Source organism: Callionymus lyra, chromosome 6 (genome assembly GCF_982586985.1).
Source record: "Callionymus lyra chromosome 6, fCalLyr1.hap1.1, whole genome shotgun sequence".
In the NCBI taxonomy this organism is placed as follows: domain Eukaryota; kingdom Metazoa; phylum Chordata; class Actinopteri; order Syngnathiformes; family Callionymidae; genus Callionymus; species Callionymus lyra.
The window spans coordinates 6,030,606-6,318,963 of record NC_141823.1 but is presented as its reverse complement, the minus strand read 5'-3'; the positions used below and the strand labels follow the sequence as shown (position 1 = coordinate 6,318,963).

At 38.2% G+C, this 288,358-nt stretch overlaps 1 protein-coding gene across 2 annotated transcripts; it reads left to right on the top strand.

Annotated features, from left to right (window-relative positions):
• Positions 1–49,851: 49,851 nt before the first annotated feature.
• On the top strand, positions 49,852–246,559 carry unc13c (unc-13 homolog C (C. elegans)). Of its 2 annotated transcripts, none has more exons than XM_087793270.1 (33): positions 49,852–49,939; positions 62,546–66,881; positions 93,730–93,752; positions 95,585–95,631; positions 99,410–99,488; positions 107,092–107,145; positions 123,249–123,468; positions 125,666–125,893; positions 132,721–132,862; positions 135,295–135,464; positions 138,349–138,464; positions 139,805–139,968; positions 144,747–144,903; positions 145,184–145,252; positions 153,379–153,468; positions 157,558–157,686; positions 166,614–166,747; positions 171,524–171,609; positions 196,216–196,342; positions 199,106–199,202; positions 201,149–201,292; positions 202,641–202,718; positions 206,600–206,677; positions 209,770–209,796; positions 217,057–217,145; positions 218,333–218,470; positions 221,608–221,731; positions 222,693–222,752; positions 227,031–227,111; positions 230,790–230,937; positions 241,206–241,298; positions 243,339–243,498; positions 244,976–246,559. In XM_087793270.1, the coding sequence occupies exons 2-33, from the start codon at positions 62,741–62,743 to the stop codon at positions 245,259–245,261; spliced, it is 7,779 nt and encodes a 2,592-aa protein (XP_087649396.1). In that variant the 5' UTR covers positions 49,852–49,939; positions 62,546–62,740; the 3' UTR covers positions 245,262–246,559. The 2 variants fall into 2 exon arrangements, with proteins under 2 accessions (XP_087649396.1, XP_087649395.1); XM_087793269.1 differs by having other exon boundaries at positions 107,074–107,145.
• Positions 246,560–288,358: the final 41,799 nt, after the last annotated feature.

Genomic DNA, 288,358 nt, shown 5'->3' with positions numbered 1-288,358 from the left:
CCGGTGAAGGCGGCGCTTTCAAAGCGACGATTGTCACGTCTATTCATGGCTTCTATCTCACATCCACGAGAGAAGAAGATGCGGCAGCGAGTCTTTACTTAGAGAAGTTTAAGAAGCCCTTGACATAACTTTGTGAATCATTTCCTTTTTGAAATGTCAAAAAACCTTTTTGAAACCAGGTGAGTCTTTACTGTTTTATTATTAGGTCACAGTTCATGAACACATATTGAGCACAAATAATTGTTTGCAAGCTTCTCCTTTAAGAGCATCTATTCATTTTGTCCTCATAATAAAGCTATTTTATACTTTATTAAACGCAGATCTAACATTTTCCCTTCCAGAATCTTCACACAATGCTGCACAAATATTTGAAAAGTATAGACGAACAAAATGTATAATTACAAGAATGTCTGGAACAGGAAGTATGAGTCTGATTATCTTTAATTATCTCTGTGTTTGTTCTCCCTCACCAAGCACTCCCATCAAATTCATTTTTGTTCAACATCAGTTTTACTTTTAATACTTTAATTACTTTTGAAGGGCAACTAATGTGAAAACACAACTCTCCTGACTCACATGTATTAAATGTTGAAGTCTTCCTCTCCAAGATGCAGTAAGTTCCTCATCATGACCATGTTTTTTTAAATGTATTACTTTATAAAGTTGCTCTGAAATCTGGGCGAACGAAAGGTTACGGGAGTCCATTATGACGTAATAACGGCTTCACACCTCCTCCAGCCCGCTGTAATCACCCCTTGCTTTGTTTATACAATGAGAACCTTTGAGGTGGAGCGTTCCTGGATTGATGATGCGTGGTGACAAACCTTGATTATTGACCAATCACAGCAGAGTGGGTGTGGTTATGGTCAACAAGAAGATTTCATCTACAGAAAAAACACGGTGTTTACTGTGGGCGGGGCTTAATATAATTTTCTAATGTCAATATTTCATCACATCACTAGTGGATCATACCATAGTAGAAGTTATCTCCACTACAGTAGGTGGTTTCCGCACAAGCATGCATTCATACAGAGACACAAAGAGTCAAGAAACCTTCAAGGATGGAAAAAGGGTGATGAAAAGAAAGGCAAAGAGATTAAGACAAATGACAGGCAAGGAAATATAAAAGAGCATATAAAGCGCTTCGCTCTTCTGCGACAACAGTGAGATACCAGGAGAGACCGAACAATTGTAGGCGTCACTTAAATGTTCTACACATCACTGACGCTGAAAAGATGCTTGAGTGAGCGAACTAGTGCCAACGATCTTTGCAAAAGTTACGTCAGTAAACCAGCGTCTCTGCTTTGTTGCACCAAAGACCAGGCTCAGGTCCAGCTTAACATCAAGAAGGAGTTGAGAGTTGCAGCATCACCTCGCTCTGAGTAAGTGTGCAGTGAAAAACGTGCTCATTCTAGCCATTAATACTGAGTGTGTTGATGAGGCTTCATGAAGCAGCTGATGCTGTATCACGATACAGTTTAAAAGACCACTAGATGTCACCCTCAGTGAAAATGATGCCAGGTTTCATTGAATTAGTAGATCAGAGTCAAAGATTATAAAGCAGAGAGTGACATCTAGTGGTCTTTTAAAATGAAGACACTGTATCATGGAACATGCAGTATCATGAAGCCTCATCAACACATCAATAGTACTGACCTCCTCATATATATTTGAGTTTTCTATACAGTATATTGTACTTCTGAGTTACTGATCAATTAAAAAAAAAAATTATAATCCAGAATAAACTTTTTGTTAGTATTATTTTAGACAAATCGATGCACTTGAAATATTATCTTTTACAAAAAGACTTATACAACTTTAATTAAGTTATGTTAAATTGTTCTAACTGTTGTTTTATTTAGAGTTAATAAGTATACACTGTGATGCAGGGGTGTACTTATAGGACAACTGCATGTATTTATAGCCGCTGGGGAAAGTGAGATGAAGATGTTTAAGATGTTTTGGTCAGATGAGAGAAATAAACATACAAATAACTGCTTAATTAACCTAATAAATAAAACATGTACATCCATAAAAGAGGGACACAATTAAAGAAGTGCATTTATCTTGTGAACTTTACGTCTATTAAGACTGGATTGAGTTTGGCCGAGGATGACGGAATATTCAAATGGTTCCTCCGTGTTACTCCTTTATGTATCTCATCATTAAATATTCATTTCCCCAGACGACCATGATCGTATGAAAGAATCCTCGGTGTAGAAACATCTGAACTCCAAATAGGAACTACAACAGTCCACTTCAACATGGATTTAGTCTCATAAGATCCTCTGTCAGAGCTTCAAGCATTCTCGTCTGGTTATCTCGGCGATGAATCGCGTCGGCAGCCGAAACTCTATCTTTGTCTTGTGGTCACAAATAATGGTATCTTGGGGGGGGGGGGGTCGAGCGTGCACAGAGAGTGCACGGGCAACCAGAAACCGGAGTAAGCATCCTTGGACTATTCATTCTCCTTTTCCGATTGGAAACTCCTTCCTGAAACGGAGACGCGCTGCACTCGGGCCTTCAGGGATTTGGACGAAGTGTTTAGGAGGATGTTGGGAGTGTGGGGGGGGGGGGGGGGGTTAGGGGAGATGTTGTGAAGCAGTCGGGGAAGTGCGCCTGAAGAGAAACATCCTTTTAACAAATTGTCTGTTACTGTGGAACAAATAAAAATAAAACGTATTCATATGTGTATCAACAGAAAATAAGTAACATCATCATGAAACACAAACTCACACCTTGTTCTTTGGGACTAAATTCTAGCATTAATAGCAACATATAAAAGAGTTCAAGCTGAACTACACCTCGATTACTATTTTTTAACAGGAAATAAAGAATGAATTAAAAATATAATCTTTGGTGAAAACTAACCTTTCTGTATTTTCTAGTGATGGTCTGATGAAGCTTCATGAAACAGTGTCATTATTTTCAGTCCACTAGATGGCGTCTCTGCACTATTTTACCTTGTTTTGAACAACTGTTCTAATGAGACATCATTTTTAAACTGATGGCGCCACCTACTGACCTCTGAATGACACTGTTTCATGAAGCTTCATCAGACCATCAATACTATTTAACCATTGCACTTTGTTCCTTTTTATTTAGACCATGTTATCTTTTTGCACTTTTTTTTTTCTTGTCACTTCTTGCTTTTATGGAACTTCTGTACCTTCTATCGTCTGCTGTGAACTGGAAACCTAATTTCCCGAAGGAGATCTACTTAATAAAGTATATCTAATCTTATTGAAGTGAATCTAAAACAATGTTAAAACAGATTAAAACCTATACTTACTGCTTGCCACAGCAAACCAGCAGCTCAATGTTAAAGTATAGTTTCAAAATTTCACTCATTTTCTACTCACACTCATGTCGACTAAGGGTGGGGAGTTCTTTTTGGAGTTAAAGACAAAAATGTTTGTTCATTTTAATGTAGCTGCTGGTGCTCTGTTGTCTCCGCCCATTTGAAAAATACAAAATACTTTTTGTTTTCCTGCTTTGTAGTATATTAGCCTTTTAGCTACCACACAACAAGATTAACATATACATTTGTTGAATTTTATTCTGAATATTTTCTCATGTTATGGCTTCAATACAAGATGGACTTGTATGGAGGTGTTTGGATGTTTTAAAATAGACGAAGAAAAGTACGAAAAATCTTTGTTATCTGAAACGATGTCAGACATGATACGCTTGGAATGTTTGTTCTCGTATATTTCCGTACATCAAGTTCACCGATTTCTCTTTGTTTTTTCCTCTGAAAAAGAATCTGTTTTTCCGTCCCACATCTGCTCCTGCAGCCGCCGTGCCGCTTCCTTTTCTTATCAAAGCCCGGCGCAGATGCCGATGACAGGGAGTTGGACGAGCAGAGAAGTGGGCGAGTGTCAGGGCCGATTACGCCCCACCGGCCTCATGCCTTCCGCGCCCACACACCGGGAGGTCGTGACATAACGCACAGAGTCACGACGCCTCAGGAGCATCAGCGCCGGCGTCGTCAACACTCTTATGATCACGATCTCACCACCTTGTGTTTGTCCTCACCCTCTGAAGGGGACACGATAACCCGGGTCAAACTGAGGGACATCAAGTCGAGTGATACCAACACATGTTCGCCTGGATTCAACTTGCATTATTTCCGCTTATCCACCCTTCACTTATTTAAAATAACACAGTGTATTTTTTTAGCCGTTTCTCTTCCATAAATGACTGAAAATCCGTTTGGTCTAAAGGATGAAAGCTCAGTAATAGCAGAGTTTTTCTTCGAGAAGATGGAATATGATTGTCGACAGTGTGAGAAGCATTTTCTCAATTTTAGCAAAAAGTGTAAAAAGGCTGTTTTTTTTACACGGTTCCAGTAAATGGTAAAAAACTACTTCTTTACCATGGTCAAGGATCAAATCTTAAGGAAAGGTCGATAGTGGGACAATTAAATTATTAGTTGAGTTAATCACCTGAAACTTTTGTCTTTCTTGGTTCTGTTTTTTTGTAATAATCAAAGAATGACTGAATACTAATGGATATTGTTAGCTTGATTTCATGATGAGAACTTGGTGGTGTTATAGTGACAGAATACAGCTGGTAAGGTAGGTATGTGGGCGGGTTGGTTTGGTAGGTAGGTAGGCAGGGAGACAGGCAGGTAGGCAGGTAGATAAATAGTTAGGTTTAGTGTTTGGGTCAGTAGGACCAACACTCCTGCCTGGTTTGACCATTCATGGAAGAACTGTCGGGTTATGCTCAAAACCACTTGGACAGACATGACTAAATGATTGTGAATTGCCATTATAAATATAAATATAAAGTTAAAAATAGTGCAATATAGTATTAACAGAATAAATAAATAACGTTTTAAATATTGCATATAATAACTAATGTAAGTAAGTAAGTTAATAAAAAGTGCCATATGCTATAAATAGAATAAATACATGATATATTTAATATTGCACAGCTCAAGTTATATTTCATTCAACAGTCTGATGGTCAGAGGAAAGAAGTTTTTTCTAAATACCTTCTGCCAGACGCCAGGAGAGAGAACAGTCCATGAATAGGTGGTTGGGGTCAGACAGAATTCCGTGGGCTGGGATGGGGGGGAGTGATGTCCCGATGATCTTCTGACCAGTGCAGGAACAACTATTTTCTTTGCATCTAATTTGTATTAATATTCAAATCTCTTTTTTGATTCCTAATTGTTTTAAGGCATGTGAAAATATTTTTTTCATTGCCATTTAAAACAAAAATAATAATCTAAAAGGTAACTCTCGATAATAGTACACAAAAAACACCCTCAATGTGATGTTGAAATTATGTTTTTCTGTTATAATCATTGTGAAGCTACAACTTTTTCAGAGAAAGACTGAAAAGACGTTGCTATGATACCATCTATTCTAAAGTTGGAATCAAAGTTAAACAGACAAAAGATGTTAAAACTGTTTTTATGTCCATAATTTTCAGGACAGGTCGTGGTTCCAGGGTTTGACGTCCAACTCCGGTTTGTATTTACGGGATATTTTCACGGATATTTTGGTGTTGAATCTATTCCTCGTGTTCTATTTAGATCCGGACGCATCAGTAACGCCTCACTGTCCTCACCCTGTGACTTGTTAGTGTTTTGCCCGCTCGACTGTTACAGAATCCGAGCTAAAATAATGTCATCACTTGTGTTTTCTCATTGTCCTCAAGGCTTGTTCTTATTCCTCCCTCATTGCTCCATCAAAAGTGTAATAAAATGGTCCCCAGACGATTTCTTTTTGTCTCCCGACTGGAATTTTTATTTTTGCATATTACCACGTACCCCAATAGCTTTGCATCCAAACTGTCGTGTTTAGTTTCTCCGCATCTGTTCCGCCCACGAGGCCCCGATCAAATAACCATTCAAACAATAAAACCCGCATGTCTTCAAACTGCACCATCAGCAACAACGGTGTTTTGCGACGTAATTGAAGCCGCTCTCCTCGGCCTATGTTTATATACTGCCTGACACTCGGGATTAGAACATGCGCGAGGTGTGACTCTGCTGCTTATACGGCATCAGCAAGAGGCGAGTGCATGAATGCAGAGAGGAAGCCAACACTTCTGAGCAAATATGCTGTTTATGTTGAGACACTAGATCCTTTGCTGGTATAATAGACACACCCATCCATATATTGAGCATTCAACATCTTCTTTATATTCTCTCTAAAGAATCTCTTGTGACTCAGACTGCTTTGAGTTTCTTGCTAACGGACAAATAGACAAACACCGACAAACACTAGTGATGGTCTCATGAAGCTTCATGAAACAGTGTCATGTTGTGCAGAGGTCGGTAGTTGGCGCCATTAGTTAAAAAACGAGTTGATGTTTCATCAAAACAGTTGTTCAAAACAAAGGAAAATAGTGCAGGGACGCCATCTAGTGGACTCTGAAGATAATGACACTGTTTCATGAAGTCTCATCAGACCATTACTAACAAACACATTCTTGGCAGAGGTATTTATTGAGTATTATTCTTTGAACTGTTCAGATTTATGCAATTTTTTTATAACAACGGCAGCAAAAGTTAGTCTTGAATCAGATAATAAAGTGTCCTTTGTTAGAAAGGACCTTCAAGTGAGCTGGGTCTTCTAGTTAGTGGTCCCCAATCCCCATGGTACCTGTAAGCCGGGCCGCAGACAGATAATAACAACTTGTATTACCGGTTATGACGTCAAAAGATGTGTGATTGTTTGGACTAAAAGATGGTATTTTCTCCTAAATTGAGCGTGTGGCTCTTGACAAGATGAACGACCTTCACCACTGTATATGTGTAAGCCAGGGATGTGTGTATGTATGTTTATTTGTGTAAGCAAGGGAGGTCATTGACCTTGACGCGGAGAGACAACACAAGGGATACGACAAACATATTTGATTTCGGGCCTTTGGGTCAACTTGACCCAGAGATAATACAACGGTTACGTCAAGTTTATTAAAAATCAACCTGTAAACTAGTGAAAATGAGTGAAACACAAACTCTGTACAATTGTTTTTAACTCAAGGTCGGTCCGTGAATATAATGCCGACATAATACCAGACCGTGGAGCAAAAAACGTTTGGGGACCTCTTTTTTTTTTTGTTCAATAGCTGTTTTTTCTCCGCTTAAATGGCTACTTTGTGATCGACTCCCCTTTTCCACGCAATAAACATTTTTTCTGGTTCTGACAAGCCTCTGCCACCATAACCTAAACAAGCTCATGTCATAGCATGAAGCTACAGAAAAGTAAATACTTTTTCTGAAGCATTTATTTTGGAAGAACATTTCTTGGCCCTTTTTTTTTGTAGGTTGATTTTTTGTGAATAAGCTGAGCTGCTGTTGGCTCTGATGCTGTTGTTAAACCCAGTCGTTATGTTGGGTCGCAGCGCAGGAGGAATCAGGATCATTCAGATTCACATCTGCACAATGAAGAATCGATGGATAACCATCATTTTTCTCCATGAAAAACCCCAGATGGACACCAATGTCTTCACACATGTGAGATTTTATGAATGACTCTGAGTCAGTGAACCAGTTCAAAGATCACAAACACGAACGATGAAAAAAAAAACAAAAAAAAAACCATGTGGCATTTGGTCCTGAGACAGTGTCTCGTTAAAGCTGAAGTAAATACATTAGTATCGATTGCTCTTTGAAGGAGTCACAGCCACTTTAACGGTTCCTGTGATTGTTTAATTCCAGTCTGTCCCTCTCAGCAGCGAACGCTCTTTACTCTGACCTCTAATAAGTGATGTCATCAAGCGTCGCGGCTCTCGGCCATTGGAAGGCGCTTCCCCTGGGAGAGCCCTCTTCCATCATCATCCGACGCTCGCGGAGGAAGCGGGAATGTCCTCTCCGTAGGCCCTGGCCATTCGGTTTCATGTGCCTTTTCATCAGCCTTGCCCATGAGCAGAGAAGCTTTTTTTCTCTCCATCTCTGGTGGAATTCGTCATCGCGCTCATCGTCTCTAGCGCCGTTACGTAAGAGTCATCTTTGCTATCTTGTGACAACCTCTGTCTGGTGCGGTTTTTGTCGCCTGAATCTCTTCTCTTTTAATGTAGGTCACGTGAAATATGACCAGTGTTTTCAATTACAGTTCATTCACATAGAGATTTCAGTATTTTATTATTATTGTGTGAATGCTGGTAAGCACAATAAAGAGAAACAGGATCTCAATACTGTGAATGCTGGTAAGCAACAGTCTGGAAGGATTTCTCTCCTCTGGTCCTGAACCATGTTCAGGAACCATCAGTAGATTCTGATCCACAGACCTCAGAGAAGATGGAAACATTGAATTGTTTGGACTAAAAATGTAAAGACATATTCAAGCTTGTTGTTAGCAGACACTGATAGGCAACATCCTAGCATCTGAGAGATTAATAACCTCTACTAAAAACCAGCGTAAAATACAGACTTAGTTAAGTTCTTTCAGAATAATTCCTCTTGTCGAGGCTTCAATTCAAGACGTTACATGGAGGTATTTGGATGTTTTCAAGTGTATTTTTGGATGAAGACGAAGACAACTGAGCTCCAGTCGCTACATAAACATAAACATTTTGATCTATGAGAAGAACAGATTAATCCCAACCCTTAGTCGACATGAGGGTGAGTAGAAAAAGAGTGAACTTTGAACAATCACTTTAATGTAATGTCAACACTGTACTCACAGGATTGATTATTGTAATGAGTCACCATTTGATTTTGTTTGTGTGCAGGACGTGAGCTTCTTCGTCTTCGTCTGTATCAGAGTTTTTAAAAGAGTCAGCGGTCGCACAAGCTGATGTTTCTCCGATGACGTGTCCAGAGAAACCTCGCTCACAGTTTGAGCGTCCTCGCAGGAAGACGCATCGCTGTGTCGCTGATTGCCAAAACTTGTCCGCAGCTGATCTGGCGGCACAAAAAAAAAAACAACAAACGTGACCTCGCTGAGAGGTTGCGAGTCCATTTATGCGATGTATCGTCTCTCGACGTGACATCTGACCGCTTCCAAACCCGGAGGGGACGAACAAACAGATCGGGCGGCGGCGTCGAGCGCTAAACATCGCATCAACTCATGACGGGCGATGTTTACTCATGTGGAAAAGATGAGCAAAACAAACAAACAAACGGGAAAGAAAAACGTTAGCGTAACTGTGTCAAGAATCACGATGTTGTGACATCTATTATGAATCACGGGGAGAAGAGGAGCATAAAGACTCTTATGGTTTCAGTCACGGCTGGTTTGACAGCTGATGAAGTCAGCGGAACTCTCGCCGCGACTCATGACAATACACACTCGCAGACGTTCATCTTCAATGTCGATAAAACATTGTTTCTGTTCTGCAGCTTTTCACTAGATCACACATCAGGAAACCATCCTGGGATTCTCAGGGTCAATGTTTATGACGTTGTATCTTCAAAACTGCAACATGACACTTTTCCACCGGCTCTTCTTAGCCCTACTGGACTCTTTCTAATCTTATAATCAAGGTGACATGAAAACAAATGTGTTAAAGGTATCCCTTGTGTTGCCTCTGGGTCAAAGTGACACGAAAACAAATGTGTCCGTGGTATCCCTTGTCTTGTCACTGGGTCCAGGGGAACTAACTCCCTGGCTTCCATAAATACATATACAGTGGTGGAGGTCGCTCTTGACCCAGAAACAACACGAGGGATACCACAAACACATTTGTTTTCGGGCACCAGGTCACCTTGACCCAGACAGTTAACTTTATAGCAGCAAGAAGGCAATTTGAAGGATTGTATTGAGTTTTTGTTCTGCAGCTTTTCACTAGATCACACATCAGGAAACCATCCTGGGATTCTCAGGGTCAATGTTTATGACGTTGTATCTTCAAAACTGCAACATGACACTTTTCCACCGGCTCTTCTTAGCCCTACTTGATTCTGCACGGTTTGAGTTGAATTTCCACCAGCACCATACTTTGAAGAAGGTTCTAATCTTATAATCAAGGTGACATGAAAACAAATGTGTTAAAGGTATCCCTTGTGTTGCCTCTGGGTCAAAGTGACACGAAAACAAATGTGTCCGTGGTATCCTTTGTCTTGTCACTGGGTCCAGGTGAACTAACTCCCTGGCTTCCATAAATACATATACAGTGGTGGAGGTCGCTCTTGACCCAGAGACAACACGAGGGATACCACAAACACATTTGTTTTCGGGCACCAGGTCACCTTGACCCAGACGGTTAACTTTATAGCAGCAAGAAGGCAATTTGAAGGATTGTATTGAGTTTTTGTTCTGCAGCTTTTCACTAGGTCACACATCAGGAAACCATCTTGGGATTCTCAGGGTCAATGTTTATGACGTTGTATCTTCAAAACTGCAACATGACACTTTTCCACCGGCTCTTCTTAGCCCTACTGGATTCTGCACGGTTTGAGTTGAGTTTCCACCAGCACCGTACTTTGAAGAAGGTTCTAATCTTATAACTGTTGGTTTCAAGCGAGGCGGGTCGCACTGTGGTGGTGATGTTGACCGACTGCCGGCCACGGATTGGTCAGAAAGTCACGTCACTGAAGAAACAAAGTAAGAAGGAATAGGGTATATCAACCCACGAAAACTTATTCTGTGGTCGGTGGAAGGTCCAGACTTTTTGGTGTCTGTTAGGTATCAGTGAAATCGCAACAGAACAGAGTTGTATTGAGCCCAGTCAAGTCAAGTAGGGAAGGAACTGTGTAGTGGAAACACTGTGTAACTACAATAGAAATAGTACTTGTCCCCTTTCTGTCTCTTTGTCCTGGGTAGCTGGGATAGCTGTCGCCCCCATGACTCTGTAATGATCAGATGTTGCTGAAATGAATGAGCAAACAGCCTAAACCTTGTGTTATCTCTGGGTCAAGGTGACCCTGAAACAAATGTGTTTGAGGTATACCTTGTGTTGCCTCTGGGTCAAGGTGACCCGAAAACAAATATGTCCGAGGTATCCCTTTCGCTGTCTCTGTGTCAAGGTGACCCAAAACCAAATGTCTTCGAGGTATCCCTTGTGTTGCCTTTGGGTCAAGGTGACCCGAAAACAAATGTGATCGAGGTATCCCTTGTGTTGCCTCTGGGTCAAAGTGACACGAAAACAAATGTGTCCGTGGTATCCCTTGTCTTGTCACTGGGTCCAGGTGAACTAACTCCCTGGCTTCCATAAATACATATACAGTGGTGGAGGTCGCTCTTGACCCAGAGACAACACGAGGGATACCACAAACACATTTGTTTTCGGGCACCAGGTCACCTTGACCCAGACAGTTAAGGATAAACCAAACATAGGTTGAATGTGATAGATGTTGGTAGCCAGTGGATCAGACGAGTGGAAGAAGACGAAGCAGATCATTTACTTCAATTTAATGTGAAGGGGAGGCAGTTTAATCCGTCTGTATGTCAGATAACAAGACCCTCAATGTTTCCTTCCTTGGAGTGATCAAATAAACTCAACAAAAGTACTTTTCACGATCCTTCAACTGCACCCAGTGAAGTAAAGGTCGTGGTCCTCAATAGTATTTGACCCATAAACCTGGCCCTGGAAGAATAATGACTGCTCTTAAAAAACAGCAACTCAAGAAAACAAAATAAAGCTTGCTACACACAAAGACACCATGTCCGTTTAATCACCGAAAACAGGATCAATGGTACAATTCCGAGAGATGGTTTATGCAGCAAAGAAAAACTCATTATTTGATGGCTGTAGGAGCCTGGCATTGATTGACAGCCGTAACAACCTTATCGACGTATTCGTCGATGTTAACGTTGCAGGTCAGTCGCTCTCACTCGATGACTCTTACTGTACTTGGAGGCAGCGACCATCTGTATTTATTCATCAACTGGTCCTGAGGACGTAAACCAGTGTTTGATTGATGCCACTGGAAAACTACCACTGCCTGAAACTAACCAGGGGATCAACTGGAGTAATCTGGATTAACGCTGAATCGGCATGTGTCACTGAGAACCTGGTGGGATTTGTGAAGTTATACTTCGATTGGTTACTGCTAAAAAAAATCTCAGAAATCTGTTTTCGTGGAGCTTTTTAAGGCATGAATTCATCACGTTTAGTGTCAATAAAGGTGAACATTTACTAATGGAGTTAAATATAAACAATAATCCATCAACTCATCCATCCATCCATCTACCCATTTACCCTTTCATCCATCCATCCATCCATCCATCCATCAATAATTCCATCCATCCATCCGCTCGACCATCTACCCGCCCATCAATCTATCCACTCATCCATCCACACATCAATCCACCTTTCTATCCATTATTCCATCCATCCATCTATCAACCCATCCATCCATTATTCCATTCATCTTACATTCCACCTAGCCATCATTCCATCCATTCCTCCATCTATCATTCCATCCCTCATTCCACCTATCGTTTCATTCATTCATCCATGAATCTATCCATCTATGACTGCACCCATCATTCACTCATCCATTCATCCTCCTCTTCATCAATCCATGTATCCATCCACCAATAATTCCATCCATCAATCCATGTGTCCATCCATCCATTTAACCATCTATCCACTTATCCATCCATACATCAATCCATCTTTCTCTCCATCATTCTATTTGCTCCATCCCTCTATCATCCCATCTATCCATTGAGCCATCATTCCATCCAACCATTAATCTACTTTCCTATCCATCCAGCCATCATTCCATTCAGACATGATTCCATCAATCTATCCATCCATTTGTCATCTATCCATCCATTCACCCATTATTCCATTAATCTTAAATTACATCAATCAATCCATCTAACCACCCATTATTCCATCCATCCATCCATCCATCCATCCATCCATCCATCCATCCATCCATCCATCCATCCATCCATCCATCCATCCATCCATCCATCCATCCATCCATCCATCCATCCATCCATCCACCATCCATCCACCATCCATCCATCCATCCATCCATCCATCCATCCATCCATCCATCCATCCATCCATCCATCCATCCATCCATCCATCCATCCATCCATCATCCATCCATCCATCATCCATCCATCCATCCATCCATCCATCCATCCATCCATCCATCCATCCATCCATCCATCCATCCATCCATCCATCCATCCATCCATCCATCCATCCGTCCATTATTACATACATCCATCCTTTATCCCATTCCATCTTTGGATCCATCCAACCATCCAATACCACATTATTCATCCATCTTTCATTCCATCCATCCATCAATCCACCTCTCTATCCACCCCTTCATCATTTCATCCATGCAACCATCTATTTTTCAATCAGTCATTCCATCCAACCATTAATCTACTTTCCTATCCATCCAGCCATCATTCCATTCAGACATTATTCCATCAATCTATCCATCCATTTATCATCTATCCATCATTCACTCATTATTCCATTAATCTTAAATTACATCAATCCATCCATCTAACCACCCATCCACCCATCCATCCATCCATCCATCCATCCATCCATCCATCCATCCATCCATCCATCCATCCATCCATCCATCCATCCATCCATCCATCCATCCATCCATCCATCCATCCATCCATCCATCCATCCATCCATCCTTTATCCCATTCCATCTTTGGATCCATCCAACCATCCAATACCACATTATTCATCCATCTTTCATTCCATCCATCCATCAATCCACCTCTCTATCCACCCCTTCATCATTTCATCCATGCATCCATCTATTTTTCAATCAGTCATTCCATCCAACCATTAATCTACTTTCCTATCCATCCAGCCATCATTCCATTCAGACATTATTCCATCAATCTATCCATCCATTTATCATCTATCCATCCATTCACTCATTATTCCATTAATCTTAAATTACATCAATCCATCCATCTAACCACCCATCCATCCATCCATCCATCCATCCATCCATCCATCCATCCATCCATCCATCCATCCATCCATCCATCCATCCATCCATCCATCCATCCATCCATCCATCCATCCATCCATCCATCCGTCCATTATTACATACATCCATCCTTTATCCCATTCCATCTTTGGATCCATCCAACCACCCAATACCACATTATTCCATACATCTTTCATTCCATCCACCCATCAATCCACCTCTCTATCCACCCCTACATCATTTCATCCATGCATCCATCTATTTTTCAATCAGTCATTCCATCAATCCATCCATCCATCCATCCATTAAATTAAAGGAGTAATTGTTTTAAAAGGCACAAACTCTACTATCGGGTGATACAGAAAAATCAGACAAAAGGAAGGAAGATATTTAAGAGATCATCCTCCTAATGAGACACGTGGTGAAACTGGTGTGTTGTGAAGCAGCACTAAAACAGCTTCACAGTCACCATGAGGACAATAGACCACGATCGTGTCACCATCAAGATAAGCAAGAGACCAACAAGCAGAAATAAAGCAACATGAGAAGATCTTAAGATGATGAGAATTTAACGCGCTGGAGACAATGTACGAACAAAAATCACGATTCTCATCCAGGCAGAAACAAAACAAAGGGAGTCAAATCAAATAATACCACATGACAAACATGTCAATCAAACCCATGAACAAATATGCTCCATCTTACATAGTATAATGATTGTATTCCTTGAACACAAACACACACACACAAGCACACACAAACACACACAACATGTTTGTTAATTTTTTCTGCATTTAATTAATTCCACATTGATTTAATTTAAATAATTAGCTGGAATATATACAGTTGTCCACCAGAAACAGGTAAAAAAAGAATAAATAATATTAAATAAAAGTAAACAGGAAGTATCCATGCATCGTGATGTAACGCAGTTTCAATAACTGTGTTCCTTGTGCACACACACACACGCACACACATCTCTGTAAATATTTAACAATTTAATTCATTTATTATTCTAGTTGATTTAAATGGAACTCACTTGCCCACCCGGAACAGTTTCCGAGCAGAAGAAAGGAAGTGCTTATACAAAATAAAGGTAAACAGGAAGTGAACATGGCTTATAAGTTGTGTTTATTATGAATATCAAAGGTTCAAGAAAACTTAAAAGCAGAAAAGAGAGAGATAATTTAAAAAAAAAAGGTGTCTCCCACTCACTTCCCTTTCACATCGATGGGATCTTTTCCAGCCACTTCCCAGGCTTGATTGATTGTTTCCCATCCTAAAGAGCTGAGTCTCCACATGTGATTGAAAGTAAGCCGAGGGTTCCACGACTGATTATATTTATCGATTTCATTTAAGGCGCCGGAGACAATGTGCTCGGAACGTTCGTCCAGTCGAACTCTCGGAGCCGCCATTCGGCGAGTAGCCGTCGTCATAAGTCAGCGAGTTTAATTCGAGGCGACGCATGTTTGCATGATGCATGTTGGCCATTGTGATGATTGGAGTGGTGTAAATCGATGAGGCTGCATGTGCGCCGCGTGAAAGTCTATTGATCAACACTTAGTTGAGTGTAGCTTTGTGACGGATGGTCGCGTTGAGATGCATTCTTCGTTTGTCAGTTCCAAAAATAAGCACAAAAAAAACCCCATTGAAGTCCAAAAGGTGAACTCATCAAATATTAAAACTTTCTTTTTTTCAATAAGGTTGCATCAGTTCTTAACATCTTCTGTTGCAGAGCAAACCGTGGAAATGTATTTTCTTCTCGCTTCACAACATCTGACAGAAAGATTGAATTCATTTTTTAAACATATATTATACATTTTTAATAACTTAATTGTGTGAACGCTGAAGGCATTCCAGTACATTCATCTACTCACACATAGAAACTTCATTCAACTTTAAAAAGATGTTGGTCTACTTATTACTACTAATTCCACTACTAATCCTACTACTGATTTTGCCAATTATATTTATACTACTACTTCTACTACTACTTCTACTAGGTACTACTACTTATACTACTTATTCTACTTTTACTCCCACTACTACTTCTACTACTACTTCTTTTACTTCTACTACTTATTCTACTTCTATTTCTTCTTCTACTCCCACTACTACTTCTTCAACTTCTTCTACCATTACTACTACTACTTATTCTATTTCTACTACTAATTATTCTACTACTTCTTTTAATTCTACTACTCCCACTACTACTTCTACTAGTACTTCTACGTATACTACTAATTCTTCTTTGTTCTTCTCCTCAACATTTGTAACTTTATTTCATCGTTTTCACGTAAGTCTGTCCTTTTATGCCACCATTTCAACTGATTCCACACATTTTTACGAATACTAATTCAATACATTTAGCAGATTCAGCATATTCAGCATTTACACTCCATTTTCCTCTGAAAATGCACATTTTCTAGATCAAATTAAGGACCACAATTACCGCAGGCAGACCATTCATAATCCACGATTTAGCTCATCTCTCTTCCACAAACTTCCATTTTCTTTGGACGTATTCGTCCATTTTCCAATCCATTGTGGTCCGCCGCCGCTATTCCAGGTAATCATGGAACAATATGAATATAAACATGACGGACAGTTTATGCGGGGAAAACTGATAATGTTCTCTGAAATAATGACCCATTATTCACATCCTCTCAAGATAGGGCGAGAGATCTCCTTGATCTCGAGGCTTCACTTGATCTCCGAGTAAACGACTTTCAACTTTCTAGTTTGTTCTTTCCATTTTGGCAACAACACACCAGGGCTCACGACAACAAGGCATGTAATTAGTAAGTGTTAACGGGGGGGAGGTTACGTGTTCACTGAACAACATAATGGCTTTTTTAACTTCTCTTTTAAAAGCGGGTCCAGGCAGGCGGACGCCAGCGGAAAAAAAACCCTGACTTCTCTTGGTTTTTACATCATAGACTGGTTTTTAATCACAGTGATGGGTCAGCAGATCAGCTGACTGTGTGTGTTTTTGTGAGTCCGGAGAAACACCATCTGTTCCTGTCTCACCTCCAAAACCACCCCCCACGCTGGCAGCCGTTCTACTCCACGGCCAGACACACTCCGGAAAACACACTTTAGCTGAGTCCAGCACGGTATCGTTTGTTTCAGAGATAATTTAAGAAGAGGATAAGTCAAGTTAGGTCCATCACTGATACATTGTCAAGGTAACAAGAGAGGAATTGACTATTTAAAATATCTTCCACGAGAAAAATCCGATCCTCCCTGGCTACAGAAATATGGATTTGAATCAATTGATTGTTTTTGTTTGTGTTTTTCCAACTGACATCTTCTTCTTCTTTTCTATTCGGCTGCTCCCTTCAGGGGTCGCCACAGCGAATCAACCTCCTCCATCTAACCCTGTTCTCTGTATCCCCCTCTCTCGTAACCAACCAACTTCATGTCCTCTTTCACTACATCCATAAACCTTCTCTTTGGTCCTCCTCTAAACCTCCTGCCTATCAGTTCCAACCCCGGCAACCTTCTACAAATATACTCACTATCCCTCCATGCATTTTTAATGCAAGAATTTTGTTATTGTGTGTTTTTAATGCTGTAAGCTCTTTCATACCCACAATAAATATTGACTTGTTTTAAACTATGATCCGGTGACAGGAATACAGTAGTTGTTGACTTCTGTGATCTAGAAATGCAAGTCAACTTGCTGGAGGCAGGTCTAAATACAGTACAATGTTAAAACAACAAATCAACGAGTTTGAAATTGAATCGTTTTATCTAATGTGTAAGTATTAGATTTGCTGGGTCTTCATATCCAGCAGAGAATCAATGAACTCTGTGAGTTTTGTTCTTATTCTTGATGATACAATGACATTGAATACAACAATGATACAGATTATGCTCTTATTGGTTAATACACAGTGACTCGCAGTATGTATTTGTATAGTATACAATTTCCCAACTTTATTCCTCAACTTAATTTGATACCACAGATGACCCCCATTGTAGGTTTGTTTTAGTTTGTAGCCTGAATCTCTGCCTAACAAGAAGTTAATCTTTTTTTTTTCTGTACCGTTCCAGTGTCTGTTCCAGATACAATAAATTTAGCGAACATTTTATTGTTGCTCAAATAAATCAGAATTTAAACCCCAAAACTGTAATATTTTAAATGGTGTTTCTGGCTCCCACTTGCGTTGGAACACTAGAATTACAACGTCCCATATTCTCTTGTTTCATTAGATAAAAGGCTATTAAGGGATCAGTTCTACCTTCAAGTCGTCTCCCTGTACTACAGCTATTTGGCAACACTGTCTCTGACACACTGCCTCAGAGCAGTTTTTATTGTCACATGGCACTTACAGACTCTCTGGTGAGTCTCCTTGGCATGGTTAGTTTGTTAAAGCATTGTAAAATTAAGAGACTAAACACTGCAGAAAATACAACCAATGAAAAATTGTTAAAGGCAAACTTTTTAGAATAGCTTTTTAATGCTGGGTATTGAATGGTATTGCTTTATGTTACAGTATTTTCAACATTACCAACATTTTCACTATTGTACTTATACAAACCCTTTGAAATCTCAACATCTTATTGAGGGTCGAGTCTCTGTGTCTCCTACCGTTGGGACATGCCCTGAACACCCCACTAACCAACCCTTTAGGAGGTCAAAGACACCTCAACTGAGTGCCAGCTCTAGCCCAGGTCTCTCCCTGACGACTGTTCCTCTCATTTTATTATAGAGGGAGCCCATGAAAAAACTTGGTCCATTTTACCCTTGATCTTGTTCATTCTCTACTCAACAGTCTTGACCATGGGTGACGATTAGGTTGTAGATCAACCTGGTTACAGAAAGTATTGCCTTTTGGCTTATCTCTCTTTTCACCAGCACGGATAGGTGCACTGTCTGCGTAAATACTGATGCTGTCACAATCCACCCTGTCAATCATACAATCTTCTCTCACCCCAAGATACTTGAACCCCCCACCACCAGGGGCAGGATCTCATCCCCAAACTGAAGACGTCTTCCTACCTTATTCCGACATGTTGATTTAAAAGGACCATAAACATTGCATTTTATCATGATTTCTGACAGCAGAGGGCACAAGAGTAAAGCTACAGATCACTAGATATTCTTAGAAAAAAATGGTGACTTTACTGGATAGGTTCTTGTGCAACTTTGCATCTTAATCTTGCATATTTTTAAGCGTTTTCTTCTTGTTATATTGGCCAATTACAAAGGAAGCTAGCATGTTGTATTCGCACGTCAGCGTATTTGCGTCAGTAATTATTAAACAAAACCTCAGGCGAGGAGTTGTTTCGGTACACACCGCAAGAAAGTGCTGTATTGACACAGAAACTCAGTGGAAAGATTAATAACTCAGGTTCGCACTGTAGAACTCTGTGATAATTGCTCTCGGGGGGAACTCAACTTTCCCCGTGTGCGAGGACGAGGACGGGCTATGAATGCGGCGGGAGCGAGTAAATCAAAGCCGAGTCACATTCATCACCAAGGCCGAAATGTAATTAGCCTGTTGTAGCCACAGTGAAGATATTCTCGGATGACGGACGAACACATGGACATTTACAGCTCCACGAGAGCCCAGAACCATTGAGATGGATGTTTTATTTCCTCAAGGTACTGCTTGAGCAGTGACAGTACGTGCTGCGTGTTTTATTGTCGGGAAATTGGTCGTCATTACTGGAGCTAATATGTCGGCAGAACCGGAATTATTCCTGTGGAACATGACACATGAATAAATAACTGACACTTAGGGTTATTTTATTATTAAAGTCACAACAGTTCTTCCACTTTTCTTAAGTCAAGACTATATGTTCGACTCCCAATTTCCACCAGTGACATGTAACCCAAACATTCTAAACAATATAAAAATGTAAATATTATATGTATTTATTTATCATCGTTTATTCAAGAGAGACCATTTTCATACACAAAACAAATACACACAGAAGACAACACAGACCATAACAATAGAATGGAATTGTGCAGGAGTATTAAGTGCATGTGCATGTGTAGACCCCCCCAGACTGCCTCATCAGCCTTCCTATAAATAATTTAAATTCCCTGAAAGGAACAAAAATGGACAGCTTTAGTCTCTGCTGAAGCGTGTTCCATGTTGCAGGCGCAGCGTAGAAAAAACAGCCTTCTTGCCAAGTTCAGTACGGACTGAGGGGATGGCAAAGGAGATGAAGTCCAGGGACCGCAGGCTGCGATCGGACTGTTTCCTTGTTAAATATGAGGACAGGTAGGAGGGGAACATTCCGAGGATGGATTTGTTGATATAAAAAGATACCAATGGTGGTTCTGCGCATGGAAAGAGAAGGCCAGTTTGTGAGCGAGTACAATATACAGTGATGTGTGAGGGGTTTACAACCAGAATTATGAACCTCGGAGCCCCAGGATACGAGGCATCCAGCAGTTTCAGGGAGTGAGCCGAGGCATTCATGTACACAGCATCGCCGTAGTCCAGGAGTGGCAAGAAAGTGGCCGCGACAATATGTTTTCTGGTTTTAAAAGAGAAAGCTTCAATTTCTGAAGAAAAACCTCAGCTTTGACTTCAGTTTCTTCAGTAGCTGATCGACATGACATTTAAAAGAAAGGCCAACATCCACTGTGAAGCCAAGATATTTAAAAGTAGCCACAGATTCAAGGGGATTTCCCTGAGCAGAGGTAATGCAGGGTAGAGAGACAGACACGTATACGTAGAAGATGTATGTATAAATATGAAAGAATATTCTTTGAAGTCTAATAGATGATCGATGATAGATGATCTAATCTAATATGTATCGCTGATCTGAGGCTCACTGCTGTTCACTGCAGTGAATAACTTAATGCTTCTATTTGTGCAACAGCCAGAACACGAATGCATAAATTCAGGCCAGTGCAGCACAAGTGTGGGAGGAAGCAGCGCAGGGTAACAAAATAAGTAGCCATCTGCCTTCCAAATGAAACATAAGGAAGTTCTGATTCTGATCACATTCTCACTGTAAAAGTGAAAAGGTCATGTTTCTTTCAATTGTTCTTTGAGGTTAAATAGATTCAAGCCTTTGAATCCAATCCAATCCCAGGAGAAGGAGACAATTCCGGTTGGGATTATGAGAGCCTTCCTCCACCTGAGAATCTGAAGATCTTCCCTAACATCATGCACTCCTGAACTACATGACTGTCCATCATGGATGATGACAGTCATCCTCTGAACACTGTCCTCAGTGAACAGAGAAGCAGATGCAGCACGAATGCTCCTCCCACGATGCAACACTAATAGACTCAGGGACTCATTCATTCCTTGTGTTATTAGAGTGTACAATTTGGGGGAAGGTGTTAAAAGATGATTCTATTCTATGTTAATCTTTGTATCCTTTTCTTTTTGTTATTCTTCTTTGATCTATTTCATCCAGCCATCTATAAAACTATCTTGGACCTTCTACCTTGAGAAAAACAAGCATTTAATTTAAGGTCCTTCACTCTGATGGAAAAATGTTGACTTGACATTTACTGAACCCCATATAACATTATTATAATTGTATCAATTCTAGTATTGTTTGTCTGCCTTATGTGTGAGGAAGGAGTAGAGACGTCTCTGAGGGGGAAACGCCACCTCTGACCTTGAAGTTATAAATTATCCAAGTTTGTTGGATCGTATCGAACCTTGGGAGTAAAATAATTTACAGCTTGTGCAAGCTGGAATGGGGCATAAAATAGAAACCTGTCATTGTTTCAGACACAGAACTGGAAACTCTGCTGGTCCTTTCCCATTGTATTTACAATTACAATTAAAATGTGTCTTTGAACTAAGATCTGGTTTCTCATCATTTAATCAAGCTTTATGTCAGTTTTTTAATCTGATAACTCACTCAGGAGTGTCTTCCGGCTGCAACTGAGTCCTCCGCCTTCTTTAACTGTCACACTTGTAAAAGTTGAAAGCTTTAACTCAAAGTCTATTGCAACAACATATTTTAGCCAATTCTCTGCTATCATTCTGATATGCTTGCCTGCAAACCTACCTACATCCCTACCATTACAGCACCGTTAAGCTACTGATCCATCTGCCTTCTCTCTGTCTTGATAAATAAATAGATAACTTTATTGATCCCTTGGGAAAATCCCTTTGGGAAATTAGGGCCATATCATCCCAATTACCCTTGTAATTGTATTGTAATCTCTCCAAACAACCACCATCCCATCTTGCCTGCCTCTAAACACACTTACCTCTAAGTCAAACATGTCTTGTGCACCTTCCTATTTTCCCGAATTGAACCATCCTTTAGTTAGACTTGTATCCCCCTTGCATTCCTTTCAAACTACGTCTCTCCCCTCACCTTAAATCAACCCAGACTTGATTTTCTTTTAGGATTCTCACCCCAGACACTGGTAGCGTCATGACATATCAAGACCTCTCAGGAGACAAAGATTTTTGTTATCACTTGTTGAAGAATCGCAAGCAAGATCTATCAAGATCAAGATAGAGTTTGTTGTTTAAATTCCCAGAGAGAAGGTTCAATCACAAGTCTGACACGGGTGGTACAGGTTTTTCAAGTGCCACGACATACGCTAGTAAACCTCTCTTACATCCATATTGTTATGTGACAAATGAAGGAAAAGTAAGTAAGTAAGTAAGTAATATTTATAGAGTGCTTTTCTAGACCAGGGTCACGAAGCGCTTAAACAATCAAAACAATACTCAATAACATATATACTTAAAAGATCAAGATAACACCGAGACAAACACAGGAGTCTCAGAAAATCAAGGAAAAGCCTGGAAGGATTTCTCTCCTTTGTTCCTGAAGCGTGTTCAGGAACCATCAGTGGATTCAGATCCACAGACCTCAGAGCCCGAGCTGGAGTGTAAGTCTGGATGATGAAAAGTCTCATCTAAGAGAGGATGGCTTAGTGAATGTAGCCTGGTGTGAAATTATAATAATGTTTTAGAATGGTTATTGAAGTCTGCCAAAAGTTTTATAATTTGGAAATTGACTGGATACTCTTTTTACTTTTATAACATGTTTCCTGCCCAAACAATCTTGTCAACAGTAGTTCCACAAGATTATGTAGAAAGAATAAGATCCTTTTTCAGCCCATATCGCTCTAAACTTCCGACCACCTTCACTTTCTCTGCACTTTGATGTTTAACTGAAGTTGCTTCTTGTCTCTCTAGTCATGAGGCACATACAGTATGTCGTTCTCATCAGAGAATCGTCTCCACAGATGTTGTTAGCAGCTCATTCATCTAAACAGTAGTAATTGAAATCCAGATCCACCAACACAACTTCATGTCAACCCTTTCTTCTTCCTCCCCGATGATCGTGTTGCGACACGAGCTTCTCAGCGGTAATACTGACTGATGCCACGTTACGAGACGTCAGGGGGGGGCCCTGCACATTTGTGGCGCTTTTATCTCCCAGCATGCTTTGTGGCATTGTTATCTGGCTCCAGCAGCCTGCTGTGGGACTCAAACCGTAAACAGGAAACGTGATGCTGACACAGCTAGGCCGCAAACGCCTGCCGTCGAGAGTCTCTGCGACGCTCAGAGCTGATTTTAATGACAATCACGCCGGCGTTTGGTGTCGAGGGACCCGGCGTCATCCCCACCTGAGCGAGCGTGTGTGTGAAAGAACAGGAATATCAATGGTTTTGGTTTGAAACTCATGGTTTCATAGCTTCATGATTGTAGGTTTAACTTCAATACGTCATTTAAATTTAAGCAGTGGTTCTGTTGTGTTTCTGAGCAACTTAATTTGGTAATTGCGATCATTCTTTTTTTTTCTAACGCTGCTTTATAAATTGATTTTGATGTTGCGTAGGTCGATTATATAGCGTGTCTGTGGTTGTCATGGCACCAGTGTGGCAGCGTTGCCAGCTTTTTAAACACAACAATACGTGAGCAGCTTGACAACCACACGACATGCAACAAGTCAACAGAGATGTGTCTGTAATCTGCATCTCAAAATGTATTAATAGAAATGAATATATTTGACCAAAATAGACGTATTTTCTAAATACCTTCTTGCCTTTTATCTGTAAAAACTATTACTATTGGAGGTGGATGCCTCTGAGCCTGTACTTGGTGCTCTCTTTTCTTAATGGGATTCAACCTTGTACCTTATTTTCTAAAATAAACTACGACATAGAGAAAAACAGGCAGGAGATGGGAGGATCTGATACCACGGATTGGAACCAGCAAGCTTTTGTTGCAGGGGCCCTGATTGAATTTGAATTTGAATGTAATGATAATTTTGCATTTTTTCTCTTATTTTATGGTTTAATTTATTACAATTTTATGAATTATTTCTATTTTATGTAAATCTTCTGTCACAATATTATTCTTTTTTTTATTCAGTTTATTTTAAATGTAAACAAAAATATTGTGAAATGTAAAAATGCTATAGTTTTTCGACTCACTATTGAAGTATTTACCTTTTTGTTAAACTTTAGTTCATACCAGATCCTTTCTGAGTAATATTGTCTGAACCTAGTATGAAAATATAAAAAAAACACTTTTTTCTTCTAAAACGCTTACAAGAAACGTTAAACAAACAGAACGGTTGCATTGTTTTACCTTAAAATTAACATAAATGTAAACAAATTACAGAACCATCGAACATGCTCAATAGAAATCATCATAAACTCCACTCGTGTTCGTAACAACAACCTCTCCTGACTGACGCCTCATCATCTCTCAGCTTGACTGCGAACAGGAGCCGTAATTGTGTTGCCGTGGATAATAAGGCTTTGAAATATTTCCCGTAAGAAAAGGTTCCGACGGATGTCTGGAGTGTGACATGTTTTCTTTTTTTTGCTTTCTTATCCCCTTTTCCAAGGACGAGCTTTCAGCCCATTACAGTATTGAGTCTGGAGGCAAACCTCCTGGTTTCCTTCGGCTGTCAACAGCCAGCAGATAATTAGCTTAGCGACTCCACACAGAGCCACTCCAGTTTAGCGAAGACAAATGTATCCGCGCGTCTGAATTCTGCTCCGTCAAATGGTGGACAAAAGAATCCCAGAGAATGTTGTGATGAAAATTACACAGTACTTTCAAGATAACTGCTCAAATTAAATGTTCACATTATAAGAGCCAAATATGTGGTTGTAGGAAAACTACGAAGATACTTTCAAGGCCTTCTGCGAAAACCCGCAGTTCAAAGAGTGACCACTTGAGGCTGGTTGCAGAGAGTCATGCACACAACACCAAGGAGATTAAAAAAAACTCAGTTTTATACTCTTGTGTCACTTTGAACACACACTGAAATAGGGTAAAATATCTTGTGTGGTTAACGTGACATTAACGTTGCGTGTCGTGACAATAAACCATTGTTAGCCGCGGTAACATCAAATTAATGGACTTGGTTTCGACGCCCAATCACAATACAGCCCATCAGAACTCAACTTTCCAAGATGGCCACTACAGGGGATTGGCTTCAAGACTGTAGTTCAGTTTAACAGACATGTGACTTCACGGACAGTATGTCCATCATTTTATAAAGTCCATGATTAAATAGGACTAAAACTTTTTTTTAAAGACAAAAACAAAAAATGTAATGCCAAAGATGCTTTTAAGAAATTATCTCTGTTTACGATTGTGTCAAATCTTGTGAAATAATTCTATTCAAATATATGAAATTGAGTTTTTCTATTTCGGAAATATTAAATTTGTCATCGGTACACGGTTCCATTCTATCAGAATGAACATTGAGTCGCAGATATAGAAATTTCAGTGTAATAAATTGACACTATGGAACCAAGAAAGTGATTTACAAGTTTGCAAATTTATAAGAAATATGAGTTAAATATTTCAATTATTGTAGCAAAGCAAGTGCCAAAATAAAAATTCCCCTTGTAGAAATTGAGGTTTCGATAAAGGTCCAGGTACTTTTCAAGTTAGAGAAGTTGCTCCAAAATGGCATCAACAATTCTGAACGCTTATTCTTAGTTATACTAAAACTACACTGGATACGTCACGGTGCCACAAGCCGTGCAACCCAGAATGCACTTTTAGAACAGAACACTGTGTGACCAACATGAACTCATCAAAATAACCATCGCATTGTTTTGCTATCTGACATGAGAACCAACCGAGGAGCTGTGAAGGTTCTCATCCAGGTCATGGTTCTCCAAGTGGTTCAAAGGCAAGTCGACCGGAAGGTGTAGAGTTCCTGGAAGACGTCTCAGCTCTCATCCCGGAAGCTTCTTCAGTTACAAATTATCCAGGGTTAGGAGACAGTGTTTTACGACTGCTGCCGGCCACTAGAGCGGTGTGTATACAGGGCGGCCATCTTGGTACATTGTCACTCCCTCCTAAAGTGCATTACGTCTTTAGAGGAATGATATGTTTAAACTATCACTAATCGCTCATTTGTCAAGATATTTTCACAGGGTTTGTTTTCTAGATAGACAGGTCTTTATTGCTTTAAGTTCCATTGTATTTGAGTATCTTCTTCTTATTACAGAAGATCTTATTTGTCAACAACTTTGTGTTGGATTGTTTTTTAGAACATTAATTTCAAACGGCCCTGGGACAGACTGGCGTCCTGTCCAGGGTGTCCCCTGCCTCTCGCTCTATGATTCTGGGATAGGCTCCAGTCTCCCCGCGACCCCGACCCCGGAATAAAGCGGTTGTCAATGAATGAATGAATGATATTTTCAAACGGAAGCTTCTATGGCCAGGAACTATCCAAGGTCTAGCCATAGTTACTAAATTATCAGATGGAATCTTTCTATTATTATTATTATTATTATTATTATTATTATCCAAGCACCCTGTATCATAGCTACATGTATGACGATTTGAACAGACCAAACATTTGGAAAACTGGTCCAAAATTCAGCGAATAATTGTATATTAAGATTGAGAAGTACCTCCTTCCCTGTAGTTGTTTCTGCGCTGCTGCCTCTGATGACACTGTACCAAGATGGCGGGGCTTTATACACATCCGTCTACAGTCGATGTGGCGTCTATGTATACATGTCGATGCTCCAGACCAGTGGGCCGGACAAAAGTTTCCCAAACGTTGGTAATTGGCTGCAAATTCTCTTCTCGTATTTCTTCCCTCTTGGACAGGTTGATCATTGAACAAACTACTGTCCATCATGGACGATGACAGTCATCCTCTCAACACTGTCATCAGTGAGCAGAGAAGCAGAATGAGTGCATGCTATTAAATTGTACAATTCTGAGTTCGGGGGCAGGAGTGGAGTAAAAGTAAAAGTATCAGGATGTTCTGTTCTATGTTAGTCTTTGTATCCTTTGTCTTTGTTGTTTTTCTTTGATCTATGTTCTTTATCTTTAGACTTAGATTGTATAATCTTGTTCTTTCCCTTTATGTTCTTGTTCTTATATGATTTATTTTTTATTTTTTATAAAATTGCTGTATGTATTGCTATTGGAAAAAAACAATTTCCCGAAAGAGACCTCCTGAGGGATCAATAAAGTTTTACCTTACCTTGCCTTACCTTACCTTACCTCATACTTGGATTTTGAATCTTGGACTTCGCATCTTGCCTGAGTATGAAAGTTGTTTTTTGAGACTGTTTTTGACCTTTGTCTTCAGAACTCCTTTCCTGGTTTTTACTTCTTCTGTTTATTCCCTTTTAATGGTTTGACAATTTGGTTTTGGACCTTTCTTTTGAGAATTTTGACTCTGGTATTTATGTTTTGAGATTTGGACTCTTTGTGTTATTAAATTGTACTCTTGTTTTACCTGCTCTGCTTGAGACTCGCACTTGGGTTCCATTACATATACAGTGCCTTGCGAAAGTATTCGGCCCCCTTGAACCTTTGAACATTTCGCCACATTTCAGGCTTCAAACATAAAGATATAAAAATTTAATTTTTTGTCATGAATCAACAACAAGTGGGACACAATCGTGAAGTGGAACGAAATTTATTAGATAATTTAAACTTTTTTAACAAATAAAAAACTAAAAAGTGGGGCGTGCAATATTATTCGGCCCCTTTACTTTCAGTGCAGCAAACTCACTCTAGAAGTTCAGTGAGGATCTTTGAATGATCCAATGTTGTCCTAAATGACTGATGATGATAAATAGAATGCACCTGTGTGTAATCAAGTCTCCGTATAAATGCACCTGCTCTTTGATAGTCTCAGGGTTCTGTTTAAAGCGCAGAGAGAACCATGAAGACAAAGGAACACACCAGGCAGGTCCGAGATACTGTTGTGGAGAACTTTAAAGCCGGATTTGGATACAAAAAGATTTCCCAAGCTTTAAACATCTCAAGGAGCACTGTGCAAGCAATTCTATTGAAATGGAAGGAGTATCAGACCACTGCAAATCTACCAAGACCCGGCCGTCCCTCCAAACTTTCATCTCAAACAAGGAGAAGACTGATCAGAGATGCAGCCAAGAGGCCCATGATCACTCTGGATGAACTGCAGATAACTACAGCTGAGGTGGGAGAGTCTGTCCATAGGACAACAATCAGTCGTGCACTGCACAAATCTGGCCTTTATGGAAGAGTGGCAAGAAGAAAGCCATTTCTCAAAGATATCCATAAAAAGTCTCGTTTAAAGTTTGCCACAAGCCACCTGGGAGACGCACCAAACATGTGGAAGAAGGTGCTCTGGTCAGATGAAACCAAAATAGAACTTTTTGGCCACAATGCAAAACGATATGTTTGGCGTAAAAGCAACACAGCTCATCACCCTGAACACACCATCCCCACTGTCAAACATGGTGGTGGCAGCATCATGGTTTGGACCTGCTTTTCTTCAGCAGGGACAGGGAAGATGGCTAAAATTGATGGGAAGATGGATGGAGCCAAATACAGGACCATTCTGGAAGAAAAGCTGTTGGAGTCTGCAAAAGACCTGAGACTAGTACGGAGATTTATCTTCCAACAGGACAATGATCCAAAACATAAAGCCAAATCTACAATGGAATGGTTCACAAATGGACGTATCCAGGTGTTAGAATGGCCAAGTCAAAGTCCAGACCTGAATCCAATCGAGAATCTGTGGAAAGAGCTGAAGACTGCTGTTCACAAACGCTCTCCATACAACCTCACTGAGCTCGAGCTGTTTTGCAAGGAAGAATGGGCAAGAATTCCAGTCTCTCGATGTGCAAAACTGATAGAGACATACTCCAAGCGACTTGCAGCTGTAATTGCAGCAAAAGGTGGCGCTACAAAGTATTAGCGCAAGGGGGCCGAATAATATTGCACGCCCCACTTTTCAGTTTTTTATTTGTTAAAAAAGTTTAAATTATCCAATAAATTTCGTTCCACTTCACGAGCGTGTCCCACTTGTTGTTGATTCATGACAAAAAATTAAAATTTTATATCTTTATGTTTGAAGCCTGAAATGTGGCGAAATGTTGAAAGGTTCAAGGGGGCCGAATACTTTCGCAAGGCACTGTAGATGGTGACAGACAGAATATATCCTGATAAGGTTCAGGAGCGGAGAACGACAGGGAGGGGTTTGAATCAATGCAGGGGCTGAAACTCATCAGGGTGATGGGCCTGGTGAGGGTCGTTAACACCTGCAGAGTGTTCTTGACCCTTGACCCTTGGAAGAAACTTCTCGGACGAGTGGTGTAACGTCCTCCCTGAGCTCTACATGGTTCAGTTGACCTGCCTTTGAATCATTCGGTCAACTGAGGAGCTGTTTGGCTGCTAATTGTAAAAACCTACCTAGGTAAATCCCTTTATACTTTTATTTTTTTATCAATACATGACTGTTGTAATAAATTCTTTGGTCCGGGTACTTCCTACGTGATGGCAAACATCTCGTAAAGATCTGATCGAAACCTCAACTAAACGATTGGTGGACACTTTGTAAAACACGTAAATCATTGATATTAACAAAAATACGATATTTGTCAATGGAATATTTTTCCAAGCATCCGTTCGTCTGTCACTTCCTGGTTCGTCGACACGTGACTTTCACCTCAACGGAATGTGTTTTGGCTACAGTTGATGACGACACAAATTTTCTGAAATAATGCACTTGTAAAGGAACAATTCATTATAGACATTCAAGTGACTAACGGGGATTACAAATTATAAAAGAAAAGCTGTTAAAGTGTACATATTACTCATATTTTAAATAAGTGGCATGGGACACGGTTCAGCCAATAAGTGGTGTCTTCCCACGTAGCCCTGACATATTGTGTTGGGGTGTAAGTCACATGTATCTTTTCGTTGACATAAATGTTTTGTGTCGGTACAAAGAGTCCAATCATTCAGTTGAAGTTTCTTTCATTAATAAAAAGCTTAGGAAGTGAACAAAATATTAGTTTAAATGCATCTGAACTTAATGTTGAACATTTAGAATTAAAGTGATAGTTCACCCAAAATCCTAATTTCACTCATTTTCTACTCACCCTCATGTCGACTAAGGGTTGGGATTTTTTCAGAGTAATCTGTTCTTTTAAGAGCTATAGACAAAAATATGTGTTCATTTTAACGTAGCGAATGTGTCGTAGCTCAGGATCGAAAGTTCCAAATGCGAGAATAAAAATAGTCTTTTTCAGAGTTCGAGTTCTTTGAATAGTCTGGTAAACAAACTTCTTCAAACAATGGAGCGGAAAACTCCGGAAACAAGGAAGCGTCCAAAACGGGGAGAACAAAAAAGCGAGGGGGAGCAGAGGAGGAGTTCAACCAGCAGGCGATCTAAAATACAAAACCAAAATCAGGATCAAAAGGGCAATAACAAAAAGCACTGGCAACGCCAAGAGTGTCCAAGAGAGTTTTAGAGATAAGGAAATCACTAAGACCGAACGGGAGCCAACTTCACCGAACGCTCAACTAACGATGTGTTCATGGACCGTCGGAATCTTCAGCATCGCCCTTGATTGCACGATCGCCTGCAGCTGGTAATTCCTCCTCTGCACACAAAGCAAAAAGAAAAGATCTCGGGAAACAACAAAACACAACTAAGACAGAATGGAGCTGAGGTTCACCTTCATCCAAAAATACATTAAAAATCTCCAAATACCTCCAACTAGAGGGACGTTACAGACGAGTCTGGAGGTATTCGGATGTTTTTAAGTGTCTTTTTGGACGAAGACAACTGAGCTCCAGTCGCTACATTAATATTGTAATACAAGCTCACAAAAATACTTGCCAGTTTTTTACTCTGAGGCTCTATTGGTTAATACAGCTATGTCTGTTATTTACTTTCTTATTGTTGTTTTTTAAGGGAATTGAAAACAAACTCAATGTCCAAAAACAACCAGAGGTTCTGCAACTGGTTTCTTGTTAGTCGTCGCCTCATTTCATCTCTTCATAAAAGTCATGTTTCTTTTTTCCCCCCTTGAATTGAAACCTCTAAAAAAAGGTTATTCCCTGAAGAGATGTCCTCGCAGACCTTGATAGTACTCTTGGATACTAACTTCAGTCGGAGGAAAGTGGTCCCCGGAGCGCTATATCTACTGAGTTATTGCCAAAGCTCGGCGGTCTTCATGCAAATCATGGAGGATGCAGTTAGCTAGCCGGTGCACCGAGGTAGTCAATGAGTCCATCGTACAAAGCGGATGAATATTCAGTGAAAACAACGAATACAAAAGTGTTTGTTTGCATCACACAAATCTATACGTTACACATTTTCTGATTAATCTCAAACTGCTCCTTTGACTTAATTTCTTCCTTCTATTGACGTGTAATGTAAATAAATGTTGAATGTGAATTCACTTCCTGGAGGTGTTTGAGATGTGGTGATGGCCTGCTGCTTCAAAATGAAAACCATTTGAGGAGTTTCATTTACCAGCTCACCACCTCTCGTCAGAGTGTTTTCCATAAACATCAAGACGGAGGAGACCCATCAAGTCTACTGGCAAGACTTCCATCCTCCCTTTCTTAACGACAAATATAAACCTGTGATGGGATTTTTAGCCCCACTGACCCAGCCACGGATATGAAGGTGAAAATGGGATGAGATTACACTCCCACCTGGCCTAGATTATTCCATTTATGCTTTTTCCCGAGCCCCTGAAAACAGCATTTTCGTGTCTCATTGTGGTCACCCTGTTATCCTGGATTACCACATGTGGAGTTCAATCCATATACACACATTCAGACAATAATAGACGGTTCAGAAATGTCCACATTATTTCCGATGAGATTTCAGAGAAGAATGAAATCATGGAAAGCCATTGCATAAGCATGATTCTGGATTATATCATAGATTTAGGTCAGAGACAACAGAGTGTTCAGAATAATAGGTCAAGTGTTGATTTTTTTTTTTTTAGCATTTTTTGCAGATGTTCATTTTCCTTTTCTGTCTTTTGACTCGATATTCCATATTGTAGAGGTGTTTCAGATTACCATCTGGATCCAGGAATCTTTTGAAGGTTTTGTCAATAGGGCCACGATGTGCTGTTCAGGAAAAATTAAATAAAACATGAACGTGTCCATGTAGTTTTGTGGCCAAAATGTTGTTCATCCCTAACAGTTTTATGGTTGACAAAGACTAATGCTAAAGGTTCCTTTAAATTTAATTAATTATTTTCAAAAACATTATGAATGTAATAGAATTGCTTGCAAGTAGAACATCTTGTTTTCAACTAATATTTTGGTGACAGTTAAGTATTTACTTAACTTTCATTCATTTCAATTAGCACCGTAAATCATTAAGGAATTTACTTCTTTTTATGGCGGGCACGTTAAATTTAAGAACAAAAATATTATATATTTATTTATTTACCTATGTTTGGTAATACATGTAACTGATTCAGAGTTTTCTGTATCAATTGAAAAAAATAAATGTATATACAGTATATATTTATCTTCAAACTTCAGAGCAATACGTGTTATTTGGTTTGTTGGATCATGCTACTAATAACAACTAATTTAGTTTTTTTGCTTATTTTATTCAACATTTTTGTCGTCAATTTTTTAGCAAACAAATGAAGATCACAAACACACAAAACCGCTGCTGTTAAAGATTAAAGCTACAAAGTAACTATGTGATTAATTGCAGAAGTACAATTGATTGATAATAAGTTAAAACCAAACACACTCTGTATCAGTCAGGTTAGAAAACTGACTTACAATGTCTAGTCCGAGAACAGAAATCAGAATCGGTTTAAACAATCTTACTTGTACAAGGAGAGAGAAATACAGAACCTCCCTTAAGAATGTCCGATTTCACTCTGAAGCAATAACTTTTTTATGTCACATCTTTAAAGCCCATAATATGTAATTGATGTAAAACAAGAAAAAAATTCACAATCCAAAAAAACAGACTGGAATGAATTAAAGCTGGTCTTAAATGAAGTATACACAAGTTAGTGGATTATTATCTGAATGAACCTGGTATGTGTCATTTGGAAAAATACCCCAAGAAATTCAGTCATCTATCAAAAGCTCTTCCAACAGATATTTAAGATCACAATATCATACTTTCTAAACATTCGGAGAAAGGACAGTACCAAATAGAGTATCTGTGGTCACTGAACCGAGTGCGTCATCAGAGAGCCATATGTGTTTTTGTGAGCTTCTTCCTGCTGCTCCACGAAGTTGTTCACTCAGATTAAGAGTACTTCCTGTCCGGACAGGAAGTCAAGAACCCTACACTGACGCAAGATCGTATCCTTGAGCGATGGATGGTGAAAGTGAAAGTAAAGACAAGGACGCCGACGACTGGTAAACTCTATAGGTCACCGACATTTGAAGCACAGATTTTAACGTCCAATATTCAGCATCTTCCTGGTTGTTTTGCTGAGGTTTGCAAAAGTTTCACACATTAAAGGCTTGATTAATCCTTATGACCTTAAAGAAGACGGAGTGTAATTTACTGACTTCAGAGTCGGCCCCCGTGGTGTGAAAGGTGTCGAGCAGAAGAAGCGTTTCATCTGCATTGCAGCAGTTTGGCGATCTGAGATGAGGACGTGAGAGTGCCAGGGATTTAAAGACCTGGTGATTGATCCAGGACTGTCTTTCTCTCTCTCTCCGGCTGAGGATCAACACTCTGTTTCAAAACAGGCTCTTGAATTCTGCATTGTAGTCAGATACCAGGAAAGTTGGGCGAAATCCCATCAGGAGTTTGTGACTCCTGTGCTGACCCAGCCGGGATTTATTCCACCCTATCCTTGAATCCTGCGTCGCATGAAAGTTTCATCCATCATTTTTCTGGCAGATGATCAACTGGACAATAAATAAACTTCCCTGTGGATTTCTCTGTCCGTTCTGACCTGTGATCCCTCCTCAAGAAAGAGTGTAAAGAAACACAAGCATGGGCTGCGATTATATCTGTAACAACACGCCCATCTAACCTCCAGAGGGATCAATAATTTGTTTTTATCTAGGTTAGGTTAGATTAGGTAGAACTTTATTGATCCCTCAGGAGGTCTCCTTCGGGGAATTATTTTTTTCCAATTAGACACAGCAATACAGCAATTATTCATAAAAAATAAATAAAAAATAAGAACAAGAACAAAAAGAAAGAACAAGATGATAAAATTTAAGTCTAAAGATAACGATAAAGAACATAGATCAAAGAAAAATAACAAAGAAAAAGGATAGAAAGATTAACATAGAACAGAACATCATGATACTTTCACTCCACTACTGCCCCCGAACTCAGAATTGTACAATTTAATAGCCCATCCATCCATCCATCCATCCATCCATCCATCCATCCATCCATCAATCCATCAATCCATCAATCAATCAATCAATCAATCAATCAATCAATCAATCAATCAATCAATCAATCAATCAATCAATCAATCAATCAATCATCCATCCATCCATCCATCCATCCATCCATCCATCCATCCATCCATCCATCCATCCATCCATCCATCCATCCATCCATCCATCCATCCATCCATCCATCCATCCATCCATCCATCCATCCATCCATCCATCCATCCATCCATCCATCCATCCATCTAGTTGTTAGTTGTTATTGATTACATTTATAAGTGTCTGCCATCGAGTCGTCCCGTCAGGAGTCAAGAATCAACTTGGAAAGAACTTGGCTTGTGTACTCAAGAAAACCAGGCCATACCATATGACAAGAAGTCCAGTTTAACCAAGAACGTGGACAATATTTCAATTAACATGTTGTGCCCAAGATTTATTAAACTAGAGAGACAATTTAATGTCAACATCACCCAAACTCGGCCCATCGAAGGACCTGTACTTGACACTTGGGGCGTCGCTAGTCAAACTGAACCAATCAGGACCGAGGTAACAAAACACTATACTGGTAAGCAAATCTGTGGTAGGGCCTTTGAACGGTAAGTGGTGATTTGTAGCTTGTATAAAATTGAATTTTTCCTCACCTAACATTCTCCTGTAACATTAGCTAAGGGTGGTTTTTACTGTAGGCCCAGATTCTGTCGTAGGCTTTTGGATTCCAGTTGTTATTTCCCAGATACTGTAGCTTTTGTTTTTTTTTAACCCCTGACTTACCTTCTAGTTCAACGGCAAATGTGAAGGAGTACCTTTTGGTTAAATTTATATTTTTTTTATTACGGCACCTTAAAGCCGCTCTGGGTTGTTTGTATACCTTAATATTTTTGTACTAAAATATGTTCATAAAACTTGTGATGAAACCTAAAACTAGTTGACTCACTGTAAGAGTTCTTGGGGGGAGGGGGGGGGGGTTGTTTTTTAAAAATGTCATTATTAATCTTTAAACAAAAATCCACATGGCCTATGAAATAACACCCCAAAAAAAGAAACACAAAAATTGATATAATAATAAAAATAAACAAAATCAATATAAATTTCCAGCATACAAGAAATACAAATTAAAAGATGCGTCATATTGCAGTCAAACAATCCATGAATGACAAGTCAAAGAATACCTACACAAAGTAGGATAATCATTGTGACTCACTGTCCTTTTCGATTGCATCCACAGACGGTCCCTGGAGCTTGAAAAAAAAAATTAGATACAAGATACAATTCTGCCATTTTTTAAAACAGTGGGGAAACGATATGACTCACGTTTACTCTTTACAACATAAAAAAGCAGACACTTCAAAGGCTGGCTCTGAACGGCGCAAAAGCAAAGACTCTGAAAAATACTCACATAGTATGACCTTGACAAAAGGAGAAACTCTTAAAACCAAAATGTTTAAAGTTGACATTAAGACCAGATGCCGGAGTGTTTCCTCACATCATTTGGAAAATGCACAAAAGAAAGTTTTTGAGATAAAAAGTTCCCTATTCTAGTTTTACTTGCGTGATCGCCTCACAACAAGGAGGTTGCCGGTTCGCTTCCAGGTCGAGAGGGAGCCAACCTCTGACACCTTTCTGTGTGTAGTTTGTGTGGGTTTACTCCGGGCACTCCGGTTTCCTCCCACAGTCCAAAAACATACAGAGGTTGATTGAGAACTTGGGGAAATTGTCTGTAGGTATGAGTGTGTGTGTGAATGGTTGTGTCACTTTGTGTACCCTGTGAAACACTGGCCTCCTATTCAGGGTGTCCCCTGCCTCTCGCCTGAAGAAGCTGGGATAGACTCCCGCCCCTGCTCGACCACTACAAGGGATTAAGCAGCATTGAAAATGGATGAACACTAACCAGCTACTTTCTTTTGTTTTTACGTTTCAAGAGCCAAGGTCTCAAGCAGTAATCCAACCTAACAGATCTAAGATCAAATTAAGAAAACTCATATATATCCATTTATTTCTACTGTTAAGTCCTTTAACTGCATCACAGGGGCTGAAGTCGACCCCAGCTAGTAGGGTGATTGGCAAGGGACACCCTGGACAGTTCTGCCAGCCTGTAGCAATAACTTTTTTATGACTTTAAAAATGTACGGGTTGTTTCTTCCATTTTTAAGATGACTTTGGACAAACTTGTTAGTGGTCCACTGATGGATGAACCACACATTTCCCTTGTTGTTCTCAGTATTATCTTGATCTTTAAAGTATGTACTTTTTTGAGTATTGTTTTGATTGTTTAAGCGCTTTGTGACCCTGGTCTCGAAAAGCGCTCTATAAATAAATATTACTTACTTACTTATTTACTTACTTACTTATTATTATTAAAATTCATGTTTAATGACGAGATAAGGGTTGGTTACTTATACCTTCGTATGTATCGCTACTAAATATACCTTTCGCGAATGATACAGCTGCAATATTCATTAAGTAAGTATGTAAAACCTACTTCTACTGACAATATAGCCACTTGCAACTCCTCAGAAAACCCACTCCACGGTGCAGAAGGAAGAATAAATCGAGGACAGATGTCTGACATCTGGCCATCATACTTCCTTCTTCTACGTCCCCGTCTTCTACCACTATATACACTAAACTAACCTATATGTGTAGAGTCGTCTGCAATAGCCCATGGCCAACTGCACATGCTCCACTGGAGGAATCTTTTACCGATAAAGGGCAGCGAAAAAAAGGCCATCTGCTTGTCTCATTAGTGCAAAATCTTATTCCAGCAGAGGATAAAGGTCCGTCTCAGGAGACATCCGATGATATTTCTAATTCTTTTGGGGTTAGAGTGTTTGCCGCAACTCGTCTCTGCTGACCTTCAGTGGCATGAAATGTTGTACCGGCAAAAGTCAGAGGTGCTCTGAAGGCGAGGCAGCGCATCACAAATGCACGAAATTGATTTTTTTTTTGTTGCTGTAAATAAATGAAGAGAATGTTAAAAATATTAAACTGCCTCTTTAAATTGACTTTTCAAAGGACACAGTGACGGGTTGGAATCTAAACTTTCTGTATATTTTTACAGCTAGAGTCTGTTTACATAAATATACACCCATTTTTCAAAAGTTACTGAACTTTAAGTGTACGTTTGTGCATAAATAGCGAGAGATCTTCAGAGCAGCAGCAGTGTCAAGCTACAGAGGCTGCTCTGAAATGTCAGCAGAATATGCCAGTTATCGAAATGATCTTTGAATAAGATGGCACTTAAATGTTGTGGGTTTTTACTGCCATTTCCGAAAATAAATGCTGTGAATATTTGAATGTTAATTATAAGGAAAATCAAAGTCTTGAGTACTGTCTTACTTAGAAAATCGATTCATCCTACACACAAAGTTCTAAACTGAACACACCATTTTGTAAAATTAAAATAAAATAAGGGATCTTAAAACAGTCCCTATACCTTCTTGTCACATATTCTCACTCATTGATGGTAGTATCTGTTTTCTGATTTCCTCGTATGCATTTCACTTTTTCATTAAAGTACTCACCACGTCCTGCTTTGGTAAATTGGGAAAGTAAACGATCCGGTTAATCTGTTTTTATGTTTTTATGGCAACTAAATTCCGACAAAAATACACCGTAGAACATGTTCTGGGTGATCTGCGATCCATTTGCGCATATGCGTTGCTTTCAAAAACACAACTTCATTATATAGCATCGATTTTATGAAAGATAAAAGAAAAATAATTAATCGTGTCCATACTATCTACTGATTCAAATCAAGATAACTATGAAGATGTTCAAGGGAAAGTATTTTGTTGTCCAGTATGTCCGTTTAAGTTTAGATGAAAACATGACGTGAGCTCCACAGTTGTTTGTGTCGATGATCATCGTAAAAAAAAAGTTTGTCCCTTAAAACGGTGTTTTATTCTGGAAGCTCCCAGTTGATCACAGGCTAAACGATTGTGTCATGTTTCAACTGATCGTACACTCGTAGTAAAGTACACGGACTCCATTATTTCTTTTCCTATTTATCTTTCAGGAGGTCGATGGTCGAAGGTCTACAACTATCACCAGTGAGTCCAGCTTCTTTCTCTTCGGCCTCATCTGTCGACTCCACCGCTGACTGCCCTGTCACACTTCTCAGAATCATCTAACTTAGATCCAATAACCGCAAACAAAAACAGTCAAATTACAGCCATGAACACAACATGGAACATTTTCTTCAGATTAGTGGGACGGCCACATGCTCTGCTAATTGGTCTAGCTGTCAATCAAGCGATTGATATTATCCATCAAAAATAATTGATCCTTTTTCTTGGACTACAAAAGTTCCTGAAGAGCACAACTGTGTAATTGTAATGTCTGTTATTGGACGTTGATGCTTGCAGAGTAAACCGAAGACAAGTTAAAACCTCCGAGACTGAATAATGTGAGGTGCAGGACTCACCTTGTCCAATGTCGGCTATAATTAGGTACGGCACCTCATAAAAAAGACCCAGTTCAGGAGAAGTGGTACAAGATGAATAATGATTACACAAGAGAGCTACAAATATGAGTTATTTAGAGAAACAAGGGTGAGTTAACAAGAGGTTTCTTCATAACAAAGGTGTAAATGTTGTATTGAATGAATATATATATATATATGAAGTGTATTTTATATTAATCTACTAATAGGATATAATAGTGAAGTTAGATTCTATCATTGTAAAATTGTATACTGAATGAAGTGTTTGTTTTGCTGCAAGCACTGTTTTATATTTTGTTGTTAGTCACTACTTGTGTTAGTTCACGGTGCTCAGGATGAAATATGCATTTCAGCTTTTCTTTGTTGTATTGGTGCCAAGGGCTGCTACAAGGTTTGTTTTTTATTTTGCTGGTTCACTTCCTCTCCTTGTCCTTGTGCTTTGTGTAGTGTTTTTGACCGAGGTGAGCGAAGACACAGCGGCTCAGGCTGGTGTTGAAAACAAATTTGTCATCCTTGAAGAACCTTTTGACTTCAGACTTGGTGGTTTACTCTGATATAGTCTCTGGTAATTATCTGACACTTCTGTGGCTGTTGTCACTTCGATTCAAACGTTTTTTTAATTTGCAATATACATGTGTTACATTTCAAAACCTGTTTTCCACAATAACTGTTTTCACATTTGTTTGTTTTGGTTACGTTTCCGTTTTTAACCATCTTGAGTTCTTAGACTTCACGGTACACAGCATCATAAACTACCAAAAATGCATCTTGAATAACGTGGTAATCCAACTCTCCTGAATCCCTCACTTGTTTTTAATGTTGAAGTCTTTCTCTCCAAGACAATGTGTAGAATTTATTTAAATCCGGGCGAATGAGAGGTTACAAGAGCAGGGTCCATTGGGATTGATGACACGCGGTGACAAACCTCCATGCGTGCCCAATCACATCAGAGTGGGTGTGGTTATGGTCAACAAGATTCTATCTATCTATTTAAGACACACTTAAATCGACATATGAGTTGACCTTTGCGTCTGTATTTTCTTAAATGCAAGTAAAACATTGTGAATGTGTAATTATGCACACGTTGCTGCAGTGATTGGGGAAGATGAAGGAATGAAAGGTACATTTTGTTAATGGATGTGAAAACAAGGTAGTTGTGAAAAATACAGCTATTACAAGTTTTACTTTTAGTTGTACTTTGGTGCTGCATTGTGCTTTATTTCTGTTCAATGAAGTTAATCGTTACGTCTCGGCTTCTTCTTCCGTAATATTTGTTATATTTAATTTGTTTTTTGAGTGATACATTTTTCTGAATATCATACTTGAGATCCTACTGAAAACATTAATGATAATACATTTCCTCCTCCTGTAGCCTTCATTTATGTCAAAATGCTCCATTAACTATGGGATCAGGAAAGATTCACAGACGGAAAGTAAAATGCAATAAATCAAAATTGATGCAAAATCAATTTAGAAAGAAAATATCCCTGATTTATTGCCATGTTGGCCCTTCAGTCCGGTGTAGGAGCTTCATTTGAATAATACCTCGAAGTTCAGCTCAATTCCATTCAAAGGTAAACATGATTCATGTGAAAACAAAAATAGAAACACAATAATTCTTAATAAATGATGACAGAAATGATGGCCATGAGTGTGTTTGTAGAGAACGTCATTTTGGACGTTATCATTGAGCTGAGACAAAAAAGTAGAGGCATGGAAAAATACAATAAAACACACATGTAATCCACAACTAAGTCATAGGAACAAGATGAAGAACAAAGTGAGTTAATCGTATAATAAAAACATGGTAAGTTGGCTTGTTGTGATGGAAATGTTAGGGAGAAACTATGTGGCCATTGGTGATTTACTTATTTATGGGCGTAAAAAGAAGTAAAAAAAACAATATTGGAACTTAAAAAAATGTTTTCATTGCCAATATAGGATATAAAAATATAAAGCTCCAACTTAGACATATTTTTAAATGCAAATTTTAGCACTTTTCTGTGTGTCATATTTTTATTACTCAGTAGGTGGCACCCTCAGTTAAATATAAAAACTAATTTATATTAATATAGCCTTAACTAGGACGCTTCACCAGCTCGATATTCTCGTCTATTCAACATTTTTGAAAAGAGTAAATCATTTTTCAAACATACACCGTGGTCAACGTCTCGAGGGTCACCGTGGGTAAAAAAAAGCTCGACAGGTTCGCCGATGCAAATGCCCGGGATTTTAAAGTGCTTTTGTTAAACTGCCAATTTGTTCAGTTTAATTTCTTGTGAAGGGACGGAACGGTCAGCTACGTCTGATTCACTAACACTCACTCCTGGGTCATGGTCCACAGCTGCCCATTTCTCTAAGAGCGAGGAGCAATCAGTCTGCTGCCTCTTATCGGAGCTGAAACGTCCCTAGAAGTGCACTCACACACACACACACACACACACACACACACACCCCCACACATACACACACACACACACACACACACCCACACACACACACACTCACACACACACTCCAATAGACGGCTTTACTTTAATTGCTGCAATTGATTCATTCTTTATATGCTCTCGGGTGCCCTATAAAGTGGCACAACTTAATTGTTTTTATATTTTAAAGTCACTAAAAACCATATGAATTTAGATACACTTTGGAAAAGACTGGTTGTTTGTTATCTTTTACTAGGGTCGGTATTGACTATTTCTCTTAATAATTGTTATCTTGACCTTTAAAGTATATACTTTATTGAATATTGTTTTGATTGTTTAAGCACTTTGTGACCCTGGTCTGGAAAAGCGCTCTATAAATAAAAAATACTTACTTACTTACTTAATATAATTAATTTGTTTAACCTTTTTAAATGGGCCCTCGTCCATGTGTTGAACAGGGGGACTCGACACAACGAGGATGAAGTTAAGAACCTGTTAACAAAAAGCCCAGAAAATAACAGCAAAAGAAACCAGAACTATTGTAGTAACTAAAATAACGTAGCGGTCAACACAAGTATACACTAGCAGAGAAAACAGGGATGAAATTTAAAGTGCCCAGGAGATCAAAATCCAACTTAAAGGAATGTGAAAAAGCTATAAAGCAGGTACAAGAACAACTGAACCACGGACTCGAACCAGAGACCCAACGTAAGAGCCGCAGTGGCGCCGATTGCAGATTGGTTTTACCGCCGGGTATCGTTAACCTGTCAAGGGAGAAAGGATGACAAAATAAAAGCAAAAACACAAACTGATATCATGACAGTTAAATGGATGCTGGAAGTTTTGATGATTAAAAAACGAGGCAAACGTTTATCCACTTTGGATAAAGTGTGGCTCTTTCAACATTTGGCTCGGAGCTCAGTAACGACGTCCAATTCCTCACAGGGTGTTTGCTGCTCATGTCCACTTTGAATCCCATGTGTATAACGGCATCTTTCAACTTTTCACAAAAAGAAAAGCAAACAACATATTTTTATTTGATTTATTTTCTATTCACGTTGTGATTTTTAAAACTTTTAACTTTTAATTTTGTTGATCTCGTTCATCTTTCTTTCACTTTTTCCGTGGAGTCTTTATGGGCGACACCGAGCGAGACACTGTTGGACATATTAATAGACCAGTGGTCCCCAACCTTTTCCAACTCAGGGGCCTACATTTTAAGTCCCATCTCCGACCCAATGAATATCAATTTGACCCTTTTAACTTCAGACAGGAGTGAGACATTAATCTTACTTTATTTTTTTCTAATTTGGCAAGGAACCGCCCTAAATGGGCTTTTCTTTGGGTTCATTTCATAACTTTATGTTCATATCTTTGTACAATTCCTGAGGGTTAACAGTAGTGAGGTTTCATAAAGCAGCTGATGAGGCTTCATGATACAGTTTCTTCATTTAAAAAAAAAAAAGCCACTAGATCACACTTAAAACTGATGCAAGGTTTCGCTGAGTTAGTATATGAGAGCCAAAGATAAAAGTACAATGTAGTACTCTTGAAAACACTGTATCATGAAACCTCATCAACTGTTTCATGAAGCCTCATGAATCCACCACTCAAAGATCATTTTTTTTATAGTTTTGATTATATAGTTGGTCAAAATAAGAAAATAGGGATGTGTACAATTAAACAAAAATATCCCAAATACACAGTAAAACCATACGGAGATGTACACAATTTTTACCCTTGTGTTATCTCTGAGTCAAGGTGACCCGAAAAGCCTGAAAACAAATTTGTTCGTGCTATCCCTTGTGTTGTCTATGTGTCAAGGTGAACCACCTCCTCCACTGCATATGTACTGTATTTATGTCTTTCAACCTGCCCTTGAGACAAAACAAGGGATACCACAAACACATTTGTTTTTCGGGGCCCCGGGTCACCTCGACCCTGAGATAACACAAGGGTTAAACAGCAAAATATGAATCAAATTTGGATCAATGATGTGCATTAAAAAAAAAAGATGGATGACCTCCCCAGTCTTCTTTACATTTGACTTTTTTCTCTTGGAAAAATAACTTTTCAATGATTATCTTTTAATAATTTTTTCACTTTTGGAGCTAAAAAGTTTTTTTTTGCATTTTGTAATACAAATAATTATTGTAATCTTGAAACTAAGATGATTCGTGGAGAGGTGAGGCAGTGTTTTGAGAACAAGAAGTTGATGAATGAGGGTCTGGGTTGAGGTGAATGATGACAACAAGAGATGAGGATCACCTCGGGACCATCATTAAGGCTCAGGTGGAGAAGGATGACCTTCTGATGGGTTATTCCAGAACAAGAAGACACATGTCTGGATGCGAGGAGGTCAACGATCCATTGTAGGACGTGACAATATCATAATCCGCTGACGCCCTCATAGAAAAGCATTATTCGATCAGATATCTGATGGTCACGCTGGCGGAGGTGAAGAAAATAAAGTGGTATTGGATTTTGAAAAAAAGGGTAATTTGGAGGCACAAAAGAGCACCAGACTCGAAAAGACCACAAAAGTCAGTCTGAGACGAGGATAGAGGTACAGGTGGGAAGATCGTTAAAGTATTCATGAGGAAATAAATGTTATTACATTTAAAAGAAATGGCCTTTTGTTCTGATATTTAAAAAATAAAAAAAAGAGTTTCAATTATTAGCTCGACGTCTATAATCTGCTCATTTACTCGCAAAAATGACCCTAATTTATCCCAGAGTGACTTTGTCTCAAAACCATTATGACTCAGATTTCGACAATTCACAAAACCCGTCCTTCGCTATCATCGTCTCGACACGAGTGCCTGGAGGTAATTTTGGGGACTGCGTAGGTCAGCCTGTCTGGAAAACAGCTGAGGTCCCCAGCGTGCAGTAGCTTTCATCGCCAGCAGGGGGTGAGAACGCATTTCCACAGAACACACTTGAAGTGCCTCTGAATTCCGACGTCTCCTTTTTAGCCTGTGTGTGACAGAGGCGGGCCTGTTACGCAGCCAGAAGTCGGACCATTAAAAGACCAATGACACACGGCTGGGAGAAAAAAGCGAGGCTGACAGTGGGTGGGTCACAGCAGGGAGAGAGGGGGAGATGGTCGACTGCATGTTCAATCATCCCTGATGCTGGGAACGTCGTGGCTTCGACTTCTGCATGTGATACGCTGACAAACCTGATGATTTATCACTAGACTTGACATTTTTCTATACCATTTTTTTTGGGGTTGTTGTCTATTTTGCAGTGTTTTTTTGAGAGTAGTGATGTGTCGATGAGGCTTCATGAAGCAGCTGATGCTGTATCACGATACAGTTTGAAAGACCACTAGATGTCAACCTCAGTGAAAATGATGTTTCATTGAATTAGCAGATCAGAGTCAAAGATTATAAAGCAGAGAGTGACGTCTATTGGTCATTTAAAATGAAGACACTGTATCATTAAACAACCGACTCAGTATCATGAAGCTTCATCAACACATCACTGTGTGTATGGCCTTCAATACAAACTTTATTAATCAGACATAAAAATGTAAAAATTAAAAACTAATGAAAAGAAAACACAGAGGGAAGCAGCTAATGCTGATTCCTAAACACTGAACATGTTTTTTTTCATTCTGTTTGTCTGTGAAAAACTTCTTTATTTTTGTGTTTTGAACTGGTGAAATATATCGACGCTTCATATTTTTGAATTTCTGATTGAGATAACTAGTATGATCTCAGTGATCCCCGCAGTTAGTTCTTACGTTGTCAAATTTGGCCCTTTAGGACAATAGTTTGGACACCCATGGCGTAGAATATAGGGAGTTTGGTAAACCTAGACTTTGAGCTAAGACCCAGCTTGATTGAACTCATTGATAGTAAGGGTTTCATGGTGCTCAGGCTTGTACCTCCTATAGTACTATTAATCGATGTAGGACCAGTGCTAAGACGGACACAACTATCATGGCAGCCATCTAAGACCAGGATGGGGTGACAGCTTATGGACAGTTTCTAAACATGAGAAGTCGACTTTCAAGTTCTTTAACAACGACTTGTTTGTCCTCAGAGCGTTAAACGAATAGTGAAGGCTTTGATGGTGGTTTTCCACCACTAAGTTCCAGCCCATCTTGACTCTGCCACCCCCTTCAGGTGAGAACTGGTTTCATAACATAGTAGCAGGAAACTTGATAGACCTCGTCCACGGACCACAGAAAAGCGTTTTAGACGGACATACACTACTTTTCTCACAGTGGTTTTATTTTTAAAACAGGATTTATCTAGTTTTTTTCAATGATGTCACCAATCATTGCTAGTAGTTGCTCAACACATTTTTTTAGTTCCAGTATGGCTTACTTAGAACCAAGTCGAGGCAGGTACTCAAAACAGTATCTGTGTCCATGTATAGCAAACACACCTGGTGGTGATGTGTTGATGAGACTTCATGAAGCAGCTGATGCTGTATCACGATACATTTTAAAGACCACTAGATGTCACCCTCAGTAAAATTGATGTTTCATTGAATTAGTAGATCAGAGTCAAAGATTATAAAGCAGAGAGTGACATCTAGTGGCCTTTTAAAATGAAGACACTGTATCATTAAACAACCGAAGCTGTATCATGAAGCCTAGTATATTATAATCCAGTTGAGTAGAGTAGGGTCTTAAAGAGTCACTAGAGGTCAAAGAGGGTAAGACATAAACTACTTTTAAACAATCCTCGTTGAAAAGGAGTTAAAAACATGTTATGTTAATATAAACTGATCCAAAGACTCTTGAGAAATGAAGGGACAGTCATTATTCTACAACACTTTTAACAAAAAAGAAGGTAAAATAGAAGAATGTGAGTCATGATACCACTTGAGGCTCAGAAAATGGATTTTCTTCATACCATTGAATTACACAAAACTACACAATTAATAAAGGCATATTTGGTCTTTTTAGCTTCATGATAAGTTTGTGCTTTTCTGCTCATTAAGTGACATAATAATAATTCGATAACGCTGCATAACACGAAGCTGAAGATGAGTTGGTCAAAGTAACGTATAATAAATATATCATAACGTCTGTTATTCACCTGCCTCATGTGTCTAATGAGCTGCTGGTGTAAAAATAGCCCATAAATTGAACCGATGAATGAAAAAATCCTATACCTGCCTTATTTATGTTTAATTGCTATTTCAAATTGCTAGCATAGCAATTACCGTTTTCCATTAATATAACGTCCTGGTTACACACTTTGAAAGTGCGTGAAGGTAATTGTTTCTCCAGCTCTGACTTTGAAACATTGTTTTATTCAACTCAGGGCCCGAATGAAGGCAACACCGTGTGTCCCCGGTGTGTGTAAGAGTGTGTGTGCGTGTGTGGTTTTTTAATTGCATAGTTTTTTTGTTCTTTTTTTTAATGTGCGTCGTGGCTCTGAAATGCATCAGTGTGCATTTGTATGTAGGTTTCTGTGTAACAATTTTTAACACCTATATTTGATTTTTTTTCTGGTTATATAAAGTGATTTATGAGGGAGAGAACGGGCCGCATTAAAATCAGCCAAAAGACCTTTGGTCTTATATAAAAGTAAAGACAAAAAATGATCCTTGCAAATCACAATGAGCGAGAGAGAGGAAGGGAGAATTTATTTTTAACAGGCAGAAACCTCGAGCAGAACTAGAATGTAATTCCTCCGTCCATTTGTAACAGGAAGAAGTATAATTTTACAGTCTGACTCCTTCAAGAAACATCTGTGTTTGATGATCTACTGACTCCTTCAAGAAACATCTGTGTTTGATGATCTACTGACTCCTTCAAGAAACATCTCTGTGTTTGATGGTCTACTGACTCCTTCAAGAAACATCTGTGTTTGATGATCTACTGACTCCTTCAAGAAACATCTCTGTGTTTGATGATCTACTGACTCCTTTAAGAAACATCTCTGTGTTTGATGATCTACTGACTCCTTCAAGAAACATCTGTGTTTGATGATCTACTGACTCCTTCAAGAAACATCTGTGTTTGATGATCTACTGACTCCTTCAAGAAACATCTGTGTTTGATGATCTACTGACTCCTTCAAGAAACATCTGTGTTTGATGATCTACTGCCTCCTTCAAGAAACATCTGTGTTTGATGATCTACTGACTCCTTCAAAAAACATCTGTGTTTGATGATCTACTGACTCCTTCAAGAAACATCTGTGTTTGATGATCTACTGACTCCTTCAAGAAACATCTCTGTGTTTGATGATCTACTGACTCCTTCAAGAAACATCTGTGTTTGATGATCTACTGACTCCTTCAAGAAACATCTGTGTTTGATGATCTACTGACTCCTTCAAGAAACATCTGTGTTTGATGATCTACTGACTCCTTCAAGAAACATCTGTGTTTGATGATCTACTGACTCCTTCAAGAAACATCTGTGTTTGATGATCTACTGACTCCTTCAAGAAACATCTGTGTTTGATGATCTACTGACTCCTTCAAGAAACATCTGTGTTTGATGATCTACTGACTCCTTCAAGAAACATCTGTGTTTGATGATCTACTGACTCCTTCAAGAAACATCTGTGTTTGATGATCTACTGACTCCTTCAAGAAACATCTGTGTTTGATGATCTACTGCCTCCTTCAAGAAACATCTGTGTTTGATGATCTACTGACTCCTTCAAAAAACATCTGTGTTTGATGATCTACTGACTCCTTCAAGAAACATCTGTGTTTGATGATCTACTGACTCCTTCAAGAAACATCTCTGTGTTTGATGATCTACTGACTCCTTCAAGAAACATCTGTGTTTGATGATCTACTGACTCCTTCAAGAAACATCTGTGTTTGATGATCTACTGACTCCTTCAAGAAACATCTGTGTTTGATGATCTACTGACTCCTTCAAGAAACATCTGTGTTTGATGATCTACTGACTCCTTCAAGAAACATCTGTGTTTGATGATCTACTGACTCCTTCAAGAAACATCTGTGTTTGATGATCTACTGACTCCTTCAAGAAACATCTGTGTTTGATGATCTACTGACTCCTTCAAGAAACATCTGTGTTTGATGATCTACTGACTCCTTTTTGACATTTTTATCTCCGTTTGTCTTATGCGTCTTGATCTTTTAAAGTATATATTTTTGTTGTGAATGTTTGTGACCCTGGTCTAGAAAAGCGCTCTACAAATATTACTTACTTACTTTGACAACAATTGAGTTAAAGTTGAAGGATTAATAAGTGAAGCTTCAGAGCGACAACTCTGAATTGAAAAAGTACTAAATATGTTTAGAAATCAGTATTTTGTGTCCGAGCTCTATTGTCAATGAAGACAGACTCACAGGAGAAAAGGTTTTTTGAGGCAACTTTCTTTTACACACATCCTCTCATCTCGTCTCGTTTGGTTTGGGTCGCGGGGGCAGCAGCTTCAGCAAAGATACCCAGTCTTTCCTCGCCACAGCTACGCCCTCTAGCTCTTCCAGGGGGTTCAGTACAAACATATTATTATTATTATTATTATTATTATTATTTTTTTTTTTTTTAAATGGTATTGTTTCAAATGTAACGTTTGGATGATGAAACCAATAAAAAATAATATTTGTAATGCTGATTATATTAATGACGTTGATCAACTTTTAATCATAATGTCTTTAAAACATTCACATGTCACTCAGAATGCTTCAGAAAATAGTTATAAGTTTATTACAAACATGTGTTTATACGGCTTAAAGAGCTCTTCAAATGAACCGGTGTCGTGGAAATGAGTCGCATGTAAGTAAGTAAGTAAGTATTTTATATTTATATAGCGATTTTCCAGACCAGGGTCACAAAGCGCTTAAACAATCAAAACAATACTCAATAAAATATATACTTTAAAGGTCAAGATAATACTGAGAACTGGAGTTCCAGAAAATTAGGGAAAAGCACAAATAAAAATGTCTTGAGATGTTTCTTGAAGGAGTCATTAAATCATCAAACACAGAGGGAGAGGAAGATCGTTCCAAAGTGTATAAACCTATAGGTCTGAGGATCATCTGAGCATCTTTTTAGGGATGAACACAATAATAAACTGGATTAAAAAAAAAAAAAAAAATCTTCGATGAAGCCTCAGCCAATTACACGAGGGTGTGTTTAGAAATGATGACGTCTTGTATGTGGCCAAGACGGCGGTGTGTGTGTGTGTGAGGGAGTGTGTGTGTGTTCTTCTCGGGTTGAGGAGGAGAAGGAAGGAGGAGGAGGAGGAGGAGAGAGTGAGTGAGAGAGTTTTTGCACACGGGGAGCACAGACAGAGAAGAAAGTGAGGAGCGTCAGTGTGTGCAGCAGCAGCAGCAGCAGCAGCAGCAGCAGCAGCAGCACCAGCGGCAGCATCCTCCTCCTCCTGCTGCCTCCTCAGCATCAGCACCACAAAACTCTCGGACTAGACGCGTGAAGGTTAGACCAGAGGCGAGGGATGACGGGAGAGAGGTGTGCGCGGACGCGGGGGCTTGTGGGACGACGCTGTGAGCCGCGGTGTTAGCAGGCATCTGCGCACCAAGTCCTCTCCCCTCCCTCCGTCCCCTCCCCAGCATCCTCTCTGTGCGCGCCGACCACTCGCCAGGACTCCATCCTCTCTCGCTCTCTCTCTGCTCTCCGGGATTTGTTTCTTTTTTCTGGGACCACGTTACGACACAGGTATGTTCGACTGTCGTTCCATTTCAATGAGTGTCGTGGGGGAAATCTTTACCCTTTTCCTTGTCTTGTTGCTTCCCCCTAAAAAACCCCGCTCTCCCGCCGTGGCCCTGTCTGTGGATGAATGAAACACACACTCGTGTTTTACTTATTTATTTATTTATCATCGCGTCTCTCTCTCTCTCCATCCCATCTTTTTTCCTCCACATAAGATTTTTTTTATTTTGATTTATGGCGTGAGACTGGTTTGGCTGCTTTCCCAGGAGCTGCAGGCAGAATCCATCCACTATGACGGGAAAATACAGGTTAATAATGAATAATAAATAAATTAAATAAAAAAAAGATGGGTGAGGTGAGGGCAACATGATCTGCACACACCCTCGCATCCCCCTCTTCCATCCTTATGTTTCTCTCTGTGGAAGAAGCAGTCATGCATGATGCACACACACACACACACATACACACATGCGTGTGTGTGTGTGTGTGTGATGCACTGGCATGCACACACGTGCTCTAATCCAGCCCCTTTAATCCACACTCATGTGTTGTAGAGACATGACGTAACACACCGAGAGCATCTTTTTTTTTTTTTTTCTATCTGTTTCCACGTCCAAAGTAAGAGGATTGTAGTAGGAATAGAATTGTTCCAGCATGAAGAGTGTAGTTCTGGAGGCAGTACTACTGAAGATTACCACTACTGACTTGCAGAGGGAGTGGCTGACACACCGCATGCTCTGTCAAATACTATCTGATGGATCAATAGAGGATATGAAAGATGGTTTGATCCGGATTCTGATGGGGGGGGGGGGGGGGGTTTGTGGGTGTGGCTGCCCCCGTTTATCACAAATAAATAAATAATTTAGTGATGGCTTCTCTAGACGAGTTGTTTGGACTCCAAGATGACTTTTCTCAACAATAACGTGAAACAATTGTCGATCTGACCTCATTTTTTTTTTGCAATGTTGGAATCTGTGGCCGTGAAGCAACAGCCATCAGTTTGTGTCTCACTTGAATCATTTCACTTTTCATTCCCTACGACCCATTGAGTGATAATCTCACTTTGTTACAGAAGAATCACGAGTACTTGATTAATCTTTAGTTGCAGTTACTACGCTCACAGCAGTTGGTAAAGCAAATTGTCTAGAAATGGAAAAATATTACCAAAATATAAATAAATAAACAAATATATTCTTTAAACTTACACAGTCATTTGAGGTGGTATAATGTATGAACTATGTGCAAATATTGCACCTGTGTATACATTCAATACTTATACTTATACATTTAAATATAAATATTTATATCGTGGTGAGATTGCACACAGGTTATTATTGCACAAATGAATTAATGCACCAATTTAATGTTAAATATAAAGAGTCCAGAGTGTCAAATATATAAACAGTCCAGAGTGTCAAATAAATTAAGACTCCATTGTGATAAATATATAGAGTCCAGAGTGTCGAATATATATAGAGTCCAGAGTGTTAAATATATAAAGAGTCCAGAGTGTCAGATATATAAACAGTCCAGAGTTTCAAATATATAAAGAGTCCATTGTGATAAATATATAGAGTCCAGAGTGTCGAATATATATAGAGTCCAGAGTGTTACATATATAAAGAGTCCAGAGTGTCAGATATATAAACAGTCTAGAGTGTCAAATATATAAAGAGTCCATTGTGATAAATATATAAAGAGTCCAGAGTGTCGAATATATATAGAGTCCAGAGTGTTAAATATATAAAGAGTCCAGAGTGTCAGATATATAAACAGTCCAGAGTGTCAAATATATAAAGAGTCCATTGTGATAAATATATAAAGAGTCCAGAGTGTCGAATATATATAGAGTCCAGAGTGTCAAATATATAAAGAGTCCATTGTGATAAATATATAAAGAGTCTAGAGTGTCAAATATATAAAGAGTCCATTGTGATAAATATATAAAGAGTCCAAAGTGTCAAATATATAAAGAGTACAGAGTGATAAATATAGAAAGATTACAGAATTTCAGATATATAGAGTCCAGACTGTTAATATTTAAAGAGTCCAGAATGTAAAAAATATAAAGAGTCCAGAGTGTTAAATATCAAAACGGTCCAGAGTGTCATTTTATTTTTACATTCAGTGGATGAAAATACACCACCTTTATTTTTGTACTTTTCTTCACTTTCGTTTGTCTATAGCAAGCTAGCAGTTTTATGCTAACAAATCATTGTCAATGACGAAGTAGTCGAGCCTCTAAGAATCAAACTTTCGTTGGTCATTTACTATTTTAATACTTTTTTTTTATTCTGTAGATCAGGTTTTAAAGTTTAACTCAACACTTCTGGACACATCAATACATCCGTTTAATTGAATAAGTTGAGTTGTGAAGTCTGAGTTCATCGGTCAAAACACGTCTGAACGTTGGCCTCAGCAGAGACAGCAACTAATTCATTAATTGTTAATCAACGCTCATTGACCAGCGCGGCTCTGTTAGTGTGATTTGTCGCGAACCGGCCGCAGAGTTTCTACACTTGACGGCGATTCATCAGGACTCGGACGCCCGGGATTGGAACCGGCGTCCATTCCTCATCGCTCGTGGAACTCAAATCAATACAGTCGAACCGGTCGCTGCTGCAACTGAATGGAAATGAAGTCATGTGACATTTGAATTGACAGATGCAGGGACACAGTTTTAAATTTCTAATACTTTTGAGTACAACAGGGTATATTTCAGAGGTACTATTTGTAGCAACAATTTAGCAATCAGGGGCCAAGATAAATATTGATTATTGAGGCTTAATTTATCTTAATTATATCTTAGTTTTTTCTCCTTCCTGTCATATTTCTTCAACATCATTCTTAGTGTTATTGTTAAAATCCATTATCTATGTGTCTAATTGTATCTTAAACAGTGGAATCTTTATTGATCGTTTAATTTATATTCCTTTATTCTTCTGATATTGAGGAAACATTATTCGTCTCAACAGTACATACACATATTAGAAAAATAGAGTACACACTGCGTAATAATAAGAAATGATAATTATAGAAATTATAATAATAAGATAACACAAAATAAATAATAATAACACGTTAGTTGGGCCCACTGTGGCACAGTAAGACGGTTGCAGGTTCGCTTCCAGGTTGTGAGGGGGTTTGTATGTTCTCCCCGGTTTACTCCGGGCACTCCGGTTTCCTCCCACAGTCCAAAAACATATGGAGGTTGATTCAATTCAATTCAATTTTATTTAAAGTGTCTTATCATAACAAAAGTTATCTCAAGACACTATACAGTTGAAATAAGACTATAGTTGATTAAGGAAAAATAGATCCCAGCAATTCAACAAAGAGCAAGAAACAAAACCAGTGAGCTGTACAGTGAGCAATGGCGAGGAAAAACTTCCTTTAGAAGGCAGAAACCTCGAGCGGAACCAGACTCATTGTTGACGGCCTGCCGCTTTGACCGGCTGGGAGGAAGGATGGGGGGATAGACAGATGGATAAGGAGAGGGGTGAGGGAATTTATAGTGAGAAAAAAAAAAGAGGAGAGTGTAGGAGAGTCCATGGAGGTGCTGGAGAGAACTCGGGATCTGATGACGTGGTGAAGATCCTGGATCAGCAGCAGCTCTCTGAGCTGCCAAGTTGATTGAGAACTTGGTGAAGTTGTCCATAGGTATGAGTGTGTATGTGAAAGGTTGTCTCTCTTTGTGTGTCCTGCGAAAGACTGGCTTCCTGTCCAGGGTGTCCCCTGCCTCTTGCCCATTTAAAACCAGGATAGACTCCCCACGACCCCCATAAGAGATTAAGCAGCATAGAGAATAAATGAATGAAAACATTAATAATAATTGAATGAATATTTGTGAATATATGAACAACTATAAACATTTACAACAAGAAAATAACACTAGAATTTAGTGATGTGTTGATGAAGCTTCATGAAGCAGTGTCATGTTGTATAGAGGTCAGTAGGTGGCGCCATCAGTTTAAAATGATGTTTCATTAGAACAGTTGCTCAAAACAAAGGAAAATAGTGCAGAGACGCCATCTGGTGGACTCTGAAGATAATGACACTGTTTCATGAAGCTTCGTCAGACCATCAGTACTAGATTTTTTTAGCACGCACACCGCAGAAGTACAGAAAATCTGGCAAAATAAAAATATGTTTTAGTATTAAAACACCTGGCCATCCCTCCCTATAGGTCACCATGTCTATAGGAACATTTAACTACCTTCATTTTGAGGGATGCATCAGGCTCTGGAGATTAAGGAAAGGTGTGTTTTTTTGGCTCCAGATACTTTTGCTCAAAATGTCACGGGTTGATGACAAGTGATTAATCTTCACCCAGCTCATTCAGTTAAGTAAGGTATTGATCAAAAACAGACAATTTATGGCCAGCTCTAGCCAAAAACTGAAAATTTACAAAAACATAATCCCACATTCAATGAACATCAGGAAAATAAATACACTTCTTTTGTTCAATTTAACTTGTTAATGAAGCAAGTGTTGACTTTTGAAATGAGATATTTGAACACCGCGGCGGCTGAGTGTGAGTTGTCTGTTGAGCTAATACACTCCTTGAGTCGTGGAAGTTGATTGATTGTGACAAGAGCTCCTTGTTGAAGGTTTACGTCTCAGTGTGTTCTACTAAACATAAACAAATTCTACTATAGGAGCAGCAGTGGCTCATTATTAAAGGTACTTTGAGCTTGAGTTGTTTTGTGGCACCAACTTGCTTCTGAAGTACAAAAATGTCTTTTGTGCCAATTTCCTTTGCTCAAGCATGAACAGAACTTGCTAATGTGTTTTTTTTTTTTCAACTTTAAGAGACGTTGATTTTTGGCCATTTTTTCAACTTTTCCTCATGAAACCAAAGCCGAATTTTCCCGTTTTTTTTTTTAATGATTTCACACATTTGTTTTGTTGAAAATGATTTGTATTCATATGGTTTTTTTTCGCACTAAAAATACAATTTTCTATAAGCAAACAGCATAAAGTCGAAAGTGCCGAACATTTTTACTGAATATTTATACTATGTTTAACGTCTTTTTCCTTTTTATTAGAATTGAAATGATGATGAAAAACTTTTGAAAAGGGATCATTGAGAAATCAAAAGTTTTCAATCAATACCCAGCCCTTGTGTGACCCCTTTAAACTAGTGATGTGCTAATGAAGCTTCATGAAACAGTGTCATTATCTTCAGAGTCCACTAGATGGTGTCTCTGCACTATTTTCTTTACTTTGTTTTGAACAACTGTTCTAATGAGAAAAATATAATTTTTTAACTGATGGCGCCACCTACTGACCCCTGAACAACATGACACTGTTTCATGAAGCTTCATCATCTCATCACTAGTTTAAACTTTAACATCTTACCTGGTAGAGACGAACTTGGTTTCATGTTCTCTCTGCCTCAGTATCTTATTTTAGCACTTTTTTGTCTTAACACTTTGAGTCTAAATAAGGTAGACTCATAATCGTCTCCATGTGTGAAGCTGCGAGGTTGTCCTTATTTTCCTAAAATAACTGCTCTAAGAGAGAAGTAAAACTATACACTTATAATGCTAAGTGTTTCAATCATATTCTTTATGATCTCTATGGCCTGAAAATGATCTTCAACTTCATTTAACAGACATATCTTATCACTGCTTAATGAACTTTCCCTCATCGCTCCTGTGCAGATGTTTAACTCTCACACGGAGAACCCCAGTAGAAATGGTTGTTATTGTGGGATTAATTAATACACCTCCACAAACAAATGAATTGAGAAAATTCAATTTCATGCTCTGGCAGCGACGTTTGTGAGACACGATGCATAAAATGTTTTTATTTTTTATTTTAAATCACATTTAAATTTCTCTGTACAGTCGACGCAACTGTCTTTCCTGTCATGGGTCGCAAGGGTCCATCCCAGCTACATAGGGTGACAGGTGGGAGAACTGTGTGCACAGGACATAGAAAGGAAGACAATCTCACTCCCACATATGGAGAATAAATTTCTGGGCTCATGTTTGTAAATTATTTTTGATTGTGCTGTGAATGTTTTACAATAGTTTTGTACTAAATAATTTTATTGTGTATTTTTTAATTTTGTAAAAAGGCCCAACCAGGGACAGGAGTTGAAAATGAGCACAAGCTATGAATTATTTATGCATCGCATCAACTGCAAACTTGTATTGTAACTATGTTGCATGCATCGTACCTGACAAATAAATTAATAAGTAAATAAATGGAGGGAAGTAGGGGTGTTATAAAATATTGAAATAACAATATATAAGGATTTATTTTATTCCCAATACTGTATAGATATTTAAAAAAACACCCGGGTGCTGGTGAAGCAGCCGCTGCTAACAACAGAGCTAACAACAGAGCTAACAATAGAGCTAACAACAGTGCTAACAACAGAGCTAACAATAGAGCTAACAACAGTGCTAACAACAGAGCTAACAATAGAGCTAACAACAGTGCTAACAACAGAGCTAACAACAGAGCTAACAATAGAGCTAACAACAGTGCTAACAACAGAGCTAACAATAGAGCTAACAACAGTGCTAACAACAGAGCTAACAACAGTGCTAACAACAGAGCTAACAACAGAGCTAACAATAGAGCTAACAACAGTGCTAACAACAGAGCTAACAACAGTGCTAACAACAGTGCTAACAACAGAGCTAACAATAGAGCTAACAACAGTGCTAACAACAGAGCTAACAACAGTGCTAACAACAGAGCTAACAACAGTGATAACAACAGAGCTAACAACAGAGCTAACAATAGAGCTAACGGCAGCATCTTTGCTGCAGTGTTGCTGAGTGAGGATGTTTGGAGGAGAAATCCATTAGACAGGATTCAACAGCACTAACTTTATCAAGTATCTGGAGAAGCATCACGACACAGAATATCAGCAGATCGAAGGAACAAGAAAGACGAAACAAAACGAAGCCGTTAACTTTGCTGTTCTGTAGAGACGAGAGAAACTTGCAGTCTACAATCGACAACAACGTTCTTTTTAGTGTTGACTTTATCATTAGAATCTGACTCAATCCAACAAATGGAGAGTTTGTGTTTAATACTGGTTGAATAAAGACTGACAGCGCTGAGTTCCGTGAGTGACGTCAGCGGCTGACGGTTAAATTTAAACTTCAGGACGATCAATGATGACACAAAAATACATTTAACAAGTTAAGTTTAGTCACAACAACGTTAAACACTTCACTAACTAACTTTTAAATCGTGTTGATCACACACTAAAAAAAAAAGAAATAAAAAAACTTTGAATTACATTGAATTAAAATGTAATTTTAAAGGTTAAATTTACATTTAACCTCAGCTTTTAAAGCTTATCTTTGGACTCATTTTGGCTTTAAAACGAGTTAAAAGTTAGAAAATTAAACACTGACATATACTGTGTATTGCATGTTGCTCCAGGTTGTAAATGCACTTTATTGTTAATACAAGTTTACATTTTTTGTTAATATTTTAAGGAACATTTTCCAACAAACACTTTCTCGTTTGATTAGAGAAAGTATTTGCTCATTTATTTGTTGTGAAAATAGTGTTGTTTTTGAAAAAAAAAACAATATATGGTTGTTCCTACCGTATACACACACACAATATATCGTATCTTCACACATGTATCATGATACGTATCCTATCAACACATTCTTGACAATACACAAGAGGAAACCACAGTAAGTGCTCTTTAAAATCTTAAATGGCGACGATGACCTGCTAAAAAGTTCAATTAGATTTTGAAGAAGATATTATCTTATGAAGACGCCAGTGTTTCAGTTGAGATAAGGAGATAATTAAAATTAAAGATAATCCCAATTAGACTGATATTCATTATGAAAGACAATTTTTTGTAAATAAAAAAAAACGTTTTTTTTGGACCTGGGACCTTGACTGTTAAAAGATCTCTCCCCCCCATGATTGAGTTTGATACCCCTGGACTAAGTGAAAGGTTGTGAAGTGAAAACCGTCCATTGATTTATCGACGTCCTCAGTCCTGGACATTAGTGTCACTGCAGTCGATCCACTGTCGTCGGGTTAGAAGCAGGTGGACAGGTCGCCGTGGCCGAGCGGACGAAGAAAGATTAACCCTGACCACGTCTACCAACTCCTTGTTTTATAGGCAAACTCTCGATTCATCCGTAGTTATGTAGAAGATCACTCAAGTTACTCAAGAGTGTTAGGACAAACACATGCAACAACTCTGAGGCGAGATGACGACTAAAACTACAGTAGTATAACACTCTAATAAATCTAATATAATGATCGTATAATCCAGTCGGCGGACGAAGCTCGGGTAGATTGCGAGACAATAAAACAACAACATCAGGCTGAGGTGTCCAGTGAAAGTTTTCCATCAATCTTTTTTATTTGCTGTTGGACATTCTGGCATCGTAAAGGAATCCACCGAAGCTCTGTGTCGACATTAGAATGAAGCGATCAAATCACACGCAGTAGTGATGGTTGATGAAGCTTCATGAAACAGTGTCATGTTGGTCAGAGGTCAGTAGGTGGCGCCATCAGTTTACAAATGATGTTTCATTAGAACAGTTGTTGAAAACAAAGGAAAATAGTGCAGAGACGCCATCTAGTGGACTCTGAAAATAATGACACTGTTTCATGAAGCTTCATCAACTCATCACTACCATCTAGTGGACTCTGAAGATAATGATACTGTTTCATGAAGCTTCATCAACTCATCACTACCATCTAGTGGACTCTGAAGATAATGACACTGTTTCATGAAGCTTCACCAACTCATCACTACCATCTAGTGGACTTTGAAGATAATGACACTGTTTCATGAAGCTTCATCAACACATCACTAACCTGCAGTATTAATCAAGATGAAGGTCAAACGTGTCATTTACACACAGATGAGTCAAATAGACACAAAGTACTCACAGGAAAAAAGAAAGTTAATATTGTTTTAGTACTTTTTCTACCAAACCTTTAATTTTGATTTAAGTTGGACTGATGGTGATCCAGATGGACTGAAAGCAAAATTGTTTGAGGCAACACAAGGGATACCTCTGCACGATTGTTTTCAGGCCTTCAGGTCACCTTGACCCTGAAGTAGCCCAAGGATTAAATAGTATTTACACGTCACATCTTCTCCGGGTCATTAAGCTTTTAAAGTCTTCCCTATTACTTTTCTCACCTTTGTTGTCGTCTTAATGTAATATTACAATGTGTGTGTATTATAGAGAAGTACATCTGAGGTTTCCTGAGTATATTTTATGGATTAAATGACAGATGGCGGCAGAATCTGGGGTCACTTAGACCCGGCGTTGACCCCAAGAGGAGGTCCTTGTCGCTGAATTCACTTCTGTTCAAGCACAAGTTTGGACCGGATCTATAAACAACGGCTCGAAGATTGTGCTGCCAGTAATGACAAAACAAATCAAACCAATGTTTCCCTTTCCAATGAGCTGCACGATGACACCACTACGAGCCGGAGTACTTTTGTTTCTTTATTAACAAGACACACAGACAAGCAGGAACAACATTAAAAAATACTGCTGAGTAAGAACTTTGGAAGAGACTTTAGTTGAGCGTCAGAATCGTCATACCTCCGAGTGAATTCAGTGTTGAAGCAGTCGTTTCAATTTAAGCTTGTAACCTGGCAACACTGTACATTACACCATCTTTATAGAACTTCTCCTCTGACTCGGATTCCATGATTTTCCCTCATTCACGGCAGGTTGAAGCTCGAACATTCCTGAGGGAAATATTTAGTTCGATAATTAGTCCAACAGCTTCATCATCAAGTGTCTAATAGTGTTTATTAAGTGATGATGATACACTTTGTTTCTGTTGATAAATAATCCCTCTCTGAGGAACCCCCTCAAAAAACAAACAAAGGAAACTAGTTTTATTTTTTCATCTATTCCTTTTTTGAGTTCGAGTCAATTTGGTGCTTAAATGCATTGATTGATGATTCATTTTAAGTACTTAATTAATATATATATTTGGCTTTTTCTCCAGGTAATCTTGTGTTGTAGTATTTCTGAATGACATTTTCAAGTAAAATGTTGATTTAAATGTGTGTTCAATAGATGTGTGACTCTATTGTATGATCAGTGTGTGTTTGTACAAAACTCTCTTACCATTTAAATATTGACATTAGAAAATGATCTTAAGCCCCGCCCACTGAAAACACTTTGTTTTTCTGGAGATTAAATCTTCTTGACCATAACAACACCCACTCTGCTGCTATTGATCAAACATGGACGTTTGTCCCTCCGAGGGACTCGTTGTACAAACAAAGCAGGGCGTGATTACAGCTGGGTGAAGAAGGAGTGAAGCCATTATCACTGGCTCTGCTCTCGTAACCTCTCGTTCGCCCAGATTTCAGAGCAATAATAAGTTTAAAACATGCATCATGATGAGAGACTTACTGTGTCTTGGAGAGGAAGATCCAACATTTGAAACTTGAGAGTGAGTCAGGAAAGTTGGGGTTTGATATTAGTTGCCTTTTAGGCTTTGGTAAATTTCTATTTCAAGGTTTTTTCTTGAAGATAAAAAATGAATAACGAATAATAATAATAATAACACATGACAAATCACTCGGATGTTCACTGCCTTTTTCACTTATCAGTAGTAAAACAAATCTTCTAATCATCAGCCACGATTGTTTTTAGAATCCACTTATAATATGTAGTGTGCAGGACACCGTGCCTTTAGAATAGAGAGTGGCTGAACTGAAAGTGTAAGTAAAAAAACTCCAGCAGCATTTTTCGACTGTATGAAATATTTATGCTGCGAGGCCTGGAGGGAAGTTCTGGAGGTAATAAGTAGCCTCTGGGGAGAGATGCCAATGCGAGTGACTGCTTCTCCGAGCCACTCTACTTTTACCTTCCTGCATTCATCTCACGCTCCTCGATAAATGATCATGTCCACGCGTTCATGTCCGGTGTCCATCTGCATGTCCATCTACATATCTCAATGGTTGCAACCAAAAAAAAAAAGACGCGGCGTCATTTCACACCTCATTTCAAGTGAGCTCGTCTTTGTGGTCATGAGACTGTAGACACATAATGCTCTAAAGCCCAGAACTAATGTGGAGCAGCTGTCAAATCCTCTGGACAGCAAACATCACTCCTGCGACTCGGCTAGTTTATGTAGCGAACATACACCCCTCACACACGCTGCAGGCTGTTCACACTGAACTATGGTTGAGTAGTCCTCGTGCTCTGACCAACCTTTTTTTGTTGCTAGGAAGTTCAAGAAAAACAGATTCATATTATATTATAATTATAAGTGAGCAACGATCTGTTGTGCACATGTTTGCATTTTTATGTCATACAATAACTTTATGTTGTATCTGTATCTAGTCGGTTTGTGTGCAATGAATTGCAGTAGTTTCAGGATGCCTTGCCAATAGAACCAGGATCAGATGATTCTGGGTTTGGATCTGAATTTAGGAACATTTAAAGCGCAGTCACTAAACCAGTTATCATCTGTCTTTCGAAATGATTTTAGCCTTTCTACTTCAAACAACTTTGGATTACAGCCATTTGACCATCATTGTTAATCGATAGGTTAGAGTTTACTGGTTCAATTCCAGGTCAACAAATTCCACTGAGCATACAAAGTCAATAAAACTGATTTTATGTTTTAAAAATGTATTCTGATTGACCAATTAAATGACAAATATTCTTTTTTTCCCCCTTTATTTAATGCTTTTTATATTCATACTCAATGATAGAGAGTCAGAACTTTTAGGTAACACTTCTTCAAATCTTAAATCTCAACTGATTTCAAGGACCAGGTAGACTGAAGGAAACACGACGTTTGTTAACATTCTTTGCACTACTTGTCACACATGAATGATACATTCAATGTCTTTGGGATCCTATGGTGCGTTCTCAAGTGATACTAATTTTATGAAGGCAAAACACTATAACTAAACAGTAACCACTTTAATGAACACATTAACACAAAGAAAACCCATTTCTATTAATTGCAATTTTCTGATTTTCGTAAAAAAAAGATCTTTATTTGAAAGATTTTAGTGAATTTAATATTGTGTGTTTGAATAGTTGTCTAACTGTATAACTACTTTAACTTTTTAAGTTATTTATTTTATTTTACACTTTGATTTTTGTGTTGTTTGTTTATGATTTTCCACTAACGGTTATTGTGTTTTGATACAGTGTTGTTACAATTTAGTTGTTGTTATACAAAAAGTTTGTGTGATCAATCAAAACTGTAACTTTTGCTAGGATGGGAAAAAAACTGTGGCAATGATGTGTTGATGAAGCTTCATGATACTGCATCCATTGTTTAATGATACAGTGTCTTCATTTTAAAAGACCACTAGATGTCACTCTCTGCTTTATAACCTTTGACTCTGATCTACTAATTCAATAAAACCTCTAGTGGTCTTACAAACTGTATCGTGATACAGCATCAGCTGCTTCATGAACACATCACTAGGTAGCAGCCTTTTTCAGACTTCGGTTTAGGCCACAAAATGAAGATGAAAACACATCAGTGATAAGTTGATGGATGTAAAGTTGATTGTCTCGTCCATTGGTCATGAATTGAATGCTATTGTGATATTCCCATGCAAGTGCAGATCACTGAGCCTTCTTTTTTTGTCTTTTTCAGAGTGATTCTCTTTTCGCTGGACAGCGGCTTTTGGATTACAAGTGTTGGAAGCTCTTCGTGGAGTGCAGTTTTAGTCATTAAAAACTGGGCTCACCCTCACAGTCGGCGATTAACGCTCCGAGCTTCAAACAGCTGCCTTTACAGCAAACCTCTTCTTCAGTAGATGACAATAATCAGTCGACAGATTTGCCATCCATGGTTTCTGCCCTAATCACAACCATATCATCTTACATTGTGAAGATTTGCAAAGGAATGTTTACAAAGAAATTGGCAAACCCAATCAAGAAGAAAGACAGACGTGAAAACAAAGACCCCAAGTCAACCGCTGATTTGCAGGCGCCAAATCTTGCTCTCTCCAGCACTCTGAAGACGACGGTGAAAAAGATTTCCAAATGCTCTTCGGCACGTAACATTTCCCTCGACGAGGACGAAGGAAAGGGCGACTGCTCGTCCCTGTCACCCACTTTCAGTTACCGGGTGGCTATCGCTAACGGACTTCCTAAAAACTCTCTCTTTTTGAATAATAATGAGAATATTTTTCATGAGATTCTCTCAATTGATAGTAGCTATTCTGATTCCCTGAGTGAAACAAAGCCTATCCGTAGACTGGATGAGCATAAATCTCACACTATGCCGGTAAGAAGAAACAGAAAGAGCCTTATCAGTCTGGCTCCCTCTGATGGGAGCTCTGAGGGCGAAAGAGTCGAGCGGTCCAGTCTGCACACTCTTAGACTGGGAGCTCTTCGCAAGTTAAGAAAATGGAAAAAGAGTCAAGAATGTGTCTCCTCGGATTCCGAGGTGAGCAACTGGAGGAAAACTCTTGGAATCCGAAGCAAATCATTGGACCGCGCCGGTCGCCAACAAAAAAGCTCAACGTTGGAACCAGGCTCCTCCTCCACAGGTTGCATCAGTCAGACGCAGGATGTGATGGAAATGATCTTCAAGGAGCTTCAGGGGATCAGTCAGATCGAGACTGAGCTTACTGAATTGAGGGGCCACGTCAACGCCCTGAAGAGTTCCATTGACGAGATCTCAAGCAGCGTAGAAGTAGTGCAAAGTGAGATTGAGCAACTTAGATCAGGATTCGTCCAATCTAGAAGAGAAACACGGGATATCCACGACTATATAAAGCAAATCAGCCACCAGGCCAATAATTCAACATTGCGGTTCTTGAACGTTCCTGAAGAAAGGTCAGAGAAAACTGAAACTGTTATATACAAATTACTTAAAGATAAGATGGGTTTTATTGATGCACATAAAAACCTAAAAATTGAGCTTGCACATAGATTAGGACAACAGCGAGAATGTTCTAATGCAAAACCTCGCCCTATAATTGTTATTTTTGCATCGACACAAGATCGAGATGTTGTCCTAAAAAAGTGCTACAAACTCAAGGGGACTGGTATAACTGTCTCCACTGATAGCTTATCTCATGAGGGAAAAGACAGGAAAGACAAAATAACTTCCTCTCAAACGTACGAAAGCATGGACATAAAGGTCTCCGGGAAGGATAAGATGGTAGAAAGTGATGACTGGGATTCCATGGACAGTGACAAAGAGTTGGATGAGTTGAGCAGGAATAAATATGCAATGGTTCTTTCAAAGCCTGCTCATAAAAGCAAATCTGAAAAGAGAAGAGCCCACGACCACAGTCGTTCAGGAGAGGAGGCGGGTTATTCGGGCTCGGTTCACTATGCTGATGATGCTTACTATGACCCAGACAAACACGCGAAAGCGTACTATTCAGATGTTAACCCTGGTTGGCTTTCTCAGAGTGATTATTCCACACCCAAACTCAGTCGCTCCGAATCAGACTGTTCTAAACTTTGTCAGTCGTACTCTGAAGACTTTTCTGAGAGTCAGTATTTTACGCGGGCTAATGGTGGTTCCCTGCTTAGTTCATCAGACCAGGAACTTTGGCAAAGAAAACAAGAAGACATGGCCTCTTCCTGGTATGCAAACCCCACTCATGGACTTGATGATCAAACCTATGAACACAATGAAATAGAGACAACAGAAACTATTGACAGTGGGGTAAGCAACGGACTTGTTTGTATGTCTGGGGACAGAAGCCACTACAGTGGCTCCCAAGTCTCTCTGCAAGGTGATCTGTCCCCGTGGAAAGACTGGCATCACCTGGAGCAAGGTGCGGACTCAGGCTTGGAAGCTTCAATAGAGGTTAGCAGTCCCTTTGACCCATCAAGCATCCCTGGCTTTCCAGAAAACATCACTAAATGCCAAGAGGTTGATTTACAGTTTGAAGGGGAGGAGGAGTTTATGATGCTTGACAGAGAACCGATTCTACCGCCTATTACAACACACATTATAGAACGAGAGTCCATCAAGACAACCACTCGACAATCTAAAGACAGTTATAAAATCACAAAAGAAAGCTCCAAAGTTTCACCTAAAGAGAGCACTAAAGCTACTTCAAAAACAAGTAAACAGAATAAGGTACCTCCTAAAGAGGAAACATCCAAAGTAATATGCAGGGACAGTCCTAATTTAACTGCTAAGGTTTTACCTAAAGTTACCTCAAAAGCCGCTACAAAAGATACTCTTAAAGAACAACAGAAATCCCTAGCTAGAGAAGCTGCTTCAGTCGCTACAAAAATGAAACCAAAAGAGACAGTAAAGCCGCCTACCAGAGAGGTGTCGAAAGCCACAACTAAGGTTGCCAACAGTGAGTGTGTCAAAGTTAATAAAGGACTCCAAAAAGATAGCCCAACTATTACTCCTATGTCAATGAGTCCTAGAGAGTCCCCAAAAGAGAGTCCTAAAATGACCCCAATGGAAAGTCCTTTAGCAACACCTAAGGAATCTCCAAAAGTGTCACCTAAAGAATCCCCAAAAGATTCCCCTAAAGTGCATCCCAAGGAACCTCCACAGGTGGCACCTAAAGAAAGCATGAAAGTGGTCACTAAAGATGTTCCTAAAGAACCTGTAAAAATTCACCCAAAAGAGGTCACAAAAGAACTGCCTAAAATTACCAAGGACCCTGGAATAACTACAAAGGAGGCTTACCAAGTATCTCCAAAGGATTCCCCTGTGGTTCCTGCAAAAGAAATCCAAGAGATTGCTCCAAAGGTTGTCTCTAAAGATGTCCCTAAGACAGCTGTGAAAGAAGCCCCAAAAGCAGCTGTGAAGGATGCCCCAAAAGCAGCTGTGAAAGATGCCCCAAAAGCAGCTGTGCAAGATACCCCAAAAGCAGCTTCTAAAGATGCCTCTAGGGCTGTTTCTAAAGAAACCCCTAGAGTAATTCCAAAGGAAGGCTCCAAAACCCTTCCCAAGGAAAAGTTTCCTGAATTAGATGTCAATCACAGTTTTCACCAGAACCAGGGAAAAACAACAAGCATGTACCGCAGTCAGAGTGAAATCCGAACAGAAAAAGTTGAAGAGGTCCCGAAGTCCTGGAGCAGCAGGCTAAGTATAGATTTGAGTGAGAAATCTTTTGGTTTTGGCTTTGGGTCTACGTTACAGAGAGCAAAATCCGCTCTTGAGGTTGTGTGGAAGGCTGGTGGTCCTCCTCCTCCCGGCCCAGCTCCCGCTCCTCCCGAGGAACCTACAAATACTTCAACCTCTTTCATGGGACGCTTCCGTACTTTATCCACCTCAAATAGTCCAGGAAATACAAGTGACTCAGATGTTACAAAGGAACCTGTCAAGGTGGACACGGATAAAAAAGTTAAAGAGGTAGAGGCTAGTGAGCAAATGGCAGACAATGAGACTGATTATGTTGAAGTGATGGAACAAGTACTTGCAAATTTGGAAAACAGGACTAATGTTAATGAAACAGAAGAACCCGGGGATGATTTAGAGGATTCTCAGAACTACGATAACTCTGGGGAAACCGAGGTTTCGCAGGACGTTGATATTTCTCAGGAAATGGACCCCTTTGAGGAGTCTGAAATTCCAGAAGTTGTTGATGCGAGTAGTAATCAACAAGTTCTAGAGTATGATTGCACTTTGGATGACCAGTACGAAGAAGAATACAGTGAGGAGTATGAAACCAATCTGACCGAGGACACTGCCGAGTATGACGCGATGGTGGAGTATGTAGACGTGGAGGAACCTGATGAAACAGAAGGCAACGATTTGACAGAAGAAATGGAAGAGGGAGACGAGGAACTAGAGGGGGTGGAGGAGATAATAGAAGAGGCTGTTGAAGCAACTGAAACAGTGGCGGAGCAAGGAGAGGACGAAAACCAAAATGTTCAGGAGGAGAAAGCCGTTGAACCTCCACCGAAGAAACGTGTCCGTCCTACATTCAAGGAGGCTGCTCTGAGGGCTTACCGGAAACAGATGGCTGAGCTGGAGCAGCAGATCCTGGCAGGAGGTAGGACTTTATGCCATTTCTTTAACTACATGTCAGAACTGTATGCCAGGGTTAAGAGATTATTTCAAGTCATGTGGAATTAAAATGAAGAGTCTACATCTCTTTTTTAGGTCAATTTGTCAGAAGATCAAAGATATTTTTCTTTATAACGATTAGAAAAAAAAAGAAACCAGATGTAGAATACTTTGACACAGTTTCTTAGAGGTTTGTCTGCATTACCAGGTTAAAAAAGATGCACAGGAATCTTTCATTGGAATTTGCTGTTTAATAGTGGGGGAACTCCTTGTGTGAGAAAGGTTTGACCTACATATGTGGCTACAACTGTCCTACTTATGTGAGGAGAGGTCCTTAATTTTAGATGGATGTGTGAATGAAATGTTTGAGGACATGCTTCTTCTACTCCTGGTGCTTATACTACTACCTTTTCTTATAGTAATCATGTTTATTCTTTTTGTTGACGAAGCAAAAAAAACATAATAAGGCAACAATATTGGTTACCTTGAGCCAAAAATCTTTGTTATGAAGGTATGAATGGAAGTTATCTGCGTTTCTTTTTTTTTATAGGTTTACATTGTGATATTTGCTAAAGGAACAGACATTATGCTTTCAGACACTGAGTGCTGGATGTAAAGTACTATTATTTTCCTTAATGTGTTATGATACTAACACACCTCAACCTCAGTTGTCCATGTGGTGAAAGGACCACTGAGCCTACTAAGATAGTCTTTCACACTTGTGTACCATTGTGCTTTGGTAAAACGACAATCCAAGGCGTATAACATAATGGAACAACTTTCCTTTTTTATTCATGGAAAGATCCTATATGAAAGGTCATGGAGTCTACACACCTTCAGTTAGTTGTAAGGTTGTTGGCACCAGTGTCGTTTCATCATGATTTCTATTTCATGACCTTTAAATTGAAAACCGTCACCATACGTACGTCAGTACGTCTTCATTTGAAGTACAATGGTTGCTTCTCTATGGAAGCTGTTCATTGTTTTCACATCATGTAGTGGCAGACTTCTGCATCTTGGTAGGGAAACCACGACAACCGGTCCTCAGAGCCAAAGTGGAACAGAGGTTAGGAGATCAATTATTCAACTACAGTTACGCACGAATGAACAACCATTACCAGGGTGGAGACTTCAAGTCTGTCGACTCCTCTTCTAGCGAACCTGGTTTCACCTTTATTTTTTTACTTAATTCATATAGAAGCAGTGCGTCGACGACTGGGGGCCAAATAAGTAATTTAATGTGGCCTGTTAAATAGTCGCCTCAGAATCAAAGTAAATAAATGTTCATGACCTATAAAGAGGTCAGCGTTTAAGACAAGATAAGGAACAGAGATGATCCATGCCAAAGATAAAACAGAGACTTACAATATGAGACAAATTTTATATACATTTATATTTTTATTACTTTTGGAAACAACGCTGTTTTAGATGTTATAGTATTTTCATTAAACGTGTCCTCATTGGCCCATTGAAGACATAATCCCTTCACAAAAGCGGCGGCTGGCATGAAGCCCTTTTAAACACCAAAAAAACGACTGAGCACCAGTGCAAGGTTATGAAATGGTGATCTCTCCCCTAAATCATGCATTTCTCAGATGATATAGAATTGTATTTCTTCAGATGATGGTGTTTAGGAATCTCAACCCCGGTGAGTTCTGTGGTGCTCGTGTTCCCTGTGCATCTGCTGCGAGGACTGTAGACTCACTCCGACTGACGGACTGACTCACTGATGGATCGACTCGGTCCCCCGGGTGGAATTGTGCATGTGTGAGGCGAGGCGTGCAGTCGACTCCAGGCAAATGAAAACATGAGGCCAACTCAGTTTGATGGATTTTCGATGAACTTTGGATAATATTTTGATTCGGAATATTTAGAACGGCCATCAGTGCTGATGATGACGAAGAGTGATGAAGAGATGGTCTGCTGAGATATGAGCAATGATGAAGAAATGAGGGATAATACATCATATTTAGCTTGATTTACTAATGATGGATTCAGTTTGAAACTCTTCATTAAGTGCATTAAATAGATTTGTCTCGAGATTGTCAGGATATATTTGTCGAATAGGAAGGAATTTGGCATGGATACTTTAAGAACTGTCTGGAATTTATACATTACGTGTTATACCTACTGATTTTTTTTAAAACATCCTTATCACACATTAAATTTGACATTTTTTAATTTTCTAAATTGAATGTAAAACATGTAGAATAGTTTTTATTGTCGTGCAACTAACCGTTTAAAAAAAAAGAAGGATATTGTTAGAGCTACAACCTAAAAGTCTCTTTGCAACAACAACAACGGTGAACAAACGAGTTGTGCTTGTTTAGCAATAGTTGGAAGTACCGTTGTACACCTGGACGGATCCTCCGTGATTCTCCGAGGATCATTGGGTATTTATTGCATCTTAATCAACACCATGTCCTCGCAAAGCCTCCTTCCAGAGGATGTCTTTGGTGGATCTTCTCTTATGCACTCCATATGTCCCAACAACAAATGAACACAATCTTTGGCCATAGTTTAATCGAAATGAGCAGCAAGCAACTCTTGGATGTGTTTAGGAGAAAATAGTAGATATACAGGTTTGATATTTCGAGCAAATTTTATTTTTGGATTTGATTGATGGAAGTGTGAAGGCTAGCTGACTCCAGTTCAGCTTTCCCGATCTTATACGACCTGCAACATCATCTCATCCTTGTCGTTGCTCCATCCCACGTTCTCAGATCTAGTTTTGGTTTTTCTTGCAATGTTCATGTTGTAATACTTCTGTGAAACATAATGACCTGGCATTGATCCTTCAAGGTTGTTTTACGGGATTCATTTAGACCCCTGATGGAGCTTTGTTTGTGTAGAGTGCCGAGGAGAATGATTAATTTGCATTTTTTGTAGTCCTCACTTTAGCAAGACCTTGATAACATCTTGCAATGGTTGCCAATAAGGCAAACCTTAAAGTGATGATCTGTCTTTATTACGAAGACAAGTGGAACTCACTTGTCTTCTTCCAAAAAGGAACATCCAAATACCTCCATACTGCTCGTCCGTCATGTCCCTCTTGTAGTGAACCATGGACAAGAGCAATTGTTCAGAGTCTCACAGTTCCTCAGTTCATGTCAATACGGGTATCATAACTGTCGAGGCTTCAATCCAAGATGGACGTTACAGTCGAGCAGTATGGATTTATTTGGATGTTTTTAAGGACGAAGATGAAGACAACTGAGCTCCAGTCGCTACATTAAAATGAACAAACATTTTTGTCTATAACCCTAAAAAAAACAGATTCCCAGATTATACAGATTATCCCAAACTTTAATCGACATGAGTCGAAAATGAGTGACATTTGAATTGCGGGTTGCAGTACCGTGTTTTCCTTCACTGTACCGTAAATATAATCTGTGCTTACTAGTCAGAGGAGTTGTGGCCTTTAAAATAAAACATGATTTTAGTTCTTTGTTTTTCCTTCCACTAACTTATCACTATGTAAACTTGAAGAGAGGTCCACTTTGGAGATCTAGAGTCCAACACTTCCATTCACTGCATTTAGATTACGTGTCAGTTCAGGGAAGTGATGTGTCGATGAAGCTTCATGATACTGCATCGGTTGTTTAATGATACAGTGTCTTCATTTTAAAAGACCACTAGATGTCACTCTCTGCTTTATAATCTTTGATCTAGTAATTCATGAAACATCATTTTCACTGAGGGTGACATCTTGTGGTCTTTGAAACTGTATCGTGATACAGCATCAGCTGCTTCATGAGGCTTCATCGACAAATCATTTGTCTAGGATAACACCTGAAACCCTCCTAATGGAACTTAAGGATGTTTTATGGCATGTTGTTTAGAGGTCAGTATGTGGCGCCATCAGTTTAAAAATGATGTTTCATTAGAACAGTTGTTCAAAAGAAGGTCAAATAGTGCAGAGACGCCATCTAGTGGACTCTGAAATGAATGGCACTGCCTTATGAAGCTTCATCAGACCATCACTAATGAAGACATTGAGGAAATTAGAAGAACATTATTGGATTTTCTCTTAGACGGGGGCAGTGTTGGACCCAGTCTGGCTCTTATAGTTTTATACAAACAATTAAATATAACCTTGCAACTATTTCATGCTTTTAACTGCCTGATTTAACTGAGAAATCCCCTCGACGTGTTGTCCTGCAATATATAGCAATATAGATCCAGCCATAAGCGGAGGCTCACACTTGCATAGGCCGCGATCCTCTTGATTCGCGTCACGCCTTCATCTTTTTGTATCTGATGTGTGCTCATCATGTGTGTGTGTGTGTGTGTGTGTTGAGGCGTCCTGGCTGGTTGGAGCTGTGAAGGGAGTCTCAGCAGCGCTGCCACTCTAGCCAGGCCTGTCTTAAACTGACTACAGCAGCGTCTGTATTCAGATGCTAATTCACGCTCCCAAGGGCGTTTTGTAACCAGGTCAGCCTTGCTTGGAATATTTATAGAGGTCTGCTGCTCGTGAAGTTTGCCGCTCGCTCCTGCGGGAGGTAGACCCGCTTTTGTGCTTAGTACATCATTTCTCCACAACCTGTGAATATGAAAATTGTATCCAATTCAAATAGCGTTCGGAATATTGATGTATCCACCCGAGTGCACTGCAGATACGGATCTCGGGAACCTCTGGCGTGCGTGGCTGAGAACATTTCGACGGTGAAAACAAGTAGTTATTAATTTATTCTACTGTCCTAAAGCTGTGTGTTGAGTTGTTGTGTTATTAAACTAACAACAAAAGACATGTGACACTTGAAAAAACATTGTTGTAGTTTAGCTGTGGGGCGCGGCGGTCGGGTGGGAACTGATTGTTACAGTAAACATTGTCATCGTGATTACTATCCAGCGCTTAGAAATACATGATATCATCTTTTATTCTTCTCACATTGGGGACTTTTAGGTTGTCACGGCATTTCACAAAAAGATAAAAATAAAACACTTTATTTTAAGGGTATATAGTACAGATATTTGACAATATTAACAAATAAAATTAAAAGTAATTAAAATAATAATTAAATTAATAAGATCAACACAATAATAAATAAAAATAATGATACTCCTTTAAGTAAGTAAGGACGATCGTTCCAAAGCTTAGGAGCAACAGTCTGGAAGGATTTCTCTCCTCTGGTCCTGAAGCGTGTTCAGGAACCATCAGTAGATTCTGATCCACAGACCTCAGAGCCCGAGCTGGGGTGTAAGGCTGGATCAGATCACTGATGGAAGGTCTGACCATGAATAGATCTGAAAGTAAGAACCAGAATTTTAAAATTGATCCTGAAAGAAACTGGCAGCGAGTGAAGAGGTTTAAGGATCAGAGAAATGTGAGTTCTTCTACTAGAGCAGCTCAGAATTCTTGCTGCAGAGTTTTGTATGAACTGCAGGCGAGACACATCCTTCTTGTTTAGACACACAAATAAATTGTAACTGATAATGATTCTCCTTTAAGTGGAGGATCCAATATTCAAGAGAGATTGTTTACTTATCACTTTTATTGATTTATTGAAACTCAAATCACGTAAGATGACAAAATATTTTTAGCAGTTCAAGTCAAGATCCAAACAATTTTGATATTGTCCTTTCATTCTGAGAGGCTCGATTTACATTTATTATCTCTTCTTTATCCTTCACCAAACTTATTATTTTTCTTTTAAGTTTTACTCTTATTTTAGACCTTCATCATCTCTACTCCTTATCTTAAGGACTGATATAGCTATAGTTTAACATATTAACATGAACATATAGAAATAAGTATACAATATATTTAGCTTTATCTTAAAATGTATTGACGAAATGAACGTATACTGTATATATATATATATTCGATCCTTGTCTTCTGATGTTCCATGGAAAAGGTAGGTAGTTGGTATCTCTTTTAGATACATTCCTAGCATGACCTCTGACCTTCAAGAGGTCTGCAAACACATTAAAAATGGATGCAGATAGAAGAGAGTTCCATTAAGACGGGAAAAGTGTATTTGGGTCTCTGGAAGTTAGATTTTGTCATCGTCAACATGGATAATCTGTGCTGGATATTCTAAAAATAGCATTTTTCAACATTTATTTACTGCTGAAACAGTTCAACTGTGGCATCACAATCAAAGAGCAAATATCCAGGTCACTAAATCCAGCGTGAAAATGCAATTTAATGGACCTTAAATGAGTTATTTTTACCCTATATTTCCACAATATTTTATAATGACAATACCAGCACTACTACTGCAACCAACTACTGCTACTACTATGACTACTTCATCAACAACAATTACCATTACTACAACTACTTCTACCTACTATTACTACTACAGAAACTACTTCTACTACAGCTTCTATTGTTACTACTCTATTTTTGTATTTCAATTACAATTACAATACTACTACTAATAATACTACCATAACTTCTTCATCAACAACAATTACCATTACAACAACTAATTCTACCTACTATTACAATTCAGAAACTACTTCTACTACAGCTAGTATTGTGACTACTACAATTATGGATTACAATAACATTAACTTATACTACTGTTGCTTCTTCATCACCAACAATTAGCATTACTACAACTACTTTTTCGACTATTTTTACTTCAGAATCTACTTCTACTACAGTACCTGCGATGACTATTACTTCTATGTAATACAATGACAATACCACTACTACTACTGCCCCAGCTTCTACTACTATTATTTTCACGTCATCAACAACAATTACTATTACTACAACTAATTCTACCACTGATTAATACTACAGAATCTACTTCCACTACGGCAATTTGTGCAGGCTTTTTGTTAATTATCTTGGGGCTGCTGTGTTCGTCACTGTGTTTTATTGACCTTTCAAAGTATTTAAATGTCTATGTATTTTTAAATGTGCACTTTTATGTTGTTTAAGCGCCTTGTGATGCTGGTTTAATATTTAATATTTAAGTTGATTATTCCAAAGAGTTTGGAAGTAAGAGTTGTTATTCCACTTTTTGTTTTTTGTATTTTTATTTTGAGAACTGCCACCTTCTCCCTACATTATTTTCATATTGTTTAATCCGACTTTGACTTGACCTTCCTTATTAAACGATTTATTTTCTGTTAAACCTCTGTCATCTGGTACTTTATGTTATTTCCCCTCACCCTAACTAGCTGGGCTCGTACCAGTAGCAAACGTATAATTGGATCAATTAGATGAATTCTTCTAATCTTCACAAAATCCTACAGTTGCTTCTACTATCAATAAAGTTTTACCTTACCTTACCTTACCTTACCTTACTAAAATGACCCACATCTACCTTGAAGTCGGTTCTATTCCACCACAGACGTGGTCCTGGTTAAATGAATGTGAAGGTGTTTGAGCGTTCGGTCGAGACATCGATCCAGTACTGCAGGCGTACGTTTGCTAAGGTAATGTGTTTATCGACAAAGTTCTCCTGAAGTCTTCAAAAGTAATCATCACCCTTTGAATCGTACTTGTATGTATTTCTTGTGTTGATGATCTTTCAAGTTGTTTTCAACTGCTCCAGACACATTTATTACTTTTGAGAAAAACCTGTTCTCCAGCGAGTGGCTGTTTGTCAACTTTACGACGAAGCCCAAACATATTCCTCCGGATGAGATGAAATATTTCGTATCAACAAATCAAGATGATGTTTTACTTTTACAGGTAGTTTTTATGAGTTCAGTGTCAGACTCAAAGTATTTATTTTCTACTTTGCTGTTTCTGATTTAATTCTGTTGGATTATAGATGCCAAGGACCTCATTTCAAATGACAAGAACAACTTTTTAAAACTAGCCTGATAATCAAGGAGTCCCTCCATTACATATTTCTCCCCATTACTGTATATTTTTAGGGATTCAATTGAATTTTTTTTTTTTTACCTCAAATCCATCCAGACGTGAATAAAGAAATCCACTAATATCATCAATCTGTTTATATCAAACAACAATATTAACATCAGATCTTTCGGGTCATATTTTGATATTCTTTTTTTTTTTTTTTGTGGTCACTAAATCCCTTTTTTTTAAAGTATTTTTTGTTTCTTTTGTGGAGATACTGAAAAAAAAATCTTACCTGGAGTTTCTTGTAGGACTTTTTTTTATCTTTATAATTCAGGAAAAGAAAATGTGGTGAAATAAATTGCTACAAAACCAAATTTACCATACGTTTTTATTTTGTTAAACGTATCTTTTTATTATGTTAAGTGCAAGTCTGCTGCTTAAAGATTATCACATATTATTTCTGTTCTTGGTCAAAAAAAATTATAAAATTGATACATATGTATATGTCAGAGTACGGATTGGAATCCAGTAGTATCTGGAATCCTACTTCTAAAGATTGGAATTCCAAGTAAAGGAATTCTAGTTGGATTCCAGATCCTACTAGTAGAGATTTGAATTCCAATCTGTCCGAGGACAATTCCAGATTCTACTACTGAATTCCAAATTCTACTCTACTAGGAGAGATTGGAATCCTAATAGTGTTAAGGGGATCTGAATACTGGAATTCCAATCTGTACTAGAACAAATGGGAATTCTACGAGGACAATCTGTAATTCTAATAGGAGAAATTCAGATTACACTGCAATTATTCCAATAAATATTATAGTAGTATTACCAAAATAACATTTAGATGTAATCAAACCCTAACCCTTACCCTTAGGATTCCAATCTGTACTAGTACAGGATTCCAGATCCTACCGGATTCCAATCTGTACTGTGACATATATAAAGGGTTTGGTCGCCTCTGTCTTGAAAAGCACATCTTCTTCTCTGTGCCCGTGAAAGAAATTAAAAAAACAAACATGTAAAAAACAAAAAAAATACATATATATAAGTTGTTGTTTTTCTTTAAATGAGAGCAATATAGATACAAGTTATTTTAACATCAAGACAAACACAAACAGTGTGAATACAACAGATAATTTAGCAATATTGATACACTATTTAACAGGTTTTTTTTTAATTATTATTTCCTATTCAAGTAAATGCATCCTAGTCATACAAAATAATGACGGCGACTCTTCTGACCACGTCACTCTTCCAACTATCTCTACCGTTGAAGTCGCTGCAGAAGCCTAATTACAAAAAAAGCGCTGAGAGATAAACGTGGTCTGATAACTCTTTCACCTCGCTGCTCTTCCGCGGCTCCCGTCTGGAGGGAGTCCAATTTTGGTGATTAAAAACTCAACTCCGCCGAATGTTCCCTCATTACCAGTGTGAAAAAGTGCGAGGGAAAAAAGTGCCTCCTAAAGTTGCACTCCTAGTTAAGCTGATGTCCTTTTTTTTTAATATAGTTGAAAATGAAGTGTTATTTGAGTCACCGGAGACGGTGGAAGTGACTCGGGAGGCAGCGACGTTCATAGCTCACCGTGAGTTAACACGTCTCATTAGCCTGAAGGGCTGCAACCTCACCCTCGCATCTCTTCTTCTTCTCTCTGTTGTGACACAAATGTCTCCCCGAGACTCATTTGTGATGTTATTGATGGTGCAGCTCTTGGCGTAATTGAAGGAAATAAATATACAGCCTTTTTATGAGGGATTCCGTGCTATATATTAAACTTAAGACGTGTAGCTGTTAATATCCACTGCTTTGTTACGCTCAAGATGAAAAGTTGAATGAAGTAGGAGCAGAAGTTTCTATACGACAAATAGTTAAATCTGGTGTAATGTAAACTTTTAATTAATCCTTTTGTACGATCACATGACAGCTGTATACAGACAAACATTTTCTTCAAAGTTTGTAATCTATTCTCAATATTTATCAGTTATACAGAGTTCAAGTTTACAAATATGTCTGCCTCGCTGAAAAAATGCCATTAAAAAAAAACTAGCGATGTCGACTATAACCAACGCATTCTTGACGATCGTATATTATTTTGCAAATTTGTCGTAAAGTCTCAAATTAAAGTGTTCAACGCAACATTTTTAAATAACTGAACCAACTAGAGTAGGTTTTTAACAAAACTCCTTCACGCCACCTGAGTAGAGAACTGTGTATTGATCAAAGATTTTTGTTGTTTTAATAACAATACTTTTTTCAATACCAACTTCATAAGATAGATTCGAACAAAAACTGTTTGACTTTACACATGGTACAAATTTTGAGTAAAATACTTTAAGCAAAAATAATTTCCAGTGTAGAGGAAAACTTGTTAAAAAGTGATATTGTATTTAATCTGTTTTATTTGAATGGGTATTTAATGAAAAATGTGTACTTTATTCTAAATATAAGCTGTTTTGTTTTGTGTTTTGTGTTGTTTGCTGCCAGGGGTGTTGAATAGTGATGGTTTAATGAAGCTTCATGAAAGAGTGTCATGTTGTCTAGAGGTTAGTAGGTGGCGCCATAAGTTTAAAAAATGTTTCATTAGCACAGTTGTTCAAAACAACGTAAAATGTGCACAGACGCCATCTAGTGGACTCTGAAAATATGACACTGTTTCATGAAGCTTCATCAGAACCATCACTACTAAGTACTACTGACTGCATTTCAGTCGGTGCCTTAAGTTTGAAGCCAGTCCTAGCTTTGTCTGCGTCCTGGTTCTCTCCCCTAGTAAATATATCTATATTACACAAGTAGGTGGTGCTTGGTAGTATTTAAGATGATTAGAAGACAATTATCGACAGGTTTGCTGCGAAAGACACACAAAGCGTCACGTCTTTTACAGATTTAAATAGGATATGGATTTTTTATGTTTATTGCACTTTAATAAACTTCATATCAACCAAATCAGATATGTTTTGAGTCATTGCTGGAAATCAGAAAAGACCCGATTTTTGTTTAATCTGTTACATTGAATTTATTCTAAGAAGACACTGAAACACACAAAGAGTTTGAAAACCACATTTAATTTAATCAGCCTTTGTTGAGGTCCAAAGAATAAAAGAAAACACACAGAGGAAAAAATCAGTAGGAAAGTCTCTGAAGTACGTCAGTGTGAAGGTGGATTGAAGCTCATCTTCAAAGATAACTCCCTCCTTCATTGACAGAACATGCCTCAGTCTTCCACCAAAAAAGACATATTTAGGGGTTCGAGCTACAACGCTTGTATCAGATGACAGTGACTGTGTACAAAAAGACTGAAGGACTGAAGCTTCAGTGCGATTGGTTAAGACAGGGCAGGACCTCAGGGGGTTGGAAGAAGAAAATGGATCTGATAACAACAATATACACTCAGAGAAAAGAGCAAACGTCTCGCTAACAACCTTGAATCAAGGATTCATGAAGGCCGAGAGTTAACCCTGAGGAGAGCTGCTGCCAGCAGGTCTATCACACTTTATTCAGCAGTACTTGAACCCAGTAACGTGTTTGTTGTCGGCAAATGTGAACATAAAAAATAGTTGAATTAGTTTTAATTTCTGGGATTTGTATAAACTGTGCTACATCTTTTCTATGGGTTTTTTCTGCATGTGTTCCAAATCAATTACGATGCACCATATATGTTGGTATATGTTAAGGTACTACACAATCATGTACATTTCTCAAACACTGTAAAACTGTGCCCCGTGTGTAATAACTCTGTATGTTCGTTCTGACCTCAGACTGATTTCATGTCGTCAACGCACTCGAAAATTTGTCAATATGTTGTAGTACGACTTTGGTAAACCACAAAGCGTACTAGGGTAGGTTCTGTAGAATTACTGCATTGCGCTCCGTAGTATAAATCCATAAAGTTATGGTTTGCTCAGGCCTCAGTACTGCGTCAGTTGTTTGATGATGCGTTGTCTTCATTTTACATTTAGTTTACTTCATGAAACCTCGTCAACCCATTACTACTCCATAGTATAACTCATCGAGATTATGTAGTATTACTCTACGTGGGTCTGTAGTATTACTTTGCTAGGCTCCATTGTATTACTCTCTAAAGCTACTGCTCTGCGAAACTTCGTAGTATTACTCCATAAGGATTATTTAGTGTTACTCCGTGAGGCTCAGTAGTATTTCTCTCTTCTAGCTTCATATTATTACTTTGCAAAGGCTTCATAGTCTTACTCCTCAAGGATCTGTAGTATTACTCTGCGAGGTTCTGTACTATAACTCTACAAAAGCTTCATAGTATTACTTTACAAAGGCTTCATAGTCTTACTCCTCAAGGATCTATAGTATTACTCTGCGAGGTTCTGTAGTATTATTCTGTGAAGCTTAGTAGTCTTACTCCAAAAGGCTCTTTACCATTACTCTCATTACTCCTACTAGCTTCGTAGTATTACTCCACAAGGCTCTTTATCATTACTCTCATTACTCCTAGTAGCTTCGTAGTATGACTCCACAAGGCTCTTTACCATTACTCTCATTACTCCTAGTAGCTTCGTAGTATTACTCCACAAGGCTCTTTACTATTACTCTCATTACTCCTAGTAGCTTGGTAGTATTACTCCACAAGGCTCTTTACTATTAGTCTCATTACTCCTAGTAGCTTCATAGTATTACCCCACAAGGCTCTTTACCATTACTCTCATTACTCCTAATAGCTTCATAGTATTACTCCACAAGGCTCTTTACCATTACTCTCATTACTCCTAGTAGCTTCATAGTATTACTCCACAAGGCTCTTGACCATTACTCTCATTACGCCTAGTAGCTTCATAGTATTACTCCACGAGGCTTTTTACCATTACTCTCATTACTCCTAGTAGCTTCATAGTATTACTCCACAAGGCTCTTGACCATTACTCTCATTACGCCTAGTAGCTTCATAGTATTACTCCACGAGGCTTTTTACCATTACTCTCATTACTCCTAGTAGCTTGGTAGTATTACTCTACAAGGCTCTGTACCATTACTCTCATTACTCCTAGTAGCTTGGTAGTATTACTCCACAAGGCTCTTTACCATTACTCTCATTACTCTTAGTAGCTTCGTAGTAGTACTCCCCGGGACGATTGACCGCGAAGCTGCACTTCGTTTATTGCTCCTTATAATTTGTTGTACTTGACGGTAAAAAAAATATGAAACAAAATCGTCTGTGATTGAAAAGATTAATAGAAAAATATGTTTTGTCCAAGTCCAGGATGTGAAGTTTATTGAAGTAGCAACATAGAAAGGAACACTTGCCTACATTTATCTATGGGCGGCATGAGCTCTGTATTGAATACATTCAACTATTATGATGTTTTTATTACTTTTCATCACTTCATTAGTCTTTATACTACCTGATGCTGACTCTTGATGAGTCAGGAAACCACGTTGCTTCCGAAGTACGTCTCAAACTGTTCTCGTGACCTAAAAACTGGAGACGGTTTGTGTTCAACTGTTTTAATCGTGCGATCCTCACAGTAGATTCAGACGAAGCTCGTTTCCTCGAAGAGCATCAGTTTACCAAAACAAGCCTCTCAGAATCTGCTAATGTAGTTTCACGCGCGGCTTAGTCGTGTAATTGTGGTGCCTGTTAACTTTTCAAGTTGGGCTCACTCACACGAGAGTCCTCTGTTTTGATTTTTAAAGGCTGGTTAATTCAATTTATCAGAGTGCTTTCAGCGTGACTCTGCTGATGTGATTGCCAATAATAAAAGCAAATTAGACCCGGCCACAGTGTCTGAGTGGAAGTGCTTCCATTTCATTTTCTCAATCTTCCAAAAGGAGTTCTGATGGGAATATATGCAAATGTTCAAGGTCTCTTTCAATTAATTTCTTTTAATTTAAGATAACATTAGGATCCATTATTGTGCTCACATTCTTTGGAGAAGACTTTGTTTTTTCTATGAAGAATTTAGTTTTTTTTTCCAAGAGAAATTTTATCATTTTCTATGAGGAATTTTATGTTTTTCTATGAGGAATTGTATTTTTTTCTATGAGGAATTGTATGTTTTTCTATGAGGAATTGTAAGTTTTTCTATGAGGAATTTTATGTTTTTCTATGAGGAATTGTATGTTTTTCTATGAGGAATTGTATGTTTTTCTATGAGGAATTGCATGTTTTTCTATGAGGAATTGTATGTTTTTCTATGAGGAATTGCATGTTTTTCTACGAGGAATTGTATGTTTTTCTATGAGGAATTGTATGTTTTTCTATGAGGAATTGTATGTTTTTCTATGAGGAATTGTATGTTTTTCTATGAGGAATTGTATGTTTTTCTATGAGGAATTGCATGTTTTTCTATGAGAAATTGTATGTTTTTCTATGAGGAATTTATGTTTTCCAATGAGGAATTTTATGTTTTTCTATGAGGGATTAAGGAGTTATTTATTCCAGCACAATTAAAAAATATATAAAGGTGTCAAGGAAAAATAATTATAAAAAACACATTTTAATGTATTTACCTTATTAAAATCTTATTTAATAGACATTTGATTTAAAATTGTTTAAAATGAAAAATCGGAATATTGTGAAATAACAAAAACAAGGGCTCCATATAGTCATTTATCATATTTATGTGTTGCCACTTTTAGTTTCCACCAGCATTTCTCTAAATTCATTAGAAAACAAAAACCCAGAAACAAATAAACACCCGGTCAATATGAAGTGAAGATAAAAATAATAAGTTTTATAAAATGAGTCACCAAACCAATAAAATATGTGATTTCACTTCAACAACTCGAGAAAAGAAGAAACAATCTTTTTTTTCTTACAAAAAGGAAACTTGTAAACAGATGGAGATTAAAGAGAAAAAAAACAATTTGCAATAAAAACAAAAAGCAATTTGACTGTTGTAACACAAATCATTTCCAGAGAACATTATGTGTTGTAATACGGGAGACTGTGTAGTTGGGAAACACGAGATGATACTTTCAGAATAAATCGTCTGAATTTGAATTTGAACTCATTTTTTGATTTATAGCCCTGAAAACACTGAAAGTGATGCAGTCAATCATGGTTATCGTTCCTAATCGAAGGGGTAACAGCAGGCAATTAAATATTTGTGTCTTAAGTGGAAATTGTTTGTAATATTCATTAATTTCTATTGATGATTCCCTTCATCTCAAAACCTTGAAAGATGTTTCTTGTGTATTAAAAAAAAATCCTATTTTGCGATAAATATTCAGGCAAAGTTCATGCGATCAATTTTGCGTTCAGGCATTTGGTGTGTCCCAAATCGCGCAATTTGCCCAACACTTAATATTTTGAGTGTGAATTAAGTGCGTCCCGATTAGCAGTGTATTAAAAAATAGTGTGCAATGAGCACTCAAATGGCCACAAAATTGAGTGTGGATGGATGGACACTTTCCACCCTCAACGACGACATCTTAGTGACGTAAATGACGCTAAACTGAAGCTACGTCACTGACGACACGTCTTCGGAGCAGATACCGACATAAATGTCTTGAGAAAACACTCATTTTACCACAAAACAATAACAATAACGCAGTGAAACACACCTTAATAACTTGTTTCGATTGACAAAAAGTGTTGTGATTTCAACAACTGGCTACAATCAGAGTTAAAAAGTAGTAGAAGAAGAAGCTGTCGAGTCATTTCCTGTAAGTGTTTAGCAGCAGTTTGATTTGAGACAGTACTACACTGTTGACATTTGCGCAAGTTAGTGCTCTGTCTTACAGTGGACTGTAAAGCAGTGCACCTAGAGAAGTGCGCTGAGACACAGCAATTATCTTAGAACAAACCTCCTGGTCAAGAACTCAAGGCTGAGCACAAGTATGGAATGAGAAATGTTACTTTAGCTAAAACTCCAGCACAAACACTCGCCACCTCAGCATTTCTAACTGACAGTCGTTTTGCTCTCTATTCCAGCTGCTCATCTTTTTATGTTAGCAGAAAATAGGTCTGTCCTTCAACCTGCTTTCAGACGCTCTGCTTCTCTTATCGGCGACCACGGTGGACGACCATGTATTTTTATGCTCTATAATAGATTTAAGTGTTATTCCCTAATGCGTCTTGTTACTCCCGTCACCGGAGTCGCGATTGACACACCGGCACATAATGTTGTCTTTATGATTCCATAAATCTTCCCACATTAACACACAGCAGGACACAACTTTAATCTATTTTCCAAGTCATAAACTTTAAGTAGGGGTTGCTGCAATGCTAATTTTTCACTGCTGGATTTCTCTGTCGAGTCAGCGGAAATACAGCTGGAATTGAAAGTAAATGCAAAGCGTAAAACTTGCAGCTCCTCAGGAAATAGATGAAGCGGTTTTACTGGACGTCGCAGTGGCAGAATTTAGCTTTCAACAAAGAGGTAAAAGGTTTATCCACACAGGACCAGGACACAAATTGAACAGCTTATAGAGATATATTTGCTGACTTTGTAAAGCTTAATTTGATATTTGGGCACAGATGTATGGTCGTAACGAAGAGAACTGAAGCCACTTAAATAACAAAGATGCACATGATTTATTCATGATCGCTACCGACGGGAAAATAGTCTTCAAGTGGAGTATAAATTGTTTCTTCAGAATTCAAGTTTTCTTACCTCGAGTCGGGAAAAGGTGACGGATGCATCAGTCTTTACGAATCTTTAAGATTCTTGAAATTTAAGAAAGAAAAAGCGTAAAGCATGACAAACATTGCTTCCATCCAAGATTAGATTAGATAAACTTTATTAATCCCTCTGGAGATCTCCTTCGGTTCCAGTTGACAGCAGACGATAGTTTAATGAACAATTACACATAAAAGAACAAAGTGCAAGGGGATGACAAAGTGCAAATATAAAGAGGGAAAGAGAGTAAGTAAGTAAGTTAGTAAGTAAGTATGTAATGGTTATTTCTAGAGCGCCTTTTTAAGACCAGGGTCACAAACCGCTTTAACAATTACAAACAGTACACAGAGTACAACTTCTATGGCCCCTTATTCAGAGACGATGGTCGATGTGGCCCTTGGATGTTAAGAGGAAGGACGTCTACCAAGTATGGTTTTCAAGGTAGGGCCAACTAGGAGGCATATTCCCGTACAAGTTCTGGTTTCTGGGAGGAGAGTTGTCTTGGAAACACTTACATGGATGGATGTACGGCTACAAAAGATTCAGTTGAAGGTTTATATACACAGGTCACACAATGCTGATTTTCCGAAATCAAGTGATTCCCAAGGAGAGAGTGTAGCGAGAAGCTAATGAATCAATACCACTGGGAGATTTATGAGGACATAATACAAGCCGGTGTGAAGGTAAATCTTTATATATCGGTGAGACTTCTTGGGGTTTTGAGACAGTTGCTGAAGAAGCAAAGATAGAAGTGCCAGAGAAAACCATACTGAGGTTCTCTGACTTTGGTAGCCTTCGTGAAAACCTTGGTACCTGAATCAGTTTGGCCTTGCTCTTGAGCGTCTAAATAGAAGGGCCTAAGAGAGTAGTCCAGTAAAGAAACTAGAGAATGAGCCACAAAAAGACATGGAATATCTAAATGGTCTTATAATGGTCACCATTTGAAGACTTCCTCTCCAAGATGCAGTAAGTTCCATGTTTTTAAAGAAATCATTTATAAAATTGCTCTGAAATCTGGGCGAACGAGAGGTTACGTGAGTCTTTTATGGCGTAATAATGGCTTCACTCCTCCTCCAGCCAGCTGTGATCACGCCCTGCTTTATTGATACAACGAGTACCTTTGAGGTGGAGACTTCCGGGATTGAGGACGCGCTTTAACAAACCTCCAGGCTTGACCAATCGCAGCAAAGTGGGTGTGGTTACGGATAACAAGATTTCATAAGTTCATCAGTTAAATACAGAAAAACAAAGTGTTTTCAGTGGGCGGGGCTTAAGATCAATTTCTAATGTCAATATTTCAATGAAAAGAGAGTTTTGTACAAACACACACTGATGATACAATAGAGTCACACATAACAACACAACACATTAGTTGATATTTAAGTTTCTATGTTCTGGCAGAAGTTTGTCAGCCACATATAGATCGTTTCGCTCCAATCTGTGCCCGACCTTTTCCAGCCGTGTCTCCGCCGCGATGCAAGGATTTCCTCTGCAGGCTCACCGGTGAAGCGCTTACCCGTCAATTACATTCCTTCTCCTCCTCCGTTTCCAGACACCTGTGAAATGAGGTTTATATCGTGACCGGGCGGACTATCTATTTGGTTCCGACTGCGTATCGTCCGGCGGCGGGCGGTCTTGTGCAAAAGATTGCTTTATCTTGCTGAAAGAAGCTAAGCTGATTGCTGTCCACAGCACCCGCTAACTGCTGCCATCCGGTTTTCTGCTTCAGGATTTTCACTCGGTGACTTCAATACACTGGACGTGGCAACAGATGTACGACTTTCTTATAGCATCTGGGCGTGTATGTTGGTTCGAAGCCTTTCTCAAGGATCTTTTCTGAAGAGAAAATTGACTTAAATTAGTATTAAAAAATGGGAAAACTGGATGACTTGTTCAGGTAGGAGGCTGGTTGTGCTGGAGGCTGTGAGGGTGGTTATGTCAGAGGTTGTGTGCTACAGGCAGGGCTCAAGGCTTTAGATGCAGCTAAGGCTAGAGGTTCTGGAAGAGAGGAAGACGAGGAGAACGTGACGGGTCAATAAGATGGGATCAGAGCCTGGGGAAAACATGCAAAAGAGCATCGGTAAATTGACAGTCAGGAGAGGACTGCGGTGTTCTTTAGCGCCGCAGATCCCAGATAGAACAGATGTAGATCAAGGCAATTGGATTGGAGAAGCCTGGTCATCAATAAGGTTGTGTTTGGAAACCAGTTTCTTAATCTATTATGTATGTACTTTGGTAATTAATTCATTAAAAACACACAAATAAACAGTTAAACTCTTTGTATTTATTCGATTGATGTCAACAGAGAACATGCAAACATCTTAATCTTGGGAATAGCTCTTTACTCTCCCCAAGTATAATTTCAGAATTTACACAAATAAATGATAAACACAAGAACTAGTGATGTGTTGATGAAGCCTTGTGAAGCAGCTGATGCTGTATCACGATACAGTTCAAAGACCAGTAGATGTTACCCTCAGTGAAAATGATGTTTCATTGAATTAGTAGATCAGAGTCAAAGGTTATAAAACAAAGAGTGACATTTTGTGTTTTTTTTAAATTTAAGACACTGTATCATTAAACATGATGCTGTATCATGAAGCCTTGTCAACACATCACTAGTACTTCTACCTCAGGTAAACCTAGAATCAAAGTTAGAAAAGGGTATCCAGATAAAGGCTTTAAGAGACAACAGTCTGATTTTAACTCAAAATAGTTCTAACATTGACTGCAGTAAGTGAACATTAAGATCCCCAATTATTTATAAAACGTATGAGGCTTTATTCATAGAAGCGAGCGTTGCTGACGGAGAGGAGCGTTTGTTAGTGGCTCACAAATTGGTTCAGGAACACCTTTAAGGGTAATATTTGTTTTCAACTGAAGTCGAAATAAAAGAAAGAAAGTGTCAGATTTTTCAGATATGGAATTTTATATTTATATATATAGTTTTTATATTGTTTCCTTGCAACAATTCCCTTGAAGATTGCTAACAAGTCTTTTTATGCCACGGGAAAAGGTTCAATTTTTGCCAGCGAAAAGAGAACTTTACGCTCATAAAATACACAACTCAACATGAGGCTGATTCAGAGAACCAGTGTCTATTTGACACATTTCCGTTAGTTCACAGGCTTTTTTGATGAGTGAACTTGACTAAAACATGTGTCTTGACTCACACGAATGCACAAAAATCCAGGGATTTTTCAAAAAATAAAACGCCTGCCAGACATCAGTGATCAACACAACACAGTGGTGGTGGAACAAGTGAGCTCGAGGAAAGGATAGGGAATTTATTTTCAAGTGGTTTCTTGTAAATCCAGAATCTTAAAAACCAGTACATTTCTATTTTTAGCTGGTCTGGATGCAAAAAAAACAACAAGTCAGAAGTCAGAACTCTGCTGTGCTTAATCGATTTCTTTGTTCCTCCGCTCACCTCTGGGCATGACATTTGGGTCACGAAGGAAATGATGAGATTGTAGGAACCGATTTTCTCAGCAGCGCAGTGTGCGTCCATCTTGAATTGGAATGGAAGGAGGGACTTAAAGGAACCGAGGTGAGGCGGAGGGAAAAACAAGCGAAGACTACTTGATGAGCATGTCCTGCACAGTACATTCTGGCAAAGAAATACAGTTAAGACGATCATTTAAAATCTGTCCCGAGTTCTCGACGGACATGGAAGAAACAGCCGATCTTCTAAAACATGCTGCAGCTCTCACAGCAGGGGGCCGGTTATAAAGTGGAAGCAGTTAGATGCTGAATGTTTCATGAGGGGTTTGGACATTTGACGAGTCTTAAGCTTCTTTAAAAAAGCCTCGGAATGGAACTCCATGCTTTATTTAAAGACTCTACAGGGTCGTCATCATTGGTATCTCGTTTTGGAATCGTCCGCTCTGTCAAAGGTTTGATCCCAGAGGTCTCTCCTGGAGCAACAGTCCTCATTATTTACAGACCCTCATTAGGTGGCTAATGATCTTTAGAGCTTTGTTCCAAATCCATTCGGGTTGGTTGTCTTTTCTGTTTCCCGACCGTTACCTAAATGAAGCCTAATGTGCTCCTAATGTCCATCGTGGTTTTAATAGTAGGACGAAACGCAATAAATAGGATTACAGGGGTTTAAAAGCATGTGGTTCACATTTGGACTCCAATTAAAGTTGTTCTGTGGGTTCGTATTTATTGTTTTTTTGTTTTTTTTAAATTTTGTTCAAAACATAACCTGCTATTTCTGCCACATATCCTTGATTTATTTTTACACATTATAGTCATTTTCATTGTTTTTGCCAATTAGTGTTGTTGTTGATGTTGTTTTTGTTGTTGGTATCGTTGTCATAATTGTTATTGTTATTTCCCTTTTTCATTCATTTTGTTTTGCGCGATGTTTTATTATCTTTCAGTTATGGTATTGTTGGTCATTTTAAGGTAATTTTCGTTGTCATTTATTTATTCATGATTCTTTCATTTTAGATGTAGATCCCTTAACATTCCATTTTTGACACATCATACATAAAGATTCAAGTTTAAAAGTGTTAGGGAAAAATTTTCAAATATAAACACAAATAAAGGAACAATTATGAATGAATGTGCTTCACACATGTCTTAGTTTTTTGTATTTACATTTTCAAGTCTTTATTACTTTTTAAATCTTAGTACGTTTAAATTTGTGGCTGCATGTTAATTCAAACGTAATTACAGAACGTAACAACACTATTATTGCTAGTGTTGTCAACACAATACAGGGTTTTTATGTGGTGGAATTACAGAATATAAAAATGATATAATATGAATGAAATAAGATGAATAAAATATCTAATCAAAATCCAAATAATTAAAATAAAACAAGAGCTATAACCATAATATTAAATATAAATACAAAGTGAATAATTAATAAAAACAATTAAAATAACATGTGCATCTTCAATAAAATGAAACTTATACAAAAAAAAACCAAAAAAACAATCTTTACATTGATTAAGTGTTTTGATGATGGTGAAAATTTGACTAAGAAGATAATATTCTTCAGCAAAATAAGAAGGAAAATAAAACCAGAATAATTCATGTATAAATTAAAAAAGCAAAGGACCAACAGTTGACCCTTGTTCCACCTTTTTATTTTCTTTTTGCCTGGAGTCACAAATATAGAGATATTATTCAGAAACATTAACTGGATTTCCAAGTATAATAATCATGAAAAAACAGACACATAACAGAATAAAAATATCAAAACATGAACCAAAATATAACACAAAAACAATAAAAAAAAAATGGAAATTTAAATCCATTTAAGGTTAAAAACCCACTCGGGTTGAATCTGGAATAACTCAAAGGCACCAGGGAAAAAAACATTGAAACTTGAGAACTTTAGAGATGACGTGACACAGCGGATTGGAACCAGGGAGCTAAAGAACCAAGCACCAGGGCTGCCATTATACAATATATGTATATAGAGAGTGAGAGAGTCAGAAATGTTACTGAGATTTTATTTTGAAAAATAACTGGATAACCTTGCTAGAGTTGAGTTTTGTCCTTAAAGTGTTTTTTACGAGTACCTTCGGATTTCTCTCATGATCCAAATACACGCCCAGGTTTTTTTTTTTATGTTCGCAGCAAAATAAGATGATTTGAAATGTTTGAAATTGCAGAGATATTGATGTCTTCGATCGGCTCGTCGTTCGTTCTGCAGAGATCCGCGATGTTCTGAACCAGGGTTGTCCAACATCTACAGCGAGTGACGCCATTATAAGGCCATTATACCACATTTCATCAAACTCACCAGTGACTGAAATCCTTTTCTATATTTTCTCCATGTAGTGACGCACTAGTCGAGTATGAACTGACACGCGCTTGTGTCGAAGACTGATAGCGCTGTGAGGAACTCTACTGAACGCCATCAATCTGCAGGTTCTGAGCTAATGCAGTTTTAATGTTTTATCAATTAATACGACGATCGTTCTCGCGGAGGTCGTACCGAAACCAAATCGAGCTCACAAACAAACGGGAGACGACGTCCATTACCAGTCGGGTAAAGCGACGCGCGCCATGTCAACAGACGTGTTCATCAAAGCGGCGGTTGATCTTTGTGTCGGGAACAGCTGTTTTCGGTCTGTAGCCCATTAGACGGCGATCGCGCCTCCATTCATCAGCCGCCAATCAATGGAACTGTAATCACACCTTTCGCTTATTTAAAGCTCGCGTCTCTCGGCATCGCAATATGATACCGGCGGCTTCTGCCGAGCTAATGTCCCGCGTCGCGCTCGCCATTAGGTGCGAAAATCAAAACGTCATTGATCAAAGGCGCCATTTACATGCCGCGGCGTCCATTAGCTGTTTTTTACGACGCATCCTTTCATCGAGGTATAGTTTCATCCTCGTGTGATTTGGAGATATTAATGATTTTATGAGCGTCACCGACTGAGAGGTTGACCGGAGAATTGTAGCGTCGCCCGAGACGAACGCCGCCTTCTCTTCGGACGATAGAAAACAGAAAAAAAAAGCACATTTGTAAGACGGCAGATCAATCGACTGTAGCTCCAGGGCCTCGGCTTTAATCACCAAATCAAGCTAAGAAATTGATTTATTCCTCAATAGGTGAGATCAGGTGGTCATCAGTCAAGAGTGAAGCTGCTGAATTAATGTATAGATAATTATCAAGTTTCTTTATGTGAGATAAACCCTTCGTTCCTTTCATGTCTTGACAAAAGACAGTGGATAATACCCTTTGAAAACCTTCAAAATGGTTAATTTAAAAACAAATGCAAATTTGATCATAAATACAATTCAAAGGGTTGCTTCACCCAAATTCAAATTTCACATATTTTCTACCCTCGAGATTTGGAATCATTTTCAAAGTAGTCTGTAGCTGTGTCTCAAATAGCATACTTGCGTAATTAAACTTAGTATTTTTAGTGCATAAGTGCGTCTCAATTCTTAGTAAGTGAAATGGAGTGCTTCATACACACTAAATTGTCACTCAAAACTGAATATGGAACGATTGACACGTATGTATGAATATAGGAGGATGACACGTCTTCGGTGCTGATACCTGCACAAATATCTCGCCAATATTTTGTTTCTCATATTTCTTGATCCAAACCAAACGTGATGCCAGCAGGTGGCGATAGTGTTCCTACAAATGGTTTGAAATCATCGTTAAATAGTAGTAGAAGAAGAAGCTGTCGCATCATTTCCTGTTAGTGTGTAGCAGCAGAGTTTGATTTGAGACATACTATCTGTGGAGAATTAGTTACTAGTTAGTATGTACACTAAACTGATGCATACTAACCACCAGTGCACTTAGAGAAGTATGTGATTTGAGACACAGCATGTGTCTTTTTAGAGTAACAATTGGAAAATCGACACATACATCCAACAACCTCCTTACTTTTCCCCTTTAATGTCCCTCTTGTTTTAGACCAGGGGTCCAAGTTTTTTTTCTGTGCCACATATGTTTTCCCTTCTTTGATTGTTCTAATTTGTATATCTTTCGAAACATACCTTCTTAGGTAACAAATAGAGAATAAAACAACAGCAAAAATACAGTCTGGATTTTTATTGAGCTACTCTGAAAAATGATTCTTTATTTTTGTGTCTCACCGTATATGGGAAAAAAGATCAAAATGTGTCTCTATTATTGTTCAAGGCAACAACTTTGGAGGCGTTCTGTAATTGTGGGATCACTGTATTGAAATTTCTGTATTTAAATATATATTTACCTTATCTGACGTCAAAAAAATCGACCTAAAAACCCCCACAAACAAGTCACTATTTTAAGCTTGTTTTTCCACAGAAGATCCCAGGTGTCCGTTACGAACCAGCTTAAAATATTGACTTGTTTTAGTTTCCGGAACAATATCTGATGTCGAGGCTTCGACACAAGAGGGACGTCACAGACGTACGGCAGGGATTTTTGACACATATAGATTAGCTTTACATTTTAAAAATAGAACTTGAAAAGAAAAGAAAAAACAAATCCAAAGGAAAAACAAAAACAGAGAAAAACCTGAAACAGACAAGAACCATAAATAATGAAAGAAAATAGTCTTATAAAATAATAGAAATAGCAAAACACAAACCAAAAATAGCGTAGCTGTCAAAACAAATGTACTGCATTAGAAAAAAACAGTGGAAATGTATAAAAACTTAAGGCCTTGGTGGTTCACAGACACTGGAATAGCTCGAAGCCACCAAGAAGAAAACACAAGACAGGAAAGAGAACTTTAAAGACGACGTGACACAGCGGATTGGAACCAGGGCGCTTGACTAACTGTCATAAACCTGTGAATGGAGACACAAAATCGGATCAAGACAATGATTGTGTGGATAGAAATAGTTGATCGAAGGTACGAAATACACGTTTCCTTCTATTCCAGATGTTACCTCGACCAAAGTGATTCAGTTTTATTTTGTTGATTTTAATGAAACCTCTTGTTAAAACAGATCCACTTGTCTTCCTGGAAAGAACCAACAGGGTGTCGATGAATTCAGAGGGTGCTTCTTGGTAGATTTTGCCAGCAGCGTATTCGTGTCTGAAAGATGAAGCCAGAACGAGTCTTGACGTGACTGGAGCAGTGAAAAAAAACAAGTGGCTCGTCTTTTGATGGTAAAGCGTCTGCGTCTTCGTCCTCCTATTAATTACCAGGATATTTCATTCACAATTAGATGCAATATTGTGGTTAGAAACTGATTTTTTTGTCGGATTTACATTTATTTATTTTTTAAATTGCCCAAAAATGCAGAACCTTCATTTTTTAAATTCCTCTATTAACCCTTGTATTGTCTCAGGGTCAACATGACCCAAAGGCCTGAAAGCAAATGTGTTTGCTGTATCCCTTGTGTTGTCTCTGGGTCAAGGTGACCCGAAGGCCCGAAAGCAAATGTGTTTGTGGTATCCCTTGTGTTGTCTTTGGATCAAGGTGACCCGAACGCCGAAAACAAATGTGTTTGTGGCATCCCTTGTGTTGTCCCTGGGTCAGACCTTGACCCTTTGATAACGCATGGTTAATTTTTACTTTTCTTACGCATTAAATTATTTGTTCTGCACTTTATTCTGTTTTTGCATCATGTGATTATTAAAAAGAAACAGGTGCAATAAATATTTCACAATATCTTCAAAGTTTTTATGAAAAAACTTTCATAAAATTACATTCTTTTAATGATAACTTCCACATATGAGCTGTATAACAGCTACAATACATCATATTATATTAAGCCTTTGCGTATTTATTCAAGAAAACAAATTGAAAAATCAAAGTCTTCCATCTGTTGTTTTTAGGGCTGAACAATAAATATGTTGTAATACTAAAGTACATTTTCTTTATCTTCTCTCCGTCATTTCTTCAGGAGACGACGTTAAAACGTCTCCTTACTTTCCTCGCCCTCCAATGATTCATTGTGTTGAGAAGCGTCGCCTCATAGTTTGGGTCTTAATTAAGGTGGATTAAGTCCAGATTGATGTGATTCGGGATTTGTTTCTGGCTGCTCGTTCCTCCCACCGCTCTCCGAAACCTGCCCCAGAGCTCGGCTTCGACTTATAATTCATTTGATAATTAGTTAATCTGCAATTACCTCCACGCATTATTCCGCTAATAAATTACATTTGAGCCATGAATATTTAACCGACGCGGCTCTGAAAGGAAACTTCTTGCACAAAGTGTTACTTAAAGCTCAGCTCGAGGATATCTTGAATCATTTATTTCTTTTAAGGAGCTTTAGAATTCTGCCAGCGCTTATAACGAATCTTCATAGAACATTTTTGGAGGAAGTTTGATATTTTCTCTTCCTTCTTGTTTGTTCTTTGTCACCAAATACATTTTTTAAACTTCAGTATCAGTTTTAGTTGTTTCGTTAAGTAAGTAAGTAAGGAGTTAGTATGAGTTTTAAGGATAGGGGAAATGTGAGTTCTCCTACTAGAGCAACTCAGAATTCTTGCTGCAGAGTTTTTTATTAATTGCAGGCAATATTTTCATGCTTAGACACGAAAATAAACTGTTACAATTGTCCAAATGAGCTCCAGATCATGTTGTGACACAATTTTCTCAAATTTAGAGATTTTTCTCAGTTGAAGGAAACTGTTTTTTGGTCAGTTTTTGGTCAATGTTGTATAGTTAGTTGTTGACATCCATACTATCTTTTCCTTATCGTTAACATCTACCTCTTTCTAGGTAATATTTTCAACATGAATATTAGTGTACTTTGAAGTTTAACCAAGTTTGACACAAAATAAGGTTTCTGATGTTTTGAATGGATTTTCTGATGTGATTTGAGTGGGGAAACTTTGGGATGGAACAGGGATGAGGTTATTGAGGGCCATTTGAAGTGGACTTGAATGAAAAATACACATTTTTCAAGACAAAAACAATGAAACCACTGAAATATAGTTCTTTAAGCAGCTGTTTTTATTCTGTTTTCATGTGCTTGTTAACAATTGAGTGTCTTTCTACTGATCTCTAACCACATTCTTTCCTCTTTCTTCCCTCAGACATCAGTGCTTTGGATACTCAGGTTTCTATTCTCTACTTTTGATCGTGTGATTTGTGTTGCATGTGCGACTGTGTTGTCGTCGTCTGTCCTTCCTTTGTAGTATTGGTGTTACACACACACACTACTCCCTTGTTAGTGAATTACTAGATGTGTTTTTATTAATATATTTGGACTCAATACAAACAAAACAAAGTTACTAAACTAAAACTTTAAATTAATCTTTCTCAAATATTTCTGAACAAATTCCAAATACCAGAAAATTGATTTTATAATTACTGAGAAAGATGTAATTATCTACACACATTCATGTGAGTACCACACACTCCCTGCTTTTAAATTTAAATATACATTTGAAATATATTTATATGCACAACATCACTACGCCTAACATTTAAATTTAACTCACGTAAACTTTCAACTTATTTTTCGACATTAATATGTTACAAAAAACATTTTCTTTTTATATAACTAATAAAGCAAGAGTAAAAATGAAAAAAAGATTGTTTTTTTTACTTTAATTTGATCTTTGAATCATAGATTTTGAATCACTGAACACAAAAGTTGTTTATTTAAAATGTGATTTATTTGCCAAACCAGGAACTGTGAATGAAATAGTAATTAATTTTTACTGATTTACAAAATCACGTTTAAGGTTTTGACTCATGTGCAGATGAGTGAAAACTCCTAAGGGACCACATCAAATACTTTGATTGTTCCAAGGGGCCGTCAAGCAAATGAAAAGAAGGAACAAAACTTTAAAAAAAAGAAATTAAATGTTGATTATTCTATCATGGTATTTGAAAAAAAATATACAAAAGGGTAAAATTTGATATATTTCAAAAAAGAAAAAATGTTTTGATTATTCAATCATGGTATTTGAAAAAAAATATACAAAAGGGTAAAATTTGATATATTTTCAAAAAAGAAAAAATGTTTTGATTATTCAATCATGGTATTTGAAAAAAATATACAAAAGGGTAAAATTTGATATATTTTCAAAAAAGAAAAAATGTTTTGATTATTCAATCATGGTATTTGAAAAAAAATATACAAAAGGGTAAAATTTGATACATTTTCGCTACAGAAAATTAAAAAACTGGTCCAAAATCAATGTCTCCAAATTCAGCAAAATAATGTCTTTAAAACATGGTTCAATATCTGCTGGATTATCTGAACGATAATAAATGTTGCCCAAATGTTCAAATTGTAGTTTTCTGAAGCCTCAAAAAAAAGGGGAAAATTTGACGTATTTTCATAACAGAAAGTCGATAAAATTTTCAAAATTAACGTCCTCCGAAATCGGGCAATAATGTCAAGGCAAATAAGTGATTGAAAAAGATAATACAAATTAATATAAAAAGAAAATTTCTACATTCTTTACTTTAATCTAATGAGGGCCACATAAACGCATTTCAAGGGCTGCTACTATTTCTCAGATATTTTCAAATATTCTCTTCAGGAAACTAAAGCCCGTCAAGTCAGAAGCACAGACAGTACGTACGGCTGTTGCGTAAACCTTCGTCTCCCGTGCTCACAGTCCACGAGCCGGACAGTCGTGTCGGTGAAGACGATGGTTACACAATCTGGCCCGGAGCTCCCAGAGCGGCTAAATTCTTGAGTCTTGAGCCCAGAAATTACATTGATGTGGAATAATTTGCTCTCGTGCCTTCGGGCGCTTTCACTCTCTCTCTCTCTCTCTCTGCGCTCGCTCTCCCTCGCCCACCAATTATTTCATCCCAAATCGTCTCCCCAGCGCGACGTCGATCCGAACCACACGATGTTGTGAATTCACCTCGACGTTCTCACTTCCTGTCTCTCTGTCTCTCACTTCCTGTCTCTCTCTGTCTCTGCAGCCACGCAACGTCCTGGACCCCAAAGTGCTGGGCTTGCAGTCCGTGGGGTGAGTGCTCGCCGTTTCCATCACGAGTGCTTCCTGTTTCCTGTTTCACGTACACAGGAAGCCGATCTCTCTCCAGCAGCCTCCACCACTGGCACAGTGTCTCAAAAAAAAACTGTCGCCAGGCTCTGATGCCCGCGGCGCACACTGATGACATCATCGTTGAATCGAGGCTTCAACGCTTCGTTTGACTCTCGTTAATACAAGGGTTTGATTTTGTTATTGTGGGAATTATTATTGATTGTTAGTCTTACATCAATCCGGACCAAATCTTACAACTTAATTAAGAAAAGTTCACTTATTTTAGATGTTGATTGAATACAAAGAAAGAAGTATAAAACAAATATGTCATTAATTGACGTACAGTATGTGTTAACATTTTATTTAAAAAATGAAAGAAAATTAATTCCAAAATCGTTCTATTTTATTTTACAATTTACATTCAATACACAATTTAATAAAGAGTTCTTTAATACACAGTATTTCTAATTAATTTAATTTTTGTGTAATTACTCCATAAATGTCTCAATTAAAAATGACAATTAAATGATTAACTCACAATTTATTTTTCCTTTTTAATTAATAAAAACAAATACATAACTTTTATCAAGTCAAAAAACGACTTGAAAACTAATAAAACGACATAAAATAAAAGTAGTTTTTCCTATTTACTCTTTTTTCAACTGTTTATTTGTTTAATTGTTTTCCTTAAAACATTAAAAAATATATTTCCAGTCAATACTCAAGTAACAAAATATAAAATAATAATTATTTTGTTACATTTAACATTTATAATATTGTTATTTCAGAAAAAAAAAAAACTTAATTCACAATATTTGATATTTAAACAATTGAATTTGAATTTACACTCCTTTTTTTAAATCACAATTTTAAAAAATTGAATAAATATCTTAATTCCTAGTTAACTTTATAAGTTTAACTCTACTTTTTTTTTCACATACCATTTTTTTAAAACAATTAAAATAAACAAAATACTTTCTTTTTTTATGAACTCTCCTGTACATTTACTTGATTTACGTATATATTTGCTGTGACATTATTTATATTTCTTAATTGGCTCCATCAACACCTTTATATTTTGAATAAATTAACAAAGTGATTTAAAAGGGTACGAATATATTTATATTTATATTTATTTATTAAGTAATATTCTTTTAGTTATTAGAATGATAGAATTATAGAATAACAAATTATATGTGTTAAAAAACCCAATAATATTTCACTAAACTAAACCAATCCCACCCTCTGAAGGGTCAAACAGTAGCATATTTAGCCTCCGTTACCCCGGCTGGATGGGCAGCCATCTGCAGAACACACTGTAGCGGCGAGAGTCCGGGGCCCGAGGCGGCAGCAAGTGTGTCCTGCGGGGTCCAACAGAGAGAGTCGGGCCCCCGACAGCACAGGAAGTTTCTCGCCTGTAGACGGCGGGACCTTCGATGCCACGTCGAGGTCGAGGGCTTTGATTGAGAGCCGAGGTGACGCCTGTGAAGCCTCACGGGAGGAAGAGGAAGGTGGAGAGAACCAGTGTGAGGAGGACACTTGGATGCACTGTGTTGTCACTTTAGACTCGTTACGAAAGATCATGAAAAGAAAGAAGGAAACTGACGCTAAAATCATCCTTCGAGTCATTATTTGAAGCCTTTTTGTCAAACATTAGTGATTCTGGAGCAAGAATAGAATCAATAAGAAGCTCATTGATCTGTCAGGTGCTCAGTTCAGAACTTTATTTCTACATTTTCTACTAAATTAAATTCCAAACAAAATGACGAATCAAGTACAAGCTCATGTACACGGCGAATGGCTCTTCTTCAGGTGCTTGATTCCGACTTATTCTGATTAATAAAAGAAGATATTAATTATAAATAATTACTATTTATAAAGATATTTTTCATTTTACTGATTATTTTTTAAACATAAATCAATGAGAGACAGCTATATATTATTCATTACCATATTGTAATTGTTTATTCTAATTATATATTTAGATTAAATAATTATTTTTTAACCAGTATGTGATTTGGTTTTATCAATTTTTTTCCACTGAGAACTTTTCTTATCTTATCTTAAGTAGCACAAATGTTGGTAAAATGGTCATTTCAAAGATATAAAGGTAAGATTTAACTTCATTAATTCAATTTAATAAATACATAACATGGCAAAACAAAATGTATATTTAGAATTTTAAAAAGTATAAATACAATGAAGATATTGATAATTATTAATTCATATTTGGTTCAGCTGACATTTCTAGTTGATCAATTATATTTATTGTTACAACATAAGTGATTATTTCAACTTCCTGGGGCCTTAAAAAAAAGGACCCGTACCATCAACCAGGGATTTCCCACTTAATAGAATTGAGACTTGATTCTAACAAGAGTTTTAGAGGCTCAAGTCTAGTCAAACTGTGTTTTTTCCCTCACACTGAAGTACTTTTCTTCAGTTTTACTGTTATTGGAAGTATCTGTATAATTGTTGACATCCATAAGGTCTGTTCCTTATCTTATCTTAAACACTGGTATTTACATGGATCACTTTATCTACTAGAAAATGTGTATATTTTATTTTGAACCAACCATCCAGCGATCCACACAAAATGTCTTGACACCCCTGAGCTTAAGTTTGACAAATGTGACATAGACCACACATTCTGTCATTGACCACTACCTTAAATATAAAGTTACTATTTTACTTTCTTAAAAAGCTCTTGCGGCTCACTTGTGTTATCTCTGGGTCAAGGTGGACCGAAGGCCAAAAAAAACAAATGTGTTTGTGGTATCCCTTGTGTTATCTCTGGGTCAAGGTGGACCGAAGGCCAAAAAAAACAAATGTGTTTGTGGTATCCCTTGTGTTATCTCTGTGTCAAGGTGACCCGAAGGCCCCAAAACAAATGTTTGTCGTATACCTTTTTTTTATCTCAGGTTTAAGGTCACCTGAAGGCCCAAAAAAACAAATGTGTTTGTGGTATCCCATGTGTTATCTCAAGGTCAAGGTGACCTGAAGGCCCCAAAACAAATGTTTGTCATATACCTTTTGTTATCTCGGGGTCAGGGTGACCCGAAGGCCCAAAGACAAATGTTTCTCATATATCTTTTGTTATCTCAGGGTCAGGGTGACCCGAAGGCCCAAAAAAACAAATGTGTTTGTGGTATCCCTTGTGTTATCTCAGGGTCAAGGTGACCAGAAGGCCCCCCAAAAAATATTTGCGGTATCCCTTGTGTTATCTCTGGGTCAAGGTCACCCGAAGGCCCCAAAAAAACAAATGTGTTTGTGGTATCCCTTGTGTTGTCGCTGGGCCAAGGTCCACAACTTCCACTACTTCATATGTATTTACACAACAACATAAGGGATACTTTAAACACATTCAGGCCTTCGGGTCACCTTGACCCTGAGATAACACTGGGGTTTTAAATGAGTCGTCGGGGCTGATTAATGAATCATATAGAAGATTATTGAGTGTAAAACAATTTGATCTTATTTAATTTAGAGATAACGACACAAAGGTCACAGGTGTGGTCCAGGCAGGTGAAAGTGGACGACACACTGTGTCAAGTGAATTCATAATAACGATGATGTAACGGCTAATACGGAGCGAGGGTCCATTTCAAGAGCAAAAGAAGGCCCTTGACACACACAAGAAGGATCCTTGGTGTGTTCCAAGCGTGTAAATCAACCCCCCCTGTGTTTCATTGTAGTGATGTCTCTCCCAACGTGGTATTATTATGATATTAACGCACCTTAAATCTGTCTGCTTCTCCAGGGCTGGCAGTATTCTTTATGGTATTGACAGCATGCCAGATTTACGGCGCAAGAGGACACTGCCTCTTGTCCGAGACCTGGTGAGTCATCCGCCTCGACAAGGTTATGTGTGATTTATGTCAGATCTTCCCGAGTGACCCCGCATTACCCCGACAACGGTGGAACGCCGCTCGCCGTGAGTGTAATGGCTGCTGTCGAGAACAAGCCGAATGTCACTCCGGTGACAACATGATAACATAATAAGATTGAACGACAGTGTCCTTATCGCCTCGTGATCGGAGGCAGCGTTGGCGAGCGCTCAGAGAGGAAATGGGGAAAATTGAAGCGAACAAAAAAAACTTATGAACTTCGTTACTTGTTTTATCGGTTTAATAATGATGGTAGAATCAAAGTACGTTAAAATATTAATTATCTCTGAGAGCTTACTTTAGTATGGAAGTAAATCAGTGCCATAAACTCATTGAATAGTAGAAAACTTTTAACTAAATAATTTCTATATTTTGAAAGGTTGAATTATTTTTGTTTTATTGTAAAATCAATTTTCTTTTTACACAGCATTTGATAATTTAATTCAATTTTTTTTATTTTATTTTATTATTTAGAAATAATATTATGTAAAATCACAGATTTCTTTACACATAGAGTTTGATAATTAAATTCCAAAATAATATTTTTTTTAATATATAAAATAATATAATGTAAAATCAATATTTTTTTCACACATAGAGTTTGATAATTAAATTCCAAAATATAATTTTATTCTTATTAGAAATAATATTATTTAAAATAACATAAAAATGTTTACACATAGAGTTTGATAATTGAAGCTCAAATTAAATGTTTTTTTTTCTTAAATGTTTTAGGTAAAATCTATGGGTTTTTTTACACAAAGAGTTTGATAATTTAATTCCAAATGAAATGTTTTTTTTTTAATTAAAAAATAATATATGAAATCAACGATTTTTTTTAACACATTCGATAATTTAATTCAAATTTTTCATTAAAATGTATATTATGCAAAATCAATGGGTTTTTAATCATCAAGTTTAATCATTTAATTCCAAATTAAATTAGTTGTTTTTTCTATCAAAAGAACAAGCTGATGTTTTACTTACATAGGGCTTAAAATGTTCTTGTTATTATCAAAATAGTATCCTTTAAAAAAAAACACACAATTGTTTTTCTGATTGTCATGAGTTAATAAATTTCATTTTCAGACGATCTCACAGGTAAATATACACACAATGAAACATTATGTCTCGCTGTAAGAAACAAATCAAGTTGGTCTGAGTTGGAGTCAAGAACGTTAAAAGTGAAACCATGTTAAACTGGTTTAATGATCCTCTAGAGAGAACTTTATCCACTGATGTTTGTGTTTCACTGCGACTCTGTCCAGATGCCGTTGAAGTCCCGTCGCTTTAGCAAGTAGCTTTAGATGAAAGTGTCTGTTTTATCTGTGTGTCCTGTGCCATTACATGTTTGTCCCGTGTGTCTATGTTGACTGTTTCCATGTTTGCAAATGCAAGAAAATGAAGGATTCGATTTTATTTTTAAAATGCCAATGATGATGTCACACATACTGTGATGAATGTCTATACAACAGTTGAACGACATGAGTTGATGCTGTATTTGTTCATATCTCTCATGAAATTAATAACCAACAATGTCTTGGTAAGTATGGGTTGTCGTCTTCTACTGACTATTCTATGAATATTTGCCATCCCCATACGAACCCATAACATCTATGGGCGATATTTTTCAGTGAGTTGTCAGATTTCAGCCTCGCCGAATTTCTGCCAATGAACTGGTTATCGTCCCAACAAACCATCGGCAGGTTTTTTTTTTCCAAAAAGAGACTTTGAACTTTGAAATGTTGACAACTCAACCCAAAAATATATCAAACGAGACTTCATTGGCTTCTGATTTAACCGCGTGAGGCTTTTAAATCATGTAAAAGTGACGCAGAATAAGCCTTTTACACGAGGGATGAAGTCGGTAGTCGGCGATCTAATGGGTCCTCCCCCCCTCTCATGCCTCTCCTTTTGTCAATGTCCTCCCCGTTTGCTGTGCGATTGCTTCAGGGCAGCGGCGGCGCTTGATTGGAATGGACGGCCGGGGTTCTAGCGCACAGTGACACGGACTGAAAACAAAGCATAGACACGTTGCAAACATAAAAGAAGTTTAAGTCGGATTAAGTATGCGTTGAACTCTGACGAGATACCATCTGGACACTGGGTTACATTGCCTGCAGCAACCTCAGCAGTGCTGGTGCATGTTGATAAACTTACATCAACAATCTCAGTTCATGTAGAGGTCCCTCCTCCAACACCCCCCCCCCCACCTACCACCCTCCACACCCCCCCAACCATGGCTGCCATGGATCTTTACCATCGCTGGGCTGAACAGACACGTGGGTCGTGGTAAAGACTGATCCAATATTGTCAGCTGTCAGTGTCTGCATTCCTTCTGAATGAAGTAATCTCCTACACTGTGGGATGATTGTTTTCTTTTTTTCTTTTAATCTCTGGTCTGCCAGATTCAGTGGATTCTAACTCATTAAGGATAATTTAGTGTTTATTTTTATTTTTTGTGTGTGGGTGTCTTTTGTGTACGTGTTGTTGCGCGAGTGGTCGAGTGAAGCCGGCACTGTACGATTTCAGGTTATGGTTTCTGATTATTGGACGGATTCAAATGATCAAACAACTTAATAATATTCATATAATTATCATCAATGATTCAACTATTACCTAAAAAGTAAAGTAAAATCAATAGTTTCCATTGTATGGGTGTCGTAGAGAAATAAAGTCACTCTGGTAACGTGTTAGCGAAGTTAGTCGTAAATGTTTGGATCATACTATTACAGTAAGTAAGTAATAGTTATTTGTAAAGATCTTTCTAGACCAGGGTCACAAAGCGCTGGAACAATCAAAAGCAATACACAGTCAAAAATACATACAAATGTAAAAACTTTAAAAGCCCAAGACAACAAAAGACAAGAAAGACATTTAGTGAAAAGCCCAAATAAAAGTGTCTTAAGATGTTTCTTGAAGGAGTCAGTAGATCATCAAACACAGAGGAAGATCATTCCAAAGATGTGTGTTCAGGAACCATCAGTAGATTCTGATCCACAGACCTCAGAGCCCGAGCTGGGGTGTAAGTCTGGATCAGATCACTGATGGAAGGTCTGACCATGAATAGATCTGAAAGTAAGAACCAGAATTTTAAAATGATCCTGAAAGAAACTGGCAGCCAGTGAAGAGTTTTAAGGATCGGAGAAATGTGAGTTCTACTATTAGAGCAGCCCAGAATTCTCAAAGAACTTTTGATATAGTTCAAAGGTTAGCTCACCAATTCAAAAAATAATTATGTTTCTCTTTTTAATACGTTGCTACAAGCTTTTATATAAGCCCATACATAAACAACAAAAAAAGTACAACATAGAATTGATGTGTTCATGATCTGGATCATCTCATTTTAAACCGTGAAGAACCAGGTTTACATCGGGGCAGCATTTCTGTCCATTTATTCCACAGTAGCAGTGATGGGTTCCCGGTCATCACATGCATATCTTTTCTTTTCCAATGCCGTTGGACAAGTTCTGCAAGGAAATGAAAGGTTTTTCAATCCTCATTAACCTTTTTATAAAACCTGATATTTCTGTGACTTCAACAAGGGCGAAAACTTTACCAAAAATAAGAACTAGTTGATGAACTATCGCCATTGAGCTAGTTCAAGCACACGTAGCTTCAATTCATTTCTATTGACATGCTTTCGGAATGAGAAATATTCAGAATTAACAGTGAAGTTTGCCAATCAGAGCCCAGATATTCATGTGACTTGAACAGAGAGGAAAACTTAAGCAAAAACAAGAAAATGGAATGAGCTAGAATCCAGGTTGTCCTACAGCCATTTTAAACTTTCGACAAACAAGCCGACTTAAGTTGTTGTGGTGTTGAAAATAAAGTCGTTTTTCTATTGCTTGTTAAGTTCTACCATTGGGAAATCCTAAATCCAGTAGTTTAGCTCACGGCCATGAATCAATTCAAAGTTACTCTAAAGGTTTGAATGGTTTAAACAAAACAAAAAACATTTTTTCTTTAGGAACTATTACTTCTTTGCTATTAAACACTGATGCATATTATGTCAAATGAGTATTATCGCACAATAAATAGTCAAAGGTGTTGTTCAGAACCGTGGATGGTACTGCAAATTGAAACTGTTGCAAAGACCGGCTACTCAAAGCTACTTAAAATGAGAGATTGCTCGGGTCATGCACTGCGTTAACACGACACTAGACGACCCACGAGACCTGGGATACAGCTTCTTAAAACAGGATTACTAGATATTAAATTACACACGAGAGAGACAGAGAATCCAGTGAGGGAGTTCTGTCTACTAAAACCAATACTCCTTTCATAGTTCTTCCTTTTTTTTTTAAGAATAAACGCATATGAAAAAAAAAGATAAATTCTTATCGTTGCATTGTTTGATTTTTAGGATGTAGAGCAAGATACTGCGTTGAAATGATACACTTAGAAACAAGGACAAGAGGAATATATGGAGCAACAATATAAAAATAATAGCTACATAATTATAATTATTATTATGATAATGTTTATTAAAATAGTTGACGATTAAATGAGTAGATTTATTTAATAGTGATAATAATAATGATAAATATTTGGCGTCTGCAAATAGTTTTTTACTCTTTTTATACGTGCAAATCTTCAGGAAATCAGTAAATATATATATATATATATATATATATATATATATATATATATATATATATATATATATCAGAATTACTTATCGCCATGACCGATAATAAACTCTTGTTTCGTCAGTAACAACATGAATGGATTCAAGCCGAAGCTTAAGCAGCGTAATCCTGCTCCTGAATACACCGATTTTTTATTCTGTCGATCGAAGAGGGCTTAGACGGTCACGTCGTCCAGTCGACGACCTGGAATCGCACAGTCCATGCCGGGCTTTGGCCCGTGAGCAGATGTGTGTGTGCGAGTGTGTGTGAGTCGGTGTTGTGCTGTGCAGATGTCTTCACTCATACGTGAGTCGCTGTGCGTGCGTCTTGTGTTCTACTGTGTTCGTCAAACCGATGTGCAGAGCAGACAGCAGAAAATATGATCAAAGCTTCATCCAACAGAAGAGTGACGATAAACGCCAAGCATGACTGCAATTTACAAAATCGCTGCATGAACGAAAAAGAAAAAAAAAAAAAAAAAGGGATCATGCAAAGGCTGAATAATCTCCTGATGATAGTTATTTCTCAAGAGCTCTATGCCCTTAACAGCAGTCCTGCATGGCAGTTGAGACACCGATGCGCTCAGTTCGGATAAACACAATTACTCTGCTGTTTGTGCTTTGACGGTATTACGTTTCCAACTCCTTGTCTAATACAATTTCTGTGTTTCTTTCATTCTCGATGTGCGGCCACTGGGAAATCTCAGGCTTTGGTAAGATCTCGATTATATCAGTTGAACACACACACACACACACACAAACACACACACACTGTCATTACAGGTTTCATCAAAAATGAGATTCTGAGTGGAATTTGTCGTACAAGAGCTTAGACTCAGCTTACAGAGAGTTATCGGACGGTCCGGGTGTTTACGACCAGCCAGTGTCGCCAAGTAGGATGCAAGGGAACTCAAGGAGAGTGAGGGTCAAAATACTAATTTCTCAGAGTCTCTAGGCAAGTTTTGTGTATTTTTGAACGATTACCGTGTTGTTCAACAGCAAGTCCCGGTACAGTTTATTTAAAATGCAGAAAAACAATATTTATTTGTCAACTTTAAATATTTATGCCATAATGTCCAAGTTGTACCAGCGCAGTTATTACCTCTAAGGCTTAAGAGGAAGGCCAAGACATTTATTCATGATTGACCCTGAGCTCTTTTTTTTTTAGTGTGTACCAGAAAGATAACCTAAATTTGTAGCACTGTCTTAGATATTAGTTTCACTGAAGGAGCTTCACCCTGGAGCTAGATGGAATTGGATTGGGAGGGTAAAGCGAAATTTTTTCAAAGCCCAACCATCTATATCTATAAAGGGTACTTGAGTCAGCTTGGTTCTCTCACAGGTCCTACAGAGATCTTTTTTTGAACTCACATTGACCTCCATGAACAGATCTGTGTCTGGAGGAAGATGATTTTTGTTTTGTTTTTGGCCTCATTTGTCCTAAATTGACGAAAAGGCCAAAAACAGTCGTGCATTAACTACTTATTTACTATTTGTGGTACAATAGCATGAATAGGCAAATTTATTTTTTTGTCTCATTCCAAGAAAGTTTTTAAACTAAATGATAGGCTTTGTACATCAATTATTAAGTAAGTTACAACCTTTTAAAAGTTTTTTTCATTTTAAACATGAGTCTGTCACAAACGACTGCTCAACAGCAACAGCATAAGTCAGTAGTGACTGTAATTGTTAGTCATGCAAGTATGTTAAAGGGACAATACAATATTTAAAAATAAATTACATGACTTTTGCATCTTTTATTCACATTTTTTTAGCTTTAAAAATCCCCTGGCAACACTGGGTACTTCAGCTACATTATTATATTTTCCATAGATTCCAATTAAAGTCCTTCAACGTCCTTCCTTTCTCATTTACAGCTCTATCATCTAAATTGTCTTTCATATCCCTGTAAGGAAAAGAGGCAGCTTGCTGAATATGCTATTCACTGGAAAATTGGACACCGAAAAGGCGAGCCTTTGAGTTATAGAAATGAATAAGCTTTATTTGCGTGATGTCCTGAGGAAGTTGAGGATACTCTCCTATAGTTGTAGAGCAGTGTTTGTTGGCCTACTGGGTCAACATTGTAAGTAAGTAAGTCATTTATATGTATAGAGTGCTTTTCCAGACCAGGGTCACAAAGCGCTTAAACAATCAAAACAAAACCCGATTAAACATATACTTAAAAGGTCAAGATAACACCGAGACAAAGACAGGAGTCTCAGAAAATTAAGGGAAAAAAATGTAAAAAAAAATGTCTTCAGATGTTTCTTGAAGGAGTCAGTAGATCATCAAACACAGAGATCGTTCCAAAGCTTAGAAGCAACAGTCTGGAAGGATTTCTCTCCTCTGGTCCTGAAGTTCAGGAACCATCAGTAGATTCTGATCCACAGACCTCAGAGCCCGAGCTGGGGTGTAAGTCTGGATCAGATCACTGATGGAAGGTCTGACCATGAATAGATCTGAAAGTAAGAACCAGAATTTTAAAGTTGATCCTGAAAGAAACTGGCAGCCAGTGAAGAGTTTTAAGGATCGGAGAAATGTGAGTTCTTCTACTAGAGCAGGTCAGAATTCTCGCTGCATAGTTTTGTATCAACTGCAGGCGAGACAGATCCTTCTTGTTTAGACATGAAAACAAACTGTTGCAATAGTCAAAACGAAAAGACACAAATGCATGAATTACATTGTATTTTGTGATCAATGTTGTTAATACTTAAGAGGGTGACATTTCTGACATTGACTTAATACTGTATCTCAATTATTATCCATATATGTGAACAATAAGACACATTTGAAAGTATGTTTAATTGCTCAGATTGTCCATCATACCAACATACTGAACCACACCGTTATATGAATACAAGAAACAAAGGAAAGAAACATTCACTCCTTCTCTCTTCGTTGTAGACTCTCACTGCTCGAAAGGCAGGCATCTCGTTTGCTCTGGTGAACCGGTCTACCCTTAACAACGAGGACCTGGTGAGTACACAACTCGATCCTATCTAAGCTGAAGGCCAGTGGAGTGTGTCGAGTGCTATTGTGTTGTTGCTTTCCTCTCTTTCATCGAACATAACAATGCACCGTTGCATGTCAGGATGTCCTTGCATGCAACATTACGTGTAATTAAATGTGTTCGCAGAAAGGAAGTCAGTTGATTGAAGTAATGTTTTTAATGAGTTTTTATTCCAGCCTGATGCTGGAGTGAGTCGCTTACCTTTGACACTTTTAACATTAATTGGAGCTTTTCCACCCAAAAATACATGTGGATTTAAACGCTACATTATGTCATCATTCTTCTGCTAAACAATGTTTTTACTTTCATCATTTGTATGGTGTGTATTTGATTTCAAACCAGACTTCCTGCAGTAGAATAAATTCACGATGCCAGACAAAATATGAACCTGACGCTTCATTTATTTGCTGTGGAAGAACCACTTTGCCATTAAGTGTAAATTGCTAATCACGGTAATGAGTTGAGGATGTTGAGGTCTTGTGAGAGTGATCTGAAAACTAACAGTGAGGTTTTTTGTGGACTGATGGGACAAGGCAGAATTCATAAGGCTGGGGCTCAATGTTATTTGACTTATAAGGAGAAGCTATTGTTTTCTTTTGTTCAAGTTCAAGCTATTTTACTACAAATAAAATCTTCATAAAGCTTAATCAACCCGTCACTACTTCTGTGGTTTAGTTATTCGTAGTGGTGGGTTGGTTCAGTACAAGAGGGACGCTACACACTAGCAGTATAGAGGTTTTCAGATGTTTTTAGGTGTGTTTTTTGGAAGAAAGAAGAAGAAGACAAGTGAGCGCCGGTCGCTACTAGTACTTCTACTATCCTTGGTGAAAATGATGCCAGGTTTCATTGAATTAGTAGATCAGAGTCAAAGATTATAAAGCAGAGAGTGACATCTATTGGTCTTTTAAAATGAAGACACTGTATCATGAAACAACCGATGCAGAATCATGAAGCCTCATCGACACATCACTAGTTATTTGTGTAAATGGTTTGTATTAAAAAAAACAACACATTTTTCTTGTGTTGCTGGAAGTATTTTAGATCTTGTTCTTGAGTGGATGTCCCATGCACGTATATACTACTCTTACTATTGTGCAGATAGCATTCACCAGGATATCTGACAAATTACAGCTCCCAACCTAATTTAAACTTGCATGTTTTGCCCAAAATTATACTTTTGAAAAGGTTCTAGCTTTGCCACAAACACTGGTTAACATCCAGCTGTTGCCACCATATAGAGAGTATGGAGCTCCATGCTACTTTCTTAGCACAGTTGCTAAGAGCTAATGTTGGGTTAATGAGGCTTCATGATACTGCATTGGTTGTTTGATGATACATTGTCTTCATTTTAAAAGGCCACTAGATGTCACTCTCTGCTTTATAATCTTTGACTCTGATCTATTAATTCAATGAAACCTGGCATCATTTTCACTGAGGGTGACATCTAGTGGTCTTTAAACTGTATCGTGATACAGCATCAGTTGCTTCATGAAGCCTCATCAACACATCACTACTATGAGCTCTGGTATTGGTTTATATTTTTAAGGATTTGCAGGACCTTGGAAGACACTTGGCAACCATAATCACATCTTTACCTCCAATTCTTCTACACTTTAAATAATATCTTGCAACATCGTCGTGCAAACACGCTAAATGTGATAAAGATCATGAGGTCAGATGATAATCTCATGACGAACATTTTTTCTGATGACTAATCTACAAATTGACACGATTTTTCCTCCGAGCTCGTGGCCTTCCAAATCCTCACAGATGAATCCAGCACGGGAAAGTTTCAAAATTGGTGGTTGAGGGTAGAGTTCCGAGCAAAGCCGCAGATTGTGTGGTCAGGGTAAGTAGGCCGAGCAGATGTCAGAGATTTATCTGCCGCATTAAGTCGAGGAGAAAGCTTTTCCTGTGAGGACTGAACGAGTGTCAGTGTAGGAGAGCGAGGAAATGTGAGATGTGGAGGATAATGTGTGTAGGGGAAAGATGAGAACCTTCCGAGGACGTGGTCGGCGCTATTGTGAGCGTTGGGAAGAATCTCAAATGTTCGCTACTGGTTTTGAAATCATATATTTCATCGTTATTGTAATGGCGATGATGATGTTATGGTTAAATTATTCATAATAGTGTTATGATATGTATTTAACGAATATAATTGTGGTTAACAGAAGTGAGAATTATTTTTCAGCTTTAAGGAGAATATAAAATAAGACAAATTCACATCATGACAGGAATAAATAGCCATTTATTAAAACAACCACAGTCACAGGTCGAGCCAATCGTGAGGCTGGAGGCGAGTTTGGCCATGTAAGGGTTCGGCTGATGCTCACGGGAGCAGAGAGAGATCTTGGGCAGCAGCAGCAGCTGGTTGTTGTTTGGACCGCTGTCATCAACCCTTCAGCAGTTGGAGCGAAAATGATTTTTCAAACATGACGCCAACTCTTTCGAGTCCCTGGAATGCCTCAGCAGGGGTCCTAATCGGGTGGCCCAACCACCTGAGCTAGTTATGGTTGATTAACTAATATCAAACTCAGACTCTCCTCACTCACATGTAGTAAATGTTGAAGTCTTCAACACACAGTAAGTTCCTCATCATGACCATGTTTTCAACTTAATACTTTATAAAGTTGCTCTGAAATCTGGGCGAACGAGAGGTTACGAAAGTCCATTTTGACATTACAATGGCTTCACTCTTCCTCCAGCCAGCTGTAATCACACCCTGCTTTGTTTATACAACGAGTCTCTTGGAGGTGGAGACTTCAGGCATTGATGACACACAGTGACAAACTACCATGTTTCACCAATCACAGCAGAGTGGGTGTGGTTATGGTCAACAATATTTATATTTATATATATCCAGAAAAACAAAGTGTTTTCAGTGGGTGGGGCTTAAGATTATTGTCTAATGTCAATATTTCAATGAAAGGAGAGTTTTGTACAAACATACACTGATGATACAAAAGAGATCTAACATCAGTTTAAGGCAAAGTTAAATCTAAACATTAGTTGTAGCTCAGAATTTCAGTGGTACCTTTTTTAAGGGGTTCTTACAAGGAAGCAAAAGTATTATTACTCTTCATATTAATAGAGGCTTAGCCTAAGAAGTTAATGACCCACATTTTAAGTATGAATTTGAATCAAATTCAACTCAGATGCTTGGCTTCTAATTTAACAATTGTTGGCCAGAGAAATGGAGCAGAATGAAATGATGTTGCTCAAACCATTTAACAAGATCAAATAAATCAGGGTGATCATAATCTGGACCTAAAAAAGAGACGTAAATAAATGGACGGTTTTCTTTGTTAGGGTTTTTCAGTGTTTTTTAAGCACTTCTACCTTGGTTAGAAATTCTTTACTCCCCCCCAAAAATTAACCCTTTTGGTAAAGCTGAATAATACGTATACAAACTTGCCCCTAAAAGTATGGACATAGGATATGGACCCTACCTAAATTCCCTTTAATTTTTGAGTAGTCTCGAATTTAATTGTAACCTTTCACCAACTGAGTTTGTCGCTACTATGTCTACGGAAGTAAATTCCTGCAACCTGACGAGAATTAAGTTGTTCACTTTGAACAGATCTAGTTTTTGTAATGACATTCCTTTTTTTCTACCTTAATAATCTTTGTAGAGTTAATCAAAAGAATACGAAGAGAGTAGACCTGAGAGTGCATCAGCAGTGATTCTAAGCTAAGCTTGAATTCATGCTCCTGAAAAAAAAAATTCCATTCTCTTATCACATCAGTGCCAGCTCGACCGACTGCTCCCTCCACTCGGCTGGCAGAACCAGCGAGGAGGCTCGGCTAACCATCTGTGCCAAACTAAAATCACTCCAGCGGCGTGTAAAGGCAAACGTCTGACTGCTCTCGGGGTGAAACCAATTGATCGTCCTGATTTGGGAGGAGAGAATCTTGTGGATAAAATTGTATTTTTTGGCAGAGTTTCCTCGACCACAGAGGCGACAGATTTAAGGAGCTTCGACAGACTATCTCAAGCATTGGCATCACAACACATGACAGATCAATGTGATGCAAAGATATTCAAGGTTTTGTACAGACATAAACAAGTTATTCAGTCGTTTTTCTTATCGCACTGGTCTAGGGTTAGATGACTGAGATGGAGCGCCACAATCGGGGCTTTTGATATTTTTGTACCGAACCGAATGATTCATTCTTGTGCGCACGACTCCGAGATCATCACAATCAAGTCGGCCACAGAGAGCGGTCAAGAACGCACACTAGTTAACTAGTGGGTTCTAAAAACTCATGTTAACTGGTTAAACATAAATTTAGTCCACTAGTGAACTACTCATGCAGTTTTACATTACAAGTGAACTAGTGAACGTTAAAAAATCAAATTAGTAAACTAGAGAATGCCATCATGACTACTAGTGAAGTCTTTTTGGCCTTGCTAGTGAACTAGCTGATCCCAACATGTTAACTAGTGAACTAATAACAGTAAGACAGTTACTAGTTTACTAGTAAACCAGTGAACATGTCATAGAAAAACATTCTACATATTACTAGTATTGAGTTTTCTGACTGTACTAGTTAACTAGTGAGTTCTGATGTCTTTACTTGTTAACATTTAAACATTAAATTCAACTTTATTTAAAGTTTAAAATTATTAATTATTAAACGATATCTCAATACACTTTACAGTTTAAAGTTAAGGTTCACTCACTTTCTACTTAACATTTTTTCACCATCTTTATGTGGGGATTATTTCCAGAGTAATCTGTTCCTTTTTAGAGTTATAGACAAAAATGTTTGTTCATTTTAATGTAGCGACTGGAGCTCAGTAGACGATCTTCCTCCAATAAGACACTTGAAAACATCCAAATACCTCCATATTACTCGTCTGTAATGTCCCTCTTGTATTGAAGACTTGTACAGAAGGGTACGACTATATAATCAACAATGAGTAAAGTGTGACAATAGTCAGGGAAAAAATACATCTAAAAAGGCAGAAACCTTCGATTCAGTGTCGACGACCTCCTGCTGTGAACGACCCGGGAGGAAGAAGAAGATGGAGGGATGATGAAAAGGATATGAGAGATGAGAGTGTAGAGTAGGGCATCAAGGTCCAGATATCAATATACTCTGCCCTCGTGCGGTCCCTATACGGTGCTATTGTTTAAGAGAAGGTCTTTTTCATGCTTCACCTCATTGTGTCCACTTGGGTTGCTTTTTTTTTTTTTTTACCCACAATGATTTGCACATCATCCCAGAACCACAGGCAGCTTTAGATGTTGTTGACAACCAAATTGGCCCCAGAGGACAAGCATGTCACACTTGTCTCCACAAGAGCCCAAAGAGTCCCTTAAATAGGCTGCTATGATGCCCACATGTGAGGTTAATCAACTCCATTTTAAATCTAACCCCATTACCTCTGGCTCCCCCTTAAGCCACGCCCCCCACAGCCGATTGTGCTGAATCGTTTATATCGTCATCTAATCCTTTTGAATCTTAACTTCTTCTTCCATCTTCTCTGAATTTCTTCTTGGATTAAAACTTTACTGTTGACATTCACAAGGCCTCAAATCTTCAAAGCATAGGTGATGAACTTAATCGCACTTAAGATGTTTTAAGAAGTCCAAGAAATGGGCCAAATATTTTTAGCAGGGATTTCTGACATTGACTTTTTATTCCTTAAGGATTATTTCACCTTTATTATGTTAGTTTTACTTACATGGTGGTAACCATCAGACTTAAAAATCATTTTAACATCAGGCTGTCAAATTAATCCAAATTATCCCACTGAGAAAGATGTGTAACCCATCAAAAATATTAAAAAACAAATACAATACAAAAATTGATTAATTTACATCTATTTAATTAATCATTATATCATGTTTACTTTCTTTTTGTATTTCTTTTTTTGTGTTTTATATTGTTGTAAGAGACACAAACGGTGAATTTCACCGCACAGCACTGTCCGAACTATATTGAGGACCTACCTTTGAGGACAAATGTACAACATTCAAACCCTTGACATCCCTAAAGGTCATCATATCAACTGGACTTTGAGTTTGAGGCCACATAAGAAACGACTTGGTACGCCAGGTTTGAGGAAACATGGACGTGGACAGGGTGTTCGTGGGTTAGATGGAGATGGAAAAGGTGTGCAGAAAACTATTAGGGACCACCAGGGACCACGGCGAGCCAGCTCATGACTCACAACAAGCACATCCGGCGGCCAGCGGAGTCGTGCCAACCAAGGTGTAGCCAAACAGCTGGGGTCCCGTCTAGTTAGCGAGCATCACTATGAGTGAGAAAAACCTCCTTTGGACTCAAAGCTCCATTGGACTCACAGGCTGATTCTGGAACAAAAAAACGTGATTCTTTTGATTTTCTACTCTTTGTTCATTTTATTGTAGCGACTGGAGCTCAGTTTCCTTCGTCTTCATCTTAGTCCAAAAATAAATCATTAAAAACATTCAAATACCTTCATGCTGCTCGTCTGTAACGTCCCTGTATTGAAGCTTCCATATGAGGAATTGTTTAGAAAAAAAAGGTTGAAATTTGAATGTAAGTCTATATTTTTCTTTGTTTGTTTGCTGCAAAACGTTGCTTAACTTAAAGACTGATGAATTGATTTCAATGTTCTGGAATACCATCAGGATCCCGCATATTGTTAAGGATTTCTGAGAGAGCTGTTGTCTAATTGAGATATTTTATAAAAAAAATGTATCTAATTATGCAGATAAAATGAAAGTAGAGCAACAATATAGGATTAAATATCTAAATGAGTTTAGTATGTTTTTTTTTTAACTTGAAGGATGTTTGTTATAGTGATGGTCCGATGAAGCTTCGGATGAAACAGTGTCATGTTGTCTAGAGGTCAGTAGGTGGCGCTATAACTCTGAAAATGAGGTGATGTTAAATTAGAACAGTTGTTAAAAAAAAAAGAAAATAGTGCAGAGACGCCATCTAGTGGACTCTGAAGATAATGACACTGTTTCATGAAGCTTCATTAACACATCACTAGTTTATTATAATTTGTTTTCTCTTTAAAGTATTTTCTTTATTTAGAAAATGAGTAAATCACAGGTGGAGACTTATCAAAAATATCAAACCTCAAATAAATAAAAAACATTTTTTTAATAAAGAAAACAACTGAAACATATTTTCACAGCGTAAAAAAAAGAGAACGTGTTGTATTATTTGATACATTTTAATTGAATAATAATAAATTTATTATATAATTGCAACAGTAGCAGTATTCAAGCAAGAATTTGAATGTTTAAACTTCTTCATGGATCAGTGAATGGCAGATACTTCTGATTCTGCCCTCGTTTTGCTTCCTTCCCCGCCGCAGCCATGACCAAAACCAAAACCCAGCGAAAATCATTTTTTTCATTCTGTCAGAGTCACTGCTGAGCAGTTGACAGTCTTGACAGCGAGAGCCTGAGAGTCTCACCTCAGGGCAAAATAAGAAAGCAAAAAAAAAAAACGTGAAAATCCTGACAACAAATCTCTTCACAAGTCAGTCACAGATAGTCAGAGGGAGGAATAGTTGAATTTTATATTTCTTTTGTTTCCTTTTTTTTTCCCTTGTTAGTTGTCAGAAACGCTTGACGTAGATTCATCGCAATAAGATGCCGTCAAAGAAAGAATCGATATTACGTTTGGGTCCGACTGCTTTGTGGTGCAAATGAAAATGCATTGACATTGACCCGAATCTGATGCCCTAAATAAAAATCAATAGAGTTTTACTTGACTCTTTTAAATGAATAAATGTTTAAAAAAGTACATTTTAATTTGAATATTATACTTATATATATATGTATAAGTTACAGGAAGCATAAGGATAAACTCGCTGATGATGGGTCGATGAAGCTTCATGAAACAGTATGAATATTTTCTGTAAATATTGGTGAAAATAAGTATTCATGAGTTTTCAGTTTTAACTCTTTGAATTTACCTTCCGAACGCAGTTCCTTGATTTTTTTGGGGGGGAAAATCTGTCCGTTAGCAAAATAACTTGAAAAGTTCGGAACAAAATGTTAAATAAAAAACCCTTGGGGGAAAAAAAAAGACTTAACTTTAATGGTCTTTTGGGTTGCCATGTGGAATAAGGATCCTTTGGAGGATCAGTTACAGTCTCAACATCGGAGAGAGCTGCATAATTAAACAGGTGCAATAGATTAATATCATGATTTGACCATCACTTGAGCTCAGTATTTAACAACCTGAGACTTTTGCAGCCGTTTTTTAGAAGAAATGACAGAATCTAACGACCCACCAATAAGGAAACTCTCCTGGAAGGAAGTTATGAGGCTTCATGAAGCAGCTGATGCTGTATCATGATACAGTTTGAAAATGATGCCAGGTTTTATTGAATTAGTAGATCAGAGTCAAAGATTATAAAGCAGAGAGTGACATCTAGTGGTCTTTTAAAATGAAGACACTGTATCATGAAACAACCGATGCAGTATCATGATACAGTTTGAAAATGATGCCAGGTTTTATTGAATTAGTAGATCAGAGTCAAAGATTATAAAGCAGAGAGTGACATCTAGTGGTCTTTTAAAATGAAGACACTGTATCATGAAACAACCGATGCAGTATCATGATACAGTTTGAAAATGATGCCAGGTTTTATTGAATTAGTAGATCAGAGTCAAAGATTATAAAGCAGAGAGTGACATCTAGTGGTCTTTTAAAATGAAGACACTGTATCATGAAACAACCGATGCAGTATCATGATACAGTTTGAAAATGATGCCAGGTTTTATTGAATTAGTAGATGAGAGTCAAAGATTATAAAGCAGAGAGTGACATCTAGTGGTATTTTAAAATGAAGACACTGTATCATGAAACAACTGATGCAGTATCATGAAGCCTCATTAACCATAATTTGGTAAAGAAAAAAGCCAGTCATGCTGGTTCAATTTTCCACATTTTAATCATTACCACTGTATTCAAGGTAACAAAAGAGACAGTATGCTCACCAAAATGTAACCTTCTTTATAATCAGGGCTGTTCATAAAGAAAGTGCATCGCCTGCATATTTCTAAAAGGCATTTCACGTCATCACTTAGACCTCATGAGATGAAAACTGGACTCCCGTGAGCAACATCTGATTCATTCCTCCGTCTCGTCTTTGTTTGCACTGTCAGTCTTTTGCATCAACACGTTCCACTCGCGTTTCCCGAGCTCACCCTCAACAGTCGCCTCATTTATCTCTTCTCATGGCGCTTGTCATTTATCTGCTTTTTAGAGCAGAAAAAGGAACATTACGTTTGGGCCAGCAAGCAGGCCGGGAGTTTAGATCTGAGCCGCATGTGATCCGAGCAGCGGAGCTCTTCAATTGTCGGCTAAAACCGGGGTCGACTCTACCTGCTGGGACTCCTGCTCGTTCAAAAGACGGAAGCGAAACCTAGAAATAATGTGGGCTTTATTTGTCACAGCTAGTGTTGGACACTTTTTCATTCATGCTGTTATGAGTATCAATGTACGACAAACGACAAAGACCAAAACTAGATTATTTTTACCACAAATAACACAACAAAGATGACAACTACATCATTTTCACCCCAAAATAACACAACAAAGACCAGGACTACTTTATTTTTACCCAAAGATAACCCAACAAAGACCACAACTACTTTATTTTTACTCAAATAACACAACAAAGACCACAACTACATTATTTTTACCCCAAAGTAACACTGCAAAGACAACAACTAGATTATGTTTACCCCAAAATAACACTGCAAAGACGACAACTAGATTATTTTTACCCTAAACTAAAACAACGAAGACGACAAATAGATTATTTCTTTCCCCAAAATATCACAACAAATACGACAACTATTTGTTTTTCCCTAAAATAACACAACAAAGATCACAACAAGATTATTTTTACCGCAAAATAACACGACAAAAACCAAAACTAGATTTTTTTACACCAAAATAACAGGACAAAAAACAAAACTATATTATTTTTACCACAAATAACACAAAAAAGACCACGACTACACTATTTTTACCCCAAAATAACACAACAAAGACCACGACTACAGTATTTTGACCCCAAAATAACACAACAAAGACCACGACTACTTTATTTTTACCCAAAAATAACACAACAAAGACGACAACTACTTTATTTTTACCCAAATAACACAACAAAGATCACAACTACATTATTTTTACCCCAAAGTAACACTGCAAAGACAACAACTCGATTATGTTTACCCCGAAAGAACACAACAAAAACCACAGCTAGTTTATTTTTACCCCAAAATAACACAACAAAGACGACAACTAGATTATTTTTACCCCAAAATAACACAACAAAAACCAAAACTAGATTATTTTCACCCCAAAATAACACGACAAAAATCAAAACTAGATTATATTTACCCCCAAAGTAACACGACAAAGACAATAACTAGTTTGTTTTTACACCAAGGTAACACAACAAACAATCAAATACATTATTTCTGTCCCCAAGTTAAAACGACAAAGAGCACAACTAGATAATTTTCACCCCAAAAATAACACCCAAAGACTACCACTAGATTATTTGTACCCCAAAGTAACACAACAAAAAACACATTATTTTTACCCTAAAATAAGACAAAAGCCTGTGTATCGTTCGTGCCAGACACTGACAACACGTGATAGGGTTGGAGCTCCGACATGGTTAGTTGAGGCCCAACAGTCAACAACGTGATAAGAGATCTGAGGAGCGTGACTTGTGGTGTCAATGAAGAGCTTGACAAGGAGAGAAGGAGGTGAAATCAGAAAGCAAACTGTGAAAAGGGAGGACGGGTTGGGGGGTGTCGGCGGGTGATACCCATCTCTGTCGCGGCGTCATCGGGGTGAGTTCACACGGGCGTGGAGTCGACCGTTGGTGTTGACAGACGGCGTCGGGAGACGGAAGGGAACGGAGGATGTGAGGGAGGTTAGAGGTGGAATCTGCCACTGCTTCCTCGGGTTTGAAAGGATAAGATGAAAGCAGGTTATCGAGTTTTTGTTCGAATACATGGAAGTGTATCAGTATTGGATGGTTGAATTGATCAGTTTAAATGTAGGAACTGATTTCCTTTTTTTGAAGCTGGAATGTTAGATTTCATGTTAACTTTTGTGTTATCTCAAGGTCAAGTTGACCCGAAGGCCTAAACACAAATGTGTTTGTGGTATCCCTTGTGTTGTCTCTGGTCTCTTGATGGAAAATCTTACATTTTTTTATTTTTTTGAAGGCACACGCCCAATAAAAAATAAATCCACAAAGATAACGTTTGAATTTTCGGCGTGATGCTAACCTGACTTTACCGAGAGAACACGCTTCAGCGATCCTCTGAGACGAGCAGGAGCGCTCACTCTGCAGTCAAAACAATAACAGGATGAACTTGAAACTTTCTTGCGAACTTGGGGGGGGGGGGCATGACACTCGGAGTCTACGTGGGCTGAGGTATCGCACTGGTACCAGGTATCGCCCCTTTAGACGTCGCTGATGAAACGCAGCAGCTGGAGAACGGATGGATAAAGCCGTCAAAGTGTTTCTTTGTGAAGTCGATTTAAAAAAAAAAAAAAAAAGCGACTGATGTATCTCCACGAGAAACAGCCTCCGATCGCCTGTAAAGAATCTGAACTCACTTATCCTCGACCGGCGGTTGTCAGCGTTGGAAAGTGAGGTTTTACTTTTGGGTCTAAGCAGTGAATAAATCTCAAGCATCTGTTCCGGCTCATCGCCCCCAGATTAAAAAGAAATAAAATCTCTCTTCGGGGCTTCTTGTGTTTTCATTAAAGAGTCCTGTGAGGACCGGCGACCTCCGTCTCGATGGTGTCAGGCGGCCTTGTTGTTCTGTCATCGCTTGACATTTGGTCACGTGTGGAAGTGTGTGTGTGTGTGTGTGTGTGTGTGTGTGTGTGTGTGTCGATGTAGTAGCGAGCGGCTATTTAGGTGCTAAAGTGCACTGTCAACACTGAGTCAGGAGGAGGATTTATCCGACCGCCTTTCTTCTCTTTGTCGCTCCTCTTCTAAATCTGGTTACACATCCTGGCGTATACCTTTATTTACAGCGTCCATCGATCCCGCCTTCAGAAATTGACCCGTTCTTTACAGGCGGGGCCGGAGACGCCGCAGTAAAGCATTCAATTGGGGGGAAAAGGATTCCGTTTGGCAGGCGACGGATCCTCTTGTCAAGTTTAGTGTTTGGTCAGGAGAAGCTTTGGTCGTTCAGCGATTGCATCTCGACCAGTGGACTGAGGTCGCTGTTAATCTGGGTTTAATGAGATGTAACACTGATTTACTTCCCGACTGCTAACCTCACTCCTGACACGCAGGTCGTCACGGTGGGATCAAACCAGAGAAACATATTTAGACAGCTTAAGTCATATTGATTTATTCAATCGTCGTCGACTGCTTATTCCAGCGCGTGCTTCGGTCAATTCCAAGTGTTTGATGCAGAATCTTCTCTCTGCTTTGACCAGAAATTTCTAATCTGTGAGCAAATAGAGGTGACCCCGGGAGCCGCAGGCTAGTTAACCCGTCTAGTGCTGCATTTAAACACAAGTATACTGAGTTTATTTAGACCCTGTGGCTAAAGAATTGCTCTGAAATTTGATATAATGGAGTATCTTCGTCCATCTGTCCAAAATTAATTACATTCTCAATATTTGTCAGGTGTGAATTTGACATGAAAGATCATTAATTTAAAATGTCTAAATAACAATTTGACTATTAATACATTAATTAAAAGTTGAAAACATAAATTTAACAAGGAAATGCCGGAACAGCGATTCAAATCAGTTATACTTTAACAGATTCAAACCTTGTTAAAAGTATTCAAAAGCAGTGATGTGTTGATGAGGCTTCATGAAGCAGCTGATACTGTATCACGATACAGTTTGAAAGACCACTAGAGCAAAGCACCAAACAAAGCAGAGAGTGACATCTGGTGGTCCTTTAAATTGAAGACGCTGTATCATGAAGCCTCATTAAGACATCACAAAATAAAAGGTATCAATAAACCAGCTTAGATCACATTTGTTGCATTTAACAAAAGTGTTATACATGTTTGTCATGAAAAGGAAAATTAAAACTAATATAAACTATAGTATATCAACTACATCATCGCCTCCATATTTGGAAACTTATGGTTATGTCTAGTTAGGTTTTTGGCTTTCAAGATAAAAAAAACATTTGTCTTCATAAATTGACAAAATAAATAAAAATAAAAAATAGATGGAGATCTTCGTTGGGAAATTGGGTTTCCATTTCACAGCAGATGACAGTTTCATAAATACAAGAACAAAGTCCAAATAAATAGAACAAAGAGCAAGAAATGACAAAGTGCAAATATAAAGTACAAAGATCAAAGGAAATAACACAAAGAACAGAATTCCATGAACACTCTGCCATGAAGATAATACACAAGACACATATAAAAAAGGCAAGAGGAGTATAAAGTTACATAGCTAAATAAAATGTGGATACATTAAAAATGGATTCCCTGCAATATTGGAGGGATCATGAGGGTTTGTTTTGACTTATGACAATTTTTAAGGATTTTTAAAAATTGATTGATGTATTCTTTTGAAATAAATGTGCCCTTATAGCAAGCAACGATTTATTATATTTATTATTATGCATTATATCATTTGCTCAATTAATTGAAAAAAAACAAGGTATATTAATATAAATACTGTAAGTTCAGCTGCTTCATGCTTCTCTAGGTCGAGGGAAGCCAAGGGTGTGAATGCAGGCTGTGTAGAGACGGGATAGACGTGTTATTTGGTAAATTAAATAATTACACGCTGCGGTTGGAGCTGTTAGATCTGCTCTTTAATACCATCTCCTGTTACTGAGTAGCTCCATAAAAAGCCCACATAAAAATACATGAATAAAAATGTATAAGAACAGTCGTTAAAAAAGGTCAGGCGGCAGATGATGACTTAAGAGACCACAATTAAGTAGATGAACGTTCATTGGATTTGGTACTTCTTTTGTTCTTCACAAATTGGGGATATGTTGATATTGTGATGAAAAAAGGAACATAGCTTGATCAATGTCCAAAAAGATTGAATTGATTTTTTTGTTATTGAGTTTGACGCCCCTTGGATATCATCAGGTGTATCTTCTTAAAACATCTCAGTGGTTCCCGGTGTCGGTTCGTAAGGAATTTGTTACTAGCAGCAAATAAAGAAAACAAATATTTATCTAAGTTACTTGTGTTTATTATAACTAAAAGAAAACCAGTAACATTCACCTGTGATTATTTTAAACCTGACAACTATTGTAAACTAGTGTAACACAACCTACTGTTTATAGGACTATCTTTTTGTGGAGAAACCAGACATGGGCTTCTGCTGAGTCAGCGTTATGGTGATTTTTCATGGACTCATTTTTTGTTGATACTGCCATTTTTTGTTGCTCTTTTTAACCTACCACACCATAAAGGCCAATGTCTAGGGATAACTGGGATAGCTCCATTTTTCAAACTGTCACTAACATCGAACCTGAAGCCAATTCTGATGAAATGTGTGTTTGTTTACCTTTAAATTAGGGCCAACATAGTCTTTCCGCCTCACAAATTAGCCCTTCTTTATCCATACCTATTGAATCAGACCCACCAGTAATCCTTCACTTCTCCTCCCGAGACCCCGGGCTCATCACTTTGTCTTTCTTGGACCCAGTGGGCCTGGCAGCGGTTCTGACCACATTTGGCTGATTGTTGCATCGCAAATGATGCAAAGTTTGTTTTTCACTAACAAGTAGTGGCAGCTACATTATTAGCTACATTTGAAATGCTCAACATGCTGATGCTTATTCTTTGGACCACATTTATATCCCTGAGGGCTCTGTTTTAAGACTCAGCTTTTTTTCTGATCTATAAGCAATATTTCCAATGCTTGCTTGTGGATAGTGTAGAAAGATTAGTGGACAGTTTAAAAAGTGCTTTTAAAAAAGGCATTTCATTCAATTTCCTGATCTAAATTTAGCATTTTCAAATGCTATATCATCTACTGTGCCACACCTCAGACCCTGGTCTGGGTCATCTTGCTCTTGACTTTGACAGTTGTTTTTTTTGCACTCAGAACCGAAGATAAACGAGTGGCAGTGTGTGGGGCGACACGATCGCTCATCTTTGATGGTTAGACTTATGCATTTAGAAGTCACAAAGTTGTGAAGTGGACCCTGTGTTAAAAGGTTTAGGTACCGCTCTTGATTCTTAGTGTGTACAAATATATTGTAGGAAGAGAATTTAATATGAACTTTGACTTCAGTTTGTTTGTTGCTCTGCTGTGTCTTGCTTCAGTGTCTCCAGGAGTTGAAAAATAGTAACTTCTCAGGAAAGATGAACTGAATTAGAATGTTGCAATAGACTAATCTCACAATACGATTTGATACAATAATTCTATCTTACGATACGATTCCTTACAATGTACAGTATTTTGACATGCTTGCATTTTTGGTATTTGGACTTTAAGGTACACGGAATCTTAGTAACATCTTGCAATCATTCTAATGTCTTTTGGTTGAATAAATTGAACAGAGAACATAAATATCTCAACACATTATCTTTAAAAATTGTCGGAGTCCACTGTATCCTCTCGTACTAGGTCATCGCCGGGATCTCCCGGGATTTCATTGTCCTTTAGCTGCGGAAGTGGAAGATAATGACTGCTGTCTAGTCGCTGGAAGTATAAGTGTAACACAAAAATACTGTGAATTCTTATAAATAAAAAGATTGAATTATCCTTTATTGAAATAAAAAAACACAGTATTAAAAAAACAAAACTATGTCTTTCAAATCATATTTTAATTTGATCAAAGATATATTTGAAAAAAATCTATACAATGCTGGTGAATATTGATACTGTAACGTGAAAAAAATATATAAATATATCCGTGTATCTATTTTTTCTCACACTCCTAACAATGTTAATGTAATATCCAGTGAATAACATGTTTAGCAGAGAGGACGAGTGAATTTAACTGTCCTTTATGGAGAATCTGAAGGATGATCAAGTTATATCGCTCTCCATGCAGATCGTTTGAAAATCAATATGTAGAAAGTTGAACCGTCTATTCTTTTTACCACTCCAGAAACTTCACGTCTTCAAGAAGACTCTCCAGGCGCTGATCTACCCGATATCCTCCACCACGCCACATAACTTCGAGGTCTGGACCGCCACGGCGCCCACGTACTGCCATGAGTGCGAAGGTCTGCTGTGGGGCATCGCTCGGCAAGGCATGCGCTGCTCGGAGTGCGGGGTCAAATGCCACGAGAAGTGCCAGGACCTCCTCAACGCAGATTGTTTACAAAGTAAGAGGCTTTTTTTTTATTTTTCGTTGTCATATAACAGGATGCTTTCTGAATTTTAAAGACGTGAAGCTCTTGCTTTTTGATGACGGACGTTTGATTGACGTCGCAGCCTGGTGACCCAGATTTCAACAAAAGACAAAAAAAGCGAGATTTGGAATACAGTTAATCTGAAATTCCTCATACTCTTGAATCTTGTCCATTCCTCAGCATTCATAATGCTGTTGTTCTTCTCCTCCCGACATTTCTATAAATACCGACTGTTAGTTTGCAAGTGACTTCTGTTGCGAGGGTTTGAGCGATATGCATTCCCCCCCTTTCTCCTCGAGTGTCCTCCAGAACATGACGCCCTCACGCTCGGATTAATGTTTCCATCTCTCATTACAATCAGGACTGTTGCAGGCGTGTCGCACGAGCGAGGTCTGATGGAGGGAACCGAGATTGGGGGTGGTGGTGGTGGGGGGGTGATGCTCATGGCCATCCTCGCAAAACTCTTAAGTAGATTAGCCACACTACGGTTGTTACCAACTCCATGATTTGTAACAGCCATGCCGGCGTAACAATGCAGCGTAATGTGAACAAGCTTGACCTGGTGCGTCTTTATCTCCTTGAAATCTGCACTCGCGAGGACACTTGAGGAGGCGACGCTGGGATCTGAAGAGTTAACGGAGATAAGAGCTTCTTTTGTCTCACGTTGAAATGCAAATTGTTCACAGACATTATAACGGTTTAAGCCAACTATGTCGCGCAAACACTCTGCGGAAATACTATTATAAAGTCTGTGTGCTGCTTTAACACTATAAGTCTCACCATTTCGCTGTTCTACTTAGAAAACCCTGGCTGGGAACCACCTGTGGACACTCATTTTCTTATGTAAACCAACCGATCATTGTGGCACCACAGGAGGGACCATGCTGAGAGGGAGTGGGAGGCAGAGCGAGTGGTCGTTCACTTCTAACCTGGCAACAACTTGAGACAGAAACTGGTCCATCCCAAAGACAAAACAACTAGACATGAACTGAACAATGTTATGTAGGCAGTGCAGTGCAGTGAGGAATGTAAACATGCTAATGACCCATGTCACCATAACGACTAATGTGACTGCAACCACCCTGACTAGTCTAGGGGGCGTTGACCCTCCTGACTCACTAAAGCCATAACGTCAAGGCAGGTGATATTAAAATCTAAAACAATGAATAGATTAAAGTCTAACAAATACTTTGGCTGCTGCTACTAACTCGGCAAACCTGACTTTAACAACGCCAAGAAACTTACCCAAGCAAACCAAAACATGGAGCCCAGAGGGAAAAAATAAACAAAAACCAGACCTGGAAGGTCTACACACTGCTAGTACACCAGAGAGAAATAACACAACTATGATTTGGATTTTTTAAAAACACTACGGCGAAACCTTTTCCAAATACATTAAATCATTTTAAATAGTTTAAATAATTAAAAACATTAAAAACATTACTGTTTTTAGCAGACAAGTTTAACCCATTCGCACACTGATGGGAGTAGGCTATGACGCAGCACATTAGCTCACCATCACAAGCAATCAGGGTTAAGTGACTCAGGGACACAATGGCACACTATATTCCGGAGCTGGGATGGAGCCCACAACTTTTCAGGCCACAAGCCAACCAATTTAACTACTGCTAAAAATACCATAACTCTCACCAATCCTCGGGCTAGTAACATCTAAATTTGTGACTGCCACCTCACTACCTTGTTCGACATCTATTTTTGTTGAAGAGCTTTCACTGATTCCAATAATAATACCACCTGCAACATGAGGCCCACAGTTATCTATATAAGTGTTCCTAAACCTTTTTTGTAATGTGCACATTATATGACTAAAACGAGCGCATTGACGTGTCAAGAGTCACAGGCTAATGTTACTTCAGAGAAAATACCATTTTCTTTTTAAAGCACACGTTTAAGACAGAAGTAATCAATAGAACAGAAATTTTGTACTACGATGTACTTACACTATTATTAGTACTTTTAGAACTGTCACTCTCAACATTACTGTAGTATCAAAAATGTATTTAACTGGACTGCTGATTCCTAAAGTAATGTGGCTATTGCAACCTTTAGTTCCTGTTTTCATCAGGATTTCTAATTCTGTTCATTATAAAAGAAGCTTTGACTTGCATTTCTATCTCGGCGGGATTCAAACTCTCAACTCTCCTCACAGGGGCGGTTGAGAAGAGCTCCAAACACGGAGCCGAGGACAAGACCCAGAACATCATCATGGCCATGAAGGAGCGCATGAAGATCAGGGAAAAGAACCGACCCGAGGTGTTCGAGGTGATCCAGGAAATGTTCGACGTCTCCAAAGAAGACTTCGCCAGCCACCTGAAGACGGCCAAGCAGGCCGTGCTGGACGGAACCTCCAAGTGGTCGGCCAAGATCAGCATCACAGGTAAGAGAGGCTCCGCAGACGAACCCATAAAGCTTATGGCTCCGTTAAAATAGTATTGATTAATCATAGCATCCGTCAGCAACGCAGGGGTTTTATTAGCTTTCACTTACCGCTTAATCACCATCACTCAGCTCCACAATGACACAGTAATGTCTTAATGCTCCCCCGTGTGACCCGCGGACGTCAGGAGGACTCGGAGTCTCACCTTTAACCCTTTCCACAGCAAATATGAATGAAATGAGCAATTACAAGGGGAACCCGTCCCAAATGACAAAGGCCGCTCTAATTTGTATTTGCATCGTATTAACCCCGAGATTTTGCCCATTAGCCTTTGACCTTGGTTAAACATTGGAACAAATGAAATGTAACCGGAATGTTTATGCGGCTGCAAAGGTTAGTTATACATCAGCCATGATACTTTTATTAACTTTTTGTATTAAATAGATATATTGTCGATATTGTCTTTCACGATACTGTACTATATTCAACAGTAGTGTATCATCTTTTTAAATATATTTATTCTATTTCAAATCATATTTTATTTCTGTCATATTCTGTCTACTACTACTTCTGTCTATTTAATTGTTTATGTTTTTCTATAAAGTCAAGTTTAAAGGTAAAGCATTAGATTTTTTATTTACTGTTAACAAATAGTCACACTGTTCATTTTGGTGTTGCAATTAAACTTCCAGCCACTATACAGCAGCAATTAAATCCTCCACAGCCAAAAGAACAAATCTAAAACAGAGCTGAAATCCCACGAAATCCAGGCGATAACTGGGGACGAGAGGATACAGTCGACCCCAGCAGCTATTGAGCCGATATTTAAACATATGTTGGCTTTCAGTTCTGTTAATTCAAGCAAACGAGAGTGGAACGATCACAAGACGTCCCAAAAAAATCATTGTCCCCTATAATCAAGGGTAAAGCAAGTTTATCGAAATATATCGAATTGCAACACGACCTAAATACATTGTATTGAATCGTAACCTGAGGTTTATATATCATATCGTATTGTGAGATTAGTGTATCACTAAAGCCCTGTAATACATGTCAAAAAAGTTTTTCAGATTTTCAAACCCGAGGTTAAGTGAACAGATGCTGTAAAGATTATCAGTTTTTTTGAAAAAAAATACCAGATTCTAACTACATAAAAAAAAAAAATGCTTATGATGTAACATACTTTTTTTTGTAGTGTTTGGATGACCATCTGAATCCACAGAAATATTTATAAAACAAAAATGTAACTTGGAGAAGAAAATCAATTACAACGATTGTGGAAATAGCTTGAAATTAGCAAAATTTAAGAGCAAACAGAACCAATAAAATCAAGATAATATGATATAAATGATATTTGGTGAGTCATCTATTACTGATGGACCGGACAGACAGATGCATATCTTGAATATATATATAGATATCTGGATATATATAGAAACCATAAAGAAAAATAAATGCTCAACACATACTTCGAGGTCTGCCTGTGTTCCTGTCGTAACCACTGATGAAACGTGGCATAATAGTCTTGGTTTCATCTCCTCCTGCTGGTTAAACGGCTGCAAAAAGAAGGTCAGAAAGGAAGCCTAAATCCCACACTCCATCTCTGCGGTAACCACGTCAGCTCACTTACTGCCTGTCTTGCATATCTTACAATGTCAATGCTCCAGAGGGAGGGAGGGGTGGTAAGCCGGTAAAAAGGACTAGAAATGGAGAAGGCTCTTATGAAGATATGAACAGAGCAATAACTGAGAAATGCATTCATACTAGTCTCTGCTACTTATTGATGGTCCCACTTCGGAACGTATTTATTAAGCTGAGATTCATTCATCATTCAATAGATGCAGTCGGCAGTGGCTGTGTGAGGATTCCAGATTATTCCCAGAGTATATTGAATCCATATACCTGAAAGGTCAGCCACTAAACGTGGACCTTGATCTTGCAAATTGGAAGGAACTTGTTAAATCGTATCACTTAAACGCATCGGAAATCAGATAAGAAACAAGAAGATGGTTTTAATTAATTTTTCATCCTTATCTTTGTGTTCATTATTGTTTTTTTATTTGTTTCTTTTTTACTCTTTTACAGTACATTAAAGGTAGTTTATCTTCCCATTGTTATTATTGATGTCTGGATTTGATTAAAACAACTGATTATCGATCATATACCATTATCAAATTTTATTAGTGATGATTTGTTTTGTTGATTTGTTAACTTTAACTCAATCAAGTTAATTCTGTTTGAAAAAATATATAAGGTGGCTCCAATTTTAAAACTCGGATTATTGATTTGATTATTGATTAACCAACCCTAGAAATGCTATTCCTGGTAGTAAAATTCAAATATCTGAAGACTCTACAATTGCTATTTAGGTTCTAACAACAAATATGTTTACATAATAATTCCAAGAGTCTTTATTCTTATTATGTATATTTAAAAGGCACAATATATTTTATTTTTGAAGACATCCATACATAAATCACAAAGAAAAAATATCAAGTCATAGTTTGTAGCCACCTAGCTTTTCAATGTCTGCCTCCTATGAGAGAGATTATTTTTTTGGGGGGTAATTTTCAGTCTATTGTATTCAGATAGTTTCTCTCCGTGTTTGTGTTTATAGAATATCATATTGAATGTGAAATTTGTAATTAAAAAACAGGGTTTTTTTTAGTTAAGGTAACAGTCATGAAATACCTTTGTTTTTCACTGCCCCAAAATAATACATAGTTTTTAGGTCATTCAAGTGATTCTGAACTTCAAAATATGTGTTTCTTGTGTTTCTGAGTGTTTGAAAGTAGGTCATGTGATTTATATGCTTAAAATAACCTCAAAGCAGTGATGTTTTTTCCCAATCTCTCTAAATGTAAATGTAGTTTGTGTTTTAGCCACAGCATGATAGTCGAGAAAGTTTAGGGAATTCAAAGCAGACAGAGAGAACTCTCAGGCATTTTGTTTTGACTTCCACCCTCCTCCGACGGCTTCCCTCGGCCCCAACTTATTGATTTCTTCTCCTTTGGAAAATACCGGCGAGGCTGAGCGGGCTGTTCTGCTGCCTGCTTGCCCTGAAGAGGTCACTTCAGTCAATGACTAACTCGCTGCCCGCTCTTGCGTCGGCTTTTTGAAACAGATGGTTACCGACGAAGCCGTCCCCTGATACTTACAGAGTGTGCTGTAATTCCCCGATCGCCCGTTCTGGATTGAAACCTTTCCATTGAGGCCGCTCGAGGATGTTTGTTAGAGAGCAGGGTTGACAGCCTGAAGCACCTTCTTCTGTAGATAACACCGTCTCTCTTGCTGGAACACAGGCTTGAGTCTTAGTAAGCCTGACTTACTTGTAAGTCTTTATACCAGAAACGTTTGCTTCTCAAATGATGGGTCGAGGTGGCGTAGTGTTGCTCGCCTCTCCAGGTTCTAGGCTCCAGCCCGGAGACAAATGTATCGCCCAACAAGACTTATTCGAATCTTGCAGAGTTCTGAGTGCAGCTCTTATCGAGCGGGCGTGGGATTTCCCCTAAGGGCCGCATCGACTGCCCCCACTGCTACATTAAGGTTAATTGATGATTCTGAATGATCCATGGTTGTAGGTGGCTGTCATCGTCGCGTTGACCTTCCCAGGGTGTCTCTCTGACTTGTGCAAAAAAAAACCCTCTGACCTTTCGAAATGCTTCAAACCAATTAGAGGAGGAAATAGTCTGTTAAATAATAGGAATGAGAAACATAAACCAACAGACAAACAACCTAAGGACGAAGAGGTTTAGTAAATACCAGTACAAAGAATCACAAGAGTTCTAAATGCAATTTGACGTGCAATAAATAAAAATAAAGATGGTGGTCAGAATAGTCTTAGGCAAGAGGAAACAATAAGTAGAAGAGACGTATGTAAAGAGTAACGTTTAATGTATACATTAGCGATGTGTTGATGAGGCTTCATGAAGCAGCTGATGCTGTATCACGATACAGTTTAAAGACCACTAGATGTCATCCTCAGTGAAAACGATGTTTCATTGAATTAGTAGATCAGAGTCAAAGATTATAAAGCAGAGAGTGACATCTAGTGGCCTTTTAAAATGAAGACACTGTATCATGACAACAAATTATCATGACTCTTCATTGACACACCCGAGCTCGGGCTCTGAGGTCTGTGGATCAGAATCTACTTATGGTTCCACGCACACGGCTCAGGACCAGAGGAGAGAAATCTTTTCAGGCTGTTGCTCCTAAGCTTTGTAACGATCTTCTCTCTCTTTGCGCTTGATGGATCTACTGACTCCTTTAAGAAACACCTTAAGACGTTTCTATTTGTTCAGGCTTTTCCTTGAATTTCTCGAACTCGTGTTGTTCTCAGTATTATCTTGATCCTTAAAGTATGTACTTTTTTGAGTATTGTTTTTGATTGTCTAAGCGCTTTGTGACCCTGGTCTCGAAAAGCGCTATATAAATAAATATTACTTACTTACTTACTTACTTACATCACTAGTATGCCATAAGCCCTGGGTCACATATGCCCTTTTTTCCACCGGCTGATCTTAGCCCTATTAGTCTCGACTTCTGTGTTGCGTTCCGGCTGGTACTATTTTTAGTGACTTTCTTGCAACTGAAAAGTTGATGTCACTGAAAAGTGATTGGTGCGAGAAACAAACTTGCTTTTTTCTTTTAGAAGCACTATGAGACAGAGAACAGTATGTCTGTCCAAAAAGTTCTTTCACCGACTGTGGATAAGGCTCAGACCTTTAGCTGGCTGGTGGTCGAAGAAAACATCCAGTGGGAGTTGGACAAAGAAACTGTTAATTAAAAACGTGTACCCAGTTTCTTAGCATAGGGTCAAAATGGAACATACAGGAGTAAAGGAGGCGTTGCCACTACAAATGTATTTCTGGCAGTCAGGAAGGTTGTTCATCTTGACCCAGATGCAACACAATGGTTATAAAAACAAGAGAAGGAGTACAGTATTAGCCTGACTGGTGGTCAAAATAAAGCACTAAACAACCCATAATGACAAGCTGTACTTTTTGTTTGGTCTTTTTGTTGTGTCTAAAAAAAATGTGAGCGTTGTTCCCAGGCACTAAGTGATGTGTTGATGAGGCTTCATGAGACTTATATATATGATAGTTGTTTACACAGTGTCTTCATTTTCAAAGACCACAAGATTTTACTCTCTTTCATTATTCTGATCTTCTAATATAGTGAAACCTGGCATCGTTTTCACTGAGGGTGACATCTAGTGGTCTTTTAAACTGTATCGCATCATAAGGCCTTATCAACCCATCACTGTTGGCTGTGTTACGATGGCCTCGCCCACCGTGAGGAGCTAATAGGGTCGGTGGAAACCCCAAACAACAGAATCAATGCAGGTTGAGTCGAGTTTCACTGGACTTTTGTAGTGGAGAAAATCCATCATATAAATACATGCTCTGCCCTTAAACCTGTCTTTGTTAGTGCCTGAGGAATACACCACTGTTTAAAGCTCTTGTGTGGCTTAGGAGATTTAGGATTCTGGATGTAGCCCCTGGATTTTGACACACATTGTATGATGTAACAGCAGCCAATCTGTGAATACTATATTTAAATAACTGTCATCCTCCACTGTTGGTCAAGGGCCCTAGGACGGCCTTTGGCGGTTTTACATTCCCAATAAATCAAAACAAGGGTCATAGAAACATGTTTAAAAAAAACTGCAGATCTCAGACTGAAACCTGGCAGCTTTATACGTACGTCATGACTGTTCAGGACGCAACAGACTTTGATTTGTAGTCCTGGCGGCACATTGGTCCACCAGAGGAGCTGTGGATATATATGTATCTGAATTATTCAGGCGGTCTCTACTGCATATTTGATGCCTCCACGTTCTTTTTTCTAATAATGTTGCAGTGGAAATCGTACAATCTACCTTTGCCTCATGTGAGTCTGACTTCAGCAACTGTGGTCAAAGTGGCCATGAGCGTTCTCTAGTCATGTGTAAGAAACAAGATAATCAACACTCCACTAAACATCGGGGAGCAAAAATCGATTCCTCTCGAGCGCCAGTTTGAATCAAAGACGGTAAATGAAAAACAACTAGTAAACCAGCTTGATAAATATTTGAAGACACAACGGTCCGAGGAGAATCGTAATTTAATTATAAAACCTGCTTACATTGCTTTTCTTTGACTCTATCGGTTTTTTTTTAGATTCTCCACAAACTTGCTAAAAACAGAGTATTTTAAAGATTTTCTTTGTCATGTATATGAACAATAATTAAAATGATTTAGAAGGTTTGAAGTTCTAGTAATGGATCAATACACAAAAAGAATGATATAAAAATGCTATTAATAAAAAAAAAATTACAAAATGAACTTATTTAATTGTTAAATAATTATAAGAAAATGTTCATAGTATTTTACTTTATTTTATAGTAGTTTTTACTATTTAAGAAAAACCTTAGATATCTGGTCTTAATAAATATTAGCACTTGCTTTTAAGTAAACATATTAATATTAATTATTGTTATTAAGAATAACTTGTACCTCCTTCTTTTACTCAGGAATGTGATTCCGCACATTTTTGGTAAACTGAACAAGTTTAATGTTTGATCTTGTACATAAAAAAGAAGATTTTGAGGCAGTTCAGTTGGTTTTAAGAGCGTATTTGTTCCAAACCGAAAGCACTCGGATGTTTTAATTGATATTTACAGTCCAGGAAGCAACAAATAATCTGCTAACACAATGTCGATCCACATCCAGGATGCATTATCACTTCACTTTCTCAAATAGTGCGGTAATTACTCTCGGGTCACACTGCTTAAGTCAGAATTAATTTTAAATTTCCTTTTTTTGTACGCTTCTCTTCCACAGTCATGAGTGCTCAGGGTCTCCAGGCAAAGGACAAGACCGGCTCCAGCGACCCTTACGTCACAGTCCAGGTGGGCAAGACCAAGCGCAGGACGAAGACCATCTTCGGCAACCTCAATCCGGTCTGGGACGAGAAGTTTTTCTTGTAAGTTATTTTCACTGGAGTCGGGATTAAAAAGAAAAAGACTAGAATGTTTCTGACGTCAGTGTGTTCGCACAACAGCTTTTAGGATGAATGCTAGAGTTGGTACACTAGGTTTTTATTAACGACTCAAATCCCTTAATCGAGGGATTAGTGCTCTTCTGTCTTTGTGCTGCCCATCTGGCGACTTGTCCTCGGCTCCTTCGCTCTACTTTCCAAGAATGGTTCTTTCGTGTGACTTACTTTTTCTGCGACGTGCTGACCAGTACTGGCACATTCTTTTCTTTTCAAAAGTCCAGATTACTCACTAGACTATTAACGTTGCAGCTGTTAGAAAGTTGAAAACATTGCCTTTTGATACATCACACACTCCGTTTTTATTACGGAGAGCACTACCTTACACTTGAAGGTGGAGTTGATGCTCCAGTTGGAGCAAGCCTCAGACTCTATCTACAGGCCTAGTATTGCTTTTTGGATTTTCTTGAAAAAATGCCAACAGGTACCGTAATTTTCGGACTATAAGACCCAATTAATCCTTTAGTTTTCGCAAAAATCGACAGTGCATTCTATAATCCATTACACCTTATGTCATTATGCTAGTTTTATTTACTGACACATTCTATATGGTGTACGGTGCTCAAATATTGATCCTGTGAAAACATTGGTAAGTTATAAAGAACTGCAAATCTCTGTAGTATGACCGCGCAAGGTATGATTTCAGAAGACTCTAGTATAACTCCGCAAGGAGGCGTGGTATTACACTGAAGGCGGGGTGTTATTACTCAAAAGGCAGCATGGTATTACTCAACTAGACACCGCGGTATTACTCCACAAGGCAGTGTGGTATTACTCCACTAGGCACCGCGGTATTACGCCATAAGGCCCTGTGGTATTACTCCACAAGGCAATGTGGTATTACTCAACTAGGCACCACGGTATTACTCCATAAGGCAATGTGGTATTACTCAACTAGGCACCACGGTATTACTCCACAAGGCAGTGTGGTATTACTCCACAAGGTAGTGTGGTATTACTCCATAAGGACTCCGCAAGGGAGCATCGTAGTATTCCACTGGGCTTTGTGGTATCACCCCATTAGGCCATGGACCTCCCAAAGTCCAAGACCAGCTCCTTGGTCTTTGAGGTGTTCAGCTGCAAGTGGTTCCTCTCACTCCAGTCCACAAAGTCACGTATCAGACTTCTGTACTCATCTTCGCTGTTGTCCCTGATGCATCCAACAATGGCAGTGTCGTCAGCATACTTCTGGATGAGACTGAGCTCTGAGTTGTAGCAGAAGTCTGACGTATAGATGGTGAAGAGGAGAGGGGCCAGTACTGTCCCCTGAGGTGCTCCTGTACTGCACACCACAGTGTCAGACGTGATGTCCTCCAGCCTGACGTACTGTGGTCAATCAGTGAGATGGTCTGAGATCCAGGAGAACAGACCAGGGTCCACATGCATCTGTGTCAATTTGTCCTGTAGCAAAGTGGGCTGGATGATGTTGAAGGCACTAGAAAAGTCCAGGAACAGGATCCTCACTGAACCGCTTCCTTTATCCAGGTGGGAGTAGGTCCGATGCAGGAGGTGAAGGATGGCATCTTCTATACCAACTGCTGCACATCTCAGTGGTATTACTCTTTTAGGAACTTTGGAATCACGCCATAAGGCATTATAATATACTCAAAGACTAGTCAGGAGCCTCACTGAGTATACTACGAAGCACTGTGAATGCTAAATGCAAATAATAATCTGGTGTTCCTAATAGTTTGTAAAATACTGTAGACCGAAATCTGTAAACTTGGAAAGAAAAAGTGATCGTACATCTGTTCCTACAACCACCCCCTTAACCACTTCCAAGTCTACTCTTGTAGTCCTACATCCAAGACGCTCCATTTCAGTAGTGCATTACTGCGTTCAGCTGAGAGTGTCAACCTCGCGTACGGCTTCCCCCAAGAAAGAGATTAGCTTCAAAAGAAAAACCCACTGCCGCCGTCTTCGCAGGGACGTCATTAGAAGAAAATGTAATCTGGACGGTTTAATTCTGGTCTGACCCCCATCCGGTGCTAAGTGCCTTCACTGCGTCTCTTCAGCGACGCCATTACTGCTTTACATCTGTTGGCTTTGTCGATTTTTAAGGAGGGAAGCGATGAATATTTAACGGAAGAAAGTTCCCAAATGAACACCGAGCCTGGGCGTGGAGCGCCGTGGGCTTGTGTACGAGTGCGGCGGGAAAAGGTCAAGTCATGTCTGGAGGTGGTACTTCCTGCCGTCTAATGTTCCTTTTCTCCTGCAAACTAGTTCACCCTTGTACACTCGGGATCACCGCAAGAATCTCAATGTGTTTCTCTTCAGACCAGAGAGATTAATGCATCCGACTGTATCCTCGATTGCTTCTGTCTGCTTCATAACTCTTGCTTTTGTTCGTCCGAACCCAGCGAATGTCACAACGCCACCGACCGCATCAAGGTGCGAGTGTGGGACGAGGACGACGACATCAAGTCGCGGGTCAAGCAGCACTTCAAGCGCGAGTCGGACGACTTCCTGGGCCAGACCATCATCGAGGTCCGCACCTTGAGCGGCGAGATGGACGTCTGGTACAATCTGGGTACGAAACCTACGCTGTTTTTCCGATCGTCTTCCCCCGCGTGTCCTGAAGACACCTCCGGGCTGATGTCTGCGTCTCATTACCACGAGTGGGCGACTGGAATTTAAATAGATCCTTTCCCTGATATAAAAACAACAACTTGTCCCTGGAGCTTATTAGGAGGAGGAGATGATCTTTCAATTAACATCTATTACGCAGAGTCTAGACGCGAAGTACAGCAGATGTTATTTAAGTTATCTATAAATGATGTCCTTATAATTAGTATTATCAATATTACAACTATGATTAATAATACATTATAATACATTATCTCACTATACCCTTAGCTATTTTGGCACTGAAAAGGATTGCATTATTCATACTTGACTTATATTTCAAGACAAAGAAAAACATGTTCTTTTGAACTACTGAAAAAAATAATCAAGCATTTTGAAAAATGGTTAAAGGTAATATTTATATTTTGTACAGGTTTTAAAATAATCGGTTTTAAGCTAGATGTATTTTAGACGAAAAAATGTAAAGTAAATTAAAATGACAAAAGATGATACTAAACAAGGTTAAATGAAATTGATTGAAATCGAGTTAAATTCAATTTCAGCCTATTTTTGACTGAACAGTTAAACAGAGCATAACATTATTGATTTAGATAAATACGTCCATTTTAGATGTTCATTGTTCATCTTTGTTTATTATCACAGTCGTTTCTTTTATTGTAAAGTTTAAACCTTTTGTATGTTTATTTGCATCTCATTATTATTGTAAGTTGTTTTTTTAGAAGGTTTTCTCTTTTTTGAAACATCTTTCCAGTTATATTTAAATACAAATGTTTGCTTCTGGTATTAATAATTAATAAATTAATAAAGTCCTGCTTTAACACAAATATATTTAAAATTAATGACTTTGGGATTCCACTTTGACTTGAAAATTATTTCAGTGTATACGTTTTAGTTTCGAGACATACACAAATAAATAAAAACTCTATTATTATTATTATAGAATTATTATTGATCCAGAAAGGAGAGCAAAAGATTGTGCCGAGCTACAAATATCAGCATCAGTTCTGAGATCAACATCTTAAAAAGTGTAACATAACCAATATTCATATGTCTTTGATAAACACGTAAAATCCAGAATCTCTATCCTCATCAAGCCAGCGTTTAACTTTCCTCGGGGACGAGAGCGACGTCACGGTGCGTCCCGTGTACTCCACCGTGAGCACAGCTGCTGGAGTGGCTGCACAATGGCAGCGCTCCCACTCGTGTTGTGACTCGGGGGCCGCCGCCTTTGTTTGCCTCGCCGGCTAAAAGGAAGCAATTTGTGCTAATAGTGACCCCTGCCCACTGCGGCTGCTCCCTGCCTTTCTTAATGTTCACAATGAATGTTTAAACAGGGCTCGGTGCTGATGATGGTGATTGACCCGTTCCTCCTCCAGCAGCTGCTCTGCTCTCCAGCCCTCCTCAGATCCTCTTCAGTGTTTGTCTTCTCTTGACTGTGATTCCTCTCGTTTGACACGACTTGTCAAGAATGTTATGTGAGAGCAGAGGAGCCGTGGAGAGCTCTGCAGCTGTGGACGCTTTACTCTCCGCAATTATTCGCTGCTCTTTATGCCGGAGCTGAATAACCAGCTTCCCTTCTTCAGCTCTGATGACATCTGGATCAACAAAGTCTTAACTCAACTTCAAGTTGTTCTTGATAAATAGATGATATTCACAAGTACTGGTTACCTAACTAGTTAACTAGTTACCAATTAATGACTGTTTATTAATAAACCAGATATTAAAATTCAAAAGTCATGAATCATTAATTTTTCTGCTGATTCTATTAGTTGGATTGCTAGGTTCGATCCCAGCTACTCTGGGGCAGAGCCAGGGGACACCCAGACACACGCATAGCTATTCACACACTGAGTCACACCTGCAGACAATTTAGATTAAAAAAAAAAATCCATTTCTGTATGTTTTTGGACTGTGGAAGGAAACCAGAGTACCAGGAGTAAACCCACATAAACACATTGAAGCGAACTTGCAACCTCCTTGCTGGAACGCGGTTTGCCCCAACTTCCCCTAAAATATGATTTGATTTTTAAATCTTTTTATTTTCTTTTAACTTCATTTTAAATGTCATTGAACCTTTAGTGTGAGCTGTGAGGCTTTTTAGTATTATTTTTTAATTAATTTATTCTTAAATTTGTAAGTAAGAATAAATAACTTTTATTATTTTATAATTAATTATTTTTTCCCAATTATTTTATTTTATTTTTTCCAATTTCACTCTTAAATAATGAAGCAAAGTGTGTTAGGCCTGTTTATGACGAAGAGTAACAACAACATAAGCGGAGTACGTGGAGTAAACCCAGGAAAACATGGAATAACATACAAAATGCTGTAAGGTGGTTAGCCCCAACATTAAAAATAAGATTTCCTTTTTCTTTCTTTTTTACTTTGATTTTCACTTTTAAATTCATTGTAATTATATTAACGGATTAATTTTGTCAGCTGAGGCTTTTTAAAATTCTTTGTGAATGAATTAATTCTTACATTTTTTTCAAATACTGTTTTTTATTTCAAGTGTTGCTTTATTTTTGTCAATTATTTCTATAACAATGCAGCAGAATGTGTTACCAAGGACTGGTTATGACGCAAAATAACGACATAAGAAACTATGTGAAATAAAGGAGATGTATAGTATAGTTACAATCCTGGTTAATGACCTTGAAGGAGGCATAAAACAAAACAATATAAACAACCACAGTGCTACAACTGTTATTGCAATCTTATATTTATGTTTTTACGTGTGTAATTGTCTTGACTACGTTTGAATTATGACATGAATCTTCAAACATCTCTCTAATATTTACACTCCCGTCTTTTCTTCTGTGTTCCAGACAAGAGAACCGACAAGTCGGCGGTGTCCGGCGCCATCAGGCTGAAGATCAGTGTGGAGATGAAGGGCGAAGAGAACGTGGTTCCACCTCACGGCCAGTACACATGTTTACACGAGGTACGAACGGATCCAACAAGTTGTAATCACAATCCCTTTTGAAGATGAAGCTTGAGACGTATATATATTAACATGGAGAAGAAGTGAAAAGAGTCATTTTTCAAACCAGGCTGTAGATATAGTTTTTTTTGTTGGGTCTGTATGTGACTTCAGCTAGCCTCAAGTGGACACTTGCTGTACTGCAGCTATTTAAAACCATATGTTTCCCTCGGGAACCACCCTGACTGTGCCACCTTAATAAACCTTTTTTCAGACAAAATACTCTAAGTTCCTTAGTCGCTCCTTCTCTAGAGATTACTTTGTTATGAACCAGGTAGCGAGGAAGTTCCTTAGGGCGGGTTTAATGTCAGTGGATAGTCGTTAAGTTGTATAAAAAGAGTATTTAAAAAAAAGAAAGACTTGGACGCCAACAGATCTGTCAGAACGTTGCCAGCTTTAAGATTTTAATTTAATTTCACTGATTGCATTCTTCACTGTGAACTCTGGCTTTGATTGGTTAACAGTTCCGACTTTTTTAATCAGAAATGTGTCGCCTGCTTCTAGATTATTGGACAAAATATTTGAACATATACTCGTACAACCTTAAAATAAAAGTTAATTCGAAATTCAAACATTTTTTACTCACCCTCGTACAGACTTAAGGTTGGGTTGAGTAGCCTGTTCTTTTTAGAGTTATAGACAAAAAAGTTTGTTCATTTTTATGTAGGGACTGGAGCTCAGTTGTCTTCGTCTTCATCTTCGTCCAAAAAGACACTTAAAAAAATCCAAATACTCCGTACTGCTCGTCTGTAACGTCCCTCTTGGACTGAAGCTTCGATGAAAATAATTGTTTGGAAATAACATAAATAAGTCTATATTTTAAGACTGTTTCTAGCGGAAGTTACCAGAAGATTTAGGCTGATTGCCTAGCAGCTAGCCTAGCACCGTCTGCTACAAACAAGCTTACAATATACAGTTTTATTTAATTTTTTTAGAATTTCTCTTGTCAACGCTTCAATATAAGAAGGACGTTACAGTCGAGCAGTCTGGAGGTATTTGTATGTTTTTAAGTGTGTTTTAAAGGAAGTTGAAAATGTTAAAAAATTTAGCTCCAGTTGCTACATTACAATGATATGAAATAACGGCTTCAATGTGTCTCTAGAAATGCATTAAATGCTTTTGTGTAAACAAGACTTTAAAGTGAACTTTGGAGATTTCCGATTTGCCCTGGTTTCCTCACAAATGTTGATTGCTGGTTAAAAGTTTGTGGAAAACCCCAAATTGTCCGACGTCCCTGATCATATCTTTGCCCTTGACAATTTCGAAACCCTTCACGTCAGAGTTCTGTCCTCGTCCGACAGAACCTGTTCCACTACCTGACGGAGACGAAGAGCAACGGCGTGGTGAAGATCCCGCAGGTGAAAGGCGAGGAGGCGTGGAAGGTCTACTACGACGACGTGTCCCAGGAGATCGTGGACGAGTTCGCCATGAGATACGGCGTGGAGTCCATCTATCAGGCCATGACGTGAGTCCCTCCCCCCCGATCAATGAACTTTTACTGTCCGTCTCGTTCCGGAAAAGTAAGTGAGAGAGAATAAAAAACAAAGATGTTCACTCAGCAGAATCGGAGCTCGGTGGGCGACCGAGCTCCTGATTGATTTATCGCTGGTTCCACTCCTAACTTGGCGGCCGGCATTGATCAGCAAACATTCTATTTCCCGCCTCCGTCTCCTCCGTCGTTCTGGATGTACTTGATATGAAAATCATTCGGCATCGATCACGAATAATCATCTAAGATATCGATGAGAAATCTGTTCAAGCTTCTGTAGCGAAAATGGAGCCACATTAAATGCTAAATGAAGCTTGAGGTGAAGCAGCAGATGAGGCCAATAGAAGCTTCAGGTTGAATGGGTAATATCTTCTACTCTGTTTCACACTTTCTTTCTTACATTCTGCCTTTATATTCAGAGGCAAACGATTCCCAGATGAATCCAGCTCCTCCGACGACACACTTCACTCACACTTGGGCTCTACTTTTGCTTTAATATAAGTAGATAATAATTCACTCATTCATTGTCTACCGCTTTATCCTGGGGGTCGGGGTCGCGGGGAGAATGGAGCCTATCCTCGTATCATGGGGCGAGAGGCACGGGACACCCTGGACAGGACGCCAGTCTGTCGCAGGACACACAAAGACACACAATCATTCACACACACTGTCGTACCCATGGACAATTTCCCAAAGTTCTCAATCAACCTCTGTATGTTTTTGGACTGTGGGAGGAAACCGGAGTGCCCGGAGTAAACCCACGCAACACGGGGAGAACATACAAACTCCTGTATAAAATAATAATACATTATATTTATATAGACACCTCGAAGACATTTGTACAAGATACACAAGCAACTAGGGTGGTGATACGTCCAGTTATTTAATCTTATATAACTTCAGGAATAAAAATGAGGCGAAAAAAGACGAAAAATATCAGATCAGATCAGAGTCAAAGATTATAAAGCAGAGAGTGACATCTAGTGGTCTTTTTAAAAATGAAGACACTGTATCATGGAGCAACCAATGCAGTATCATGAAGCTTCATCGACCAATCATGGATCACCAACTCTGTGATCTGTTGAAAAATGACGTGGAATGTGAGGAAAGTTGTTTTTGGCGCAGCTCATCCGAGTTCACACCACTTCATCATCGGCCCGTGAGGGATTCACACCTTTTTCCTCGTTCTTAATCTCAACTCCCAGTCGCTCCTCACACGATGGCCACGTAAATCAACAGAACTGCGAAAAGAGCACGATCCCTCCTCCCCTCAAAACAAAACCATCTTTTCTTTTTTGTTTTTTTCCTCTCTCCTCCTCCTTCTCTCAATCACCTCAACTTCTCCTCCCACAACCTGCAACACATTCCTCTCAATCTGCTCCTCCCGTCTGTGGAAGAGAAGCTCAGCCAAGTGGAGTCTTGATAGAACCGGGCCCCGGAGACCCCGACTATCGTCATCACGGCTCTCTTTGCATCACTCTCCTTTTCGCTCCCCGACCCCGAGCGCTGCTGGGTAACTTGGCGGCGGAAAGTCAAGTAATTAAGTAGGCGTGCTGAGAGGAACACGTTTGTTAGTCCGACTGTGTGTGTGTGTGTGTGTGTGTGTGTGTGTGTGTGTGTGTGTGTGTGTGTGTGTGTGTGTGTGTGTGTGGGTGTGTGTGTGTGTGTGTGTGTGTGTGTGTGTGTGTGTGTGTGTGTGTGTGTGTGTGTGTGAGTGTTTTCTGGCATTGTCTACACTGAGGAGGGAAAGTAAATCTGTAATCATTAGTTCTTTTTTTTTATGGTGCCATCGGCTCGCAGGGCACCGCGAGGAATCATCCTCATTGTGTCCGTAAGTGAGACCATTAAACGCTCATCATGAAGGCGGGTAAAGGTGACGGCGTTCGTCCTCGGATACACGCCCGAGAACCAACTTTTACTTGAAGTATTTCATTAAAAGATATATTTGTTAAAAATGTGTATATGATGTCATACAAAAAACCTAAAGGTATTTGTGGGTTTTAATTGTTATTTAAAGCTTTCAAACAAATGGCAAAAGATACAAATAACAGCAAAATTATCTTCTTTTTTTATTTTTTTAATTTAAAATATGAGGTAACTTTAAATATACTTTCAAGATATATTGCAAAAATTACCTATTTACGTTTATTTAATGTCTTTTTTTCACTTAATAAATAGTGAAAATATTGGATTTATATTCACAACCAGTGTTTCATGTAAATAATCTCATACTTTGCTCATGGAATTATTAAGATAAAATAAAAATACTTTAACCTTGTGTAATCGCAGGGTCATGGTGACCCGAAAGCCAGAAAACAAATGTTTTTGTGGTATCCCTTGTGTTGTCTCTGGGTCAAGGTTCATCTTGAACTTTGACCCAGGTTCATCTTGACCCAGACTTGACCCCACTTGTTTCTTATTTGGTTTACTTAGGTTTAAATTAAATTTGAACCATATATATATACTTTCACTTTCAGAACCATATATACCTGTATATACTTTCCAAGCTTGGTTGGGAAAAAACAGATATTGATATACATTTTCTATACAACCAAGAAATGAACAAGACCAGCTCAGAATATCTCATCTCAATTTTTTTGTCGTCACCCTGTGGGGTTTGGCAAAAAGCTTCCAGCAATACGAGGCGCAGATGTTCCCTTGATTTGACTTTATCATCACCTGTCGTGTTACGGTGATTAAACCGTTTATGGCGTCTTTACATTCTCACGCGGCGTGTTTGGTGAGAGTGTTTTTTTGGTTTCAGATGTTGTCGGCAGATGGTCTGTGGATTTACAAGGCTTTAACTTGAACATATGCTCCTCGATACAGATTCACACGAGGCTCCAACTCACTGTTGGTGAAGTGTTTTTGGTAACCATCAAAATCGTCCGACGTCCAGTCAGATTTAGGTCATTTGGATCGGTCGCGGGTTTACATGCACGTTTGAAAACCTAAATTCTTAACAGTATTTCAAGTGTTATCGTGAATAGGCTACGAAATTGGATTGTTGGGTTTTTGAGTACAATACAAAGAAGGCTCTAGCACTTTACTCACCTAATGTTCTGGTCTCTAATCTTCGTACACTTGGTCGTAATACGTTACCTGAGCCTACAGGTGTATGGATTAGTCATTAGGAAGCATCAGTAAGATGCACCGGAGCGTTCCGTTCGGAGGTATCCTGAGTTCAACCGAGAGCTTCTCCCAGGCGATCCCAGTCGGGATGCATTAAACTCTTACTAAACGAGTTCACCGAAAAACAAAGGACTTCTTTTGCTGCGAAGAAAATCTTCGGGCTCAGACCCACTCGTTCACAGTCGCCGTCCGGTCTCGTCATCTTTCTCAATCCACTCAAAGTTCAGCCATGATCGGGAGTTTTGAAGCCACGGAGCTGGTGATCATGTCTGGGACGAAGTGATGGAGGAAGTTTGGCAATTTTCCCGGATGGAGCGGCAGCTGCCAGTCGTGTGTGGAGGAAAACATGGAAGTACCCGACGTTTCTCAGTAGCCTTGATGAAATACACTTTATTCTACACAATTCATCTGGTGCCAATAAAAAAAGTAAGGAAGTTAAAAAAAAGGAAAAAAAGAAAAGAAAAATCGACCTTCCTGTGATTTTTGAAAATGTAATAAGTCCTATAAACTGGTAAAACAATAAACAAAAATTTGCACAAAGGTGCAATTTGTGGTGTAGATTTGATTTGTACTACTACTTCATAATGCGACGCACAGCTGGAAGGGCCTCACATTCATTTGTGGAACCATGGTTACGTTTGGTAACCAGGGTTTTTTGTTGCATAATAACATAATATACACAATTTATTCATCTTTCAAAGAAACATGTTCCTTTTGTTGTTGTTTTTTTTAAACTGAAAACCAACTTTTATGTGATGTTTTATTTATTTAACCTGTCTTGTTAAATACATATTTTTTTGCTTCATCAAATGGTTGTTATTGTTATTATCAAAGGTTAAGGAAGCAAGAAATAGCAAACAATCTGGAAAAGGTTCAAGGTTGTTATAGTATTTACTGGTGGCTTAGATTGGTTAGTAATTGGTTAATAATCTTTGAATGAAGTAAAATACAACAATTGAAACTTAACAATTGAAATGAGTTAATCGTGATTAATCGCAATGAATCACAGTCCATGGTATTTCATTGATTATATATAAATATATATAATATGAATGTTTATTTCAAGGTGATATTGTAAACTTTTAGGATAAGTAACAGATACTTTGGATGTCAATAGTATATAGTATTTCAGAGTAAAACTGGCATCAAAGGAAAGGAATCTGATTGGAGAAAAAACTCCAAAAATGATCAAAATTTGTCAGGCTCTGACTTAAAGTGGTAGTTACTGCTCTTTATGCAATTAAGTTTGAAACGCCTGGACTGGATGGTTCATTAAAACAAAGTTGATTGATTTTATCATCTTCTCCAAAAGTAGTAAAAAGGAAGTCGAGATTTTCCTCACTGACTTAGCGAAGTATTAAAAACGACGATGACTTTTAATCGATATAGATTAGACTTTTTAAAAGTTTTTTTTCATGGATATTTGCGAAGTAATGTCCATTTACACCGCATTCCATTCCACGCTATCGATTCAGTTACTTATTTCAAACTTCCTCGTGAAAACATGTATTGATTTCCTCATGAAGTCATGGCTCCGGAAAAAAGATGACTTTTTTTTCGTGTTCGCCCGGCGTCAACGCGAACCCGAGCAGGAGTAATCGCTGCCATTTCCTCCTCCACAGGCATTTCTCGTGTCTGTCGGCGAAGTACATGTGCCCCGGCGTGCCGGCGGTGATGAGCAACCTGCTGGCCAACATCAACGCTTACTTCGCCCACACGACCACCACCACCACCACCACCGCCTCTGCCTCCGACCGATTCGCTGCCTCCAATTTCGGGGTAAGTCCATTCCGAAGTCCGCCTGCAGCCATTTATAGTTATAAAGTGCTGAGTTAAAAAAAAAAAAAGTGACTCACGGATGACCTCATTTTTCTCTCTGCATTTTTCTGTCTTTTTCTCTTTTCGCATTTGAGGATTTTATTATTACTCACAGGCGTGGTTCTGAATAAGGCAATGTAGCTAAACGACACAGTAAATTGGGAGAGTGCTGCAGGAGAAACGACATCAGTGCTATTTGAGTCATATTCACGGACCTAAACCTTCATTCTCTCTCTGACAGAGGGAGAAGTTCGTCAAACTGCTGGATCAGCTTCATAACTCGCTGAGGATCGACCTCTCCAAATATCGGGTACGTTCATTTTCTGCTGCTCGATTGGACGTTTAATTCTTAAGAAATGTGGCGCGGCTTGAGTTAGCGTCAACTCTCTTGAAACTGTGTGGCCTTCACCGTATTTCACTTCACTACACATCATTAACCAATCAGAAGCAATGTCTGTTTTTGGTAGTGATGGTCTGATGAAGCTTCATAAAGCAGTGTCATGTTGTTTACACGTCAGTAGGTGGCGCCATCAGTTTAAAAAAGATGTGATGTCGGCTGGGGCGAGACAGAGAAAACCCAAACTGTGTCTCAAATTGCATACTTGCGTACTTAAACTTAGTATTTTTAGTGCATAAGTGCGTCTCAATTCTTAGTATGTAAAATGTAGTGCTCCATACACACTAAATTGTCACTAAAACACCCACAAAACTGAGTATGGATCGATGGACACTTTCTACCCTAAACTGCTCCATCTGAGTGAGGTTGATGTTGTAAATGAAAGTATATATATATATATATATATATATATATATATATATATATATATATATACATATACTTATAGGTTTATTTTCAGCAACAGTAGGAGGATGACACGTCTTCGGTGCTGATACCTGCATAATAACTCGCCAATATTTCGTTTCTCATATTTCTTGATCCAAACCAAACATACTGCCAGCAGGTGGCGATAAGGTTCCTACAGCTGGTTGAAATCATTGTTAAATAGTAGTAGAAGAAGAAGCTGTCGCGTCATTTCCTGTTAGTGTGTAGCAGCAGAGTTTGATTTGAGACATACTATCTGTGGAGAATTAGTTACTAGTTAGTACGTACACTATCCTGATGCATACTAACCAGTGCACTAAGAGAAGAATGCGATTTGAGACACAGTACCAAAGACCAAAACAAGATCAAGTGTGTTGCTTTACAGTGCACTCACTTGTGCAGTGCTCAAATGTCAACCGGGTAGTACTGTCTCAAATCAAACTCTGCTGCTACACACTTGCAGGAAATGACTCGACAACTTCTTCTTCTACTACTTTTTAACACTGATTGGAACCGGATTGGCGGCACTTGACAGCGATGGTCTCCAATCAAAACATTATTTAGTTGTGTTTCATTGTGTTATTATTGTTGTTGTGTTGTTTTGATGATAGAACGAGTGTTTTATCGAGACATTTACGCCGTTTAGCCACGTATCCCTAGACGTAGCGTCATATACGTCGTCACTTTTTCACATAGCGCACTACATTTTCGCACACTACTCAATGTCAACTAGTGATGGTCTGATGAAGCTTCATTAAGCAGTGTCATTATCTTCAGAGTCCACTAGATGACGTCTCTGCACTATTTTACCTTGTTTTGAACAACTATTCTAATAAAACATAATTTTTAAACTGATGGCGCCACCTACTGACCTCCGAACAACATGACACTGTTTCATGAAGCTTCATCAGACCATTACTGCCATTAAGTTCTCCTTTGGTCCTTCAAAAAACCCTGATTCCCTGCACATTGTTAGAGTTTGGATTATTAAGAGAGAAACAAACCTTTGAGCAAGAACACAGAATCAGAATCAGAATCAGAATCCCTTTATTATCCCGCGAGGGGAAATTCTTTTTAACAACAGCAAGAGCAATATACCAGAAGAAAAATAAAAACACCCAGAAATAAAATATTAAAAAGAAAAGAAAGAATCTAAATAGAATAGAAAATAAATCTGCACTATATTATATACACATATTTACAAAAATAGCAAGAAAGGTGCAGTTAGATAATTATCTGGCTGTGTTGTTATTGTGGAGTCTGATGGCAGTAGGGAGGAAGGACCTGCGGTACCTCTCCCTCACACACCGGGGGTGGAGCATCCTATCACTGATGGAGATGAACACATTTTCAATAATAAAATAAAAATACAGTTAAAAAAACTATGATTTTCGTTGTGTTTTAAATCATTTGTTCAACTCTTTTTTTCCTACTGTGAATAAAGGAATATCTTATCTAATGACCAATTTACTTTAATCAGTGAGTAGAAATATGTTGCAACTATGGCATAAGAGCCAAAAAACCCATTAACAATTGTAGCAGTGAGTCGTTTTCAGCCTTTTTTTGTGCGAACCTACAATTAAAAACCGACTATAATAAGACATCTTCGATAAACCGTCACCACCAGGAAGCCAGCGGGGGGGAAATAGTGGCGTCTTCTCCGTAAGCTCCTGCTGCATTTTCCCACAGATAAGGAGAAAAATAACTGGCCGGCAGGTGTGTGAATGTTTTATCATGTTTACATCTTATCGTTTCCTCTCCACCATCCCTCGCGGCACTTCCTCGCCGCGACGCGGCGCCGAGCTCGTGCCGGTGACCTTTAGTGTTAATGTCACTGATGTTTATTCAAATACGTCTGTTTGCACATTTTAGAAATGTTTATTGAGTTTTAATTAAGATAAATTAATCGTTTTTGGGTTTGTTTTTGCTGCGAAAAAATGAAAATGTGACAAAAACTTGTGATGTTTCCTTTTTTTAAATATTGGAAAAATAAAGATCAGAGAAGCAACGGAATATAACTGTGATGGTCAGATTGCTGCTGGAAGGAACTTTTACTCTGGCAGATTGAAATCTTATCGTGTTAGAAGACACACACACACACACACAAACACACACACATGTGTTTTTACGCACATGTACCCTCAGGCATTATGTATCTCAGCATGCAAAAGCGTGGCATCCAATTTCGTTTTCATCTCCCCCTCACATCTGCACCTGAACACATCGAAAAACAAACTACTCTTCACCCCCGGTGGTGGGATTACACCATCAACTGTGAATCAAGAGTGACCCCCTCACCCCGGCTGTCATGTGGAAGTCACGTCTGCACAGCGAGTAATTACTCGGGTTGTTCTTTTATCGCATCCTTTCATGATGGTGTGCAGTCGACGCTGGCCGGAGGAGGAGTGAAGCCATTGTTACGGCGTAATAGACTCTCGTAACCTCTCGTTCGCCCAGATTTCAGAGCAACTTTATAAAGTAATGAGTTGAAAACATGGTCATGATGAGGGACTTACTGCATCATGGAGAGGAAGACTTCAAGAATGACGGAATTTGAGGCGGGTCAAAAAGTCATTTTTTGATTCAAACCGTGATAAATCTGTGCATGTAATGACTGAAGATTTGTCACATGACTTGTCGCATTGAGAATTAATTGAATAATTATATGGAGGTATATCAGTTCTCATCACAATATTCAATGGATTTCTTCAACGCTTAAAATGTCAAACTTTTTCTTTATTTTATTAAATGTTTAAGCTATGAATATATTTTTTTGTTGGTATAATAGTTCCAACATTTTGATACTGATTTTAAAAGGCTACAAATAAAATAATATTTAAATTGAAAAATGTATTTTATAGTTGTTATACATTTACTGTTGACATAATTGGCATTGGAATATCAAACTATATGTGTTAAAAAGTTTTTTTTATATGCAATTATTAAAAACTAAAACAATAAAAAAAAACATTTGATTCATTATTAAAAAAAATAACAATAAACTATTTTTCAATAAAAAACAACAACATCTTGGTTCCATCATTTGAAATCATGAATTTCAAATTCAATATTCGAATGTCACTGATGTACTTACATATAATTAATTTACACAAGTACAAATAAAACACGTGACTAATGATTAAGAAAAAAGATTCTGATGAACCGGTAGCAAAGGAAATCCGACAAAATAGATCAATCAGAACAAACGCAGAATAATGATATATAATACAGGTGTCAACATAAGGGTACAATTAAGGCGCTGATATCAAATACAATCTGGAAAAAAGGAAAAAAAAAAAATACAGAGGCAAGAATTTGGAAAACAAGGTTAACAGAACAGAAAAAAGTAGCATTCTGATACCACGGACTGGAACCAGGAAGCTTGAGTATTCGAGAAGATGGGACAGATGGGAAAGTACTACAAAATAGAGTCAATGAAAGAAAGAAGAATGAAATGAAATGAAAGAAATAAAAGGACACAACACAAAAAAGAAGATGGAAAATACATTGACGAAGGGAGGACAAGATAAGATCATTTTGGCAAACGTTGTCTTATTTAAAGGCGTTTGAGGGCAAATATAAAACAGGTTGTCATGAAGGAGTAGAAAATGTTTATGGAGGACCTCATCTGTCTATCAAAGGCAGGAGGAAAAGAAACAAGGAGTCTGGACGCTTCAGAGATTTGAAAGCTGTGGGTGGATTTGGACTCAGAGAAGAGCCGGCTCGCTCGTGTGGGGGCGACTCAGACGCTCTGAGGAGGGTTAAACGAAGCTGAAATGACCTCCTTTATCCTGTGATTGGTCTGCTCGTCTCGCTGCGAACCGTTCACGGAGAGAAGTCTGCGAATATCACATCGGCCTCACCTGTCAATGCCGCCCTGCTGCTCTTCTTGACAGCCGTGACACACGTCAGCCGCCGACGCACACACACACACACACACACACACACACACACACACACACACACACACACACACAGGGCTGCACGCTTCATGCACTCTTCATTCTCTCACCCTCCGAAGCCGTCGCACAGCCAGGCCGTCGCTATCGGACAGTAATAAGATTCAGATCTGGCGTCTCTGCCCGTTCACCATATGGATTTCGCTTTAATGCTATTCTGAAGGAGATTGAGTTTGGTTTTGTAATCTCCGGAGTTTGAATGCGGGAGAAGGTTGAACCCTGCAGCTGTCGCTCCACATTCTGCCACATTTTCCCCCGAGTGCAAACTTTGTTCTAACGAGCCTGATCTACAGAGACGCCTCGTTGAGTCACTTGCAACTGGGACTTCCTGGAGTAGAACATCCAGAGTGGCTCCGCTTCGTCTGGTAGAAACTTTTCTGTTGACGAAAAACTACACTTTTACAAAGTACCAGGCTTTTAACGCACTTAAGATTTGCAACTTATTCCTAAACATGGTTAAGACCAGAGGATTTTTTTCAATGTAGTTAAAAAGTCAGTTGTGTGAGTTTTGTGACAAAATCCCATTTTATTTTTGTATTGGTTAAAAAAGTCCTAAGAATTATACTCTTTAGAGCAGGGGTCTCCAAACCAGTCCTCAAAGTCCCGGGAGGTGGTGCAGGTTTTTGTTTTTGTTTTTGTTCCAACCAATCAAGAGCTCCACCTTCAACCCAATCAGAAGTCTTCAGTTGATTGTCAGTCTGGTGTTGCTTGTTTCAGCTGAAACCTCATTGGTCAAACTGCACATGCTTGATTGGTTGAACCCCCGGGCCCTTTGAGGACCAGTTTGGAGACCCCTTCTTTAAAGCTTATCACGATTTGAGTCCTGCTACCCTAGAGAACAAGTTTTGGCTCCTCCTCACTTTCCTACTTGCCACACCCTGATTCCTGTAGATCCATTTGATATGTCGCATTATCTAAAACTTCGTTCGATCACAACCCAACTGATTTTCTAATTTCTTGCCTGAAACTTGGGTCTTGTCCGGTGTAAGTACCATTACGGTCCGCCCTGACATTTCGATCCGGGCATTTCCTTTACGTGATGACGCCACACACCCCAAATTCGAACGTATTTTTAAAAAAAACATTTTAATGAGTAATCGGAATTCATTTAAAATGTCTGTAAACAAATAGACCATATTTGTCAATCGGAGAATTTTCCTAGCGTCCGTCCGTCTGTCACTTCCTGGTCATGTGACTTTCACCCCCGGTGGAATGTGTCCGCGCTACATGTGACGACGCCGTTCATTTAATCAACCGTGTTTGACTAAAATAACACGATTTTAACGGTACAATGCAATAAAAACATTAAAATGACAAATGTTACCAATAAATATACAGTACATGTTCTAATTATAAAACCAAAATAAATGTATTGATTGAGCAATTAAATTGAATAAGTGGAATGGGAATCAGGGTATCCCTGATACATTCCAACACGTGCATTTTTTGCTGATATAAACGTTTGATGTTGACAGAAAAGTGTCATTTAGTAGCTCAGTTGAAGTTTCATTCACTTAAAAAAAAAGCTTCTAAAAAGACGTTTGTGGCGTGTGACGTCATCACGCAGGAAGTGCCCGGACCGAAATGATGAGGCGGATTGAAATGGTTCTTACGCCGCACCCAAGATCCTCGTCTTCAGCCGCCGCCCCTGTTCTGATGCAAAATATGAAAACTGTTTGGACCCCAGTGGCAACATCTGATTAAAAAAAACAAACAGTAAAGCCAGTGCAAAAGTGCAAAGAGTCGTAGTTGATAAAGTGTCCACTGGAGGCTGGCAACATAGAGATTGGAAGTCATGAACAAAAAAGGAGGTAAAAAAAAAACAGCATGGGTCTTAAACTATCGACACACATCAATTGTTTTTCCAACATTTCTTTTTTGTTTATATTGCCATTTAGCAGTTCTAGTAAATTTACATAATATGGTTGACTTGGTTCACAAGCAAGCACTTATTAACTAACAAACCATAGCCTCAACTAATACTGTTGCTTCATCGCCCAATAAAAAAAACCTTTGTTTCCAACTGATGTAAGTAAGTCAGTAAGCAAGTAAGTAAAGTAAAGTAAAGTAAAGTAAAGTAAAGTAAAGTAAAGTAAAGTAAAGTAAAGTAAAGTAAGTAAGTAAGTAAGTAACAGTTATTTGTAAAGCGCCTTTCCAGTGAGCGTGAATTATGATACTGATACTAGGTACGTAGTTTAAACAATACCATGGTATTGTTTACTATGTTGCCTTTGCTCCGGAACGTCTGTTTACACTGAAGAACTGTCGACTGATCATTGAGTCGTGACTCGTGCTGCTGGATTGTGTCGAGTCGTGCATTTCGGGTTTTTCCTGACTCGTGTGTCTGGTGTGAGGAATCGATCCAAAAGGGCATTTTTGTGAACTTGGGATCAAATGAAAGATTTTTGCCAAATAAGGTAAAAAATGGACACCTGAGAATTGGTGTGAAAGAGTGAAAACACCAGCAATCTCACCTTTCAATCACTCTATCCTAATCACCTTTTCCAATTATCAACAAAATCAACTGTAACATTTGTTAAATTGAAGAATCTGGGAAATTAAAAACACTTTTGCGGTGAAAGTAAGTTTTCTTTTTTCCTTTAGCAAGAGGCTAATGAGTGGAATAAACCGGACAAAATAATAGTTCAAGGCATTTTAGTTTTCAAAGATAAATCAGCGTAGAGTTAAATTAAATTGATATTAAAAAACTTTCCTGAGTTGTGGTTATTGTGTTTTTATAACTTTAAATATATTAATGCAGCGAGGTTTCGTTTTATTCTCTTTTTGAATTAATGTTGTTTGAAGTCTTGTTCGAATGAATAAAAAAGAAGCAACAAAAGTAACATTTCACCTCAAATTATTCAGAGGGTTTGAGTGCAGAAGCCAGAACTTAACGAGGATGAATATCTTGAGGAAAAAAGAAGAGAAATTCGAGAACGCTGACCTGTGGAGGAAAAAAACGAGTCGATATTTGGCTTATGTCTCTTCATCCTGCACTGGTGGATTGATGTTTTAGTCCATCTCGATCCAAATTACAAGTTCTTTACGTCGTTTAAAATGTAGAAAAACTAAGATTTGTAATGAATATGGATGTTTCTGCTGTAAAAGAAGTGCGGTGACTAAATAACACTGACACTCTTATCGTCAGCAATAAAATACAGGATTTCCGTCCCTTTTTTTTTTCTAATTGATGTTCCTGCTTGTTTCTCACTTCCAGCAGATTATGCAGATCTCCTAAATATCAGCCAGACCTCTGCTGCGAGGCGCCAGGGGCTGCTTTGCTTAATTTTACTCAAGACATTTGGCTCTTCATTGACAGACGAGCCGAGGAAAATGGCAGTAAAAAAAAACAAAAAAAAACAGGCGTTTACATCCCGGATAATGTATTGACGCCTCTCGGCGGAGCTGTCAGGGCTTTATCCTCCGGTCGTCATGCCGCTCTGCTCGGCCTGATGGCTTCATGGCCCTGAAATAGAGGTTTTCATCAGCCGCGGACCTCCCGCGTCCACTAAACGATTAGACGGGCGCTCGTTCTGTTATGACTGCTGAGCGTTGATCTGTAATCAATTTCAATGTTGGGAGCAAAGTGTTGTGATATGGTGGTGATGTGTGTGGCGTCTGACGGATTCTCATGCGGATCCCTTTTCTCTGCAGGATAATTTTCCCGCGGGGAACCCGGAGCGTCTCCAGGACCTCAAGTCGACGGTGGACCTGCTGACCAGCATTACCTTCTTCAGGATGAAGGTACCTTTATGCTGACTAAAACGGACATGGGGGGGATTGAATTTACCGCTTAATCCCTTATGGACAGGACGCTAGTGTGTCTTAAAAAGAAGGATCTGTCTCGCCTGCAGTTGATTCAGAACTCTGCAGCGAGAATTCTGACCTGCTCTAGTAGAAGAACTCACATTTCTCCGATCCTTAAAACTCTTCACTGGCTTCCAGTTTCTTTCAGGATCAACTTTAAAATTCTGGTTCTTACTTTCAGATCTATTCATTGTCAGGCTCCTCCTTACGTCACTGATCTGATCCAGCCTTACACCCCAGCTCGGGCTCTGAGGTCTGTGGATCAGAATCTACTTATGGTTCCACGCACACGGCTCAGGACCAGAGGAGAGAAATCTTTTCAGGCTGTTGCTTTGGAACGATCTTCCTCTCTCTTTGCGCTTGATGGATCTACTGACTCCTTTAAGAAACATCTTAAGACGTTTCTATTTGTTCAGGCTTTTCCTTGATTTTCTGGAACTCCTGTGTTGTTCTCAGTATTATCTTGATCTTTAAAGTATATACTTTTTTGAGTATTGTTTTGATTGTTAAAGCGCTATAAATAAAAATGACTTACTTACAGGACACACAAAGACATACAACCATTCACATACACACTCATAACTATGGACAATTTCCCCATTTTCCTTGTGAATTAATTCAGTTCACCAATTTAAAAACGAACTAGTTAAATTCAATTTTATTGAAAGTGTATTATTATAACAAAAGTTATCTCAAGATACTTTACAGTTGAAGTAAGACTATAGTGGAGAAAAGGAAAAACAGATCCCAGCAACTCAGTAATGAGTAAAGCACATCATGACGTTGGCAAGGAAAAACTTCCTTTTAGAAGGCAGAAACCTCGAGCAGAACCAGACTTATGGTTGACAGCCTCCTGCTATGGGAAGAAGGATGGAAGGGAAGACAGATGGACAGAGAGAAGAGTGAGGGATGATACAGTGAGAGAAAAGAGGAGAGCATGGGAGAGTCCATGGAGGTGCTGGAGAGAACTCTGGTTCCGATGACGTGGTGGAAATCCTGGATCAGCAGCAGCTCTGGAGGTGGAGCTCCAGGAGAGAAATAAAAAGTGTGGGTTTAAACTGCTCAGGTAATGAATGTAATGCAGAAAAAGGAGGGATATACAAAGTGTCTAAAACTCCTCCGGCACTCTAAGCGTATAGCAGCTTTGATAAACAGAAAGGCTAATTATAGGCTTTATCGAAAAGTATAGTTTTAAGATTGGTTCATCGTTCATGATTCATAATCTTCTCATTTTGACCACTCCAATTATAATCTAGTTCATAAATACACTCTATCATTTAAAAAGAATATTGCCACAGCCCATATACAACCACAGAAAGAAATAATTATATCTGGAGAAAGTAAATAACACGCTCTTTGAATGCTTGGTCTTCCACCACAGTACCATTTGGAGACACATAATCTAACGATACCATTAGATGGTGTGATGTAAGATAAACACAGACTGTGAAGATGTATTTATAAATGACACAGAGTCCCTTTTTATTAAAGGCGACGTAGTGTCCACCAAAGGAGCACAATTTCTTAAAGACGGTCACTTAAGTTGAGGGCTTGAGGGATGCGTAAGACGGTGCCTCTTATCTGTCAAAGTAAAGGTAAAAGCCCATTAGCGAGCGGACATAAGAGAACCATAAAAAGAAATAAGAGTCTCCGGCTAGCAATTGTTGCAATAAGAAATCTCAGTTTCCAGTCATCTGTCCATTTTCCACCTTTCACAGCCACAACAAGGCGGTGTTTCAATACCTGCAAGAACGTCGCTTCACTGGCTGCCGTCGCTGCTTCCAATAACAGTGTTTACGCTGCACTGGGACCAAACTTCCTCACTTAAGAAGATGGTAGAAAAAGTTGCAGGTCTCAGTTGGTGCCAAAAAGTTATCAGATACAGTTGAACTTGCTTTTGTCACTAGATGTGACAATAGAACCAAATTAAAATAGAACCAAAATTACAATTTAAAATGAAACATTATTTCTCACGGCACACCTAAAGTGATTGGAAATCAGTATCTAAGTTAACCCTTGTGTTATCTCTGAAAACAAATGTGTTTGTGGTATCCCTTGTGTTGTCTCTGAGTCAAGGTGATTGACCTCCCTGGCTTCCGGAAATACATTTGTGTGTGGAGGTCGTTCACCTTGTCCAAGAGACAATACAAGGGATACCACAAACACATTTGTTTTCCCGCCTGCGGGTAACCTTGACCCTGAGACAACACAAGGTTTAACCCTACTCAAGTTGTTTCAATCGCAATGTGTGTCTGTGTTTGCGGCACTCAAGAGAAAAGGAACCAGCATCTAGCCTCATAAAACATTTGTCGAATGACTTGTATTGTATTTCAAGAGTGCTCCATCTACCCAAGACCCCCACGCCCCCTTCCAATACAGGGTCCTGGCCATAAAGTCTTCCAATGCTCAATTCAAAAACGTAAAAAAGAATTGATTTCGGCTACATTTCATTTAGGCGAAATCAATTTTGCTGCTGTAATTCCTGCCTCAGTAAGTGCTCCAGTGTTTGTTCTTCCGCGTTCTTGTCTTCAGGCTCCTTGACCTCCTTTACAGTAATCCTTTATATATAAAAACATGCTTCTGGTAATGTTTTGTTCCATCCCCCCCCCCCACCCTCGTAGAAGAACATCTCTGTATGAAGAGTGGAGCACTGAGGCATAGCTAAGATGGCAGCTGTGAGCAGAGGAATGAAAACTGTCACTTTACGTTACTAAACCTTTCACTCCATCATGCCCGGACCAACTTTTACCACGTAAACACCGCCGATGTTCACCCTCCACTGCTAATGGACCGGACCCAGACGCTGGTCGGACCAACTGTCAATTAAAGTGTTTAACACACGAAAGTGGACGGCTCTTTTTTGGGGGGGAAGTCAGAGGACGTTAATAATTAAATGCTATTTATTTTTTTGTTGATGTCTTTAGATCGAATTGACCACGAACAAGTTAAGTCATGATAAACAATGTGATTATAGCTTTGACATTGAAATAAAAAACAGTGATTCAGCCATTTTTTAACATGATTTCCTAACCTCAGTATCTTCAACTTTGACTTTTCTAACATAGTTTCCTGACTTATTAAACCGTCCATAATGGTAGTGACTAAGGTCGTGTATTCTCAAGAATCAGGCGAATACTGTAGTAGCAAGGATATAGTTTTAGTTTGTACAAGTACTTGACTCTGGTGTTGCAGAATTTACAGACCACATGACTCTTGACAAACTTGTAATGAGCTTTAAAAGCCGCTAAAGTTGACTGTATCCTCTCGTCCTCAGTCATCAGCAGGATCTCATTGTTTCTTTAGCTGTGAAAGGACTTAAAGACTGCTGCCATCTAGCAGCAGGAAGTTAAACTGCAACACAAAAATGAAAAAGGGTTCAACCCTCCCTGCACTCTCTTCTTCACTTCCCTTGATGTGTGTTAAACACTCAGATAAAAGGTTGTTTAAAAAACAATGATTTTCTTTTATTTACTAGTAAAGGTTATATATGTTTTAATTAATTTTAGAAGACGATAAACATAACAAAGAGTACAAAAGCTGAGAAATGTGTACATTTTGATTAAAAAAAGGGAAATAGATAAAAAAAAAATTATTGACAATTCATATTTTTTAAATATAAATATCTGTATTTTTTATTTACATAAACAGCTTAAATACTTTAAAGATATATATCATACATGAATAAGAAATAGCTTAATTAATAATGATTGTAATATTTATCCATATGTATCTTAAACTTTTCAAAGTAAAAAGTAAATAAATTGAATTATTTGTTGTATGAACCTGCTTTTCTTTGACAAGCCCATACACCTCAGTTGTTCAGATCTTGCTGCAGTAATTATCATATTTCATTTGCACAGTTGGATCATTTAATCATAATTCACAGAAACGTAGGAGTACTAAATCCCTGACTTACTTAATAAGTGAACTTTCAGCCTTCAGTATAATGAATAAAATCATTAGGAATGTTTATCTCGTCATTTGAATTGCTAAATAAATGTTTCTCTTGCTTTTGTTTGTGTGCAGGTGCAGGAGCTCCAGAGTCCCCCGAGGGCCAGCCAGGTTGTGAAGGACTGTGTGAAAGCCTGTTCCGACTCCACGTACAAATACATCTTCGATAACTGTCACGAACTCTACAACCAACTGCTGGACCAGGTAAGTTTTTTAAAACTGCAGTTTTGCTTTTGATATCTTTGTCAGAAGTATTATATAATACAGTTGTTTTAAAAAAAAATGTGTTGAATAACTGAGGTTCTAGGATGTACCTAAGGTCACTGAGGCTTAAATAATAAACCTGGAAAACATATACTGAACTTCTATTGTAGTTGGTTCTACATCATGCATGTTCAGCCCTTCAGCAAAGCCTTTGCCAATGGCGTAGCTGGAGGGCCTTGGGTGAAATCATAGAGCCGGAAGTACGTTAGGTCACCGGGCTCCTACGTCATGCATGCTAGGCCCTCCAGCCATGCCATCAGCGAAGTTCTGCTGAAGGCCCCTGCATGCATTTGTAGAACTGAAGTTACATTAGATAACCTGTAGCGTCATACGTTTGGACTCGGGTAGGTTGTGATCGGCTCTCAAGATAAATATGCATTTCCTGGTCTTTATAATCCCATCTGCCAAACCTACATAGTCAATAAATATTGATCAATTTGTGCTTTCCATTATTTCTTAAAGAAGACGTATTGCTTCGCACTGAGTGAAGCTGTGATTGCACTTCTGCTCCTCACTCCATTATAAACGAAATAAAAACACATTTATCAGACTTTTAAATAACACATGAGCTGCCGACGTGCCGGAGAGCGATTCTTCTCAGTTATCTGGAGAGGTCTGCTTCCGAGTCCATGCAGTCCTGGCAGATTATGTATTCCAGACGGCATCACTCCGTCCTCATATGTGACGCTCGTAAACCAGGATTTCCACATGCAAGTTCACCACCTCCATGAGTCAACAACCGAGCAACAAGGAGCCAAAGCCCAGCAGTTCACCCACAGTCTGTGGAGAAGCGAACATATAGAAAAGCATGTTGAGGAAATAGAAGAAGTAGTTGTCCTGTAAGAAGTTATTTTAATAAGCTTGAGGCTGGCTAAAGAAAGAACGTGTCACATACACACCCAACTAGTAGAAATACCTAAAGCATGATTCATTATCATATGGTGTAACAGTAGACCAGGAATAGGTAGTTCAGATAATGGTATTATACTTAAATAATGAACTCTGCAGCAAGAATTCTGAGCCGCTCTAGTAGAAGAACTCACATTTCTTCGATCCTTAAAACTCTTCACTGGCTGCCAGTTTCTTTTGGATTAATTTATAGTAATAATAGTAATAATAGTATAATTTAAAGTCTGGACATTTTAAAAGTTGAAACTTTTTGGAGTTTTATTTTAGCATTTCATTATTATTATTATTATTTTCTTTTTAAATCAATTGTATATAGAAATAATGATTTTAAAAATATAATTTCATTAAAATATTTAATATTTAAAAATAAATGCAAATGTTTTATACAGACTTTTAATTTATAATTCAACATTTTTTTTATTTTTTTTTATTCATAGAATTTTAAATTCAATATAAAATGGGATAATCTTCAGGTTAATTAAAGTTCATAAGTAGAAAATAATTTATCTTTTTTTTTAATAAAGGATTGAAAGTCATATATAATTATTTTATTTTTACACAAAATCAATGCCTAAACAATGTTTGAAAAGAAGTGTTGGATGTTATATTCAAATGTTCCATAACAGCATCTTCTGTGCAAACTCAGAGATCCAACATGTCCTCGGTCTGCCCCGAGGTCTCCTCCAAACAGTTCCAGAGTCAACCTTAAGTATTTGGACTGTGGGAGGAAATCAGAGTGACTGATGTAACTCCAGAGAGAACAGACACAGGTCAAACTAACCACTAGTCCACTGTGCAGCCTGAAAGCAAACTAACCATCATAATTCCTAATCCTGCTGTGAGGTATCGCTCCGTGCACCATGAGAACACTTTAGATCGACAGCAACAGGAATCACTCTCTGGAATGTTCAGCCGAGCAGGAGGAGAGCGTCTGTCTGTCACCCAAGATAATGATGCATTTGCTCGTAATAAGCTGCACCGAGAACCTGAATAATAATAGTCTTTGTTTAAAGCGCCTGCAGGGATGTAAGCAATTACACAAGCACAGAGATAGACACTTTAGTTCATTACGTGGCCGTCCATCATACTTCGTCTCCAGGCCACCTCTCCATCATCCAGGGCGTCACCTCCGACCCTCGGTCTCTCCATGAATTATTCCATCCCTGCTCGCACCATCACCTCCGACTCAAGAGTGGACCTCGGCTGCCAACGCTGGACATGGTGGTCATTAAAAACGGTGACACACGACACTGGCTCCTCTCAACTTTGAAACAACACCGTTAAAGAAAACGCAATTTCAATTAAGAGCTCAGGAAACTTTTGAATGAAATACACGTGAAGGAACTCATGATGGATGGATGGATGGATGGATGGATGGATGGATGGAAGGGTGGGTGGATGGATGGATGGATGGATGGATGGATGGATGGATGGATGGATGGATGGATGATGGATGGATGGATGGATGGATGGATGGATGGATGGATGGATGGATGGATGGATGGATGGATGGATGGATGGATGGATGGATGGATGGATGGATGGATGGATGATGGATGGATGGATGGATGGATGCTATAAAGTAAAAGTAAGTAAGTAAGTAATATTTGTAGAGCACTTTTCTAGACAAGGGTCACAAAGTACTTTGACAATCAAAACAATATTCAATAAAATATATGCTTTAAAAGGTCAAGATAATACCGAGACGAACACAAGAGTCTCAGAAAATCAAGGAAGAGGTGAACCTTAGTGAAAATATATTTTTTTAAAAGGGCCAAGTGCAGTATTAAAACAATGATTAAATTCAAAACACGTATGTACAGTATAGTATACATACTGTCTATACACATATTCGCTGACCAATACCCAAGAGACTCTGGCGTCAAGACTGTAGTCAGCCATAAATCAGATGAAAGGAATCTGTGTCTGTAAACAAAACACAAGGACAGCAGAGGTCAGTCACCGTGAGTAGAGTAGCTCTTATAAAGTCCTGCTCGACTGCTGGTGGAATTTAATCACCAGAAATGTCGGCACATGGTGGAACAGACATTGGGTCGTCATGTGCTGGACAAACTACAAATTACATGAATTTCAGAAAGAAAAAAAAGCATGAATGCAATGTATAAAGAATTGAAGTATCTGAAGATTTAAAGACATCTTTTAAAGGTTAATTTCAGATCGATTTAACCACAAGAACAGTGTTGCCAGAATTAGCTTGTGACTCTTTAAGTAATAGTTGTTTGGAAAGCACTGTTAACATACTGGTTTCAGGAAAAAAATACTCCTGTAAAAATGTTAAAAGCACTTACTGACAAGATGCAAAAAAAAAGGTGGGGTTCCCCTGCTCTAGAACGAAGGTCCTATAGATACTTCAATGTTGTATTCAACCTTAGATAGACTTTATTATTTGTATTATTATTAATTGGATATGTTACTACTTGATGTAGTTTTTATCAGGCTATCTTCCATTATATTTAGATCTGCACAAAATACAACCTTAAAACATTGTTCAAATGTATTATTGTTATTATTATTTCATATTTACTACCTCAGACCTAAAACTTGTTATCATAGTTGCAGTTTATTTTTAAATTAAAAACAATGTAAATATAATTCCAATGAGTTTTACATGTAATAACAGAGTTGATTTTTGAATCTTTCTTTTAAATAAAAAATATTTATTTAAAATTAGTTTTTATCCTCGTGGTATCGTAGATGGTCCCGTATTGAATATTTTCCTAAGATTTGAAAATGTATCGTGAAAACCTAGTAATGAGCTTATGAAGCTACATGAAGCATGTTGTTCAGAGGTCAGTAGGTGGCGCCATCAAATTACGTGATTTTTCATTAGAATATTTGTCCAAAACAAAGGAAAATAGTGCAGATGCTGCCATCTAGTGGACTCTGAAGATAATGACACTGTTTCATGAAGCTTCATCAGACCATCACTAGTGAAAACCCTCTATAGACAAACATACATGAGACGTTATTTCCGTTTAAATAATTTGCTTTTCTTGGAAATCGTTTGTGAACGAACAACAAGCCGACATGTCGTGTGTTGGTTTCTTAACACCCGGGGACTCGAACTACTGTCGTAAAAAAACCTTCGGGGAGAAAAGGACTCGCTCACGTGAGTTTCTCTCTGCCAGCGCAACAATAAAGGTGCTGGTTCTACGCCACAGTAATTCAGCACAAAATCCCCCTCCGAGTCCAAGTGAGAGCGAAGCCCAAGGGTGCGTTGTTGAAAAACAGCAGCCGGCTACTTAATCACTTTTAACACTATGGTGGTGCGAACGCCGGCTGAATACAAATGAGCGAAGGGAGTCTCCTCTCCGTCGTAACGGGAACGCTCGCTGCATGGGATTTAATTGTGATGACACAACCTTGCTCGTCCTTCCGAGCGCACACAGTTTAGCGTCGGCGCATGTTCGGCCGAGACATGCGAGACCTTCGCCTCCTGCGGAGACCACGTCGGGCGTGAAGGAAGGAAGGAGCGTTCAATAGATGTGGATGCAGACGCGAGATGACTTTGTGACTTTGGCGTAATCTTTGTCAAGCTGTTCAATTGAATATTCAATTAAAGGATTTCCAGACCATAGTAGACGAGTCAGAGTTGAAGATGACGAGGATTTTAATTGACTAGTGAGGGGTTTATTAGAGGAACATGTTTGGAGATGAAGACATAAGAAGTTAAGACTTAACAAGTTGAATCTACAGGAAAAGTCTCAAACTGACGCCCTGGTGGGAAAATCCAGGCAGAAAACTTTAGTTTAGTTCAGTTCTCCGGAGGGATCAATAAAGTTTATCCATCTAGTTTATGTGGCTCCAAATCAAAGTAGATTCATGTTGATAGAGTGACATCGAAGACATTATCAAAGATGCCAATGTTTGAGATAAGATAAGGAACATAACTTACTCATGTCAAAATTATACTTCGGATAATTGGTAGAGTTTGGTGAAACTGCAATATTTAAGATATATTGAGCCTCAAACAATATAATATACCAGTGAAAGGATGATGTTATTCTATGTTAATATTTGTATTCTTTTCTTTGTGTTGTTTGCTATTTGTTCTTTATATTTGCACTTTGTCATCCCTTGCTCTTTGTTCTTTTTATTTGAACTTTGTTCTTTTTCTTTTTGTTATGAAACTATCATCTGCTGTGTGCACTTTCTAACCATTATATAATTTCATTTATCTATTAAGATATCAGTGTGTAAGATAAGATAAGGAACATATTAACATTGTCTATAATTGAACAGAAGAACAAGAGGAACATCCAATGCTGACAAAAAACGAATTTGATCATTTTGTAAAATACTTTTTTATTGGGGCTGCTGAGACTGCTGGAGGATTTGGGCTCCTTGTGTGATTGTTCTTAAAAGGTTGTCATAGAATACATCATCCCTTCTCTATGCTTTCTATTCTACGTATTATTCAATCTGGAAAATATATTTTCAGAACATTATCTTTTTGTTTCCGTCAATTGTACTCACAAAGTTAACTTAAAACTAGCAACACAAACTGGACATAGCAAGGAAACCAACGCTCCTGCTGATCTTACGTTGAAGGCCTTTTTTAAACGGAATTACAACTTTTGTCATAGGATTTTTATGTGTTTAAAGGATGTGTGAAACAAACTTTACTTGAAAATAAAAACTATCCATTGAAGTGAAAAAAGCGACACAAATTGTGAAACTTTACTGAACCAACATGAGCTCCATCTGCCACTGATTGAGGTTTTTTTTTTAATGATGCTTCTGATTTCGGACGGAGACAGTTTCACCCTCCAGTCTGTCGAGTCTGATCACCGATACAAATACTTCTCCTGCAGCAAAATCATTTTAAGAAACAGTCTTTGTATTATAAATAAAAAAGCATGTTCTCTTAAATGATAACCGTAAATTAGACAATGACAAAAGTATTCAGAGAACACAGAGCTTAGCTTGATGCAGCTGCAGCAATGAGTTCACTGGGAGGGAGTGAGAAAAGATTGCTTGGGGGGAGCTTTAGAATTATCATTGAGTTAAAAAAAATAGTTGGAAAGTTTTTTTTAAATATAAGTAGGCTTATAAAGCAGTCATGTTCCACATACTTTTGTATTAGCAGTGTTAGTTAAGGAACTACTTAAGGTCCTATTGGCTGAATACACATTTCTACCATTTTTGAAAGTAGAAAAAACACACATTTTTCTTTCTTTGGACCATTTTAAACTGTTATTACACACTATAATAATCACTGTAGTGTTGTATACCTGCCACATAAATAAATAAAGACTTAAAAAGACGTAAAACCTCAAAATATTGCAGACAACATTAATATGGTTGTAATAACAAATGGGCAAGTATGGCTTTAGGAAGCAGACAGTAGCTGGACCAGATCACTGATGGAAGGTCTGACCATGAATAGATCTGAAAGTAAGAACCAGAATTTTAAAGTTCATCCTGAAAGAAACTGGCAGCCAGTGAAGAGTTTTAAGGATCGGAGGAAATGTGAGTTCTTCTACTAGAGCAGGTCAGAATTCTCCAGAGAGTTTTGTATGAACTCTAGGCGAGACAGATCCTCACAAAAACGGATGGATTACAAGCTCCAGATCTGGAAAAGCGCTCTACAAATATAAATTACTTAATTACTTACTTACTAAGTAGTTTTAAGGGTCAAATTAATTTTGGTTTAGAGTGAATTTCGGCTTTAGAGTGAAGACTGTTTGAAGAGAAGTAATGTAGAAATTTAAACGACAACTTTATACAACCGCTGGATCAATGATGTGATTATTAAACTGCCTTTGTAAGATAATAAGTGTGATAAACAGTGTTTACAGCTTTCAAATGAGTCTCGTTTGTGTTTCCCCTGAAGAGCAGAAGCAATATTTACATTGTATTTGTTATTAAAGATGTTTTTCGGTGTGTGATGACACCAGGAGCTCAATATTCAGTGTGTGCACGGGAGCAAAACACCCCAGACCAGTGTTTGGTGAAATGTAGCCACAGCTTGTCCTCAATAAACCCTGCAGCGTGTTGCTTTCCCATCATGCCTTGCCTGCCATCTGCCCGTATGAAGTGAACGTGAATGGCTGGTGGCAAATCAGCCGGCGCAGAAAAACTGCTGCTGTACATTCGCTTTTATTAGGGCTTTAAATTTCACCTCGCTGATAGATCTCATGTAATAAAAACATGCAAATGAGGAAATTTACGAGATAGAAAAACTGGGAGAGACAAGAAGACTTCATTTGACTTCGCCCAAATCCCAAAGATTAAACCACGCAAACCCCGGGCGGACACAATCAACCGTCACCCAAATCGGATCTACATTTTCCTGCTCCTGTGGAGATCTGATCGGGTTTTCACCTCCGGCTGCAGAGTTGCATCACAACTGCATGACTCGGGAGAAAGTACAGTCAACAATTACCGGACGCAAGTTGATTATTGCAGGAGTTGATACGATTTAAGACGGTGAATTGAGCGTGGATCCCGAGACGCTCCTTTATCTCCTCGTCCAGCTGCACTCACGTCAACGCGCAGAAGGTTGTTCAATAATTCAGCGCAAATTGCTTTTAAAAAACGATTTGAACGTTTCTCATTTTAACGCGATACTTTGTTCACTTGAAATGTACTTTTGTTGCGAAAATTTTGTGTAGCGCCTCAAGGTTGTTGTTTTTTTTTTACTTCCCAGCTCAAATCAGTCACTGCTATTTTCCATGAGCAGTGTTTTGTCAGATAGAACTAGTGACGTGTTGATGAGGCTTCATGAAGCAGCTGATGCTGTATCACAATACAGTTTAAAGACCACTAGATGTCACCCTCATTGAAAATGATGTTTCATTGAATTAGTAGATCAGAGTCAAAGACTATAAAGCAGAGAGTGACATTTAGTGGACTTTTAAAATGAAAGCACTGTATCATGAAACTCCCAATGTCCAGCACCGTCTCTTGATACAAACCATATTTCCTTTGATCTAAATTTTCTGGAACTAGTCGCAAAACTCTTGAGTCTTGATGAAGCTTCATGAAGCAGCTGAAGCTGTATCACAATACAGTTTGAAAGACCACTAGATGTCACCCTCAGTGAAAATGATGCCAGGTTTCATTGAATTAGTAGATCAGAGTCAAAGATTATAAAGCAGAGAGTGACATCTAGTGGTCTTTTTAAAATGAAGATAATTTATCTTTAAACAACCGATGTAGTATCATGTTGTTCAGAGGTCAGTAGGTGACGCCATGAGTTTAAAAATGATGTTTCATTAGAATGCTTGTTCAAAACAAACGAAAATAGTGCAGAGATGCCATCGAGTGGACTCTGAAAATAATGACACTGAATCATGAAGCTTCATTAGACCATCACTAGTAGTCACAAAAGTTAAATTGGGTCATTCCTACCTTTATTGTCCAGTTGAGAACCATTGGTTTAGAGATCCAAAATAAAGTTTTGGTCTTTTGATTTAAAAATTAGGGCACCTGGTGTAAATAATGAGATCCAACGTGAACTCATAGGACTTAATGTAATCAGTAGTTGTGTCGACAAGGCTTCATGATATTGCATCAGTTGTTTCATGATACAGTGTCTTCATTTTAGAAGACCACTAGATATCACTCTCTGCTTTATAATCTTTGACTCCGATCTACCATTCAATGAAACATCATTTTCACTGAGGATGACATCTAGTGGTCTTTCAAACTGTATCGTGATACAGCATCAGCTGCTTCATGAAGCCTCATCAACACATTACTTGTAATCCGTGTTAATTAAAAAGTGAGGAGCTCAATCATCCATCAGAGACTCAGAGTGAAGCATAGACAAAACCCCTATAAAAATACGTAAGAGTAAGAGGCTCAGGGATATCTTGTTTTTCTATGATTTCCTCAAGGATGAAAATACATTTTTTTTCCTGTTGCCTTGTTTATACTTCACTCACTGATATCTTTTCCTTACTCATGTTTTGCTTCAATTCCTCCCGCAGAGCCGGAAGCAGGACATTCCCCGCGAGGAACAGGGCCCATCAATAAAGAACCTGGACTTCTGGCCAAAGCTCATCACCCTCATGGTGTCTGTAATTGATGAGGACCGGACGGCGTTCACCCCAGTCATTAATCAGTGAGTACTTTTTATTGTACCTCACAAGCAACTACTCAGTCGGCTGGCACTTTTCTTTCTTCTTCCTTCCTTGTGGCGTTGCCAACATTCCCTGGAAGAAGGTATCCGTCTTGCTCAGGCTGTGTTTTGTATTCCTCTGGAGCTTATATTGAATTCTTAAAACCCCCAAGACTTCATTACAGGTTTTGTGCGAGTCCTCGTCAACATTTATCTTTAATTAATACAGTTGAATTTCAAGGGACATAAACATCATTATTTTTCATTATGAACTCATCAGAATCATTTCGCTGCTCCGTCTGCTCGGGTAACTTTTATAACTTCCAAAATAAAGAGGCGGGTTCTGTATTTTCACATCAGGTTTTCAATGGTTCTTTCTGCTCGGATCCAAACATCTAGTACATTTGCCAAATTAAAAGGTTCAAATGACTGATTAGTAAAAATGTTACCTTCAGATTTTAAAAAAAGAACAGACAAACTCAAGCATTTACACTCATTTTTATATAATTGTTTTCTTACTGTTGTGTTAGCAACGTTAGCATCTTAAGGCTAAATATATTTATATGTTTTGGTTCATTTGTATCAACATCAATATAATAAAAATAATTAAATAAAAAGTATTTGATGATCTATGAATTGTGCCTGGAATATGAAAACGTTTCTAAGGCGTACAAAAATGTTCAAGAATCAGGGTTTATTAAGATGTTTAACCCTTGTTATCTCTGGTTAAAATAAATGCAGATTTAATAATTCAATGCATTATAATAGGGGTAAACCTTTTTTAAGCATTTTTTAAATGTCTTTTTTAGTGAAAACACAATGACAGGAATGCCAGCAAAAGACATTGACGGCAGCTGTCAAATTAAAAGTTTTATCTATCGATTTTTTTGCAAATAAAAATAAGAGAAATGCAAAAAACATCTCTGTAAGATAAAGTTCATTTTGTCAGATGAAACACATTTTTATTTATTCAGCATTTGACATTTTGAGAATAGTTCATCTTTTGATTTTGCCTGGGAAATTAAAAAATATTTTCTAGCCAAACAAAAAATATATTTCTCAGGATACAGGATTCATCACAACGTATTAAATAAATGCAGATTAAATGATTTAGTGAAATACCAAACTGTTTTTTTTTAAAGGAACTCACTCACGTGTTTCAAATGTTGAAGTCTTTCTCTCCAAGATCCAGTAAGTTCCTCATCAATTATTACTTCATACAGTTGCTATGAAATCTGGGCGAACAAGGGGTTACGAGAGCCCGTTATGACGTAATAATGGCTTCACTCCTCCTCCAGCCAGCTGTAATCACGCCCCGCTTTGTTTGTACAACAAGTCCCTCGGAGGTGGAGACTTCTGGGATTGATGACCTGCAGTGACAAACCTTGATGTTGGACCTATCACAGCAGAGTGGGTGTGGTTTTGGTCAACAATATTTAATCGACATAAAAACAATTTTAGTGGGCGGAGCTTAAGATCATTTTCTAATGTCAATATTTCAATGAAAAGAGAGTTTTGTACAAACACACTGATGATACAATAGAGTCACACATCTATTTATAACACACTCAAATCAACACATCAGTTGAACTTTAACAGTTTTAAAAATACATATTTGTTGTGATAACAAAGACAATTAAAAATGTATTTTGTCAATAGTTACATTTGCATTAGTGCCATTGACACTATTATTTCTGCTTTGAAACTTCATGTTCGTCTTTTCGCTGTAAGGACAACTCACATATATACATATTTATATTATAAAAAAATTTTTTCAGTAAAAACACAACGACAGGAATGTAGGCAAAAGACATCTGCAGCAGCTATCGAATAAAAACATGTGTCTATCTTACTTTTTCTTAAAAGAATAAAATGAAAAAGATCTATTTAAATACATTCTGTTTATTTATTGGTTTATTGGTTTATAGTTTACTGGTTTATTTATTTTGCAAAACTTTTCTCTATTAAAAACTTGTTTAACTATGAGTCCGTTCTACTAAACTTAAACTTTGAGGGAAATAGAAATAAAACATTGACTGGAAAAATGCACAAAACAAACACCAAACCTATTAAATGTGTTTATGATTGTCATATTACTGAACATGTATTTATCCGCTGTGAAATATTTGGTTAATAAGGTCACGAGAGTCAATCTTCAAACCTTCTTGCCTAAAGGGCAAACACTCACACATACACAAGATTTAGAGTCACGGACGAACCCGTGTGTTGTTGTTGGACGACGAGAGTTCTCACAGGAAACATGATTCCAAGACCACTCTTCACACAGAGATGTCCCTAAATCGAAAGAAAAAACATCAATCGAAACAATTTTCACGATGATTGTCAAGAGAATCCTGATCTTAAGAAACACTTTTATCTGCCCTACTTACACATATCATCTCATTCCCCTTTATTTATTCTTTTTTTTTTCATTTCCCTTTTCTCCCTCTCGTCCTGATTTATGAGCTTTATTATGACTCTGTTTATGCCTTGAGCCTTTTCTTTTCCCTCTTCTCCTACAGAACTAATGATAGATTTGCAATATTCATGCCCGCTTCCTTCCCTCGTTCCTCTGGTCAAGTTGGAGGCTGACGGCAACTCTCGAGCCGGCCTCGTCGCCAACAACAACATCGTGACGTATCGTTCCGCGAGATAATCCTAGTAATGAAAAGACTTGAACGGAGAGGAGGATGTGTAGGAAGGAAGCCTCGGAGATTATTGCCAGGAGACACGTCGTTTTGTCTCATAACGTTCAGAGGTAGATTAAGAATCCTCCGTGGTAGCTGCAGATGGTGCGTTCACATTGGCCATGAAGGATCTGATCTGGCGCTACTTCGGCGACTGTTCACCGCGTGGGCTCTGACGGAACAATTACCGAGGTCGGCGCCGACTCCGCTCGCAAAAACAGAGAAATTGTCTTTGTCTCGGCGACTTCTTTCATGGAGCGTTGTTGGGGAAAATCTCCCCGTGATTAGTTTCCTTTGATAAAACGGAACAAAGATCTTGCGTGGAGCTGCGAGCGCTGCCTTCTGTAGGAGGTTGTTTCATCGTGACTCGCTCAGAAGTCATGGAGATAAAATATATATGGGTTTTTGCAGCTTCGCCACGTACTGACTCGGAGCCAGATTTCAACTGCCAACACCAGGCTGCCTGTATTCCACAGTTTATACACTTGAAAATATGAAATAAATGTTCTTTCTGGAACATTTCCTCACTGATACAAATATCAATAATCTTTATCTAATCTTCCTTTACACTTTGTGACACAGTATTTCTATATATTTTTTACATTCAATGGTACAATGTAACATATTTGCCTTGTGCTTTTTAGATTATTTTAAATATAAAACTAGGTTGCTAATGTTGCTAACTAGTGATGTGTTAATGAGGCCTCATGAAGCAGCTGATGCTATATCGCGATACAGTTTGAAAGACCACTAGATGTCACCCTCCATAAAATAAATAAAAGTTAATAGACATGGATCTTTTAGCATCTTATTGCTAAAATTAACAAATTATAATGTGCAGTAAGGATAATGGCAATTTTCAAAATTCAATAGAAGTACAAAAAGCAACCACGGAAAAAAAACATCAATGTCGCAATTATCCCGAAAATAAATGCCAGGATAAAATCAATTTAAAGTTGAGAAAAAGTGATAGTATATGGCGTTTTATTTATTTCATTCAGTGTTATTGGAAACAAAACATTGTGCTTTCATAAGTGTTGAAAAAATGTTTCTTTTTACTTCAGGGAAATGTAGCAAACAAATAAAAAATGAAAAGAAAATTGAAATAGTTGAAAGCAATGAATCAAGTATGTCAATAGGTGCAATTAAACAATAGTAATGTGTTGATGAAGCAGCTGATGCTGTATCACGATACACTTAGAAAGACCACTAGATGTCACCCTCAGTGAAAGTGATGCCAGGTTTCATTGAATTAGTAGATCAGAGTCAAAGATTATAAAGCAAAGAGTGACATCTAGTGGCCTTTTAAAATGAAGGCACTATATTATTAAACAACCAATGCAGTATCATGAAGCCTTGTCGACACATCACTAGGATGAAGCTTCATGAAGCAGTGTCATGTTGTTCAGAGGTCAGTAGGTGGCGCCATCAGTTTAAAAATGGTGTGATGTTTCATTAGAACAGTTGTTCAACACAAAGTAAAATAGTGCAGAGACGCCATAGTGGACTCTGAAGATAATGACACTGCTTCATGAAGCTTCATCAGAACCATCACTTTTAGCTACTAAGGCATCATCCCATCGAAGTAATACATGCTACAATAGAATATTTGTAAGATATTCTTGTAGCGTGACCTTCAGCTGAGCCAGGTGAGCAAACGTTGCTCTCAAAATAACTGTTTCTCCTCCCCGGTGGTCTGTGACTGAAGGACGATTCCAGATGAATTCCCGAGTCCAGCCCCGTCATTTGTAAGTGTCCTCCCATCACTGTCTGCTGAGATCCGGATAATTAAACCATCGACATGGCACATTGAGGCGCTGACTGAAAATCCATAACTGTTCACAATAGCAGATTACTTGCAAAAATAGGTTTCCTCTCCTCTCTCGGGTTTTTGCCGTGTCATTTCCCACGCGACTCTTGAATCCCGCGTCTCGGCCAGATTTGGAAAACGACAGGAGATTATTAGATTATAAGATTCACGCCGCACATCTGCCAAGTCGTTTGTTCCAGATTCAGGCCCGAGTCATCTGGCCACCCAGTCGAGCGTGCGCTTCCCACTCGAATGATTGGAATCTGTTTCAATTCTCACCAGGTTTCCACAGGAGCTCAATGTGGGCCAGATCAGCGCCGAGATCACGTGGAACCTCTTCGCCCTGGATATGAAGTACGCCATGGAAGGTCAGTGACGATCGGATTCTTGATGATGGCGAAGATGAATGTGTTGATGACAGTGATGTGCTGTTGAAGCTTCATGAAACAGTGGAAATTAGTTTCCTGATTGTTTTTTTTTGTTTTTTTTACAATTTTTACGATTTTCAAGTAAAGGTATCCAAATAAAAGGCAACTTGAAGGTTATTTGTTATAGTGATGGTCTGATGAAGCTTCGTGAAACAGTGTCATGTTGTTCAGAGGTCAGTAGGTGGCGCCATCAGTTTAAAAATGATGTTTCATTAGATCAGTTGTTCAAAACAATGGAAAATAGTGCAGAGAAGCCATCTAGTGGACTCTAAAGATAATGACGCTGTTTCATGAAGCTTCATCAGACCATCACTAGTGTTGATGACAGTGATGAAGCTTCATGAAACAGTGTCATTATGTTCAGTTCAGTAGGTGGCACCATCAGTTTAAAAAGATTATTGGGATTCATTAGAAAAGTTATTCATAGTGAAATAACCTAGAACCAAGTAGTAGTCTTCGACAATAAGGCTTCATGAAGCTTCGTCAGAACGTCACCACTGTTGGCAAAGTTCACTTTTAACGTGAACTTGTTTAAAGATTAGTTCACACATTTTTAAATGAACTAGTCAAGTTCATATTTCAAAACTTAAACTAGGTCCACAGTTTCCTCTTAAGCAGTTTTGGGTGTTTTTGTGTACCTTAATATTTTTGTACTAAAATAACTAGTGATGACACATGACTGGTATACCGTGACTTGAGGTGTTTTGTGTGATTTTTATTTTCACTCTAAAAGTTCTTGATGGTGTTAACATGCTACATATCCACTGGTTGTGATGGGAGGGGGAGGGGTGATTACGGTACAAAAACAAAGTTAAAGTTATATTATTTATAAAGATGTCATATCATATTTCATTATCAATCCGATTCATTACCTCATCAGTATCATCCTTCATACTTCAATGGAAGTCTGGAAACAGAACATTCATCAACTGCTACAAACCGGGACATGAAAACTTTTGCGTTTAGCAAGTGCTCATGGGAAATGTAGTCTCCCGACGGGCTACACACTACCACTTTAGTCCACTGGCGTCACTCGACTTAAAATCGCATAGAATCGCTTTACATGAAGTAGTTCAAAGTTGTTTTTTTTCCATATGTTGCTGTCAAATCTTTATTTATCAAACATCCACAATCACGAGACACTTTATTAAGTAGAAGCCGAACAAATGTTAGTTTTAGTTGAGTATTAGTCTTAGCTTTTGTTTCGTTAGTTAGGGATATAGATTTTTTTTTCTTGACCGATTGCTCTTAACTATAATGTGTTCTAGAGATCAGAGCCAATTACATTTCTCCATGGGCCACATTATATACTATGACTGTTATGAGGGGACCTTTAAGCCAATAGAAAAACTTGATGAAGAAGAAAAGACCCTTTAAATGATGGGAAAAGGACAACTTTGTGACCCTGGTCTCGAAAAGCGCTATATAAATAAATATTACTTACTTACTTACTTACTTACAACGCTTGAAGAATAAATCTTTTTCAGCAAAAGTTACATAAATTGTGTTATTATACCTACAAATATAATAAATGTATTCATAGTTGATATCAAGTCACTCTCAAGTAATTTTTTTTGTTTTGTTTTTGTTTATATACTCAAATACAAAAGAAAAAAACAACAAAAGGTTTTGTAAATAGTTCAATGAATGATGCAAAACATTATATACAAGTTTTCTGTCAGAAATATGATCAGTCTTCTAGTTTTACTCTGACTTCTCTACTCTGACATATATGATTTGAACAAAACAAAACAAAAATTGTCATTTTAAATTAAAGGGCACCTCACCTCAATATTTCTTTATCTCAAACAGGAAGTAATGTTTTTCCTTGATTTTTTGTGAGGAAAATGTGTATAAAAACGACATTCAACATGCATTTCATACAGAGTTTGTTGTCGGTACGAAGCCAGCATCACCTGCGATGCTACTGTGGCTGTAATGATGTGTCAGAAGTCTCAGGAAACTGTCGTGACTTCATGCTCCTTAACAGATAATTGAGAAGAACGATACGAATCTCTCTGTTGTTGCCACCGAGGTGTGATGAAATGTCGCCTAATAAGAGACTGAGAATCTCACAGCAGCTTTTATAGATATGACATGTAATCCATCCTTTTTTTTTTCTCCATTATCCACAATTCATCATTCCTTTTGAAGCCGTCGTTTGTTCTGATTAGACACTTGGCTGAGTTGTCACGGCGACTTTACAGTCGTGGAGATTTTGTTCCTGTCTAAAGATAGGAGAGGGCGTCATGTGATCCAGCAGCAGATCTAAGATCTGCTCTGTTGACACAAATGTTAACAGGTTTGAATCAGTTTGGAGTCGAAATCCTCCTCCTCCTCTTTCACATTATTGGTGGGAAAACATAATAAGTATAATATTTATCACCTCAACTGTCAAGATTTCATTCTGGAATAATAAACTCTGCAAATCTCTTAATGGATACTAATGAACCAGAAACAAAAATAATGAAGTTTTCCTCGCCCTTCTTTTTAAATGTCGCAGACAAAATTCAAGGTGGATAGAAGTTCTGTCCCAGTTATTTTAAGCTTTTTACAAACATTTAAACTTCATGCTAGGCTTTATTATTTGTTTAGGAAAAGGAAGTTAAATCCGGCCAAATATCATGAGCAACCCATGTCCATGTTACATGCAGTATTTGTCTACTTTTATCAATCAAATACACTTTTTTCCTATGTAAATGTAAATGTTCCTGTGTAGTATTCAAAACCAATAGTACAATATATTAATGGATACTTAGTGAATTGGAATTTCACAAAAAGAATAATCTTGCATTCAAAAAGTGGACCAAACTTTGAAAATAGTACAAATAAATAATAAAATATGTATTAAAATAATGTATATTTAACTGTCTGTGACAAACTCAACTAATAAAGAAAGGGGGAGGCTGGCCGTGGTTGAAAGAAAACTGAGGTTCGGAGTAAAATATGTACACAGTAAATAAAACATGGGTGACACAGAGATAAGGTTACAGGCCACAGAAGTCATACTCAACAAATAACTGAATAATGATGAGGAAATTGAAAATACGAGTCTCGCTCCTTAGGAAGTTATGGAAGCAGATCATGATGAGCGTGATCACATTCAACCGTGAGCGCTACTAGCATCTGTCACCACACACCGTGAAACAGGAAGAATAAAATAAAACAGGAACATATAACAACTCAAAAAACATACTTTGACTTAAACTTTCTTTTTTCCTTTTACTGGTTGACTGATATATAAAAAACATTGTCTCAGTGAATTAGTCATATTTGAAGAAATTATCAAAAGCAAACAAGATCATGTATATATTTTTTGATTAAATTAATACTTTTTAAAATTTGACAATATTCTTATGAAAAACAAACAAGGTTTAATATAAATAATAGTCCAGGCAGTCCAAAAATGATCAACGAAGAGGCTGCGCCATCATGAAGCTTCATGAAGCTACATATTTTTTATTTTTCAGAGCACCCTAGATGGTACTTGATGTTGCATTTATTTGAACTTTAAAACCTCATATCATATTTCAACTGAGGGTACCTACTAGTGATGTGTTGATAAGGCTTCATGAAACAGCTGATGCTGTATCACGATACAGTTTAAAGGTTTCATTGAATTAGTAGATCAGAGTCAAAGATTATAAAGCAGAGAGTGACATCTATTGGTCTTTTAAAATGAAGACACTGTATCATTAAACAACCGATGCAGTATCATGAAGCCTCGTCAACACATCACTACGAGTATCAAGAAGTCGTCAATATAATAATATTAATAATAATAATATATCTGAGCATTGAATGCAGCTGCAGATCAAGTCTTTCCAAATGAGATTTTTTGTCTTCTTCTTCTTCTGTTCTTTACCTCGCTATTCTACTCACTTGTGTGACATTTTTCTCTGTTTCGACAAATTAATTTACTGGAATTGATGAGTCCTGCAGCAGTTGAAGTGCTCGACATAAGTTTCACAAACGCTCTTCTGCCTTTACCATCGTTTACCTAATTTGTCTCATTAGGTGTGTAACCGAATGCATCTTCTCGCACCTGCATCAGCGCAATAGTTACTCTCTTTGACAGGCTGGGAAATTCTCTGGGATCGACGTAGAAACGGCAGCTCGAGCGACGAGCGATTTGTCTTCACAGAGACACAAATCACTCCAACCGTTTGCTCGTCTCTTTGTCGCAGAAAAGCCCTGGAGTTAATATTTGGATGTCAGCCTCCGGAGCAGCTTGTGTTGTGGTTTTTGTGGGAAAGACAAATTCACCCTTTGGTTTATTTGTCTTGGCGTCTGATCTTTTTGAATGTTTTCTGTTCTAATCCTGAAAGCCATGTTTGTTTGGAACCAGACCTGACGAGGGAGAGATGTGTTTTCTAATCATGACGGAGGGAAAAATGGAATCCAGGTTCCAGCTTAGGTCGAAAATCTCCCTCACCATGCGTGTCAAAGGAACTGGAAAGAAAAGATAACTAGTTATCTATCCTCATCCTACCTGCACACTTACATCCCTCTCTTTGCTGTCACCGGTTGCTATGGAAACCAGGTGAATGGCGAAGACAGCGGAATTGAAGATGGATGACGAACACGTATATGCGGGGAAGCTTTACTTCTCTGCATGGAAGGACGTTTGCGGTTGAAATGGTTTCCGCAGTGACGAGGATTACACACGTGGCCTGCGAGCGAACGTTTCCAATCTAAATGAAAAAAATAGGTGGATTAGCATTTCTCCAGCGTCGGCATTAAGCCGTTTATGTAAGATTTACATTAAATGTTATGTCATAATAACTCACTCAATTTTAAGTCACTTAAATCATGTCACTTTAGTTGATATTTTGAGTCAGATGTGTTTGAGAGAGTGATGGTTATCAGTTCACGTCATCACATTCAATCTGACATATTTGTATTTATTACAAATTATTTTTATTATTTTATTATTTTATTCCATTAATACCAGTATGTTTGAATCTACATTGACACCACACAGTCCGGGAAGTAGTGATGTGTTGATGAAGCTTCGTAATACTGCATCGGTTTTGTAATGATACCTACTCCCTAGTATTACTCAGCCGGCTTATGCAGTTTTACTCTACATGGGTCTGTAGTATTAGTCCGTGAGGCTCCGAAGTATTCCTCCAAAGGTTCTGTAGTATAACTTGAGGATCAGTACTACCAGAAAGGGTTCCTGAGTGCTAGTGATGTGTTGACGAGGCTTCATGATACTGCATCGGTTGTTTCATGATACAGTGTCTTCACTTTAAAAGACCACTAGATGTCACTCTCTGCTTTATATTCTTTGACTCTGATCTACTAATTCAATGAAACATCATTTTCACTGAGGGTGACATCTAGTGGTCTTTAAACTGTATCGTGATACAGCATCAGCTTGTTTATGGGGGTCCAGTTGATCGGACCAGCACTCTACTAGTTAGAAAATGGTTTCCCCAGTAAGTCGAAGCGATAGAATACTTCATTGGATGAGTCAGCGCTCAATTAAAAGTGTTGGTTTGGCATTTCAAAGATCACTGAATTCGGCAGATAATATTTTCCGGTTGCATCGACCCACATTTTCGACTTCCCAGTCAAGGTCTGGCCAACGGCATTTGGAACTCTGGACCTTCGGAGGAAAATTCTTGTCATACATGACGTCAAGTGAAAAAAACACTCTCTTTAAGGAGGGATGTGTTGGCGCAAACACATGGGATATGAAGTATTGTCCATGTTATTTCGGTTTATCATCAAAATAGTGTTCTGGTCGCACTTCATTCATCATATTTTTTTAACTTGCTAGCTGAAGAATCCGACTTGCCCAGGGATTTTCACAGACCACCAGCTTGTATATATACAGAGAATTATTTACAGCTAGAAAAACTGGCTCGAGAAAGCTGCTAAGGGCTAAAAGAACGGCCAAAAACGTTGGAAGACTTTTGACTTTGAAAGGCTGTATCTTGCTTAACATTTGGGCTACAGAACTCTAGTTTATTTTGAGCCGAAGAAGAGCTCCGTGGGACCCCTGTAGCACCGTTTGAGAACCAAGCTGACTCATGTGACCTATGGTGACCCTACCTGTGAAGCTGCAATGGCAACAGGAGTGGCACAAAATTCAATTTAAATTCTAATATGCAGGGTTTGAGTACTCTGATGCATTGAAATTATTTTTATTTCCATGCATGATATTACAGTCCCTCTTTTGACCCGAGTTCTTCCGTATTATTTGCGGCTCCCATCACTCGTAGTGAGAGCGGACAGTGCGGTGCTGAGTAACATAGTGTTTGGATGTGTTCATGAAATATGTCGGAGCAGGTATGAAAGGTGTTACTGAGCGCTGTCACGGCTGCTCTGCAAATAGCGCTGGAGCATGTGTGCGTGTTCAAGACTGTTGCCTCGAGGCCGTCTCAGTTAAAAAAGAAGGAGATGGGAATCATAGATGCACTCAGTCAGAGACTTCCTCTTCCCCTCGTTTGCCCTCTTTTGCCTCGTCTCTTCTCGCCAGGCGGACTGTCGTCTTTCTTAACAATCACTTTGTTTGTCTTGCTCTTTTTTAAGGGCTGAGATATTTCCGGCAGGAGATAATGTGTGATTTCGGTCATACACATGTTTATTGACTTATTCAAACAAACTGGAAAATGTGGCCGTATCTCTCACTGACCTTGTTTAACTATAAAATGCCTTTTTTTTCCCTTCAGAGTTATACTGCATTATTTGATTTGCTGTGTTGATGTTCTCAGAGGATTTTAAGGTCAGGCCCAAAGGCTCACTCCGAAATGTAGCTTTGCACTTACAGTCAGTAAGTGCTAAAATGCATTTTGGAAAACGAAGACCAATCCTGAACTTGTTTTCTGTACTGTACTCAAAATATAGTCAAAGAATAAACAGAATTCCAGCAAGTAAGAAACTTGTTGCTTCATACTATTCTACATTATATTTGCTTAAAGTATTTTATTCATGCAGGCTTTTCCTTGTTTCTCTGAGACTCCTGTATTTGTCTCCGTGTTGTCTGGACCTTTTTTACAAATATAAATTACTTACTTACTCTACAACTCTTGCCAGCAGTAGAAAAAAAGATTAATTTATTTTTATGAAAATGTAGCTCGACATCTGGACCAACACTTGTGCTTTCATCAACCAGGTCAGTTTTGCGGCCTGTCCAGTAAATGATTCAGAAGTGAGCCCCAAAACAATAACACAAAATGTATTATTTTATATAAATATTGTCAAACTTCTGCCAAGAAGGTTCTCTATAGAAGTTTATTTCCCAGACCTTATGAGAATATTACATTTAAGGTCAAAGAGTATATAAAGTAGCATCTGGCATGTTGTAAAAATGATGCTTCATGAAGCTTCGGCAGCACAGTTATAATTTTAAGCTTCGAGATTCCACTGTGAGTAAGAAAAACACACTTGTAAAACTAAAAGTCTGAGATTGAAATGTTCCTCTGAAACAATCCAAAGCGCTGGAAAAATAAAGAAAAAAAATTGAATATTTAGAATCAGTAAACAGTTAACAGTTGAAAATAACTACATGTATTGAAAGGGTCAGTCAAAATACTACAGTATTTAAAATGTAAAATTATATGTCCGGATCATACCGTCAAAAGATGAATGTATAGTTTTGAGTGTCATGGAATCATTAAACTGCAGAATCAGATCTGAAGAACAAAAATCTGAATTTTTTCTCATTATTTTATTGAAAACGGACTTGTTGATATTGTAATAATTAAAAACACTACAGAATTTAAGAGAGTATATGTAAAATTCACTGAAGAAAAGTAAAATTGACGGCTTACACAGGGGTCTCATAACTTAGACAAGGTTTCATTTCGGTCCCTATGTTCTGTATTAGCTTCTTTTAAAAGTCTGCTGCGACGCTGGGGAAGACGCTGACAACAGACATAAGCATGATGAGATGCTCAAGGTTGTCTGGCAGTGCGGATTCTTTTTTTTTTTTTTAGTCTTTCCAGCGCCTGACAAGGACGCACACTTTGGGTTTTGTCTGTCAGGCTTGTGAGAAGTTTAATATCTAAATAACTGGTACTTTCCGAGTCATGTCGGTAAAATGGCTTTAAAAGACGTCATCGTCTGACAAGAGCGAAGGTCGTACGTTCTATGCTGTGACTTCTACTCGCTACATAAATGTTTTCTCCAGAATGTAAAAGATATTTAATGGAGGCAGAGAAATGTGCTTGTAGTCGACAAGTTGCCTAATGTTTAAGTATAGTTTAATCTTATTTAGTTAATTCAAAGTTGAACTAAAGTAGAAACAATCTTTCATTCTGAATGATGGTTGGTAACCTAAATAAAAGCAATCTTTGGAAACTATTCAAGGAGTAATCAGTTTCTTTTTGGAGTTATAGACAAAAATGTACGTTCATAACCATCAGCGCTCATTTTCTTTCTTTCTCCTTGTCCAAAAAGACACTTCAAAAATACCTCCAAATACCTTAAAACTGCTCGTTTGTAACGTATGTCTTGTATTGAAGCCCAGTCATAAAAACACGTTTGTTTTTTTTTGTTATTTTTAATCTATATTTCAAGTTTATTTGTAGAAGAAGCTAAAAGGCTAACATGCTACGCTGAAAAACGCTCCCTGTGTAGACAGTATACGCCGTTAGCGACCATCATATTCACATACATTTTTACCTTTAACTCTAAAAAGAACAGATTTCTCAGAGTAGAAAATGAGTGAAGTTTGAATTCAAATTTTTACCGACATTGTAGTCACCAAAGATACATTTTACTCTCATTTAAAGAGGCTTTTTCTCCACAATTTCCATAAAACAGCAATGTAAAGAGAGTATCGCAGGAGTCGCTCCGGAAAAGGTCTCTGAATCTAAATAAACTAATAAAATGGATAGAAGAAAAAACAATATAATGGAATAATAAAAACCACTAAGAAGACACATTTCCAGCCAAAGAAGTTATTTCACATGGGTTCATAAAAGTGCAGAATACGATCAATTTAATGATAAAAAAAAAAAAAAAAAAAAAAGGATTTCTCGATTCTATCATTTTATATACTCACAGCAGTTTATTTGATCCCTGAAGGGGATTCAAACACTCACTTCTCGCTTAAAATAAAAGTTTGCAACAACTTAACTACCAGGAAGTTGATATAAGCAACATGGAATTTTATTTATTCAAGTCAAATTTAAAAAATATTTTTTTAAACAGGATTGATTATGAAATGGAATCTGGATCACTGTCTGGATACAGACTAAATATTACTATATATATTTATATCCTGTTTATTTACAAGCTTTTGAGGTACTCTGTCCGGGGAAATAGTACTGGCTCTTGGTTTGTTCAGGCTTTTCCTTGATTTTCTAGAACTCCTGTGTTGTTCTGACATATATCTTGACCTTTAAAGTATATACTTTATTGAATATTGCTTTGATTGTTTAAGCGCTTTGTGACCCTGGTCTGGAAAAGCACTCTATAATTAAAAATTACCTACTTACTTACTTACACAGAAAGAAAGAAAGGAAATAAATAATCTGTTCTATTGATTATAACAGCCTCAAAGGTGTTTCAATGTGAAAAAGATCAGATTTTCTCGTAAATAACATTAGCATGTGAAGCTTGACCAGTGAAAAAAAGGAAAACACAAACTCTTTAGAATCAAAACTTCTATTTCAAGTTCCTCATTCCATATACATTGGCACACAGTCTCTAAAAGCAAGGAGACACACACATACAGAACACCATCATCTGCATACGATCAAATATACATATATGCAAATACACAAACATCTTGTTCTAACAAGTCCAGAGCTCTTGCTGATTCTGCGTTATGGTGAGATGTTTTTTTCATGCACTTAATTTTAGTTTTCTTGTAGGTCATGCTGTTGTATTTTCACTTTTTTTTCTATCTGAACGTTGGTCCGTGGTACAAAACCTTGGGGAATCTTGGTATAGATGACGTCCTAAACATCCTACCAGTGTATGTAAAACATTAAGAAACAATTTCTTCGCACAGTTGCTTGTGTTCCAAGACGTCACTCATAACCAGAAGAGTAGGAAACGATGGTGTTGAAAATGGACAAATTGACAAATTGTTTTCTATCACAGCTGCCCGTGTGTCTCTTTAACCAAAGATAAATGTATCTTCAGTTATTGCCTTGATTTCTGGCACATAATTTATGTTCCATATTTAACATTCTCCTTCCATGCTTGACTCCTCATTAATTCAACAAACAAGTATGTTAAGCATATACAGTATTATCTTATTAAAAATGAACTGCATGTTTACAGTAGAAACCACTAACAGTCCTTTGCGATTTAAACATCAGGGACTTCATTAAAGAAGCACCTCTGGCTGTAAATTAATGTCCCTACTGTGCATATTCAGTGTTGAAGTGTTTACATATCCCTGAATTAATGCCAAATGTAGGTGTTATTAGGAAGACCTAACAAGTCAAATGTGAGTAACCAACAGTGACCCTTTTACACTAGAAACATGTCTCGCTGTAGCAGGAGACCCTGAAGCTAACACCAGAATGTATTTTTTTTTTTTTATTCTTGTGTGTGTTTGTTGCCGTGACTTCCAAACACAAAGAGTGAGGAGGATTGGAAAGGAATGTGTGTGTCAACGTTACTTAATGAAGTCTTTGATGCATCCTCTGCTTCCTGCTCGGAGGCCTTCGATGCCGGAGCTGGTACAGAAATGGATGCGGCTAATTATAGCCGTGAATCTCTGGATGTAAGGACGGGAGTAGGGAAAGGAGGGAGGTGAACATGGAAAACAAGAAGAAGATAACCATAGAAAATAGAGAAGATGACGTGGGATGCGTGAGACATAAAGAGGATGCAGCTTCAGAGTTTGGCTTTAGGTGAGCGTAGCAAAGGATGCCCAGGTTTGGATTAACATTCTCATCCTCGTTCGAAGTTCAGCTGAATAAACAGGGTTATTCCAGAAACATTTGTGCTGAAACTCGTCGTCCAAAGCACCAGCAGTTGATGTTTACGGCCAGTCACGAATCAAAGTTGGTCCAAGGACGGACACGCGGCGAACCCATGACAGGCTTGACTGATGCACAGAGGAACCGAGAGCAGGTCCAGGCTGCACAACAACACACCAGCTACTGTCACGGCAATCCACTCAAAAGTGGCCTCCTGGATGCTTAAGCTTTTCTCCTGAGAGGAAGGCGGACCAACTTAAGTGATCTCCGGGTCTTGGTAATTCCCCAGAAAGCTCCATTTACACCAAGTCCATCTGTCTTGCGTTCGTGTTGCATTCCGGCGCCGCGGCAGATACCATTTTACTCAACATGGCTATTTACGTCGGCAGAGGAGGGATGTTCCAAGGGTTTTTGTTTTTCCCCAGCTGGAACAAAAAACACATAAATTCAGTTAAACGTTAGTTGTGAAATAAAGGTTACCTTGAAAATGACAACAAAAAATATAGTCTACAAAAAAAGGACAATAACTGTTTTTCCTTAAAACAGGGTTGAGGAAAGTGTTCCACAAAGAGCCACAGTGGCTGCAGGCTTTTGTTTCAACCAATGGAGAGGAAACTCTTTCACCATTTAGGTGTCCTAGGAGTGTATTTAGTTGATTGTGTCTCCAATCACTTCTCTAAGTGCATTGCTTTACAGTTCACTGTAAGTGCACTTTCTTGCGCAGTGAGAACATTACGACATTTAGTACTGTCTCCAGAATTGCGTGATTTGAGACACACCCTCAGTCTGGTGTTGCTTGTTTCAGCTGAAACCTCATTGGTTAAACAATGCATGCTTGATCGGTTGAGGACCAGGTCGTCAACACCTGCCTTAACAAGTCACGACTCCAAGTCATCAGCAGCAAAGTTAAAACACATGATTTTCCACCACAAACGACTGCTACACCTGACACTAGCAAGCAAACAAGTTCCCGAAGGAGATCTCCAGAGGAATTGATAAAGTTTATCTATCTATCACGATCTTGTTGTATTGTGTTGAGTGTTTACTAACCGAACCCAAAATATTGTTGATCTCATCAAATGGACGACGGAAGAACTTCTCCAGATGACATAAAATAATCCTTCTAGAAGTGATTTAAAAAAAAAATGTTGGATCTGTTGAAAAGTTATGTTGCCTACTCTCCAGTGAAGTCACTCTCTGACTAATCAGTAGCTGACAGTTGGTCAATGTCACCTCTTAGTGCCGACTAGAACTCTCTTGGACCCAGAGTGTAGCGGAGTACCGAGCTGGTAGAAACAAATGTGTCCTGAGCTAAACTATGTTATCAAATGGACTTAACCACATGTAATATTATCATCTCACTGATGATATGTTTTCTTCACTGCTTGTATGGGTAAGGAATGTGGGGCTCTGGTCTTTGGAGGACTAAACCACTGACCCCACCCTTGAGCGCTAATAACTCATTCAAGTTTGTGTTTGGTTGAAACCCTTGGAGTAGGATGATTAATGGCTTGAAAACTGCAGCCAAGATATAACAGGGAACAAACAGCTCCGTGCTTCAGAAAGGATTCGGACAGACATGTAAACTCTGTTCTTTTCTCACTTGTACATGTAAAATGTGTGACTTAAAACCAGATCTGATTCATATTCTTTGTTTAAGTCAAATCTTTAAGTTAGATTCCTGATGTGAAAAAAAAAAACTCAACACAAACCAGGTGGAGTAAAGGTTAGTGACTTAAGGCTCAGACGAGAAAGTAGATGCAAGTGGTGTAAATATGACGTCTGGAATCGACCTCTTCATCAGAGGAAAAACTAGTGTTTACCCCTAATAAAAGCTGAGTCATGTGAAAAAGTGCCAAGATGTTAAACATTACAGCTGTTATGTAAGGTTGGTGGCGTTGATTCCGTTATTTTCACACTTTTAAAATGTAATCAGTGATTCCAAAGTTGTCACTTGTTGAGTACAATATGTCAGTCAGAAGGTGTTAGCGTCGGAGCAAGAACTTCGTCACCGGGTCCCTGGCTAGAGAAAACATATCTTTAGAGACGCCGTGACAGAACTGGGTCAGAAGCCAAGAAGAAAGAATAATGTTCTACTTGAACTGTACTCGCTGCCGTTGTCATTCCGGACCTCCGGCGTGGAATAAATAAACATATTCTCTAAACCGTAGTCATGGCAGGTGGAAGAACTGGAGTTGGTTATTATATCCCCGGCATTTGGAACCGATGAGGCGGAGAGTGATTGAGCCCCAGTGTGAGTAAGTCTGTCCCTGTTGGCTCCGTCTGACAAGATGACATTCTCACCAGGGACCTTGAGTCGACTCCTCCCTTGGGACGGCCCACACACAGAATACGAGTGCAGACCGAGACCGAGCAGACATCTGATGAGGGCGTGTTTAGGTAAAAATCAACCCTTTTGAGGCTTCCATCGTTCGCGTCAAGGAACACAACTGGATCTCCTCGCAACAGACGCACAATTAGAGATGAAAAACAGCGAATCCACAGAGTCACATGTGCAAAACAACCCTTAGAAAGCTTGTGTATAATGTGTATCTACCAACCTCTACTTTGTTTAGTTTTTTTTGTCTCTCAGGGTCCTACCAAGAATGTTCAGAGGAAGAGAAACTTTCTCTGGCACCATCGTCTCTTACTTTAACCTCCAAAGCACAAGCTTTGCACTGATTTAAAAGTCAACTAATGTCAAACCCATAACTCTCATACTCACATGTAGTAAATGTTCTCTTCAAGATGCAGTAAGTCCCTCATCATGACCATGTTTTCAACTTATTGCTTTATTAAGTTGCTCTGATATCTGGGCGAACAAGAGGTTACAAGAGCGGAGTCAATTATTTTCAGTGGACGGGGCTTAAGATATATTTCTAAAGTCTATATTTCAATGCAAAGATAGTTTTGTTCAAACACACACTGATGATACAATAGAGTCCAACATCTATTTAACATACACTTTAATTAACACATCTGTTGAACTTTAACATCACGTTATTGTCTACTTCCAAAGTCGTTTGAAGTCATTAATTCAATCCCTACTTTATTTCTTCTCTGGTTCACTCGTTGACAGACCAGAATTGTGTCTCCTGGAAAAGCATATTAACACAACAGACGCTGGAGAATTGATGTTTTATTCATACTGAACTCGTCATGTTGCCTAAATTACCTCTGAGCTAAATTGGTTGAGCTCAAAATTCAATGACGAACATTTCATTGGCAGATGTTTGTGTCTCCGATGTACTTACTTGCCTCAGTCAGGTTTTTTTTTTAGCAGGAAATCCACATAAGCTAAATAATTAAAACGTTTTCCGTAAAAAGCTGATGACTCATTCTGAAGTCACCCGGCTTCTTTATGTTTTACTGCTGGTTATTTAAAAACTGCTCCTCGTGGCCTCATTTCGCCCGTTTCCAGTCAAACAATCGCCTCAGTTGCACTGAATCGTGGTTCTTTCTTAGCCTTGAATCTGGACGTGCAAAGGAGTTTGGGTTTTGAGAGGAGAGGAAATGAGCTTTATAGGCATTAAGCTGATGATTGTTGAACAGAGGCGGGCGTAAAAAAAAAAAAAATCTTTTTATTCTATTCCATGTGTAGAATATAAAAAGCTCCTTGAGATTTCTTCTCCGTCACGGTACACAATTGAATTCCGTAACTGCTGTTGGATTCACAAAATGATCCGATTGTCGATTGTTTCTAATCCGAAAATCCAACTGAAATACTTTCAAATGTTGTTTTTTCAATACAGGCATGGAAACAGGCGCTAACTAAGTTAGCGTTCTAATATTTAAAGAAAAGTGTCAACACTGAGCAAGATGAGAAGAAGATTCTCTAGACGCGTTTCTGAAAAACTATTTGTCCAAGTAGAAAAAACACACACCTTGTCTTTGAAGAGAAGTTATCAATGCGTCAAAATCAAACTATAAATATGAAACGATGATTTTCTCCGTCTGGATTCAACGTCCTATGAATTCTCAAACAGTTCGACAAAATGCTTAAAATAGTTTGCATGTATGCATTGATCTCAGTGAAGCTTGTTATGAGGGATGGCAACCAAATTAAGTCAATTGCTCTTTATATTTGCAGTTTGTTATCTCTTTGATCTTTGTTCTTTTTACGTGTACTTTGTTCTTGCTTTTATGAAACCTCTGTACCTTCTATTGTCTGCTTTTAACCGGAAACCTAATCTCCAGGGGGATTGATAAAAGTCAATCTGATCTAATCTAATTCAAAGTATACGGGAAATAAGGGGACATGAAACCCCCATGAAAATTCAAACACCGCTACATTCATTTCCAATAAAAATGTCAGCTCCTTATGGCAATTGTAATGGGGGCGTTAAATAGATTTGTAAATAGGTAAAGATTTGAAAAAATAATTTAATGATAGGCAGGAACAGAGAGAAGGGATTATATAGTATATGTTAACCTTTGTATCTTTTTTTTTTAGATCTTTGTGTTATTCCCATTGATATATGCTCTTTATATTTGAACGTTGTTCTTTTTATTTGCTCTTTGTTCTTGCTTTCATGAAACTTCTTTACCTTCGATCGTCTGCTGTGAACTGGAAACATAATTTCCCGAAGGATAATCTTATCTAAAATAAAGATTTTAGCTCATTTTGGCAATTTCAAGTCACAAAACACTGATGCCTGAACGAAATCTCTTCTCTTCTCCACCTGTAATTCTTTTGGGTTTTGATATCATACTTTATGATTCATATTTTGGTTATTTCTATTATTGCTTTATGTTAGTTTCATGTGTCATCAGACTAGGTTTGTAGATATTTCATTATTGTAGTATTCTTCTCAAATTTAAATCAAATAATCAGATTATGATACGTTTTTTAGAGATTCAAAGAGCAATTACAACAACACAAAATAAAGTACGACTTCTCATCTTCTTTTACAGAGAAACTTTTTTAGTTCAAGTCACAAACGGAAAACAACATTTAGCATAAGGAATGAATTAACAATAGCAATTATCGCCTTCAACTGAACTGTTTTATTTTTGTGTCATAGCATTTTTTACTTAGTGTAAATGTTTTCTTTAACCAAGATAGTAAAAGGTTGTCCAGGATAAATGCACTGCAGACTCCAAAGAAAACGTATTTCTTCAACTCAGAGGATATGGAAAAAGCTTTCTTGAGTCAAGAATAAAACAGGAAGGTGAGGCAGGTTCAAACATAACAGTGTAAGTGTCATCGTGTCTCCTCCAGGAAGGTGAAGGTGGAAAATACACTAACAAAAAAAAACACCGAGCGTGGTAGATACTGTTTTTTTTATTCCCTCCAAAGATAAAGTGTTAAACATCTATGGAAGGTCACCTGAAGATTGCTTGTACCTGTCAAGGATAGTCGTTACGGATCATTTATCTCCAGGAAGTGGCGTAACACAGTGATCCCCATGGCCCGTGGGCCAGTCCCGGTCCGTGAGGCGTTTGTTTTTCCGGGCCGCACAGAAACAAAAATGATATGTTATAATTTCTGTTCTTTTGATTATTACTGTAGATTGTAAAAAGGCCGTAAAATAAACATGTAAACTAGCTAAAAATGAGTGAAACACAAACTTTTGACGATTTATTTTTACCGTTTTTTTCTGACGGTCCGTCTGTGAATATCATGCATCACTAGATTAAGAAATACTTAAAACCTGGACCTTTCAGGTGTTTTATTTGGTCTGGTTTGAGAGTTGAGTTTGACTTTGACACATTTGAAATGTGGTCTTTCCAATTACATTTTATTAAAAGCAGAAAAATAAATGAATTAATCCAGCAAGTCTCTTCATTATAATAGTAGCGTTGTCTCTGGGTCAAGGTGACGAGCTAGTCCGAAAACAAATGTGTTTGTGGTATCCCTCGTGTTGTCTCTCTGTCAAGGTGACCTAAAGGCCCATAAACAAATGTGTTTGTGGTATCCCTCGTGTTGTCTCTCTGTCAAGGTGACCTAAAGGCTCATAAACAAATGTGTTTGTGGTATCCCTCGTGTTGTCTCTCTGTCAAGGTGACCTAAAGGCCCATAAACAAATGTGTTTGTGGTATCCCTCGTGTTGTCTCTCTGTCAAGGTGACCTAAAGGCTCATAAACAAATGTGTTTGTGGTATCCCTTGTGTTGTCTCTCTGTCAAGGTGACCTAAAGGCTCATAAACAAATGTGTTTGTGGTATCCCTCGTGTTGTCTCTCTGTCAAGGTGACCTAAAGGCCCATAAACAAATGTGTCTGTGGTATCCCTCGTGTTGTCTCTCTGTCAAGGTGACCTAAAGGCCCATAAACAAATGTGTTTGTGGTATCCCTCGTGTTGTCTCTCTGTCAAGGTGACCTAAAGGCCCATAAACAAATGTGTCTGTGGTATCCCTCGTGTTGTCTCTCTGTCAAGGTGACCTAAAGGCCCATAAACAAATGTGTTTGTGGTATCCCTCGTGTTGTCTCTCTGTCAAGGTGACCTAAAGGCTCATAAACAAATGTGTTTGTGGTATCCCTCGTGTTGTCTCTCTGTCAAGGTGACCTAAAGGCCCATAAACAAATATGTTTGTGGTATCCCTCGTGTTGTCTCTCTGTCAAGGTGACCTAAAGGCCCATAAACAAATATGTTTGTGGTATCCCTCGTGTTGTCTCTCTGTCAAGGTGACCTAAAGGCCCATAAACAAATGTGTCTGTGGTATCCCTCGAGTTGTCTCTGGTGAATATCATGCTAATGTAATACGCGTCCCTGGTGCAAAGAACGTTGTGGACCACTGGTGTAACACACATGGAGAAAGGAATCAATAATTTAACGTAACAAAGCGGACACACATCTATATTTCCAACTTGTTAAATCTCACCTGTGCAACCTCAGAAAACCTGCTGATCCCTGTTTTCCCGCCGCAAGAACAACCTCCATCTGCTTTCTTAAGGTGACTTGGTGTGTGAAGGTGTGCGACAGTGTGTGTGTGTTTGTGTGTGCGAAAGGGTCGAAAGGTTGACTCCGGTGACGATGAGTTCATTCTGTGTAAGACACTGCAGCATCAGCTGTTCCCTTCAAACAAGAAGCAGCGTCGTATACTCGAGTCAGCTCTTTAACTCTGTTGCAACGACCCCGGAGTGTCTTGTTTAAGCGTCGCACGCCGACTTGGAGGGAATCATTGTCTTATCATTTGGGAGGAGAGCTGTGAATCTTGACATCGACTCTGTTGGTTGTGACAGAAACACAAACAAAATAGTTATTTTTGTATCTCTTGTTGAAAAAAAAAAACCCTCGGAAAATCTGTCACAACATCCGATGATCTGGCCACTTGTGGTTCGATCCCGGTGCCACTCAAGAGGCTCCGACCCATTGTTTCGCACAAACTTGACAGATTTTATTTAAAGCAAACAGAGACACCTCTGCTGCTGTCGTTTGGTATTTAGCTCAGATTGTTTGTCGAGAATTGTAACGATGTGAGAAGAAACACCAGCGCGGAGAGACACATGTAAGCAATATATATTATATAATATTTAATATTATAGTTGGTTAAGGTTAACTAACCAACTCTCCTAACTTACATATAAATACAAATTACTTACTTACTTACATGTAGTAAATGTTGAAGTCTTCTTCTCCAAAATGTTTTCAAAAGTTCCTCATCATCACCATGTTTTGAACTTTACTTTATAAAGTTGCTCTGAAATCTGGGCGAACGAGAGGTTACGAGAGTCCATTATGATGTAACAATGTCTTCACTCCTCCTCCAGCCAGCTGTAATCACGCCCGCTTTGTTCATACAACGAGTCCCTTGGAGGTGTAGACGTTCGGGATTAATGATGCGCGGTGACAAACCTCGACGTTTGACCAATCACAGCAGAGTGGGTGTGGTTATTGTAAAAAAAGTGTTTTCAGTGGGCGGAGCTTAAGATCATTTTCTAATGTCAACATTTCAATGAAAAGATAGTTTTGTACAAACACACACTGATGATACAATAGAGTCACACGTCTATTTAAGACTCACTTAAATCAACACATTAGTTGAACTTTAATGGATGGAGGAGTTGAACACGTGAACCAAAGGAATTGCTTTTTGGTTTAGAAAAGGGTTCATGGGTCATATAAAGCTTTAAAAAATGTCTCTAAAGGTTTTTAAAACCTTTTTAAAATGGTCTTCATTGGTAATAAACTCATTAACGCATTTCTCAGTGTCTGTAACCAAAGTGCAACATGAACAAAGAGTCACATAAATTGTATCCTGCATATCTGGGGTACCCAACATTTTCTGTACTCTGGACTGGTAATTTAATGGGACTTGGGAGAATATCCTTATATCTTTTTTTTCCAAATAAAACATATTTTCAACAGAAATCAAATAAATAATTTACTTTTACTGGACTTTTTTGTATTGCACTCTAACTAAAGCCTCACAGAGCAGTAACGGGCCCTGGCCTTGTGGTTGGGAACCTATGCTGTGTATCATAGGCTCAAGTTTCCCTTTACTTTCTCCGGTTATGCATTTACAATGGGAAATTTACAAAATGAAAAAAACACTCAAAAATTTAATTTTTCCAGATGCAACTATAGAAATCTACTAAAATCTATTCTACACTCATTAACTTCTAAAAAATGTCCTGAAACTTTAATTCTTTCATTCATTTTCTGCAGCTCATTCCTACAGTATATAAGGGTGGTAGGCGAGTCTTGCCCTGTTTTTTCAGGCGAGAGGCAGGGGACCCCCTGGACAGGTGGCCAGTCTGTTGTAGGACAAACCAAGGCATACAACTATTCACACACACACACACTCATACCTACGTACAATTTCCCCAAGTCTGAATGTAATGAAAATCCACTCTCAACTTTTTTCGATGTCGTTAAATGTATCGCACTTTTTAAAGCAAAACCTCTAGGGTTTCACGTGTCAACAATCACATTAGCTACGGTGAAGTTCAGCATCTGGGGAATGCCAGGAAAACACCCACCTTCTTATGCAGGTCGCACAGGTAAACAACGTTCAACAAACAAACGTAGTTTTACCGACGGCTTACAGAGGAACGAGGCGTCGTTCTCGTCATCGGGCTTAGCACTTATCAGGATTGAAGAACCTCCTTTGATGTCATGTGTCTTCTTCTATATGAATTCTAATTTATGCTGCATTATTGAGAGATTCTTTTTTTCTGGAGATTCTGAAGCAAAGGAAAGAGGAATTCCATTTTTTTTAAGCTCTGCTTTACTGTCCTTTGATGTATACAAAAGACTGATTCGTGCCATCACGACGAGTCCTCTAGTGTTGCTTTGAATAAAGCATCTGAGGAAGCCAACATGAAAGGAAATGTGACCAAATCTTTCCATTAACAATGGACGTTTTTGGGACACATTGTAAGTAAGTAATTGGAATCCTTTAGCTCCAATTGTTGGGAAAACTGGCTGATACTCTTGAGTTGAGGAGTGTCTTCCTAGTGACCAACTAAGAGTAGTGTTGAAAGTAATCAATGGTTGGTGAAGCTTCGTGAAGCTTCTCCTTTTCAGAGCCCACAAGATGGCATTCTCAGCACTTTTCTTTTGATACCATACACATTTAACTAACTAAGGCTTGGTTGTTATTTTCTGAGTAAATAACAAGTCTATATCAATCACGTCAATATCATCAATAGAATAGCGCTTCGTAGCAGTTGCTAATATAGCATACATTAAAATAAAATTTACATGAACTGTAAATATCGCGAGCGCTTCCAGAGTGCATACTGTCCACACTGGAAGCGCTCTCAATATTAGTCCGGAGTACTTCCTGTTAATATCGCAATATATTCCTGTTTTAATATCATCGATAGAATAGAGCCTCGTAGCCGTCACTAATGTAGCAACTGTTGCTTAGTCGGGGTAAATATCGCTAGCTCGCTTTCAGAGCGCATACACTCCACTGTCCACACTGGAAGTGCTTCTGATATTAACCTGGAGTACCTGTTTATATCGCTTGCTATTCTTTAAAAGTTTGTTTGGTCCGGTTTATATCGTCAATATCGTCAAAAGAATAGAGGTTCGAAGCAGTCACTAATATAGAAACTGTTGCTCAGTCCACGTAAATATCACAAGCGCTTCCAGAATGCATACATTCCACTGTCCACACTTGAAGCGCTCTCGATATTAACCCAAAGTATTTCCTTTTTATATCGCTTTCTATTATTTAAAAGTTCGCTCGGGATTCTGTCATTAATATCGTCAATAGAAAACTCTTTTGAAGCAGTCACTAATGTAGCAACTGTTGCTCGGTCCAGGTAAATATCGCAAGCACTTTTCGCGACATTACTACAGCCTTAGCAACAGTAGCTACATTAGTCCATTAACAATGGACATTTTTGGGACACATTGTAAGTAAGTAATTGGAATCCTTTAGCTCCGATTGTTGGGAAAACTGGCTGATACTCTTGAGTTGAGGAGTGTCTTCCTAGTGACCAACTAAGAGTAGTGTTGAAAGTAATCAATGGTTGGTGAAGCTTCGTGAAGCTTCTCCTTTTCAGAGCCCACAAGATGGCATTCTCAGCGCTTTTCTTTTGATACCATACACATTTTGTAAACCTGTATCGCCCCCTAGTTCCATAGAATAGAATATGGGTTAAATCAGTACTTGGGTGACTTAGACCACTCTGTCAAACTGAGCCTGACAAACCTTGGTGTTGTATTTGACAAAGACATGTCTCTAGTTCAACACTGTAGAAAACTTACCACAAACTGTTTAAACTGGGGAAAAATCTCTAAATTTAAGAAAATGATGTCACAACATTATCTGTATTACATGTATCTTCTCGTTTAGAGTATTGTAACAGTTTATTTTCGTGTCCTAACAAGAAGGATCTGTCTCGCCTGCAGTTCATACAAAACTCTGCAGCCAGAATTCTGAGCCGCTCTAGTAGAAGAACTCACATTTCTCCGATCCTTAAAACTCTTCACTGGCTGCCAGTTTCTTTCTGGATCAACTTTAAAATTCTGGTTCTTACTTTCAGATCTATTCATGGTCAGACCTTCCATCAGTGATCTGATCCAGACTTCATAATACTAGTAGTGTTGTCTCTGGGTCAAGGTGACCTGCTGGTCCGAAAACAAATGGACAACACAAGGGATACCACAAAGACTTTTGGGTCACTTTGACCCAGATATAACACGCAGGTTAAAAGAGTAAAAATAGATACTATCTAACTCTAACTGCATGTTTAAGAAGTGTTGTGTCTAAATTAGGATTTTCTTTTCACATTCCAGGCCACATTATGAATGTGGGTGGCCAGATTTGGCCCCTAGGCCATTTGTTTGTTGAAGGTTTTAATGTTGTGTGTCAGTTTTAAGAAACATTGTTGGGCTGACATTTGAAAATTCAATAACAAAAGGGAAACAAAAATAATGGAGGGTGAAGAGCAGTGAACGTAGTGCCTGATTGTGACATTCACACACACACACACGCACACATACTCACACAAACACACACACACGCACACACTCTCACACTCACCCACACACACACACTTGTCTCATGGAAGTGATTATCAGGAAGATCTGAACCTGAACCATGACTGTGCTATAAAGGTCTGGTGTTTACTATGATATATTTAAGGTAAAACATTTGTTTTGCATCGATCACAAGAATGTCTACTCTCTCTGAACAGTTCATTTTTACAAGAGTTCATCTTGTGCCGCATACAGCTGATGAAGCTCTCTTTAAAAAGGTTTTAAAAGTACGAGCTTGAATCATTTATTTTACTGGCCGTTCACTTTCTAATGACCGGGCGTCCACAGGAACCCCCTGGATTCTAATAGTTATGATGTCAAAGGAGAAAGGAATCAATATTTAAAGTGAATAAAAAAAGCATCACGGAACGAGATATTACTAAATAAACAATGAGAAGAACATAAAAAGGCTTCTCTGTTTAGTTAAAGAACATTATTCTTCTCTGGTTCTGATACTTTTTCTGTTCCACTTGACCCGACAAAGAACCCCTGGGTTCATTCATCAAATTGTCAAAGTTTTATGTATATTATATATATATTTATATATATATATATAGAAACAAAGTACATTTGATGAGAAATGTAAGTCTGAGTTTTTGATTTTTTTCTTAATTAATTTTTTTAAATTAAATGGTACTTTCAATAAGCCTCATGTGGTCTATACTCGAGGTGGTTCCAGATGGTTCTGGTTCTGGTTTGCCATCCATGGCTGTTTGTTAGTCCTAATCTAGTTTAAGGCAAGTCCAAATCTTTTGAGCTAACATTGTCCGTTTCTGTTTTTTTGTCTTTGTTATGGGCACTCCGGTTTCCTCCCACAAACAAAGATGATTCAAAGCTGCGACCTTGTTGTCCATATGTCCTGTTAAAAACTGGAGAACTTTCCAGAGTAGCCTGACCTCTCACAATGAATAGGTAGTTGAGTAGAGTTGGGGTTTCCTGGGAGGCCATTGTAATATAATTCTTAAAATACTTGTTGAAAAGTCCAAATCCTAAATAATACACTAGTCAAAGAAACTTAAAGTGATAGAACAGTCAAAATTTAGATTTAAATTAGTTCCCTTTTTTGATAAATGTATGTTCATTTTAATTTAGCGACTAATGTTTCGTCCTATTCTTTGTCCAAAAAAGACACTTAAAAACATCTAAGTACCTCCATACTCCTGTTACTGATGGTTTTAAGTGTCTTTTTGGACGAAGACGACCACAACTGAGCTCCAGTCGCTACATTAAAATGAAAAAATATTTTTGTCTATAACTCTTAAAAGAAACAGATTAAATGAGGGTGAGTAGAAAATGATTGAAAGCAAAACTTGGCGAGGTAGCTCTGGAGGCGTGGCTTCATAGAATAGGGCTTCGTAGAAGTCATTAATGTAGCAACTGTTGCTCAGTCAAGGTAGATATCACTAGCGCTTTCAGAGTGCATACACTCCACTGTCCACACTGGAAGCGCTAGTTATATTACTATTAGGTACTTCCTGTTTATATCGCTTGCTATTCTTTCAAAGTTTGTTTGCTCCGGTTTATATCGTCAATTTCGTCAAAAGAATAGAGGTTCGAAGCAGTCACTAACATAGCAACTGTTGCTCAGTCCACGTGAATCCACCAGTGCTTCCAGAGGGCATATTAACCCGGTGTAATTCCTTTTTATATTGCTTGCTATTCTTTAAAAGTTCGCTCCGGATCCATCAATAATATCGTCAATAGAATATTGTTTCAAAGCGGTCACTAATGTAGCATCTGTTGCTCGGTCCAGTTAAATATCGCAAGCACTTTTCACGATATTACTACAGCCTTAGCAACAGTAGCTACATTAGTGACCGCTTTGAAACAATGTTGACGAGTACTACTGGCTTATATCACTTGTAATTCTATAAAAGTTTGCCGTCGAGCGTAAAATATAGCCTCGTTTTGAAGGAGCCCCTTAAGGACGAGTCAAAGTGCTGCCAATATCTTTCTATTTTAATGGAAACTCTTTCGATTATGTACAATTGTTTTGGTCCTAAATATAACCACATGTTTCAGAGACTTATTTACTCAAACTTTGCTCCATGTTTCATCGACCCTTCAATTACAAAATACTTCAAGATCGTGGCAGCGGAACCTAATTCAGTGTAACTGTAAAACTAATTGAACGAGATCTTCAGTCGGTGCAATCTCATGCGATCACGGTCTGTACTAACTTGTTTCTTTCATGTCTTCTAATCTGTGTTGCAGAGCACGACAAGCATCGCTTATGCAAGAGTACGGAGTACATGAATCTTCACTTCAAAGTCAAATGGTTCCACAACGAGTATGTGCGAGAACTGCCGCCCTTCAAGGGTGTTCCTCCCGAATACTCTCTGTAAGTGTCTTTTTTTTATCGTGTACACAGAGATCGTGCAAGTCTAGGGCTGAAGACTTATACATATTAACATGGATGATTAGGTGTGTCACGGTCAGCTGAAGGACAAGAAGGTTACGTTCGATGTTTGTCTAGAAGAGCTTGTTAACTTAGTTCAAAATACAGGTAAGATGCAGGATTACAAGAGTAAAAAAATCAATCAGAAAACAGTTAGTTTTCGGGTAGATTCTGCAAAAATAAAAAAATACACCAGTGTTGGATGATGAAGATTTGGGCATGGATTTGTTTTCCTATTCTTCTTTCATACTATTCTCTCTATTATTCTAACTATATAAATCTCTGCTTCTTGACTCTTTAAAATTTTTGCTCAAAATAGACTATCGTCAATTTTGTGACCTATATAGTTGCTCAAGTGTTTAAGATCAGATAAGTAACACAATGTTTCGTCTACAACTGAGACTCAAACAGAGATTTCCAATGACAGTGCAACATATGTTGAACGGAAAAAAAAAATGTTTTGAAAAGAGCTTTACAAAAAGATAATTAAAGATTAATCGAGTCATATTTATAAGACTGACACTTTCACAATTTTACTTTTGTCGTTTCAAAAATTAAATTAGATCAAATAATTGAATTTTGGAAAAGATTTTTAATTAAAAAAAATAAATGTTTCTGGTCATAAACAGTCGATAGATACAACCAAACCAAAATGTTTTCTCCGCAACAACACTTCCAACAGAAATAAGCTCAAAACAGATCAAAAGAAAAATGCATATTTTAAAAGCAGACAAATAAAAAAATATATATTATAAATACCTTTTATTAAATTTAATCATTTTTGTTGGAGAAATCTGAACATTTCTTTAAGCTCTGTTTTACATACATTTATTTCTTCATCCATAGTGCAGTCCATTCAGGCTCACAAATGATAGGATTAATTTGGACTCTAAGTAAGTAAGTAAGGTATTTTTTGTAAGAATGGAAGTTAACTTTTTGTCGCTCGCAGACATATACGTCGGACAAAAGAAAGATGTAGTTCTAGAGTCTAGTACATCCGCTTAAATGCTACTAGGAAAGTTCCTGCATAAATGGTCCGGAACCAAAAGAAAAAAAGGAATGTGTAAACCAAAATGAACTTCTACTCAAGATATTTACAAGCATTTCTTAATAGAAATGTCACAAAATTAAATATATAAATTAATTATATTACCAGTAAATAAATATTTGTTATGCATAAAACGTTGGTTAACTGCAACAGTGACACAACCTTTTTTTATCATTAGATTTTCTTTTTCAAAATGAACCATCGTCTTTTCAAAAGACATATGCACTCTTGACAAACAACCGCAGACAACATTAGACTTTTCAAACATTAAAACAATTTTATAATTTATTTATATTTTTGATTATACATATGTTTTAAGCAAGTAAAATATAATAATTTTTCTATTTTCGGAGATTTCATGAAACAGGTCTGAGTGAATTAAAATAAATAAAAAGTATAATCACTGCTATTGAAAGGAGGTCATAATGTTTCGGCTCTGCTCCTTGTAGAGCGACTAAGAATTGTAACCGGAGCGCGATGACCTCTTTCTTCCCCGCCGGACTCTCAGTGTAACGACTCCCTCCTCCCTCCTCTTCAACAAGCATCACTCATCACGAACATGAATGAATCATCCAAAGACATCATCCAAACAAAACCATCTCCCCCTCCCCCCCCCCCCCCCCCCCGTTATTTATTAGCTCCTCCTTCCCGTCCTGCGCCTCCATGTCTTCGGGACGTCCGTCGCTCTGAGGACGACGTCTTAATAAACAAGGGAAATGTGAAAAAACACATACAAAAAAGCATTATTATTCTTCCCTACGTGTCCTTCGTCGCCCTTCGTTCGAGCCCGACGTCTGAAATTTGATATCCGGGTCCACATTAATTGCGGCGTCGCTCTGAACCACGGCAACGTTTTGCTTGTTCATTCGTCTCACTTGTGTTGATGGATGGTTCTTCGTGGGAAATAAAATTGCATTAAAACAATGTCACACAACTTTATTCATCACTCCTGCCCACGAGGAAAACAAAACGAACTTGCTTGTGCAGGACTGAAGGGATTCAACCGATCAAACTATTAGACACGTGGAATGTTTTTTATGAGTCGCGTAGGTGTTTCAGACGAGGCGTGAACTTCCCCTCGAAGGTTGAGTCGAAAGGTTTCTGATCATTTGTGAATAATACAAGTTGTAACAAGAGAAAATGTATTGAACGGTTACACACCTGCAAACTCAAGCCCCTTGATAGGGAAAACAAAAAAGGAAATTACTGGATGTTAGATGTTTTACTTTTTCCTTTAATCATCCACTTTTATGACACTATTATATGATAGTTTTTTTTAATGGGAATTCTGTGCTATGTTTCCATTTTATCACCTGTAGTGGCCTTATCTCTTCCTTATCATTTTTCTTTTTTAAGGTTGTTAATTTGTTCTTTTATAGACCACTTTGTTTCTGATTGTGCATTTAAGTGTAAAAAGGCCTTAGAAATTTACAGTTTTTATGATGCAGTTTTGTCCGCTATCGGCATGTTTCTGCCAACTTTAATCCCTGAACTTTCTTTTTTATTCCATCCTAAAACAAAAATCTTAATGGAAACTCGTGATAACGGCCTTATGGAAAACTTTATAGCCCATATGTAGCAGGGAAAGAAATGGAAACATATTTAGGAGATTTATATATACTGTTTAACGCTTAATGACCTTTTTTTTTAATTACCAGGTGGTTCGAGCCGTTTGTTATTCAGTGGCTCGACGAGAACGAGGACGTTTCCATGGATTTCCTCAATGGTGCTCTAGAGAGGGACAAAAAAGATGGCGTAAGTACATTATTACATATTATATTACTAATACATATTATATGGTATATATGAATGTATGGTATTTACCAGGGATGGATAAATGGATGGATAGATGGATGGATAGATAAGGTAAATACGGTAGATAGACATGGTAGATAGATCAATATATTTAGTAGATGGGTTATTAGATACAATGGATATGGTTGAGACATACAGTACATATATACAGTTGATAGATCACTAGATACAGTAGACGGATCAGTAAATACAGTTGATTTATCAGTAGTTACAGCAGAAAGACCAGAAGACACAGTAGAAAGATCAGTAGATACAGTAGAAAGAGCAGTAGATAGATCAGTAGATACAGTAAATGTATCAATAGATACAGTAGATAGATCAGTACGTACAGTAGAAAGATCAGTAGATACAGTAAATGTATCAATAGATACAGTAGATAGATCAGTACGTACAGTAGAAAGATCAGTAGATACAATAGATTTATCAGTAGATACAGTAGATTTATTAGTAGATACAGTAGATAGATCACTAGATACAGTAGATGGATCAGTATATACAGTTGATTTATCAGTAGATACAGCAGAAAGACCAGTAGACACAGTAGAAAGATTAGTAGATACAGTACATGTATCAATAGATAAAGTAGATCGATCAGTAGATACAGTAGAAAGATCAGTAGATGGATTAGTAGATACAGTAAATGTATCAATAGATAAAGTAGATAGATCAGTAGACACAGTAGAAAGATTAGTAGATACAGTACATGTATCAATAGATAAAGTAGATCGATCAGTAGATACAGTAGAAAGATCAGAAGATACAGTAGAAAGATCAGAAAATACAGTAGAAAGATCAGTAGATACAGTACATGTATCAATAGATAAAGTAGATAGATCAGTAGATACAGTAGAAAGATCAGAAGATACAGTAGAAAGATCAGAAAATACAGTAGAAAGATCAGTAGATATAGTACATGTATCAATAGATAAAGTAGATCGATCAGTAGATACAGTAGAAAGATCAGTAGATACAGTAGAAAGATCAGAAAATACAGTAGAAAGATCAGTAGATACAGTACATGTATCAATAGATAAAGTAGATCGATCAGTAGATACAGTAGAAAGATCAGAAGATACAGTAGAAAGATCAGAAAATACAGTAGAAAGATCAGTAGATACAGTAAATATATCAATAGATACAGTAAATGTATCAATAGATACAGTAGATAGATCAGTAGATACAGTAGATTTATCAGTAGATACAGTAGATAGATCAGTAGATACAGTACATGTATCAATAGATAAAGTAGATCGATCAGTAGATACAGTAGAAAGATCATTAGATACAGTAGAAAGATCAGAAAATACAGTAGAAAGATCAGTAGATACAGTACATGTATCAATAGATAAAGTAGATCGATCAGTAGATACAGTAGAAAGATCAGAAGATACAGTAGAAAGATCAGTAGATACAGTAAATATATCAATAGATACAGTAAATGTATCAATAGATACAGTAGATGGATCAGTAGATACAGTAGATAGATCAGTAGATACAGTAGATTTATCAGTAGATACAGTAGATAGATTATAAGGTTGAAAGGCTTTAGAGTAAAGAACATTAGTTATTATTTGTCCTCAGAGAGACGTGTCTGGAGAAACTGGTCATAAAGAAAGTGTTTCTGTGGAAACAGCAGCAGTCGGAACAGACGGAAGCATTTGTGTTCGAATCGACGAGTAATTGATGCAAAAAACATGACGAGAGAAAGTTCTTTGTAATCTTTCTGAGATTTTTCACGGCGTCGAAAACCCAGCCGCCCGTGTCTCCGCCCGCATCGACTTTCCACTCCAACCTCCTTTCTGGACGGCCTCTCACGAGGATTCGCAGCTGTCTGCCTCGTTCCATCCTCGTGGTTTCTCTGCTGATATCTGCCTGTCTGTGTGCAGTTCCAGCAGACCTCGGAGCACGCCCTCTTCTCCTGCTCCGTGGTGGACGTGTTCACTCAGCTGAACCAGAGTTTTGAGATTATCAAGAAGCTGGAGTGTCCCAACCCCCAAGCCCTGGCACACTTCATGTGCCGCTTTGCAAAGGTCAGAATAAACAGAGTTTTATTGTTATCAACTTGAACTGCTGATCGAAGAGATGCTGCTTGTAAAACCTGTTTTGATCCATCCCTTAATACTTAGACCAAAACACATATTTCAATATAATCCAAACACAATTAAAAGTATTTGATCCATCGTACACTTATCTGTATTAAATATATATATTATATACACACACACAACATATTACATTAGCTTACCCTATTATTAGTAGTAGTATCATACAGTTTTAATACTTTCTTTGCTCAAATCCTTTTCTTCTGAAACCCACTTTCACACTAATATAAAGGTCTATACAGTAGACATTAATAAAGACAGATCAGTTTTATTCATGAATAAAAAAAAAAATATATATATATATATATATATATTGATTTGGAATAATACCCATGGTTAGTAATGTCATTTGTGTATTTCTTTGTCATTTTATTTATAAATGTATATGTTAAAATGTTCAGTAAATAAAATAAAAAAATAAGAAAGAAACATTAATTAGCACTTTGTATTTTTTTTCTTTTTAAATTAATGTATATTTTGGTTTATTTTACTTTCAAATGTATACTACATATTTGTTCACCATCAGTTCTTTTTAATTTGAACTATAATTTAAATTATTATTATTTTTATTATTTAAAAAGAATAATAAACAATTAAAGACATTCCTTTTAATTCTAATGTGATAGCTTTTCTTGATAATTAAAATTTTTAATATAATTCGATGACTTAAATACATGTAATTTTCCTTTAGAATGTATATTACATATTTGTTAATCATCTGTTTGTTTGTTTAAATTTGAACAATAATTTACATTTGTATTATTGTTATTATTTTTAAGAGAATAATACACAATTCAAGCTTTTCTTGATTATTAAAAAATGAAAAATAATTGGATGAATCAAATACACATATTTTTTCTTTAGAATATATATTACTTATTTGTTAATCATCTGTTGTTTTTTTTTAATTTTAACTTTAATTGAAATTATTATTATTGTTATAATTTTTAAAAGAATAATACACAATTCAAGACATTCATTTTAATTAATTTGATGGCTTTTTTTGGATTATTAAAAAATGAAATAAAATTGGATGAATCAAACACATGTACTGATGCTCAATATAATTGTGTTTTTTAAAAACAATTTTTAGCATTTTTCCGTGACTGAGAAACGAGTGGAGATCAAACAGATTCTTGCTCCGCAACATTTTATCCGGGAATGTCTCTCACGTCTACGACTCAAATCTTCAAAGAGCTTCATATTCGAAAATGATTGTTTCAAGGCTTCGCACTGAGATAATGTTTAAACCAAATGTCCCTTTTCTTCTCTTCAGACTATCAACAAGGTTCTTCTGCAATATGCTGCAATCATTTCCAAGGACTACTCCTCTCATTTGACTAAGGAGAATGTGGTGAGTGTTTTCTCAACTCGGTGGCCGTTTCCATGACGACCATCTCCAATCGTTGGGTCCTCCGGGACCGTATAGAATTTTTTTTTTTTTCTGGTCGCCACGGTAGAACGGCGTCGTACGTAACAAAGCGTCTCGGATGAGTGATCGCTCGACAACGCGAGCTGATGAGGGAGGATCATGGGTATTTTCTGGCCGATCTGCCTGTTGTCTGACGTGACGGATGATCGGACACGCCGGCTCCTCAAATCCCTAATTATCCCGAGCGCTCTTTGAACGAGTGAGTGATAAGACGCAGGAGGACAAACATTGGAGGCAGATGTTTCTTTGCAGAGTTGACAGGTTCATTAAGAAGTCGGCACGACGTCCCTTTCCTCGGACCTGGCCGAAGTCTTAACGTGGTCAATTAATGCTTTTAATTATCATAGCCATGTTCCTACGCTATCATCCTTCTTTAATGCTAACAATCTTATCTCCAAACATTCATTTATTTTAAATTGTTTGCTTAAACGATTCTCTAAGGATGTTTCTCTAAATGATGACATTTTTACCAGGAAGAACAAGTAAAGCTATATCTCGGGCAAATAGATAACACATCAGCTGTCGCAATTCCCAAGATCCTTTGCTGTAGCAGATGATGACACGTGATCGGGTACATTTAGATTTAATGAGTGCATTCTCCCTGCAATGGCAACTCTTCACCAGTAGATGGCACAGTCCAAGGAGATCGTGGGAGATGATACCGTCAGTACACGATCCGTGAGCAATGGCGTATTTCAATTCTTCATGTTTTTATGGTAACAAGATTCGGACAAAATTTGGAGTAGCACGCGATCAGGGAAACAAGCGATCTATTTGGGTCATCAGGGTCCAGGTGACCAGGGTCACAAAACAATAAAAAAAATACTCAATAAAATATATACTTTAAAAGATCAAGATAATACTGAGAACACCACATGAGTTCCAGAAAATCTGGGAAAAGCACAAATAAAAGTGTCTTCAGATGTTTCTTGAAGGATTCAGTAGATCATCAAACACAGAGATGGTTCCAAAGCTTAGGAGCAACAGTCTGGAAGGATTTCTCTCCTCTGGTCCGGAAGTTCAGGAACCATCAGTAGATTCTGATCCACAGACCTCAGAGCCCGATGACTATTTAGACATAACAGGGAATGATTTCATGTTAGTTTAGTGAACAACATGTTTGTGTCGATGACCGTAATAAAGGTTTGTCAAGCAAAATGGTGGATCTTCTTAGAAGCTCCCAGTTTATCACAGGGTAACATTTCAACTATTGATGTATTGATGAAGCTTCATGAAACAGTGTCATTATCTTCAGAGTCCACTAGATGGCGTCGCTGCACTATTTTCCTTTGTTTTGAACAACTGTTGTAATGAAACATCATTTTTAAACTGATGGCGCCACCTACTGACCTCTGAACAACATGACACTGTTTCATGAAGCTTCATCAACACATCACTAATTAACTACTTGTTCACAGTAAACGACAAAACTTCCTGATGTTTTAGAGTAAATCTACAGAGAGTACATTAATCGTTTACTTAATTATCTTTCATAAAATTGATATTTTGAGACTCAAACAATACGCTCTCAGCTGTACACTGTAAATTAAAATTATGTTTAATTTTTCTGTTTGTTTTTAAGATTTCCCAGATGATGCACACAGACACATGACACTTTTACACAGCGGATCAAAACAGGACATTCGTTCCTGGATCCCACAGATTTCCGTGCGTTTCTATTCTGAATTTTTTATTTTCTTATCTTAAATCAGTTTTCGAAATGTTAAAAACTGGAAGTTCATTTAACCTAATTAAACATTCACATTTTTATTTATTTAATTTACTTGAAATTGAAACCCATTTTTATTCCCTTTAACTCCATCATTTATTTGTAGAATAATAATAATAATATGTTGTAGTTACCTAAAAATTAATTCAACAAAACAAAATGAATTCAACATCCAAAACACCACTTATTTCATGACTTAACAGGTAAAACTCAATTCAAAGCAACTGATAAAAGTTCCAACATGTGTACAGAAATGACTATTTCTCCAGTCGCCGATTAGTCGTGATTAATTAGATTTAAAGAAGTGGGAATAAAGGTGTGTAAGGAAAACAAACGTTCCTCAAGCTTAGATGTTGGTGTAAGAATTCCCTCTCGGACGGAAGTCTCCAAACACTTGAATGTAAATCGTTTTTATGAATCTTAGCCAGAGAAAGTCATTACTGCGGCGTCTGCTGCCGAGACCTCTGGAAGCTCTGGAGACCCAAGAAACTCAACGTTCTCTCTTCTCCTGTGGGCCGACGAATTATCGCTTTAGCTGCTTTATATTAGCAAGAGCGTGGTTTTTGGAAACAGAACGATAAAGGCGGTACTGTGGGAGTGTTTGTTAAGGGTAATCTGATCCCAGAACACCTGCAGTGGAAGTTGTGTGATTGGTTTTCCTCAAGATTTACGCTCTACGCTGATGATGACGTCGTTTACTTATACGCCGGCATCTCACTACAACATGGTCAACAGAAAGGACCGACTAAAAAAAGGCAGCATTCCTTCTGTTGTAATGTGTATATTATTATCAAATTGTATTCAGCGGTAGTTTTAAGATCTAATAAACCAATATATTTTATAATAATAATAATAATTTTCTTGTATTTTGTTCATTGTGTGCAATGGTGTCAGAATTTCATTGCACGTACAACTTGTTCCTCACGTGCACAACATTTGAAAATATGTTAATATTTATAATATTTAATAACATTTAATTATGGTGAGGTTTTAGTTTATATTATTTTATTTCTATTTAAAATATTTTACTTTATCAAAAACGCATTTTACATTATGTTTATGTATTTATCTTTTTACTGACACCTATTTATTGTGTGTTATAATTAAGTTCATATGTAATGAAAAAAATATATATAATTTTCAATATTTAACTGCACATTCAGTATCAAATTTATAAACATTTAATGCTCATTTTTTTAATCATCAAAAAATATAAAAATAAACTAAAATTATTACTTTAAGTTTAAGTCTTCTACTGCATTGTTTACAGATGGACTTTTCTTCAGTAATAATTAAATGTACGTTCATGTTTACACTTTAAAAAACAATAACAAATATATATAATTTTCAATGTTTAATTGCCCATCTAGTATCAAATTTATAAACATTTAATGATACTCTTTTTAACTATCAAAAAATATATAAAAATAAACATAAAATTCAAATTATTATTTTAAGTTTAAGTGATCTACAGATAATGGATTTTTCAGTTTTCTTCAGCAACAATTAAATGTACGTTCATGTTTACACGTTAAAAAACATAATAAAATATTAGACAAGAAAAATACCTTTTAAGGACAACCTGAGGTCACTTCCTCTCCAAATGTGAATGATTGGTCTTGTATGGGGTTCATAGAGGAAGTGTCAACTCTGGATATGGAACATCTCATAATCCTATATGACTGCCCTGATTAGCAAAATAAACGAAAGAAGGGATGAATAATTTTCGCCGTCGCGTCGTATTTTTGGCTAATGATTCATAAGCGACGCCTAAAAAGCCCGGACGATCGCTCACGTCGGTCCAGGTCCTGATTAATGCCTGTCATCTGTTGGGTTTGTTGGCGAGCGGTGAATCAATAACGTCTGACATATTCAGCGCAGACATTTCTCCGCCTGTTGCATTATGTATTGTGTTTCCCTGACGACCGACGTCAATGTCGAGCGCGGATGTGGAGCCTGCGAATCAAACCGGATGGATTTAGAGTGTTTACCCTTGTGATTCTCGACCCGGGCCGCCCAGGCTCTCTTCCAATATTTGTGGTTAAAAATGTGTGTTTTGTTTTTTTTTTCTCAGCCGTGCATACTTCTCAACAACATCCAGCAGCTCCGGGTTCAGCTGGAGAAGATGTTCGAGTCCATGGGAGGGAAACAGGTCTGTCTAATTTTCTCACCTGCGGTCAGTTTGACGGAAGCAAATCATTTCCACTTCAACAGTTACAACCCAAGACTATATTGATGGTCCTTTAATCCTGTTTTAATCTGAATATATTCCAATAGTGTTGCTCTTGTCACAGAGAAACACTTTCTTCAATGATGAAGTTGTTTAGCTTCTTGTTATTTGTATTGATAAATTACATTCAAGCTGTTTAAAACATGATGTTTTCTTTTTAAGATAATTATATAGACAAAATATGACAGAAATGAAAATTTAGGAGTAAATAAAATTGACTAAATAAGTAGAAAAAAAAAGAAGAATAATACTAACTCCCAAAAGTTACCCTTAGTCACCCCAATATTATTAATAAATAATGTACTCAATATTAATATACATTCCTTGTGTGTAGATTGTCAGAACTTGCAGGTCAATATGAGTTTGGGTGGTGATTTAAAAAAAGATTGAAAGAAGAGAAAACATTTTCCAGCCAGAACCGTTGATGTGGACAATGAATTTAGTTGGCCATCACTAGCTTAGCTTAGCTAACAAAAAAAAAAGTTGTATAGCAATTATGAGTTGATATAAATGAAAGTTACAAAACAAATTAATGATAACGATTAATAAAGACTTATTAAGTTGAAAAGTTTCTAGAATTGTATCATTTAAGTTTAGTTTACAAATAAAAAAAAGATGCTACGTCAATATTAGCATGAGCTAATGGTGATTCTAATTGCCTAAAACACAAACTCCAAAATATTTCCTAGTACTTTTTGGCGGAAAGACTCTGGATTAAAAAAAGAATGTTTGGCAACAATACAACTTATGTTGAGCACAAAACCTAGCATCATCGCTAACATCCTTCATCAAGAAGGTCACACCGCTGGGTCATCTGACGTACCAGAACCCAGGGCCTCGTAAAGATTCATTGTCTTCTCTCAAGGACACTTGGACGCAGTCGGCACCAGTTAGCATATACAAATCCTCGCCCGGGCCGTGGAGAAGATGCTGAGTCAGGATTAATTATAACTCAGTGTGGCATTTATCTGAAGTGGAAATGAATTGACCCCGACAGTGTTGTGCCGCGACCGGCCCGTGAGTTCTGTACGTGCTCGTCTAACGGGCTAATGTGTTCTGTTGTCGAGCTTCGCTAATACCACAACCCCGATTACTGTTTCCCGTGTTCCTTAACGGTGACTGTACCCGCCTCCGTCAGATCTGACATTCAATAATAATCCACTTGATCCTCAAATGAGTGTGTGCTTCGCGGTCATTTGGTACTCGATCGCTAATTAAATAGAAGATAAAGGTTTTCATTGAAATGAAAATTGGAACCTTTTTGGTGAAATACCAAATGTTTATGCTACTTTACAAGTCACAAATATATTGAATGTGTTTTTGACTCCAGAATAGTCGAATAGTTAGTCTTAGAAAAGTCATTTTCTTTTAAACAATTGTTCTCCTAATCCAACTCAATTTAATGAGTATATGTTCGAATATAAAACACAAACTCTGTGTGTCATTTCCTTTATCGCTGATGTCTTCTCACTACAAACTGACCTACATTTTTGGACCAATTAAATACACACATAGTTTCAGTCTTGACACAGTCGCACTCGGGTCTGATAAATGACTGATAAATAATGAATCTACATTCCTTTCTTTCGTCGCACACAGAATCGGGGAAGAAATGAAAAGGGATTCAAAAGTACTCAAATACCATGAATTTACATAGATCAGGGAATTATAGTATACAATGTTTCAGCTAAAAGAAAACCTCCAATTAAAGTAGAATAACTTAAAATGTTTGGAAAGTAAGGGCGTTGTTTGAGGAAACAGAAATCACTAATACAACTAAAAGTACTAGAAACCACATGGAAGATGTACTGAAACATGATAGAAACAACTTTGGCCTAGAGAGATGGCAAGAACTGTGTCCCAAATCACACACTTCTGCACTTACACTTAATATTTTGAGTACCCAAGTGAGTCCCAATGAGCAGTGTGCGAAAATGTAGTGCGCCATGAGCACTCAAATGGCCAGAAAATTGCGTGTGGATCGATGGACACTTTCCAGCCTCAACAGTCGCCATCTTAGTGACATATGACGTCACTGACGACGTGTCTTTGGAGCAGATACCAATGTAAATATCTAGAGAAATAAAGAATTATACCAAAAAACAACAGTAATAACAGAATAAAACACAACTTGTATCATTTGGTGAAAAGTGCTATCAGGTGTCAGTGATAGTGTTTCAACGACTGGTTACAATCAGTGTTAAAAAGCAGTAGAAGAAGAAGCTGTCGAGTCATTTCCTGTAAGTTTGTAGCAGCAGAGTTTGATTTGAGACAGTACTACCCTATCGAAATCTGAGCATTGCGCAAGAACCTGTACTGTAAAGCAGTGTTCTTAGAGAAGTGCGCAATTTGAGACACAGCACTTGAAACCAATTTTTCTAAATATTCAACCAAACTCTTTAAACACAGAGAAGAAGAACCACCATAAGTAAAGCAGTACCGCTTCCAATTAGATGAACATTCTGGCGTGTTTGTTGGAGTCCTTCCTTTCAGAGCCATCGATAGCAGGAAATGGCAGTTATGCAACTTGGCTCACACACATTTACTCCGAACCAACTGATAAGTACATATGAGAGCTGTGTCTGTAATACTTTGATATTGTAAGAAATACCTTTTAAGTTGCATCAAAGTGGAAAAGATTATTCATGTTCTAATGATTATTCCTTTAGCAGAGTTCAGGCAACCTGAGCAGTGAGCGGTAAAAGCAACCACTCAACTACAGACAATGTAGTCCTCAAACAACATCTGTATGTTTTTAGATCTGGTAATCATACATATGGTAGGACATACATGACAATTACTAGTTCAGAATTCTTTCCAAAATGACCGCAAAGCACACAGACCCGATACTTAACACTGTCCTGTTCTCCTTGTCCACCAGAGGGGCGGCCGTCTCGACGTCTAACTTACCTGCATGACTTCTCTCGTGTCTAAAAAAGCCTGTCTTGCCTTGCGTTGTGTCTCCTGTGGTCTTCTGTTTCCCCATGTCCTTTTTGTGCTCTCTCTATCTCCAGGAGGAGGGTGTTGTGTCCTTTTGTAAGGTGTGTGCAGTAGGACTCATCAACAGCCTGTTTGCCATCATTTACTAAAAGCACGTCCGCCCCATGCCATCCCTCACCCCCCTATGCTTTGTCACTCCACCCTCCCAAACCCTACAGCAGCATGCGCCACCGAGCATACGGAATCAGAATTACCCATCAACCCCTACAGGACAGTCCGCTACAACTCACTATTCCGACCGCTGCGGGGATAGTGGCTCAAATCATCCGATCCCGTCGTTATTTTTAGCTTCCCTTGCTCTCTTTCGCCCTCTTTTCACGGATAATTTAGTTTGATATGTGCTGTGGTTCCCTGGTTACCGTTATGATTTTGGGACTTCAACAGAAATAACTTTTTTATGACTCCAAACTATCTCTGATGTCTTTCTAGCGGCGCCAGAGTAAGAGCTACTCCCAATCCTGAATTGAAGACAGCAGTGAGAGAGTATTCAGAATTGAAATAGCTACCTGTCCTGGCAAGCAAGGGTTTTATGAAAGATCCATCAAATAAGTATGTCGGTTTCAGGGATCGACATAGTTTGAAAGGGAATTATGGATATAAACTTTATATCATTGAATTATGCATATGTAAACCTTCACCTTACTTGAGTACCAAACTTGGTCTCACAAATCCAAGCTTTCAGTCCTACTTCCTGATGTCCACCAAAATAAAATCACTTACAAGTACCGTATTTTCTGCACTATTAGGCGCAACAGATTATAAGGCACACCTTCAATGAATGGCCTATTTTAGAACTGTTTTCATAAATAAGGTGCACCGGATTATAAGGCGCATAGAATAACAGATACAGTCAAACTTTTGACTGCGGTTGTGTTATGCATCCACTAGATAAAGCTGTGCTAAAGGGAATGTCAACAAAACAGTCAGATAAAGTCAAACTTTATTAAGCGTTCTGACAACTCCGTTCACTACCGTGGTAACCATGTTCAAATGATGTTTAAAAGGCTTCAAGCAGCAGCGCACAAGACTGGTTTTGTGAGCAGACAAATGTTGAGCGACCAGCACTGAAGTTGAGCGCGTGTATGACAGCTAGAGCGTGTGTATGAAATGGGGAACTCACGTGTATGACCAGTTGAGCGCGCAGCAGAGTGATTTTGACAACAAAGACACACTCGCCCCAAACCAGGGGCAGTAATATCACTCCATAGACGTCCGCCATGATGTGACGTTTGTCGTAAATCCAACCGTGGGATGACGCAATGACGTAATCCCGCCCACGGTGTGTTGACTCAGTCGGCACAGAGTCATGAAGGTGTTTGTAAACAAGTCACCCACCAGGTAATGTTCATATACTGTATAAGGCACTCTGGATTATAAAGCGCAATGTCGTTTTTTTGAGAAGATTAAAGGCTTTTAAGTGCGCCTCATAGTGCGGAGAGTACAGTAATCCAAGTTCTAACCAATCTTGAAACTTTTAATACAAACAAACACAACTTAAGGGCATCATCACACAGTAGAACCCTTTTAGGGCTAAGTACACCACTCTCTTTTCGTTATGGTATTATGTTCCTACTGAATCCATTATTGAATAACAATAATGAAGTTGTTTGTTTAATTATTCACTAGCCATCGACTTTTCCTTACATCTATTATGGAAATGTTCAATTATGTTTCTCTCATTAACTCTGAAGTTCATAAAGACACTACCAAAGACTGTAATCTCCATCTGAAGGATCATCTCCGTTGCAGTCTTTAATGAGGACATGATACTTTTGTAAAGAGTTTTTGAGAAATGTTTATCCATTTGAATAGTGCCGGAGCGTCGGATAGAGTTGTTGGAACAGAAGAGGAAAGAGGAAGGTTGGGCGTCTGTTGATAGAACCATTAGTCCGTCATCAGCTTGTCAGTCACAACCACTGTTTGTACGGATGAACAGAGACAATAAATGCAGGTTAGGGACTATAAATACTGGTTTGAAGCAGTCGTGTAGGAAGACTTGTCATTTGGGTGTGGGAGGACCCAGACAACAAGGTTAGTAGGAAAAAAAAGGTATCTGATGACGAAGGTAATTCTGCAGTGGTCAGTGGCACTGCAGGTAATCTTGGTTCTGCCAAACGTCTGAGGTAAGCATGAGATTTAAAAAAAGAATCATACATGTTAAAAGACTGGTATTTAAGATACTATCTATTATTGATGAATTCAGATCCCACTAAATTGCATTCTTTGCTCAATAATATAATTCTTTGAACAGCCATTACATTGAAACCTTTTTTAAATTGTAGGCGTCACCTCCTGAGCTATAAAAAGTAAGACCCTGTTTTATGAAGCATCACATCACTACTAATAGACCATTAGTAATAGCTAACATGCTGGACCATAGATCGGCCGATAGGTCTTCCAGCAGAATGAGATCGTAGACCAGTTGAGATCTTGTTTATACTCAAAAACTACTCCAGGTTTTGAGGCATAATAAAATACAACACATTTAATCACCTGGTGTCTACATCCTGATCTACTACTGGAAGAACCCACTGGTGCTTTCAAGTTAAGTTCCAGTTCAGGGCTTTTTTTATATTACAATTTCAAACGGTTTAACTTGTAATGTTCATATTTCAAGGTCTTGTTATAAGAGCGGTAATACACACAGTGGAATTCCTTCTTCCCACCACTGAGCTAACAGTAATAGTCAGAGACTGGAGGTGTAGTTAGAAATCTATGGAAACCCAGAGGAGGAAGACTTTGCCTAATATCATATCCACAGGGATTAAATAATGATTCAGAGAAATATTCTGCATCTTCTGAAGTTGTCGTTATACAGACTGAACTGGCAGTATGTGGCATCTTCAAATACAAAATACCAAAAAAGAACTTCATTCATAGCAAGTACCAGCACAAGTACCCTCACACGGTAAAAATATCCATATTTATTTAACCACAGGAATTTGGAAGGAAAGAGGCTGGTGATGTGTTTAAAATATAAAACCAAAGGTTTAAACTTAATTCCTTTGCAATCCTGAATTTTACCACAGGTGGTCTTTGTTGTTAGATACTATATGTTAGCTCTGAATACCGTTTCTGATATAATTGCTATTAATGATTGAAAATATTGTGAGGTATATTTAGATGGTAAGGAAATATTTAAAAACTCTCTTGGTCCATGGTTTCAACTGGGCAGCAACCCGCCTTAGTATATGAAGAACCCCTCTGAAGGGTTTAAAAGTTTGTTGAGTTCAGGTAAGACAAAGATTCCTCCGCCCTAATGATATGGGAGAATTTCTCAGCCGGAATAAATATAGTTAACTTCTAAAGCATTTGCATTGTCTTCTGAATGGAACGTTGAAGACATTGAAATCAACTATGCAGGAAAATAGAAAATCACAGAGTCAACCGATGGAAAAGAAAATGAAACCGAAGAGAGTCACGGTGGTTCAGTTTCAGGCAGTGATTGATGTCTGACAGCTCGAGCGGCAGAGAAACAACCATCTATCAATCTATCCACCTCCATTAGGACATCATCGAAATTATATATTGTGTGAATACAGCGGCTGTTTCTGTCTGCGAGCAAACAGTGAACTGAACTTCCTCTTCTCAGGCAGTGGTGACAGAACGCTGGGTTTGTTTACGACATCAGGAACGTCCCATAACAGTCGTTTCACTAAGAGTTCTAAGTGGGACGTAAACATAATTTTTAGAAACTGCCAGAGTTTAGAGGCCAGTAGTAAAGCTGTCCTGGGCCCAGCAGACTCATCCCTAGTAATCCTTTTCTTGATTTGCTCCAATTAAATGTTGTACACCAGGGTTGATGTAGATGTTAGATAGGAAGGAGGTTGTTTTAAGAACTAAAAAAGTTCCTGAAAACTGCAACATCATTGCAGTGTGGTACGCAGAGTCCCACTTCAAATAAGCTTAGTCTTGCACTCCTCTTCTTGTTGAAAGAGATTTTGTAAGGGTTAAGTTGTTAATTTTGATGGCAGAAACCCAATAGTCTGTATTTAAACTTCATTTTATATAATACGTAGTTTTTAAGTACTCCACACATTAAGTACATTGCAATCAAACTTTTTTAAACTCCTGTATGACTTTTACATAGTTCAAACTCAAGTGTTTTAAGGATTTAATAGTTTTTTGTATGTTTTTTCCCAAAAATGTGTCTCAAGGACTAAAAAACATCAACAGTTGCTTTTAAATTGAAGACAAGCAATGGGTACCAAAAATGGCTTTGGTTCCGACACAAGCAGAAGTAGCCAGATCTAATAGCAAAGAAGAGAGAGTCAACTTTTTCTGATAACATTTTTTGCAATAAAAGTATAGTTAGAACTGTTATTATTAGTACTCTCACTCACTTACGCCTCGGAAATCGCCTGGCAAAGCTCCTAATGAACGCCAACTCTTACCGAGCCCTGAAATTGCACTGACAGAACATGACTTATACCCTTATTACCTGGGGACCTCGGTGTTTTGTGCATTACCTCCCCTCCTGTGTTATTTTAAGCTCATTCACACGCGATAATTATAACCTGGGGACCTCTGTGTTTTGTAAACTACCTCCACTCCTCTTTGATATAAGGGACTTCTGTAAAATAGTCCGTTTTACTGACATTACGACCGGATGTACAATTATAATAATAATTGCATTGGTGTCCATGTGAGATAGGGGGTCGTACTGTAATAAATAAGACCACTTGTCAAAATTTCCACAGCAGCCTCCATTCTTCTATACCAGTAGAATTGAGACACAGGTGTAAAAGGTGCGCAATTGAAAGCAAAATCACACAGTGTTTAGTGAATAACAGTCGGTAATTTGCGGCGGAATTATTACATCATAAATCAAAGACATGGTACATTTGCATAGGATTAAAACTCAGACATGATTTGAAATAATTACAAATTCCCGAGGTAATACTTTTTCCATGCGCATTGGAATTAAGACAAAGTGTATTAGTATGGAAACATGTTTTTATTATTTAGAATTTTAGAAAATATACTTTTATTTCAGTTTCTGGACTAATTTTTCTGTCAGCACATTTTATTTGATTATTATTTTTCAAGTAAGGAACTGTTTTAAAAGTACAGGTTTCGATAAAATCTTTTTGATCTTTGGGAAGTTGATCAAGGAGAGTCATCAAGGAAAAGCCAAGACACGAGCGATGCGTCGCCTCCTTCTGGTTTCCATTTTGGATTTCAGTTTGATTGATAATGTCAAGTCTTCCCCTTCAAGAGCACCAGTAAATATTCAAAAGAATCACTTTAAATCCATCACTTTTCTAACTGTGTAAACCTAGTTTGTCAATAACTGACTCACCCATTACTCACTGCTCACATCCACCGATGACCTTCATCGGTGCGTGACCAGTGAACACGTGTGAACGACCCATAGGACATCCAGCGGAATGATATCAGTGATGAGTTGGTTCAGGTCAGAGCCGTCAGCCATTAGCGCATGCGAGCGGACCCGTTGCTTATCTTTATAATGTGCGTTCACTGTCATGCTCGCGGTGCGACGGGCGACCTCGCGCATCCATCTCCGGCCCCTCAGCCACATGCGCTCTACGCCCCCATCCAATGTCAATATTTGGACAGATTTCAGGATGAGGCTAATTCATCAGCACTTACACACAATACAAGCCTCTGATACTGAGACATCAGCTTTTATCCACCCATACGAAACCATCCAGGATTCAGTTAAGAGCATGAATCAGTGTAGTTCTATAGCAGTTGTCCCCTCAGATATTAAACTACGTTCTAAAACTAAGTTTTTCTCAAATACAAATCAGATTCACGACTAGTATTGTTACTTATTGTACAACCACAAATGTTACAGTTCTCTTGAAGCACTGCCCAACACTCTGTCCTCGACCCTCACTTCCATATGACCTTTTTCTGTCAAGGACCAAGTGCAAAACCTGCTTATGTATTCAGATAATGATAACGAATGTACATATGCAACGTACATCAGCATGACCATGAATAATTCTCAATTGATTATCCAAGTACCTTGCATTCTGAAGAAGTAATGCATATAGTAACAACTAGTGATGTGTTGATGAGGCTTCATGAAGCAGCTGATGCTGTATCACGATACAGTTTAAAGACCACTAGATGTCACCCTCAGTCAAAATGATGCCAGGTTTCATTGAATTAGTAGAACAGAGTCAAAGATTATAAAGCAGAGAGTGACATCTAGTGGCCTTTAAAAATGAAGACACTGTATCATTACCAATCAATGCAGTATCATGAAGCCTCGTCGACACATCACTAGTAAAAACATCTACAAGAACCTCCTCTATCTCTAACCGGTTTCACAAACATCAACCAGGCAGAATCTTGTTTCTGATGAATTTACCCATAATGTTGAGCACTAGCCGTTGATGAAAACCGAATATTAAGACTCTGGCAGGCATCTTTGAAAATGTTCCTGGCATCCATCATACTTGAAAAATTATTTTTAAAAGACCTTAATTTGTTGACAAGGAGAAGATTGACAGCAAGACGTTGATTTCATCCAACGTTTTTTCAGACGTTCATTGTACTAAAACGGACCAATCAGCGCTTTGATTAAAGCGTCTTGTTCATGAAAAGCGCCCGTCAACACATCCCGTTGAGATTCACGGCATAAAGAAGAGTTTGTTTAGTTTCTTTGTTAGAAAGATGAAAAAGTTCACGGACAGTCTGAAGTTTGAGACTGTGGAAAATGTCTGAACATTTACATAATGCAAAGGTGGGCGAGTGTCAACGTCGAGTACTGAGCCACACAATAATCTGGTGCCAGCAGAAAAAAAAAAAGATGGTTCAGGTACAGTTTATTGACTTAATCTGAGTGTCACGGTGATTTGAACATTCAAATGTTGCCATGTGGGTGTAGTCAGAGGATATAAGTAGATTTGAGGATTTAGGGACGGTGTCTAAACTGCCTGACGGCGTGCTTCCCCCGCTGTGGTTGTGTAGCCGTGCACAGCTCGGCTTCCTCAGTAATGGGCGACAAACAGGCTGCTTTCTCTGCTGACACCACAACTTGTGACTCGGCGAGCAGACGTCGCAGGACTCTGGGTCTGAGCCATTTGTATTCTGAACGTCGCTGGGGCCAGATGGCAGGCGGAATGAGTGGGAGGCCACCATTGGAGCAGGTTCCCCCGTCTCCTCTGTTGCCTGTCCTTTTTTTCTGACACCCCGTCCCCGTCCCCCCGTCCCCACCACCTAACCCCACCTCAACCGAGGCATCCTCAAGAGATACAGAGTCATAGGCAGTGTGGCTGGGAGCGTGGAGTGTAATGATGTAGTAACTGTGTGTCTCTCACCGACAGCTGGATGCTGAGGCCAGTGATCTGCTCAAGGAGCTGCAGAATAAACTCAACACGGTGTTGGATGAACTCAGCGGCGTCTTGGGATCCAGGTGAGCAACGCCCGTGTCATTATAACGAAGCGCACGACAAACCAAGCAAGGAGTTCCCACGCACAGGCCCCCGAAAAATGAAATTCAAGGGTCAGATTTTGTGTCCGTCGAAGGGAAGCAGTAGCAAGTCACAGGAACACAATCATAAGAATCACTGATGTCGACCAGCAGACGGGAACAGAACAAAGAAGGTCTTATACGGTTCACGAGTAACGACACGTCCTTTATTCATATATAGAAGAAATCAACGTGTGTAATCAAACTCTCCTTTATTAAAGATATTTACATTAAAAAATATGCTTAAGCCCCGCCCACTTGAAATGCTCCGTTCCAGCTGAGACTAAATCTCGTACAAGCAACCACGCCCACTATGATCCAATTGGTCACAAAAACACAAGTTGCATTCAAGGACTCCCGTAAATTTCAAACGCACCCCTAAAACTCCCATTTTGTACTTTGAAAAGGATTAATAAAAAATAAGGTTTGCTGCTTAATGTACACGTTACAAAAACACCTAAAGGCAGAAGTAACTCTCACCATGTTTACATAAATATTTATTTTGTTTCACGATTAACATGTAGGTACTGAACTGATTTAGGGCTTCTAGGGGAGGACACCTGCACCAGAGTGATGTCAGAATGTTTAATATAAACGGTGATCTATTTTGGAGATTTCAGACAAGAACTTTATTAAGTAATAACTTCAAAACGGAGCAACGTCATGATGAATGAACTACTGAGTCGGGTTTTCACATTAGGTGCCCTTTAATAATAACAATTATGTATTACCGAAAAGTCCAATAGAACAGAAATGGTCACAAGCTAAGGGAGATTCCATTGTAGATAAACTTAAATGTCCATCCAAAAACTGACACTAGTGGGTCAGAACAGATCAGGAGAAACACAAACACCAATAATAAAGACAGGAAAATGGAATATAACCAGACAACCAGCAATCTACTCGATTGTTCGGCAGCTGAAATTGAAACCTGTCACTGTCAAGATGGAGAGTTTAAAACAAGTGCCAGTAAACGAAGGCAACATGCAAGTGACACCTGCAGGAAGCAGGATGTGACAATAACACGGGAAAACAAGACTTGTCCTCCAAAAAATACTATCAGTTACTATAAGTAGACATCACTTTTTTTTAGCGATAATTCTAATTATATGAATGTTCTTTACTTGCAGTTTTAAACCAGTGATAGAAGACTGCGTGAAGCAGATGAACCAGGAACTTGTCCAGATGAAGGGACCTATCAAAGGGAGCAATGCTGCCATGGATGCCGAGACCGTGCTTCGACCTCTTATGGATCTTCTGGACAAAAAGTAAGTATCGTTTTGAGACAAACTACAAACTACAAAGCATTTCTGAGTTCTTGTTTGGAAGTTGTATGTTCAGTGAAACTAGTGCTTTTGTTATAAGGTTATTTTTTTCTTGTTCTAAAATTGCCTCTGTGGAAAAACTTCAAATATAATGAAAACCTAAAGATGGGAATAAACTCTGAACTTGAAGTACAAATGAAAAAATACCTCACATGTCACATGCTGCAGCACAAATCCAACACATAGCGTACACAGCTGTTCTCCCAGGGACTTGTGGGTAAAGCGGTTTCCTTGTTGGCTTGTTATGTTTATTGTTAGGATTATAAGCCTGTATTATTTTGGTACCTTAGAGATAAGACTCTCCTTTTCATAGATATGTTCCCTTCTTGACTAGATAGCTCTGTTTTCACACCTCCTCCCGATAATCTTGGGTTGAAACCTTTGCTGCCCCTTTTTATTCTTGATACCTAAATGTATTCCCAGATGACGATACAGAATTAGAATTTGAAAAAGCATGTTGACTTTCTCTTGAATGCCTTTTACTTAAGTGATATCTAAATTCAAAGCTGCGCCTAAAGGACCAACATGTTGGAGGAATATATGGTTATTTGTATGAATTTCTACCAGCAATGATATTGAGAAAACTTTCCAGAGATTCAGAGATACATGTGTTGGAAACGAACAACATAACAACCAGAAAATATTGATAGTATACCTACTTAATTATTAGTAGAGAAATGATGTATCAAGTAACTTTCAAGACTATTTATCATAGAGTGCCTGCTTGGACAGAAGACCCAATCACAGGTGAAGCGCTAGGTTAAAATGAACCGTCTCTAATTCCAGGAGAAGTCTAGTGAATGGCTGACTACGTCTCTGGGACTTCTCAGCATAGCCAAAAAGGAAGCTAGCACTATTATAGAAGAGGTGCAGAACCAATGGCTTCCAGTCAACGTTGAGATTTAAGCATAGTGTACCGTGCTCATATCACCCGCATTCTCTCTAGGGGGCTGATCGGAAACATTAATTTCTTAAGTGTGGTACCTTTTGGAAGCCCAGTAGGCATCTTCTTAAGTTCATTAGGAGACATTTGCTGACAGGTAGTGATGGGTTAATGAGGCCTCATAATGCAGACACTCTGTCATTATATCTTCATTTGGAAAGTCCACTAGATGGCAACTCTAAGATTATGTCAGGTTTCATTAAGTTAGTAGATCAGAGTCAAAGATTCTAAAGCAGAGAGTGACCTCTGAAGACACTGTATCATTTAACAACCAATGCAGTTTCACAAGGCATCATCAACCCATGACTAGTGACTGGTAGTCATGGTCTGTTGAAGCTTCATGAAACAGTGTCAAGTTGTTTAGAGGTCAGTAGGTGGCGCCATCAGTTTAAAAATGATGTAAAGGACAAAGGAAAATATTGCTCCAAGATTCCATCTGGTGGACTGTGAAAATAATGACACTGCCATCACTAGTGGCAGGTGTGCTTTGACCGCAACGTCTCGTCACTTCTGTTATACTATAAAATAAGTATACATTTTGGTTTTTGTTATGTGATTTACATTAGTTGACTTTGATCAACAACTTTATATCGATGACAAAATAGATGTTTTATTCATCACTGGGACTCATCAAATACCTACCAGTCCGACAGTACCTCAGTGGATCATTAGGTTAGCTTATATTGTAATGGAATGAACTGCTTGGTTCACTGCTTGTCATGGCTAACACGTTTCTGACCTCAGCCACCATAAGTTATTTTGTTGTTCTATACACTTTAGAAGGACTTCAGTTGTTCACGTTGTGTTGTTACAAATGATTGTTTTGTCCTTTCACTGAGTGCTCATGTCTGCAATCAAGAGAGAGGAATCTTAGATATGTATAGGGGATTCTTGGCAGTGTGAACGGCAAACACAATAAGAAACAGGGCCGACTCGGGTTGAGATTGTTAAAGGGAAACAGATAAAAAATAAAAAAGTATGCAATATTTCAGTGTTTTTGCTATTTATTAAAAAAAATTCAATGTTAAAAATAAAAGGAGAAGAAGTATACACTTATAACTGTACTCACCTTTGGGCTCTGAATTCAAAAAGTAGGTAATGATGGGCTGGAGCCTATTCCAGTTTCTTCGGGCATTAGGTGTGGGACACCCTGGACAGCACGCCAGTCTGTCGCAGAGCACACAAAGACACAACCATTTATACACACACATACACTATATTTCCAATTCCAGTTCCAAATCAACACCTGAATGTTTTTGGACTGTGGGAGGAAACTGGAGTGCTGGGAGTAAACCCACTGGGAGAACATAAAAACTCCACATGGAAAGGTCACAAGTCGGCTCCCTCCCGACCCGGAAGCAAACCGGCAACCTTCTTTCTGTGAGGCGATCGCGCTAACTACTGTAGCTCGTGTTGCCATCATATTTCTTGAAAACTGTGTAGAATCAACCAAAGAATGAAGTCGTCCTGCATAGTGTATAAAAACATTTAGCAGCTTTGTGTGAAAATGACTAATGTTCTACGATAATCTTTTGCAGCCTTGGAATAAAAAATGTTGTGTTACCTTCTACTGTGAACGTGTTGTATATGCAAGTTTACTGATATAAGATATAAGATAATAAGATATATCGTCAGGTTCTCGCTGCTCCATGTAGCCTGTGTGAGTATGTTACAGTGTGAGTATGTTACAGTGTGAGTATGTTACAGAAAAGTTGAAATTGTGTAACAAGAGCTGCAGATTTCCCCCCTGAATGTCCTCCATCCATAAATCACAGTCACCTTAGAAGAATGGTGCAGCTCAGCTGAGGTCTGGAAATCGCTTTCAGTTGTCACTGAATCATTAATAAACATGAAGCCAAGGGGGTATTGCGAGAAAATCCTCTTAATGATACAAACACGCCAAATCCTCCCTCCTGGCTGAGGGACCCCGGATTCAACGTTAGACTGAGATTAAGGCTGAAAGACGGCGTGTTTGTTCCCCCTGAATAAAAAGAGTCCTCTTTTTTTAATCTTGTGATGGACGGTTCATTTCCTTGTGATATCACGACTCGGGAAACAGAAGCGAAAGGGCCGAGTTTGAGGCGCCGGTTTCAAGTGTTGACCTGACAATTGTTCTCGTCTCGCCCACGCCCGACAGTTTGATGCAGTTTGCCAAGATTTGCGAGAAGACGGTGCTGAAGCGAGTCCTCAAAGAGCTTTGGAAGATCGTGCTCAACACCATCGAGAGGACGATCGTGCTGCCGCCGCTCAGTGACCAGAGTGTAAGTTGGATCAGTCAGTGTTTGGTGTTGACTCCCATCACCTCACCTGTCTCACCCTCTGTCTCTTCAAACCCTTGCATGTTTGGTGCTGAATGAAAAGGACATATTGACTTGAATAACAGGCTGTTCATCAAGACAAACTAATGTATATCGTGTTACACAGTCTTGTGTGTTGTGTTACAGAATCGTTAGCCGTCATGGGCTGGTGAAGCTTCATGAAGCATTATCGTTGTTTTTGGAGCCCACTAGATGGCGGTCTCTTCACTACAATCTATTGCTTTAAACAAATATTATTTTGATACCACACATTTTTAACTAAGGTCACCCCTGCTACTCCTAAAAATTAGGAAACGTCTTCATGAAGCTTCATGAAGCATTGTCCTTATCTTTAAAGTCCACTCTCTCGACCAATTAATTTTTACATCTATTCTTTAACTAAGAATTCCACCTACTAACTTAAAAAAAATAGAACACTGATTCATGAAGTTTCATGAAGCCCATCGCTAATAATAAGATGTATCTCATGTCTGAAACTTGCGATTAAAATTTGAATTCTGAACTATGTTTGCATCAAATCACTAGTTCACACCTGGCCCCAGTAAGTTCAAAGTAGTGATGAGTTGATGAGGCTTCATGAAGCAGCTGATGCTGTATCACGATACAGTTTAAAGACCACTAGATGTCGCCCTCAGTGAAAATGATGTTTCATTGAATTAGTAGATCAGAGTCAAAGATTATAAAGCAGAGAGTGACATCTAGCAACCGATGCAGTATCATGAAGCTTCATCGACACATTACTGCTATTGATACAACTAAAAAAAGAAAAACTAACAACAATAATATTTTCTTCATCATGAAAACGAGAACCATGGATTTTCTCATTATCTCTTGCAACTATTAATTTATTGATTGTTTTTTAATCTTTTTTTTTCTCTTCATTTTTTTCCCTTCATATTAACAGCAAGGAGCTCAGATGATCTTCAACGCTGCCAAGGATTTAGGACAGCTGTCCAAACTGAAGGTGAGTTTAACCCATTCATCCTTTTACCTTCGCCACCTTGTGATCGATGTGAGTAAGACAGCCTCTAGTACGACACTGCAAAAAACTGACAAATAACACTTCTAATGGGGGGAATCTCAAAACTTAGGAAAATGGTAATTATAATTACATTTAATTATTAATATTATGAAATAATAATTACTTACTTTCCTGTCTTCCCTTTGACAAGGGAACTCTAAAGGTTCTTGATGGATTTTTAATCAATTTTTCAGGGCATGTTCATTATAACATTAGAGTGTTGGATATTAGCTTCTTGGTCTTGTGGACTAATAACAACAATGTTGTGCGAGCACTTCTTCCTGCTTCTCTTTCTCCTTCTTCTATTTGGTTGTTTCTAGAAGAACCAAACTCTACTGCCACCTGCTGGGAGATTCAGCTTGTTAAATAATAGTATTTATTTATCAGATCATAAAATAAATGCAGACGATACTGGCTGAAAATGAAAAAAAAATTGCTTTAATTCCAATGTAATGAACGTGTCCGCCATATGTTTGACACGTCATTATTATTTCTTGCTTGTACCCCCCAGGGTAGAATGAAGTCACACACTCTCTGTTTCTAGCTGTTACAAAGGAGAAGGAAAAAATGTTGGAAAATGTTTCCGAGGCGCCTGAAGCAGCAACACCAGATCCCTGAACACATAAGTAATCGCCGGTGCCGTGATTGCTGATACAACTTGAGGATGCTGAATCCCTTGAGGTGGACTCGGTTCAGGACTGAGTCATCATGTGTCTCGGTAGCCATTTATTACAGTGTTTGCTCACAGAAAATGACGATGTTTAGAGGGAAGTGTTTGGATTGACGGTAACCTCTCCCCCAGGGTTGCTGGTGATTACATGGACAAGCATCTGCACCTCAGTGACACAGCTCTGGCTCAGCAACGCAGTAGTAATATCCGAGCATGATGGATAACCTCATCTTAACTGTGCTGTGTTTTAAATGAGATCCAAAAAGAAATCCCTTGGACCGGGGGGGCCACACTCGATCACACAGTTGGCCAAAATGCCAAAATCACAGGCGGTATAGAAGAAGTATTCATTGAAGAGTATATTTGGAACAAATTTAACAAGAAATAGGGTCGAGATAAAGTGTCTTCTGAAAGTGTTTCCTTAGAGCTAAAGCATCAATTTTCCCCAAATCAGTTGATTCCCCTCGTCTAACTACACACAACGTAACATATTTCAGGTAAACCTATGAATATCTTTATTCCAAACAGATGAATAAGAATTACATTACTATAGCCATGGACATATTTTCCCAAAAACCAAAATATTAACTTACAGTACGCTTTAGCTCAAAGACAAATATTTAAACAAAGCTTTTCTACGGTTCTTTGCATTAATATCTAGGCAAAGTATTGATGATGTTTAGTAGTACATACATTTTCATGTCGATATTCATTTATTCATCTCTTTTCTTTACCGCTTAATTCTTTGTGGTGGGGTCGTGGTGGGGCTGGAGTCTAACCCTGTCTCTCAGGGCTAGATGCGGGGGACACCCTGGACAGGACACCACACCATACACACACAAACTCATATCAACGTACAATTTCCCCAAGTTCTCAATCAACCTCTGTATGTTTTTGGACACGCAACATGGGGGAGAACATACAAACTGAACACATAATGGTCACTGGTTGGTATATAATTAATACCTAATACAATTTTTTAAAACTTTGTTGGAGTTTGTTCATTTTAATGTTTTATTCCGTAAGATTTTATCGATTGACTCGTTTGAACCAGCATTATTCAACTGAGCAGCACTAATCTGACGCTCATGTTTACGATTTATGTTGATATTATGACCTTTGAGCTTCTCTAATCCTACATTTAAAACTTTATGAGGGATAGAAATGGATACATTTGGCTTAATGTCCGGTCATTAATTCAAAGCAGATAAGCATATGTTGACTCTTACTCTTTTACACTGAAATAAGATTATAAATATAAACCAATATAAAAGGAAATCATGGATTCAAATGAAAATCTGTAAATAATTTTTAATTTAAGTCAATTATAAGTTTCAAGTCATAAAAAGTTATTTCAAGATACTTTACAGAGTAAGTGATGTATCGAAAAAAGAAAAACATGTCTCAGTGAATCAACAATAAGTAAATCAAAGTGAGGCAGCGGCGAGAAATACTAATATATTGTACTTGCAAACAATTTAAATGACTTATGATTAAACTATAATAAATAAAAATAATAATTTACAGTCAATATTAGTTTTTACTGAATGAAGTAATTAATACTTGTGGGTTTTAGGTTCTTGAAAAAAAACATATTTTGTCCTTTTGTAGAACTCTAATGCTGTAGGAATAAGAAAATGTTCAATTAATGATACAAACAAACAAAAGCGTGAAAGTGTTGACACATATTGGCCTGAGACTGGCTGGACTGATCCGTCGAACACTCCGATCTAACTCAATATCTGAAAGTTATTACACACTTCCATGGGTGTGATGGTCATTCTCTGGATGTTGTCTTGAGTCTGGGGTCGTCCCGAGCGTTCTCACTGGAACCACAATGGTTCAAATCAATGCTGTGCAGTCCAGCAGCTGAACCGGACTTCATCCTTCTACGAACCTTGATTTAAGTCGCCTCACACTACGTGTGCAGAAGATCAATTCTAACTGACTTACTGGTAAATAAATCCGTGTCCTCGATGTGAACAGGACACCGATGTTTGTTTTAGACTATTTTACTACGACATCATTTTTTTTACAATCTTTTTTCTCTCATTGTGTGTCTCAGCTGGAAAATATCACTTACTCTGCAGAACCCTTGACTGCATTCAACCATCTCTATTATGAGCATCATGTGACTCGTCTCTTCTTGTCTTCGAAGTCTAGACGGATGGACAAGAATAGTCATTTCCATAAAGCACTATGTTTAAGTGATTAGTTTGGCTCAGACCTAATGGGAACCCCAAAAATTAAATGCAAAAAAATTTAAACGAAGCCACTGGGTTTCACTGTCAAATCAGCTGTTTTAATTGACAGCTCACCTATCAAATGGAATCTTCAAAGCCGACTTAATGGGTTGACCCTATGAATGCAACCCGTGGGTTACTTTTCCAACGTGTAGAGGGTTTATCCAATCATGTGGACCTTCTCAAACATAGAATCTGCGAGCGTGTAGTGTCAATAAAGTTATAAATGTACTTAATTTAACGCAATAAAATAGCAAAGTAAAAGTGAAACTGATGTTAGAAAGATTGTTTTGTTCTGTACTTAGTTGTTTAAATGAAGCTTTCTCAGAATGATACATTAATGTCACGCATCTGAGTAGCTTCATTAGAGAACAACTTTTCTCAAAACCCAATCTTCTAAGATGCAGTAAGTTCCTCATCTTGACCATGTTTTGAACTCATTACTTACACTACTAATTACACTACTATAAATTTGCACTGAAATCTGGGTGAACAAGAGGTTACGGGAGACCATCATGACGTAACAATGGTTTCACTCCTCCTCCAGCTGTAATCACGCCCCGCTTTGTTCGTACAATGAGTCCCTTGGAGGTGAAGACCTCCGGGATTTATGACACTTTGTGAAAAACCTCCACGTTTGAACAATCACAGTTTTCAATATTTCAATAAAAAGAGAATTTTGTACAAACATCAGTTTAAGACATACTTCAATCATTATTAATACATTTTAATTATTAACTTAAAACTCTGAAACATGTCCGAGATTAACTGAAGATTTCTTTATGATGTCGTCTGGTCAACTTTTTTATTAAAAAAAAGATGTTTTCTTGTCTCTTCGGAGCTAATTAATATGTTTTTGTTGCCTTTTCTTTCGTTTCTTTTTTCTTCATTTTTATTCCCTTCTTTAATTTCTTGGTTGGTGCAGTCGAGCAAATCTTTCTGATTTATTACTCACTCTAAGACTCAAGACACTCTCCTTTGGAAATATGTCAGCGGCATTTTCAGCCGGCTAAGTAATGCATTGGCAGGAGAGAAAAGTCCGGCACCGTCTCCAGAGAGCCATTGTGGAATCACTTGGAAGAGAAGTGACATCAGCTAGAGAAGGTTGGCCCCACTAGAAAAAAGTATCAAATCCCTGAGGGTGGATTAGAGTTTCGAGGTGTGTTAGACGATATGTAATTGTAATAAACGCAGTTACAAGAGGTTTCTCTCCACCTTCCTTTTTTTTATTCTTTATTTTATATAGTTGCCAGTTTTCCTTCTAGAAAACCTTGTTTTTTGTTGACAATCTGATGTGTTTTTCTGCAGGAGCACGTCACCCGGGAGGAAGCCCGAAGCCTGACACCTCGGCAGTGTGCAGCCATGGACCTTGTGCTTCCCACCATCAAGGTGAGTCACAGGTCGCACATTAAGACGGCTCACGAGGACACGGATAGGAAGCGGTGGTTCGGACTCTTTTGGAATGGACTGCAGCCATTAGGAGGAGGAAGATGTAAATGCGTGGAAGTAGATTCTTGGACGGGAGCCGTGAGAGAACGAGGCAGTTTTTCAACAGGATTGACAGGCGTGAAGTAAACTTTTAATGGTGTCGAGATGTAGATGTTGTTGCTCGTGTTGGTCAGAAGTCAGAGGAGCCCAAGTCTCCCACGCTTAACTGAGAAAATCTATTTTTCGTGGCTTATGGGAAAAGTAAATGTCTCAACTTAGGTCAGTTAATGAGTTTTCGTTGGTTATTTTATTTGTTTATTTGACCTTTTGATCCCTTTTAAAAAAAAAAAAACCTCAGCAAGGATTGAAAAGACTCTGCCTTAAATATGTAATGATATTATTTTTGGGTTATGGAGGTTTTACTCTGAAAGTCCAGGAATATTTAATATGAGTCGCTTTCTCAGTTGTAAAAGTTCCCAAAAGTCGTTTCAATAATTGAAAAAGATTTAGAGCACATTTGAGGCAAATTCAAGCCCTTTTGTTGAGTTGTTTTGGTCTTCGTCCATTAATGAGATTAGATTAGATTAGATAGACTTTATTAATCCCTCTGGAGATCACTCCCAGGAAATTGGGTTCCCAGTTCCTAGCAGACGATAGTTTCATAAAAACAAGAACAAGTTCAAAATGCAAATAAAAGAACAAAGTGCAAAGGATGACTAAGTGCAAATGTAAAGAACATAGATCCTGTCATTGTTGATACACGCACTTCTGTGACACGGTGACAGTATGTGAGGTGTTGTCGCCCAAGAATCTCTTCAATGATATCCCGACCAGGTTCCTATGGGACCCCTGACCCAAAGGGGTACCTGTAACAGGACCCCCGACCCTTCAGGACTGGTCGAGGTCCTGTTTTCACGAAAAATAAAATAATATTTTAAACACTTGAATACTGATTCAGAGCAAGTCTCACACCATTTTAAGACTTGCTTTTTCAAATTTTTGACAAGTCAAAGTCAAGTTTTCTCTGCAACCTGCAACCCCTCAGGCAATCCCCAGAACCAGGTCCATTCCCCTGATTTTTTTTCTTAAATATTTAACGATGAAAAATGGATCATGAGTCAGGGATTGTACTGTTTTCCTCCAGCTGTGTGTGCAGCCTCAGTCAAACAGAAAACAAGTAGCAGAAAGATATATATATATATATATATATATATATATATATATATATATATATATATAATATATATATAATATATATATAAGACCATGACTTGAATATCAACCATAGTTTCTTCTTCATAAAATCTCATTTCAACTAACATTTTTATCAAAATTGAGGGATCACAAGTTGTATATATTCATATTTTTGGTTGAGATTGTTGTTTCCAAGAGCTGCTGACAGTGATTTGCTATTATTTTTAAATCCTTAAAACGTACATTTCTCTTTAGATCATATCTGTGATTTGTATACAATCCTATACTTTAAAATGTATAGTACAATCGGTAAACATCCAACAGGTTGAATTCTAAAATGTTTCAAACACAATATTGGGGGGAAAATAAGCATTTTTCCTGCCCCTTTGAAATATTTTATTATACTTCATTGAACATAGTATTATATTTATACTTTATTTAACTTATTTGTTATTGATATAAACCATAGGAATTCAGCGTTTCTGACGCCATGAATGTATTTAAATATAAAGTAAACTCACATGTTTTGATACATTTCAATCTACAAATCTGAACTTCATTAATTAACATTTTAAAACCAATCAAGAAAATGTTGATTCTGGTTAATGTCGAGCTACAGTGAATCCACTGTTTGAATAGACACAGCGACAGAGTAAAGAAGATTTTCCTTCTCCTTGGATTTGTGTAAAACATCCATGAAAACGATACTTCAAATAAAGGGATCATAATTAGCTTCGACAAATCAGCCCTTTGAAGAAATAAATGAAAACATTTTAATTGCAAATTCTTCAGATAATAGAAAGCTCTGGTCAGACCTGGAGAGAAACAAGATCATAAATGTAAGAAAAACTAATCACATGCTTAATTTATAAAGGCCAAGATGATGAAACACAGGAAGATGAGAAGAATAAAAAGAAAATGTTTACCAGTTATAGATCAAGTAAATACGTTTTCAAAGCAAATCCTTGAGGTTTTCCCTTTGACTTTTTATTTCACTGAAGTCGAGGTGAGTTAACCAGACTTCAAAAGAAATGTCATAACAAAAATGTATGAATCTGTCACAACCATCAACATCGTGACGGTATTTAGTAAAAGTGTATTTTTCTTGGACTGTTTTTGAGAAATCTTGCTTCTTATTTGCTCAACTTAGTCATATTTTGAAGCCAGAGAATCTTGAAAAAAAGAGCTTATGTGCCAATAAAAAAAAAGTTTTACCTGAATAAAGTAAAAATACATATTTATCCATTTTCTGCTTTCAAAAAATAAATAATACATTTCGTCACAGGCATTTTGCTGTGACGGAAGAAATATATCTCTTTAAAGCAACTTTGAAGCAACTTTAACTTTATAATAGCACCTTTGAAATTATAATTCTGACTTTTAAGTGATACTTTTACTTGTTTAGACTTTAAAATGACTTTATAATGGCACTTTTGAAATTATAATTCTGACTTTAAAGTGATACTTTTACTTGTTTAGACTAAATGACTTTATAATGGCAGCTTTGACTTTAAAATACTTAAAGGTTCCAGTTTAAAATCTCACAATTCTGACTTTTAGGTCAGTATTCCTACTACAAAAAGGTCTCGCTGAGAGGACTAGAGTTAGTTTATGATTGAGGAGTACCAGGAGATTCCATTTTGTCTATGACATCACATCCTGAAGTTACGATTTATTTGTAAAGCTCATTAATCGTCAATAATGCCACACATGAAAGAAAACACTTTAAAAAAAACTTTTGTTTGAGTTGTTTGTGTGTCTGTGTGTGCAGGTGTGTTTGTGTTTCAAAACAAAAATGTTTAAGAATTGAATTTATACATAATTATAGATTTAAAAAAAATCCTATATCGTATCATTTTTTAAATTATTTCAATACTTACTTCCTTCGCTGCTATCTAGAAAGATGATGGAGATGACAAGAGGCGAAGAAGAGAGTGTAGGTAGGGTGGAAAAGCTATAGACAACTGTTAAAGTCCGACGCTCTTTAAACTAGTGATGGGCTGATGAAGCTTCATGAAAGAGTGTCATGTTGTCTAGAGGTCAGTAGGTGGCGCCATCGGTTTAGAAATGATGTGAACAGTTCAAAACGAGGTGAAAAAGTGCAGAGACGCCATCTAGTGGCTGAAAGGTCAGATTTCATCTGATTTCAATAATTAAACAGTACAAGGTTGATGAATGATTTATTCAATAACATTAATCTTTCCAAGTTGGATGCGAGAACGTTGTATAATTACCCAGAAAGCCTCAGTCACTGCTGCCAATCACTCGCCCGCTCAATTATGATTTCCGCTTCCTTTCCAAAATGACTTATTTCCACACAAAAACGCAACACAAATTCTTTACAAATGACTTTTCGGAATGAATAAAAGATGACCCCGGCAGTAATGGCATTATTCATTCAAAAGCTTTCGCCTCCTGACGTGTTATTTCTTTATCTCTTGGCAGCAATATTTCCATGCTGGTGGAAACGGCCTGAAGAAAACCTTCCTGGAGAAGAGTCCTGACATGAAGTCCCTCAAATACGCTCTCAGCCTTTACACTCAACCTACAGATGCCTTGATCAAGAAATATATATGCACGCAAACCTCTCAAGGTAGGTCGGCTTTTGTTGGTCATGGCGGCAAAGTTGTAGTCTTTATGTAAGGAGGAGCAAGGACGTATGTTGTGTCTTCAATTACGCACTTCTCTAAGTGCACTTCATCACAGTACACTGTAATACAGTGCACGTACTTGTGCAGTGCTCAAATTTCAACAGTGTAGTACTGTCTCAAATCAAATACTGCTGCTACACACTAACAGGAAATGACTCGACAACTTCTTTTTCTACTACTTTTTAAAACTGATTGAAACCAGTCGTTGAAACAATATCACTGACACTTGACAGTGATTTTAGCCAATCGAAACAAGTTATTAAGTTGTGTTTCATTGTGTTATTACTGTTGTTTTGTGGTTAAAATAGTGTTGCCTCAAGACATTACCGTCGATATCTGCTCCGAATACGTGTCGTCAGTGACGTAGCATCAGTTTAGCTTCATCTATGTCACTAAGATGGCGGTGGTTCAGGGTGGAAAGTAGTGATGTGTTGATGAAGCTTCATGAAACAGTGTCATGTTGTTCAGAGGTCAGTAGGTGGCGCCATCAGTTTAAAAAATGATGGTTCATTAGAACAGTTGTTTGAAACAAAGGAAAACAGTGCAGAGACGCCATCTAGTGGACTATGAAGATAATGACACTGCTTCATGAAGCTTCATCAACTCATCACTAGTGGAAAGTGTCCATCGATTCACACTCAATTCTCTGGCCATTTAAGCACTCGTTGTGCACTACATTTTTGCACACTGCTCATCGGAACACACTTTTGCACTGAAAATATTACGTTTGTAAGTAAGTAATAGTTATTTCTAGAACGCTTTTCTAGACCAGGGTCACAAAGCACTCTAACAATCAAAAACAATACACGGTTAAAATATATACTTTAAAAAATCAAGACACATAAGAAAAACACAGGAGTCCCAGAAAATTAGGGAAAAACACAAATAAAAGTGTCTTCAGATGTTTCTTGAAGGAGTCAGTAGATCATCAAACACAGATGTTTCTTGAAGGAGTCAGTAGATCATCAAACACAGATGTTTCTTGAAGGAGTCAGTAGATCACCAAACACAGATGTTTCTTGAAGGAGTCAGTAGATCATCAAACACAGATGTTTCTTGAAGGAGTCAGTAGATCATCAAACAAAGATGTTTCTTGAAGGAGTCAGTAGATCATCAAACACAGATGTTTCTTGAAGGAGTCAGTAGATCATCAAACACAGATGTTTCTTGAAGGAGTCAGTAGATCATCAAACACAGATGTTTCTTGAAGGAGTCAGTAGATCATCAAACAAAGATGTTTCTTGAAGGAGTCAGTAGATCATCAAACACAGATGTTTCTTGAAGGAGTCAGTAGATCATCAAACACAGATGTTTCTTGAAGGAGTCAGTAGATCATCAAACAAAGATGTTTCTTGAAGGAGTCAGTAGATCATCAAACACAGATGTTTGTTGAAGGAGTCAGTAGATCATCAAACACAGATGTTTCTTGAAGGAGTCAGTCGATCATCAAACACAAATGTTTCTTGAAGGAGTCAGTTAATCATCAAACAAAGATGTTTCTTGAAGGAGTCAGTAGATCATCAAACACAGATGTTTCTTGAAGGAGTCAGTAGATCATCAAACACAGATGTTTCTTGAAGGAGTCAGTAGATCATCAAACACAGATGTTTCTTGAAGGAGTCAGTAGATCATCAAACACAGATGTTTCTTGAAGGAGTCAGTAGATCATCAAACACAGATGTTTCTTGAAGGAGTCAGTAGATCATCAAACACAGATGTTTCTTGAAGGAGTCAGTAGATCATCAAACACAGATGTTTCTTGAAGGAGTCAGTAGATCATCAAACACAGATGTTTCTTGAAGGAGTCAGTAGATCATCAAACACAGAGATGGTTCCAAAGCTTAGGAGCAACAGTCTGGAAGGATTTCTCTCCTCTGGTCCGGAAGTTCAGGAACCATCAGTAGATTCTGATCCACAGACCTCAGAGCCCGAGCTGGGGTGTATGTCTGGATCAGATCACTGATGGAAGGTCTGACCATGAATAGATCTGAAAGTAAGAACCACAATTTTAAAGTTGATCCTGAAAGAAACTGTAAGCCAGGGAAGTTTTAAGGATCAGAGAAATGTGAGTTCTTCTACTAGAGCGGATTAGAATTCTGTGTAAGTGCAGAAGAGTGCGGGTGAAACTGACACTAAGAGGACATGGTTTCCAAACCATTGCAGAGGGTCTTGCGTCAATCATGAGGTTATAAACAAAATTATAAAACAAGATTTTTAATACATCCAAAGAGCCTTGAACCTTCTCAGATGATTCCTCTCTGAATGAAACCACCACAACTAAAAAAAAAAAGTGTAGCAGAGATTTTATTATTTATTTCACATTCAGTTTGCGTCTCACTCAGCAGTGACCTGGTTTAGACTCACTGATCAGCGGCTGCTGTCACTCAAAACATCAGGGGAATAAAACAATCAGAGGAATTAAACAGTTCAGATTTATTAAAGTATCATTTAAAAAAAAATCATGTTCAATGTAGTGTTTGTTACCAAAACCTTATTCTCTCGTCATGTGATCACAAGAGCGATCGTTTCCCAATCAGCCCGAAGCTATTTAAAGTTGTCCTCCATGTCTCATCCTCCCCTGAAGAGGCTGAATCACCTTATTTACTCCTGGTGTCGCATCATCGCATCATAGCTCGTGCCGTGACCAACAAGGCGAGCGCTGGCCTCCACACCTTCCAACCCCATGAGCTCACGTTCGACCCACATGTTGTTGGAACGTGTGCACGGCTGCCCGGGAAGCTGGGATCCATGAATTCCCTCATGAGCTGTTCCACTCGCTCTGCACTTCATCATCGTCATCACTGACCCACTTTAGCTCGTTGACTCATTCATACTTCGTACTTCCCCCCGACACCAGCTCCTCCAGGTGGGTTTATCGGACTCTAACCAGGATAGTTCTGTTGTTTAACTTACAAATATATCATATTGTGATTATTTATAATAATATGAGTTTAGTTTTTACCGTTATTGAGGATTTATCTGTCATCAAATGATTCTTTTTTTATTATTTACCATTAGGATCCTATTTTTTACTCAATTGTTTTTACAGTAACTATAGTTTTCACAGAATTTTATGAAACAAGAAATAGAAAATAACATAATAATAAATGTATAATCTAAGTATAGGTACAGTTGAAAAACATTTTATTAAATGCTACATGAATACTACATTTTATGAAATGCTAAATAAATTAAATGATTTGTTAAATGCTACATCAATGCTATGTTGTGTTAAATGCTAAATTTGATCAAATGCTAAATAAATTAAATGCTTTGTTAAACGCTACATCAATGTTATATTTTATTAAATGCTACATTGATGCTATATTTTGTTAAATGCTACATGACTACTACATTTTATGAAATGCTAAATAAATTAAATGATTTGTTAAACGCTACACAAAGCTACATTTTTTTAATTGCTACAATAATGCTATATTATGTTAAATGCTTCATGAATGCCACATTTTATTAAATGCTACATTAATGCTATATTTTATTAAATGCTACATAAATACTATATTTTATTAAATGCTAAATTAATGCTATATTTTATTAAATGCTTCATGAATGCTATATTTTATTAAATGCTACATTAATGCTATATTTTATTAAATGCTACATTAATGCTATATTTTATTAAATGCTTCATGAATGCTATATTTTATTAAATGCTACATGAATGCTATATTTTATTAAATGCTACATTAATGCTATATTTTGTTAAATGCTACATGAATACTACATTTTATTAAATGCTAAATAATTGCTATATTTTGGTAAATGCTACATGAATACTACATATAATTAAATGCTAAATAATTGCTATATTTTGGTAAATGCTTCATGAATGCTACATTTTTTTAAATGCTACATGAATGCCACATTTTCCTAAAAACAACATAAATACTACTTTTCGTTAAATGATGCATCATTAAATGCTTAACATTTGATGAAAAGCTGCATAAATCGTTTCCTCAGGTTCTAACCTCTCGTCCATGAGTTCACACACTGTTGTGTATTTGTTTATCTCGGTGTGTAAGTGCAGGACGTGATGAGTGTGACGTGTGTTAGGTCAGTAAACAAGTGCTTGAATTCTTCTGACGGCTCGATGGAGCTCAGTTGACGTCCATTAATCACAGACTGCTGAGTCTCCGACCGCGACACACTCGGACCACAGAGATCTTTACGCATCCAGACACGTGCAGTTTTTATTCAATAATATCTTCACATGAAAGTCAAATTGTTTTAAAGACATAAACGCAGAAAGAGATCATTTAAATAATTTGACCTTGTTTATTAGCAGATGTTAAATTATTACTTGAAACTTAAAGAAGATATTTTGAAAAAAAACAACATTATATTTTCTTATTAATATATTTATTTTTACTTTTCATCTCAGAAAACATTTATTGTTTCGTAAAAAGATATTTTGATGGTAACTATACTGTACATAAATCCTCATAATTGTGTAATAAAATGCTTATAACAAACATTCAAGCTAAATTTATTCAAATGTAAAAACGTATTACTGATTAAAACTAAATAGTAAAATATTTCATTACGTTTGTCTCAAACATTTATTTTATTATAATAAAACAAAATAAAGAAAATTAAAATTAAATAGATTATAAATTCCAATGATGGATTTTTAAATAAATATTAAATCCTGTCATTGCTTGTTTCACCATTTATATATTTTTTTGAGTCATAGAGCAAATAATATAGATATATACAATATTTATTAAATATTTGAAACATTGAATTTATTCATTTATTATTTATTATTTTATGATTTCATTATTTGCTTAATTCCTATTTATTTTATCCCACACACACACATATACAGACATATATACTATACATTTAAAAATAATAAATACAAAAATATATATGCTAATATATATAAACTAATTGCTAGTTATTTTAATTTATTTTATCATTTTGTTCATTAAGTTGTCTCTTAATGACATTTATGTTGTAAAGTAGTTTGTTTTTAGTATCTAAATCCAAATGATATAAAGTCATGTTTTCAAGTGCTATATATATAAGGAGTTGTCTTTAAAACACACACTTATATATTTCTATATGTGTGTGTTTTAAAGACAACTTCTTACACAATGGCATACACAATGACAAAAATAAATAAAAACACTAGAAATATCTCTGTAATGCAACACAATCACACTAAAACGTGAACTTGTGTACATTAAAACACTGTTTACAATGACACACTAAAAACTCAGATACACACATATTGCAAAACAAACTACCATTTCCTATTAAAGTCATATTTTCAAGACACACCAAAACATACACTGACGTAAACAATTACGAAATAAGACACAAATTATGACACGTAAATAAATACACTTGAAAACTCTTTATATATTACAACTACACCAAAACATTGACTTGTGTAAACAATACATTTAAAAATAAGTGGTTTATTTTCTTCTGCCTGCCTTTTACCCATAATGCAACAGGACACTCTTTGTTTTTAATTCCGGGCTATGTAGGCAATTTTGGGTCAAATGTTTTCCTCTCGAAAACCTTTTTCACCGTTCATCAATTTCGACTCGGCATTAGCCTCTGGTCCTGCGGCTCCAGTCGAGAGTCTTCAACTTAATTGCTGCTAATAAATGGAGCATCGTTTCCGCCGCTGACGCAGAGAAACGGAGAAGCCGTCATTTAAACATGTAACTAAAGCATGGGAGCGGATTCGCTTCGGCTGATTCCCCGCAAGTCCGGAGTTTAATTGTGCTGTAGCAGCACTGCCCCCCCCCCCCCCGCACCCCCTCTTCTGCTGGTGGTTTGGGGGCGTCATTACGATAAATCACCAGGGCTTGTTCCTTCATTACCAGCCGTAACTGGCGCAGCATGTTTGGCACGTATTGATTAGCTGTTCGATTAGCAAAGCCCTTGGTTTGAGAACAGACTCACTTTCCGCCTCCCAGTGTTCGGCATCTGTTCGCTCCACGCCGGGCTCCGAGGCGAGGCACTTTTTTTCGGGGGGGGTGGGGGGGGGACACATGGTCAGTAATGGAGGCTAATCGCTGTTTGGCCGACAACCTGTAACTGTGCAGCGTTTCTCTGACGCTCGACGAAAGACACGATTAGAGTTTAGGTACGACTTGTGACGCACACAATTAAACTGCTGCAGACAAAAATTATAGTTCTTAACAACTTCATTATAACATGTACGCAATGACATACATAAATACTCTTCTTTAAGTACACCAACACAACGACTTGTGTCGACAGTGTTTACAATCGCACACTAAATCTTATATACACATAAATTTGGGTTTAAAAGACACAACAAAAACATACAGTAAAAGACAAACATCAACAAAAGCATAAACATAACATATCCTTGACAACTACCAAGTAATACACTATAATAATACATAGAACACTGTCCTTTGTACAACAGAACTACACTCAAATATGTACTTTTGCACAACCAAACACTTGCACAAAAATTGCACACTTAATCTCATATACACATGAATGTGTATTTAAAAGACATACAACAAAAACAGACTCCAACAGACAAACATCGACAACATCATAGAAACAACATTGATTGATTGATCCTTGACTACTTACAGTAATACACTCATAGCAATACATAAAACACTTGTACTTTCTACAACACAACTTGAATATGTACTGTTTAAAATCACACACTATAACTTAGATACACATGTATTTGTGCATGTACACATCTACACAATAATTCAAAACAAACTAGCATATTCTATCATGGCCATATTTTTAAGACATGCACCAAAGCATACACTTACAGATACAAACATAAACAATTAAATACACTTTATAATACACTTCTTCAATAAACCTCTTTATACAACACAACTACACCAACACATTGACTTATACACCACAACACAACAAAAGTGTACACTTAATCACATGTACAAGTATTTGTATTTTCAAGTCACACAACAAAACATACACTAACTTATATCCACAACAGCATTGACACAACATATACTTGACAACTACACAGTAAGATATACATAATGACACACATAAATAAAAACACTTATATGTTATACGTGTCTTACACGTTATATGACACAATTAAACTGAAAATGTAATTGTGTACACAAAAACACCCTTTACAATGACACACTAAAACTCAGATACACACATACGTGCTAGCAAAGACCTACACAATATTTCAAAACAAACTAGCATATTCTATTATAGCTTACCTTTCAAAACACAAAATACTAAGAGACACAAACAAATACAAACAAGACATAAACAATGACACACATAAATAAATACATCTGAAAACTACACATTAAGAGTTTTCAACCACAGCACATGTAATAGAAATAAAACAAACTACACACACTTAAATATTAAACACAAAAATCTGTCGACTTCATTCTTATGTATACACAAAAAAAAACATCTACGGACCCCGTAAAAATTCAACAACACAACCATGGCAAAACAATGAACAGTGAATTGTATACATTAACCAAAAAACTGATTACTGCAGATATACTGCAGAGAAATCTACAAGTACACAACTTCCTATTTACTTCAAAACACCTAATACAAAATTCACACTAAAGCAAACAAACACAAACAACTATCTTTACACAACTATAACATGATGTGAGGACAAGAACTACTTTTGCTTCTGTCTCATGAATAAAAATCATAAATATATGTTTTCCTGCTGCTGCAGGAAATCTGTTTGTTTCCCGAAAGTTGTTGATTCATCCCTTCATCGTAGCGTCCTCCTCCTCCTCCTCCTGGTCTTCAAACGTGTTTGTCTTGTTCGGCCCGAAGCAAAAAAAAAAAGGTTGTATTTGGCTCCCGGTGCTGAGAAAAGAACCTCCCAAACGTTTTATTTCGGGCTCCAGTTCTACACGTTTAAATCAATATGACAGGAATAAAACCACCGGATTCGTGGTCTCTCATCCCGCCTCGTGGTCTCTCATCCCGCCTCGTGGTCTCTCATCCCGCCTCGTGGTCTCTCATCCCACCTCGTGGTCTCTCATCCCGCCTCGTGGTCTCTCATCCCGCCTCGTGGTCTTTCATCCCGCCTCGTGGTCTCTCATCCCGCCTCGTGGCCTCTCATCCCGCCTCGTGGTCTCTCATCCCGCCTCGTGGTCTCTCATCCCGCCTCGTGGTCTCTCATCCCGCCTCGTGGTCTCTCATCCGTGGTCTCTCATCCCGCCTCGTGGTCTCTCATCCCGCCTCATGGTCTCTCATCCCGCCTCGTGGTCTCTCATCCCGCCTCGTGGTCTCTCATCCCGCCTCGTGGTCTCTCATCCCGCCTCGTGGTCTCTCATCCCGCCTCGTGGTCTCTCATCCCGCCTCGTGGTCTCTCATCCCGCCTCTCATCCCGCCTTGTGGTCTCTCATCCCGCCTCGTGGTCTCTCATCCCGCCTCGTGGTCTCTCATCCCGCCTCGTGGTCACTCATCCCGCCTCGTGGTCTCTCATCCCGCCTCGTGGTCTCTCATCCCGCCTCGTGGTCTCTCATCCCGCCTCTCATCCCGCCTCGTGGTCTCTCATCCCGCCTCGTGGTCTCTCATCCCGCCTCGTGGTCTCTCATCCCGCCTCGTGGTCTCTCATCCCACCTCGTGGTCACTCATCCCGCCTCGTGGTCTCTCATCCCGCCTCGTGGTCTCTCATCCCGCCTCGTGGTCTCTCATGCCGCCTCGTGGTCTCTCATCCCGCCTCGTGGTCTCTCATCCCGCCTCGTTGTCTCTCATCCCGCCTCGTGGTCTCTCATCCCGCCTCGCGGTCTCTCATCCCGCCTCGCGGCCTCTCATCCCGCCTCGCGGCCTCTCATCCCACCTTGTGGTCTCTCATCCCACCTCGTGGTCTCTCATCCCGCCTCGTGGTCTCTCATCCCGCCTCGTGGTCTCTCATCCCGCCTCGTGGTCTCTCATCCCGCCTCATGGTCTCTCATCCCGCCTCGTGGTCTCTCATCCCGCCTCGTGGTCTCTCATCCCGCCTCGTGGTCTCTCATCTTGCTCGTGGTCTCTCATCCCGCCTCGTGGTCTCTCATCTTGCTCGTGGTCTCTCATCCCGCCTCGTGGTCTCTCATCCCGCCTCGTGGTCTCTCATCCCGCCTCGTGGTCTCTCATCCCGCCTCGTGGTCTCTCATCCCGCCTCGTGGTCTCTCATCCCACCTCGTGGTCTCTCATCCCGCCTCGTGGTCTCTCATCCCGCCTCGTGGTCTCTCATCCCGCCTCGTGGTCTCTCATCCCGCCTCGTGGTCTCTCAGTCTCTCATCCCGCCTCTTGGTCTCTCATCCCGCCTCGTGGTCTCTCATCCCGACTCGTGGTCTCTCATCCCGCCTCGTGGTTTCTCATCCCGCCTCGTGGCCTCTCATCCCGCCTCGTGGTCTCTCATCCCGCCTCGTGGTCTCTCATCCCGCCTCGTAGTCTCTCATCCCGCCTCGTGGTCTCTCATCCTGCCTCGTGGTCTCTCATCCCGCCTCGTGGTCTCTCATCCCGCCTCGTGGTCTCTCATCCCGCCTCGTGGTCTCTCATCCGTGGTCTCTCATCCCGCCTCGTGGTCTCTCATCCCGCCTCGTGGTCTCTCATCCCGCCTCGTGGTCTCTCATCCCGCCTCGTGGTCTCTCATCCCGCCTCGTGGTCTCTCATCCCGCCTCGTGGTCTCTCAGTCTCTCATCCCGCCTCTTGGTCTCTCATCCCGCCTCGTGATCTCTCATCCCGCCTCGTGGTCTCTCATCCCGCCTCGTGATCTCTCATCCCGCCTCGTGGTCTCTCATCCCGCCTCGTGGTCTCTCATCCCGCCTCGTGGCCTCTCATCCCGCCTTGTGGTCTCTCATCCCGCCTCGTGGTCTCTCATCCCGCCTCGTGGTCTCTCATCCCGCCTCGTGGTCTCTCATCCCGCCTCGTGGCCTGTCATCCTGCCTCGTGGCCTCTCATCCCGCCTCGTGGTCTCTCATCCCGCCTCGTGGTCTCTCATCCCGCCTCGTGGTCTCTCATCCCGCCTCGTGGTCTCTCATCCCGCCTCGTGGTCTCTCATCCCACTTCGTGGTCTCTCATCCCGCCTCGTGGTCTCTCATCCCGCCTCGTGGTCTCTCATCCCACTTCGTGGTCTCTCATCCCACCTCGTGGTCTTCGATGGCCTTGATTCCTGGAACATCCTCTCTTGACGCCGCTGTTGCTCTGTGTCGGTTCCCAGGTCAATCATCCAACGGATCGGTGGGCGAGGTGTCCATGCAGGTGAACCTCATCTCTCACCCGGGGACCGGGGAGCACAAAGTCAGCGTGAAGGGTGAGTTTTTTTTTTTTTTTCCTTCATGCAAATGTTCGACGAGCTCGTCGTTGCCGCCGGCGACAAGATAAGCAGGCGCAGTCGTCGAGGAGCGAACGTACGAGGCTCTAATCTAGGATGTCACACACGGAACACTGAACTCTGGCTCGCGGTTATTTTGGTTTTTAAGCATTTTTGTGAATCGGAAATTGATTTTCCTAGACAGAGAAAAAGTTTTTTTTTTCTTGATTCAAAAATACATTCATCATAATGCAGTCCCAGCTAGCAAGGAAAGTATGGCAGCTCTAACAAAAAACTGTAAATTGTATTAAGACGCAAAGTTACAAATAAACTAGTGATGTGTTTACAAGGCTTCATGATACTGTATCGGTTGTTTCACGATACAGTGTCTTCATTTTAAAAGACCACTAGATGTCACTCTCTGCTTTATAATCTTTGACTCTGATCTACTAATTCAATGAAACATAATTTTCACTGAGGGTGACATCTAGTGGTCTTTAAACTGTATCGTGATACAGCATCAGCTGCTTCATGAAGCCTCATCAACACATCACTACTAATTACTTGATTTTAAAGTTATTTGAGTTATTTGTTCAACCCTATAGATCATACCACAGAGACGCCATCTAGTGGGCTCAAAAAATAAAGACACTGTTTCATGAAGCTTCATCAACATCTTGCTACAAATCAGTAGTGATGGTCTCATGAAGCTTCATGAAACAGTGTCATGTTGTTCAGAGGTCAGTAGGTGGCGCCATCAGTTTAAAAGATGTTTCATTGGAATAGTTGTTCAAAAAAAGATAAGACGCCGTGCAGAGACGCCATCTAGTGGACTCTGAAGATAATGACACTTTTTCATGGAGCTTCATCTGACCATCAGTACAAATCATTGTTTAAACTGTGTTGTGGATACTTCACAGATACACTAAGATATCTCGTTAAGGTCTTTTTATCACCTCCTATTTCAAAAGATAGTTTTGACAAAGCATGTCTCAAAATAGCATCACTGCGCTAATGGCTGCTTCCCAAAAACATATTTCAAATAAAGATTCAGCCTCATTATCCATTCTTATTTTTCTTACTATTGCTGGTTACTTCGACCCATCTGTTGTCTAGGGTCAAGGTGACCAGAAGGTCCGAAAACAAATGTGTTTGAGGTATCCCTTGTGTTGTCTCTGGGTCAAGGTGAAACTTAAAACAAAAGGCAGAAAAAGGGATGCCACAAAAACATTTTTTTTGTTTTTTTGGCAAATTCTTGTCGAGGACAAGGGGTGTATCATATTTATTTTCTATTTTGTATAATTTAAAAAGATTTTCGTCGATTTTATCTCTTAAATTTCTAATTTTCCATCTTAATAACCTTATTAATTGTGATGGTCTGATGAAACTTCATGAAACAGTGTCATGTTGTTCAGAGGTCAGTAGGTGGCGCCATCAGTGTAAAAATAATGTTTCATTAGTACAGTTGTTCAAAACAAAGTAAAATAGTGCAGAGACGCCATCTAGTGAAGATAATGACACTGTTTCATGAAGCCTCATCAACTCATCACTACTTCTTAACCATCTGACATTGTACAAAGAATAAAAAAGTTTATCTGTCAATCGTGAAAACAACAGAAAACAGTCGAATAAATAAAAAAATCCAGTTGTATCTGCGAAAGGCACTTTACAAATAATAATTTCTAACTTACCTAACTACACCATCAGGTTATTGTCGGGCATTGAAAGTAGAGAATTCAAGGTTTTAAAGTGCATCCACGACTTGTATTATGGCCGACTGAAGCCGACGTGCCGCTCTTAATAGCCTCCTCCTCCGAGTCTGTTGAGCCTTGACAGCATATGTGTGAATCCCAGACTCTTGATATTCACCGTCGCCGAGCGTAAATGTTTCAGATAAGTGAAAATGTTTTCGCTGTCAAACTCAATTCTTTCTCGCTCTGGTGGGATCGCCGGGCGTTTCCTCCTCTCAGTCACTCGCCCAGAGAATGACAGTTTTACCTTCAGGAGTTTTTTAAGATATATTTATTCTTCTCCTCGCAGTGGTCGCCGTCAACAACCTGATCTGGCAGACCAACGCCATGTTCCGCCCGTTCGTGGAGGTGAACGCCATCGGACCCCACCTGGCTGACAAGAAGCGCAAGTTCAGCACCAAGACCAAGAACAACAACTGGTCACCAAAGTACAATGAAACATTCCAATAGTGAGTATTCTGGTCAAGCTTTGAAACGTAAAGTAACACGTTTCGTACGCAGGGCCGGGTCTAGACAGGCATGTATGAGGGGGCAGCTACAAATCTTGAGGGGGCATTGTGCTGTTACTTACTTACTTACATGTAAGTTTGAGGGGGCACAACATTTATTTGAGGGGGCCAGGCCCCCTCTTGCCTCTGCCTAGACCCGGCCCTGTTTGTACGTCTTTTTTTATGTTGATATAATCACATTTTGCATGACGGCAATCTAAATCTGAAAATATTCACAATGATGAGTTCACAGAGAGAAGCAACAGGGTAACATAAGAGTTGGAAAACAGGTTGATGAAGTTTGAAAGCGATTCAGAAAGTAATACTATACGAGTTAGAAGTCGTTTGTTGAAGTTGATTACATCAGACAATGATACTAAATTCCATTTAAAGCAACAATGGCTTGTTAACTGTAGTAAAGGGAAAATAATAATGCATTGGTTTACAGTTTACGTCACACAATTGTGAAAGGCTTGGAAAATAGTTTTTAGAGATTTTACGGGTAATTCATTTTATTACAAGAAATAAGCAAACATTTAGAGATTTTGTTCATTTTTCTGCGGCAATTAAACTTCTGGCTGCTAGATGGCAGCAGTCATTATGTCCTCTAATGATAAACGAACATTTAACTCCTGCAAAATCCTGGAGGATGAGAGGATACAGTGAACATAAAGCTGATGTTTGGACATATTTTGGTTTTAAAACAAATGAAAGCAGTTACGACTTCATCAAGAGTCATGTGGTCTGTAAATTCTGCAACACCAGAGTCAAGTACTCAACAATACTACAACTATATTCTGGTTACTACACTATCAAAGTATATCGTATTGTTGACCCTGTATTGTGATACGTGTCGTTTTATCGGATTCTTGTTAATACACAGCCCTAGTAGATGATGATAGAAACAAGGTAGGATAGTTATAGTAAATGGAAAGTAGTGTTGTGTCGATGAAGCTTCATGAAGCAGTCGATGCTGTATCACGATACAGTTTAAAGACCACTAGATGTCACCCTCAGTGAAAATGATGTTTCATTGAATTAGTAGATCAGAGTCAAAGATTATAAAGCAGAGAGTGACATCTAGTGGTCTTTTAAATAAATAAGACACTGTATCATGAAACAACCGATGCAGTATCATGAAGCCTCATCGACACATCACTAGTTCTGGAAGATAAATATATACTGATCCCTTCAATTAAACATTTTGAAAACATTTTAGCTCCTGTAGAGTTCTTCGACTACTAAAGCGATCAACGTAATGAGTTTAAACTCTGTCTCTGAACCTCTAACTCTAATGGAGTCACGTGGAGCACACAGTGAAGAACGTTAAATAAACAGCCACAGGCGAGAGGATAAATGATGTCAAACACAGTTCTGCTTTGATAAACACTCAAGTAACATTTAGTAGATTGTTAAAAGCGCGTCTCTTGTGTTCCAGTGTTCTGAGCAACGAACACGGCCCAGAGGCCTACGAACTGCACGTGTCGTTGAAGGACTACTGCTTCGCCCGCGAGGATCGAATCATCGGCATGACGGTGATCCAGCTGCGAGAGCTGGCCGACTCCGGGAGCTGCTCCGCCAACTACCCGCTGATGAAGAGCATCTCCATGGACGAGACCGGCCTCACCATCATGAGGATACTCTCGCAAAGGACCAACGACGAGGTCGCCAAGGAGTTTGTGCGTCTCAAGACGGACACGCGCTCCTCCGAGGAAGTGTCGTAGTGTGGCGTGCGGGGAAAACGTGGGAAAAAAAAAGGAAAAATGCAGTATTAAGAGTTGTCTTACGCTAGCGAGGGTTAGGCCCCGACGGGCTTCAGGGCGGAGGCTGCACACCGCAGGAGGTGGAGATTGTCCAAAGAGAAAAAAGGAAGGGAAGGCCAAAAATGGGCGAAGCAGTAATCGAAAAACGAGAGAAAGCGAGAGAGTTGTGTTTGTTTGTTTTTGTGCATGTGCGTAAAACATCTGTTGGAATGTTCATTTTAAAAACTACAGTATGTACAAGTGTTTACTTACCGTATGCTTATAAGTACTATATTATACCAGTTATGTTAACGAGACATGAAATACCTTTTTGTACAACATCTAGTCTTTTTTGAACGGAAATTTGTTCCAATAAAGTGCCAAACCAGTGGAAGTTAAAAAAGAAAACTACACAAAAAAAAGTATTCGGATTATGGTGTTTGGAAATTGCTCGGTTAATTTTGTCCGTGTAAGTCTGACTGTGTGGCGTCTGGATTGTTGCGAAGTCTTTCATTTTGCACCCTCGTTTAAAAAATAGAAGAAAAAAAAAGGTTTGGGCTTCACATTCTTCCACAAACGCACTGTTGTGCATGTCCTGTTTTCATGTCTCACCCCGTGGGGGGTCACGGCCGTCCGGCGAGGGTGGCGGGGCCCGGGGTACCGACCGGCTCCGCCCCCTCCCAACTCTTTGTAGTCCACCTGAAGATGTTTTTTTAAATGGCGATGACTGCTATGTAAACCTTCATAGGTGTTTGTAATTTTCTAACCATGACAACAGTGACAACGGCCTCCAGTGCTCACGAACGTTTCTTTTTTTTCTTCCTCTTTGTTGACTTTCTTTTCATTTCTCCTCCTCTTTCTGTTCATCCATCAGCTTCCAGCCTTCGAACGACCACTGTGAACATGACGTGCAGACGGTTTGATCTCATTTATCCGAGTTTATTCCTGATAAACTGCCAAAGTTCTATATGATATTTGTACAAAAAACAATCCATTACATGTATGAATACATAGATGTACATGTGTTACTTTTACAAATCTTTTAATGATTGTTGATAGATTTTATTTTCCAATACAAAAATGGGTTACTTTTTTGGGTTATGAAATCAGCTTCTATCATTGAATTATTTTTCTCCATGAAAAGGAAAGAGTCTAACATTTTGGTAAATATGCAACATTCCTATGTATTGCACTGATGGCAAATTGTATGTCATGTAAATATAATTAGTGAGATATTGTACAAAAGTCTACTTTTCTTCAATGTGCATAAAGTATTGAAATGTGTTAAGACATCTTGGTCATTTTCATCAAACTCTCGGTGCCTTTTTTTCAGTTCAACGATAAGATAAATGTTTGTTCTTCCTATAGTTTGGAAACTAAATAAGTCACAAGGTTCTGTCGATGTGTTGCTCGTCATGTGATTACAAGTTACTTTTATAAGAAGTTTGTGGGAGTTTTAAGGAGAATGTCCAGGTCTGAGTGGGCGTTTTGAACAAGTAAAATAAAAATATCTGCTTGTTTAATACCAGCTTTAAAACAGCTTAGTTAAGAGGTAAGTTACACCTTTTCTCCCTCAGTCCAAAAAACACACATCAGTGACTATTAATGAATAAATATCCTCAGGTGGGTCAACAGGTCGGGGCAAAGAGATAACGTTACAGACGAGCAGTATGGGGGTATTTGGATGTTTTTAAGTGTATTTTTGGACGAAGATGAAGACAAAGACAACTGAGCTCCAGTCACTACATTAGCATGGACATACATTTTTGCCTAAAACTCCGACCAGGAGTGTAAGCCAGTTGGTTCTGAAAATAAAGAGAGTTCTTAATGAAGCTTCACCAACTATCACTACTGTCAAAAGCACCCGTTTTTGTCACCATGGTTCTTCACCAAAACCCGTTTTTTTTCAATTATCCCTGAATATGTAGCTAAACATTTTTTGAACCATGTTTTCTGATAGATCCCTTTTTAAAATGCCTCGAGGACACTTGTAAGAGTTCCCAAATGAGACCTCCTTAGGGATCAATGAAGTTCTACCTAACCTAAGATGACTTTCAAGTCATAAAACTGATACATATACCAGAGATGGTTCAGAGTCCGATGACTTTACTTGTACAAGGAGATATCTTTTACAGAACATTCCTTTTCCGATTTCTGCGTCTTTATTCCCTCATTGTAAGTTGTTGACCATCCGAAAGACGAGAACAAACCTCACAAGCGGAAAAACCCAGATGGTGATGAATCACATCTGGTCTTAGATAACCGACACGATGGTTAGTTTTCTTCCCGATGGATCATTTGACTAAACCTGGTATGTGTCATTTGCATACATTCATTTTCCACCTCAAACCAATTAATGATTTAAACACAAGCACTAGATATGTTATCATTTTTGTAAAGTAAATGTGATAACACACATTTTCCATCAATAACAAACATTTAAACGACTATAAATTATCAATATTATAACCACTTTTGAATCAATAACCAAGGTTCCCTCTCTACTTTTTGTGATACATATTGACACAAACAGGAAGTTCAAACAAGCTCTTAAGGGAAAACACTAATTCTTGGTTTTAAGTAACTTTATAGTGAAGATCTCGGTTCAACTACATTATAAAACAAACTACACCTTTAAGTTGAAGTCACAATATACCTGTTTGGCTACAGCAACAAAATATTACCTCGATCGTCTGGTCGTGATAAAACTATCACTTTTTCTTTATTTTCAATTCAATAAATGTTTCAAAATAGTCAAATGATCTTTTTTTTTGTGGCCTGAAGGAAGAGACACTCGTCCTCTGCACGCCGGGACGCTCCATCAATCTCTCTCTCAAGAACAATCGAGTGTTGTTTGGAGGACGTTTCAGGTTGAACAACAGATGCTGCCTTGCATTAGCAGACAGATGGAGTTATGACCTGCGACGTGGAGATAACGCTTCCTGTTCCCGATGTGTGTCGAGGCCTTTCATCATCTCTTTTGATCCATGCCGTTAGTTACGGTGAGGTCCCGGAGAATAACCCCTGGTGATGCCATAGTAATGTACTTTTTACTTTTAAAAAAAAAAGTGGGTCATGTTTTGGGGACAATCAATGTCAATCAAGATTAGATACCATTTCTAACTGACTTTAGTCCACCCTGGGTCAGAACCAGATACTGTGTTTATGTGCACACACACACACATACACACACACACACCTTGATGTCCTAGTGACACACAGGTACTATAATCAATCACCTTCTGAGCAGACGAAAAAAACCTGCTTGTTTCTGTTTATATCTGCATTCTATACTTATTTCCTTTAATCTATGCACTTCATATTTGCACTTTGTTCTTTTTATTTGCCCTTTGTTCTTGTTCTTTCTTTTATGAAACTTGCTGTACCTTCTCTTGTCTGCTGTGAACTGGAAACCTAATCTCCCAAAAGAGATCTCCAGAGGTATTAAAAATAGACAACAATAATAATAATAAAACACATAATAACTGTTGCAGCAGGGTACCAAACAGTGATCAAGGAGGCAATGATGGACTGGAAAATGGCACTATAAAAATAGAATAGTTGTTTTTTTTCTTATTTTTTTCACGGAACCCAAAAGTTTCTGCGAATCTGGTTGCCCATTTTAAATGGTTTTTATTATATACAAGCAGAAGAGTGAATTGTTCATCCAGAACGTCTCACCTGGAAGTTGCAAACTGGCTGTTGTTAAAGTGTAGGATCAGCAGTTTTACTTTCAGTCTCCCTCGGATGACTGAGCTCTTTGTCTCTGAGAGAATCTTCTGACACCTTGAGGAGGAAACTAAATCCATCCACTTCGATCTCCTTGATAACGACTCAATGTTTGGGACCAGAAGAGAGTACGAACGTATGGTCAGTCGAGAATTCATCCACACAAAGACTGCGTAAGTTGATTTTACACAACCTGCAATGTTTTCTTTTTCATTTATCATGTTTTATTTGTGTTACTGTTGTTGTTCAGTTCGTCTGTGGTTGGATTACTGCTCAATATACAGCCTTTCTCTTTGAGGACTTTCCGGAAACAACTTAATGTTTATAGAGTCCCTTATCTTATCTTACCCTTATCTATCCCTCCAGTCAGCTGTAACCATGCCCGCTTTGTTTATACAGCAAGTCCCTTGGAGTTGGAAAATAAACACAGTGGCTCTTTAAATAATGAATAAATAAAATCTTTCAACATTACACATACCTGTCAAACAGACGAAAACATAAGAGATGGTGCTCTTGCAAATAAAACCTCACACCTACACACAAACACACACATACGACGAAGGTTGCACATCCACATGGCTCATACTTTGTTGTGCGCTCTTCTAAACATGTAAGACGACAAGATACACATGAACAGAACATTCCTAAACAAGTCTACTACACACATGACTAACTACTGTACGTGACACATCACAATGAAACAGAAATACATTCATTTTAAATATAACTTACAGAGTCCAGCAGGAAAGAGAGTGAACTGCTGGACTTCCACCACGAAGCAGAGCACCGACCTTCAAAATAAAAGCTTGTGAACAAAAAGAGCCAGAACTTAAACAAAAAGTAATAATACACAAAACGGAAATGAAAAAGAAACACAACAATAAAAAACAAACACTTTGACGAACTTCATTTATAATAAAACATACTTGTTACAGTGACAAACCAATAACGGCAGAGTGGGCGTGGTTATGGTCTACAAGATTTCATCTCCAGAAAAACAAAGTGTTTTTAAGTGGGCGGAGCTTAAGATGATGTCAATATTTCAATGAAAAAAGAATTTTGTACAAGCAGACACTGATGATACAAAAGAGGTTCAGGATTATGATTTGACGTTAGATTGACACCTGTCAAACTCTTCATCTATTAAACCTATGAATCTCTTCCAAAAGGGATCTACACGTTATTTGCCTTGACAAGTTTAAAACACTTAAATGTGCCACGAAGGCACAGATTTATTTCCCCATGTTCATAACTAACTCAGATGATGGTTAACTCCCCCCCCCTCGAGATCGACAGCAGCTCTCGTCCCTCCACGGCGACGCTCCGGTCCTCCAGCTGTCACCTCGGCTCAGTCTCCTTTTATTAGTCGGACTTTTGACGCGCGATGGTGGCTGATGTCCGTAACGTTGATTCAATGTGCCAGTCAAATCTCCCCGCACGAAATGAAAGTGTCAGCATTGTCGTCACAAACTTCTAGTCGAGGGTATCAAACCTCTACTGTCCGCTTTTTTTTTCTCGGAAAATGGAGATTCTCGCCTCAAGAATGAGAAGAAAAAAAATCTTGTAGCTTCTAAAGGGTCGTGCGAAAGTGCTCTTTTGTCTGCTTTAATAAATCATCACACTTGTGTGTGTGTGTGTGTGTACAGCATGTGTTATTGGCAGCACTACATCCTCCGTGTGCAGTGTAGGTGTGCGTCAGTCTATGAACAATATGGTCTTAACTGGGTGTTTGTGCCCTGTGGGTGTTCGCCTTCCCTGCCCTCGCTCCCTCACCAATCTGTCGGAGTGTAATTACGAGTCCGCCAGCTCCGTGGGAGAAGATGATCGGCGCCTCCTCCTGACGACTAATGGAAGGAAGAGGAGGTGAAGACGAGCTCGGATCTGCCCTTCATACTGAGAGTTAAGAAGAATAGCTTCAGTCAGATGTCAAAACAAGTTGTTACGTGTTTCGAAGATGACTTTTTAGCATTTTCAACCAAGTTTTCTTCACTATGCGTCTGATGTTTTGGTTTAATTCAGTATCTATATAATCTTTGTCTTTTAATTTACTTCTTTCCAGACCCGTCAGATTATTAAAGTCTTTTTATCATTTTTTTCGACTTGCTTTTTAACTTAAATGGTTGTTTTCATTTTTGTATGTCATTTATTTGTTTGTTTTTTAAAATGAATGAGCTATATTTGTTTCTGTTTTCATGTTTTTCTTTGTTTTTTAAATATTGATATTTTTCAATGTTATTATTACTTGAATTATTTTTTTTATGACCGACTATTCTATAAAGAAAACAACTCCATTGTATTAATATGGTAAGTATATATATTTTCTTTTAGCCTCTATCCAGCAGAATTCATACGAACAAAACACAGTGTTACTAACATATTTTAAAAATAATGAATGAAAAATAAAATGATATGAACTAATTAAAACGTTTTAAAATAAAAATGTATTGAGAAAAATATGTCTAGCCAATCACAGAAGGCCCCAAGCCATATTAACCAATCAGAAGCAACATAAGGCTGGTCTATCTTTCAATACAGCATCATAACTAGTCTTACTGACAATGAAGTGTGTTCGAGTCAACGTTACTTTACATTTTAATACAAATACAGCATTGACATCATAATGCTGTCAAGCTAACTAAACTTCAATCTGAAGAGTTCTCGCTAAACTTTACGGTAAATTCCCTAAATGCCGTTTAAAAGGAGGAGATAAACGCTCGGCTTTCAAATTAAGAGCGTCTTCCTTGTAATCCTTTACTATCACAGTCATACTGTTTAAATACATAAATACGTTTGCTAATCCTTTTAAAATTATTTATCAGTTCATTCATTTTTTCTGTATCTATTGTTTGTTTAAAACAAATTTAGATTTAGATTTCAGCCAATTAAAGGATGCAATCTGATGTCTATGAGCTTTTTACATTTATCGATTGTCATTCTCTTATCCAGTCGTAATCCTAAAAATACTTGTACTCGTGCTTTACCATATCATGTTTAAAGTTACTGCCAATTATCTTTCTTTTAAATAACATTGATTTTGTTTCTTCCTTTTTGAAAATAAAATCATAGACCAGGGGTGTCCATTCCTTTTTTGACAATGGCCACATTTAATAACGTCAAAACAAGCAGGGGCCAAATATAAACTAAGACAACTAACCAAGAGTTATCTCACATAAAAGGTCTTGTATCATTAACCTATTCAAAAACTTTATGGAATAAAAAGGAATTTAGAAATAAGCATTGTCACTTAGCATCTGTTTATTTATTTTCCATTTGTGGCATTTAAATGTTTTAAGTTTACAATTTTAGACAGTGTATTTCTGATGATCTGGTGATAAACTTGTCATATACAGGTACTGTATGTCGTAGATGACGGAAAAAAGCGCCCTCTGGTGGGAGCACTCGCAGGAATCTTGTTTGACTCCGTCAAGCAACACTGAGCTCCGTCACATCAACAGCAGAGATCGATGAACATCTCTGTCAGACCGTAAAGATCAGCTCCCGACCTTTGTTGTGTGGCAAACATTTCTGTAATTGCTTCAGCTTGTTGACAGTTTTATGTCAAACACACATGACAACGAGGAACGTAATTTATGTCTCGCCGGAGAAACATCCATCCGGGTCTCGTTCTCAGGCCGGTGCCTGCACTCTCCTCACGGCTTTTGATTAAATGGAAATGACTCCATCAGGAATCTGGTCACAAGATCGCTCGGTGAGAAGTAAATCATTCATTCCTGACAAATCATTTTGGCTTCACAGTCGTACGACTCAACAGCTCTCACGGGCATCTTGAGAATTCCAAAGTGAAGTAGATGTTCTTCCAGGAATTTATGATCCATGAAATTTACTTTCCAGGATCAGCAAATTGAAATCTTCATTTTTTTTTTTTTGCACAATACGTAAGAGCACTTATTGAGCGGTCGACTTATGGTTGGTGTTTCCAGTTTCACCCCCGGCGTAGAGATGCTGGAGGAAAAGTCTACAATACACTCAAGAGTCTTCACCAGCCCTGTTGCCTCTGAATTCCACTGGATCCGTATTCCTTATGTCTCCGTCAACTAGTGATGTGTTGATGAGGCTTCATGAAGCAGCTGATGCTGTATCACGATACAGTTCGAAAGACCAGTAGATGTCACCCTCTGTGAAAAATGATGCCAGGTTTCATTGAATTAGTAAGTAAGTAAGTAATTTGTATTTAAATAGCGCTTTTCCAGACCAGGGTCAAAAAGCGCTTAAACAATCAAAACAATATTCAATAAAATATATACTTTAATGGTCAGATAACACTGAGAACAAAACATGAGTTTAAGAAAACCAAGGAAAAGCCTGAACAAATAAAAACGTCTTAAGATGCTTCTTAAAGGAGTCAGTAGACTCCATCAAGCGCAAAGAGAGAGGAAGATGGTTCCAAAGCTTAGGAGCAACAGTCTGGAAGGATTTCTCTCCTCTGGTCCTGAACCGTGTTCAGGAACCATCAGTAGATTCTGATCCACAGACCTCAGAGCCCGAGCTGGGGTGTAAGGCTGGATCAGATCAGTGATGCGAGGAGGAGTCTGACCATGAATAGATCTGAAAGTAAGAACCAGAATTTTAAAGTTGATCCTGAAAGAAACTGGAAGCCAGTGAAGAGTTTTAAGGATCGGAGAAATGTGAGTTCTTCTACTAGAGCGGCTCAGAATTCTGGCTGCAGAGTTTTGTATGAACTGCAGGCGAGACACATCCTTCTTGTTAAGACATGAAAACAAACTGTTACAATAGTCCAGTGACATGTTGTTCAGAGGTCAGTAGGTGGTGCCATCAATTTAAAAATGATCTTTTATTAGAACAGTTGTTCAAATCAAAGGAAAATAGTGCAACGACTGCTATCTTGTGGACTCTGAAGATAATGACACTGTTTCATGAAGCTTCATCAGACCATCACTAATTTTTAGTTTTGGCTTGGCCTGCCAGAAACCAGAGCAGAGCAGGTACTCAATATAGTCCTGAGTCTAGTGAAGAAGGGCACAAGCTGTTGGAAAACAATCAATTGTGGACTTGTCTATTTCCACTCAACAGTTTCCTTCCACTCATGCTAGAGGAGCTCTTGGGGATTATCCAGGCAGCAGCATTTTTCACCAGTTGAAGTTTATGGGAGGGTTATGATTGCCATGTTCTTTTTGTTTGTTTGTTTTAAGAGAAAAGTGTAACATTTTTCAGACAATAATTGTACCGAAGAAATCCTGTCTAGGTTCAAGTTATCACCACATGACCGGTGTTTATGTTGTTTGTTGCTTGGTTTTCTCACTTGCTGAAGATATTTTTGATCAACGATTCTGTCATTTAACTGTTCATTTTGGTCATAGTTTAATTCTCACCTGATCTTTGTGTTTCAACACAACACGTCAACTTGACATCAACCAGCTCAGTCAGTCAGTGGCGCTCCTCTCCGCTCGCTCATCTTCAATCGCTACACATCGACCCAGAAGGGTGTTGACAAGGATTTCCAGACATCCGTTTGTCCCGACACTCTTTCTCTGACTGACAAAGTGCTGCATAAACAGCTGCTTTGCTTAGCTTGCAGGACACAAAGTCTCGCTCGCGGAGGAAACACGTCTTGTGTTTCAGGTTCGACTGGTGTTCAACAGGATCAAGGTCGCTCTCATGTGAAACATTTTAGTTTTTGTTTTTTTTATGTTACTTCCTGGCCATCTATAAATATTTCTTAGTGAAAAACGAGTAAAGTACACCTTCATACAGAACTCTGCAGCTAGAATTCTGAGCTGCTCTAGTAGAAGAACTCACATTTCTCCGATCCTTCAAACTCTTCACTGGCTGCCAGTTTCTTTCACGATCAACTTTAAAATTCTGGTTCTTACTTTCAGATCTATTCATGGTCAGACCTTCCATCAGTGATCTGATCCAGCCTTACACCCCAGCTCGGGCTCTGAGGTCTGTGGATCAGAATCTACTGATGGTTCCTGAACACGCTTCTAGACCAGAGGAGAGAAATCCTTCCAGACTGTTGCTCCTAAGCTTTGGAACGATGTCTGTGTTTGATGATCTACTGACTCCTTCAAGAAACATCTTAAGACACTTTTATTCCTGCAGGCTTTTCCATGATTCTCTGAGACTCCTGTGTCAGTCTTGGTGTTGTCTTGACCTTTTAAGCATATATTCTATTGGGTATTGTTTAAGCGCTTTGTGACCCTGGTCTAGAAAAGCGCTCTACACATATTACTTGCTTACTTACTTACTTACTTACTTAACTTCAACAAAAGGTGTCCCCCTTGCGGAGAAATTATGTGTGATAGTAACAATACCAAATGTACATAGTTTTATAGTCTACATGCCTTCATTTCAGTGCCGCACAAGCGGGGGAGGAAGTGGTGCACGGTGACATGAAATTAAAAAGCATCTGTTTATCCTTCAGAATAAAACTTGTGCCTGATGTCATGATCTGAGTGGCACGATACCTAAATGCGAGTCTCAAGCAGAACACAGCAGCTGTAATGAAAACGTACAATTAAATGACAGGAAGTCTAAATACAAAATCAGTAAGAGTCCAATATCTAATATTTATCCAAAAAAAACAAGTCAAAAATCTCACAAAAAATGTCAAAAAACTGAAACATCCACCAACTTGGGGAATCTGAAAACAGAACTGAAAATACACAATTCAAAGAAAAGAAAAAAGGTAGAAAACAGGAAGTGACCAACCAAAATAAAACCACAATAAAAGTTTAACGTTACACTTGAAACTTGCTTGCAACTTTGATCGGCCCAAACTTGTCCTCATTATAGAACTTCCCATGGCTAGATTTTATATCCACTGACCCCAAATAACTCCACCCCATTATGCCTTGATGTACCTCCTCAAAAAAATAAAGCATTAAGTAGCGTGTATTTTTCAGCTAACACAACCTTTAATGAAAAAGCACCGCTCACCACAACCTCTTCGCTGGCTGGTTTCAGGGGCCGTTTCACCTGACAAACGTTGTGACAAATAGCATATTTATGACCAAGTTGTTTCCCCTCCTCAGCTATCAGGGTGATATAGTACGCACATCTTCTGTCAGGGGTACGCCAGCATCATGGACAATATCGTAGCGGGCGGGGGATGCTTAATGACGGAGATGTGCGGTTGCGTTCGCACGTGCTGGTCGTCTCACAAATACGCCACCCGTGAGACGCGGCATCTCAGATTGGAACATAATAGGATATGCGGCCGCTCAGCTGCAGCTGCGCCGCGGTGACAGTTTAGCTATTCATCATAATCAGTGGAGTAGCACCACCTTCCACGCATTATCTACAGTGAGCCAGTCAGGGACCCATTTGTTTATTAGTATGTTATTTAGTGGCTGCTTTGCATATTGGCCACAACATTAAGACCTGCCTCAGGCTCAAGATACCGCATGTGTTAGCTTTTCTAATGGTTTCGCAGTTCTACCAAAGATGGTCTGCTCCCTCTGCAACCGTCTGAAGCAGGAGGTTACCTTGACCCCCCCCCCCACCCCCTTGGATTTCAAAAACTCCAGAATGGTTTCTTATCTAAGAGAAACTAGTTTTTGTCAATTATGAAGAAACACTCTTATCAGAATAATGAATGGATAATGTCCCTTGACGCCGCCTTCGGAATGTTCTCCGGGTATGTCCAACTGGGACGGGACCTCGGGGAAGACCTAGACACATCGTAGAGACTAAGTATCCCTCTTGGTCTAGCAATGCCTCAATAATCTCCCAGAAGAAATTAATCTCCTTCCTGTTACAGCTGCTTCCATTCCAAGTAACCTAGCTAGCTGTAAGTTGTACCCATCTGGTGAGTTGTAGGGGTAATTAGTATTGGGCCCACAATCGTTAAAGAGTGTATGGTATTTTTTTTAAAAACCCTATACGCTAGTGATGTGTTGATGAAGCATCATGATGATGAAACTTTTGGCTGTTAGACAGCAGCAGTCATTACGTCCTCTGAGGCTTAGGGAACATTGAAATCCAGCAAGATCCTGAGAATGACTGAGGACAAGAGGATACAGCAGCTTTTAAAGCTGATGTTTGGACATATTTTGGTTTGAAAACAAATAAAAGTAGTTACGACTTTGTCAAGAGTCATGTGGTCTGTAAATTCTGCAACACCCTGGTCAAGTACCTGAAAATACTACAAATATATTCTCGTTACTACAGTATCAAAGTATATCGTATTTTTGACCCTGTATCGTGATAAGTATCGCTTCATCAGATTCTTGGCAATACACAGGTCTAGTAGATAATGACACATACAAGATACGATAGTTGTGGTAAATGAAAAGTAGTGATGAGTTGATGGAGCCTCATGAAGCAGCTGATGCTGTATCATGATACAGTTCAAAGACCACTAGATGTCACCCTCAGTGAAAATGATGCCAGGTTTCATTGAATTAGTAAATCAGAGCCAAATATTATAAAGCAGATAGTGACATCTTGTGGTCTTTTGAAATGAAGACACAGTATCATGAAGCCTCATCAACACATCACTACTATATGAAAAAATATTTTTAGCTCCTCTATTATTAGAATTGTGTAACTCCAATGTCAAGATGTTTGTTTTGCTACTATTAGGTCTGTTTGTCGTTTTAACTTCCTGGTTACTTCAAATACTCTCACAGTACTTTATATGAAAACAGTGTCTTTGACTTGGTCGACACACACACTTGCAGGTTGCCCAGGCAAAGTTAAGTGTTGGAGAGTATCATTGAAATAACAGTTAAAGAAAATTACTACATGAATCCTGATTATTCAAAATTCATCCGATCATCACAGAATTTTTTCTTTAAATGATCGTCCAATCATAAAGCGAAGCAGTTCAAAAACAAAAAGCTATTCAGTGTCAGATAAAACATTTACACTCAACAACTAGTTTGGACAAACAGTGAATTGTATCCTAAACTTTACTTTGCTAAAGAGGGAGCAGGGAATGACAAACAAGCCAAAAATAATAATCTTCTTACTTGAGCAAAAGAAATAAAGGCCAGATGATCATACTTAAGCACTCGTGGATTAGAGCAACCGGGTCATTGTGTAACCTTTTTTTAAAAGAGCTTGTTGTGGAAGGTTAGATCAGTTCAGTTTAAATCCAGTCAGATGTGATTTGGGGTCATATGTTCGATGTCATAACTTCTTTTTTCTATGTTCTTCCAGTAGAAATAGCAGAATAAATATAGAAGATTTCTCAAGGAGAGTTTTTGACTTTATAGTATATAATATTTATATTATACTGAGTTTGCCATGTTTACTCAGCATCAGCCAGCACACCTAAGGAATTCTTACATTTTTGCTGTCATGGTCAGCATTTATATCCATAAGGGAGAAAGTCACAGCAGAGTCTGTGTAATGACTTTTGCTGGACCCAAAGTTAAGTTAGGAAGTAAGTAAGTAAAGGTTATTTGTAAAGATCTTTCTAGACCAGGGTCACAGAGTGCTTAAACAATCAAAAACAATACAAAGTTAAAATATATACTTTAAAAGATCAAGACACATAAGACAAACACGAGTCCCAGAAAATCAAGCAAAAGCACAAATAAAAATGTCTTAAGACGTTTCTTGAAGGAGTCAGTAGATCATCAAACACAGATGTTTCTTGAAGGAGTCAGTAGATCATCAAACACAGACATCGTTCCAAAGCTTAGGAGCAACAGTCTGGAAGGATTTCTCTCCTCTGGTCTAGAAGCGTGTTCAGGAACCATCAGTAGATTCTGATCCACAGACCTCAGAGCCCGAGCTGGGGTGTAAGTCTGGATCAGATCACTGATGGAAGGTCTGACCATGAATAGAGCTGAACGTAAGAACCAGAATTTTAAAGTTGATCCTGAAAGAAACTGGCAGCCAGTGAAGAGTTTTAAGGATCAGAGAAATGTGAGTTCTTCTACTAGAGCGGCTCAGAATTCTCACTGGAGAGTTTTGTGTTAAATGCAGGCGAGACAGATCTTCTTGTTTGGACACCAAAATAAACTGTTACAATAGGCTAAACAGAAAGAAAAAACTTAAAAAAAATCTTTCAGAAAAGACAAAGTTTGAAATACATACACATGCTTTAAATAAAAAAAAATGTTTTGGTAAGTTTGTATAAAATAGGAACTTTACAAAATGGTACTGTGTGGTCATATATAGTCTATAGCTTCTGGAAAGTGCATTAATTTGTAAAAGAAAGTGGACAAAAAAAATAAAATAATGAAATATTTTGATTCTTGCTGAGGACCTTGATGGGTTGCATTATCTTAAAATCAGTAATCTGCCTTCATTGGTCTTTCCCTCACACCACAGACTAAAACAATGCGTGGCAATAATAAGTAAAAAGACACTCGGTTCATGGGTCGTCTGTTTCTGTATCGATGGCACGGGTGCATTATGAGAGACGCGGCGTGTATTCAGCCGGGACAGATTCTGCCGCTCAGAAAATAAATGGCTCTGCAATGAGGCGACGACCACTTGACGGAGGTCACCATGAGCGAGGACAGCTGTGATCCCTCACACCACCGCTGTTGTGCTCCTGGATCATCTGATCCGACACTAAATCCTGCTGATGACCGTCCGGCTATTGATCTTACGCACAAGTCAATAGTGATCAACTATTAATGTCTGCGGCTCCATCAGTTAAAGACAGATCTGTTGTTGCTCTTTTGAAAGAAGGACACAAGCAGTACAAACTGAAAGATATATATTTTAAATCAGAGAATCTTCACAGCCAAGATGCAAAAAGATGAGAGAGGGGGAAATAACAAAAAAAAGGGGCCACAATGTTCCTGTCTTTGGTGCCTCCTGCTGTGGAAGGAGGTTGGCGGTGGGCCCTTGTTCTTATATAGTGGAAAGAACAAGATGTTATTTATTCAGCAGCTTAAGCTTCGACCAAACTTTACTTTGACTGATGCTGAGCAGCAACAACAAGGAAGAAACATGGAAGGTTTTAACTAAATGTATGCAGATTTTTTTTTGCTTAAAATACTTTAATTTACTCAACTATTGAAAGTGCACATTATACATTTACCAGTATCTACCAACCTACTAGTGATGGTCGGATGACGCTTCATGAAACAGTGTCATGTTGTTCAGAGGTCAGTAGGTACCTCATTAGGGCCACATAAATACAGTTGAACGTGGCCCCCAGGCTGCAGTTCACCATGTGTGCTTTAAGTGATATAGCGAGTGCGTCCAGTGAAGTACAGTAGACTAGAAGATATTTACATTTAAAAATATTTACCCTGAGTACTTCCTGTCTATGTAGAATGTTGGCCTAGAAGCGTGAACTAAAAACAAGATTAAAACATAGACTTTTAAACATTTATTCAGAACAATTCTTCTTGTTGAGGCTTCAATCCAAGAGTTAATGACAAGCAGTCTGGAGGTATTTGGAAGTTTTTAAGTGTCTTTTTGGAAAAAGATGAAGACAACTGAGCTCCAGTTGCTACATTAAAATGAACAAACATTTTCTATAACTTTTCTATAAAAGAGAACAGATTACTCTGAAAATAATCTTGGTTAAAAAAACAATGGATTATAGCTGGAAAAAGTGAAATGGAAGAGACTCTAAAAGCTACTCTTGGGGGATTTGATTGACCAGAGAAAGAATCGAAATCATCATTTGACCTATGATTTAAATTCAGTGCCTCTGACCAGCCATTTTGACTTTTGGCTAGTGATGTGTTGATGAGGCTTCATGATACTGCATCGGGTGTTTAATGATACAGTGTCTTCATTTTTAAAGACCACTAGATGTCACTCTCTGCTTTATAATCTTTGATCTACTAATTCAGTGAAACACCATTTTCACTGAGGGTGACATCTAGTGGTCCTTAAACTGTATCGTGATACAGCATCAGCTGCTTCATGAAGCCTCATCAACACTAGTTTCATCCATCTTTAGAACCCTCTGCAGATTGACTTGCTTTTTAAGGTGTAACTTTAAAGACAACAGAAAGTGTTTGTGAAGTCTACGAACGTTAAGGAAATAAAAGTATGAACCTTTAAAGCACAACAGAGTAAACACATTTATAACAGTTGAGTAAATCGTGTCAGTGAGTCGCGTGAGGGGAGGGATCAGGTGCGACATAGACTCACTAATGTCGCTGCTCAGGTCGCCGTGAGCAGAAGCAACACAACAGTGTCCCAGGATAGACGTCGTACCAGTTGCATCCAAAGCTGTAGATAGAACAGCAGTCGTTGTGACTGAGCTCCATCACCTTGAGGTTCCTGCTCATTAGACTTCCAGATAAACATTCGTCTAATGAGCCATGACGGGAAACGGTCTGCAGGCTGGCGCCGCCATAAACATGCCACTTAAATCAGACGACATAAACTACACGGACAAATACATACGGCTGCGGAATAAGTAGATTTGCTGATTGAATCCGCAGCGTGTGTGCGTAACTCAATAAGTGTGATTATTATTTTATACATGTAGTCTTGGTTTGGATTTTACTCGTTCACTCACCTTGGAAAGGATTGGTCGAGGAAACGTATGATGTAAACCAGTGACATTAGAATATTAAATTATAATGTGTAATACTATAAAATACTGAAAGATAAAAAATGTTTTATTAAATAAAATGATTCGAAAAACTGAGTTTTCTTGTGAATAACTGATTTAAATAATGTTCACAAAGTTTTTTTTACACATAAAGTTTTATATTTTAATTGCAATAATACAAAAAAATTAAAAATTAAAAAGTGTGACTTTTTATGAAAGCAAATTAAGTGCAAAACTGACCTATGACCGTCAGATGACGACGTGATTCCAGTTTAAATTCCTTGACATCGGAAATGAGAGGTTGAAAGTTAAAGCTAAAACTTAGCTTTTTGAGACACTAGAGCTGTGTCTTAAATCACATACTTATCTTAGTGCACTGGTTAGTATGCATCAGGATAGTGTACGTACTAAATAGTAACTAATTCTTCACAGATAGTATGTCTCAAAGCAACAGGAAATGAAGCGACAGCTTCTTCTTCTACTACTATTTAACGATGATTTCAACCAGCTGTAGGAACACTATCGCCACCTGCTGGCAGCACGTTTGGTTTGGATCAAGAAATATGAGAAACAAAATATTGGCAGGATATTTACGCTGGTATCAGCACCGAAGACTTGTCATCCTCCTACTGTTGCTGAAAATGCACCTGTAAGTATATGAATATATGAAAGTTATTATATATATATAATAACTTTTGTTTACAACGTCAACATCACTAAGATGGAGCCGTTTAGTGTAGAAAGTATCCATCGATCCATACTCAGTTTTGTTGGTGTTTTAGTGACAATTTAGTGTGTATGGAGCACTACATTTCACATACTAAGAATTGAGATGCACTTATGCACTAAAAATACTAAATTTAAGTACACAAGTATGTGATTTGAGACACAGATCTGGTCTCATGGCAAGTTCAAGATCGTGTGGCTCAGTACTCTATTGGTAATGTCTAGTGGTAGTATTGTATCAACATTTTGATATTGTATTTAATAGCTTATGAATTTAAAAAATATTGACATTTTAAATTTTATTTTTTTAATTATTTGAATGAGAGTATCAAACTCTATGTGTGGAAAAAAAAATTAATTAGTTTTGAAAATATACAAATTCTTAAAAAAAACCCCCGACTACTTAATATTGTAATATCACTGATGTACTTCCACAAGATGGATATTATGATTATTCACAATTATTTTACCATCTATAAAGTAAATGCTAACGGCAGCTGTGATTCAGAAATACATGATAAGAAAAGTGGGTTGAGTTTGGGGGATGGGGAGTTTGGTGTGATTGTGATGGAGAGGGTCTCAATTCCATATCGATCCTTTCACGTCCCCCGGGTCCCCCCGGCTCGCTTCTTTGTTCCGAGCCCGTCACGTGCTCGCGACGGAGATGATCTGATAGCGCCGAAGCCTGGAAGAACGCCAACCGTGGCTTGAGATTAAAAAACTTGTATCAGGGGCACGACGAGGGCTATTGGATTGTATTGACCAGTTCTGTTGTGAGGACAGAAGCTCCAGCTCCCCATTCCCGGGGTTTTTGGGATCAAGCATTAATGACTCATCGGTTCACGGTCCATCAGCGGCGCTGAATGGGGAGTGGCTCCTAAAACCCCTTAACAACTTGTCTTGGATGTGCCCGGGGAGATCTTGTATAATCAGTTTTAGCTCCGGTGCCATAAATCAAATGAAGGGGCTGGAGTTTGGCTGGCGAACCCACGGGAGCATCAGTTTAGCAGGGAGGGTCTGCAGACCTTCAAACTGTGTCGGATAATGATGTCCCGAACAAAAAAAGTGCTGAGATAAGATCAGAGCTGTGTCTCAAATCACATTTTTGTGTACTTAAACTACTTTTTAGTGCATCTCAATTCTTAGTATGTGAAATGTAGTGATCCATAAACACTAAATTGTCACTAAAACATCCACAAAACTGAGTATGGATCGATGGACACTTTCTACACTAAATGGCTCCATCTTACTGATGTTGACGTTGTAAACAGAAGTTACGTCTTCTACTATATTAAATAGTAGTAGAAGAAGAAGCTGTCGCGTCATTTCCTGTTAGTGCGTAGCAGCAGCGTTTTTAGTTAGTACGTACACTTTCCTGATGCATACTAACTGCCAGTGCACCAAGAGAAGTATGCGATTTGAGACACAGTTCTAGAAAATAGCAGATTGATTCCAACAAATACACAAAAAAGTAAAAATTAAATTGAATGTAAGGAATTGGCAAGTTTTTGATAAATGGGGATATACATAGCGATAATCAAGATTATGAGATTTTTTTTTTTTTTCATTATTATTAGTTGGCTGTGCTCGCCAGCCCACTATTGTTATTCCCCTGGGCCTCTTTTTATTATTCATCCTCCTTCTGTTTTTGACACTAGAGCAATGAGCGCGTGGAAACAAAAAAATGCATCAAAATGTGCTGCGAGTTCGGATGAAAAAACTGCAATACATTTCCAACAAGGAATAAAGTGGACGAGTTGTAAAAGTAGCTAATCTGCAACATCTCTTGCTCTGGCGTACATTCACATAGAAACATCATTCAAACTCTAAAAATGTAGATAAATGTCCAAAGAATTTCAACGTGGGATTTGACTATTTTGTAGCTTTCATGTTTTTTTCGTCACTGAGCAAAGCGCACAGCTATTCTATTGTCTAGTCTGGTTACTATTATTATTAATCATTTTTCTTAGGAGCTTTTTAAATCACATTTTATTTGTATCATTCATTTGAACTTTTTTTGATTCCTGTATACTGAATTGAAACCAAACCAAATCATTTGATTTTGTAATAACACTTGAATGAATCTATAATAATAATTACTATGGGTGATACACAATCTCGATATGGCCTTTTTTTCCATGATACTGTATCGATATCTGATAGCCTTGTATCATTTTTTTTTAACATATATTTGAATTTTTGTTTGCTTGGAATAATATTTAATTTGTACCATTCTTCATTATTAGTTTACAGTAAAAATAATATAACATAATACAACAAAGTACATTACAGTATGTTTAAAATATTTTTCTATTTACAATTAACACCTTACTTTTCAAATATGGCAAATGTGTTCATTTTTGTGTTGCAATTAAACTTCCGGCAGCCATTATATCTTCTGCAACTAAAAGAAGATTTAAATCCCGTAAGATCCCATTAATGACTGAGGACAAGAGGATACAGTCAACTTCAGCAGCTTTCAAACTGATGTTTTAGATGTTCTACTATTCAACCACAAAAAGAGTAGAACAATCACAATTTGCCACTTTAATTCAGTGTAATATCATCAGGAAAATGATGCATTTATATTAAAATATATAAAATCCCATCATGAGCTGAATATATTGTATCAAATCGAACTGTTTGATTCGTGTGTCACTACAGTTTATCCAAGTAAAAAAAATGAATATCAAAATCAGCCAAACATTAACAGTTATGGAACGTTTAGGTAAATAAACATTTTGCTCGCCCCCCCGACTGAGACGACTGAAGGATTTTGATTCCTGGTGTGCTTGAGTTTGAGACCTGTGATCTAGACCGAGATGATGATGCTTCGACTTGCATCTGTGGTTCTCAACATTCCTCACCAGGCACGCTAGCACTTCCCGTCTAGTGTTCCTCAAGATGCATCGTTAAATGATGTCTTCGTGACTGACAAGTCTGTCTCAATATCAATATGTCTCAATGTTCTCAGTATTATCTTGATATTTAAAGTATTTACTTTTTTGAGTATTGTTTTGATTGTTAAAGCGCTTTGTGACCCTGGTCTGGAAAAGCGCTATATAAATAAATATTACTTACTTACTTAGTAAATATTACTAATATATTCCACACAGCTTTTTTTTAAAAAATCAGTTTGTTCGTGAAGGAATTTTGCTTCTGAGTGGAAAAGCTAAAGTACGTGAATAGAGAAAACAACTGTTCTGCATTATTTTGAGCACAAGTCGCACAGTTTTTGATTAATACGAACACAAAAACCTCCACAGTTACCATTTCGATCCTATTCGAAAGTCCTTGTCCAAAGAATTTGGAATTCTGTGAATTCTTTTTTTATTAATTACGTTTTTTTTTGTCATAAATCCATACCTAACGCAAAAAAATGTGATCTATTTTGTTATAGATATATTATATAGATATTATTATTACTATTTTTTAAACAACCTCAAATAATGAGCTTTTTTTTATGTATATGTATGTATTTGTGTGTCATTCAGATGATTAAAAAGCTGGTTATACAACCAGGTAAAATAAAATTGCATTAATATTTTATTTTATTTAAAGCTTAAGAAAGAAACCATGAATACAATTTTAAAAAAAATTGACGTGACAGAAAATACTTTTAAGAAAAATTATCTAATAAATACAATTAAATGTTTTTCTTTTTAAACATAGATTTGATTTGTTCTCTTAATCAAACAACGACAAAACAGAAAAAAAATGATAAATGTTTAATACTGTTTCAACATAGTTTTTGACACAAATAGAAATTCGAGGTAGAAGAACGTATATGTTCAACTATGTGTAATATTGATAGAATGTATTATTTAATAGATCATTTTAAATAAGAACATCATTTGTGTTTAATTTATTTCAGATACATCCATTAAATAAATACATTAAAAGACTGAAGTGAGAGGTGAGTCCCTGGAAAGCTGGGAATACCAGACAGAAGATGGATCGACGTTTGTAAAACAATGTTGTTTTATTTTCCAGCAAACGTGGCTGCAGTTGCTTCTGCGACAGGGATACCTTTAAATGAACGACGCAGCACTGAGGGGCAGAAAAACAACATCAGAACGTTGTTGTCGACAGAGGCCCGATGATGGATCGCATCTGGTGAGGGACGACGCCGGTTCTGAAGAGTGAAGTGCGCCAGCGTTGAATACACACACTGTCAAAGGTGAATCTGGAGTGAAAACCAACTCAGGCAGTGATTTATATCAACAGTGTCCAGAGTCACGCACGACACTGACAAGTACATGAAGACGAATGACAACGATGTTTCTCTGTCGAAGCAGCTGTTTGAGAAACATTTGTATTATCCGATGTGCCTCAGAGAGAGTTTAAGTTTTAGTTTTTCTTCAACACTTTGTTGCGAGCAAATATACTCAATGTACTACCCAAAATCAGCATTTTTTTCGCCATTAACAATCAAGAAAATTAAAAAACCCAGACATAAATAAGGGCTACCCACACTATAAACAAAAATATTCAATAGTTATTATTACCATTAAGAAAGCAACAGAGTTTAAAAAAATAATAATTTAAGTAATTATTCTTTTTTTTTACTCAAATAGTGTGAATGAGTAAATGATTAAGACAATTTTTATGACAGACTCATACATTACCACTAGTAGTACGCCAGTGGATGGCTAAAATACTAAAAATGTGTATACAACTGCATAGGCTGACTGGGCTTCAGTTTTCACAACAATTTTCCAAATTGTTGCAACTCTGCTGTTCCAACAGGGAAAAACAAAATGTTTGCAGTTTTTTGCACACAGTGACTCCGATTAAACTGGAAGCCTACCTGATACTATATATATACTGTATATATATATATAAACATATACATTCTGGCGTTACAGAATTTTCAGATTTACAGACCACATGACTCTTGATTTAGTTGTAACTGCTTTCATTTGTTTTGAAACCAAAATATGTCCAATCATCAGCTTTAAAAGCTGCTGGAGTCACTGTATCCTCTCGTCCTCAGTCATTACCAGAATTACATTGTTCCTGTAGTTGCTGGAAGACTTAATGACTGCTGCCATCTAGCGGCCGGAAGTTTAATTGCAACACAAAAATGACCAAACACAGTAAATATTAATATACAGTATATAAAAAAAAATATATATGTATTAAAAAATAATAATAATATAAATGATTTTTCAACTCAATTCACTGAACTGTAACCCAGAAATATATATAACTATGGTAGAAAATGTAATCTGAATTCAAACAACATTTATATTCCATATTTATCCATTTATCAGAATCAGAAAACTAATAATTTGCCAGTAACACAACAGTATTTTTTTGTTGTGGCAACATTAAGTATTTTGTCAAACACAAGAGTCACTCTAATGTGATATGTTAGAGCCTCTTGGCAATATTTGTTCCGTTGCCTTTCACTGATTCAGAAAATAAAAGTTTCTGCCAAACGCTGGGACAGTGACAAGTGCCTCCGAGCAGAAGGAGTCGCGTGTTGGTGGAAATCAAGAATAACGATATGAAGACGTTCATTCGAGCTGGCGGTTCAGGGTCCAAGAGAGGATCACCTGCGGTGTTTAACTCTCACTTAAGGTGGAACACTTTGAAGGATTTAACTTTTAATTGTTTTATCATTTTCTGGCCCGTCTTAATTTCAGTCGCTTTAATTTTCAATTGGTCTGTGGAGCTTTTGAAAGGTAATGGAGTGTTTAACCTTACCTTTACCTTACCTTACCTTACCTTACCTTACTATCAGTCTTTAACTACAGGTGCCATAAGTATTCTTTCTTTTTACTTGTATTGACCTGGACTTGGTTTAGAAAAAATAATTTTCTATTTTTAAAAATAATGTGTGAATAAATTGAAGTTGTTTTTATGTCCTTATAATTTGTCCCTCACTCATCATTTCCCTGGACATGTTAATAAAAATCCGCTGGAATCAATCTTGAATTAGCGCAACTACAGCTGCTATGATAGCTTACTTGTTCCAGTCCGTGGTGTCATATCATCCCTGCGTTCATGCTGGTGAAGTTGACCTTCTGACTGTTCCCGAATTGTTTGGGGAAAACATTTTCTTATTTGTGCTTTTGAGATTTTCTAGCATGATTTTGATCCACCATTTGTTTCTCTTTTTTAAAATTCATGATCAGCTTTGTTACTTTTGTTTTTCGGTGGGTTTTCCTCCTTTTTTTTTTTTTTCCCAATAGTTTCATTTTTTCTCATTTTTCTCTTTCTCTCATTTGTTTGTACATTTATTTATAAATTGTTGAAAAAAATCCTCTCTTTTTCTGTCTCACTGCCTCAAGTTAATACGTACACTTGTGTCTGATTAGTTCTGGGTTTCCTTTCATTAAAAAAGGTCAAACAATTAATATAAATAAATATATTTTTTCATATGTATTTGTAGAAGTTAATTGATGTCTATTGGTTTTTAGAACCGCGACAAATAACAAGGTACAGGGGAATGACCAGCAAGGAGTTACATAATTTCGAAGATGGGAATAAATCTACATTTTATTATTATTTTCATGTTGCTCTTGCAAAGGTATCCTTCAATATTAATCGCAAACAGCAAGTCAGTCGTCATCTTAATGGAGAAAATGTCCCTCGTCTCAAGGCTTATCTTATATTCATCAGCATATATTCCAGACTAGGATAGTAGTGGATGGAGAGAAGTGATGATGAGTTCACACCTCTGAGTCCAATCATATGAATATGGAGAGTGTTTCGTGGCGATGTCTTATTTGTTTCATCGACGTTCAGGTTCTGCGTCGAGGCTGTGAGTGAGGAATGAAAAAAATGCTCCGATGACTTCTGCGTGAACTCGATCGTTAGAGGTTTCACGAGAGAACTCGAGCAACGAACGATCCGTCTTAACCTCGGAGAGAATGCATTACACGCCGCGGACAACAGCCCGCATTAAACCGCATTAGATATGCAAAGTCCAGATTGCTCCGTTGTCGCAGCTGCACTTTGTCTCTCGTACATTACAACTGTTTTTTTTTTTTCCATATGCTTCCCTGAACAAACCACAGCTGAGCTTTGTGTCTTATTCCTACATTTATCTCCACATGTGCTAATGCTCCTCTAATGGCGCAGATATCAACCCTTTTTACAGTCCCGTAGCTTTGAAAGCACCTCACAGGCGTCTGGCGTAAAAAAAAAACTCAACAATAAACAGATCATGCATGGAGTCCTGCGGCGATTTTCTTCATGGTGTTTAACCAGGAGCTCTTAGCTGCTCCAGCGTGTTCGGAACAAGCCCAAGGAAATAAAATGAACACATTATTTAGCAGTAATTCAGGGGAATTGTATGTAATCTTTGCATGGCTTGAGATGATGTCTAAGGACCGTTAGGACTGCATTTTAGCTCATGGAGAAAGAAACGACTCCAAAATTTAAAAAAAAATCCCAAAAGTATCAACCCGTTGATTCAGGGTTCAACTATGTCCTCATAAAATTTTCTTCTGAACAATAATTGGCTTAAATAAATTCATTCATTTAGGTGTTTTATAATAAAAAATATTTCACTGGGGTTCCACAAGGGTCTTTCCTGGGTCCTCCAATCTTTTTAAAAACACACAAACTCACTTGGCTTGATCCCTAAAGCTCATAGTCATTACTGCTGTTCCCTGTCGGTTTCTTTTTATGTTTTAGCCACCGGATTGTCAAATCTCCTGATCGCAATCTTCCTCCGCGGATTTTCCTACTGGACTGATCTCTGACTTTCTGTTTTTGTATCTCACGTGACATTTCTCCATCAGTTTGGTTTCAAGCCGTGCCCTCGCTGAGTGTCCTTGATTAAGGAAATTCTTTTTTCATTCTTTCGCCATCGTGGATGTCGTTCTGGATTTTTACCACTTTGTGTTGAAACTTGTGGGTCTGTGACACTCTTTGCAGATGATAACGTCACAATCTCAACCTTGAAAATATTTAATTGTTGTCTCTCTTAGTTTAGAACTAAAAGTGATAGTTCAGCCAAAATTCTAACTTCACTTAATTTCTACAAACCATTATGTCGAGAAAGGGTTAAGATTATTTCCACAGTAATCCGTGTTTTTAGAGCTGTAGACAAAAACGTTTGTTCGTATGACAGTTGTGAACTGTGCCCATTTCTTCATCTTTTTCGTCCAAAAATACATTTAAAAAACATCCAAATACCTCCATACTGCTAATCTGTCACATCCCTCTTGTATTGAAGCCTCTACATGTGAAATTGTTGAAAAAAAAACCAAACAATAACTATATTTTAAGATTGTTTGTATCAGAAGCTAAAAGGCTAACATGCTGCACAGACAGGAAACACTTGGAGAATAGACAGTAAACACCTGGAGCTCGTGCAACATTTATCAGGAGTATTTGGATGTTTTTCATTGTTTCTGTTCCGGACGAGGAAAAGTGAGCTCAGGTGGCGACCGTCATATGAACATAGCCTTTTGTCTTTAACTCCAAAAAGACGCAAATAATCCCAACCCTTAGTCGACATGAGGGTGAGTAGGAAATGAGTGGTAATTTTTTGAGAACTATCACTTAAACAAATTACTCTCTGTCATGTTTACCATTTTTTGCTTTTGTTTTTGTTTGTATTTTTCCAGTTTTCTATCATGTTGGTCCCTTCACAGATGTAGGCTGGAGCACATGGTTGGAGATGATTGAATGGTGTGTTCGCTTAATTCAGAGGCTAAAGCTAATTGGTTAAACTGTAGATGCTGGATCGGTTTGGAAAAAAAAACCCTGCACCATCCTGGCCCTTTGGGTACCGGTTTGGAGACCCCTGACCCAGATTATTACATCTGAAGACCAAGGTTTGGTTCACCTGGTTCTCTCCAAAGTGTTTTTCCCCTGATCTTAGACGTCAGCGTTTTTAGTTACTCACTTGAGATCTATTTCTTCTAGTTGCCGCGGAGATCTTCAGCCTTAACCCCAGCTTCCTGTATCAGTGCTTCCTTGTTATCCTTGCATGTTTGGATTACGTTCTGGATTCATTGACTTAATACATTTTGTATTTATTTACCGGATTGTGATTAAAAACTGTTTGACTTTTCCTCAGACTCTTGCGACCATTTCAGCTCCGGGGTCTTCTGTTAACTCACTCATGACACTTTCCTTTCCTCTTAAAATTGAACATTCATTTTTGGAACCACTGTTTCAGAAGCTCTTTGTTCTCTTGGCCCCCAAAGTGGAGAAACAAGCTTTTATAGTTACTGTATGACAGAGACACATCCAACAAACTTTGCTCTTATTAATTATTTAGTGTCTTTTAGGGTAAATAATTAAGTTTGACTCTTGTAACTTTTACTTTTGAAAATCACTTTTAATTAAAGTGTATAAAAGTATCAATAATCCCATGAATACACATCTCATATGTTTGAATCATATTTGAAGATTGTAAATAAACACAAAAAAAATGTTTTCAACCCAATTGTCTTGATCATTTAGCATCAGACAAGAAAACATGTATAACCAGTTGTAAAAAACAACAAAGAAATGTATGCAGTGCACAAGAAGTACAACAGCAACAAAAAAAACTTGTAAATTAAATCAAATAATTAATAAAAAATATCCCCAGACACCAAACGTGTAAAATGAGTTTCTATTCTAGTTTATTATATAGTTATTATTACTGTGGAAACTTTACAAGGTTCCTGGAATGTTGACTTACTGTATTTATTTCTGTTTGTCCTCCAAGAATTCCATTTGTTGCTGATATACAGGGAAAGTCGATCAAATAAATGTGCCACATTTGGAGCCTGTTCTTCAGCGCAGACACTCTCACAGCTGATGGGAACATATTTTCTCCTCTGTGAGAATATCTCAGGGTCTCTGGCTTCAGTCCCAGATATCTTTTTTTTTGTTGCTGTCCTTGTCCTTGTGGACAAACCACCTGCAAACACTCAGCTCTCATCTACACTTTACACAGTCTTTTTCAGTCCCTGAACACGAGCGCGTCTGCAAACACAGACGGATGCCTGAATAAATGTTAGCGTTTAAGTGAAAGAAGTGATTTTTAATCAGGTCCAGCTGGACACGATCCGGCTGCCGATCCTCGCCGATGACACTCGTGGTGTCAGGGTCTGTCAGGCTCGTTCTTGACACGGAAAATGTATCAGACGTGGCACGGAAGCGTCGGTCTCGCAAATTATCACCTGCTGCCGACACGGCTCTGCCGCAGGAACCTGTGATGAGATCTTCTTCATGGTGGGAGTCGAAGCCATCGGAGGGAGGACTGAATAAGACAGTGTGAAATGATCCGGGTCCAACATCATTTTTATTACAGTTTTTGTGCAACTACAGCAGAAACCAGCAAGTTTTGCAAAGTTGAGTCAAGATTGAGTTGATTTTTGATTCGTTATTTCTTTCTCATAGGCTATATTTAGTAAGTTATTGGTTGATGAAGCTTCATGAAGCAGCTGATGCTGTATCACGATACAGTTTAAAGACCACTAGATGTCACCCTCAGTGAAAATGATGTTTCATTGAATTAGTAGATCAGAGTCAAAGATTATAAAGCAGAGTGACATCTAGTGGTCTTTTAAAACAAATCATTAAACAACCGATGCAGTATCATGAAGCCTCATCGACACACATCATCCTCCTCTCACTGGCATTAGATACAAGAAGAGTACTTTTGATTTTATTTATTCTGCTTTCATTCTCATTTTATTTTTTTGTATTTGTGTGCTGTATTGTTTGCTGCCGTGTAGAGATAAAAAAAAACAGCATTTGAATGTGCAACACTTTCCAAACAATGTTTCTCTTTGACAATAAATATTGTCTATTCTATTGTCGGAGCTGCAGAAGATAATGTAGGCAAAGACCTAATCCAATAACAGCTACACTTCAAGGCAATTTATCCAATATTTTCTCTTGGATTTTTTTAGTTTTAAATAGTTTCAGTTTCGATACTGAGTTATCCAGACATTTAGAGCATTTGTCCCCAAACCCGCGGTAACAATTAGTATTATTGATTATTACACTATTAAATGTGTTTTATTTTGACAAAAAGATGGTATTTTCGCCAGAGTAAAAATTTACTTGACACTTGACTTTGTAGCATTTTCTCGGTTTCCATGTAAGTAAGTAAGTAAGTAATTTATATTTATAGAGTGTTTTTCCAAACCAGGGTCACAAAGCTCTTAAACAATCAAAACAATACTCAATAATATATATACTTTAAAAGATCAACATAACACTGAGAACAACACAGGACCGTATTGAGTAGAAGATCCAGGAACTTCTCTGTACATAAGGCCTCAGGTCTCGCAAAGTTACCCATGGACCAGTAAAAATAAGTTGATTGAACCCAGATAATTGCTGTATTTAAACCAGTGACTGTTTTCTGTGAAGCTGTAGTTCTAATGATGTTCCAACTTAAAATCCAACTGCTCGCTGGTTTAAAGTAACACTCGTCTGATTCCGAGAGTGTTGCCTTCTTGTGGTTTCCTCTCAGCTCACTTCCTTATTCTCTTTTGGCGGCCATCGCGTGACATGTCGTCAGGAAAACTAAAATGGGGTCCAAAATTTTGGGAGAGAAATGTTCATGTTCCTTGTGATTTTTTAAGTGGGACGGAACCAGTGGGCAGCAAAAAAATGATTTGTAAATGCGATAATCTTGTTCTGACTAAAAGTGGACATGGACTGAAAACACTTAATAGTTTAAGCTTCACTGAACCCGTTTTCCACGTCTTTTCTCCGGAATAATCTCGGCTGGTCCCCTGCCGGCTAATAAGATTCTATGATGCTATTAGACTAATGGCTCCTGGTGGCTCATGTACGTTGAATTAATTAAATGATTTGATTTATACTGAAGCGTTGTTGCTGTTTGCCTGCGTTTCATTAGATTCAGTCTCCTGTGGATTCACACTTGTTAGCGGTTAAGGTACGAGGAGCAGGAAGTTGAAGTATAACCGGACATTGTCGTGGCTAATTAATCGTGTATTTTAATACACTTTATAATGGATTTCAGTCCGATTTTTTTACCGAAAGAGAAAGAAGCAAAAGCTGAAAGATTCGGCAGTTGTGCGACCTTCATGCCTCACAGCATGAAGGTTGCTGGTTCGCTTCCAACTTGAGACCTTTCTTTGTAGAGTTTGTATGTTTGTATGTATGCACTCCGATTTCCTCCCACAGTCCAAAAACATTCAGACATTTATTGAGAACTTGGGGAAATTGTCCATAGGTATGAGTGTGTGTGAATGGTTGTGTGTCTATGTGTGTCTTGTGTGAGACTGGCCTCCTGTCCAGGGTGTCCCCTGCCTCTCGCCTGTAGAATCTGATATAGACTCAAGCCCCCCCAGCAACCCTCATAAGGGATAAAGTGGTAAAGAAAATGAACGAATGAATGATCGATTCCCAGATAATTCCTTTGAAGATCATGTCACTTATCAATATATTCCTAATTCTCTGACAACAATAAAAAGATCCAAAATCTCTCAGACAGGATCTTCCACAGCAAAAAAAACAAAAGAAAAACAAAACACAGAATAGCAAGTTCTAAAACACTGGCTAAACAAAAATGAAATTATCCAGTTATCAGGTTATGAATCTGACTTTACACTTTTACTTAAACAAAGGACAGTAATCAGATCTGGTTTTAAGTCACATGTTTTATTTGTATAAGTGAGAAAGAAGAAGAACAGAGATGATGTCTGTCAGAATCCTGAAGCACAGAGCTGTTAGTCCGCCGTTATAACTACATCGCAGTTTCACGAGCCGTTAAAAATCTTACTCTAAAGGCTTCCACCTAAAAAAACCTGAATGAGTTATTATCAAGGTCGCTGTTAACTGATCCCCCAAACTTTAGAGAACCAACATTATGTCAGTGAGGTGACCACATATATTTGTTCAGCAGAACCAAGAGAAGAAGAACAAATACACTAAAGCCAAAGCTTAAAAAATAAACATTTACAGGGAGAAGTTCAAGCTCCGGTGGGTCCATAAGAATATCGTGTACGTCCAAAGTTTCCAAGAAGTCCAAAGCAGGGACAGAAACAAGGTATTTAAGTATACTCTCTGAAGCAATAAACAAAAATCGGGATGGTCCGTCTAAAAAGCACAAATATAAAAACTGTAAAGACACTAGACAGACCAGCAAAAAAAGCAGAATAAATCTGAAACAGATGTTTTTTTATTGATGAAGAGGAAAACAGAAATTCAACATAAACGGATCAGCTGAGGTCGGCGTCAGCAGCAAAAAACTACTTCTGAAAAAAACTGTCAAATAATCGAAAATTCAATTATTTTGTTTTGCTTTTTGTGGTAAGATGGATGAGATCTTGGCACAAAAGACAAAACGAAGGCCTCCAGGAAGTTGACATATTACCTACTGTGAGTCGGAAAGGAAATTTGGCGGAACAGGATTCAGCATTTAGCGATGAAAAAGCTTTACGGAGAAAACACGAAAACAACGGAAAAAGTTTGACAGGCATGAGAAAAAAAAGTACAGGAGAATGACCAGAACTATGTATGAATGCAGACTCTTAACAAATAAAGGTTCTTTCTAAGTCTTGTCTCCAAAAAGAAACATATCAAAACTGAGTTGAAAACCAGAAGTTAAACTATCGCAATAAAAGTTCTCATCACGTTTTCTTTCATCCTACCAATGGTAAACTTTCTCCAATCTTTCCAGTGTGTCCTGGGCCTGACCCAGGCCTCCTCCAACTCACAGGAGAAGGCATATGGACAGAATTCCAAGTCAACTGAACTGCCGTCCCTCGATGTCCGTCCACTCAAAGTGGCTCTGGGAGAAGAGAAGTTAAAACATCAATGACAACCAGCAGCTGTTGCGTCCTGGCCCGAGCAAAAGTAGGTTGTCTTGTGGGTCACGTATATGTCTATAAAAATACACCAACATGTGACTATATATAACGTTTCACAGAAAACCATAGCAAGTGAGTGAACTACTCAACACCGGCACGGATCCAGAAAATGTTCTTCGTGTGTAAGGCCCGGTAAGTGAAACGTCCTGGCCACGTTTTAATCATGCGATAACAAGTGAGACACGATTCTGGATTTAGATAACAGCCCAGTGTTGTGTGATGTGCAGCGTGCGTCGTTTACTTGGAGAGCGTGAAAAGTGGGTCACCCATCCCACTGAGAGTCAGCCTGTACCATCCACTGACGCGGAAGTAAGTCGCCTACATCAGGCCCGGCTAGCAGAGCTCCAGCACAAGACTTTTATATCCAAGGACGCGTGACGCGTGACGTTGGAAGGGGAAGAAAAACGACATTTCCCATTGAAAATGTCATCTTTGTACTTTCTCCCGACCCTGAACCCGAAGTCTAGGAAAGCGAACTGAGGATATATTCCTTATCCTTGATATCACATGTCAAAGCACACACTAGTTAACTAGTGGGTTGTTAAAAAACTCATTGTAACTAGTTAAACTTAAATGATGCTATGTGAACTAGTCTTGCAGTTTTGAATAACTAGTGAACTTACTAGTGGACTAGTGAAGGCCGAAACACTCACTAGCTAACTAGTTCAAGCTGTCTTGCCCTTACTAGTAAACTAGTTCGACCCGATATGTTTACTAGTGAACTAGTGACAGTAATGCAGTTACTAGTTAACTAATAACCTTTTTGCAGCAGCACTAGTAAACTAGTGGGCCTTGAAAGTGTTTACTAGTAAACTAGTTCGACCCGATATGTTTACTAGTGAACTAGTGACAGTAATGCAGTTACTAGTTAACTAATAACCTTTTTGCAGCAGCACTAGTAAACTAGTGGGCCTTGAAAGTGTTTACTAGTAAACTAGTTCGACCCGATATGTTTACTAGTGAACTAGTGACAGTAATGCAGTTACTAGTTAACTAATAACCTTTTTGCAGCAGCACTAGTAAACTAGTGGGCCTTGAAAGTGTTTACTAGTAAACTAGTGAAAGGCCTAAGGCATACTAGTTAACTAGTTACAAAATAAAAACCTATTGGAAGAGCATGAACTGAGGATTACTAGTGAACATGTTGCCTCATAAAATGCAGCATGTTAACGTGAGATGGCAAATAACTGTTTACATGTTAACAAGAAATCAGAACTCTCTACTTAACTAGTACAGTCAGAACACTCAGTGCTAGTAAACATGTAGAATGTGTGTATTACTTGTTCACTGGTTTACTAGTAAACTAGTAACTGTCTTACTGTAAGTAGTTCACTAGTAAACATGTTGGGATCGGCTAGTTCACTAGCAAGACCAAAAATACTTCACTAGTAGTCATGTTGGCCTTCACTAGTTTACTAGTATGCTTTTGAACATTCACTAGTTCACTAGTAATGTAAAACTGCATGACTAGTTTACTAGTGGACTTAATTTATGTTTAACTTGTTAACATGTGAGTTTTTCGGACCCATTAGTTAACTAGTATGCGTTCTTGACATGTGATATCAAGGATAAGGAATAAATCCTCACTGGGCTCTTCATAGAAGTCGCCCTCTGTGTCCGACTTGATGTCGTGACCTTAAATAAAACCAATTGAAAGTGATGATCTCGGAGTCGTGCGACAACCCTGGAGGTGAGAGATACATCAGTTTTATGGAAACCAGTAAAATGACTGCCCGGGTTTGATTGTGTGATTCTGAATATAAAAGAGAAGATGGATATCTGGGAGGTGAACTTTGGACGGCGTGATGTTGTATTGATTCATGACTGAGGCTGTTTTTTTTTAGTTTTAATCATCAGCAGCTGAACATCATCACAGACTATTAGCGACTGAGTCCGGAGCCAAGTCCATGTGTCAGATCGAGTCACACGCTTAGAGTGTTGATGAACAAATGAGCATTCAGCTGAGATAAAAAAAATACAAAGGTAATGAAACATTTTGAAAATAGTTGATGTCTCAGTTCTTCTCACACATTTCAAAGCTTTATGGAGATATTTCTCTTTAAGTTTATTCAAATAATAAAAATGTCTTGGAAAAATATATCTTATATTGTTTTTATTGTTTATTAATTATTACTAGTGAAGTAGATATGACTATTCAGTTTTTGTTTGAGGAATTTATCCTCTGTGTTTGTCTATTTAAATGAGTATATATAGCCCATCAATAATATTTACGTGAATATGGGATTAAAAATAAATAAATATGTTGATGTCATGTTAAAAAAGAACTATAAAAATACAATGAAATAATAATTTTACCATATTTAACTTGATTTTCATATATTCTTTTCTGTTTTTGCTCCTTTATTTTTGCTTGATAGTCACTTTTTAAAATGTGGCCCCTGAGGAACCCTACTTAAACATAACTAACGGTGATGTCACAGCAGAGAGGGCGTGGTTATGGTCAACAAGATTTAATCTCCAGAAAAACAAAAAAAATCAGTGGGCGGGGCTTAAGATAATTTTCTAATGTCAATATTTAAATGAAAAGGGCTTTTGTACGGACAGACACACGATGAAGCTTCATGAAACAGTGTCATGTTGTTCAGAGGTCAGTGATGATGTTTCATTTGAACAGTTGTTCAACACATAGGGCAGAGACGCCATCTAGTGGACTCTAAAGATAATGACAATGCTTTACGAAGCTTCATCAGACCATCACTACTACAATAGAGGTCAAAGATCAGTTTAAGAGACTCTGCTCTTGTAACCTCTTGTTCGCCCAGATTTCAGACGAACTTTATAAAGTAATGACTTTCACATGAGTTGCCATTTTCTCATACCGAGTGAATTCCCTTCCTAAACTAGGTCTGTTTACAAGTGACGGGCTAAAGAAGCTTCATGAAGCAGTGTCATATTTTGAGAGGCTCAGTAGGGGGCGCCCTCAGTGATAAAAAGATGTGATGTTTCAAGTATGTAAGTAATAGTTATTTGTAAAGATCTTTCCAGACCAGGGTCACAAAGGGCTTGAACAATCAAAAACAATACACAATTAACATATATACTTTAAAAGATCAAGACACATAAGACAAACACAGGAGTTAAAGAAAATCAGGGAAAAGCTCAAATAAAAAGTTCTTCAGATGTTTCTTGAAGGAATCAGTAGATCATCAAACACAGATGTTTCTTGAAGGAGTCAGTAGATCATCAAACACAGATGTTTCTTGAAGGAGTCAGTAGATCATCAAACACAGATGTTTCTTGAAGGAGTCAGTAGATCATCAAACACAGATGTTTCTTGAAGGAGACAGTAGATCATCAAACACAGATGTTTCTTGAAGGAGTCAGTAGATCATCAAACACAGATGTTTCTTGAAGGAGTCAGTAGATCATCAAACACAGATGTTTCTTGAAGGAGTCAGTAGATCATCAAACACAGATGTTTCTTGAAGGAGTCAGTAGATCATCAAACACAGATGTTTCTTGAAGGAGTCAGTAGATCATCAAACACAGATGTTTCTTGAAGGAGTCAGTAGATCATCAAACACAGATGTTTCTTGAAGGAGTCAGTAGATCATCAAACACAGATGTTTCTTGAAGGAGACAGTAGATCATCAAACACAGATGTTTCTTGAAGGAGTCAGTAGATCATCAAACACAGATGTTTCTTGAAGGAGTCAGTAGATCATCAAACACAGATGTTTCTTGAAGGAGTCAGTAGATCATCAAACACAGATGTTTCTTGAAGGAGTCAGTAGATCATCAAACACAGATGTTTCTTGAAGGAGTCAGTAGATCATCAAACACAGAGATGGTTCCAAAGCTTAGGAGCAACAGTCTGGAAGAATTTCTCTCCTCTGGTCCAGAAGCTTTTGTAGTTTAAACACACAAAACCTTCTAGAACTTCTGAATGTTCCGAAACACTCGGTATAGCAGTCAGGCGTGGAAGGAACTCTCCTCATGGCTTCAACACACCTTCATGCCGATAGGCTGACGCTAACTTATGCAGGGACTGAGCTCCTGCAGCTGTGACATCAGGTCAGCACTTGATATAATGTAAGGGCGAGTCAAATCGGATGACTGGTGGCCAGGGTCCAGCACTTTACTCCGAGTGAGCGCTCCGGCGGGCGAGCATTAATCCATAAGCACAGTTAAAGCTGGGGGGGGGGGGGTGTCATAGCTGCAGTGGGATCAAGTCAGCGCTCGTTCAGTTTAAATCCAGAGGAGTATATGCTCAAGATCCCCTCCCCCATCCTGATCCTGGCCATTTATAACATAATTGTTTGTAGGTCACCAATAAATACGATTGTTTCTGTTACCATCATGTTATATTACATTTATTTTTATTGTTCCTACCATCATGCTTTGATCCATCCCTTCAAATTCAATCTTTATTTTTCCTTCAGTTATGTTATTTTAGAGTTTCTAATACCCTGTGTAGCTTCATGGGGAGGACGAGATGCACATTTTAAGGTGCATGACCAGATGATTCTAGAGAAGACCTGGACAAAGTGCAGCCCAGGGGCCTCTCGTTGTATTCATGTGGCCCTCATGAGGTTCAGAGGAAAAACTACAAACCAGATCAAGTAGGATTTTACTGATAGCTTACGAATCATTTTTATTTGTACTTGGGCTCCACGTTATTGGTAATAAGTGTGATATTCGATATTGGTGTCTAGAATTGCGATAATTATATTAATGTGATGTTTATTTCTTTCACGTAAAAATGTCTTAAAAAAAAGTAAAAACAAACACAAATGTAAATACTTTAATTCGGAAATGTCTAAATATTTATACTTCTTGTGTAAAATTTGCCTTTTCTATTATTCTGCAAAGAAAATGACTCATGAGTTTTAAATATTGTTTTTTTTTTGCAATGTATTTGCAGATAATGTACATGCAGTATTTATTTTACTTTTACTAATAATGCAAAAGCAATTCTGCCTTAACAGTCTTCACACAAGTTTCATAAGTCTCTGGAAATGCAATTTGGGTGAAATATGTGGAGAAGGCGGTCGATATCTCTGGTCAAACTCCTTTAAAAGATCCAAAAGCCATCATTACAAACTGAATCGACTGAAAGAGTATATTTTGTGATGTAACGTATAACATCTGCTGTGCAGATTTGTAGGGTTTGCTCGTCGTTGTTGCCACGGTTTTTTCCACAAGACTTGGCGAGAACATGTTTTGGGGATTTGTCTTTTTTTATTTAAACCAAAATATTTTCCAAATCCCATAGGTACCCTGTTTTCTTGGTATAACTTTCATCGTTTTCTGCCATGCTTGTTTTCTACACATCAGCTGAGGCTGAGCTCGTGCTGGTTCTGGCCAATAGGGAAGCGGCATCTAGCGACCTGATAGGTCGAAGTGTGCATTTACGAAACGCTTGATTTATACAATAAATAATTAAATCATCGCCCATGTTCTCATTATGCATATCACACATGACAATATTGCGATATCGATATTTTTTGAATATATCAGGCAGCCCTCATTTGTACGATATATTACCAAGTTAAAGTAATTATTAAAAATTTAAAAGCATATTTGTATTAATATGACATCATTTTCCCATTGCTTTTTATTGTTAGTTTTTACAACTTTTAATTTTAATTAAGTTAATTTAGTTGTTTGGGGGGATGTTATAAGATATTGTGTGTGTGACTCATAACATTATCGATATATATATATATATATATATATATATGACCCCTAAAAACGTTATTTCCCACCCCTAATGTACAAAGTCAAGTAGGGTCACTGTTAATTACTGTTTGTTTCCTGGTGCAAAAAGTCAAACACATAAATAGGAATAATGTCTACAATGTTATGAAACACTAAACATGATTCCATGAAATTAAAGAAAACGTGACTCTATCTTAGTAGGGATGTGTTGATGAGGCTTCATGAAGCAGCTGATGCTGTATCATGATACAGTTTGAAAGACCACTAGATGTCACCCTCAGAGAAAATTATGCCAGGTTTCATTGAATTAGTAGATCAGAGTCAAAGATTATAAAGCAGAGAGTGACATCTAGTGGTCTTTTAAAATGAAGACACTGTATTATTAAACAACATGAAGACTCGTCGACACATCACTAGTATCTAGAGATTGTTTTAATTTGAAATTTTAAATTAAAAGCACATTCTTGATTGATAGTTGATGTAAGAATGTGCAATGGTGTTTATTAAGATGTAATTCGTTGTCGAGAAAAGACGAAAACGATTGTCAAGTGTTGTATATCGACGGAAACACAAGCATCCGGAAGCTCTTACACACTTTCTGTTCTGAAGAAAGGAGGAGTATTTTTCTATCCTTGGCTCGTGTCTGATATGTTAAAATATAATATAATAAATATAAAATAAAATATCAATAGTGTGCAGTGAAAGAGGATTTAAAGATGGTGTCAAGCTGTAAAACCCTGTGACTCACATTTTCACAGCGATAAAGCGGATCATATCCACAGCATTAACCACAATGTCAGAGATTCAACGTTTAAATATACTTGGCCCGGCACCTCACCTTCTTCTTTTATCTCTCCTGTGGCTGGTCCGTGGGATTTTACAGTGTCATGTTGTTCAGAGGTCAGTAGGTGGCGCCATCCGTTTACAAATGATGTTTCATTAGAACACTCGTTCAAAACAAGGTAAAATGGTGCAGAGACGCCATCTAGTGGACTCTGACAATAATGACACTGCTTCATGAAGCTTCATCAGACCATCACTAGGAAAACGGTGTTGTTAGTAAGATGTGTTATTTCCTGTGAGAGATGAATAATGAAGACACACAGGCTAATTGTTCGAAAATAAATGGCAGCGTTGAGGAGAATTATGATTAGTTATGCATGAAAGCATCTTCTGAAGGTGGAATTGTTTGGAGGCAATAAAGGAAATTGCTTTCCAACTGCTCTATTTCCCTGCCGTGTTTATTGTATTACAAACCTTCAACTTAAGGTAAGGTAAGGTAAGGTAAAGTCTTTATTGTTTTTTTCCAGTAGCCAATACAAACAGCAATTTTTTATAAAAAAAAAAAAAAATCAAAATAAATAAGAACAAGAGAAATAAAGAGAAAGAACACAGCAAGAAACAACAAGAAAGAACTTAAAATCCTTCTGCCTTTTTCCATCACCACTAATTTTTTTTGAATCACTCGTTTTTAGAAAAAGTCGATCAGAAACGGCCCTGAGGTTGTTAAAGGACGTGCACCGATCGAAACATCTCCACTGTACAGGCATCTTTTTTTTGTATTTGTGACCTATATTTAAAACTTCTTCAAGATAAACATCTCATCGTGTACGTGTCTTTCCTGTAATATCTGCCGCTGAATATGCCCTAACGGTGATATTTACTTACAAGTACAATTAAAAATACATTTTATAAGAAAATATATTTTCACCAAATGACTTCCTGCCTGAACAATCCTCTCTACGTAGTATAGTACATGAGGAGTAGTGATGGTCTGATGAAGCTTCATGAAACAGTGTCATGTTGTTCAGAGGTCAGTAGTTGGCGCCGACAGTTTAAAAATGATGTTTCATTAGAACAGTTGTTAAAAAAAGGAAATAGTGCAGAAACGTCATCTAGTGGACTCTGATGATAATGACACTGTTTCATGAAGCTTCATCAACACATCAATACCATCTAGTGGCCTCTGAAGATAATGACACTGTTTCATGAAGCTTCATCAACACATCCCTACCATCTAGTGGACTCTGAAGATAATGACACTGTTTCATGAAGCTTCATCAACACATCACTACCAACTAGTGGCCTCTGAAGATAATGACACTGTTTCATGAAGCTTCATCAAAACATCAATACCATCTAGTGGCCTCTGAAGATAATGACACTGTTTCATGAAGCTTCATCAACACATCCCTACCATCTAGTGGACTCTGAAGATAATGACACTGTTTCATGAAGCTTCATCAACACATCACTACCAACTAGTGGACTCTGAAGATAATGACACTGTTTCATGAAGCTTCATCAACAAATCACTACCATCTAGTGGCCTCTGAAGATAATGACACTGTTTCATGAAGCTTCATCAACACATCACTACCATCTAGTGGACTCTGAAGATAATGACACTGCTTCATGAAGCTTTATCAACACATCACTACCATCTAGTAGACTCTAAAGATAATGACACTGTTTCATGAAGCTTCATCAACACATCACTACCATCTAGTAGACTCTGAAGATAATGACACTGGTTCATGAAGCTTCATCAACACATCACTACCATCTAGTAGACTCTAAAGATAATGACACTGTTTCAAGATTCAAGATTCAAGATTCAAAGATTCAAAGTGTTTATTGTCATATACATCGAGAAACACGTTTCCCTATGCAATGAAATTCTTTCTTTGCCGCCCCTCACAAATATCGGCGTAACAATCATTCATTCATTCATTCATTTCATGAAGCTTCATCAACACATCACTACCATCTAGTAGACTCTGAAGATAATGACACTGTTTCATGAAGCTTCATCAACACATCACTAATGAGGAGCACCAACCTATTTCTGGTGGACTTCAAAAATGCAGCATCTGGAGGTCTCGCCCTCGTTGATCGAAGCCGAAGCTCAGTCGTAGAGACCAGAATAAGCCACAATGTATTTGGCAACAGAAGAAAATCAAGGGTTTCACTGGAATATTACCTGTGACCGTAAGAACCACATCACGTGTTCAGCGTCTTGGCAGCTTTCAAAAGGGTAGCTGCCAAGACGCTCTTGCAGATGGTGCCAACTTGATTCTGATTGGTTAAAACAATCCCTCGGCTGCCTTTGATTTCAATGTACAAGAGCCACTTCTGAAATGAATGAAGGCCTCGGGTAAATTTCTTCTGGCGACACATGACGGCTCAAATATGATTGGATGAAGCTCTCACATGAACATACAATCCTGGAAGCAGTGCAAGCAAGAGATAAGAAATAAAATGAAGAGAAAAGACTATGAGGAATAATTTAATACATATTTATGATAAATAAACAATAAAAAGAAAAAAAACATTTTGAATTAAATTAAAATGTAATTCATTTTCTGATTATGTTTAGTCCAGCAGAGAAGGCCTTGCTGGCCCTGACGGCCCGCCACTGATATATGTAGCATCTGGTCCAACAGATCCTTTAGAGAAGCAAACCCATTGAATAGTTTATTCCGTTTCACTTCTTCTGGCTCTGATTAATGTACTTGCTGCAACTTTTTAAAGTTAAAATCTGTCAATGTTTGGATTTACAGATGTCTCCAAATAGCTTCAATTAAGCTTCATGAAGCATTGTGCTTATTTAAGGAGCCCACTAGATGGCCCTCTCCGCTCTATAATATAGGGCTTGGAATTACTATTCTAATTAAACTTTAAATATAATAAAGTGATTTTTTTCTTTTCATTTTCCGAGTATGTATTGCTTTTCAAAAATTTTTAAATGAATAGTAAAACATATTTATGGTGTTTTACATCAAATAAAGAAAATGTATATAATATGACAAAAAAACGTAAAGATATTTTGATTTTATTAGATTTGTAAACTTTTTTCTTTAGTTCATTTTTGTAAAGTATTATTTTATTTATATCTTTTATATCTATTATTATATTTAAACATCTTTGCGCCTTTATTTTTTGCAATAATCCTTATATTCAGAGTTTACTATATTGTTATATTCAGCTCTATAATCTAATCCTTTTAACAAGTGATGGTCTGATAAAGCTTCATGAAACAGTGTCATTATTTTCAGAGTCCACTAGATGGCGTCTCTGCACTATTTTCCTTTGTTTTGAACGACTGTTCTAATGAAACATCATCATTTGTAAAGTGATGTCGCCACCTACTGACCTCTAAACTACATGACACTGTTTCATGAAGCTTCATCAGACCAACACTACTTTTAAGAGATAGTCTATACATACCTAGTCTAGTGCTTGGAATTGCTATTATATTTAAACTATAAATATAAATAAAGGGACTTTGTTTGTTTGTTTTTTTCATTTTTAAGTATTGATTGCCTTTTAAAAAATATTAGAATTAATGTTATGAAAGATAATGATTTTATTAGAATTGTTTTTGTCAAGTTCTTTCTTTTGTTCATTTTTAGTATATGTACTATTATTATATATATACTGTTCATCTTTACGCTCCATTATATTAGGAATAATCCTTATCTTCTGAGTTTACTATACAGTAATCTGCTGTATAATCTAATGCTTTTAACAGCAAGCCTCTGGATATCTCACATCATTCCTTAACAGAGGTGTGTCATGAAGCTTCATGAAGCAGTGTCCTTATGTTAAGAGCCCACTAGATGGCACTATCCGCTCTATAATCTATGGTTTGGGTTAAATTAGGGTTAGTGTTTCAATTGTAATTAAATAGAACTTTTACTTACAGTTGAAACTCTTTTACCTCATGAGGTGAACTTGAGAAATTCCCACGTATACATTTCTATTCTTGTAACACCGCGTGAGATTAATACACCACGACAGCCCGAGGTCGACCGACTTTGATTGCAGTGACGTGAAGCTCCTTCACCTTCACCGAGACAGCGAGAGGTTTTTACACAGGCATGTAAAGCGGCAAAAAAAGAGAGGATGTGGTCAATATAAAGCTTTTAGTCTAAGAGCCTGTTGTAAATATTGAGAATGTTTAAGTGAACAGTCCGACGTATGAATTTGCTTAACCTACGCGGAGGACAATACGTGTCTCCGCACACGACCATTCTCAACCTCGTCATGAACCTTCGGCGCCGTTCGTGCCTCGCAATTACTGGAGTTGAAAGACACGTTTTGGTTTAGTTTATGAAGATTTTACCTCGGCTCTCCTTCAAGGACTCCTGTCCAATGCTTCAAAGCGTGAGACGGTTGCCAGAATCAAAAGGAAGGATGAGGAAAAAAAAGAAAAAAAGAAGCCTCGGAGGAAACGAGCAACGGACTCAAAAGAGATGTCAAGACGAGGCTGGATGTTTCATCATTTACTTGACTTTGACATTGACTTACTCCATAAGTCTCAGGTGTTATTTGATAGCGTGACCTCCACGCAGTTTCACTGTAAAACCCAAGAATGTAAGATGAGGCTTCAGAAGAATAAATGATGACCTCTTTTGTCGGATAAATGCTAGTTTTTGGCCATCTATCCATCCGCCCGTCTCTCTATTGATACATCCTGGTCTGACAAAAAGTTACTAGTCTCAATACAAACTATTCATGGGTTGATGAAGCTTTGTGAAACAGCGTCTTATTTTTCAGAGCCCAGTAGGTGGTGCCCTATAAATACCTGTTCAAAGCAATACGTAATAGAGATGCCATCTAGTGGGCTCTGAAAATAAGTAGCTTGATCAACCCATTGCAAAAACCAATGTACCTTCACACTTAATTTTATTATATTTCCATGTAGAAACAAATGCATCAACACAAAAAATTGACGATTGAGTATTGGCCAGGATGTTGCCAAGTGGACAAATTATTTGCTTCAAAAATGTTTATTAATTGTTAGTGATTTTGAACAGTTTTACACACTGCCAATTAAAATGCACAACGTTTATTTTCACTGAACCCACTATACCAATATCAGAATCAGAATCAGAATCCTTTATTTGTCCCGCGAGGGGAAATTCGGTTTAAACAGCAATTTACAAAAAATAAAAACACCCAGAAATAAAAATAAAATGAAAAAAATCTAAATAGAATAGAATAAAAATCGGCCCTATATTATATATATACACTAACATATTTACAAAAATAACAAGAAGAAAAGGTGCTGTTAAATATTATCTGGCTGAGTTCTTGTTGTGGAGTCTGATGGCAGCAGGGAGGAAGGACCTGCGGTACCTCTCCCTCACACACCTGGGATGGAGCATCCTATCACTGATGGAGCTCCTCAATGCCCTCAGTGTGTGCTGGAGAGGGTGAGATAAGTTCTTCCTCATGGAGGCCAGCTTGCTCTGTATCCTCCTCCCAGACACTTCCTCCACAGGATCCAATACGTGGGCTATGATATATTGCGATACTCTAGTAACAAATATATATATTTGTAGTAATTTCTGTGTTTATGTATTTTTTCAAACATCAGCTTTAAAAATCTGCTGGAGTCACTGTATCCTCTCGTCCTCAGTCATCGTCGCAATCTTGGGGTATTTCATTGTTTAACTGCAGAAGACGTGATGACTACCGCCATCTAGTGGCCAAATGTTTAATTAAAACACAACAATTATCAAATGCCGAACTATAAACCATATAAGAACAATGGTAAACAATAAAATATGATTAAAAAAAAAAAAACATCCTGTCCTGTCAAATCTCGATATCATATCGTAATGATAAAACATCGAGATATATCACCTCACCAA

Bases quoted from the DNA above. Each gene is read 5' to 3' on its own strand.
- unc13c (XM_087793269.1), top strand. From the start codon at position 62,741: ATGGTTTCTGCCCTAATCACAACCATATCATCTTACATTGTGAAGATT. The intron at 93,753-95,584 runs GTTTCTATTCTC...CTGTCTCTGCAG, and splicing joins TCAGTGCTTTGGATACTCAG to CCACGCAACGTCCTGGACCC. The intron at 107,146-123,248 runs GTGAGTACACAA...TTACCACTCCAG, and splicing joins CCCTTAACAACGAGGACCTG to AAACTTCACGTCTTCAAGAA.